Genomic DNA, 243,793 nt, shown 5'->3' on the forward strand with positions numbered 1-243,793 from the left:
CTCCTCAAACAACCATTTTGCCTTTTTGTATTTCTTTTTCTTGAGGATGGTCTTGATCACTGCCACTTGTCATGAACCTCTTCTCATGATCACTGTCATGATCACTGTCACTCCATCCATAGTTCTTCAGGCACTCTGCCTATCAGATCTAATCCCTTGAATCTATTTGTCACTTCTACTGTATAATCGTAAGGGATTTGATTAGGTCATACCTGAATGGTCTAGTGGTTTTCCCTACTTTCTTCAACTTAAGTCTGAATTTAGCAAAAGGAGTTCATGATCTGAGCCATAGTCAGCTCCCAGTCTTGTTGCTGACTGTATAGAGCTTCTCCACCTTTGGCTGCAAAGAATATAATCAATCAGATTTTGGTATTGACCATCTGGTGATGTCCTTGTGTAGAGTCTTCTCTTGTGATGTTGGAAGAGGGTTTTGCTATGACCAGTGTGTTTTCTTGGCAAAACTTTGTTAGCCTTTGACCTGCTTCGTTTTGTACTCCAAGGCCAAATTTGCCTGTTACTCCAGGTATCTCTTGACTTCCTACTTTTGCATTCCAGTCCCCTCTAATGAAAAGGACATCTTTTTGGAATGTTAGTTCTAGAAGGTCTTGTAGGTCTTCATAGAACTGTTCAACTTCAGCTTCTTCAGCATTACTGTTTGGGGCATAGACTTGGATTACTGTGATATTGAATGGTTTGCCTTGGAAACCAACAGAGATCATTCTGTTGTTTTTGAGATTGTATCCAAGTACTGCATTTCGGACTCTTTTTTTGACTGTGATAGCTACTCCATTTCTTCTAAGGGATTCTTGTCCACTGTAGTAGATAAAATGGTCATCTGAATTAAACTCACACATTCCGGTTCATTTTAGTTCGCTGATTCCTAAAATGTTGATGTTCACTCTTTCCATCTCCTGTTTGACCAATTCCAGTTTGCCTTGATTCATGGACCTTGATTGAGGACTCACACATCCTCAAACAGATAATTGAGAATAATTTTTAAACACCAAGTTCTTTTTTTCTAGTTGTTCACGCTCTGTTTATCAGTAGCTGACATGCACATGCATTGTTTGATATATCAAAAATTATCTTTATTAATAAATATAGTCTCTTCAGCAGAAAAAATTCTTTGAAAGGACTTAATGGGGGGAAATAATGTAAGGTCAATTGGTTTAGAAAGGTTGAAACCAAGACTACAAAATAAATTGCTTCTACCATAAAATACTTATGTTTTTTAAAACTTTTGATTGTAAATCTTTTCTGTACTTTTATTTTTATTTTCAAAAGGTAAGAATTTCAAATTTCAAAAATGTGCAGGAATGTTATCTCCTGTATATGAATCAGCAGCCTAAGAGCTATAGAACCATATGTCATTTAAATTCTTCATTTGAAAAACTTCAGCCAAATATAAATTTTTAACTTACTGTAATTTAAAATGTATTGGTAAACTTTTCTTTTAATATCATCCTGTCCATAGCTAGTATTCTTTATATAGTATATTATTCTATTAGGAAGAGATAAATATTCTCCATTTACAAATAGGCAAAACAAGCCTGAAAAGAAATTTGATTCTATAGCCTGAAAGCCAGGATCAGAGGTCAACACCTTGATATTTTCTAGTTCCGTTTTCTTTTTTTTCACATTGCCTTCTGCCTCTCGGGTATGAATTAGGAAACATTATATTAGCACTGTTTGAAAGTTAGGATGTAGATTTTAAATGTATTTTTCTTCTTTTCAGTAAAGGTTCCTATATCTCAGGACTTTTATAATTGCTATTCCTTTTTCCTTAAATGCTCTCCTACCAGGTCTTGGACAGCCGCCCCCTTTGCGTCATTGAGGTCTGAGTACAAATGTCACTCTTCACAAAGAGGCATTCTTTGGCTGTACTGTTCTTTCTTTACCAGTCAGTTTCTATCCCACTTTTTTTTTTTTCTTAATGCTTACCATCATCCAAAAAATACATTATTTTTAAACATTTTTATTTTTAGCTTCCGTGATTAGAACATAAGGTCTTTAGTGATGGGACTGTATCCTTCATATCTGCAACAGTGATGTATAAACCACATGCTCAGTAAACACTTGTCTAATATCTAAATGAGGGCTTTTTTAAATAAAATGATAAATGAATTTTATTTTGATACTTGAAAATTTTTAAATGAAAACAATGTTCTAATAAAAATAAAATTTTTAAAAAAATAAATAAAAATAAAATTTAGAGAATTTGAAAACAACAATATGTGAAAAATAAACTCCTTATAAATCATGAATTTGAATTTTTTTAAAAAAAGATTAGATGCCCATCAGCAGATGAATGGATAAGGAAGCTGTGGTACATATACACAATGGAATATTACTCAGCCATTAAATAGAATACATTCAAATCAGTTCTAATGAGGTGGATGAAACTGGAGCCTATTATACAGAGTAAAGTAAGCCAGAAAGAAAAACACCAATACAGTATACTAACACATACATATGGTATTTAGTTAATCGGTAAAGATAACCCTGTATGCGAGACATCAAAAGAGACACAGATAAATAGAACAGTATTATGGACTCTATGGGAGAGAGTGAGGGTGGGAGGATATGGGAGAATGGCTTTGAAGCATGTAAATTATCACATGTGAAACGAATTGCCAGTCCAGGTTCGATGCATGATACAGGGTGCTCAGGGCTGGTGCACCAGGATGGCCCCGAGGGATGGGATGGGGAGGGAGGTGGGAGGGGGGTTCTGGAAGGGGAAAACATCTACACCCATGGTGGATTCATGTCAATGTATGGCAAAACAAATACAATATTGTAAAGTTAAAAAATAGATAAATAAACCAATTTAAAATTTAAAAAAATAAAAATAAAAAAAGGTAAGCATGTACTCCAGCTCAGACTGGGCTAGGGCTCCAGACACAGTGCTCACTGGATGCCCCCACCCTGCAACCTCCTTCCTGCTGCTCCCTCTGCCCACCTCCTCCTCCCCTCGCTCCCTTCCTCCAGCCCAAGTTCCCTGTTTCCTGAACCCAGAGCTGAAATCTGATGGAACCACCACAGTGTTTGCTCCTAGATTCCTGGTTTCCCAGAAGATGAAATACCCAAGGCGGCATTGCTTATCAACCAAGGTAAGGAGGGTCTCTTGAAAAAAATGATACTGTGACAGCTGGTTGAAAGTGAAAAGTAAATGTGTTAGTCTAGGCTCCTCTGTCACTGGGATTCTCTAGGCAAGAATACTGGAGAGGGTAGCCATTCCCTTCTCCAGGGGATCTTCCCAGAGATCCCTCTTTGCAGGCAGATTCTTTACTGTATGAGCCACCAAGGAATATTCAGGTGGAAATAATGAAACTGGAGGCCTGCCTCATACCATACAGAAAAAGTACTTCTAGGTAGATTAATATTTTTAAAGTGAAATTTTTAAAGCCTTGAAAACTTTTTTAAAAATATTAATATCTTTTGGACTTCAGGGTAGGTAAAGATTTCTGAAGACACAAAAAGTCCAGATCATACAAGAAATGATTGAGAAACCAGATTACATTAAAAATTAAGCGTTTCTATTCACCAAATAATGCCATGAAGAAAACCCAGAAGACAAACTACAACCTTGCAAACACATTTAATCAACAAGTAATTAATATCCAGAATATAAAGAACTACAATAAGAAAACAGAAATAACCCAATGAAAAATGAAAATGTCAGGGACAGTCATTTCATTTCACCAAAGAGAGAACACCACTGAGTAGTAAGCATGTGAGAAGCTGCTCACTCATTGGTAGTCAAGGAAATGCAAAAGAAAAGCATGATGAGATGCTGTTTTTACATTCAGTTTATAAGAGCTCTGACAATATGATTTTAACTACTTTGGAGAACAGAAATTATCATGTGAACTTGGACACATCCTAACATATGTTTTTTCTCTTCAGGGTATTTACCCTAAAGAAATTTCTGCATGTGTGTGCCGAGGGCAATGGACGAGAATTTTCTCATCAGTGTTGTACATGGTAAGCAAGACCCAAAGACAACCCAAATATCCATCTTTGGTAGGTGGTGTGTGCTTATACAGTGGAATAGTATCCTGCAATAAAAATGAACTCCAGTTCCAGGCAACGAAACGGATAAATCTCACACACATGTTAAGCAACAGCAAAACACAAAAGGAAATATGAATCTCACCATGGAACACTGAAAAACATACAAACCAACTATATTGTTAAGAATACAGAAGAAAGTATACCAAAAGCCAGAAAAAGATTATTGTAAAATCAGGTCCCTGGTTACCTGTAAGGGAGAGAAGAGGTTAGTGCTGGAAAGGGTACACAGGGTGCTTTGGGGTCCTAGAAATGTTCTAATAATTTTTTTGGCTTGCTGGCATGTGAGATCCTAGTTCCCTAACCAGAGATTTAACCCACACCCCCTACAGTGGAAGCACAGAGTCTTAACCACTGGACCACCAGGGAAGTCTCCACTGTTCTAATTCTTGACTTGGGAGGAAAAACAAGCTAGATTCTGTGTGCCCTAAAAGATAGCACACTGCTCACATTTCCTGGAGGAGACTTAGGTAGCCACACCTAATTGTAAGGGAGGCTGGAATTGTAGTCTAGCTGTCTGTGTCCACTGCTCCCTCCCGCAGGTCCAGAACAGCACCTGACATCTGAGCAGATACAAGTCAAAATGTGTTGAATGAATACTGGCTGTATGACTCTGGACAAGCAAATCAACCTCTAACGACATTTGTCATCTCTCTTGCTTAATGCCATGTGATTTTAAACACAGGTCACTATCAAACAACTCTCTGACTATAAATGTAGCATGTGCTCCTTGAAGAAAATTTTTTAAATTGAAAAATTAAAATGAAGGCAACAGCTATCCTTAATCCCACCATCTCAAAGTCTTCACTGTTATACATTCTGATTTCTTTTTCTCCAGTCTTTTTTCTTCCTTTTTTTAATTTATATTTATTTGTTTGGCTATGCTGGGTCTTAGTTGTGGCATGCAGGATCTTCAGTCTTTGTTGCAGCACATGCGGTCTTTAGTTGCAGCATGTGGGATCTAGTTCCCTGATCACGGATTGAACTTGGGCCCCCTGCATTGGGAGCATGGAATCTTAACTACTGGACCACCAGGTTAGTCTCTCCAGTCTTTTTCCATAGATACACTATAGATAGCATCATACCCTAATTTTAATAATTTGATCTGCTGCAAAATAAAGAATTTGAAAAGAAAAATTGGAAGTCATCACTCCATAATTTTCCTTCTTAGAAATACAATATTTTCAAGTGTCCTAGGACTTAGAGATTGTTTTACTAAACCTTTTATTTTATCAATGAGGAACACCTAAAGCAGAGAAGTTAAACCACCTGCCCAAGGTCACAAATGTTAGTTATTAGTAAAACCTGATGCTAATAGTATCCTTCCCACCAACGTTTTGTTTCCTTCATTAGTGGATCATATTTTAAATAGACCACCCTCTAGTGCTATATTATCATGCACTTTATTTCAGCTTATACTTCAGAAGTAAACAAAAAATTACTCATTTAAAAAAAGAATAAAGGCACATTCACAGTCTTTCTCCAAACACACTTATTAAAATACATCATTACTAGCTTAGGCATCTTAAAAATTGCACTAATACAAACAACTAAAACATATTATAAGCAACTACTGATCACCCTTATAAGAAGCTTTTTTTAATCTATTAGGATTTAAACCTTATGAGACTCTGGTATGAGACAGTAATGATCTGCTCCACAGATCCACTCCCCAATGAAACTGGTGAAAATTATTTTTTAAAACAACTATTTAAAGTCTCTGGAAATTGTTCTAATGGCCTATAGCACATAAAGAAAGAAATATTTGTTCAAGGAAAGCCGCTACACTTTTATAAAAATAGTGAGAATCTGTGGTATTTGAACCAAGACCCACACTACCCCTCCCTCTTCCGACTCAGTGAGATGGAAATTCCACTCCAGACCACCATAGCCAAGAGAACCCTGTTCCCCCAATGGGAGGAATTATAAGCCAGTCAGAGGATTATCTTCCTAGGAAGGCAGGACACAAGTATTTCTCATACTGTCCTGTTATCTGTTGCTGAGGCTAAGTTCTGAGTGCGTGCAAGGGAGAGTTGGGGGCTTCCCTGGTCACTCAGTGGTAAAGAATCTGCCTGCAATGCAGAAAATGCAGAAGACACAGGTTCAATCCCTGGTTGGGAAGATCCCCTGGAGGAGGGCATGGCAACCCACTCCAGTATTCTTGCCTGGAGAATCTCTAAGGATGAGAAGCCTGGAGGGCTACAGTCCATAGGGTCGCAAAGAGTGGACACGACTGAAGTGACTTAACATACACACACAAAGGAGAGTTGAGGGATCGCTTCTTCTACTCTTGAATTAGGATGAAGGCTCTACCTTGGGAGTAGCACAGCTGAGAAGCCTGGAGCTTTCAATGCCATTACACTGACTGGCAGAGTTTCCATGCTGGGAGAGATGAGCTGGGGAGATCTGGTGTCACTCTCAAATTGTCCCCACCTCAGCAGCACTCATCTCCGAAAGTTGGGGTGTCACTCAGAGAGACTGGCAATATTGTTCCTACCTGCCATCATTAGTTTGCCTGAGAGAGAAAAGAGACAAGTGAGAGGAACCCTCCTGGGGTCAGAACAAATCTCAAACAAGATTTCGGCACTATTCTTTCAAAGGAATCTGATTGGATCAGTTTGTGGAGCACTTTATGGCCCAAGGGTGTTGTGTCAGTCAGCAATGTAAGCACAGGGTGTGGTCAGGGAGACAAAGAAAGCCTTACTAAAACCACTGTCATCCCAAGGTGACTGAGCATACTCAAGTCTGCATCCTCTGAAGAGCAATAACAGAGGCTTTCCATCACAGGGGAAAATAGACTTCACCAAATTATTCAGCCAGTCTCTAAACATGTAAATACTGTTGTTTAGTTACTAAGCCATGTATTACTCTTTTGCCATGGACTGTAGCCCGCCAGGTTCCTCTGTCCATGTCCATGGTATTTTCCAGGCAAGAATACTGGAGTGGGTTGCCATTTCCTTCTCCAGGGGATCATCTCAACCTGGGATCAAACCCACACCTTCTGCATTGCAGGTAGATTCCTTACCATTGAGCCACATAGGAAGCCTGCACACATATAAATAACAAGTCCAAAAAGGAAAGTGGGGACCAGTACCTAGAGTTGCATGAAAATGCTTAATTTTAAAAAATAAATAACAAAACATACAAAGAAACAATGTATGACCCCTCCATCAAAAAGTAAGAAGGCATTAGAACTGCATGTGAAGCAACCAGATGTTGGGTTTAACAGGCGAAAATTTCAAAGCAGCCATTATAAATATTTTCAAAGAACAAAAGAAAACCATGATTAATTATAGAAGATATGATGATCATGTCTCATCAAATAGAGAATGTCAATACAGAGAACTTATGAAAAACAAACAAATGGAAATTCTAGAGCTAAAATGACAATAACTGAAATAATTCACTAGAGGGGTCAGCAGTAGATCTGAACTGGCAGGAGGGAAAAATTAGCAAACTTGAAGATAGATTGATAAAGATATAATTCAATAGAATAGAGAGAATGAAGAAAGAATAGACAGAAAAAAGAATGAAGGAAAATGAAGAGAGCCTCAGGAAATGTGGAACACCATTAAATTCATGGTGGACTTCCCTGGTGGCTCAGACGGTAAAGCATCTGCCTATAATGTGGGAAACCTGGGTTCAATCCCTGGGTTGGAAAGATCTCCTGGAGAAGGAAATGGCAACTCACTCCAGTATTCTTGCCTGGAAAATCCCATGGGCGGAGGAACCCGGTGGGCTACAGTCCATGGGGTCTCAAAGAGTCGGACACGACTGAGTGACTCCACTTTCACTTTCACTTTCATGCAATACTCGAGTACCAAAAGGAGGAGAGAGAGAGAGAAAGAAGAAGAAAATATGTAAAAATATAATGGCTGGAAACTTCTCAAATTTATTGAAAAACATTAGTCTATATAGCCATGAAAGCCAACAAACTCCACATAGGATAAGCATAGAGATCTATAGATATCATAGTAAAAATGCTGATGATCAATGACAAGGAGAAAATCTTGAATGCAACAAGAGACAAACTACTTGTTGTCATCATTACAAAGGAACCCCAATAAAATCAGTTTACTTATAACTGGAAATAAGGGAGACCAGAGGCAGTGGGATAAGATATCAAAAGTGCTCAAAGAAAAAATCTGTCAACCAAGAATCCTGTACTCAGCAGGACTATTTTTCAAAAATGAAGACAAAATAAAGACGTTCCCAGGTAAACCAAAACTGAGAGAATTTGTTGACAGTGGACCCACATTATAAGAAACACTAACAGAAGATCTTAAGGCTGAAAGCAAGTGGCCTCAGAGAGTAATTCAAATCCACATGAACAAACAAAGAGCCCTGGATGAGGTAATAATGTAATTATAAAAGATGATGCAGATCATATTTCTTCCCCTTTCTTTCTCTTAACTGATTTAGGAAGCAATTGTATAAAACAACATGTATGTAATGTATCGACCATAACATACAAAAATGTAGTATATTCGTAGAATATTTGCCAAGAACAACACAAAGGAGGTGAGAACAATGCTGTATTGGAGAAATTACAAATACTAAACCAGTCTTGCATTCCTAAAATAAATCCCACTTGGTCATCATGTATACCTTCTTCAAGCATAATGAGAATAAACTTATATAAGCCAGCAACTAAATTTTTTTTCTGAAATCCTTCCAAATTTTAATGACTTGTAATTTAGTAGTAACAGATTTCAGTGATTCTGGTGTTTGCCAACTAAAATGCACATTTTCCAGGAGTTATGTCAGAATTCTTCAGAAGAGGAAATCTCTGTACCAAGCATGCCTTGGGCCAAGTCAAATAGGTCAATGAGTTGTTCTACCTTGTAGAATGATCTTTAGGTCTGCTGTCTGGACTAACTAACCCTCAAGTTCATTGTGTCTCAGCACAGAAGGAATTCAGTGAGAGGCAAGGTAGTAGGCAAGAAATAGAATTATTAACATAGGATGCTTGTAAGAGATGCAAGCAGACAGGTGAGGGAACTCTGCCAACCAGTAACTAATTTTTAAATAATACTAAGGTCTGGTAGCTCAGCTGGTAAAGAATCTGCCTGCAATGCGGGAGACCCCAGTTCAATTCCTGAGTTGGGAAGTTCCCCTACAAAAGGGATAGGCTACTCATTCCAGTATTCTTGGGCTTCCCTGGTGGCCCGGACAGTAAAGAATCTGCCTGCAATGTGGGAGACCTGGATTCGATTCCTGGGTTGGGAAGACCCCCTGGAGGAGGGCATGGCAACCCACTCCAGTGTTCTTGCCTGGAGAATCCCCATGGACAGAGGAGTCTGGCAGGCTACAGTCCATAGGGTCACAAAGAGTCAGACATGACTGAGCGACTAAACACAGCACACAAGGCCCCTCTGGGCTTCCCTGGTGGCACAGTGCGCAAAGAAACCACCTGCAATGCAAGAGACTGGAGTTCAATCCCTGGGTGGGGAAGATCCCCTGGAGAAGGAAATGGTGACCCACTCCACTATTTTTGCTTGGGAAATCCCTTGGACAAGAGAGGCCTGGTGGGCTACAGTCCATGGGGTCACAAAGAGTCACACAACTTAGTGACTAAACCACCATCACCACCACCAAGGACCCATTATCAGTTAAGGGTTCCACTTCTAACTTCTGAAAAATTTCCTTCAAGAATTATGAGTCAAATATTTTGGGGAAAAAAAGACATGAAATGTTTAACTAGTCCTATTAGTAATTACTACTCAGAAGTGGGCTGTGCCAATGGTCATGTTTGCTTTAATAAGTGAGGAAATGTAATTTGTAAAAGCTAGAGTGAAATATAATTTTCCCAGTTGAGAGTGTTATGTTTCTGAAAGCATTTGGTAGGAAAACAATTAGCTGAGAAATTTAAGTTGTTATGAAAAAGAAAAAAAAAGTTTTAGGCAGAACCCTAAGATGTCAGGTTTTTCTTTTTCATTTTTCTTTTCTTGGATTTGAGACTTTAAAATCCAAACTTGAAAATACTGATGTTCCTTTCTATTGTAGTTTATGCTTTCTTACCCCTAGCTCTGCCCCACCCTCACCAAAAGCAAAGCAAGTTCATTACAGAAAAATCAGAAAATCTAAGTAAGGTAAAGAGGAATCACACATTCACACACACAAAAAGGAAATACACACACACAAACAGGAAATGTGCGTGCACACACACACACTTTCAGTACAGATGCAGAGGCAGAGACTGACCCAGGCTGTGTGGGTCACACCTGGGCACCTGCTGGCCACCCTATGGTTTGTAACTGACCTTGTGTTCTTAACGACCTCTCAAACAGGAACCTCTGGATGGTTCCAAACTTTTCTCCCCATAAACACCACAAAACAGGAACTTGCTGAAGGAAACAGAAACGACCCCACCCAAAGTTTCTGAAGAGATGGACAAAAATGCACACACACACACACACACACACACACACACCTGCCACCCTCCGCTGAAGATAGCACACAGAAATAATGACCCTCAGAAGCCCTGGCCTGGGCATATGGGTTTCCAACTGAATTGTCATCATACTCAAGCGGTTCTTGGATTAATGTTTTTCTAGGAACTGTGACGTGGGGAAGACGGATTGGTACCCCAGTCCCAGCAGCCAGCCCTCCGATGAGGCCCAGCACCCGCCCTTTCTTCTAGCCGGTGCATCTGCCTGGCCAGAGCCAGGTTCAGCCACTGGCTAGCAAGGGCCTGGGGGCTGCCCTCAGAGGGGCTGTGAATATGTAGGATGGGGTGGGTGAGAAGAGGGGACCCCATGTACCAAAGAGCACGAAGAGCCTGGGGACTTGAGAAGAGAGGCCAGGGAAATGGGGTCACCAGAGGTGGGTTGGTCAACACGCATGTTCCTGGGAGTCGGGGGAACTCAACCAGAGGGACAAGGGGGCACAGGAAGTGGGGGGGGGGGAGGCCGGGAGATGGTGCCCAGTCCTATGGAGGGTGGGGAGGAGGTCTGCCCAGGGGAGAGCGTGGTGCTCCTGAGTAGGAGATGTGGGGCTGCCCAGGAGTGGGGCACACTTTGACAGGCCTGAGGGGGGGAGACTGGGATGAGGGGGGTGGGGAATCTAGATTGGGGTGGGGGCTGCACCCAGAAGTCAGTTTTAATGCTAACTAAAATGATGGTTGTACTAAATAAAAAGTGATATTTATATTTTCAATTAGTAATAAATATGGTTTACCATTCCTTGCTTTCTAGAAACTTTTCAGGATCTCTCATTCTCACAGTTTCCATAAGATGCTGGCAAATTTATTTTTACTTTGTTAGATAATAGACATATAAAGAAGGCAATTAATAAAAAAGAAACCTACCCTCATTCCAAAAGTTTCATATTTTCCAAGTTTTAGGATTCTCAGTTAATCCCATCTCTTGAACCCCTTCATTCCCAGTCCCAGATATGAAAAATATATACTTGAGATTAAAAACAGTGTGCAAACTTTAATCTATTAGATAAACAAAACTAAATATTTCTCAAGCTCTTCTCTAACATAGACCTCCTATTATAATTTAATACAGGAGTACTTCTGGTCCACGTGTTTTAACTTCATCTCAGTGCCATCCCTTTAACAGAAACAGGAGCAGAGTTCTTTGCCTCTGTTTTATTTCTCATGTTTAAGGTTGCAACCAAAACTCATTTTCCTGTCATTCACTTTATGTGAATGACATAGATCTCCAGTTTTCTTTTCCTAAATCTCCAGTTTCCTCTTTATAAGAATGGCTTAAGAACTACATTTACATGAACTGAGAATTCCCTGGCAGTCCAGTGGTTAGGATTCAAGTGCCTTCACAGCCCATAGGCTGGGGTTTCATCCCAGGTCAAGATCCAGCAAGACACGTGATGGGGCCAAAACAGAAAAGAAAAAAGAAAAGGAGAACTACATTCACAAAAACAAAAACTCTAAGAGCTACAGAGATGATGTACTAAATTTTAGTTGTAGGATAGGTAATATTTTATGTATTAGCTTACTAAGATCCACAATACTTTCAAAACTACTCCAGCTATCCAAGAACCTGGTTTAACGAAAAAAGAACCTTTTAAAATCAAAAGTACCTTCATAACATAAGCAAGTAAGAAAACTTTAAAACTCTACTTCTACATTAAGTCAACACTCAACAAATGAAAACTGGGTACTTACTACATATGAAGGCATTATTGATACCCTTTAAGACCCGGGAGATACTGATACACTGTTTTTTATTTTTTGCCTGTGCCTTGCAGGTTGTGGGATCTTAGTCCTCTGACCAGAGATTGAACCTAGGGCCTTGGCAGTGAGAGTGCAGAGTCCTCACCACTGGACCACCAGGGTATCCCCAATAAACTGTGTTTATATAACAATGCCAATTAATTTTTTTTACTATTAGAATAATTCTGTACTTTAACAAATACTCTTTAATCCAAAGGTCATCCATCTATCTAATCTACAAATCATTTATTTAACTTGGGAGAAAATGCTTAATCAAGAAAATAATAAATGACAGTGGGATTAAAATAGAAACCATGCCTACCACTCTCACTGATGCTTTTCAGCTCTTATCTCTTTAGACGTGAGAAAATCTCCATGATGTTCTCACTTCCTTAAGGAGTTTTAACTGTCATTTAGAGAAAGTTATAAAGGAATCATTTATGAATTAATGGAATAATATGCATGATTATGAATTCTCCGGCATTTTCAAGCATTTTCCATTTGCAATTAAAGTATATGGTTAGCCCCAACAATTTTATTCTTAGGTATATACCCAAGAAAATTGAAAAATTATGAACAGAAAAAGTGGTACAAAAATGTCCAGAGTTGCATTATTAATTATAGCCAAAGAGTGGAAATAAGCTAAATGCCCATCAATTAATGAATGGATAAACAGAATGTGGTATATCCAAACAACAGAATATTATTTGGCCATAAGGCAAGGAATGAAGTACTGAATGATGCAACATGGGTGTATCTTGAAAACATTATGCTAAGTGAAAGAAACAAACAAAACAGCCAAATATTGTTTAATCCCACTTATAAGAAACGTCCAGAATAGATGAATCCATAGAAGCAGAATGTAGATTAGTGTTTTCCAGGGGCTGTAGGAATGGGAAGTGAGTGCTATTGGTTATGTGGTTTCTTCTTAGGGTGATGAAAATGTTCTGAAATTACAAAGTGGCTATATAAGGTGAATATAGTAAAACAACTGGATTGTGTACTTTAAAAGGGTAAATTTTTTAGCATGAGAATTATATCTCAATAAAGCTGTAAAGTATATGGTGATTAAAACCTATGTTTTGAATTTCTAAAAGAAGACCATATTCTGCTAAAAGGTGATAGGGTCCAATATACCTTGTATATCAATTATCCTGAAAATTTCTTTTGAACCAAAAACTTTGTTTCAAAATATCATTCTTATTATAGCTATAAAACAGAAAATAGAATAATTTTTTAAACGTAAATATATTTAAAAAATTAAAACACCTAAGAAATGCAATCTATACATATGAAAAAGTAAAATATTTATATGCATAACAAGCAGTAGCAACATCATTCATAAGCAGCAGTTAGTGTTTATTTTCCCCATATTTTGGTTTAACACCATAGTGGTAGTTTATTCTTTTTAGGGAAATGGCATATGGTACATACAGCATATTATGAGTAAGTTATAGAAGACTGTGTAATTGGAAAATTAATTCCAAGTAACAATATTTCCTCTAAAAACACATTTATTATCAAACAAATTATCCTTAACTAATGGACAATAAAATGTACCTATAATTTATTAAGTCCAAGATATATAGTTAATTTGCATAAAATTATATATGGCATTTTAAAAACAACCTACTTCTAAAATATCAGTAATTCAGGCAATTGGGATTTCCACAGGAGATAAATTGCCATTAATTTCCTTTTTATGAAGAAAAGGTCTGTCTTAAGAACATTATAATTATGTTATTAAGAAATGCTACAGCATACTTTAAAAATCAAAATGGTGAAATATATGTATTAGGATACTTTTTTATGGGTACCAGCCCTATAGCAGCATTTCATATGATTTTAATCTAGTTAACCAGATTTCCAAGTAACTTGGGTTCTTCTTTTCTAGAAGTATCTATCACATGTATAGTTAAGAATTTAAATTTCCATCATAAACGAGAACCTATCACACTGACAGTGTAAATATATAAGAAATAAAGTACTTGGATAGCCTAGTACTTTATTAGAATACATCTATTAACTCCACAGAAATGAATTTTACATGTAAGCAAAATACTAAAAAATTCTGGCTTGGGAGAAATGAAATAAAATACAGTGAGTGGTTTTCTCTTCATCTCTAACTGCAAAAATCCCTTTTGCCTTTTTATTTGACCCGTCTCTATTCATGCAATGTAATGAACCCTCAAAATAATTTACATGTCTTTATACAGAATTCACATCTACATCAGTAAATGGCCAGTCCTTTTATATTTTCAGTGCCTTATCAAAATATGGTTAACAAAGTTTTTCATTCTATGAGGCAGGAAGATGTTTCCTAAGTACTTCTTTGGATGATGAGGATATAGTATCTGGGAAGGAAACCTCAAATTCTATTAGAAGGTCACCACGTTGGTCAGGATTTTTCGGGAATGGTAGCCCATATCCAATAATTCTTCGCCTCATTCCAGGTTTCACAATATCATTTACTGTCATAGGTATGGTTCTTCCATCCATGGTTGGCACATTAATTGAGCAGCCGCATAATGCCTAAAATGAACCAAATAAAATTAACAAACTTCAAAATATAAAAGTCTAAACAAAAATATTACCAGCTGTAAAGAATGATTCTAAGGTAAGTTTTTAACCTCCAAAAGAATATCAATAATTTTAAGACTTTTTCCCCATTAGAAAGTCCCTTCTGCTGCTGCTAAGTCGCTTCAGTAGTGTCCGACTCTGTGCAACCCCATAGACAGCAGCCCACCAGGCTTCCCCGTCCATGGGATTCTCCAGGCAAGAGTACTGGACTGGGTTGCCATTGCCTTCTCCAAGAAAGTCCCTTCAGGACACACATAATCAGATAGTTTACAAAAGAAGGAAAGGAGAAGGGAAAGGAAAGGAAAAGGAAAAAGGAAAAGAGGAGGCAAGAATGTCTTTCACATTGTCCTAGAATGAAATGAACTGTTTGAGGCTGCTATTACAACATTCACGTTGCAAGGATGGGATGGGAGAAGAAAAGAGGGAGAAACTGAGAACCAGAAAGAAAAAGACAGCAGCAACTACATACTTCTCCAGAGGGAAAACGTTAGGACAACAAATATATTTATTGTTTTAGTCAGTAAATATTTACTGAGTACCATATATGCCATATATTTCTGCTAGATTCTGAACATATAGGGACCATGAACACAGACCCCACCTAAAGGAATGCACAAAGAATTCAGAAGCAAACCAGTAATTATAGTACAGTATAAAGTGGTCACAGAAGTATGTGCAGAATTCTTTTGTGAGACAAAGGGCACCCAACGTACCCCCTTAGCTTCTGGGAAAACACACTGCTTGAGGTAAGCACTGGACCATTAGTAAGTGCTGAGGTAGGGCGAGGAACAGCAGTGTTCCATAGAGGACAACTTAGACAAAGACAGAGGATTCAAGATAATAATACATCAAACTTAGGGAAATGTACACACATGTATGGGTAGAAATTAGATTAAAAACAACCTGTTAGTTTAAGCTAAAGAGTTTAGACTTTATGGTAGATGCTCTATGAAGTTATTTAAGAATTTTAAGCAGGGAACTGACATGGGCATATTTGCAGGATTATAATCCAATTTGAGAAACAGTGCCTAAAAATAGAATAAATACAAACTAATGTATTAAAGCAATACCCTTATAACTTATTTTGTCTTTTAATGCCTTGTTTGTTATATAATTATTAACACAAGTTAACAACTTTGGAAGAAATGTTATACATGGACTAAGGTGATGAGATTACAATGCAGATTTGACAAACTGCAAAAACAGAGTACAGATAATCCATACTAGTAAGTCTCATAGTATATAATCTAGTTCACACTTAAAATTGGCATTTAAATTGTTAGCATAAATAACTAAACTTAGAAAATATAATCTTATCCACAAAAGAGGTAAAAGAGTAGTACTACTTTAGAGGGTTCTTATGAAAATTGTAAGAATGCTGTGTAGTAAACATTAATGTTAGTTATTATTTAGATAAATTCCCTAAGATTACATGCATAATTCTGTTTGGTTTCAGAATCCGATGTCCTACTAACTTACCTCTCGTAAACTAATTTTAGCAGTATAAATTATATTTGACCCATCCCTTTTGAATTTGGGGTGATCTTTATCTTTAATGACAAAAACAATGTCTGCTGGAATACTAGTTGGTGTTTCATCTCCTTCCCTTGGAAAAGTAATTTTGGTGCCTTCTTTCCACCCTTTTTTAATCTCGATGGTGAGAATTTTGTCCTCAGTTCTATAACTCCTCCCATCAGGGTTTAACCTCTTCCGAGAAATTTTCATTCGTTTGGTACAACCACTATATATTTCTTCAAGTGATACTCTAAGTTCATGAATAACTGGAGGATCTTGTTTGAGGCGAGATGGCCCCACAGAATTCCTGTCTCTTGGATATCCATTCATGCTGAATCCAAAGGCGCCAAAAGGATCTCCATCTACTTCCATTTCATCAGAATCTCTCCCACCACCCATCCGTCTTCCAAAGAAAATTTCAAAGGGATTGGAACCTCCAAAAAATGCTGCAAATGTGGCATGAGGATCACCATGAAAGGTGTACCGGAAGGTACCTCCTTGTCCATCAGTACCTCCTGCTCCTCCTTTCAACCCTAAATGAGAAGATAAGCATGGTTAGAAAAATACTTACAACTCTTGAAAGTTAAATGTTCAAAAATTGTATTATTCATAAACTTTGCCTAACTTAGGTTGCTATTTATTAGCATTGGTCAGAAATACCATTATAACTAAATACAAAACAGCCATATAACTACCAATCATTCTACCCTAAGTTAAATTTTTAGCTTTCAAATTCTTTCTCCAAATCCCCATCTTTAGCAATAATTTATTCCCGACTCTTTGTTCCATGCGTAAAAAAGAAAATAAAATTGGGAACCTCTTATAAGCTACTGGTTTGATGATCTGAAGTATATAAATTTAGGTTTTTAACAAATGGCATTCAAGGGGTGGGGGGAGGGAAGGATTGGGAGTTTGGGATTAGCAAATGCAAACTACGATATATAGGATGGATAAACAAAAAGGTCTTATTGTATAACACAGAAACTACATTCAATATCCTGTGACAAACCATAATGGAAAAGAATATGTACATGTATAACTGAATTACTTTGCTGCAGAGCAAAAATTAATACAACACTGTAAATCAACTATACTTTAAATATAATTTTAAAAATAGCAAAAAAAAAGATGTCAATCAAAAGGTCTTCAGTAATCAATGCAAACAAAATATGTAACCTAAATCTTTGAGCACCATCATTATCAGCAAACACAAATCAGTGATATAAAATATCATATTCATAATAACTAGCTTTGTTTCAGATCATCTTACATTAACAGAAAATTTTAGACACTAAAATTGCTACCCATATCCTAAATAATGAAATTGTTTATCTAGGCGTATCACATGATAGCATTAATTTCAACAGCATGTGAAAAGAAAACTGAAATCATGAGCTGTAAACCCTTTTGACCTGTAAGACCTTTGGGCTGGTTATTTTTGTCTATTATGGACAACCTGCTTCCGACACCAAGACAGTGACTCTTTGATCCTGTTCTCCCAAGACTCAACTAAGCAATTAGTAGCTCACAAGAGATAACATATTTGAAGTACCATTTTCTACCACATACTGAAGAAAGATTCTATTAAAACCTACAAAACAACAGTATAGTGATTTTCTAAGGGATTGATACTGACAAGGATTTATATCATTACAGTCTCAGCAAAGTTTCTGGATGATCCTTATGGGCATTCCTGACCAAGGAGACAAGCAGGAACAGAACACAGAAATTATAAAACTGTAAAAAAAAAAAAAAAAATCCAAGAGAATTAAACTAAGAGGTTCAAATATGTTCATCAGTGAGTAATTTGAGGGCAGGAAATATATTTTATTCATTTTTGCACTGCTCATGCATACAGTTCTGAAAATGACAGCCACTCATGTTTATTGAATAAAGGGAAGAACTAATTCTTAAAAGTGTTCAAAAGAAATACTAAAATGTGTCTTCGGTGTCAAGACAGAGAAAAGGCAGAAGCAAAAACAATATAAAGTATAATTACACGTACACATATGAGAAATTTAATAGTAAAAAACTCTACTGAAGTCACTCAGCATGCTTTCTCAGCGAGTTTTAAATGTCTTATTCTATTTGGCTTCTTTCACTCAGGATATGCCTTGTAGAATACAATGACAAGTACAAGCAGGACAAGAACTTTTAACATACAGCTCATTCAAAACTCCTTTCTCTAAATTTTAGTGGTATAGTTATAACTTCAAATGTTAAAAAAAGCTAGTGACAGATTTTGTTTTAAATGATAGAATATGTGTATAACTCAAGGTCATTACCAATGTGATTAAACCAATACTAAATTATTTCAATCACTCCATTTCTCATCCCACAAATAGAGTATAACAATTTAGCAGAGTTCATAAAGTAAATTGAGTAAACTAGACTGCCCAATTGAACCCTTTACAAGACAAAATCTAAATGTTTTGGATGTATAATGGATTCATGAAAAGAAAGAATTACATTTTAAGTTATTACATCATGGGTTTGGCTTTTCCCTAAAAGCCCTTTGCCAAAAATGGTAACTCAATCAGGATTACTGAATCTCTGAGAAGATTCACACACTGTCTGAACTGACGTTCATCAAAGATAACAAACAGCCTCCAATAAAGCTTTGACACTAAATAGTCAACTGTGTACTACTGTGACTGAGAACATCCTACCTAAATTCACACCAATATAACATGAATTATTATGCAAGTATCACTTGCGTTGCCCAGCACTTGAACAAGCCTGTCATCAACTATACAGTCAACTCTTCACTACATACATTTTGACTGTTCATGGAAAATTTTAATATGCAGCTAGACTACCTCTGCTTTTCAAAATTTTTTCTAGACACCATCATCACTTCGTGTGAGCAAGAAATGCACCCCAGAGTCAACATTTACTTATGTTGTACCAAGACTGCTATTATTTAAAAAACAAGCAACCAACCAATTTGCAATCCAAAAAAAATTATGTGTCTGGGATATTATTTGTAACAATGATATCCATTAATTGGTTGATTAAAAGTTTATCAAAAGAAACAGCACTGGAGAAAAATTAGGACTTCAAGGAAAAAAAATTATATGACTTTGATAACTGCTTTTAAGGAGATCTAATATGTAAAAATCCAGATTTATAACAATACTTAGAGATAACTAGCACAATGAAATTCTTTAAAGTTTTGATTCATAGAAATCCAATTTACTTCTTTTTTAAAATATATAGTAAATAGATTGTTAATTAACTATATAAAGAACAGAAGCAGCAAATTAGTATAAAGATTAATAGCTAGTATAAAGATTAATGTACTAAACACAAATTTGATCATATAAATACTACCTTTCAGTATTTAAACTATTGAGTGAAACATAAACAATAAGAAAAACAAGATATGAAGAAACAGAAATGTTAGAAAACTAGGCCACTATAAAGATGTGTTACTGAAAATCTGTTTTTAAGTCTTTTAATGTTAACTTCTGTTGACATTCACAGAACAATTCAGAACTAAACCTAAAATTATGGGGGAGAAATTAGATCAAAATCCAATTTCAAGTTTCAGTAGTTCTACATATTTTGTTTTCAAATTATTCAACTATGGAGAAATGTCTCTATTATAAAAGTTTTATTTATTCCATACTATAAAAGTAACCCACAGTAAATATACCATGGTCTTAGTGAAGTTGTAGAACTGTGCAGCCATCACCACAATCCAGTTATAAAACATTTCCATCAACCCAAAGAGTATTTTCATTTCTATTTGGAATTAATCCCTGCTACCACCTCTAGCTCTAGGCAACCACTGATCTGCTTTCTTTGTCTATAAATTTGCCTTTTCCATGCATTTCATATAAATGGAATAATAGAATATGTGGTCATTTACATATGACTTATCATAATTTTTGAGGTTATTTCATTTACAAAGCATGTTTTATTAAATCGGTCCTTTTAATTGCTAAGTAGTGTGTGTATACATATATACCACACTTCATTTATCCATTTACTAAAAGATGATACTTTCAGATATTTTCATTTGAGGCCATCACAAATGATGCTGCTATGAACACTCACGTACATGTCTTTGTGTGGACCTGTATTTTCATTTCTCTTTTATAGATTCCCAGGAGTGGAAATGCTAGGTCATATGGTAAATTTAAAACATCTCTTTTTTTAACCAGCTTTTTTAAAACCCAGCATTTAAAACTGTGGATATTAGACATTTTCAAAACACAAATATACTAGGATCACTGGCTCTCTTAGGTCCTAAATATATAAATTTAGCAAGTGTAACTCATACATTTCTCAGTTCATGGTTTATTCCTACAGCTTCAGGTTGTACAAGAGAATGTAATAATTCAGGGGGAAAAGTTTATCAGGTAAATTAGTGTTTTGTTACTTCTAGAGAAACACAGAGGGCTATGCAACTAGGCCTGCAAGCACAAACAGATTAATGACAGGCAAAGAAACAAAAATATTTTTCCACGTTTTAACAGTATTCTTAATGAGATATTTTGAATAAAGGACAAATAATTATAATGCTTTTCTGTAAAGGAAGAATAATTTCTAAAACATAATCAAATAACTTTCATTTTAACTGTATTTTAAAGTAATATAAGTAGAAAATAGTATTTCTGAATAACATATTTCAATGCTTTAAAAAACTTATTCTTCCCTATTACTTCTGTTGCTTATACCAATTATCTAATTCAAGAACAATAAAAGATTTGGGGTACACAGATGATCCTGTTTTAGTTTTTTAAAAATTCACTCCACCGATAACGCTCAGTAAAAATCAAACTGGAGAAATATAACTCAAGAAAAACACTATTAAGAGGTAATGTTAAGCCAAGAAAAATGTATCATTTGGTGACTTGAAAATTCTGAAGATAAATATCCTAAGAAACACTGAATCTTATGGTTTAGTTATAGACAGATTTGGGCTGTTAGTGAGGTGTGGATTATCAATGGATATTTGCTTTTTCATGGGAATTCATAGTGTTACACCGTGTTTGTAGATTTCTTTACAAATTTACAAAATAACTTCTTCAGAAAGAGTAGTATATAGCTAGTAGTATCTGAGAATCCTGCTTAGCTTTTGAGATGAAACAAATCATAGTATTTTGAGTAGTACAGCCATAAGGAACCAGCAGGTCTGAACTGCCCACTACTTGCTTTTTTCAATCTTTACTTTGCAGGAACCTGACACTGCAGGTCCTCATAGCAGCAGAAACTGCAATTTGGGGCAACTCAGATCAAAAAGAAAAAGCATAACAAGAAAAAGAAAAAAAAAAACCTCTACACTATTACCCTGCTTAACTAAATTTAACTTTTTAACTCAAATATTCATTGTATTTTAAGGTAGATTTCTAATTAGGGATATTTAACATTAAATGCAAATAAAGCAAAAAAAGTTTTCATAACTACAATGAATGATTTTAAAATAATATTTGGGGAGAAAAATTAGTAATAAAGTAACTTAGTCCTGTTATAAAAAGTTGAAATTCCAGAACTTGTAAAAATTAAAATGTTCTTGTTGCTGTTAATTAGCAATTTTAAATAGTCTTACTTTACTGCTACATTTATATGGCGATGATGGACAATTTAAAATCCAGAATGATAAAAGGATAATCTTAAATTTTATTCCCATTTACTGTATTCAACTAGTTTCAGATCTCACAATCCAAGAAACAAGTGTGGCAGGGAGAGGAAAGGGAAGTTACCATGCCTTCCTCTACACCTAGATAGTAGAATTTCAAAAGAAATAATGTTATCCTAAAGTAAATCAGTCATTGTTCTAAGGAGGTGGCCATTTTAGGTCAAAAATTGCATTTCTGAGATCTCATTTTCTTGGCACACAATTACTGTTTACAATTAAGCTAAAAACTTGTTCTGGTATTTTATGACATCAGGAAAATTCTTTCCTCTCCAGGCAGAATGCCAAAAACAACTACAGCTAAATGCCTGGGCCTTCGGCTCCTCAGAGAGGATTCTGTCCTGTTTAATCTAAACTAGCTTTGCCATAAGAAAGGCAAAAAACTTCCTTTGTTTTCATGAATAAAATATAAACTACCCATAGTTAGAACTGCCAATCTTAAGATTTTAAATGACTGAAGAATCTTCATTGGCTCTGGCAGAAAATTCATTAGGGGAAAAAAAAAAAACAGGTTGCATAAGACTTTTGACACAATTTCTTTATGAGTATGGGAATTTTAGGTTTCTTTTCAAATACAATGTTAACAATACAAATCTAATGGCAGAACATATATATTACACAAAATGCCAAAATCCAAAAAAAGGGCAAACAAGTACATTTCATTCATAGCTATGTAACATTCATTCATATGATCAGGGATGAAATCTTGCTTTTATCCATTATTTGTCTTTCTACTTTTGAAATGTCAGAGAATTTAATAACCAGAAAGCTGATAGAGAAAAAAAAGAGAAAGATATACACTGAATTCTTACCTTCCTCCCCAAACTGATCATATATTTCTCTCTTTTTAGGATCACTCAATACTTCATAAGCTTCTGCGACCTCTTTAAATTTTTCCTCTGCCTGAGGAGATTTGTTCTTGTCCGGATGAAATCTGAGGGCTTGTTTTCGGTAAGCCTTTTTAATATCTTCATCTGAAGCTCCTTTTTCAATTCCCAAAATGCAATAATAGTCTTTCCCCATTTCGAGTGCCTTGAAATGAACTTAGATTTCCCTTTGTGAAAGAAAACAGCGTCCCCAGTCTTAGCAATACAATGATTCTAAGAAAAATAAACCAAGCTGGGTATTTTAAAAGTTAAAGCAAATCAGCAATTCAGCTTCGCTGTCTTAAGGCAGCAAGCAGACAGCGTCTCAGTATTTAATTCCTTCCCCAACGGCTCACTTACAGATAAATATACACTACACGGGAGACGGCCTCCTTCTAGATCCTCCCATTTTCACTACGTGTCTCTGCACTTTCTAGAACAGCAAATGCTACAGGACGTCACTTCCCCAGCTGCCTCTAGTCAAAGTACCGAGCTAGGTTTTCTCCTCCTCCACGATTAACTATTCATTTTCCTTCTGGCTCTACCATACTTGTTTCCTTTTTAAGAGGCCAAGTGGATTAAGAAACCAGTATTTCAGCATAGAATATTATAACTACACATTTACTTACTCCATTCTAGGTGAAAAAGCAACAAAAAAATCATTATAGTCAATAAGTACCTTATTAAAATTAGATATATACAAGTAAAAATAATTATTTTAGTTATTTTAATTTCAACTTCAAGTCATTCAAATTAAGATATACAGTATTAAAATATGGTTTGTTTAAATTAAAATTGTCCAAAAATTTGTGTCCTTTTCAAAATTCTTAGGGTCTGCAATCAGAAATGCCAGGAATTTCACACTATAAAAGGCTATATATCATAAATATCAAAAGCAATATTTTAAAATAAGTAAAGGACTTAAATATATCTTTAGCTGATGATTTTGACTAGTTTTGTGGGGGTTTTTATAGTATGCAAGAGTTAATAGTTCAGGCAGACTAATACTTGTGAAAGCTTCATATCTGATTTTAGTTACTTCAACTAAAACAGAATGAGATCCACCCTCCTCATTCCTAGGGTCACTATTTAAAGAATTTTTGTGTTGCTTCTGGAAAGACAGGAAAAAGTATCAGGTTTCAGGCAGTAAAAACTCACGTTTCTTTTAAGACTTTAACTGGATCAGCTTAGAATCTGGATTACAGGGCATAATACAAGAAATATTTTTTCTTTTAAAAACACATTTTCCCTAATTATAAATATAAACACTCATTGAATATTTTGGAAAACACAGAAAGAAAAAAGACAGAAAAAAAGTTTTAAATCTTCAAAAACTTCCTATCTTACCACTTTAGGTAATCCTCAATAAATGTCAGTATATTTCCTTCTAATCCTTTCTTTTCCTATGAATATTTATGGTTATTTTTTGTAGTTTTCTATTTTTTTATTAAAAAAGTTTATGTCATATATCATTTATACACTGTTTTGATGCCTGCTTTTCTAATATATATTTTGGATATTTATAAGAAATATTTTCAGTGTATATAACTCATCTTTCATCTTCTACATAGTTTCTTCATCTTTTCAAAAATGTTCCTAGTTCTAATATAATACTGGAAAGATGGATTGATAAGAAAATATCAAAAGAATTGCACAGAGCACTGTATTTAAATATCTTAAGTCTGTAAAATGAAAAGAAAAAAGAGTGTTTATGAGAAAAACTAAATGTACATATATGTGGAGAGGATAATGAAAAGGTGATGATCACGTTAACCTTTAACAATATGGGAATGCCTACTCTATAAACCAAACAGCCTTATGAAAATGATTCAGCAATTCTTTCATAATGTTCATCTTTGTGCATTTTAACAGCTAAGATCTACTATTTCTCAACACTCTACTTTAAAAACACGTTGGTATAGAAAGGTATACTATCTATCTAGCCTACTTACAGGTTACAGAGGTTTGTAAGCTACTCAGCAAAAATTTTTAGTACCACCAAGGAATATTCAATATCAAAAGATAAACTTTCCAAGTCCAAAAAACTTGGGGGAAAATGCTAAGATCAAAAGTCACCTTAAGATTCTTACTTTTTAGAAAAGCATATTGCAATTTGGAATCCAGTACAAGGATCAGCACTGAGAGTAGAATAAAAATATAATAAAAATCATGTATTCTAGAATTAGTTTTTAAGAAAAGTCCATTAAATATTCATTATCAAAGAACACTGGTATAGCAGTATAAAAAGTATTAAACTGTTCTGGAGGGCAACTCTGGGAACTTAAAAAAAACAGATTCTTATCTGATCCATTTTCAGAGAGCTAGAAATATTATCAGGAATTGACACATTAAATGATTTTAGAAGCCAAAGACTACTAGATGTTTCAAATTTCTGAAAGATGCATTATATATCAACAAATGGAAAGAAATCTGGCTCATCATGCAGCGAGAAGGGTGATAAACGATTTTCATATTTTTTCAAATATCATAAATAACAAAAGGATTAGAGTAATAGTGTTGAAATGCAAGAATTCACCTCAACTTGGAAATTCCAAGTTAATAAGGAGGCAACTATTAAGACTTTAAATGAGAAAATAATCTAACTAGGTTTTGTTAAAATAAGCAGTATAAATAATTCTTTCCAACATTTGGGAATGGTTTATTTAAAATGATTTTAGAAGCACTATAAATATCATACCTGGAAATTTGTCCTTAGAAAATAATAAGAAAAATTATATATACAAATATACCCACTGCAATTACACGCAAGAGGGTAATAAATCAATGTGGTCATTATTAAACTACATAGTACTTGAGAAACATTTTACTCTTACATTTACTTTTTCAGACTGAGTTGTCTCTTCTACCACTTAAGAGCTGAAAATCCATTACACAGTCACTTTGTATTGAATTTTCTTCATCCGAGTTTGTTTGAGATGAATGTGGATTGCTTTTTCTTTTGTGGGGGGTGTGGTGCAAGAGCAGTTGTTTCCCTGTAAATAATTATCATGACAAAATAGAGTGTGTAAAAGGAAGAGTAATGGCAGCCTGTAGGGTAAATGGAGCAGAGATGCAACATTCATTTAATAAATGTATTTTTAAAAGTAAAAATAAAAACCAAACAATTACATAATAAGGCTATTTGGAACACTTATGAAATTACATAAATCAATGCTTATTTGATTTTCTAGGTATGTGTATATGTGGCAGAAAGCATGAAGAGAACAAAAACTAACTTGAATTAGGAAAGCATACTTTTTTTTCCTTTAATTTCTTTAAGGCTACTATATTTTTAACAGAGATATGAAATTAGCATTTCTATTTTTTTATTTTTACTACTCAAAGATTGATGAGATTATTCCATGAAAACAATTTTCTTCCCTTTATTAAAAGAAAATTACAAACACTGAGATTCTTTAATGTTTGTAGTTTACAAGGTCAAGTTCTTATGCTGGGGTAGAGGTGGTTCCTCTCTAACTGAAGGACAGTTACAATGTATTTTAAAGAAATGATTTTAATTTTTTCAACCAAATCATAAAACTTTATATTTATTATTTTGTTTATAAAAGTTAATAGCAACAAAGCTTTTGTGCTTAATAACAAATGTGAGGGGAGCCAAGGGCCAGAATTAAGTAAATATTCTAATGATGTTACATTTTATTTTTAATAGATTTAACAAAGTTCCCTTCTTGGAATATTATACTTTAACAATAAGTAGAGAGAAATTATTTTTTACAGAAGTATGAGTTCTTTTCTATTTTATAATCACAATTTAAATATTAAATATGTTTTGATAATAAGAGCTACAGATAGTATTTTAACTACCAAAAAACAAACCTAGAAGTTTATAACTAATCATTCAACTGGTACCATCTTGACCTTCTACTTTGGCTTTATTCATAGACAACAAGAAAACAAATGTTATTTCTCCAACTCACAAACCATTTCTCAGTTTATAATAAATACAGAGAAAGACAGTATGCCTTCTAAAGTCTCAGATGAAAGCACTATTAAAATTTAGATCATCACGAAATACTTGAAGACAAATGATTTCTAACAGTTTACTGATATTCCTGCTGAAAACTTCTATTAATATTTAATTTAATTAAAATTTAATTAATTTAATTCTTTAACTGGGTACATTCAGACCTGAAATTTCTCATCTAGTATTAATGTTAGTAAATTATGACTTCCATTCCCTGATGCTTCTTATCCAAGAATAAGTAAACCAAGTCTCTTTTACACCTTGTTAACAGTGCTTGAGATATTTGAATAGTGGCTATAAAATCTGCTAAGGTGTATCAGGCAATATCGATAGTGTAGTGGCTCAGACGGTAAAGCATCCGTCTACAATGCAGGAGACCCGAGTTCGATCCCTGGGTGGGGAAGATCTCCTGGAGAAGGAAATGGAAACCCACTCCAGTATTCTTGCCTGGAAAATCCCACGGACAGAGGAGCCTGGCAAGCTACAGTCCACAGGGTCGCAAAGAGTCGGACATGACTGAGCGACTTCACTCAGTGGTTAAAAGCACAGACTCTGGAGTTAGACTACCTGTATTAGAATCCTGGCAACACTGCCTACTGGTTGTGTGGCCTTGGACTTAACCTCTCTGAGCCTCAAGTTTCCTTATCTGTAAAATAGGACTGATATTACTACCTCCCTCAAAGGGCTGGGGGGAGGATTAAATGAGATAATGTATGATGTACTTAAATGTGATTGGCATATAATGAAGTCCATGGAAGTGTTAGCTACTATTATGGTGACAATGATCTTACCATATGAACTACAAGAATTTTTTTCTAGAAAAATGATTACTGTAATATGTGTATAACAAAATGCCCTTATTTATAAGCACACACATCCACTCACATAAAAGCTATCCAACTAAGAAGAAATGGCCTTTTCCAAATATTCCAGTTAATATTTTCTACTTACTCATCTTGACTATGTTTAAAATTTAAAATCATTTTAAATCATGCTGCTATAGGTGGCATCCATTGTGTTCAAATACACTGGTATTTCAAATACAGTAATTAAGACAGTATGGTACTGGTGAAAGAACAATAGATCAGAAAAGGCAAGCAGATCAATAAAACAGAATAGGGAGCCCAGAAATAAGACTCATATAAATATAGTCAACTTATCTTTGACAAAGGAACGAAGGAAATACAATAGAAAAAAAATGTTTCACATAGTGTTTGAACAACTAGACACCCACTTGTAAAGAAATGAATCTAGATATGGACTTCATACCCTTCACAAAAAATCACTCAAAATGGATCCCAGACCTAATGTAAAATGCAAAATGATAAAACTCCTAGAACAGAGGAAAAAATCTAGATGATGACATTGGTTTTGGCAATGCTTTTTACTTAAAAATATGATAACAAAGGCACAGTTCATGAAAGAAAGCGTTAATAGGCTGGATTTCATTAAAATTAAAATTTTCTACTGAAAAAGACACTGATAGAAGGATGAAAAGACAAACCATAGACAGGAAGAAAATATTTCAAAAGATATATCTGGTAAGGGATTGTTACCCAAAATACATAAAGAACTCTTAAAACTCAACAATTAGAAAACAAACAACACAGTTTAAAAAACGAGTCAACATTTTTTAGACCTTAACAAACACCTTAACAACAACCTTAACACATATGTCATCAAAGAAGATATACAGATGGCAAATAAACATATAAAAGTGTGAAAGTCGCTCAGTTGTGTCCGACTCTTTGCGTTCCCATGGACAGTCCATGGAATTTTCCAGGCCAGAATACTGGAGTGGGTAGCCTTTCCCTTCTTCAGGGGGACCATCCCATCCCAAGGATCGAGCCCAGGTCTCCCACATTTCAGGCAGATTCTTTACCAGCTGAGCCACAAGGGAAGCCCAAGAATACTAGAGTGGGTAGCCTACTCCTTCTCCAGTGGATCTTCCCGACACAGGAATCGAACCGGGGTCTCCCGCATTGCAGGCGGATTCTTTACCAGCTGAGCTATTAGGGAAGCCCTAAGCATATACAAGATGCTCCATAATGTATGTCATCAGGGAAATGCAAATTAAAACAATAAAATACCATAACACACCTATTAGAATGGCCAAAATTCAGAACTCTGGCAATACCAATGCTGGCATAGAATAATAGTTACTCTCTTTCACTGCTGGTAGGCATGTCTTCTACTTTGAAAGACAGTTTGGTGACTTCTTACAAGACTAAAATACATTTATTGTGTGATCTGGCAATCATGTTCCTTGGTATTTACTTAAAAGAGCTGAAAACCAATGTCCACACAAAAACCTACACATGAATGTTTATAGCAGCTTTATTCATAATTGTCAAAACTTGGAAGCAATGTCCTTCGGTAGGTGAATAAACTGTGGTAAAATTCCATTCAGACAATGGAACATTATTCAGCACTAAAAAGAAATGACTTTCTCAATATAAAATAAATTAATATGAAAATTAAAAGAAATTAGCTATCAAGCCATGTAAAAACATGGAGGAAACAAATGCATATTACTAAATGAACGAAACCAGTCTGAAAAGGCTACACCCTATATATTATTTTTAAAAAGGCAGAACTATGGAGACAATAAAAGGATCAGTTGTTGCCAAGGGTTAGTGGGAAGGGAAGGATAAATAGGTGGGGTACAGAGGATTTTAAGGTGGTGAAACTACTCAGTATGATACCGAACTGTAGGCACATGTCAATATATACATTTGTCCAAACTCATATAATATACAACACCAAGAGTGAAACCTAATGTAAATTATGTACTATGGGTGATAATAATTTATCAGTATAAATTCATCAGGCTTCCCTGGTAGCTCAGCTGGTAAAGAATCTACCTGCAATGCAGGAGACCCCGGTTCAATTCCTGAGTCAGGGAGATTCTCTGGAGAAGGGATAGGCTACCCACTCCAGTATTCTTGGGCTTCCCTGGTGGCTCAGTCAGTAAAGAATCTACCTGCAATGCAAGATTGAGACATGGGTTTGATCCTTGGGTTGAGAAGATGCCCTGGAGGAGGGCATGGCAACCCACTCCAGTATTCTTACCTAGAGAATCCCCATGGACAGAGGAGCCTGGCAGGCTGCAGTCCATAGGGTCACAAAGAATTGGATATGACTAACTGACTAAGCACACACAGCGTAAGTTCATCAGTTGTAAACATATGTTCCATCTAGTGGGAGATGCTGATAATGGGGGGGAGGGAGGGGGGCGCTATGCATGTGTAGAGGCAGGAGGAAAATTCTGTATTTCTGTACCTTCCATTCAGTTGTGCTGTGAACCTAAAACTGACCTAAAAAATGAAGTTGTTATTTATAACAATTTTAAAATAAGCAGATAAAAAGTTTAGTGTTTGTTTTTTAAAATATATATCTTTGATTTTAAAGTCAGATCTTTTCAGTCTTGATTTCTGTTGCTGCTTCATATACTTCAATCATTCTATATTACTTGAAAGATGCCTTGAGAAAACTATTATCATTGAATTTTCAACTATTAGTGGACTAGCATAAAGGGACTACAAATGTCTAAAGAGTAAGTCAAATAATAAAGACCTTAAAAAAAACAAGAAACAAAAGAAAAAATAAAGACCTTCATGTTGATGTATAGCAGAAACCAACATAACACTATAAAGTAATCATCCTCCAATTAACAATAAATTTTTTAAAAAAGAAAATAAAGACCTAAGAATTTCAATGCTTGGTTCCTACTCTCAGCTCTGCCATTTAATGGGTAATTTAGGCAAGTCATTTAATTTCTCTGAATTCCTAACTGACAAAAGTTAGTGTGAGAATCAGATAAAATACACAAAAGCACTAAAATTTATATAATGACCTATATTTATAAATTGTTTTCATTATTTTAAGCTATACAAACTATTCTGCTACTACTTGGAGGTCTACTGACTAATCGTCTCTCTTCACTGAGGAAATTTTACTTAGTATAAAGCATTAGAGCAACTACCAGAATCATCCCCAAAAAACTCAGGTATCCTCTAAGATCATGCCCCTTACCATGTTCCCTTTTCAGACCTTTATCTCTGAATTTTAGCCTCTTATCAATGTTTTTTAAAAAAACTGTCCTATGTCTTCCCTTTAATAATAATTATATGTTTACAGTTTATCAAACACTGCCATGTGCTTTCACATATGTAATCTATACACAGGCATACACATCTGATACTGAAACTAGTGATAAGATTTCAAAGAGCTTTTCAATTGTTATCAATCTAATAGTGATTCAAGATATTTCTAACAATAGTTAAATACACATTGTTCCAATATTAATATAAACTTAAAGGAGTATTTGACATCAAAATCAGATTGATTATATTCTTTACAGCCAAAGATGGAGAAGCTCTATACAGTCAGCAAAAACAAGACCAGGAGCTGACTGTGGCTCAGATCATCAACTCCTTATTGCCACATTCAGACTGAAATTGAAAAAAGTGGAGAAAACCACTAGACCATTCAGGTATGACCTAAATCAAATCCCTTATGACTATACAGTAGAAGTGAGAAAGAGATTTAAAGGACTACTAGATCTGATAGACAGAATGCCTGATGAACTATGGACGGAGGTTCGTGACACTGTACAGGAGACAGGGATCCAGACCATCCCCAACAAAAAGAAATGCAAAAAAGCAAAACGGCTGTCTGAGGAGGCCTTACAAATAGCTGTGAAAAGACAGAAAGCAAAAAGCAAAGGAGAAAAGGAAAGATATACCCATTTGAATGCAGAGTTCCACAGAATAGCAAGGAGAGATAAGAAAGCCTTCCTCAGCGATCAATGCAAAGAAATAGAGGAAAACAATAGAATGGGAAAGACTAGAGATCTTTTCAAGAAAATTAGAGATACCAAGAGAACATTTCATGCAAAGATGGGCTCAATAAAGGACAGAAATGGTAGGGACCTAACAGAAGAAGAAGATATTAAGAAGAGGTGGCAAGAATACACAGAAGAATTGTACAAAAAAGTTCTTCACGACCCAGACAACCACGATGGTGTGATCACTCACCTAGAACCAGACACCCAGGAATGTGAAGTCAAGTGGGCCTTAGGAAGCATCACTACGAACAAAGCTAGTGGAGGTGACAGAATTTCAGTTGAGCTATTTCAAATCATGCAAGAGGACGCTGTGAAAGTGCTGCACTCAATATGCTAGCAAATACGGAAAACTCAGCAGTGGCCACAGGACTGGAAAAGGTCAGTTTTCATTCCAATCCCAAAGAAAGGCAATGCTAAAGAATGCTCAAACTACCGCAAAATTGCACTCATCTCACACGCTAGTAAAGTAATGCTCAAAATTCTCCAAGCCAGGCTTCAGCAATACATGAACCGTGGACTTCCAGATGTTCAAGCTGGTTTTAGAAAAGGCAGAGGAACCAGAGATCAAATTGCCAATATCCGCTGGATCATCAAAAAAGCAAGAGAGTTCCAGAAAAACATCTATTTCTGCTTTATTGACTATGCCAAAGCCTTTGACTGTGTGGATCACAATAAACTGTGGAAAATTCTGAAAGAGATGGGAATACCAGACCACCTAACCTGCCTCTTGAGAAACCTGTATGCAGGTCAGAAAGCAACAGTTAGAACTGGACATGGAACAACAGACTGGGGTTCCAAATAGGAAAAGGAGTATGTCAAGGCTATATATTGTCACCCTGTTTATTTAATTTATATGCATAGTACATCATGAGAAACGCTGGGCTGGATGAAGCACAAGCTGGAGTCAAGATTGCCGGGAGAAGTATCAATAACCTCAGATATGCAGATGACACCACCCTTATGGCAGAAAGCGAAGAACTAAAGAGCCTCTTGATGAAAGTGAAAGAGGAGAGTGAAAAAGTTGGCTTAAAGCTCAACATTCAGAAAACTAAGATCATGGCATCCAGTCCCATCACTTCATGGCAGATAGATGGGGAAACAGTGGAAACAATTGCTGACTTTATTTTTCTGGGCTCCAAAATCACTGCTGATGGTGATTGCAGCCATGAAATTAAAAGACACTTACTCCTTGGAAGGAAAGTTATGACCAACCTAGACAGCATATTAAAAGCAGAGACATTACTTTGCCAAAAAAGGTCTAGTCAAGGCTATGGTTTTTCCAGTGGTCATGTATGGATGTGAGAATTGGACTACAAAGAAAGCTGAGCACCGAAAAATTGATGCTTTTGAACTGTGATGCTGGAGAAGACTCTCGAGAGTCCCTTGGACAGCAAGGAGATCCAACCAGTCCATCCTAAAGGAGATCAGTCCTGAATATTCATGGGAAGGACTGATGTTGAAGCTGAAACTCCAATACTTTGGCCACCTGATGTGAAGAGCTGACTCATTGGAAAAGACCCTGATGCTGGGAAAGATTGAGGGCAGGAGGAGAAAGGGATGACAGAGGATGAGATGGCTGGATGGCATCACCGACTCGATGGACATGGGTTTTGGTGGACTCAAGGAGTTGGCGATGGACAGGGAGGCCTGGCATGCTGTGGTTCATGGGGTCGCAAAGAGTCGGACACGACTGAGCGACTGAACTGAACTGAAAGGAGTATTATTGGGCTTCCCAGGTGGCGTTAGTGATAAAAGAACCTGCCTGCTAATGCAGTAGACATTAGAAACTCAGGTTTGATCCCTGGGTTGGGAAGATGCCTGGAGGAGGGCATGGCAACCTACTCAAGTATTCTTGCCTGAAGAATCCCATGGACAGAGGAGCCTGACAGGCTACAGTCCATAGGGTCACAAAGAGTCGGACACGACTGAAGCAACTTAGCAGGCACGCGAGGAGTACCACTAGGCTGTCTGTGTTCTAATATTTGGCCCTTGTTTTAGATAATACCTAAATAATTACATATAATCAAACTACTGGACATCTAATATATTTTACCTCTGCATTTTATACTTTCCTAAAACGCCTTCAAGCACTAAGGCATAATTATCATAGATTTCTTACAGCAAATTGCTTGTGAGTTTGAAATTTGGATTCTATATTTTCATTCTTGTAGAATGAGTATAAGTTGTAATACCTAAAAATATTGTCATGGTTACAAATGTAACTTTTGGAAAAAAATTAAAATATTTTGAAAAGATTCATTTCTTCCTACATCCAGGTTACAAAACAGAAAAAGCAAACTTAAAGCAAGTATATTTAAGACATTAAACACCATCTACTTAAAATTAAATTGTTCTAGAAACCCTGTGTTTTTTTTTTCTTAACTCTAAATGTCCTTCTTTGGGTAATTACAGTAATTTGGACTCTTATTTGGAATTAGGCTGTCAATAGAAGTATTTGAGTGCCCATTTTATAGTATCTGATGGGTACTACACTTGTTTTCAAAGATGGATATGGGACTTCCCTAGTGGTCAGGTGGTTAAGAATCTGCCTGCCCATGCAGGTGGCACAGTTTTGATCCCTGGTCTGGGGAAGATTCCACATGCCCATGTGCAATTAAGCCCATGTGCTATTAAGCCCATGTGCTCTAGAGCCTATGCTTGGCAAAGAGAAGCTATTGCAGTGAGACACCCACGCACAGAATCTAGAGAGTAATCCTTGCTCACTGCAACTAGAGAAAACCCAAGTTCAGCAATGAAGACCTAGTGCAACCAAAAATAAATTAATTTTTAAAAATCTAAGATTATAAAACAATAAATAAAAGTTATACTAAAAATTTGGCACTAAGGTAAGTAGTGGCTTGGCTAGAGGAAAAGCAGCAAGCCTGGGTATCATACTTTAAAAGATATAATGCTTTCATAAGCTAACGGGCTGGTAAGGAATTCTTAATGACCTCTTCAATTGTTATTAAGAAGAGATGTATTCAGCTCTTATCATCTTTTCCATTTCCATTCCCCATGTACAAATCTGTACATATCTCAAGTCTACAGTTAGCAATCAAATTAAATAGTTTGATACAAAGACCATAAACAAGTAAAAGCTAAATGGTGTTATGTAACTAAAACAGGAGTAAAGGGGCCATTGAGGCATAGAAGAAAGAGCATCAGATTTGGAATGAGAGAATTTGGTTCCAGTATTCTTAGTTGTGTTGTTTAGCATCTATACAAAGTTCTGGAAAAATCAGGTATTATTCCCTTATTCTCCAAAATGAGTAACATCATCCACCTCACTAGACTGACATATAGAATGAGAAAAGATGGAAAGGGCTTTTAAAAGGAAAACATTATACAAATGTTAATTATATGTTCACTCTGGACAGAGTGGTGGGGATGAAAAAGAAAAAAATGTTTCTTTTCATTTTTCAGAAAAAAAAAAAATGTTTCAGAAAAATGTGAGCAGTATCTTGAAAGATTATTATAATTTAGAAAGAAAGAGAGGAAGGGGAAGGGTTTGTGATTTGGACTAAGAACTCAAAGCCCAAAAGAAAAAGCATAAAATTATTCATCAGATTAAATCATAAGATTTAGGAAGGCTCACTTTAAGAAGCTGACACAAAGAAGTTATGATCAGATTGCTGAGAAAGTTTTAAATGTCAATTTTTTTACCTAATGACTGCTCCTTTATGTCTCAAAAAGTGCTAATTCCATAGGTCCTTGAAATAAACTTTGGGCTTCCCTTGTGGCTCAGCTGGTAAAGAATCCTCCTGCAATGCGGGAGACCTGGGTTTGATCCCTGGGTTGGGAAGATCCCCTGGAGAAGGGAAAGGCTACCCACCCCAGTATTCTGGCCTGGAGAATTCCATGGACCGTGTATGGTCCATGGGGTTGCAGAGTTGGACACAACTGAGCAACCTTCACTTTCACTTTGAAATAAACTATTTCAAACCTTGCTTCATATCTTAAGTGTCAATTTACTTTGAAGCTAGTGAAATGACTTTTTTAGTTCTCTTAGTAAGCTAATGAAATTATCTTAATTCTCTTACTAAGGTAAAAAAATTTTTTTTTTTATAAATTTATTTATTTTAGTTGGGTGCTAATTACTTTACAATATTGTAATAGTTTTTGCCATACACTGACATGAATCAGCCATGGGTTTACATTAATATTTGTAAGCTTCCAAAAACACCAGGAAAAGATGTCAAACTAACATTAAAAGTTTGATAGGAAGGAGAGACTTATCAATCATAATTCTCCTTGGACTACTGTCTATGCCACCTAAATTTCCCAGTATTTTAATCACTATATTTATGTAAGTAATCCCCAAGTTCTCAAATTTTGATTTTCCCAAGTTTTGATTCCATCATTGCTTGATTTTTTACAACAGTTTTCCCAGCACAAAGCACTATAATAGAACGTATCCATTCAATTTTACCACTTTAACAGTCTTTACCCAAAAAAAGACAATAAAATTTTTTTAAAAATTTAAGTACACATCCTTTAAAAAATAAACAAAATGGCTTTAATGTTTATAAAAAAATAGTAGTGTTATCTGGAGACACTCAGGTATAAGAAATATTCCACACTTTTCAAGAAAGCATTTCCCTTTGGGGAATATAGAATTGATTTTATTCTGTGGTGATATTAAAATGTTTCCTAATAAAATACCCCAATAATAACTTGCCCTTTTTTCTAACCCTCTTTTACAAGAAGTCACTGAAAAACTTACCACAGGGCTAGTGAATAGACAGTGGGCTAATCTCATACTTTCCTAACATTTTAGGATTAAAGAGTTCTGGGACTTCCCTGGTGGTCTAGTGATTGGGATTATGCACTTCGATTGCAGGGAGCGTGGGTTCAATCCCTGGTTGAGGAACTGAGATCCCATTTGCCACACAGTGCAGTCAAAAATTACAAAAAGAAGAATCAAAAGTGTTATGTACAGTATTGAAAAATACTGAATCAGAAAGTCAAAAAAGCTATAGAATTTCTAGGTCACTTTAAATGGGTCTTGTAAACTGGTATTTGATTATGTTGAAAGATCACATAATTTAGAGCAGCGCTGTCCAGCAGCAAGCTACAAATAAAGTGAGCTACAAATGAAAGCCACATACTTAATTAAAAATTTTATAATCCACATTTTAATAATATATTTTAACTCAATCAATCTAAGATATACACTACAACATGTAATCAATATAAAAATTATCAATAAGATATTTTACAATTCTTTTTTGTTGTACTAAGTCTTCAGAATAATCCAGTGTGAATTTTACATTTATACAACACCTCAATTCAGAGAGCCACATTTCAGGTACTTAGCTTCATGTAGCTAGTGGCTACTGTATTAGACAGTGTAGATCTAGAGGTTCCTTCCAATTACCAGTGCTATGATCCAACTTTTCAGAAACCTTAACCTATAAACTTAAGTATATCACATATACACATCTCTTACATGCACATTTGGGGAAAACAAAATCTTAACAGGTGAATACTAAAGACAAGTTTATTTTGGGGAATTCCCTAGTGGTCCAGTGATTAGGACTCTGTGCTTGGGGAACTAAGTTTCCACAAGCCACACTGCATGGCCAAATAAAATTTAAAAATAAAAGTTTATTTTTACTTATAAAATAGTATCCCAGTGCTGACTTCAGTTGTACATTAATTGGCATAACACAGAGAATATTATTATAGCCCTTGCCCAAGGAAACATGCATATTCATAAAGCATTTTACATTTTTAAAAAAGAGGGAGGGAATTCCCTGGAATTCCAGTGGTTAGGGAGTCTGAGCTTTTACTGCTGAGGGCCCAGGTTCGTGGTTGGGAAAGTAGGATCCCACAAGCCATGTGGCATGGCAAAAAAAAGATAAATATGTGAGGTGATAGATGTATCAGTTAGAGGGGAGTAATAGTAATCCTTTCACAATGTATACATATATCAGATTTTCACAATGTACACTTTAAATATCTTACAATGTTGTCAATTACATCTCAATAAAGTCAAAAAACAAAGCATCTCATTTTTCATCTACAAAAAAGGACTTTTTTGTGAGGATTTTTTTCAAAGCCTTTTTACTTTTAGGATAAAGTAGTGGGGTTGTTCTGTTTACACATGCTCCCTCAGTATATGCTTTCACAATGTTAAAAGTAAAAGCAACACTGGGAAATGAGGAATTTATGTGATATTCACTTTATTCTTTTCTAAAGTTTCTCCTCTCACAGGTAGCTAGGGAAGGCATCATAGTCACCTAGAAAACTTAATTGGCTGGTCAGAGAGGAGAGCAGTCTGTGGCCAAAGTGAAACCAACAGCTCCTCAGGGTAAGCCAAGTACTAGAGAGAGAAAAAAAAAATTGATTGCAGCACAGGGGTGAGGCAGGAAAGGAGAGGATAAGCTGCTGTTTTGCCAAACTATTAGACTCTAGCAAGACTGCAATAAGTTGATTATTTAGCAAGTTTGTTTAGCTCTCCAACTTTTTATAACTCAATAAAATGGTATTACATTTAAAACTGTACCTAACCTTAACTACGAAATATCTTTATGTGCTGCATCTGTAAAGGCATAAATAATTAAACCACTGCCACTGTGGAAACTAAAATATGATTCAAAGACTTCATTGAAACCTAGCAAATAGTACTAAGACATGCATAAAATAAGCCAACCTGTTCTACAGTATTCACCAACTGCTATAAAATTAGGCCACTGACTGCCTAACTCCAAATACAATGAGCCCAAAGTACTGTAATTGCTTAACGGAAGAGAAAGAAGTAGGATTTCAAGAATAATTTAATTTTAAATGGATTGGATTTAATGTTTGAGTTTTTAACATTTTAAAATACAGCCTTTTTACTTTCTAGGCTAAATCAGCAAGTCAAGGCAACTGTTCAGTTCAGCTCAGTCACTCAGTTGTACCCGACTTTTTGCGATCCCATGGACTGCAGCACGCCAGGCTTCCCCGTCCATCACCAACTCCCAAAGCCTACTCTGGCAACAGTTACTGAAATCAAAACAACTTAAGTCATGATCTCTCCCCTTACAATATAAACATAAAATAGTACCTACTGTCTATTGCTGCTTGACCCATACAGTGGCAGAGTTGAGTGGCTGGAGCAGAGACTGTGGCCCATTAAGCGTAAAAACTTATGTCTGGCCCTAAAGAGAAAATGTTTGCCAACCCCTCGTTTATAAATTATTCTTTGACTGGAGACAGAGGGCAAGCTAAAACAGCAGTGAAAACAATAAAATCCTATTAAATCTAGCAAATTTTTAAAAATAACATAGTTTTCACTATAAACACTTAGCTTATAAAATGTCAGCCTGGCTGATGGTAAAATAAAACTTGTAAACTAAAATTCTCAACTTGGGCATGTTTGCTAAAGGGAACATATTAGAAAACTTAGGGTAGTGAGGTGAGATGTTTATCAAAAGAGGGGCATATATTTTAGAAGTTTCACAATACTTTAATAATCATACCTCTATATTGTCCAGCTTCATCATCTAACTCATCAATCCTAGCCATAAATGACTTTGGTTGTTTCCCAAAGTCAAATTTATGCTATCTCATTACTTACCATAGTTACATTCTATAAACTTGCATGAACACTGAACTAGAAAATACTGAATCATTGCCCCTTAGGGAAATGCTGCATTAAGTCAACTCATCAACACATAACCTGTTTTCACGTGTGTTCCTGTATAAAGACTGTTTATTACAAAACTGAACTCATGGTCAAATAGCATTTTAACTCCTACCTAAATGAAGCTTATCTTAACACATGTATTCCCTCCATAAGGCACATCACAGCTTTCTTGTGCTCAGTGGGAACATCAGATAGCACTTCAGTACGACACTGAAATATCTCTTTAAACAGTAAAATTATCAAAAAAAAAAAAAGCAAAAATGCACTAATAGACTACAAAGACTTGTTCATGAGCCGATATAAGGCTAGTTCAGTTCAGTTCAGTCACTCAGTCGTGTCCGACTCTTTGCAACCCCATGAATCGCAGTACGCCAGGCCTCCCTGTCCATCACCAACGCCCTGAGTCCACCAAAACCCATGTCCATCGAGTAGGTGATGCCATCCAACCATCTCATCCTCTGTCATCCCTTTCTCCTCCTTCCCCCAACCCTTCCCAGCATCAGGGTCTTTTCCAATGTCAGCTCTTTTCATCAGGTGACCAAAGTATTGGAGTTTCAGCTTCAACATCAGTCCTTCCAATGAGCACCCAGGACTGATCTCCTTTAGGATGGACTGGTTGGATCTCCTTGCAGTCCAAGGGACTCTCAAGAGTCTCCTCCAACACCGCAGTTCAAAAGCATCAATTCTTCAGTGCTCAGCTTTCTTCAGCATCCAACTCTCACATCCATACATGACTACTGGAAAAACCATAACCTTGACTAGACGGATCTTTGTTGGCAAAATAATGTCTCTACTTTTAAATATGCTGTCTAGGTGGGTCATAATTTTCCTTCCAAGGAGTAAGCGTCTTTTAATTTCATGACTGCAATCACCATCAGCAGTGATTTTGGAGCCCCCAAAAATAAAGTCTGACACTGTTTCCACTGTTTCCCCATCCATTTCCCATGAAGCAATGATCTTAGTTTTCTGAATGTTGAGCTTTAAGCCAACTTTTTCACTCTCCTCTTTCACTTTCATCAAGAGGCTATTCAGTTCCTCCTCACTTTTCGCCATAAGAGTGGCGTCATTTGTATATCTGAGGTTATTGATATTTCTCCCAGCAATCTTGACTCCAGCCTGTGCTTCTTCCAGACCAGCGTTTCTCATGATGTACTCTGCATATAAGTTAAATAAGGAGGGTGACAATATACAGCCTTGACGTACTCCTTTTCCTATTTGGAACCAGTCTGTTGTTCCATGTCCAGTTCTAACTGTTGCTTCCTGACCTGCATACAGGTTTCTCAAGAGACAGGTCAGATGGTCTGGTATTCCCATCTCTTTCAGAATTTTCCACAGTTTATTGTGATCCACACAGTCAAAGGCTTTGGCATAGTCAATAAAGCAGAAATAGATGTTTTTCTGGAACACTCTTGCTTTTTGATGATCCATCGGATGTTGGCAATTTGATCTCTGGTTCCTCTGCCTTTTCTCAAACCAGCTTGAACATCTGGAAGTTCACAGTTCATGTACTGCTGAAGCCTGGCTTGGAGAATTTTGAGCATTACTTTACTAGCGTTGCCTTTCTTTGGGACTGGAATGAAAACTGACCTTTTCCAGTGCTGTGGCCACTGCTGAATTTCGCAAATTTGCTGGCATATTGAGTGCAGCACTTTCACAGCATCATCTTTCAGGATTTGAAATAGCTCAACTGGAATTTCATCACCTCCACTAGCTTTGTTCGTAGTGATGCTTTCTAAGGCCGCACCGCCTTATTGGAAATCAGCTGTGAACTTAAGACTTAAATTTTTTTTGCTGCTCTGCTCATGCACATGCAAATGACCAGGTAAGCACCCTGAGTACTAACTCCAGGGTTATAAATAAATTTTAGTGAGTGCTCAAATTGTAAGAATTGGTGGATAATGAATGATCAACTGTGTAATGATGTACTACTACTGATAATCTAAATTATGATCAGTTAAAAATGATTTTTAAGCAAGAGCAAAAAAATACTAATCACCCAAAGTAATGCTTTTAAAGTAATATTTCTTTAGTATGTATAAATCAAGTGATGTGTATGTGTGTGTGTGTTTTCCTCTTCTCCACACTCAGCTTATACTGCTTTGAGATTCAATCTCTAATTGAGCAAATCAAGACTCCCAACTTGGGTTAGGTTCCTCTGACCACAAGTTTCCACATTTTTCTCAGTATGGCTATCACTTATCACAACTATGTAACCATCTGTTTGCCAATACCCTACTCACTGGCTTGTAGCCTCCCTACAGTGTTTAAGAACATTTTCCTAGTATAAGGCATTACTATACATTGCTGTTCAATTAACTTCTACTGAGCAAACAATTCAATGAAATGAGATATTACAAGGATCTGAAGTATGAAGACTATGATATAAAAAGACAACTGGGTAAATCTGATAGAGGCAGAATACACACAATTTACCAACCAACTTTATATGGGGAATTTGGAAAGATTTTAGATTGCCCTGGTTTCTTCTTCTTCTTCTTTTTGGCCATGTGGCTTGCAGTATCTTCCCCAACCAGGGAATGAACCAGGGCACCATCTGTGAAAGCCTAGAATCATAACCATTACACCAAAGATGTGCAATGTTGGGCTACTAATGAAAGTACAGAATATAGGAAGAGCAGATTTGAAGAAAAAGATGAGTTCCATTTAGTTGCCTATAACCCCTTCATCTATACTACTTCTATACTTGGAAATGGACAAGGAAATGGCAGCCCACTCTAGTATTCTTGCCTGGAGAATCCTGTGGACACAGGAGCCTGGTGGGCTGCTGTCCATGGGGTTGCACAGAGTCAGACACGACTGAAGCAACTTAGTATGCATGCGTGCATTGGAGAAGGAAATGGCAACCCACTCCAGTGTTCTTGTCTGGAGAATCCCAGGAATGGAGGAGCCTGGTGGGCTGCTGTCTATGAGGTCGCACAGAGTTGGACACGACTGAAGTGACTTAGCAGCAGCAGCAGCATACTTAGAAAATTTTATTGCCTGATAAAACTGCATTCCTAAGTACTAGCTGTGTTGGAATAACTTGTTCCAACTATAATGTAAGATCATACAGGGCAATGTTTATTTACTTTTTGACTCCCAAAAACCTGGCACAACAATATTTAATTGAATTTAATGTGGATGAAGATGTCCAGGAGACAGCTGGATATTCTAAACAGGCTTTTAGGAAAGAAGTCTTCGCTGGAGATAAAGATTTAGAAAAGATCATAACACAGGTGGTATTTTAAGGGAATTCCCTGGTGGTCCTTGGTTAAGACTCCCCCTTCCAATGTGTGTGTGTGTGTGGGGGGGGGGGTGGTGCAGGTTCGATCCCTGGTCAGGGAGCTAAGATTCCACATGTCTCATGGCCAAAAAGCAAAACATAAAACTGAAGCAATACTGTAACAAATTCAATAAAGAGTTTAAAAATGGTCCACACCAAAACAATCTTTAAAAAAAAAAGAGTAACATTTGAAAGACAGAATGCTTTGGGATACCAGCATTTAGGGGACACATCAATAAAGAGGAAAAAATGAAACACACTAAGAAGTCACACTCAGAGATCAGCCAAGTGAGAGTGGTAAGGCAGACAGTACTGATTATGAACCAAACAGCCATTCCTATCTTCTTCCTGGAAAACAGATATCTAGTTTCCTCTAGAGTAATGACTCAAGGAAGGTTGATGCCTTCCCCTGGCTCCTGGGGAATGACTAGTGGTTAGTATAAGTCAGTCATGTAATCACATTTCCTTTTGCCAGTGACTAGTGCACAGGTGGCCAATGAGATGCAAGGGAAATACTCGGGGAGATTCTCTTCCCTACAAAGAGATACCTACCCAGGAGAAAACCCAGCATTGCATTTCTGCTTTGGGATAATTAAAATATTGTACTTGCCATCTCACAACCCTGAAAGTAAACATCTGTGACACGGTGAGAATACTAGAGTAAAAAGAAAGCAAGAGGCTGGGTTGCATCCCTGAACCAATATTGGAACCAGCTATCATTGGCCTTGTTAAAGAAATTCTGTTACTTGGAGCTGAAAGCATCTTGATATCACTGGTGTCCCAAAACCAAAAGGAGGACAGTGTTTCATGAAGGATACAGAAAAGTCAAGAAGGGTGACAGAAAAGTACCCACAAGAGTGAGAATGATTTTGGTTTCAATAGTTATAACTAATCATAGTAAGCACTCAGTCATTAACTATGTGCAAGCATTATCCTAAAAACTTAATAATATGAACTGAACAATAAGAGAGATATGAAAATGAAATAGTAAATTTAAGCTTTTAAAGAAAATCATCTGAGGGAAGAAGAGAGAGCTGTAATAAAGTAGGGATAAGGAAGATCTGGGGCTTCCCAGGTGGCACTAGTGGTAAAGAACCCGCCTGCCAATGCAGATATAAGAGACATGGGTTCAATCCCTGCCTTGGGAAGATATGCTAGAGGAGGGCATGGCAACCCACTCCAGTATTCTTGTCTGGAGAATCCCTTGGATAGAGGAACCTGGCAGGCTACAGTCCACTGGGTCACAAAAAGTCAGACACAACTGAAGCAACTTAGCAGGAACAGCAGCAAGGAAGTTAATTTTAAGATAGTCAAGAGAGGAAAAAAATGGGAAAATGAGATATATAAAAATACATACAAATAAGTAAGGAAAGAAATAATTGCTTAAGTCAAGTCTCAGAGGAGACAGGAAGGTTTGAAATAGAGGAAATTGGAACAAACTCAGAAGTAAAGCTCTGAGATTAAGAGAAAATAAATAAGGAAAAAATTATAAATCTGAAAGCAAGAGGATTAGGACATCCACAACTAAGGAGCTGAGAATAAAAGTAGGGCATGTGATGCAGAATGATGGTGATGGTTTGACACAGCAGTTATAGGAACTAGGAAGGAAACCAATCAGAAACATGTAAAGGATTACTAAGTCTCACTGAGGACCCAGCCAAAACCAGAAACCATAAGATGAATCAACACTCATTTTATTCATTTCTTCATAAACATTTTAAGGATTTTCCATATGCCAAGGCACTTTGCTAGGTGTTGGGGATAAATTGAGAACAAAAATTCCTGCCTCATGTACTTTACATTCTAATGAAGATATAATTTAAAATTTTTTAAAAAATACTATATGGAATATTAGATGGTGGTAGGTGCTAAGGAAAATAAAGTGGAAAAGGGAAATAAGAGAATTTAAATTTTAGATGGGGTGGCCAGAAATGGCTTCACCAAGAAAATAACGTTTGCACTCTCACCTGAAAGAAGGGGAGAGCAATATAAATATGGAGGGTAGAACAAATATGGTAGAGGGAAATTTCAATTCCAAAAGCCTAGAGGTGAGGGAATGCCAGGCATCTTTGAGGCTTGATTATTTAAGAATGGTGGGGCAGGGGACTTCCCTGGTGGTCCAGTAGTTGAGAATCCATTGACCAATGGGGAAGACAAGGGCTTGATCCCTGATCCCGGAAGATCCAACATGCTACAGTGCAACTAAGCCTGTGAGCCACAGCTACTGGGCCTGTGCGCCTAGAGCCTGTGCTCTGCAACAAAAGAGAAGCTATCGCAATGAGAAGCCCACACACCACAACTAGAGAGTAGCCCCCACTCACCACTAGACAAAGTCTGCATGCAGCAATGAAGACCCAGTGCAGCCAAAAATAAATACATAAAAAAAATAATAACGGGGTAGGAGTGGTAAAGGAGTTGGGAAATGGTCAGAGAAACAACAGATGCCTAGATGGTGTTGAGCCTTGCAGGTCACTCAAGACTTTGACTTGAATTGAGGGAAAGTGAGAAGCCATTGGAGAGTTTTAACGCAGAAAAATGATGGGATTACTCTGGCTTCTAGAATGCAGAAGGACGGTAGGCAAGGATGGAAGACCAGTTAAGAATGTATTGCAATAATAGTTCAACTGATTTGGTCCATGATATAGTAGTGAAGGTCCTATTTTATTTATTTCAGAAGTAGAGTCAGTAGGATTTTCTGGTGAATCAGATGTGGAATGTAAGAGAAATCAATAATGACTACAAGGTTTTTCAGCTTCAGTAAATTAAAAGAACAGAATTGTTATTTACTAAAATAGTAAGATAGAAGAGGTAGATGAGGAAATTGGAGAGTTCAGTATTGGACACGTGAAGTGAAGTCGCTCAGTCGTGTCTGACTCTTTGCAACCCCGTGGACTGTATGTTAAGTTTAAGATGCCAGTTAAACATATAAATGGTAATATCTAATAGGCAGTTGGATATGAGTTTGATATTCATAGACACAGTACAGAGGGAAGACAAAAAAATCAGTAGAAGTGAACTTTAAAACTGCAAGACTAAGGAGATTATACTAGAGTGAATGTAGATAGCAAAAAGAAAAAAAAAGGGTCCAAGTAGAGCGTCATAGATTTACAAACATAGTACTAACAATAACTATTACTAATAAGTTAGGGTCTCTCTCAGCCTCAGAAGATGAATCTCAATTATTCAAAGCCAAGTATGATCCCTGCTAGGGTAAACCAGTGATTCCGCTCTGATCAGCACAAGGTTAATCAGTTAGCACCTGGAAGGAGGTGGAGGTAGTAGAAAGGTCTCCTTGCTTTTATTATTTTAAAAAATTTTTCCAAAATACAGTTAATTTACAATGTTGTATTAGTTTCTATTGTTCAGCAAAGTGAATCAGTTATTTTGTTGTTGTTCAGTCACCAAGTCGTGCCCAACTCTTTGCAACCAGTGGGCTGCAGCACGCCAGTCTTCCCCGTCCCCCACCATCTCCCAGAGTTGGAGAGCTATACATATATGTGTATGTATATCCCTTTTTTGGATTTCCTTCCCACTTAGGTCACTACAGAGCACTGAGTCGAGTTCCCTGTGCTATACAGTAGGTCCTCATTATTTATCTACAATGCCAAAGAATGCTCAAACTACCGCACAATTGCACTCATCTCACACGCTAGTAAAGTAATGCTCAAAATTCTCCAAGCCAGGCTTCAGCAATACATGAACCGTGAACTTTCAGATGTTCAAGCTGGTTTTAGAAAAGGCAGAGGAACCAGAGATCAAATTGCTAACATCCGCTGGATCATCAAAAAAGCAAGAGAGTTCCAGAAAAATATCTATTTCTGCTTTACTGACTATGCCAAAGCCTTTGACTGTGTGGATCACAATAAACTGTGGAAAATTCTGAAGGAGATGGGAATACCAGACCATCTGACCTGTCTCTTGAGAAACCGGTATGCAGGTCAGGAAGAAACAGTTAGAACTGGACGTGGAACAGACTGGTTCCAAATAGGAAAAGGAGTACGTCAAGGCTGTATATTGTCACCCTCCTTATTTAACTTCTATGCAGAGTACATCATGAGAAATGCTGGGCTGGAAGAAACAAAAGCTGGAATCAAGATTGCTGGGAGAAATATCAATAACCTCCGATATGCAGATGACACCACCCTTATGGCAGAAAGTGAAGAAGAACTAAAGAGCCTCTTGATGAAAGTGAAAGAGGAGTGAAAAAGTTGGCTTAAGGCTCAACGTTCAGAAAACTAATGGCATCTGGTCCCATCACTTCATGGGAAATAGATGGGGAAACAGTGGAAACAGTGTCAGACTTTATTTTTCTGGGCTCCAAAATCACTGCTGATGGTAATTGCAGCCATGAAATTAAAAGATGCTTACTCCTTGGAAGGAAGGTTATGACCCACCTAGACAGCATATTTAAAAGCAGAGACATTACTTTGCCAACAAAGGTCCGTCTAGTCAAGGCTATGGTTTTTCCAGTGGTCATGTATGGATGTGAGAGTTGGATGGTGAAGAAAGCTGAGTGCCGAAGAATTGATGCTTTTGAACTGCAGTGTTGGAGGAGACTCTTGAGAGTCCCTTGGACTGCAAGGAGATCCAACCAGTCCATCCTAAAGGAGATCAGTCCTGGGTGCTCATTGGAAGGACTGATGTTGAAGCTGAAACTCCAATACTTTGGCCACCTCATGAGAAGAGTTGACTCATTGGAAAAGACCCTAATGCTGGGAAGGATTGGTGGCAGGAGGAGAAGGGGAAGACAGAGGATGAGATGGTTGGATGGCATCAGTGACTCGATGGACATGGGTTTGGGTAAACTCCAGGAGTTGGTGATGGACAGGGAGGCCTGGCGTGCTGCGATTCACAGGGTTGCAAAGAGTCGGACACGACTGAGCGACTGAACTGAACTGAACTGATACACTGTATAAAAGTACAAAGTACCAGACTTCCCTGGTGGCTCAGATGGTAAAGCATCTGCCTACAATGCGGGAGACCTGGGTTCAATCCCTGGGTTGGGAAGATCTCCTGGTGAAGGAAATGGCACCCCACTCCAGTATTCTTGCCTGGAAATCCCATGGACGGAGGAGCCTGGTAGGCTACAGTCCATGGGGTTGCAAAGAGTCGGACACAACTGAGCGACTTCACTTTCACTTTACATAGTATCAATAGTGTATACATGTCAATCCCAATCTCCCAATTCATCCATCCCCTCTTCTCCCCCTTGGTATCCTATGTTTGTTCTCTGTATCTGCGTCTCTACTTCTGCTTTGTAATTAAGATCATCCATACCAATTTTTTCAGCGGTTTCCTTGTTTTAAAGAGAAGACACTTTTTTCCACTTTACAATCATGCCTGCATAACACTGGGAACTGTGGCAACCATTATGCAATCATTAGGTGCACTAAGCCAAATGCTGAGGATGGCAGAGGGCAAAAATAAAAAAAAAAAAATATGGATACCTCCTGTATCATTGAGCTGCTAAATCAACCAGCCCAAAAGTAACTCTGCATCTAAATTTTTTAGTTATTATTTAGTAAGGGTTTTCATTACTTACAGGCAATTGTATATGGTTACACATATTCTCATTTAATTTTCATAACAATTCTTAGAGCACAAAGAACAAAATAAGACTCAAAAAAGATTAAACATGGCCAGGTTAAATAACTTGACACAATAGGTAGCAAATGATGAATTGAAGTTTATCTAATTCCAAAATCTATTTCAAGTGATTTAGAGTGGATTTTAAACAGTGGACATAACTGAAAGACAAAGGGGAATAGGAGTTGGGAATTCTTGGACTGGCAAATAAGACCAGGAAGTAACAGAGACTGAAAAAAAAAGGGAAGTGTCAAAAGACAAGAAGAATGGAAAGAGTATGTTAGTCAAAAGTTTAAAATAGTAAGTCTTCTTAAGAGAATACTGGAATGGAAGGCTTTTATTGTTTGAGTGGTCTGGATGAAGATTAGATGTCGACTGTAGCAATGTGTAGGAGGAAATTGCATTTTGAGTGGTCAACGATTGAATTATTAATATTTACTAGCATTTACTATGTGATGCATTATCTTCTGTACTTTGGATACAGTGATGACTAGACCCTGTGGAGCTCACACTATGGTATGAAACACTGACAACAAACAAACAACTAGAACTTTGGTGTGTATAGAGTTTTGGGCCCCACAGTCAGAGGCACTCAGTGGTATCTGATTTTTGATGAAATTCCCTGACTTCCAACTGAGGCCTTTACTCAGAATTACAAACAGAACATTTTACTCAGGGTTACGAACAGAAAAACCTCTACCTCTGTTTTATTGACTATCTAAAGCCTTTGACTGTGTGGATCATAAGAAACTGTGGAAAGCTGTTCAAGAGATGGGAATACCAGACCATTTTACCTGTCTCCTCAGAAACCTGTATGCGGGTCAAGAAGCAACATAGAATCCTGTATGGAACAACTGACTGGTTCAGGATTGAGAAAGGAGTATGACAGGGCTGTCTGCTGTCACCCTGTTTATTTAACCTATACGCTGAGCACATTATGAGAAATGCTGGGCTGGATGAGTTTCAAGCGGGAATCAAGACAGGCGGGAAAAACAACAAGAACCTGACATGTGGATGATACCACTCTACTGGAAAAAAGTGAAGAGAAACTAAAGAACCTCTTGATGAGGGTGAAGGAGGAGAGTGAAAGAGCTGGCTTAAAACTAAATATTAAAAAAAACTAAGATCATGGCATCCAGCCCCAATGCTGCTGCTGCTGCTGCTGCTGCTGCTAAGTCGCTTCAGTAGTGTCCGACTCTGTGCGACCCCAGAGACGGCAGCCTACCAGGCTCCTAACCACTGGACTACCAGGGAATTCCCTCTTTCAGACTGATGTAAATAACTACCTAAAAACAAATACAGAGTCCTTCCAAAGTGATTCAGTTTCATTCAACATTCACTCACTAGAATAAGCTCCTTGAGGGTAAGGATATTTGACTATTTAGTTCACTACTGTATCTCTGACACCTAAAACAATGCCCAGCATTTTCACTGAACTGAATAAATGAATAGATTAATAAGCAGCCACTAGATGCCAGATATTATATTCATCTCAAAAGTAAATAAGACAGTTCCTGCCCTTAAACAGTGTACCATTTAAAGGCTCTAGCTAAAATAAAATTTCTTGATCTTTACTTTTATCAGAGTACAGTTTAAAAAGCAGGTTGTTAAGACTCAAAGTAATATCTATCCTGGATAAAAGGAATTTACTGTAGACTTCATGTGTTTTTAAATTTAGAAAATAAACTACCATTCTATCATGAAAAGTTAGCATTTATATCATTAGGTACTATAAATATATAATGTTATAAAGAATATTATGGTTAAGTCACAGGAAAATAGTAATTTCAGATACTTTTAATAAAAAATTTTATTATTTTCCTTCTCCAGTCCTTTAAAGTACATTTTTTTAAAAAATGAAGTGAGAATATCAGTTAATATGAAGCAACATAAAAGAACAAACAGAATCAGAAGGCAAATTCCAAAGAGATCACTGCTATAAATAGAGATGTGAAAATGTCAGGACAGAGAAGCAAAGTTCCACTAAAAACAACAACAAAATTGTATGCCAAGTGAGTTTTATATCTCACACCCACTCATCTTCAGTTAAAGATTACATTGGCAAAGATTCTCCATCTTCTAATTATCTTAAAAAGTAAATGTGAGTAAAGGCAGATGTCCTAATTTAAAAAACCAAGATGTTTTTGGTTTGCACAGATTCTTCTTTCCCTTGTACCTAAAAAGCAGAAAACGTCTATCTGAAACTTAACCCAATCACTGCTGCTTCAAAAGAGAAGTTATTTCATGAAATAAGAAGCACTGGACTAGGAATCTAGTCTTGCAATTAATCCTGTCACTTTGTGCACAGCACTCAAGTAGTCAGTCTGGGTCACAATTTCCTCCACTATAAAATGAAAGAAACGGACTAGATGATCCTCCATGTCTTTCCAAGTTCTTAGAAAAAGTTTGAATGAAGATGCTGTTGAGCACCATTTAGCCTCAAAGGGCCCCAACATTCACAATCATATTCAACAACTGATGCATCATCAAAAAAGCAAGAGAGCACCAGAAAAACATCCATTTCTGCTTTATTGACTATGCCAAAGCCTTTGACTGTGTGGATCACAATAAACTGTGGAAAATTCTGAAAGAAATGGGCATACCAGACCACCTGACCTGCCTCTTGAGAAACCTGTATGCAGGTCAGGAAGCAACAGTTAGAACTGGACATGGAACAGGCTGGTTCCAGGTAGGAAAAGGAGTACGTCAAGGCTGTATATTGTCACCCTCCTTATTTAACTTATATGCAGAGTACATCATGAGAAACACTGGGCTGGAAGAAGCACAAGCTGGAATCAAGATTGCTGGGAGAAATATCAATAACCTCAGATATACAGATGACACCACCCTTATGGCAGAAAGTGAAGAAGAACTAAAGAGCCTCTTGATGAAAGTGAAAGAGGAGAGTGAAAAAGTTGGCTTAAGGCTCAATGTTCAGAAAACTAACATCATGGCATCCGGTCCCATCACTTCATGGCAGATAGATGGGGAAACAGTGGAAACAGTGGCTGACTTTATTTTTCTGGGCTCCAAAATCACTGCAGATGGTGACTGCAGCCATGAAGTTAAAAGACGCCTACTCCTTGGAACTGTGGTGTTGGAGAAGACTCTTGAGAGTCCCTTGGACTGCAAGGAGATCCAATCAATCCATCCTAAAGGAGATCAATCCTGGGTGTTCACTGGAAGGTCTGATGTTGAAGCTGAAGCTCCAATACTTTGGCCACCTCATGCGAAGGGTTGACTCATTGGAAAAGACCCTAATGCTGGGTAGGATTGGGGGCGGGAGGAGAAGGGGACGACAGAGGATGAGATGGTTGGATGGCATCACCGACTCGATGAACATGGGTTTGGGTAGACTCCGGGAGTTGGTGATGGACAGAGAGGCCTGGCGTGCTGCAATTCATGGGGTCGCAGAGAGTCGGACACGACCGAGCGACTGAACTGAACTGAACTGAACTCCTTGGAAGGAAGGTTATGACCAACCTAGACAGCATATTAAAAAGCAGAGACATTACTTTGCCAACAAACGTCTGTCTAGTCAAGGCTATGGTTTTTCCAGTGGTCATGTATGGATGTGAGAGTTGGACTATAAAGAAAGCTGAGCACAGAAGAATTGATGATTTTGAACTGTGGCGTTGGAGAAAACTCTTGAGAGTCCCTTGGACTGCAAGGAGATCCAACCAGTCCATCCTAAAGGAGATCAGTCCTGGGTGCTCATTGGAAGGGCTGATGTTGAAGCTGAAATTCCAATACTTTGGCCACCTGACTTGAAGAGCTGACTCATTGGAAAAGTCCCTGATGCCGGGAAAAATTGAGGGCAGTAGGAGAAGGGGACACAGAGGATGAGATAGCTGGATGGCATCATCGACTCAATGGACATGGGTTTGGGTGGACTCAGGGAGTTGGTGATGGACAAGGAGGCCTGGCATGCTGCAGTTCATGGGGTTGCAAACAGTCGGACACGACTGAGCAACTGAACTGAACTAGCTTGGCAGGAAAATGATAAAAATAATTATTACACATAAAACTCAATTCAATAAATATTTCGGCTTCTACTAGCAGAAAAGTGTAAGCCAGATGGGGCAAGCCAAAGAATAAGACTAGATAGGATAAGATCTCTGAATTCAGAACATTTACTACAGTCTAGCTGGGGAAACAAATTTTAATTCAGCCTCCTCATGCAAATACTTATAAATACATTTTTGTACAAAAGTCAGTTTTCAAACTATGATAAATGTAAGAGTCTAAGATGCTTTTGTTTTTTGGCCATGCCCCGTGGCTTGTGGGATCTTAGTTCCCCAATCAGGTATTGAACAGGCCTCTGGCAGTGACAGTATCAAGTCCTAACCATTGGACTGCCAGGGAATTTCCTTAATATGCTTATTTTTTCTACATGTGTATTTCCCCAAAATATAATTCACTAGGTCCAGATGGAGCTCAGGTATCCACATTTTTCAAAAAGCTGATAGGGTTTAGAAACAGAAAATGTTTCTAGAGCTTGAGTTCTCAAGGTTATATGCCTGTAACAACCAGAGGTGGACAAGGCAATGGCACCCCACTCCAGTACTCTTGCCTGGAAAATCCCATGGATGGAGGAGCCTGGTAGGCTACAGTCCATGGGGTCGCTAAGAGTCGGACACGACTGAGCGACTTCACTTTCACTTTTCCCTTTCATGCACTGGAGAAGGAAATGGCAACCCACTCCAGTGTTCTTGCCTGGAGAATCCCAGGGACAGTGGAGCCTGGTGGGCTGCCATCTATGGGGGTTGCACAGAGTCGGACACGACTAAAGCGACTTAGCAGCAGCAGCAGCAGCAACAACCAGAGGGCAAATTGCAAGGCATTAAAAATAAGCAAGAGTCCGATGGAGCATGTAGACTTTATATTTCAGTGGTTCTCTAGTGTGGGCTGCACTTTAACAATCAACATTTTTAGTTTTTACAGATACAGATAGAGACCAGTTAAATCAGAGTCTCTGGGAGTGGTAGTTGGGGCTCAGCCCTAACATTTAAGAAATATCTCCTGTAATCAATTGCAGACAACCACTGAATTAAGGACAAGATCATTGGAATTGGTCCTGAAGAGTCTTACAGTCTAGTTAGTGATGTGTACTACAAATACATAAACCCCTTGAACAATGTATTTGAAAAATAACACAGCATCATCAAATATACAGGTATATATATATATACACACACACACCATAAAGCACTATGTACTTTAGTAAGGCATATTGCTAATCCACCAGTGCAATCAGCAATACAGAAAAACAAGCTTCTATAACATACAACACATAGATTCTTTAAATTCTGTAAGTAATCTATTTTAAAAAAATCCAAGTAAGAAATGCCAACTTGTGACTCATACCCTAGAAATTACAGAGAGATACGTTTCATTACTTGACTTTTTAATAGATTCTTCTTTTTTTTCCAAGTCAGGCTGCCTAAGTTCAAATCTCAGCCCTAACATTTATTAACATGTGACCTTGGGCAAGTTAGTTAACTCATCTGTACCCCAGTAAAATGGAGATATTAATACCACCTACCTCATAAAGCCACTGTACGGATAAATAAATTAAACTTATGTAAAGCATTTAGAGGTGGCTTCCCAGGTAGCTCAGCAGTGAAGAATCTGCCTGCAATGCAGGAGACGCAGCAGACACGGGTTTGATCCCTAGATTGGGAAGATCCCCTGGAGGAGGATGGTGACCCACTCCAGTATTCTTGCCTGGAGAATCCCGTGGAATGAGGAGCCTGGTGGGCTACTGTCCATAGGGTCACAAAGAGTGGGGCATGACTGAAGTGACTGACCATGCACTCATGCAAAGCACTTAGAAGAGTGCCCAGTATATAGCACTTTAGAGTGTGCTATGCAGTAAAGACACAGGAAAAGACACAGCCCTTACTATCATGAACCTTACAATCTAGTGAAATTCTAAGTTAATAATAAATGATATTACACTATTATTACCATGACATGGTACATGAGAACAAATAGGAATCCTTAAATTTTAGAGTTTTATACAGGTTTTTGGAAAAATGGAAAAATTCCAACAGACAACAGTGAAATAAAAGAGGTGAGGAAGTGTTCCTGACTAAGAGAAAGGTATGGGTAAAGGCCCAGGGGCTCTGCAGTTAAGAATAAGTGGGAATGACAAGGATGGCAAAAGGCTGGATTTATGGCAAATTAATGGTCATCAGCAAAATCCTAGAGGATCTGTCAATCTGCTAACAGCCTTTCAATCAGGACACACTATTAAATCTGACATCCAAATCAGAGAAGAAATTTCTAATAACTGAGGGTAAGATGATACTTCTGAAAGAGAAAACTAAAATCACTGTGTAAAAACATATGACTTTTTAAAAAAATTTTTTTACTTTTCAAAAACAGATTAAACTGCTCTCTCTTTTTAGTATGCTGGTAAAAGGAAGAAGTTACGTGACTTACCAAAGGGCACATGGGTTGGACTTGAATCTAGATCCTCCAGGACCAAGTCCAGAGTTCTTTTCACTACATGAAGCTGCCTCCAGTTTCAGACACTGGTCAAACTGTAGTTCTCCTCAAAGTTCCCAAGTTACCTTTGTGTTAACAACTTTGTCCTTTAAAATAAAAGTATTTCTTGCTTCCATTCACACCTTAGTCTGACACAGTATCCTACAAACTCAATCAGAAAGGATACAAAAGTCATTAAGACCAATAATCAAACACCCTAAAACAACATTAACCATCAAATACCTTAAAATAACACTGTGGACCACTTACTTCAGTTTGAATCAGCCACTTTCTTCCTCATATCTAACCTGGATCTGTCGTGACTGTGCACTGAGAAAGTACAGGCCTGGTTCAAATGACACAGAGAGTACAGGATGAAGTTATCAGACCCTTTTGGCTAAGAGTTGTTCGGATGTAGGTGATGGATAATAAAAGTGAGGCAAGAAGTCTACAATTTTGCCACTCAGACACCTATCCAAAAAGCCATAAAGGACTGTTTTTCTTCAGGAGCTATGAAAGTCTGTTAATATTTCACACAGATTTAACAAATTCAACAGTTCAACAAATTCAAATTCGACAAGACTTTTATAAGTTTAAAAACACTGAATTTGTTTCATTCTAAGCACGAAATATGAAATACTAATTTCCATGTTGACAGTGACTATAAAATATAATTCAGCTGAACAATTAGCCAATCTCTTAAAGCACAATAAACCAGTTTTAGATTATTAGCTATTATACACCCATTTTTAAGATGATTTACATTAGGCAAAGGGAAATGAATTTACTAACGAAAAGTCTGATTTCATCAGTTATAATGGAATTATCTAGAGTAACAAGCAAAGTACAAACGGGTTTGAAGACTGAGTGGATTCAGAACTAATTCACATATAACCAAATCAAAAGTCATTGGTTACAGTTTTTCACAATTCAGTTGCTATTTCAGGATCCTGGCTTTTACAGAAACTAAGATTTGAACATAGATGTTTAATCCAAAAATTGTATAGAAGTGGCATACCATGGATTATCCTAATTATGAAATGTGCTGATGTGTGCTCAGTAGCTTAAGGTCACCCAGGTAGTTAGTGATGAATTTGAGATTTAAACTCAGGTGTGCATGCTAAATCAGTTCAGTAGTGTCTGACTCTTTGCAACCTCATGGACTCTAGGCTGCCAGGCTCCTCTGTCCATGGGATTTTCCAGGCAAGTACACTGGAATGGGTTGACATTTCCTACTCCAGGGGATCTTCCCGACTAAGGGATAGAACCCACGTCTCCTGTGTCCTCTGTACTGGCAGGCGGATTCTTTACCACTGTGCCACCTGGGAAGCCCCAATTATGAAATACCAGAAGACAAATTCTACATTTAATAATGCCAATTTCCATTTGATAGTATTTCCTGGTTTCTGAAGAGCTCACAGAGATACCTCATTTGAGGATACCAACACAGCTTATGATCCTTATGTAGATGAGAAATCTGAGACACAGAGGCTAAGTTCTCTTGACCAAGATCACAGAGTCAACTAAAATGTGGAAGTGGATTTTTTTCAATATTCATTCATTCAACAAATATGTAAGCCTACATATTAGGGACTAGCCAATGGTAGAGACAGACAAGGTCCTTGCTATCCAGGAGTTAACATTCTAATAGAAGAGAGACAATAGACAAGTTAACACATACAACATAATACGATTTTCAATCAATCCTATAAAGAGAACATGGTAATTGGGGAGCAACTGCAAAATGGCACAACCAGAGGTCAGAGGTGGTCTAAGATGACATCTGAACTGAGACCCAAATGACGAGGACAATTCATTCATGTGAAGGTCCATAAGAACATCTGAATCAAGTAAAGGAAAATGCAAGTATAAAACCCTAGAGGCAGGAATGATCTTGGACAGCCAGGTGGCTCAAGTGGAATAAGGAACAGGAGTGTTTAGATAGTAGCCTGATTATAGGAGCCCATAGGCCATTCCAGGAGATAGGATTTAAAGTGCAGTAGGAAAGACATAGGTGAGACTATTTGATTGATATTTTAAATAAAGCTTTTAAGCTCCTATATGAAGAAACAATTATAATACAGTCCGGTAGAGGCAACTTTGAGCTTCAAAAGTACTGTTAATGGTCTGTTTCTTGGAGACTCTTCCTGGAAAGTGGATGCATGGGTGCTTGTTACTTTTGAGAACTTACATAATTATATACTTCGATGTACAAAATTTCATAATTTTTAAAAGTAAATTGAAGAGATGCAAGAGGAGAAGCAGAAAATCTAGAATGCTACTATAACAGCCCAGGACTGTAGTGATGGTTACTCAGGAGCAGTGGAGGTGAAAAGTAGTGGCATGCAGAATATACCTCTGGAGGATGGTAAATACGTCTTCTTGATGGAAAATCAGGGGTAGCTATTAAGGCTGACCAGCGGTCCTCACTGTGGAGTGATTTTGCCTCCCAGGGGACAGCTACAATATCTAGAGACATTTTTGGTTGTCATAATTAGTATGTGGGGGTATGTGCTTCTGGCGTCCATGCGTAGAGGCCAAGGATGCCGCTAAACATGCTACAATGCACAGTAGTGCTACAAAGCAAAGCATCTGGTCATAAAGTGTCAACAGTGCTGAGGCTGAGAAATCCTGATCTTGACTGATTTCAAATGGTTCCCGTCCTAGAATATCCATACTTACAGGAGACTTTACCAAAAAAAAAAACAACCCAGAAACAGAGGCCTTTACTTATTTTTAATATTTCAGTTCAGTTCAGTTCAGTCGCTCATTCGTATCCAACTCTTTGTGACCCCATGGACTGCAGCATACAAGGCCTCCCTGTCCATCACCAACTCCCAGAGTTTACCCAAACTCATATCCATTGAGTCAGTCCCTCAATCTTTCCCAGCATCAGGATCTTTTCAAATGAGTCAGCTCTTTGCATCAGGTGGCCAAAGTATTGGAGTTTCAACTTCAACATCAGTCCTTCCAATGAACCTCAGGACTGATCTCCTTTAGGATGGACTGGTTGGATCTCCTTGCAGTCCAAGGGACTCTCAAGTCTTCTCCAACACCACAGTTCAAAAAGATCAATTCTTCAGCACTCAGCTTTCTTTCTAGTCCAACTCTCACATTCATACATAACTACTGGAAAAACCACAGCCTTGACTAGACGGACCTTTGTTGGCAAAGTAATGTCTCTGCTTTTTAATATGCTGTCTAGGTTGGTCATAGCTTTTCTTCCAAGGAGCAAGCATCTTTTAATTTCATGGCTGCAGCCACCATCTGCAGTGATTTTGGAGCCCAAAAATATAAAGTCTGACACTGTTTCCCCATCTATTTGCCATGAAGTGATGGGACCAGATGCCACGATTTTAGTTTTCTGAACGTTGAGCTTTAAGCCAACTTTTTCTCTCTTCTCTTTCACTTTCATCAAGAGGCTCTTTAGTTCTTCTTTACTTTCTGCCATAAGGGTGGTGTCATCTGCATATCTGAGGTTATTGATATTTCTCCCAATCTTGATTCCAGCTTGTGTTTCATCCAGCCCAACGTTTCTCATGATGTACTCTGCATAGAAGTTAAATAAGCAGGGTGACAACATACAACCTTGCTGCTGCTGCTGCTGCTGCGTCGCTTCAGCCGTGTCCGACTCTGTGCGACCCCAAAGACGGCAGCCTACCAGGCTCCCCCGCCCCTGGGATTCTCCAGGAAAAAACACTGGAGTGGGTTGCCATTTCCTTCTCCAATGCATGAAAGTGAAAAGTGAAAGTGAAGTCGCTCAGTCGTGTCCGACTCTTAGCGACCCCATGGACTGCAGCCTACCAGGCTCCTCCATCCATGGGATTTTCCAGGCAAGAGTACTGGAGTGGGCTGCCACTGCCTTCTCCAATATAGCCTTGACGTACTCCTTTTTCTATTTGGAACCAGTCTGTTGTTCCATGTCCAGTTCTAACTGTTGCTTCCTGACATACAGATTTCTCTTCCTGCATACAGACTTCTCAAGAGGCAGATCAGGTGGTCTGGTATTCCCATCTCTTTCAGAATTTTCCACAGTTTGTTGTGATCCACATACTCAAAGGCTTTGGCATAGTCAAAGCAGAAATAGATGTTTTAATATTTAGAGATAACTAAAATTGTGGTATACATACAGTCTATCTCTTTGGAGGTAAATTATAGCACTCTGTGACTATGTCAATAAGGACTAACTGGTGTACGTCTAATTAACAAAGTATTAAAAAATCAATTACTAATAAAAATGCCATTTATTGGGCAGACTTTCTCAAAGAACAACTGAAGAAAGTCTACTTGGCAATACAACCCAACACTATTTTTAGATTTTCTTTTTACCAGTTACGCTTATATCTGTAGTCCAACACGTGCACTGCTTTTCCAAACACAAATTTCCCCTATATTGAAATAGATGGCCATGCTGCACACTGTAAAAGATAATCAGAGCTGTAAGATGGCAGGAAAAGCTAGTAACAGGAAAATGATGGCCCACATGTATCTGCATGCATGCAACTGTTATGACTTATTTTGGACCTTGAGCAAGTGGACATAGTAATTTCAGCTGTAACGAAGACTGCAGCACATATTTCTCTCAATTACTGTAAGACTAGCAATGGAAAAAGTACGAGACTTAAAACACAACATTCAAAATATGAAGATCATGGCATCTGGTCCCATCATTTCATGGCAAATAGATGGGGAAAGGATGAAAACAGTGAGACTTTATTTTCTTGGGTTCCAAAATCACTGCAGATGGTGACTGCAGCCATGAAATTAAAAGACACTTACTCCTTGGAAGGAAAGCCACGACAAACCCAGACAACATATTAAAAAGCAGAGACATCATTTTGCCCATAAAGGTCCGTATAGTCAAAGTTATGGTTTTTCCAGTAGCCATGCACGAATGTGAGAGCCGGACATTAAAAAAGAACTGATGCCTTCAGAACTGTGGTGCTGGAGAAGACTAGAGAATCCCTTGGACAGGAAAGAGATCAAACCAGTCAATCCTAAAGGATATGAATCCTGAATATTCATTGGAAGGACTGATGCTCAAGCTCCAATACTTTGGCCACCTGCTGCGAAGAGCTGACTCATTGGAAAAGACCCTGATGCCAGGAAAGACTGTAGGCAGGAGAAGGGGATGACAAAGGATGAGATGGTTGGATGGCATCACTGACTCAATGGACATGAGTTTGAGCAAACCCCTTAAGATGGTGACCCACAGGGAAGCCTAGCATGCTGCAGGCCATGGGGTCGCAAAGAGTCAGGCATAACTGAGAGACTGAACAAAAACTCGAAACATAGATTCACTAAACATAAAATACCAAAGTTGGTAAAGTTCATATTACCTCACTGTTACCTAAGCAGAAAAATGGGGGCAGGGAAGGAAATACAATCACTGTAATAGACTCCTAAAGCATTGTAATGCGTCTGAAACTATTACGAATGAGTCTATACTACTACTACTACTACTGCAGTAAATTATGTGTGACGATATGCTCCAAAAGGAAATTACCTGGTTAACTGAAGATAACAGAAAATACAAAACAATAACAACCTAGTCCCCAGATGACAATAAATTACATTTGAGTTCTCACAGGTTTGGGACACTATTTCTAATAAGTCATGAAACCACAAAGATTTTTTGTCAAGAAATGGATGCTGTTCATAACTATAAGGACCTAAATAAAACTGGCCATGGTTACATACGATATTAGGTTACTAAGTCCGGCGAAAACTACATTTTAGGAACAATCACATTTCTAAAAACTAAAGAAATGAGCAATCATATCGTCACAGCCTCATCCAAATATTTACACAAAACCTTTGTGAAATCAACTCTAGAACTAAGGCTTCCAGCCTGAATTCATCCCCGCTTGTGATAAAACTCCAAATTGGCAATCTAGAAGTAAAATACAGGGACACTTTACTACCCTGAAAATCAGGCCGCGTTCCCGCTAGGCCGGGCGGACGTTTTCGGCAGCATCACCTCGCGGCGGCAGGGGCGCGCTCTCTCCCAGGCGCACTCCCGGCCGCAGCGCTCTCGAGACACTGTTGCGCCGCCGTTGCGCCTGTCGACGTCACCTGCTCGCCCAAGGATACAACAGAATGACCCTCGGCGGAAAATCCCCCCACTCTACTCCCTGAGGCGGCGGACGATAAGAAACTACTCCCTCCCTCCAGGCTTCCGAAAATTAAAGCGAACCACAGTCGCTCCGCGAGTCTTCACCCACCACGCCAGTGGTGCCAAAGAGGCGGTGCCAAAATAAACCCAATTCTCGCGAAATATAAAGACAATTCTCGCGATGTCTCCTCGCCAGTCTTTTTCTGGCCTCACCCCCACAAGCCAGCGCGTTGCCACAAAACATCGCGAGATTTTCTTCTCTCAGTCTCCGCCCCTTTACGGCACGATGGTCGCACAAGAATGCGATACAGGCTTGACGGCCGCCATTTTCTTTCTTTCTTAGCAGTTGGCTGAGAGGTCACTGGGAAGAATCGGTAGCGGCCACTGTAGTGTAGGCATGGCGGACTATTCAACAGTGCCTCCACCCTCCTCTGGCTCAGCCGGTGGCGGAGGCGGCGGCGGCGGAGGTGGAGGAGTTAACGATGCTTTCAAAGATGCACTGCAGAGAGCCCGGCAGGTAAGTCTGAACCGCGCGGCGGGATCCCGACAGCTCACGGTAATTGGCCGCTGGCTGAGTAGGCCGCTACTTTTTCGCGCGTTAGGAAGAGGAAAGAAGTGCCCTTCCGGCCTTTGAAATGTGAGAAGACTCACGTTTCTCCACGTTGGTAATACTGATTAGAAGCTGGAATTCGGGTTTTGTGTTCTTAGTGTGTGAGCCACTTTGAACCCCAATGCATGCGAAGATGGCTTTAGGTTATTCTCCTGCTTCTGCGGTACTCGCGCTTTTTTCTCCAGGGAGTTAGCATTTCCTTTCCTTTGAGTGAACATCCATCCACCTCCATGGGATAAAGCGCGCGTAGTTTTACACAATAGTATGGAAGCTTCTAGTAATGAGTTTGGGAAAGGACTAGGGTCCGTCCGTAGGAGCCATAGAAAGGGAAGGGACCCGTCATTAAAGCAGTCTTAAGAGCTTCCAGACCATTCGAACTCTCCCGCAGTTGATCTTTCGGTATCATTCACTTTCACACATTCAAGGAAGAGAATTAACGGAGCACTAGTACCCCGGGGTGGAATCCCTCCTCAGGGCGAGATTTACGCGTGTTCTATGGCTTCTTCACTCTTCTCAAAATGGCTTCAGGTCCTTCATAGCCGAAGTTTCAATTTGAATCTGCCTCTCAGTTCAGAGTCGTAAACTGACCAGGACTCTTTGTATTACGTAGGTGCGTACATTTGCCCTGAAGGCACCTCTTTCCCAAACGGGAGCTGTTTAAAAAAAAAAGTAGTAGTAACGTTGTGCTCTAGGATTTAATTTGAACTTTACCTTTATTAGGCAGTCCCTTCATGTAATTTTCAAATGTATGATGTTGGTATGAACTTGTGTCTAAAGCAAAAGTAAGAATCATTGTGACACGATGCGTATTAGATGCTAAACATTTTTGGAGTACAGTGTTAAGCTAATGGTAATCAGAAATCAATTTTGTGGTATGTGATAACATTAGAAGTTCACTTCGTTAACTTTTTAACCCCTAGTTGGATTAAAGGATCATTTGACTCAAAATCCATAAAATCTGTAGTGATGTAGCATATCGCTCATATTTTTATAATGTGAACACATTATAAATAAAAATGTACCTGTACTTCTTTATCATAAATTTTCCAAGTAGTCAGCAGGGGGATACCATTAACACTAATTATTCGATTTGTTTACCTAATTTTTATTTACTACTTCTGAACATGTTTAAAATAGTTGACTGAAACGTTAATATAATGACAGCAACCCTGTTAGAGGGGTTTTTAGAGGAGACTCACCGGAATTAATTTATTCAAGCAGCATATTGAATCAACTTGTTCCATACACTGTACGTCGATACTGGAGACTTTTTTATATGTGTTAATTGGATTTTTTGCTTTCTAAGAAGCCATGATATAGTCAAGGAACCAAATGCAAAAGAGTAGTAGTATCTAATTAATGCTTTCAAAACGTAGACAAGATTTAGGCACTGTTAATTCGCCCATTTGTTCTGTAAACATTTTATAGAGTTCTGCTGTGAATCAGGTACTGTACACATCACAAGGGAGTGGGGTACCCTACTGCCAAACGACTGATATTTTAAGCAAGGCATTAAAGAATGAGAGTTTGACCAGTGGATAAAGAAGCAGCATGCGCAAAGGTATGGGGGTTTGGGGGAAGATGAGAGCCTGAGAGTGAAGTCATTGGAGGATATGGTTGGTTGGGGAAGGAGGGTGGAAAATGAGGTGAGAAAAAGTGCAGGTGGATACAGGTTCTGAAGACAATTTTCTTACCAAGTTAGAATGCTTTTTTAATATAGAAATTGTCCTCAAACTAAGAATTTCTTGTCCTGCAATAGAGTTTACAAGTGTCTTTGCTGTGATTTGATTATTTCTACAGAATTGATCTTAAATCTGATATTCTCAAGTTTAGCATTTGAGTTGAATTGCCCCTTCTGATTGTATTTGAGAATGCTTCCATATATATTGGTTGTATCTGCTTGTCTGATTATTCAAGTGGAGTATAGGGAAAGGTGTTTGGGCTGTAGGAACAAGTTAGGTTAATATTTGAACTACTTTTTTCCTTATTTATATTAAATGGATTCTGAATTATATTTTCAAAATCTCCATCTAACCTTAAGTTTCTTTTCTTTGTCCAGAGTATTATGCTATGTTCTTTGGAAGGAAGAGGTATAAGAACAGCTTATTGCCTTCAAAGAGCTACATACTGGTGGGAAATCTATTGGCATTTCAGCTGAACAGTTCTTTGTTATGCAGAAAAGCAGAACAAATGATTAGGGTCCTTGGACCCTATCTAGTTAAAGCTAGTAGCGTTTACTCCAGCTGATTGTTGCCATCTGGCAGTGGAACCCAGTCTTTTTTCCAGAGAATTCTAATAGCTTTTTTTTTTAATGTGAAATTTTCAGATTTTATAATATTCTGTGAGCTAAATCTAACACAGGGGCACCAAATTGCTTCTCTAGGGTTTCCAACGGTATAGTTTAGAAATTATATTTGGGTATTTCAAGCTTTATCTGTAGAGGATGATATTGAAATTCTTTGACTAGATATTTAGTGATCACACTCACACTGATAACAGATTCTGTCCCTGAAACTTCGGAAAAGTAATATATATCTACTTTTTTCCCTTTAAAGTTATATGAAGATAGAAGTAAATCTGAGACTGAGTAGTAGATCACAGGTTAAGCAAGATTATCAACCCTCAACACTTCCCCTCTAAACAACTATTAAATTAGTCATTAGGTAAATCTCTTCCTTGATAATTGTGAAAGTAATTCAGACTATTATGTTTGAATAAAAAGAAAAATTTATAAAATAGAACTCTTGACTTTTTACTTACCATTATTCTCTTCAGTGTAAACTAGCATTTGAGAGTTTTGTTTTGGAGGCTTTTTTTAGTAACATATTTTGAGACAGGATAGCAAAGCTTGATTATGATAATAAAGACTATGACTATAGAGAGGGGACAATATTAATAAAGTGGTGGCCTAGTAATATTTCTAGCCTCCTCACATTTCTGGTACATGGAAACAATCCATTAGGACCTTTCCCATAGTAGTTACTCAGTATTTACTAAAATGAATCAACATATCTTGAATGAATTAGTGATGAAATTTTGTTTTGAAGATAATTGCATTCTTTCAAAATGTATGTCTTTGGACAGTACAAATAAAAAGCTGTTAAAATTTTTGAACCAGAGGTTTGAAGTCTTGTGAACTCTGGATTATTGTTGAATTCTAGTTGCTGATTTGTTCATTGTAACTGGCAATTTGTATGCTACATACTAGGGCTCTGTGCTAAGCATATGTGTATTAATTCATTTAATTCACACAATTATCCTACAAGGTAAGTGGAGAAACTATTTATCTCTTTTGTACACAGAAGATGAATGAGGCACAAAATGCTTAAGGAAATTTGGCAAGGACACAAAGCAGTAAAACCAGAATTACCACTGACCCCAAATCACGGTTGGACCCCAAAGCCTAAGGAAGCATGTAGACTGAAACTTAGGAGATAGTCATTTTGGGCATTTAGGTAATTACTTCTGAAAGTCAGCCTTTTGTGTGTTGTTGTTTGTGGTTTTATTGTTTTAATCTTAAAAATCAGGTGGTATGACTGAATCTCTTAAATTTTCTTTCAACTGCAGAATTCTTGAATTCTAGGAATAATCAATGAAGAACGGTGAAAAATGCTAAAACAATGAAAATACAAAAAATATTTACCCTTTTGAGAAGTAAGGAGAGTCCAAATAGAACACTCGTATATTTATTGTAAATTAAAATCAAAGAAGTTGCCTACACTTAGTTCTACTGGTTTCATAAGAATTTTATATAGCTAGAGGTTGAATTTTAAGGATTACTATTTCTCTTAAATTAATCCTGTGAAGTAACCTAGCAAATGTATATTTAACTGATCAAATAGTAGTATTTTTACTAAAAGCTCTTCACTGATGTTTTTAGTGAAGGGGGCTTCCCAGTTGACACTAGTGATAAAGAACCCGCCTGCCAATGGGTCAGGAAGATCCCCTGGAGAAGGAAATGGCATCCCACTTCAGTATTCTTGCCTGTGAAATCCCATGGACAGAGGAGCCTGGAGGGCTGTAGTCCATGGGGTTGCAAAGAGTTGAACAGGACTGAAGCGACTTCACACACACAATGTTTTTGTATTGGTTTGGAATTTTTGAGATGGTGTTAACTGGTTCTTCTGAGTGAACTTAATGATCAGTTTTCGTTTGGATATTTTTAGAAGTAGTCAATAAATAGGAAGGTATCCAATTAAGTATCCTTTTTCTATGCAGAAGTTCCTTGGAGTTCAAGGAGTGCTGCTTTGCAAACTCAGGGTATTTATAAAAGCTAATTGCGGAAGGTATTGCCAGCCTAAACTATTTCCTTCATTTATATTGTTGTTTCTCAGACCTGAAATACTTTCCTTATAAAGCAGTGCCCAGCAGTTAGGTTCCTTTGCAACAATTCAGATGCTGATTGCTTTAAAACTGAGGTGGAAAAGCAATTTTCAGGTGTGATGAGGAAAACTTTCAGAAAAGAAATACTAATTAGATCAAATATACAGATAAGCTTTTGAGAAAGTGAAAGATGATTAAGGTACGTTAGAGTGACCAAAGCTAAAGCATCAAGAAATATATAATTATATATAACTCTTTTATCAAGCATTTTTATGTTTGATCCTAATATGCTTTGTAGTGGGTGTTTGCATTTGCAGATGAGAAAAAGGGAAATCTGGGAACCCTAGGAAATAGATTTGATATATGGGAGCAGATAATATAAGTATCAGGACTTATGTGATACATATTGAATTCAAGTTGTTAAATATACTTATCCTTCACAGTTTTCTAGTTATAATGAAGCTTGAGGCACTTGGTTTAGTTCCACATCAAGATCTCTGTTTGGAAGAATTCCAGTCATCAAAAGTTTCATTTTCTCTTTAACTTTTATCATGGAAAATTTCAAACATACTCAAGATTCAAAGAATTGCATCAGTGCATCACCCATCTTTGGTGGAGCTCTGTAGAAATTGGAACCTCACCACTGACTTACTATGCCTCTTGAGATGTTTTTCAGTTGTAAAATTATCATCTTATGAACACTGTATCTCGTAGAATTGTTGTGGTGATTCAGTGACAAAATGAGTATAAAACATTTATTACAGTGTAGAGTTTGGTCGGAGAAGGCAATGGCAACCCACTCCATTACTCTTGCCTGGAAAATCGTATGGATGGAGGAACCTGGTAGGCTGCAGTTCATGGGGTCGCTAAGAGTCGGACACGACTGAGCGACTTCACTTTCACTTTTTACTTTCATGCGTTGGAGAAGGAAATGGCAACCCACTCCAGTGTTCTTGCCTGGAGAATCCCAGGGACGGGGGAGCCTGGTGGGCTGCTGTCTATGGGATCACACAGAGTTGGACACAGCTGAAGCAACTTAGCAGCAGCAGAGTTTGGTCTGTTGGCACTCAGCAATTTTAGTTCCATTTCCTTTTTCATAGAAAAATGCCATAAATATCCCCTGGTTTTGCCTCACTTGTGAGGCTGGTATTCCTTACATGACGTTTGCCATAGAACGTGGTTCTATAATAGACTTAGATGTACAACTTCCCAGGTTTCCCCCACACCTCCACATTTCCTTAGAAGAAGATTGTCCAGAAGAAGTATTATGCCAAGTTACATATTTTGTTTTAACTCAACATATCTAAAATATTGCCATTTTAATGTATTCAGTATACAAATTTGGGGGATGCTTTACATTCTTTGTATTGTTCACTACTTAGTGTGTCTTTTACACTTGAAGTACATCTCAGTTTGGACTAGACACATCAAGTGCTCACTAACCAGATGTGACTAGCATTTTACACCTTGTTAGACAGCATAGCCTTAGCATCTCATAAGCTGTTCACAGCTGTTCTCTGTGCCACCACATGGTCATGGAGAAGACAGAATTAGGAGTCAGACTTTCCTCCAAGTTCTTTAGTCAGTCGTCTAAAGATTCCTAATTGATTACTTCTTTGTTTTTGTAGAGATATAGCAGAAACTTTCAGATGATGATTATTTAACTGTATGAAGTTATTAATGATAGTAATAAATTGAATTATTTTGTCTATCAAGTTAGTTTTCTTATATGATATTTAGCATATGTGAGGAAATATAGTACTGAATAGTTATAAGCTATGATGCTATCCTTAATGATAATGTGTTCTTGTTTTTTAAGATTGCAGCAAAAATTGGAGGTGATGCTGGTACATCACTGAATTCAAATGACTATGGTTATGGGGGACAAAAAAGACCTTTGGAAGACGGAGGTAAGTTATAGCCATAAATATTTTAAATTGTTTTACAGAGTTTAGTTGAAGTGATTTTCATTGTTTTTCAAGTGTTCTTTTTTTGAAACATCGCTTTTATCATAAGGTTCCTAAAATTGTAAGGGTTATATTGGCCTCAGAAGGAAAGGGAGTAAAAAGGGACCTAAACAAGGTAGGTAAAATTTGAGTTAACCAGCCAGTTTTGTCTTAATAGAAAACATCATTTTCCCTCTTTTAGGATTGTGCCAGATTGATAGTTTGCACAGACAACTTGTTAATATACTGAAGTAAGAGTCTAGGAAACATTTCACTGGTTTTTCTCATCATACATGAATTAATCTGAGATGCTATATTCTCATTACTTTGTTATTTTCGATTTCACTTTAAAGGTTGAAGTTGCTATATAGTTTGCTACTTTCGTGTGTTGCAGGTTATACCATTGTTACCTTTTTGTTTGCTTTAGTACCTTGTTTTGTGTTTCAGGTTTAACTCTAAATGTGGCTTATAACAGTAGATATACAGTGCTTTGTATTTTTAAAAAAAAACATAATTGTTGAAGCGTCTGAACTTAGAAGTCTGCACGTATTTTTTATTTTAGATTTGATGTATGAATTTTGATACATTTTCTTTTTGCCCTTTTATTCTTTTTTAAAGGAGGATTCTGAATGAGCTTATAGAATGTATTTGTAGCTTTTGATCAGGAGTACTTGGTTTCCTTTTATTTAAGTGTCTTTCACATTTATAGTGAGGTTTTAATATACAAAAAAAAAATGAGCTAATGATGCTTCAGATGTTGTATGTAATGTATTCTTTTTATTTTATGTGTAGATGGCTCTTGGACAAGTCCGAGCAGTACAACACACTGGGAGGGAATGCCCTCTCCTTTTAAAGGCAGGAATTTTTATTTATTACCTGTGTTCAGTATGTAAACGTGAAATAAACCAGTGGATTCTTAAATGGACACAAATATTTCTTGGATTATGTGTCTGAATTTTTGCTGCACAACATTCTGATGTTTAATCATTTAAGTTTGAAGGGGGGAGGAGAATGTAGTACTTTGAGCTGTAGGTTGCCTATTCTAAGGTATGCATTGTATTCATGTGTGTAAAGGATGTAGATAAAGATGAAGTCATGTAGTTGTTGAGTTTCTGCTGAAGTTTATGCTGTTTATGCTGTGAAATGTTTGGTTAGGAACAGTAGAACAGTTTAGTGTGAGATTGCCTTGTAATGTGATTTTTTTTTTTACTTATTTTGCATAGCTTTGTGTTCATTGTCAGGTACACTCAGCTTTTGATATGTCAAAATTTCACATTTTGATAGGTTCTTTTCCTTCCAATCTTCAGTTCCTACAGTGGGAAGCATCATTAGACTTTAGCATGTGATGTTTTGCTAACTAATGGACTAAATACTTTCTTGTATCATTCTAAAGTGATTGACATACGTTAAGGTCAGTGATTTGATTGAGCAAAAAAGAATTTTCTTTTAATGTCTGTGCATCTTTTAAACATGAAGAGCATGAAAGAAGTGCAGTTTTCTTTGTTTCGATTTCTAAGTGTTTGGGCTGAGTTTTGGTGGTTTGGTTCAAATGATAAACCATACCCTCAGCTATTTCAATAAATGTTTATATTGGTGTTCTTGATTGGGTATGGGGGAGCTGAGTCTTACATTATTGGCAAAAAATTAAAAGACTCTTTAATTTTGCAGATCAGCCAGATGCTAAGAAAGTTGCTCCTCAAAATGACTGTAAGTATTTATTTTAAATTTGTTTAAAAACTAGATTTTAATAACAGGATTTTGTTCCTATGTTTTGTGGTATCTTTGACATTATTTGAAGGCCATAAATTTTCTTTTTGAATGAATTTATGTGTAAAAATATACCTTCTATCTTTATAATCTTCCACTTCTGTTATGGCGGTGTATATAAGATTGGTTGCTAAATCATTTTACGTATTCAATTTTACAACTCCCATTTTTTAATTGATGGCTAGTTGTTATATTTTCCATTATGGTCTATCATTGGATATTGAATATAGTTCCCTGTACTGTACAGTAAGAACATGTTGCTTATCCGTATATATGTAGTTTGTATCTGCTAACCCCAACCTCTCATTCTATCCCTCCACCAACACCCCCCTTCACAAATCACAAGTCTGTTCTCTGCCCATGAGTCTATTTTTTGGATAGATTCTTTTGTGTCATATTTTAGATTCCACATATAAGTGATATCATGTGGTATTTGTCTTTCTCTTTCTGACTTCACTTAGTATGATAATATCTAGTTGCGTCCATGTTCCTGTGAATGGCAATATTTCATTCTTTTTTATGGCTAATAGTATTTCACTGTGTATATATACCATATCTTCCTTTATCCATTCTTCTGTCAACAGACGTTTAGATTGTTTTCATGTCTTGGCTATTGTGAGTCGTGCTGCTGTGAACATAAGTGTTATAGTTCTATTTCTTAATCTTTGCTTAACACTTGAAAAAGGACATTTTCTAATGCTGTTGCTAATAATGTTTGCCCTTTCGCTGAGTTTCTTGCCGACTCTGTTGATTTTTAAGTATTGTGCATAAAATTTTATTCTTTTCAAGATGTTGTCTTACGTCAGGGGAAAATTGTAGAATTGCTTTAAATGATTATATTGTTAAACATCTGTCCATTTAAACAAAATAATTTTTATTTCATTTAATTTTTTGGTAGCTTTTGGAACACAGTTACCACCGATGCATCAACAGCAAAGGTACAGTAAAATAAAAGTTTTCCTGAGAGTACTTTGCAAGTTTTAGTTCAATTCTGTGTGAAATATAACCAAGTTAGTATGTAGTGAATAGACATGTCTTTGTGTGTGTGTCTGTGTGTGTGAATCCTGTCCCTTGACTCATATAGGTAATAGTTAAAGGATCGGTTTTCTTTTTGAGTGAGATACATTTATACTTTGTAAGGATGGGTAGAATTAGCCACCCTTTGGAAAAACTAAAGTGGATTAAAATAACTTAAAATGGTACTTCTGAACTGCACCCCAATTGCTTTTTTAGCTACGTAGGCCTCATATTTTGACTTTTGAGTATTTTAACTGTATGCCTACAAACCTGGTTTAAGCTCTTAGAAGCTGTAAGATTTCTATGTTTATTTTTATTTGTAAACAAATTGTTTTTCTTCAAAGAAAAATGTTAGTTTCTGTCATTTCTTAGCAGGTCTGTAATGACAGAAGAATACAAAGTTCCAGATGGAATGGTTGGATTTAGTAAGTGATCTAATTTTTTTTTAAGCTTTGAAAAGACATAATCAAAATATACTTTCAGCAAATAATTTTCTTTTTTCTTACTAGTAATTGGCAGAGGAGGTGAACAGATCTCACGCATACAACAGGAATCTGGATGTAAAATACAGATAGCTCCTGGTAATGTTATTCTCTTGCTATAATTTTCAAAGTGACAAGAAAACTAGCATTTTTAAAGTTATTAGTGAAAATGATGCTGTTACTCTTTTCTTGGCCTAAGATTTTGGTTTGTTTTTAATTGTAGACAGTGGTGGCCTTCCAGAAAGGTCTTGTATGTTAACTGGAACACCTGAGTCTGTCCAGTAAGTATGAAAATCATGTTCCAGTCCCTCCTTCCTGAAGGATATTGTCCCTGCAATTGAACCAACTTTTCTTCTGCACTATTGCTTTCCCCCTTTTCTAGAAAATTTCTAATAGCACATAAACATGCTTAAAAAATCCCGCTGTCTGAACATAAAACCATCTTTGAACCCCACATTTCTATTTTTCAGGTCTCTTTTACCAAAAAAGTTGAAAGGTGGTCAATGCTTGAATCTTCAGCCTTGTTTCCTTTCCCTAAATTCCAGATGTATACATCCTGTTGGTTCCTCAGTATCCTCTCCACGTGGATGTCTTTTAGACATCTCAAAGTTTAGCTTGTTTTTCCAGTCCATGCTTTTTCTTTTACTTGTCTAATTCATCTCATTTCATTGTATGACAACTGTTCTAATACTTTATCTTTCTTTTATGACTCATTTATCCATAAGCAACTCTTGGTCATTTTATCTTTCATAATTTATTTGGAATTCAGCCTCTTCTTGCCACCTACCATGTCACCTTATTTCTGGCACCATTTGCCTTATTACTGCAAGGTGTTTCCGTTTTTTTGTTTTTTTAGCTTTGTCCAATTATAGTACAGCCTCACTGATCCTTTTAAAATGTGAGTCAATTCATATACTGCTTTGTTCAAAACCCTCTAATGCTTTCCCATTTACAGTAGAAGTCAGTGTCTTTTATCATGGCTCAGGTTCCCTGCCACCTTTCTCACTTCATATTTTGCCATTCTCCCAGCTCAGTCTGTTCTAGTAGCCTCTTTTCTGTTTAGCCTCTTCTCTATTTTTTCAGGACACCAAGAATGCTTCTCATGTGAATCTTTTGTATTTCCTATTTCTTCTCCCTGGGATGTTTTTCCCCCACATGTTTTCATAGTCACTCCTGTACTTAGTTCAGGTCTTGGCATAAATGTCTCCTTATCAGTAAAGTTTTTGTTTATTTTTATTTATTTACTTTTTGATCATTACTATGCAGCTTCCCTGGATCTTAGTTGCTTGACTAGAGATTGGACTCATGCCCCACTGCAGTGAAGTGCAGAGTCCTAACTACTGGTCTGCCAGGGAATTCCTCATTCATCAGTTTTACGTAAAATAGCATCCCTTCACACACACATACAATCTGTCCTCCTTATCTTGCTTTAGTATTCTTTATAGCACTTAACGAATGAGTTGTTTATTTAACCTTCTCTTCCACACCAACAAATACCTTGACTGTTTATTTCGGTGCTGTAACCCCAACCTAGAATAGTACCTGGCATATATAGTTGACATATTTAAATTATTTGTTGAATGAACAAATAAATTTTAACATGAGTAACCAAAGTAAAGTTTTAAAAATAAATGCATCAGTTAATTTTTAATAAATGAGTTTTATTCTGAGATAACTTTAGAATTAGGGTGTTGGAAGTTTCATACTGTTCTCGAAAATATTGAAGATTATATACCTGGAAAATGTATTGCATGGTTTCAGTCTTTGATATTGATGATATTTTCTTTGAATTTTTAAAATTTACTTTTGCGCCACCTAAATCTGAATTGGGATGGACGAAATACCTGATTATTTTGTATTGACTATTAATTTGTTAACAGATCAGCAAAACGGTTACTGGACCAGATTGTTGAAAAAGGAAGACCAGCCCCTGGCTTCCATCATGGTGATGGGCCAGGAAATGCAGTTCAAGAAATCATGATTCCAGCTAGCAAAGCAGGATTAGTTATTGGAAAGGGGGGAGAGACTATTAAACAACTTCAGGTATTACTGTGTAAAATGATTACTTTCTGTCTATTTTGAAGCCTGTTTTGCTCCTCCTCCCCTTTTGTTAATACATCTGATTTCTATGATTAACAGGAACGGGCTGGAGTTAAAATGGTTATGATCCAAGATGGACCTCAGAATACTGGTGCTGACAAACCTCTTAGGATTACAGGAGACCCATACAAAGTTCAAGTAAACCTAAGTTTATATTTTACAGAGGGGGATTTGGGGTGGATGACAGCGGGCAAAACATGCATGAATAATTGCAGTGTTTTGAGACATACTTCCTAAATTGGATAATTTTTTTTCTACTTCAGCAAGCCAAGGAGATGGTGTTAGAGTTAATTCGTGATCAAGGTGGTTTCAGAGAAGTTCGAAATGAGTATGGGTCAAGAATAGGAGGAAATGAAGGAATAGATGTAAGTAAAAATACCAATTCAGAAATGATTGAATGCTAGTCCATAAATAAAGTAGGATTTTTCCTGTTTTGTGTTACATAGCCTTCTCTAACATTGTATTGTACCACCTTCCCTCTAACTTTTCAACTTAGAATACAGTGTATTTTGTATCTTGTTAACCTCTTCTGTATAAATAAAGTGCTTCTGTGGTTTGAGGCAGATACATTTTTCAGGAAATGGCTTTCCTAATACTTAGTTTTCTTTGCATAAGGTCCCCATTCCAAGATTTGCTGTTGGCATTGTAATAGGAAGAAATGGAGAGATGATTAAAAAAATACAAAATGATGCTGGTGTTCGAATTCAGTTTAAGCCAGGTGAGTACTTATGTTTAATTTTCTAAGCATTGCTGGCAATTTCTTTTGACAGTCATTAATTTAATGTTAAATTAATCCAATTTGGTTTCATTGTTTTGAAGATGATGGAACAACACCTGATAGAATAGCACAAATAACAGGACCTCCAGACAGATGTCAACATGCTGCAGAAATTATTACAGACCTTCTTCGAAGTGTTCAGGTTTGATAGAATGTTAATATTTTCATTGTTTTATTTTCATTTAAAGAATATTTCCCTTCATTATATATGGAAGTCCCCCTCCATAGTTTTTAAATCAAAATCTGTTTGATGAAACTTTATTAATTGCTAGAAAGTTTAAATTGCGTTAAGATACACATCTTGGAGCAGGAGGGCAGCTACATAAATGCACTAGTTTATTCACCACAGTTAAAAAAGAATAAAAGGTGGTGGGTGGTTGTTGATTTGTGGGTGGATGGCATCTCCCAGCTTCTCTAAATTTCAGATTTAGGAAAATGAAAGTTGAGGAAAATAGACATGCAATAATTTTATTGTGGAAAGAAGAGTATATTTCTGACTTTGTCTTTGCCCTCTTTAGGCTGGTAATCCTGGTGGACCTGGACCTGGTGGTCGAGGAAGAGGTAGAGGTCAAGGCAACTGGAACATGGGACCACCTGGTGGACTACAGGAATTTAATTTCATTGTCCCAACTGGGAAAACTGGATTAATAATAGGAAAAGGCAATGTATTTAAAACTATTAATGTGTGGTTAATAATTTAACGCTTTATCTGGATGCTATTTTCTGTTGCTGTTGTAGATGAGTAGCAATGATTTTTCTTTGGCTGTCTTTTAGTAGGAAAGTGTTCTTATGCTGATATGTAACAGCTAAAGCCTAAATGAAGGGCCTTATATGTACTTAAATCTAGAGTGGGATTTGAATCACATTGGTTTCTAGAGAAGAGGATCAGCAGTTTAATTGTTAGTGTAAAAAACTTTTCTTCTCACCTGGAAAATGGTTTGAGTGTTTTTATTTTGCTCTTTCCTGACACATGTTTTTAAATTTTTGAATTTTTAAATCATTGTGTTAGTTTCTCATTGCTTATAAAAGCAATTTCTTTGAACCAAGTGTTGATATTATAATTCATTTTAAGGTTGGGTACAGACATTATGTCTTAAAACTTTCAAAATGTATGATTATGATTGATTATATAATCTATAAATTGATTTAAAGTGTAGAATAAATGGAAACTCCTAATAGAATATTGGCAGATGGGATACTATTCAAAACTTCCTTAATTGTAACCAGTTCCTTTTGAATAGCTCCACTTGTATCCTATGAATCTTTAAAGAAATTACTGTGTTTTGATTTTAGGGGGTGAAACCATAAAAAGCATAAGCCAACAGTCGGGTGCAAGAATAGAACTTCAGAGAAATCCTCCACCTAATGCAGATCCTAATATGAAGTTATTTACAATTCGTGGCACTCCACAGCAAATAGACTATGCTCGGCAACTCATAGAAGAAAAGATTGGTGTGAGTATGCTTTAAACTTCCTTTTGTTAGCACAGGTTCTCTTAGTTAAATAAGACATTAATTCATACGTTCAAGTTATATAGTTACAGGTATTCAAAATCTTGTACTAGAGTGTGGGTAAATAAGACAAGATGACATTACTTGAGTTATAACATTAGAGTTAGTAGAGGGTTGTGAAAAATGCTAAAAGGTATAGATAGTTAACCAGAAGTCACTATTTATTAAGGACTTGGTGACTGTTATTACTTACTTACTATTTATTAAGGGCAACCTTGGTGAGGCAAAGAAGAATCAGATGCCTCCCCCTTCATTAAAGTAGGACTCTACATTATCCTATTATCCTATTTCTTAGACTGGCTCCAGACAGTCATCTGGGGGAATTTGGAATGTAGACAGCTTGTGTGCTTTACATTTTGACATGTAACATATAGTTCTAGTTCAGAATGTCTGTAGTAGGGCCCAGTGTCTAATTTTAGAAGAAAGTTCCAGGTGATCCTGATGCCCAACCAAGTTTGAAAATAATGAGGAAATAGTGCTTTCAGTTCAGTTCAGTCGCTCAGTTGAGTCCAACTCTTTGCAGCCCAATGGACTGCAGCATGCCAGGCCTCCCTGTCCATCACCAGCTCCTAGAGTTTACTCAAACTCATGTCTATTGAGTCGATGATGCCATCCAATCATCTTATCTTCTGTCGTCCCCTTTTCTTCCCGCCTTTAATCTTTCCCAGCATCAGGGTCTTTTCCAGGGAGTCAGTTCTTCCCATAAGGTGGCAAAACTCCATCAAAGTATTGGAGTTTCAGCTTCAGCATCAGTCCTTCCAATGAATATTCAGGACTGATTTCCTTTACGATGGACTGGTCGGATCTCCTTGCAGTCCAAGGGACTCTCAAGAGTCTAATCCAACACCACAGTTCAAAAGCATCAATTCTTCGGCACTCAGCTTTCTTTATAGTCCAACTCTCACATCCATACACGACTACTGAAGAATCCATAGCCTTGACTAGAGGGACCTTTGTTGGCAAAGTAATGTCTCTGCTTTTTAATATGCTGTTTATGTTGGTCATAACTTTCCTTCCAAGGAGCAAGCGTCTTTTAATTTCATGGCTGAAGTCACCATCTGCAGTGGTTTTGGAGCCCCCAAAATACTGCTTTACTATGTTTATTACACTGTGAAGAATTAACATATTGTGAGCGAGCTTCTTAATTTATTAATAATAATTAGAACATCTTAGGAAAATTCTCCTTGATGTTTGCCATGCTCTGACTGAGGTGTTTCTGCATGCTTGGGAAAACAAAAATATATGTAGAAAAGACACTTAACCTTAAAAATACACACAAATATTCTAAGTTCTCTGATAAGGAGAATAAGTGTAATTGTTCAAAAACATGAGGAGAATAATTGTTGGACTCAGTAATGGCAAGAATTGATGCCAGAGGAATGATTAGTGTGCCTTGGTTTTGGATTTTGCTATCATTAGCAAAATTAGGATTGCATCTGGATTGATGGGCATACGAGACAGGTTGTTCTGGAAGAGCAATTAAGGACATAGACTCCTGAGTCAGGCTAGTTGGGTTCAAAATACTCTCAATCATTTACTGACTGCGTGATCTTGGAGGAGGATATTTACACTCTTTTTTGCCTGTCGTTCTTCTGAAAGTGAGGATAATCATACCTACCTTATAGGGTTATAGGAATGAAATGTTTGAAGTATGTGTCTATCACTTAAAAGTGTGCCTGCCCTATAAAAATGTTGCTACTTTTTTTCCAGTAATCTTTTTTTTTTTTACTTCTTCGGAAAGGATAGGTTATGGCTAATAGAAATGAGGGATAATGTTAATAAAGGGATTCTAAAAGTCTTGAAGTTTAGCTTTATTGTGAGAAAATTGACAACCAAATACAGATTAATAAGCATTTTTGTTCAAATTGTCACATGGTGAGTACTAACAGTATTTTATTTTAGAGCAGGTATCTAGTGGTCCTTACAAGTTGGATTATCAAAAAGGAATTAACTAAGCATTATTAATTATGCTGTAACATGAAATGGATATGAAATAGTCTGTGACTTGTTAAATCAATTAAAAGGGAATCTTTGTATTTAGAAAATTATGATAAAGGGTAAGGGAGAAAATGAACTTAAATTATTGACTCAAATGGGGTTCAGTGACAGAAGGGCTAGGAGGAGGGCTACTTTGTTGAAGAAGAACTTGCTAGATATTATTGATTTAGTATTCATTATTGGTAAAGTATTCAACAGCCATTTCACTATGTTGTTAAGATATTTCTCTGATTAATGTTAGGAGAGTAGATGTAGAGTTGATGCAGAGAGAGAGAGGTAAAGGAAAGAACTTGATGTTTGGTAAGCTTCTGTGATTAAGATGATAAAGGAATAGTAAAAGTAAGAATTGTACAAGGAAAGGGAAATAATGGAAAAGGGAATAGTCGGAAAAGAGTAGAAGATAAAGGAAATATATCAGTTCTTTGCTAATACTGTTAATTTGAATTAATTTTACATGTCTCATTAATGTGGTAAAGTTAGATTTTTGCAGCATGGGTAAGGAATGAAGGAAAAACAAATTTTAGATTACAGGTAGGTAAAGGGGTAGAAATGAAAGGTTATTTGATCTTTGAAATGTTTAACCTTTATTGTCTTTGTGATTTTTGTCTTTTTGCAGGGCCCAGTAAATCCTTTAGGGCCACCTGTACCCCATGGGCCCCATGGTGTCCCTGGCCCCCATGGGCCTCCTGGGCCTCCTGGACCAGGAACTCCAATGGGACCATATAACCCTGCACCTTATAATCCGGGACCGCCTGGCCCTGCTCCTCAGTAAGTTTTGAGTTTTGCTCTTGGCTTTTCCTCAAAGGTTCCAGATTTTGGTAAATTGTATTTTTAAATTGATTTCTGTCTTTTCAGTGGCCCTCCAGCCCCTTATGCTCCCCAGGGGTGGGGAAATGCATATCCACATTGGCAGCAACAAGCCCCTCCAGATCCAGGTAAAAGATGATGATCATTTGGGTATAATCTGTGTTTTTGCTTGCTACTCCTGTTACATTCATAAGTGTTCTAGGGTTGATTCTATATTGTGTGCGTTCTCTGTACTTGTTTCACTCCTTTAGCAGGAGTGTTAGCTTCTGGTTCTACTATAGCAAATAAGACTGTTGTGAATATGGTCTGTTTGCGTGAGTCTTTTTCTACTTGCATTTGGTTTTCTCTGTTTCTGAAATGATAAGCCGAATGCTAAAAACCAAAGCTATAGGAAGAAGTACAGTGTCTTAGGTTTTAGATGCTAGTGCCATTAAATATATTGTCTGTTAATTGTGACGTTATCCTTGAAAGGATAATGTACATTTGTTTACAAAATTATGTGAGTCAATTGAAGTGTTTAATACTTTGGCATTAAACTTATAGATTCTCAAATAAGATATATAAATTGTCTATTTTAGTATTCTTGATAGGATAACTTCACATATTAGTAAAAGTCAGGCCTGTATTAAATATCTGCATGTTGGAACTCATAAAATTCAGATTTTTTCTGTTCAGATCTGGATTTATGCATTTGTTACATTTTATCCTATTCTTAAATCTTTTCCTACCCTGTAGTTTTCTTTCTATCATGGTCAAAGAGGGAATTCATTGAAACCAGTAATTTTTATTTATGATCCTTTTTTCTCACCTACTGTGTACCTTTTCATTGGAGTAGTTTCAAAGAAGGTACTGAATTAAGGATTCCTTTTCATACTAGTATATATATATATTTTAAAAAACAGCTAAATTGATTTGAATAAAATTGTTTTACTGAACTTTATTAAACATTTCTGTTATTTGAGGGTGGTCCTGTATTTTAACATACCTTAATTTCATAGGAGGTATGCCTTTTGTAACTCGGTAAAGAATCTACCTGCAATGCAGGAGACCTGGGTTCAATCCCTGGGTCGGGAACATCCTTTGGAGAAGGGAGTGGCAACCCAGTCCAGTATTCTTGCTTGGAGAATTCCATGGACAGAGAAGCCTAGTGGACTACAGTCCATGGGGTCACATAGAGTCGGGCACTACTGAGTGACACACACTTTCTCTTTCACTTTTCATGCTGTTTGGAATGATAAGAGGTATGCTTTTTGGAATACGATGATACAAATGACAGCAAATAACCTCAACTCTCACATATTCAAGAAGTGTGCTGACGTCTGAGTATGAGTAATGAATTTACATTCTGTAGCAGAAGAGGGTACTTAAAGTGTTAGCAATACTGTGCTATTAATAGAAGGACTTACCAGAAGAAAGGTCAAATATGATTTATTCTATAATAGTCTAAAAGTTAGTCTTTAAAGAATGGAAGAACTTTTCTTTCCCTCTTGTAAGCTAAGTTATTAAGCTGAGGAATCACACCACTGAAGAGACTGAGAAAATTAAGGGGCAGATTTATATTGGTTAACTTGAATCTGTAGGATTGCACCTATTTGGGTACTCTGTTCAGGTAAGTAGTGAGATTGAAAGAAATGATGGAAATAAGAAGTGGTCTCTGACCAAAACAACATCATAAAGCACTTATTCTCCAAAAAAAAAGTTGCTCCTCATATACTCCTTATGCCTAGAAAGATGGATGTCCTTGTATGAGGCCAAGCCCTTGAAGTGAGAGTTGCTGATGAAGACCAAGTCTCAAAAATGATATATAACTTTATTTTCTGTTCATTCAAGCTACTGAAAAAAAAGATGGTTTAAATGTTTGAATATCTCTGTATAGAAAGTAAAAGCTGATCTTCCTTTGCTTTTTTTAAAAAAAAAGTGGTCTCTGTATCACAATCTCATTTTCCCACTTGGAGTAGTGCTGAAGTCACCACTCCTAAGAATTGGTCTTACTGAATGTGGCTTTCAGCAGTGCCTTTGGGAAAGAAGTTACCCATTTAGCTAAAAGATAGCATCTAGGGTTAGATATTGATGATAAAACCAAAATATATATATATTTTTTAATGAAATTGTGATTTTGTGTTAAATACCCTGGTATTTTAATGTGGCCCTGTATTGACAATAAAGTCAGTATTCTCTGAATTAAGTCTTCCTATAAAAAATTAATGGATTATGACAGATTTATGTAGTAAGTCCCATAACTTAGACTTCATAAGGTAAGAGACTTGAATAAGTCCTACTCTTACAACTTACTAATTATGGGATAGCAAGCAAGTTTTGAACCATTCTAAGTCTGTTTTATCTATAAAATGATGAATGAATATTATATTGAATGAATTTAGTAAGTTCTCGGTATGTATTAATCATATGTGTAGACTGATTTTCATATAGATACAGACTGATTAAGGAAATTACCAGGATTTTTCTTGAGGATATAAACTAATAAAGATATAGCATCCTATGGTACTCCCAAGTATAAAAGAGTCAGTAAGAGGATTTCTTTTTCTGACTGAAAAGTCCCATACTGTTAATGCATCAGTTTTTTATGAAGAATTGAGTGAGGGTCAGTCAAGTGCAGAGGAAGCGTAACATGCTGAAAGGCCCAGATATGAGCAGGATGACTTGAAAAATACAGCCAGTTTACTATGTTCAGACCTTGAGTGTTGGAAACATACTGACAGCAGAGAGAGGCTGGAAAGGTAAGTATAAGCCAGGGTGTCCAAATATCTTGGTAAAAACATTGAATGATATGCTGTCCTTAAAAGTTTTATTAGTGTTACAGACTCCAGGAAATAATTTCAAATAGGACAGTGACATCAAATTTATCTTTTAGGATAATCACTGGAATATAAGATAAAATATGGCTAATCTCGATTTCTTTTTCCAAGATTTTTTAATTGGCTCTTCATTGAAGGAAGATAGAACAGTTCATAATTATAAAATAATTGTTTCTTGTATGGCCTAGTCCCTGGAAATTCTTCATAAGGACTGTTGTGCTTGAGGCAAATCTGGTTTAGGAAAAACCACACAGGGTGGTTTGAGACAAAGCATTGGATTTGAAACCAAAAGATCTTCATTCCTATCCCAACTCTGCCACAGGCTAGTTTTCTAGGAACTTATCTGAGCCTCAGTTTTCTAAAATAAAAGATACTTGTGGCAGTAAAAATAATAGAAGAATTTGGAAGTTTCCACCTACGATTTTTTAATGTCTAGTTAACTTGAAGGTCTGTTTATTTGCTAGAGAGGTGTGTGTGTGTGATTAATTGATTATGGATTTTAGATGCAAATGTAGAACTTTTGTTCATTCTAGCTAAAACAGGAACGGATCCAAATTCAGCAGCTTGGGCTGCTTATTATGCTCACTATTATCAGCAACAAGCACAGCCACCACCTACAGCTCCTGCTGGTGCACCAACTACAACCCAAACCAATGGACAAGGTAACTATGGTAACTAAAGAATTTATTTTGTATATAGAAGTGAAAACTTGTGTTTGGAATTATATATGAAGTTCATCAGTGTATAATACCCCCATATTTATAATAACTCAGTTAATAGCTTAAGTAAGTAGCCTTTGCTTTTTAAAAATAAGTTACTTTGAAATAACTGTTAAACCAATGAAAGTTATAAGATACATTACCAGGAATACCCAGATAACCTAGCTGTTAAATGTGTATCTCCCCCAATTGTTCCATTACCCTACTTATGTGTCCATATCTGTTGTCGTTGGTCTTTTTCAGAATCATTAAGACCAAAGTGTAGACTTAATGGCCCATTACCCTTAAGTACTTCTTTCTGTGTTTCTCAAAAAATACATAACCATCACACAGCATTCATAATCAGTTAATCAACACTGATACATTTTACTATCCCAAGGCATAATAGCCCTTACTCCATTTCTCCAATTGTTCCAGCAGTTTTTCACCAATGAAAAATAATTCTTATCTTTTTCTTTCAAAAGAGTACAGACCTTTTGTGAGATGCTTATGAGTCAACTATAGGTCCCTTCAACCTTTTCTCATGAAGATGAAGTCATGATCAGGGTTCCTGCTTACATACAGTATGGCAAGAATACTGCAAAAAAACGAATGAGGTCTGCCAAGATTCTATAAAATCACTGTTTTTGTCTTTGAAATTAATATTGTCTGGAGAGTTATAGCAGCAGTAGCAGCAGGGGAGTTATACTGTGATTATACCACTGTTCTATTCTCTCTGGCAGGACAAATGGGATAATTTTATTGTTTTCCTTAAAGACACAGGAGAAGTTTTACAATTCAGTTTGATTAGACGTGATTTATAATTTTAACTTTTTTAAGACAAATGACAACAGAAATAAAGAACTAGTACAAATTATAAAACTACTAGAGCAAAGAGAATTACCTTTCTGATCAAAACATAACACCACAGCTAAACTTCCTTAGAAAACTTTCTAAGATTTCTCAGGTAAACTTAGGATTCTGTTCTTCATTGAAGGCCTCAGCCTTCGTTGATAGTACCTGCTGCTAAGTCACTTCAGTTGTGTCCGACTCTGTGTGACCCCATAGACAGCAGCCCACCGGGCTCCGCCGTCCCTGGGATTCTCCAGGCAAGAATACTGGAGTGGGTTGCCATTTCCTTCTCCAGTGCATGAAAGGGAAAAGTGAAAGTGAAGTCGCTCAGTCGTGTCCGACTCTTAGCGACCCCATGGACTGTAGCCTACCAGGCTCCTCCATCCATGGGATTTTCCAGGCAAGAGTACTGGAGTGGGGTGCCATTGCCTTCTCCGATAGTACCTACCTAATTCAATTATAAATATGATAATTTCTATTTCCATCATTTTCTACATTTATTAGGTGGTATTTTACTATAAGAAAGAGGTTTCCTTTTCTTTCTGTTTATTTCTTTATGTCAGTATGGATTTAGTAGGTTATATTTTAAACTTAGCCAGATTGCCCTAGGATTGGCCAGTCAGGAGCACCTTCAGGATGGCTCCTGTATTCTTTTGACATACCTGTCATTTCTTTAAGCACTTTCCTGCTTTCTTGCACAATAAGATGCTTGCTTTGTGCTTTTGGGGCTCCAGCCCTTGAATTAGCCATTTATCCAAGGAGCCCTGATTTCTTTTAGTAGATGATGATATTTAGAAGCTAAATAGTTGTGTTCGTTGCCACTGAGGTGTTATTGCTACTAGCTCCATTCAGTGTGCAGAGCTAGGAAATGAATTTACATGCATGCGTGCCATACATATAAAAATACATAAGTATCCATATGTGTATATAGTTTTTAAACTGTATGTTCATATAACCTGCAATTCCATTCTAAGACTTGAAAGTTTTTTCCTAGCTTTTCTGTTTTCCATGCTTATACATGGTGAAAGACCTGGTATCTTAAGTGTGTTTTCCTTTCTTATTTGACCAGTGAACTCACTTATATGCTCAATGTAACTACTCTTCTAACTAGATAGACCATCTCTCTGCCCACCAGCTCTGTTCCCCCCAAGTCCTGAGTCTTTGGCACCAGCAAGGATGCCACTACCACACAGCATTTCCCTCCCCTCACTCCCCATGACAGACTACTCCCAACTCCTCTCACACATACACACACAAAAAACCCAACAGGGCCAAAATTGCTTTCTAAAAACCTTAATCATAACTTTTTAATGTTTTTCTTGAATAAGGAGATCAGCAGAATCCAGCTCCAGCTGGACAGGTTGATTATACCAAGGCTTGGGAAGAGTACTACAAGAAAATGGGTATGTTCTACATTTCATTTTTTATGCATTTTGTTAAATTAAAATATTCAGTAAATACCACACTAAAAGGGTAAAGGTTTTGATAAAAAGCATGTTTTTTCCATGGTGTTAGTACCTTGGACTTCTTTCATCCAATAATTTAAAATCTTGACATGTAGAAGGATACATTCCAAAATCACTGAACTCTCAGAAGTATCATGGTCATTACAAATCATTATTTAAATTGTGGTTAAGAAATTTTTTTATTTCTAAACCTATTGATCAGCCACTTACTAATTGAAACTAAAATATAGAGCACCAAGCAAAAATTGGTTGTATGCAATATTATTTTTTGCTGCAAAATAAACAGATACAGAAGTAACCTACAGTGATAGAGGAAGTTAATTACTTAAATAACATTTGCATATATGAAAAAGGAAAAACAGTCACATAGAATTGCTGTCTTCATTCAATAAACATAGAACATATATTACATGCTAAGCATAGAAATAGATGCTGAGAATGTGATTGTGGGCATAACGCCTAGGAGTCCTGCCCTTCTGGTTATTATATTCTAATGGAGAGTACAGTTGTTAATAAAGTACTTTGCAAGTATATTATTGTAAACTCCTGTGAGTGAACTATACAGTGGTTCCCTGCCCCCCTTACCCATGGGGGATATGTTCTAAGTATTTCCCCACATGGATTCCTGAAAGTGCAGATCATCCTGAGCTCTATATATGTGCTATGCTTTTTTCCTACTATAAGGTTTATTAATTAGGCACAGTAAGAGAATAACAACATTAATAAAATAGAACAATTATAGTATATTGAATGAAAGTGAACATGAATGACCTCTGAAAATACCTTGTCCAAATTTAATGCCTTTTCCGTCTTAACCAACCATGTGTCTGTCACACACTGTAACTATGTGTCACACACTGTAGCTGTAATTTGGATTTTGAAGAGTGACAGCGAAACTTCGATGAATTTTTTTCTGCCACAGTTTAATAGATTTGTTCTTCCTGTAGGTCTTAGCGACCTCAGCATACAACTTTTTTCTTATTAAATAGATAACTTTTTACCTTTTCACTTAAAGGAAAAGCCTTCTTTTTGGCATATCCCAATTGCCAGAATCACTCTTGTTGCACTTTAGGGCCATTATTAAGTAAAATAAAGGTTACTTGCACACAAGCACTGCAATACCAAGACAGTCAATATTATATAAACAAGATGGCTACTGAGTGACTAATGGGTGGGATATGCCAGGCAAAGGGACAGCATGAGATTTCATCTTGCTATTCAGGATGATGTGCAGTCTAAAACTTATGAATTGTTTATTTAATATTTTCAGGTCATGGTTGACCTTAGGTCACTTCACTGCAGAAAGCAAAACCATGGATGGGGGTTGGGGGGGCTACTGTCTGTTCACTGACACATGTACGGATTGGGAAACAAGTCACACAACCACAGAGTGGTGGAACCAGACTTTGGAGCTCTTAAGAAGGCCCAAGTTCCAAACCTGTCTCCTAAGTTTGCATATTTCAGGGACCATTTCAAATCCGATGATGTACTTCTGGATAGATCTGGTTGTTTCTCAGGTGCTTATTCTCTTAGTCATTTAAAATTAAATGACAAGCAAGCTAATCAAGTAAACTTGCCCATTCTGCACTGATATTGAAAGTATCTATTAGTGATAGGTTTATCATAAGATAACAAGTCTACTTGTGATTGATTCTCAGTGTAAATTTCAGGATTATTATTTGCCAAAGAATGTTTGCCATTTTTCACAGAAAAAAATTTCCAGAATGGTGATTCTATTAATCTTTATGTAAAAGAACATATAACTGGTGATAAGAATGTTTTACACAACTAATTTGTGTTTTAAAAAAAAGGAAAAATAATTTCTCCTGTTAGAAAGGCTTTCCATAAAAGTCATGCTGTATGTTATTCCTGAGGTTGTAACAAATTCATTAATTTATGTTTTTGTGGCTCAGCTTGACCCAGCTTATCTCAGGCAGACCTACAACAACTAAAATTCTCCAAAATGAAATTTTAAAAATACTTGAAGACAATACTGTAATTAGGGTGATCACACAATTTATTGCCCAAATTGGAATACTGTTGAGAATAACTGGGAATGCTATTAGTAATTGTTCCTTAACGACACAGTGGTCATGACTTGTAGTCACTCTAGTTTTTATGAAGTAGTGTCATTACTAAAGGTTAAAGAGTTGTAGTTTCACAATGGGCAGTATGCTTTATATGATCCCTACATTAATATTGAAATTGGGTAAAAACAAACCTTGTTGGTAGACTTAGGTATTTAATAAATTCACGTTTTACTCACCCAAAATGTGTTGTATAATCTCCAAGGTCTAACCATTCAAATTTTTATTTTTTAAGGGTAGACATTTCACTTTGCCTTTTTAAAAAGTTGTTTGTGTTCTTCTCCCTGCTGACTGCTGTATAAAATTCTAATTATAGAGATAGTCTGCTGGTCTGTCTTAAAACCTTTGTGGGAAAAGGTGGTATAGAAATAACTTAAAACACTATGTTTGAATGAAGATCCTCCTTAACCCTTGCCTTCTTTTCACTTGTTGTTTTTCTGTAGCACTGCAAGTATAAGCTGTTAATTTTATGAGCAAAGTGAACTGGTTAAATGATTCCCCTTAAATGTAGATCTTAATAATGTTAGGTGATCTTTAATGATAGCTGCTGCTGCTAAGTCGCTGCAGTCATGTCCAACTCTGTACGACCCCATAGACAGCAGCCCACCAGGCTCCTCTGTCCCTGGGATTCTCCAGCAAGAATACTGGAGTGGGTTGCCATTTCCTCCTCCAATGCATGCATGCATGCTATGGCGCTTCAGTCGTGTCCGACTCTGTGCAACCCCATGGACAGCAGCCCACCAGGCTCCTCTGTCCACAGGATTCTCTAGGCAAGAACACTGGAGTGGGCTGCCATTTCCTTCTCCCTTAATGATAGCTACAAGGTCTATTTTTCCTGTGGAAGTTTTGTTTTGGATTTTTTTTTTTTTTTGATAGATGATTGATTGCTTAACCATTTTGATTTCTTCTAAGTGCATTGCTTGTTCTTAAGACCTTTTTAGGATAGCTACAAATAAAGAGACCTTAAAGGATAAAACTTATCAGTTGAATCTTTGATGTTTTTAAATAGGAGGGAAAGAAAAGAGTACTAGAATACCAGGGAGAGACAGTGATCTTTATTTCCAAATCAACTCCCTTATTTGTAGAGATTTTTACTCTTCCAAGTGGCAGAGGTAGGATTCCCTAGGACTCTGGATGTCCTGATTTCCATCCAGTGCCCTTGTCACCATACTAGGAGGACTGTCCCAGACTTTGAAGCCTTTTCAGCTTTTTCTATTAAGAAAATCCCCAATAACACTGTAGATTTTTGTTTGCTTATTAGTAAATAGACCTCTGTTGAAAACAGATGAGTTGTTTTTAAATTAGTTTCTAAGACAATTCTAAATTACCTGCAATTAGCACAAAGAAAACTTAGGAGAGAAATTCTTAGAGATGAGATTCTTGAGGGTTAATGAAAGAAAGTAAGAAATTCAAATTGCTGCCATATAAGGAATGACAGTAATCTGGATGTGTGTGCTTTTGAAGCTAGAACGAAAGGGAACTTTTCTAAGAAGTAAACTCCCTAAAGAGAAACAGGGCTTCCAAATAGAGATATAGGAAGTTTCTATTTGAAAGAGAGTAAGTGACGACATTTTGGGATAAGTTTGACTTCAGGGAGGCCCTTTTAATGTTAAGCATTGATATGGTGAACTCTAAACCCTTAGCATATGATACCTTAAGCCTTTAAAAGAGCCAGGAGAGAGTGGTTGTGGGAAAGATAAAGGTATCTGAGGGTGGAATCTATTCAAGCAGAACTGTTTCTTGGGCTGTAATGAAATGTTGCATGTGAACTCTAGGGTGGTAAGACTTCATAGATTGTCAAGTTATATATAAATGTTAAATGTTAAGTAATGTTCTATTGAAGTATAAACTAAACTGTTTCACGTGAAAACACTTTTTGAACTGAGGAAAAGAATAAAGGGAACAAGTTAAGTGCATGCCTTTCCAAAGGGCAAGAGGCTAGAGGAAGAGCCAAAACATAAACAGATTAGATGGGAAGAGTTCTTTCCCTACTTTTCAGCTGAGCAAAAAGAATCACATTTGCTCTTCAGATAGGAGTGGAATGAGTTTTTCTACGGATGCTTTCAAGATTGGAGTGTCAGATGTTGATGACTTAACCACGTGTTTATGTTTCGAGAGTTTAATATGTATACTTTCAGGTTTCCACAGAAATATTTGAGTTGCGGGTGTCTTTTCAGTGAACATTTGAGTTTGATATTTTCTTCATATGTCTCCATGATACTGTAGTTTTTTCCCCTCTAAAATATGAGTATCTTTTAATGAGGTTTAGTTCTGTTTTTAAACCTGAAGTGGACGTTGTTGTTGCCTTAAATAAATTTGGCCTCAAGTCAGAAGGCTTTCCAGTGGGCAGTTAGTTTAAAAAAAAAAACAATTTTGTGTGGTTTTTTATTCTTGGTACCAGAACATTTGGCAGTTGTCTGAATACTGAAACTGGTTTTAGATTTACTTGAATTGTGTCTCCTCATAAAATCAAAATATTAAATTCACTTCCTCTTTTAAGAGTATGGAATACGAAAGTGTGATAATTTTGTTAACAGAATATAGGATTTCTCTGTGCTGCTGCCTGTATAAGTAGGGGGAGTTTCTTGTGTTTTTTAAGTCATACATCTTCAGTTTTTATTTCCTCAGTTGCTTTTATTCTTTAACCAGTTTTGTGATGGTGATAGACTATTTTCTAAAACTGCCTTCTTGGCACATCTAACAAACATAAAACGGCTCTCTCTGAGTATTTTTTGTCTTGCTGTCATAACTTCATAAAGCCAAATGAATTACAAACTAAATAAATTCTGTTCAAATAAAGGACTTAAGTAGGAAAAATTATGTTCTCTTTCTCCCCAACTTTTGATTTTTTTAATACCTTCAGAAAATTGGAAAACTAGTACAGCAAACACCCATATGTATATTTTCTGTCCAGATTCACCCTTTTCAAAAAGTTTGTCATATGTACTTTGTGTGTATATATATACTTGTTTTGGTGCCCAAGCCATTTCAAAATAAGTTGCAAGCTGTTGCTCTAAATAAATTTTTAATAATATTTAAGTTTCCTTGGTTGTCAGAAAAAAATGCCTTGTAGCTACTTGTGTGTGAGAAGTGAGGTGTCATTATGTTTATTTGTTTGTTTTTAATGCAGAGCCCATTCAAGTTTCATGCGTTACGTTTGATTATGTCTCTTTAGTCTCTTAATTCAGGAAAGTCGCCTAGAAAAACCTCTTTCTGAAAGCTGTTGAGCTCTGTTTCATTGATTTTGTTGCTTAGAACCTCTTTAGCAGTGATTATTCTTTATGTCCTGCATCAGGTTATTTTTAATAAAATTGTTATCATTTGGGCATAGCATATTAAAACTTTAAATATCTTACTAAAAGATATCTTGAAGATTAGTGTTATACATAGTTTATAGGTTACTAATCTGGAAACAACAAATCTTGGCCATATCTTAAAATAATAGCTTTTAACTGGGTTTTTGTTTCTCAAGAAATATTCTTTCTCTTCACTGAAGATTTTCATTTTATTTTAAAGCTTGTAGTGTAACAAATCCGAATGGAGAAGAAAACTACAAAAAATAGTGGTCCGTTCATTCCTCTGAACATAACCATTGGGGAACCGTGGACTGTATGTTTCAGACTCAATTTAGAATATGAATAGTTTATAAAAACTAACTGAATCAAGAAACTATGTAGGTAGTTTTGTTTTTTATTTAAGAGTAATGCTAAAGAACTGAAAGTTATGATAGTATAGCAAAAAGAAACTAAAGAGCATTTTGATTTTTTAATTACAGAGTAGTTTTTTGACACTAAGGAATATTAAAAATAGAACAGGAGCAATCCTGACCCTCTGTGCTTTTGTCTTTATAACCTGTACTTACAGTGGATATAATTTTGTATTAAAATTTAGGGGGTTTTTTTTAGGTCAACAAGGGCAGACACAAGATTATTCAAAGGCTTGGGAGGAATATTACAAGAAGCAAGGTATTGTTTTTATTAGAAATGAGATTCTTTGGGGCTTTTAATTGTGGTTACAGCAACAAAGTTGTTCTGTTTTCTCAAAAGGTCAAGCAGTTCCTGCTCCTACTGGTGCTCCACCAGGTGGTCAGCCAGATTATAGTGCAGCCTGGGCTGAGTACTATAGACAACAAGCAGCCTACTATGCCCAGACAAGTCCCCAGGGAATGCCACAGCATCCTCCAGCACCTCAGGTATAATAAATTTGCTAATGTGTTGATTTCATCTTCAGTCATGTTCTATGCATGTTTACTTTTGTCTGGGATTCTGTTTGCCTTTAAAATTTTTATCTGGCAAAACTATAAATGAAGTACTGTGGTATATTGTTTGGGTTTTTTGTTTGTTTTTTATAATGCTTTCTGGCATCTGAGTGCTGAATATTTCTATAATGCCTTTGATTTTAAAAATAAACTTTTTTCCCCCAGGGATTTGCAAATCATGCAAGAAGCCATCACCATTTATATTAACCAGTTTTTCTTTCTTAGAGGATTCACTCCTGAGTTAGCTCCATTTAAAGGATTTTCTTTAACTTTTTGTGTATTTCTTATGTATCTCTTCTGCACAGGGCCAATAATAAGAAGTGGACAATACAGTATTTGCTTCATTGTGTGGGGGAAAAAAACCTTTGTTAAATATATGGATGCAGACGGCTTGATGAAGATCTTAATTTTGTTTTTGGTTTAAATAGTGTTTTTCCTTTCTTTCTTTCTTCCTTTCTTTTTTCTTTTTTTTGAAAATGTACAAAATATCTATCACTACTGATAGGAGGTTAATATTTCTGTGTAGAAATGAAAATTGGTTTGTTTTTAGTATTTAGTGTAGATGTACACATTCCAGCAAATGTATTTGCAACTATTATGTGGTTAATGCTTTGTGATATAAATGTACTTTTTTCAATGTATACTTTCACTTTTAAAATGCCTGTTTTGTGCTTTACAATAAATGATATGAAACCTCCTGTGTCGGTAAGTTGGATATGTGGGTATTTAAAGAATTCATAATTTCTTAGTAATGATAAATTAAGATACATATACACAAATATATAAGCTTTCCCCATGAAATATTAATTTGAGTTTTTAAACACTGGCATGTTTTCTTCCCCCTTGCAGTATAGTAGTAGATTGGAGGATCTTTTCCATTTATTGTATTTGGCTGTTTTCAGCACAAGTAATCCTGATATCTTCATTTTTTTCCTTCTGTTTGATTAAAAACTGCATGTGTGTACAATGATCTTTTGGCATACTTCCATTGCATTAACAGTGAAATTTCCTTTTATACATGACCACTGTTTCAGACCTGTACTGCTGCTATAACAGTTAACCTTTCTGTTTTTAATTTGATAATTACTTGATTTCCAAGACTGTTTCAGCATAACTAATTTTGAACAGTTTTCAGATAGTAAATATGAGTAGTCTATAATAAGAACAGTTTTTTTTTTTCATGTAAAGGAGCTCTTGCAAGGTATGCAATATTAGTGTGTTTCTTTCTAAATGTAGGATAGAAAAAGTGAATAGTATGCAAAAAGTATAGCTACAGTGCATCTGCCATTGAAACATTATTGCGGTATGAAAATGTTTGAGCTATTTTTTCTTTTTTTTTTCCTTTTTGCAGTATAGATAAGCTTTGTTTTGTAAATGCACAAGTCCAATCATTGAATCAACTTAATTTTTTTATGTACTTGAAATCATTTTATTACTCTATAACACTCATGCCGAAGTTCTGATATTTTGTTGAAATCCATTGTTTTACTCTTTGCATATTTGTTGGCTCTTTGCATATTAATATATTAGACTACATGCAAATACAGTCTGTCTTGCCATTGTCTGTTGAAGTGCAGGTTTGATCCAGCCAGTATAGAACTAGCTCTGTAGGGGTGAGGAGGACTGTGCTGTGTATCATCCTTGATTGTGTTCCTTCAAGGAGCATTGCACTGTAAGTACATCAGAATGACAAATTGATGAACTGCAACAGTATCTTTTTGTCAATGTTCCACATAATGCAAATGCCGTACTTTGTTTGAATATTATGTTGGAATACAGTGCTTATATCTTGGAAACCATAACTGCTTCTTAATTTAACATAGAATATTCATAGGTCTGTATTTTTTTTTAAGTGAGCTTAATGGGTAAGTATTTTTGATATGCTTTAGCTATAGCTAAAGAAAACTCATCATTAACAAAGTTGAATAGTATTACTTATTGGTGCTCCTAAAATATATTGCTTTGCAGTGTAAAATATGCATATCTTATATATTAATATGAAAGACTTGAAATGTATCAGACAGGGTGGTTTTCAGTTTGCAAATATTAAGCAATGTAGTGGTTTTAATACCATTTCCTAAATATATATACTAGTTCTTTCATTGGTAGGGGAGCACCATTTGTTGTTCTGAATATACTATAAAAGGAAGATGTACAGGACATAAATGTTGAGATTATTTATAGGGTAGAAAATAGCGGTACAGTTCATTGTAGATATTTTGAAATGTTTTTGACTATCTTATAGAACCTAGACTGACTTCTTCCCTTGCCCTTATTTAGATATGGATATGTAGTTCTAGTTTGAAGTTTTAATAGTTAAGGAGTTATCTGTTTAAGAGTAGGGTATTGATGTGAACAGTTTCAGTATTTTGCATGATACTGTTTTATAGATGACCTTTTAGGAAAGTGGTGCATTTATTAATTAAACTGAAGAGAGAGTTTTCAGTTGGATTCAGTATCATAACTCACAAATTGGAGGCTGTTGATTTTGATTCATTTAAGGTTTAAAATCTTTATTAATTGCAAACAGTGCAATTATTTATACTTCACAGTGCCTTCCCAGACCTTCCACCTTAGGTTCTGCTGCAAAAAGCAACAGGTAAGCACAACCTAAGGACATATATAAATAAATATTTCAGTACATTAATGTTGTCCCTGTGAGGTTTTTGTGGTTGTGTATTCAAAAGCAATCTGCTACTGCTTCCCCAAAATGTATTTTGTTATTTATGCTACCATTTCAGTGGAAAGTCTGTAAGTTGTTCAAACAACTGTTTACTTTTCTAGGTGATGTTTTTATTTTGATTTTTCTTTTTATTAAAACAAGAAAATGATGAGTAGATTGCTGCTGTAATTAAACTACATCCAAACTTTTTATAATCTTTTCCCTAATATAGAAAAATTGTTAGAATTTTAAAAGGAAAGTTACATAGTTTTCAAGATGTAGGAGATCATTTGGTCAGAAACCTCAACAGCCTTCACAGTCTGTTTATGATTGACAAGACATTTTCTTTGTCCTCCAAAGCTATGGAGTCTTTATTTTTTTTCTTGTTCTTGAACTATAGCAATTCAGTAAGGACGTTATGGGTCAGAGTTTTATTATGACCTTTTTTTCTTAATACAACTCAGTTTTCCTAACTCTTATTTATATACACCGAAAGAAATACTGGCAGTATGTTTGATAAAAGGCATGTGCATCAGTGAAATGTTAACTGTATAGCAAATAACCTTTCATAATCTGTATAGCAACCAATATTTTTCTGATTTATAATCCTTTAATAACTTGACGCTGCATTTATTTTATTTTTTGCCAGTTTTAAATGTTTGTGTGTTCTTATAGATAATTTTAACTGGTAAATATTTTGAGTTAAGATGAATGTATTAAAGCAGCATCATATCAGTTTTGTTTATTCGATTTCTAAAATGTGCTGATCCTTTTAAAACTCCTGCTTATCTTTGCAACAAAGAAAAATATTCAAAAATACTGCCTTCATTTTCACACACAGTGCTGAAGATGCTGCAAGCACCAAATCATAGCTCATAAAATCAGGTCCTGAGATAGTTACCCATAAAGAGGAATCCTTTGAGTGTATGCCATTGGTGAGCCGATGAGCATGGACCATAGAAGGGCTCAATGTAGAAGGTAAAATTGGCAAATCGTAACTGAGAAAAATGAAATGTTTTCCCATACGTAATATGATACAGGGTGTACTGTACCTGCTTTTGATCACTTTTCATTTTAAAGTGCTATTCACTTGATCTTAAATGTTCCATGAAATGTTAAATTTTGAAAGTTATATAGTTATTGCACCACATTTATGTGTGTGTGTATGTGTTTTAATAGTCAATGTTAAAATTGATAATATAAAGGAGCTCTTTGAACCTTAAGAGCCAGTCAAGTTTTGCTTAGTTGTAGTTTGCATTTTTATAAAAGAAAATACATATGAATGCTAATAGATATTGGGGCATTGTTTCTATCTCATGAGAATTTTTTTTATTCATTAGCATAAGCCTTCATTGATACTGCAGGCATTTTTTAAATGGCGCTAATCTTAACCTTGAAATAAATGGAAAGCAGAAAAGGTGAGCCAGCTGATTTGAATGCAGTGGTGTTAGGAGTGGTAGAGACAATGTTTGGCTTGAAATTGATTTATTTAGCACTTAAACTTGACAATATGTTTTTGTTTTTAAGATTTCATAGTGTGGTGATAATTAGAATTCTTATAGTTTGATGTTTCTCTTAGAAATGGGAAGTATACTTTTATTTTTAATAAATGAAAATGGTTTTCATACTAAAATTAGTGATTTAATACTAGTTGTTTATGAGCATTGTAAAATATATTCTTAGACAAATACCTGAGTAGTTAATTTACAGGAGTGGGTTTGTGTAGGAGTAAACAGTACCTTAAGAGGAAGATAGGAATATATTCAGAAGTGATGATGTTTGTTTAAATACTCTTGCCAGGAGAAGAACCACTTCTACCTGCAAAGTTATGTTCTTTAGAATAAGGTTGTAGAAATTACTAGTTAATAAAGATGTCTTTTTATTTTCTGAAAATTCTGCCTCACTTTAAAATGTATTTTAACAATACCTAAAGATAATTTTGACTCTGAAAATAACCTTATTTTTTGTTTAGTCACAAGAGTTTTCTTGCCACAGTATAAACTTCTGAGGGATTTTTTTTAATTGGTGCTTTTAAGAAAGCAAATAAGTCCCGGGATTTTATTTTCTTCAGTGATACCCCTTATAGGAACTCATAAATGTATTTGCACATATATATATTTTTTCTTATGCATGCTCAATGCATTTTCGTCCTGAGAAAAGTGTTCTCTACAGAAACTACCCGTGTAAAAAGAAGATTGGCTTAAAATGGCTACTGTGATGGGAACAGTGTCTTAGGGAGATGCAGCTTGGACTTGAGGTAAACTGAATACTTTACAAACTGTGGTTTAGTTTGCTTTAATACCATTGTATGTAAAGGGGTACATGATTGCTGTAATTTTGTATTGATATGGTTTCCTCAATAAAAAAAAATAAATGTACATTGGTGAATATTATAAAGGAGTGTTTGTCTCTTTCTTAAATACAGAAGTGACTTTATTATGGGTTTACATTGTAAAATAAAACTGTTTTCCAGAAAACTAAAATATAAAACAACTTGATAATAGAACATGATAGCTAATTATTTACAAACTCACTTTAAAAACTCAAAATTGATGATTGTGCCATTTTCCCCTAAATCTAATTCTCTTAGATCTGAAAATCTTTGATTATGTTTTCTCCTGCATGAACTATTATTAATACAAAGTTTTCTCATTAAAATATAATTTGCTCAGGAAAGTCACAACATAAATTTGCTTTTTATAAGCTTGAGTATATATTACACAGATTTGAAAAATACATGTTTGATATTCCCAACATTCCGTATTAGGCAGTGGTATCCATCAGATTTGCTAAGGCAGTTTCTTAAAAGTCTTTTAATTTTTGTTTTGTTTTGTGTTCTCTCTGCATAGAGGGAGAAATGACAACCCTACCCCCTCATCTCTCTGCCCCAGAAAGGCTTTGAAACTACAACCAAAATGATAACACTACTGAGGGGGAAAGCCCACTTAAATTGATAGGTTCCAAATTCACTAACTCATCTATTTCAGACTAATTTTAGGTGTGACTAGTTCATAAATGATAATCTTTTCATGCAAAATGTGTCTGTTTATAATTTCTTTAAAACTTAGTTGCTGTAAACATGAAAAATACACATCATTTGTAATAGGTTCTGATAGAATAATTGAGTAAATTCCCCCCTTTGCCCCATTAAATTACATATTAACTTACACTGCATAATGGGGTGATGAATCTGGTGCTCTTTTGGAAAGGAAAAAGGTATTTTTTAGATGATCTTGTGTTTTGAAGACTGTTAGGGAAAGGAATAAGAAGTCAACACAGTGGCACTTCCAGTTTCCTTTTTTGGCCCCGCCACAGAAAAGATGGATGTAGTAAGAAAGTCGGAGAGAGAGGGTCCAAAGAGAGGGAAGGGGACCTAGTAGTCGTCAGCTAAAAAAGAGAAGAAGAAAAAAGATTTTTTTTTTTTAGGAAAAAATTTTTAAGTAGAATGAAAGTTCTAGATTCAAAGAGTGATTAATTCTTACTTTCAATGGTAAGAATACAGGTACTAGCTGCAGATCCTTTGCTGTTCACTGCTTTACACATATACTCGCCTTCATCTTCTGGGAAAGTTTCTGGTAAATAAAGGCAGTAAGTTTCTCCTCTTTCAATATATTGATAGTCTTCTCCATCCTGCAATATTTCTCCTTCAAACCACCATGTAATCTCTGGTTTGGGTTCTCCTGTTACTTTAACAGTAAATCTAACTGGCTCACTGTCTACAACTGATGTGTTTCTTAGAGGCTTCTTAAACCACGGAGCTCCTGATCTGGTTTGCTCTTCATCTTCAATGGTAGATCCATTCATGGTGCTACCCTCTTCTTCTTCCTCCTCTTCTCTTTTCTGTATTAAAATAAGTGCATTCAGGTTGGCATTTATACTGTAATCGTGTTTTCAGGAGAGTGATTTAGTAATAGAATTTGGAGGTAGATATATTTTCCCCCAAAGTAAAGAACATGTAAGTGTGCTTACTATAAAGTGTGTTTTACATTAACATTTCACTGATTTGAAAGCTATTAAAATGTTTTTTTAATCCCTCCACTTAAATTTCATTGTTTTTCAGAGATCATCTTTGGAAAGGAAAGGATATGAAAGCCTGGTACCTTTTGTAGTGCTGCATCAATTTCTTTTTGTTCAAACTGCATGCGTAGTAATTTTTGCTCTTCAATTCTTCTTTGTTCTTCTTCTTCTCTCGCTTTAGCCATACGTTCAAATCTAGCTTTCATATTCACTTTATGAGTAAATGGAGCCTCACTTTTTTTTGCAGGCTTAATATCAACATCTTCCTCCTTTACAAAAAGGGGCCAAGAATACGAATTGTTTACTTTCTAAAAACCAACAAGAACTAAGATGTTAATAGTTTTGAAGATGTCTAGGCACAAGATAATTAACATGTTTGGGTTATGCTATTTGCTACACTGCAGACTATCCCCCAGTTTAGGAAAGATGAAAGTTCATTTGTGAAATACTCTTTATCAGTTGGAATTGTTCTCCCAGTGTAAATATCACACATTGTCTCTGGAGTCCTAGTGTCCTTTATTTGCCCAACCAAATCTCAGTGCTTGTTAATAGTACTGAGTAACAGAAAAGGATGAGGAAATCATATGCTATTAACAATTAACTAAAATACTTTCATAAAAGTCTCCACATAACTCTTTACCCTACTACGTAATGCAATTTTGTTATTTCCCACTTCATGATTTCTTCCTCACCCTTTTTTGTTAATAACTGAGATGAATTCCATCCAGTAAATAATTTATCGATAAGCAATGGCAAAGAAGAATGTTTACAGATAGAATAAAATAGGAAGACAACTGTTGAAAGAGGCAGTGACTGAAACTTGGGGAAACAGGAAATACAGTTCTGAGTCAACTTATTTAGGGGTAAGAGAAAGCCATGAAAATAAAGGGGTAATGTAAGAGAATTTGAACTGTCAGGTAGTGAGTCTGTAAAGCCAATTTGGTGATGAGGTCACTCACTTGCCTTTGAGAGCAGTTTTAGTAGAATGGGGTCTTGTGAGTACAGTTAACCCATGGTTTCAAAAATAACCTTGGTTGTAGTTGACTCTTTGTCTCTAAACTACTTAGACTCTTGGGACTTTATCTAGAAATCTCACCATTTGTATTTCAAAGTACGATGAGGAAATTACTTCCAGATATCCTATGTAACCAAATAAAATTTTGAAATAAGCTATAAAATAATTGCCTGTATCAGAAAAATTTTTGGTTCATCAATGTTTTATAGTTTGAAGTGTTGCACCACAGCTCCAATGAATATAGAAGTTAAAAGTAAGTTGTTTTCCTGTTTCTCCTGAATCCAGTTTTTATTTGATACTGGAAAATGCTAAGATATCAGACATAATTAGAGACTTGATGGGTAAATTCTATTGTTCATGCCATTATTTAGCCTTCAGTTGATAAACATACCAAGACTACCATTATTGCTAATGAATTTTATTGATACGATTGTTTATTGTTATATTTAAAAGATAGGGTAAAAAATACATGTTAAACAATGGTCTGCTTGTTTAACAAGCAAACTAATAAACTGCAGTTTTATCTCAACAGACTTTTCTGAGAGTTACATGGAAAGAAAAAGGGACCTGTTTGTTCACACTGAATATTTAATGTTATTCGCTTAACAAATCTTCAGGATAGTATATTTCAGCAAGTACAACAACTACTATTCTGACTAAATCCCTCGCACTTAATAACTCGCCTTCTAGATTTTTGTATAAAAGTTTGTAAACTCATAAATTTTACTTATGTAGTTACCTAAAACCTGCCTTTAGAAAATTAAGTAAAAGTTAACTGGGAGAACGTTTATGAACAGTCTTACAGTTATTAAGTACAGTTGCCTTGCCTTGAATCCCTGTAAAGCCAGGTTAGAAGTTTTAACAGGAAATGGATCTACTGAGAATTATGTTATAAATGGAATGATGTTTGTTCTTTAGCTGCATTCTTAGTACGGCATTGGTACTCCCAGCATGTGGATATTACAGGCAATACAATTAAGCAGTGAATTTGGGATAAAAGAGAATGTAAAGAATGGCTCTGGAGAATCTAACTAGAAAATCAAACACTATTAGGCAGTTAAGTGATTTATGTACCAAATGTTGTTGCAGTTAAGGGCTACAGGAGCTGGGATGGAATTCTTAGGTAAGTTTACATGAATGAGTTAGGCCTTGAAAGATGTCTGGAATATAAAGAGAAGGTATTTTCTAAAGAAGGAAACCTGAAACGATCAGATAGAAGGGACAGGTCCTATCCTGGAAGTTGACTATACTCTGCCAAAACTATGCTAATATAATATTTCAGTGAGCCTTAGTTTATTGAGATAAGAATGTCAGGTTCCTCACAGGAAACTCAACTCAGGACATCCTCATGGGTTAGAGAGTCAGCCAGGTCCTAATCTCATGTCCTTTTATACAAGAGAGCCAGTAACAGTATTAAAACAAGAAACCACCAACATCATTTCTTTAATTAGCTACAGATTTTATAGGGCTAGGTATGACTGCTCTGAGGTTTCACTACCTTTAACCAGAAAAAAAGGAAGGTGCCCTTCAGCTAACAACACCTAGTGTTACAACTTTTTATCCTATCACCTATAATTCTTGGAAACTATTTTCCACTCCACCATGTGACTTTACTTCCCAGTCATTATTTTACATCCCTCCACCTGTTAGATGATTCTAAACACCATATGAGCCAGGACTTACGCAGGTTTATTTGCCAGTGTAGCCCCATTGTCCAGAAGAGTCCCTGGAACTTAGTAGGCTTTCAAATAATTTTTTAATGCATGAATCCAAAACCATCTTTAGCTTCAACATGATCTTCCAGTGAAGATGCCTATTTGATAATATCATTCCATGTTTTAAAAATCCCTTCGGTGCACCCCAATAAAGTTGCTTAACATGGCATCTGAGATGGTTCATCTTGCTGATGCTTGTGTCTTCAATACCTTTTGCTGTGCTCGCATTCTCCGTGTCAATGAATTGCTTATAGTTCTGGAGTTTGCCCATAGTTTCAGCATTTTTATTCAGCCATCTCCTCTGAATGCCCTCCCAAATTCCCACACTTGTATTATAGTTGAATATTTGCCGAGAATGAATTTTTAGAAGAGTATGTGTTAAATACAACAAAATGGCAATTCGGACAATAAGCTTTCCAGATCTTATTTAAACCTATATTCATATGGAACTAGTCCTTAAACTGTAAGGGATATTACGGTCATCTAGTGAGTACCTCCTTATTTTACATATGGAGGTACTTAAATTCATGTCACTTAAATTTTTATTTAGGCTCTGTTCCTGAATGATTTAGCATGACTTTGACAACATAGGCTTTGTTGGCCTCATCTTTAAGTAAGAAAGTAGGTATGAATAATCCCTGGAGTTTAACTCAAATATACACTGGTTCCTACTGATTCAAAGTAAAACTTGTGCCAATAAGTATTTACTTTTGAGCTGTTTTTGCTAGAGTGAACCATTTGATGTTCACTATAGGCTCTCATTCTCTGTTCCAAAGTCATTTTGAAACAATACTAGAATAGCGAAATCTTTCAAAGTCTTGAGATCTTAATGTGATTTTGCTCTTTATTAGTGCCCAGATTATTGTATACTCTGATGGTTAATTGTAAGTACCAACACTTATTTCAAAGTCATTGTTACTTCTGTTAAATTCGTTATTATTGTACTATAACTTAAATATAAAACTATATATATATATATACCTCATGAAAGTTTTCTGCTTCTCTCTCTTTAATTTCGAGATCAATTGCTCTTCTTCTTGCTCGTTCTTCTTCTATCTTTTTCTGTATTTCTTTTTCAGACAATTGTCCAATTTTTTCAAACTTGCTTTTTAAATTTTTAGCTTGAATAGAACCACTCCTTTTCAGTTTGATTAATTCTTCATATTCCCTGCTCAGTTCAAAGGTTTCATTTTCTTCCTCTTCCTTCAAAAAAATTAAATTTTTACATATTAAATACCATAAAATTAGTTTGTACGTAAGCTATCCAGAAAGTTCACTATTTCTTATTTGAAACCAAAACTAAATGTTATAAATAACTTTTCCCCTAAACACTATGCCTAAATTTACTAATTAAAAGTAGTGCTACAAATTTAAGACTTCAGATAACATCTTACTTCATTTAAAATAATATTTAACTAGAGACTATGGCTGAAAAGCTCATTTAATATTCCATTATAACCAGCTAAAACTAAAATATGCATGTGAAGATTAGCTTTTATGAGGAATTGTAGAGGAATCTTTTAGGGGGAGGTAAAGAAAATTTTTAAAAAGCACTGGGCTAAGAGAAGTTCTAATTCTGACTGATACTGTGTGGCCTTTTGCCTGATCTATAAGTCCACTGGACATGACTTTTTCATCTCTATATAGAGCCACAGTATCTCTAAAAATGACTCCTGTCTTTGATTTGATGATAGTCAAATATCACTCAATACTCTGAATTAAGCATTTCTACAGACAAAGTGTGATAAAATCCTTACATTTTGCTACATATCTCTTGTATTCTCTATATTCTGCCAAGAAAGATAAGCCGAGTCAGTGAAAATCAGGCTCCAGTTCTTTATACCATTATATCTTGAATACTTTTTATTCAAGTTTTCCCTTTGCTTTTCACAAAATATTGTGTATTTCACAAATATAAAGTATTTGTATACTTCTTACACTAAATCCTAATGGAGTGGTAGAATATTGCAGTTATTCCTGGTACACTTTTCCTGGGGAAGACCTAGAGTTCCAGGCAGAGAAATAAAAAGGTGGGACTGGGGTTTGGTTAGGGGGGGAACAGTATGCAGGGAGAGTTACAGTGGGTGATGTTGACATGAGGCTTAATTTTTTGGTTCAACAAAAGGAAAAAAGAAAGTTTATTCCTCATACTACCTCCACATTTTGGTCTATCTGGGTGAAAATGAGCAACTCCTAAAATACCAGAAATTAACAGTTATGACATTGTATCATATCACAGTGGTTCCCAGGTCGCTGATCAAAATTAATGATTGACTAATCAGTTGCAATCTGAGTAATCTTGAAATTGGCTTTCTACTTGATTGAAAACTCTCAGACATAGCAGAGTAGCACCAGAATCTGACAATTAACTTGCCATATATTAGATTACTTCTGAATAGTATACTAAAATATATTCTAGTTTACTTCATTTTTCTAGACCGACAATTCATTTTCAGCTTCCTTTATAAAATAAATGCTATTAACTTTTTTTTTAATACCAAGGCTAGACCTTGCAGTATTTTCCTGTAGCATATTCATTATATTTTCTTATTAACTACATATACAGCATTTGTAGTCTCTTGGTCAATTTGGGCAAGGAAGTAAATATCCCTACAGGTCCATTGCTCCAACCCATGACAGAGTCAGCTTCTAAGAGACTGCAGCCTCTGTGAAGGAACCCACTCGGTTCCTAGATCAGGAGCTGGCAAGAAGCCCCCCAGAGTCAGTTGTTAAACATGCCATTACACTCCAGTCCTACTTGAGTTGGGGTGCTCGCCTCACCCCAAGCAGTGGGGTTCTGCATGCATCTTAGACTGCTGCGTGTGTTGCTGCTGTGGCCCATTGCCCAGCCAGAAGCCTAAGGTGACAGTAGAATGCTGGCCTCCTCCCTCACCCTCCCCTCTTAACTGCTTGGCCATCCAGTTGGAGCAAAAAGGTGTCCAGGGGTAGGAAGAAGGTTAAATGGCATCAGGAGGTAGGAGAAGAGGTGCCAAGAGCCCACCATGGATACAAGCAGAGAGACATGAGGAGTGGATGAGGCAAGGCTCCAAGACTAGTGCAGGCTCCACTGTCCGACTACTTTTACTCGGAACACATATTCAAAGATAAACATCTAAAATTTCAAAGACAACCTCAGAGCACTAAATCCTAAGTGTGACCCTTCTGAGTGTGGGGTCCTATTTGGGCACAAGGTGCATGCTCATGAAGCTGGCCCTGTAGAGTCTATAATACAGGCTTACCTTGAGAATATTGTGAATTCAATTCTAGACCACCATAATAAAGCAAACATCTTAATAAAGTGAGTCACATGAATTTTTTGGTTTCCCAGTGCATACACTATACTATAGTCTATTAAGTGTGCGATAGCATTATGTCTAAAACAAAGTACGTAACTTTAAAACATTGCCAAAAAATGCTAATCTGAGCCTTCAATGAGTCGTACTCTTTTTGCTGTTGGATATTCTTGCCTCAGTGTTGATGGCTGCTGACTGATCAGAATGGTAATTGCTGAAAGCTGGAGTGGCTGTGGCAATTTCTTAAAACAACAATGAAGTGTGCTGCAACAATTGACTCTTTCTTTTGTGAACCATATCTCTGTAGCTTGCAATGCTCTTTGATAGCATTTTGGCCACAGTAGAATTTTTTCAAAATTGGAGTCAATCTAAAAGCTGCTAGTACTTTATCAACTAAGTTTATTCAATATTCTAAACCTTTTGTTGTCATTTTAACAATTTTTACAGCACCTTCACCAGGAGTAGCTTCCATCTCAAGAAACCACTTTCTTTGCTCACCCATACGAAGCAACTCCTCATTCATTAACGTTTTATCATGAGATTTCAGCAATTCATTCCCATCCTCAGAGACCACTTCTAATTCGTGTTCCCTTGCTGTTTCCGCATCTACAGTAACTTCCTTCACTGATCTTGAACCCCTCAAAGTCATCCATGAGAGTTGAAATCAACTTTTTCTAAACTCTTCTGAATTTGATATTTTGACTTTTTCCTATGAATCACAAATATTCTTAACGGCACCTGGAATGTTGAATCCTTTTCAGAAGGTTTTCAGTTGGCTTTGTCCATATCCATCGAAGGAATCGCCATCAGCTCAGTTCAGTTCAGTCACGCAGTCATGGCCAACTCTTTGCAATTCCATGGACTGCAGCACACCAGTCTTCCCTGTCCGTCACTAACTCCCGGAAACTACTCAAACTCATGTCCATCGCGTCTCTGATGCCATCCAACCATCTCATCCTCTGTTGTCCCCTTCTCTTCCCGCCTTCAATCTCTCCCAGCATCAGGGTCTTTTCCAATGAGTCAGTTCTTCACATCAGGTGGCCAAAGTATTGGAGTTTTAGCTTCAGCATCAGTCCTTCCAGTGAATATTCAGGACTGATTTCCTTTAGGATTGACTTGATGGATCTCCTTGCAGTCCAAGGGACTCTCAAGATTCTGCAACACCACAGTTCAAAAGCATCAATTCTTTGGCACTCAGCTTTCTTTATAGTCCAACTCTCACATCCGTACACAACTACTGGAAAGACCATAGCTTTGACTAGATGGACCTTTGTTGGCAAAGTAATGTCTCTGCTTTTTAATATGCTGTCTAGATTGGTCATAGCTTTTCTTTCAAGGAGCAAGCATCATTTAATTTCATAGCTGCAGTCACCCTCTGCAGTGATTTTGGAGCCCAGAAAAATGAAGTCAGCAACTGTTTCCACTGTTTCCCCATCTATCTGCCATGAAGTGATGGGACTGGATGCCATGATCTTAGTTTTCTGAATGTTGAGCTTTAAGCCAACTTTTTCACTCTCCTCTTTGACTCTCATCAAGAGGCTCTTTAGTTCCTCTTCACTTTCTCCCATAAGGGTGATGTCATCTGCATATCTGAGGTTATTGATATTTTTCCCAGCAAACTTGATTTCAGCTTGTGCTTCATCCAGCCCAGCATTTCGCATGATGTACTCTGCATATAAGTTAAATAAGCCGGGTGACAATATATAGCCTTGATGTACTCCTTTCCTGATTTGGAACCAGTCTGTTGTTCCATGTCCAGTTCTAACTGCTATTCTTGACCTGAATACAGATTTCTCAGGAGACAGGTCAGGTGGTCTGGTATTCCCCTCTCTTGAAGAATTTTCCACGGTTTATTGTGATCCACACAGTCAAAGGCTTTGGCATAGTCAATAAAGCAGATGTTTTTCTGGAACTATCTTGCTTTTTTGAAGATCCAGCGAATGTTGGCAATGTTGATCTCTGGTTCCTCTGCCTTTTCTAAAACCAGCTTGAACATCTGGAAGTTCACGGTTCACATACTGTTGAAGCCTGGCTTGGAGAATTTTGAGCATTACTTTACTAGTGTGTGAGATGAGTGCAATTGTGGGGTAGTTTGAGCATTCTTTGGCATTGCCTTTCTTTGGGATTGGAGTGAAAACTGAACTTTTCCAGTCCTGTGGCCACTGCTGAGTTTTCCAGATTTGCTGGCATATTGAGTGCAGCACTTTCACAGCATCATCTTTTAGGATTTGAAATAGCTCAACTGGAATCCCATCACCTCCACTAGCTTTGTTCACAGTGATGCTTCCTAAGGCCTACCTGACTCCACATTCCAGGATGTCTGGCTCTAGGTGAGTGATCACCCCATCATGATTATCTGGGTCATGAAGATCTTTTTTGTACAAAACAAAGCAGGTCAAAGGATAACAGTTTTGCCAAGAGAACGCACTGGTCATAGCAAACACCTTTTTCCAACAACACAAGAGAAGACTACACATGGACATCACCAGATGGTCAATACTGAGATCAGATTGATTATATTCTTTGCAGCCAAAGATGGAGAAGCTCTATATAGTTAGCAAAAACAAGACTGGGATCTGACTGTGGCTCAGATCATGAACTCTTTATTGCCAAATTCAGACTCAAACTGAAGAAAGTAGGGAAAACCACTAGACCATTCAGGTATGACCTAAATCAAATCCCTTACAATTATACAGTGGAAGTAACAAATAGATTCAAGGGGTTAGATTTGATAGAGTGCCTGAAGAACTATGGACGGAGGTTCGTGACATTGTACAGGAGACAGGGATCAAGACCATCCCCAAGAAAGAAATGCAGAAAGGCAAATTGGTTGTCTGATGAGGCCTTACAAATAGCTGAGAAAAGAAGAGAAGCAGAAGGCAAAGGAGAAAAGGAAAGATAAATGTATTTGAATGCAGAGTTCCAAAGAATATCAAGGAGAGGTAAGAATTGAAGCAAAGAAATAGAGGAAAACAACAGAATGAGAAAGACTAGAGAGCTCTTCAAGAAAATTAGAGATACCAAGGAACATTTCATGCAAAGATGAGCACAATAAAAGACAGAAACGGTATGGACCTAACAGAAGCAGAAGATACTAAGAAGAGGTGGCAAGAATATACAGAAGAACTATACAAAAAAAAAAAAAAGATCTTCATGGCAGCTAAAAGCCTTACAAAATTTATTTCTTCAATAATAAGACTTAATCACTCCTTGACCTATGGGCTGCAGAATGGATGCTGTGCCAGTAGGCATGAACACAGCATTAATATCATCACACATCTCCATCAGAGCTCCTGGGTGACCAGGTGCACTGTCAATGAGCAATAATATTTTGAAAGGAATCTTTTTTTCTGAGCAGTAGGTCTTAACAACGGGCTTAATATTCAGTAAACAATGTTGTCAACAGGTGTGCTATCATCTAGGCTTCAATGTTCCATTTATAGAGCATAGGAAGAGTAGATTTAGCATAATTCTTAAGGGTGCTAGGATTTTCAGAATGGTAAATGAGTACTGGTTTCAACTTAAAGCCACCAGCTATTTTAGCCCCTAACAAGAGAGTCAGCCTGTCCTTTGAAGCTTCAAAGCCCGGCAATGACTTCTCCTCTCTAGCTAAGGAAGTCCTAGATGGGATCTTCTTCCAATATAAGCCTGTTTGCCTATATTGAAAATCTATTTTTTAGTGTAGCCATCTTCATTAATTATCTTTGATCTTCTGGATAACTTGCTGCAGCCTCTACAACAGCACTTGCTGATTTACCTTGCATTTGTTACGTTATGGAGATGGTTTCTTTCCTTAAACTTCAAGAACCAATCTCTGCTAGCTTCAGACTTTTCTTCTGCAGTTTCTTCATCTGTCATTCTTCATAGAATTGAAGAGAGGGCTTTGCCCTGGATTAGGCTTTGGCTTAAGGGAATGTTGTGGTTCATTTGGCCTTCTACCCAGACCACTAAAACTTTCTCCATGACAGTAAGGCTGTTCCACTTTGCTATCATTCATGTGTTCACTGGAGTAGCACTTTTAATTTCCTGCAAGAATTTTTCCTTTGCATTCACATCTTGGTTAACCATTTGGCACAAGAGGTCTGGATTTCAGCCCATCTCAGCTTTCAACATGCATTCCTCACTAAGCTTAATCATTTCTAGCTTTTAAAGTGAGACAAATCACTTCTCAACCAAGCATAAAGTGAAAGTCGTGAGACTCTCACTTGAACACTTAGAGGCCATTAATTGGCCTAATTTCAGTAGTTTTGTGTAATGAAATAGGCCCAAGGAGAAGGGAAGCCAGTAAGTGGCACAGTCAGGACATAATACATATATCAATTAAGTTCACCATCTGATACAGGTGCAGTTTGTGGTGGCCCAAAACAATTACAATAGTAACAACAAAGGTCACTGACCACACACCACCATAATATATATAATAATAATGAAAAAGTCTGAAATATCGTGAGAAATACCAAAATGTGATACAGAGACACAAAGTGAGCAAATGTTGGAAAAATGGGTCCATTGACTTGCTCCATGCAGGGTTGCCACAGACTTGACTTGTTAAAAACCACAGTATCTGTAAAGTGCAATCAAGTGAAGCACAATGAAATGAAGTATGCCTGTAAAATGATTCAAAGACTTGCCAAACTGATGTTCCTATTAGCATCCATGGTACTCTTGTGCTGCTGCTGCTAAGTCGCTTCAGTCGTGTCCGACTCTGTGCCACCCCATAGGCAGCAGCCCACCAGGCTCCTCTGTCCCTGGGATTCTCCAGGCAAGAGTACTGGAGTGGGTTGCCATTTCCTTCTCCAGTGCATGAAAGTGAAAAGTGAAAGTGAAGTAGCTCAGTCATGTCTGACTCTTTGCGACCCCATGGACTATAGCCTACCAGGCTCCTCTGTCCATGAGATTTTCCAGGCAAGAGTACTGGAGTGGGTTGCCATTTCCTTCTCCATGGTACTGTTGTAGATTTTTCTTATTTTTATGATCAGTTTAATTCTGTTTCAAGGAAAGTAAGTATAAATGGGTATATTATGCACTCTAGAACAGTTCTCAGTCATGGTGTAATCACACACAACTGTGAGGTATGTAGGCAGAAATATTTACTTAAGTACTAATGTAATATCTCAGTCACTTGGAATTAGATATTTTTCAAACTAGCAAGCAGGAGTAGAGTTATAGCAGGCTGGAAAGGTACACTCAACTATGCTAAAACTTGTACCAAGTGCCTCATAGGAGTGTCCTTTATGTGAATAATAATACTTAGAAAGTTATTGTAAGGTAATGCATGTGAAATACTTAGATTAATAAATATTTGTGGGATATAAATGGATATTTCTTAAAATCTTACCTCTCCCATTTCTTGTCTCAGTTGTTCAAATTCCTGTTTTTCCATCTCTAGTTTATGTTTCCGCTCCTCCTCTGTTCGTCGTCTTTCTTCTTCCATTTTTTGTTTTAATAATTCTTCAAAATTAATTTCCAGTTTTCCCGGTATAAGAGATTCTTGAGAGATTGTTTTATACATCTCTTGGGTGTCATCATCTACTACCTGTTTAAAATAATTCTTTTATCACTCTTGCCAGAATTATACGTACTTTAAGGGACTATCTCTTGAATAGAAAGATTTCACATTGAACTAAAAACCAAAAATTCTCTTTAAAAATATAAAACAAACAAGGAATAATTATTGGAAAACATAAGACTAAAGTATTTTGTAGTAACAGAGAAAATGGTGACCATCTAGTCTCCATTCCAATGAACACAAATAAATACTTTGACTTTTACTATAAGTAATTTGAATTAGGGGCATCCCAGTGGCACAGTGGTAAAAGGACCCACCTGCCAATGCAGGAGATGCAAGAGATGAGGGTTCAATCCCCTTGGTGGGGAAGACCCCAGGAGGAGGAAATGGCAACTCACTCCAGTATTCTTGCCTGGAGACTCCTATGGACAGAGGAGCCTGGCAGGCTACAGTCCACAGCATCACAAAGAGTCTGACACAACTGATAGACTGAGCACACAATTTGAATTAGACATTAAGATGCTCTAGCAACAACAAAAATTTCATTAAAAAAATTAAAAAGATGGTCTAATATTGGGAAAACTTTTTAATTGGATTAAAATGAACCTCAGGACTTCCCTGGTGGTCCAGTGGCTGGGACTCCATGTTCCCAATGTGGGGGGCCTACCTAGGCTTGATTCGTGGTCAGGGAACTAGATCCCACATGCCATAACTAAGATCACACATGCTACAACAAAGATCAAAGATCTCACATGCCCTAACTAGCTCTTGGCACAGCCAAATAAATTAATAAATTTTTTAAAAAGTAAAATGAACCTCAGTTCTGGTAATTAAAATAGAGCATTTCAGTTAAATCATGGTTTTAACCGAATGAGTTATCATTATGATCCCTTCATAATCCGGAATAATCACTTAATGCTGTGATTTTATTGTACTGATTTATTTCCTGTCAGGCTAATTAAAAAAAAATAATAGTTAATACTTACAACTGCCAGGTATAATTCTAAGCACTTTACATGTATTGACTTATTTTTCTATAACCATATGAAGTAGGTGTTATTAATATCCCTGTTTAGTAGACGAGGAAACTAAGGCAATAAAAAGTAACTTGTCCAAAGTCAATACAAATACTATATGGAAAAGGTTAGATTCAAAACTTTAAAAGTCTAATAAAATTATAAATAACTATTTAGATTACCTTTTCATAATTTTGTAAATTACATGTCTAACTGCCATTTAGTTGTGATTTAGTTGCAACCGTGGACAAGTTACATAGCCTCTCTAGATCTGAATTTTCTTATCTGCAACAACTTTCATTGAATTGTCATGAGAATCACATAAAGTTTGGAAACACTCTGCATTGTGCCTGACACCAAGGTAAGCTCCCAAATAGCAGTTTTATTATTACAATACCATTGTATATAGGCAGTCTCTAGACTGCAAATAAAAACTCTGCTTTTAAGTCATTGACTTGCAATACATTTTGCATGATAAGCGATTACCTAATTCCATTCCCTGAAAGTACATACATAAACCTCTCATTTAAATTATGTCCCTATGATTGAACTAGACACTTCAGTAAGAGAAACAAATGGAAATTATTTATTTGTTCCAAGTTTTATAAATGACAGGCTTTACCACAAAACCAGTTCAACTCAGAAACAACGTTTATATAGTTTTACAATCCACATATTACCCCCCAAATATTTTAATAATATATGAGCTACTTGAACTACAATATGGACTGATGCTGAAGCTGAAGCTCCAGTATTTTGGTCATCTGATCCGAACAGATGACTCATTGGAAAAGTCCCTGATGCTGGGAAAGACAGGGTAGAAGAAGAAGAGGGCGTCAGAGGATGAGATGGCTGGATGTCATCACCAATGCAATGAACATGAACTTGGGCAAACTCCTGGAGATGATGAGGGACAGGGAGATGTGGCGTGCAGTCCATGGAGTCGCAGAGTCGGACACAACTTGGGCGAATGAACAACAATGAAATAACAATACTTGGTCCTAGATAAGAAAACCACATAAACGAAGGAAAAAGTTTCTTGTTCCTAGTATAGAAATGTCTCTAGGAAACTAGAGTTTTGGTTTAATGACATTTTCTTTCCCTGCACTTTTCTCACTAGTTCAGTTCAGTTCAGTCGCTCAGTCGTGTCCGACTCTTTGCCACCCCATGAACTGCAGCACGCCAGACCTCCCTGTCCACCACCAACTCCCGGAGTATACCCAAACTCATCTCCATTCAGTTGGTGATGCCATCCAACCATCTCATCCTCTGTTGTCCCCTTCTCCTCCTGCCCCCAATCCTTCCCAGCATTAGGGTCTTTTCCAATGAGTCAACACTTCACATGAGGTGGCCAAAGTATTGGAGTTTCAGCTTCAACATCAGTCTTTCCAATGAACACCCAGGACTGATCTCCTTTAGGATGGACTGGTTGGATCTCCTTGCAGTCCAAGGGACTCTCAAGAGTCTTCTCCAACACCACAGTTCAAAAGCATCAATTCTTCGGCGCTCAGCTTTCTTCACCGTCCAACTCTCACATCCATACATGACCACTGGAAAAACCATAGCCTTGACTAGATGGACCTTTGTTGGCAAAGTAATGTCTCTGCTTTTAAATATGCTATCTAGGTTGGTCATAACTTTTCTTCCAAGGAGTAAGTGTCTTTTAATTTCATGGCTGCAATCACTATCAGCAGTGATTTTGGAGCCCAAAAAAATAAAGTCTGACGCTGTTTCTACTGTTTCCCCATCTACTTCCCATGAAGTGATGGGACCAGATGCCATGATCTTAGTTTTCTGAACGTTGAGCTTTAAGCCAACTTTTTCACTCTCCTCTTTCACTTTCATCAAGAGGTTCTTTAGTTCTTCTTCACTTTCTGCCATAAGAGTGGTGTCATCTGCATATCCAAGGTTATTGATATTTTTCCTGGCAATCTTGATTCCAGCTTGTGCCTCATCCAGCCCAAGGTCTATCATGAGGTACTCTGCATATAAGTTAAATAAGCAGGCTGACAATACACAGCCTTGACATACTCTTTTTCCTATTTGGAACCAGTCTGTTCCATGTCTAGTTCTAAATGTTGCTTCCTGACCTGCATACAAATTTCTCAAGAGGCAGGTCAGGTGGTCTGGTATTCCCATCTCTTTCAGAATTGTCCACAGTTCATTGTGATCCACACAGTCAAAGGCTTTGGCGTAGTCAATAAGGCAAAAATAGATATTTTTCTGGAACTCTCTCTATATTTTGATGATCCAGCAAATGTTGGCAATTTGATCTCTGGTTCCTCTGCCTTTTCTAAATGCAGCTTGAACATCTGGAAGTTCATGGTTCACATACTGTTGAAGCCTGGCTTGGAGAATTTTGAGCATTACTTTAATAGCGTGAGAGATGAGTACAATTGTGAGGTAGTTTGAGCATTTTTTGGCATTGCCTTTCTTGGGGATTGGAGTGAAAACTGACCTTTTCCAGTCTTGTGGCCACTACTGAGTTTTAGGAATTTGCTGGCATATTGAGTGCAGCACTTTCACAGCATCATCTTTGAGGCTTTGAAATAGCTGAACTGGAATTCCATCAGCTCCACTAGCTTTGTTCATAGTGATGCTTCCTAAGGTCCACTTGACTTCACATTCCAGGATGTCTGGCTCTAAGTGAGTGATCACACCATCGTGATTATCTGGGTCGTGAAGATCTTTTTTGTACAGTTCTTCTGTGTATTCTTGCCACTTCTTCTTAATATCTTCTGCTTCTCTTAGGTCCATATCATTTCTGTCCTTTATTGAGCCTATCTTTGTATGAAATGTTCCCTTGGTATCTCTAATTTTCTTGAAGCCATCTCTAGTCTTTCCCATTCTTTTGTTTTCCTCTGTTTCTTTGCACTGATCACTAAAGAAGGCTTTCTTATCTCTCCTCACTATTCTTTGGAACTCTGCATTCAAATGGGTATGTCTTTCCTTTTCTCCTTTGCTTTTTGCTTCTCCTCTTTTCACAGCTATTTGTAAGGCCTCCTCAGACAGCCATTTTTCTTTTTTGCATTTCTTTTTCTTGGGGATGGTCTTGATCCCTGTCTCCTGTACAGTGTTACGAACCTCCATGCATAGTTTCATCAGGAGAACTCTCCTGGCTTTATGGGCTTCCCTGGTGGCTTAGATTGTAAAGAGTCTGCCTGCAGTGTGGGAGACCTGGGTTCAATCCCTGGGTCAGGAAGGTCTCCTGGAGAAGAAAATGGCAACCCACTCCAGTATTCTTGCCTGGAAAATCCCATGGACGGAGGATCCTGCAAAGAGTCGGACACGACTGAGCAACTTCACTTTCTTTCTTTCCTGTCTTTATAGGAAAGAATAGATTATAGGCAAGAAAGCAAATTAATTAGGAGTTGGCCTGAGGCAAGGGTAACAGTGACCTGCATTATAGTAGTAGCAGTAGGAAGTGCTGGGAAAGATTGAAGGCAAAAGGAGGAGAAGAGGACGGCAGAGGATGAGATGGTTAGACAGCATCACTGACTTGATGGACATGAATCTAAGCAAACTCCAGGAGATGGTGAAGGATAGGGAAGGCTGGTGTGCTACAGTCCATAGGGTCGCAAAGAGTCAGACATAACTTAGCAACTGAACCACAGTGGGAAATGGGAGAATTTTGAGTGATATATAGGAAATGAGACTTAGTGAGTGATTGGATATGAGGCACAAATGAGAGGTGGAAGTGCTTAAGGTTCTCAGATTTCTGATTTAAGCATCCATGTGGATAATGAAGCCAAAAATCACTTGGAATATGTGTCTGAAGCTCACCCAGACATAGGAAGAAAACCAGGTCATGATATGACTGAAGCGAATGAAAACTTTTCAAGAAGGTTGTACAGCATTCACATGTCAACGTACTTAAAAACAGTTTGTCAGATAATTGTATATTTACAAACATTAAAATGGTATAAGAAGTATAACTTTGTAGCAGAGTTAAATTGGGTAGCAATATCCAGAGTGATGGTAAGCATTTTGGAGAGTTAAATAACTGTGATTAAATGGCTTTGGTCATTTAATGTATCCTGATGGGATGGAACCTGGAAAGAAAGGACGGAAGGAAAGAAGAAGTGAGGAAGGGAAGAAGGAAATGCGGCTAGGGAGAAGAGAATGGAGAGAATGGAAGGGAAGGTGGGGGTAGGAACCCCCCTCCCTCCTAGCTTACATACTTAGTTCTGGAAAACACACCTTCTCAGAGAAGGAAGATAATATACGCTAGGCAGAGCAATTTAATCAGAAACTTTTCAACATGATACTGAAGCAAACATCTTTAACTGATGGTATTATGCCACGCTGCTGCTGCTGCTAAGTCGCTTCAGTCATGTCCGATTCTGTGCGACCCCATAGACGGCAGCCCACCAGGCTCCCCCGTCCCTGGGATTCTCCAGGCAAGGACACTGGAGTGGGTTGCCATTTCCTTCTCCAATGCATGAAAGTGAAAAGTGAAAGTGAAGTCGTGTCCGACTCTTAGTGACCCCGTGGACTGTAGCCTACCAGGCTCCTCCATCCATGGGATTTTCCAGGCAAGAGTACTGGAGTGGGGGGCCATTGCCTTCTCCGGTATATGCCATAGGAGACTTTTAAAAACTTACATGCCGTCCCTACTTTTGGCACAACTTACAGAAATAATAGGGTATTCCCCACAGTTGAATGCTTCCTCCTAACATACTCTAGAAAGCTGAATCCCAATGGCCGCCTGCAGTCACATTCTGTCTTACCATGCTTCTCCTTGCTTCAGCGAATGCCTTCTTTTCTTCCTCTATTCTTCTTCTGGCATCTTCTTCTGCTTTCCTTTTTTCATCTTCTCTCCTTTGTCTTTCTATTTCTTCAAAACTGAGCTTGAGTTTACCAGGGCGGTACCCTTTAAAAATGTTTTCTGTGTCTTGGTTTTCCTCCTCTTCATTTACCTAACCAACAAACAACTCATTATTAAGAACTGAGATTCATTAAAGACAGGAACAAATTATCAATCAAAAGGTAGAGACTCAGTCACCTCACATAGGGGACCAAAATCTCCTTCCTTATATGATTCAAAAATATGAATCTAATATTTCATCTAGTATTCTAATTAATATTAGATTAATATTTCAATTTTAGAATAATATAATATTCAAAAAATATGAATCTAATATGATTCAAAAAATATAAGCTGGAAAAATTAGGGGTTATTTAAAAGTGTATGTATGTACTTTAATTGAGGTTCAAGTATACACGCACAGTCTCTTAGATAATAAAGTCATTCTGTAATTTTTCATGGATTTTTTTTTTACTATAAACTATGGTAATTAAATGGGTAAAATATCTGGAACTATTTAATATACAATTCAAATTTAATGATTTTATAATTAAAACTGTAATATAATATGAATTAAATACTCATTGAAATTTATGATTTAATTAATTAATGATATTACTATGTCTTTTCACTAAATTGACCACCAGTGATATCTAAAATGTGTAGATATCCAACTACAACTGCCCAAAAGTAACAACATTTTCAAACAAAGTATCTAGAAAATTAAAATTTTGGAGGTACAGTCCGTAGAACATCATTATTTAAATTTGATCAAGTAAGTCTGAAAGCTTAAAAAATTATACATGTTCCATTCTTTGGTTCTTTCAATGAGATTTGGAATCAGTGTTTTCTTATTTCAGTTTTACTTTTTGTTGGTAAATCTGTTACTATATAGCAGTTAATGATTTTAAAGCACTTATTGAGAGTTCCCTGGTGGTCCAGTGGTTAGGATTCTGCACTTCCATTGCAGGGTGCACAGGTTCAATCTCTGGTCAAGGAACTAAGATCCTGCAAGATCCACTGCATGGTCAAAAAAATAAAAATTACAAAATAAAAATAAATAAAAAATAATGCACTTCTTATGTGTTAGATGCTAATTGCTTTCTGTGTTAACTCATTTAATGATTTAAGAAGTAGGCCCAATTATTTTCACCATTTTACAAATGAGGAAAGATATAGAGAGGTTAAATAACTTGTCCATGGATACACATTTAATAAATGTTAGATATATAAATCCAGGCAGTCTGGCTCCAAAGTCCATGTTCTTAACCACTTAGATTGTATACATTGACACACACGTATATGTTCAGTATATATATGTGTTTATGTATATACACACATTGACACTAAGTGTATACTTATGATTAGATTTGAAAGTGTGCTGCACCATACTATTAAACACACTGCAGACTGAACTAACATATGAAGAGTTGAATAATTATTCTGTTGAATAAATATTTTGTATATTTATAACAATTTATAAAAATAAAAATTTGGAGAATATTAGATAAAATATCCCCAAATGAAAACTAGAACATAATATGGATGCATGTTATATATGGAATATGTATACAGTTTCAAATTCAGACCCTTCTACATAGAAAATCTCCTTAAATTTATAGCATTGAACCTTTCCAAATCCAGCTACCTCCCTTAATATTGAATGCTTTACAGATAACATATAATTTATATAATATTGTAATATATAAATATTATATATCAATGTAATTATGTATTATAGATTATGTATTATAATTGTGTATTATAATTATAATTATGTATTATAACCCACATATATAAATATTACATATACATCAGTTTGTTTTACCATTTGCCGCCTTGCTTCTTCAAAAGCACGTCTCTCTTCTTCTAAACGTTTTCTTGCTTCCTCCTCAGCTTGCTTCCTTCGGTTTTCTTGTCTTTGTCTTTCCAATTCTTCAAAAGTCAGTTTCAGTTTTCCAGAAGAAAGTGATTCTTTTTTTGCCTCGCTTTCTAGTTCATCATCCTAAGAAAACATAATGAAAACCTACCCGTTAATCATAAAAGGATATGATTTGTATCAACTTAACTTTTTATTTGTTCTTAAAAAAAAATTACCATGACCAACGAAAGACACTTTGCTTCCTTGAGAGATCTGCGTTGTTCTTCACATCTTATCCTTTTATCTTCTTCATACTTGACCCTCTCCTTCTCTTCTCGTTCTTTTTCTAGATCTTCAAAATTCTTTTTTATTTTTCCAGATGCTTTGTGTGATTTGACAGGTACCACTGTTACAAGCAGTGACTCATCTCCTTCCTAATTTATAAAATAGGTGATTAGCATATTTCTTCCAAATAAAAATTTAGATTCCACGGGACATTACTTCCATCATTGGTGGATTTCATTACATTGCTATCAATGCTATGAAGAATAAAAATATAGTTTTTACAGATTTCTGTTAAATAGCTCTTTCTCTGAATTCATTGAACATTATGAATTAATCTTACTGAAATCCATTGCTGACAAGGTTCAAGAAGCATCCTTTTTCCTAGTAGATGGTGTTAATACAGTGTTCAGATAAAACCGTGTGACATTATCTGAATTTCGCTATCATGCACTCATCCCACAAAAGGTAATGTGCATGTGAGCATACTCTCAATCAATTTGATGGTGGATAGATTCAGTTTAAACACACAAGACAGCTTTCTGCATTTGGCTTTTCTCTCCATGTAAGTTTTTAAATACTTAATAAAACCAACATTTAGCGAGGGGAAAAAAACAGTATTTCCAAGTGATCTAGAAAACATTTGTATTATAGACAACACTTTTTGGCATTTGGTCCTATTCACATATTCTTAAACTTGCTTTTGAAATTCATTTTAATTAGTTCTTTTACATCATCTATTATTGCCTCTGAACTTTTTTCAAAAAAAAAGTGAAGAATTATAATTTGTAACACATGCCCCTGAAGTAAAACTGCTTCCAATTTATTTGTCTGTACTTCTAGGCACACCATCAAATTGATTGATCTTTAACTTTGTATGTTAGATTAGAAGAGATATAAAACTGCTGTGGTTGTTGAACATTCCTTCATGGTAATAGATACTCTACTCTCTGCTAGTATGTGATAACCAAAACAAACTATCAGGAACTCTGAGGAAAGAAGACAAACGATGAAAAGAAAACTGCCTTTTTCAGCATTAGCTTTCAACAGTCTCAGCTATTAGTAACAGTTCAAGAAATATATAGTCTTGGCAGAGTATTTCACACTCAGACTTGTGCCTCTACTTGAACCATGAAAGCAAAAACATACTTTTCTCCAAAACCACTAAGCTATAGTGTTTGAAAGTGCAAAAGTATGACCTTGCTTTGCAAAATATTTTTGTATTTTTTCTTGTTGTTGCTATATTCATAATAAAACTCTTTTAATTTTTTAATTGAAAGATTATTTGTGAACCAGATAATTTTAGGTGAATGTTTCATTAAAGGAAATGTCCATTTACCTCTGGTGCTGATTCAGTTTCCGTATTGTTTATGTCCTCAATCTATTGAATAAGAATTTCATATCATTACATTACATCAGATTTCTGTGTTTTGCTTTAAACATATAACTGAAAAGTAATTTAGTTGTGATTTATGGTAAATTTTCAAAATTTAGAATTTTGGAACTATTTTTATGTTGCTCCAAATTAGCCAATTATGTCCTTTTAACTAGAGATTAAACCTTCTATTAGTTTTTGCATTTTAATATCAATATCTTGGGAACAGTATATTAAGAAAAAATTAAAATAAAGCCTACCTTTGTAATTCTGGAATGTGAATAATGGACCAAGCTCTTACAACATGGCTGTGAGCTTACAACCAACAGTTATTAAATAAACAAGCAATTTAAACTGAGATACAGAAACATTTCTCCATTCTCTGCCACAATGAAAGGAAAACCTATCATTAGCAACCAAATAATCATCATGACTATATTTTACAATATGGCCAAAATATAACTCACACAATAATAAAGTGCAGTGAAAGGTATAGGCTTTCACATGTCTAGTTTAGAAGGAAAAACAATCATAATTGTTTATTGTATATTTTGACCAGATCCTTATAGGAAAGGCCCTCATTCAAAAGGAGGGAGCTCCATTTGGCCAATAAGGTTAGCAGGCTAATGTACATCACAGAGTGAGAAATGACAGAAAGATGATTTAAATAGCACAATGTCTGAAGTCTCGGGAAAAAGAAACATAAACAATGGGAAAATGAAAAAGAAAGTAAAAATTCAAATTGTGTATTGTTTTAATTTGATTTTTAACACCAGTGAAAGAATCTGGAAGTAGTCTGTTCCTCACTCAGGCTAAGGGAATTTGGCTGAACATTGCTCATAATAATTTATTTAATAATTTATTAATTTAATAATTTATTTTAAATAGTTTTGTTCAGAATAATTTGCTTTGTTATGGAATTACCTATTATTCTGATTTGCTCTGTAAATGGTGAAACTTTTATTGAATGATAAATGATACTATGAAAAATTTTAGTAGATCTATAATAAAATAATTATAAAATTATTTCCCTTCAAAAGAGTGATAATAATTACTCTACAATTTGTGTTAATCTCAATAAAAAATTCTAGGAGGTATGGTGAGAAGTGAGAAATTGAGAGCATAGGGAAAAAAATTCTAAATTTTTTAGCCCCAAATTTCTTTTTCTTGATGCTACCACCTGTTCAGATTTTTATTAGCTTGCAGTAGATAATAAACTATTGTGTTGGCCAAAAAATTCATTTGGGTTTTTCTGTAAGCTGGCTCTAGTAGCATTTCAGTTAAGTTCAGTTCATTTCAGTCGCTCAGTCGTGTCTGACTCTTTGCAACCCCATGAACCACAGCATGCCAGGCCTCCCTGTCCATCACCAACTCCTGAAGTTAACCCAAACTCATGTCTCTTAAGTCAGTGATGCCATCTAACCATCTCATCCTCTGTCATCCCTTTCCTCCTGCCTTCAATCTTTCCCAACATCAAGGTCTTTTCAAATGAGTCAGCTCTTTGCATCAGGTGGTCAAAATGCTGGAGTTTCACCTTCAACATCAGTCCTTCCAATGCACACCCAGGACTGATTTCCTTTAGGATGGACTGGTTGGATCTCCTTGCAGTCCAGGGGACTCTCAAGAGTCTTCTCCAACACCACAGTTCAAAAGCATCAATTTTTCTGCACTCAGGTTTCTTTATAGTCCAACTCTCACATCCATACATGACTACTGGAAAAACCATAGTCTTGACTAGATGGACCTTTGTTGATAAACTAATGTCTCTGCTTTTTAATATGCTGTCTAGGTTGGTCATAACTTTCCTTCCAAGGAGTAAGCATCTTTTAATTTCATGGCTGCAGTCACCATCTGCAGTGATTTTGGAGCCCAAAAAAATAAAGTCAGCCACTGTTTCCCCATCTATTTGCCAAGTTGCCTTTAACTTCATTTGAAACAATTTAGATTGTATTGTGACAGTTGTCATATCTGTGTGCATTTAAAAAAACTTAACAAAATTGGTGAATTTCATGCAGCCATTTTAATATTTAAGGTAGAATAAAAAATGCTTTATTATTTCAAGAAAGGTAAAAACACAATTGAAATGCACAAAAGACTTGTGCAGTGCATGGAGAAGATACTGACTGACGGAATGTGTCAAAAGTGGTTTCCGAAGTTTTGTGCTGGAGATTTCTTGCTGGATGGTACTCCACGGTTGGGTAGACCAGTTAAAGTTGATAGTGATCAAATCAAGACATTAACTGAAAACAATCAGTGTTATACCCCAAGTGAGATATTTGACATACTCAAAATATCCAAATCAAGCACTGAAAATCATTTATACCAGCTTGGTTATGTTAATTGCTTTGATGTTTGGGTTCCGCATAAACAACAACAACAAAGTCTTCTTGACTATATTTCCGAATGTGATTCTCTACTTAAACATAATGAAAATGTTCCATTTTAAAAACAGATTTTGACAAGCAATGAAAAATGGATACTGTACAATAATGTGGAATGGAAGAGATCATGGGGGAAGCAAAATGAACCACCACCAGCCACACCAAAGGCCGGTCTTCCTTCCAAAGAAGGTGATGTTATATATATTGTGGGACTGGAAGAGAGTCCTCTATCATGAGCTCCTTCTGGAACACCAAGCAATTAATTCCAACAAGTACTGCTCTCAGTTAAACCAACTGAAAGTAGCACTCCATGAAAAGCATCTGGAATTAATAAACAGAAAATACATAATCTTCCATCAAGATAACATAAGACTGCATGTTTTTTTGATGACCAGGCAAAAACTGTTACAGCTTGGCTAGGAAGTTCTGATTCATCCACCATATTCACCAGCTGTTGCACCTTCAGATTTCCATTTATTTTGGTCTTTAAAAAGTCATCTTAATGGAAAACACTTCAATTCCCTGGAAGACTGTAAAAGGTACCTGGAACAGTTGTTTGATCAAAAAGATAAAAAGTTTTGGGAAGATGGAATAATGAAGTTGCCTGAGAAATGTAGTGGAATGAAATAACGGATAGGATGTTCAATAAAGTTCTTGGTGAAAATGAAAAATGTGTCCTTTCTTTATACTTTGAAACTGAAGGAACTTTTTGGCCAACCCAATACATTTGGAGAAGTTTTTCTTTGTTTGGTTTGGTGTTTTTTGTTTTTGCTTTCTTCTTTTCTCATTTTAAACCATTATCAAAACAACAAAAGATGGAATTTTTTTTCATTGGGTTTCAACAAACAAAGAAAAAGACGAATTAGCTGAAGCATTCATGGTCTCAGTATATTCACGGAAAATTGAAACATTCAGTTCAATTATAGTGCTAGTTTTCAGAAGCTACCATGGAAGAGTTGCTTCCCAACTATTTCTTTTGATTCATGGGAAAAAAAACTCCTTTTGCTCCTTCCCAGATCAATTTCCTTGCTCCCCTTTCTCTTTAACAGCTTAGTCTCCCACCAATAACTTCTCTTTTTCTACTTTCATAGATGTTAACCTTGTCCATCAAAATACCCTAGAAGATAACTAGATTATATCAAATTAAGATCTCCCCCAAATTTTATTGGTGTTTGATTCCAACATGCTATATACAAAATATTTCTATTTTTAATTAATTATAATAAGAAGGGGACGACAGAGGATGAGATGGTTGGATGGCATCACCAACTCAGTGGACATGAGTTTGAGCAAGCTCCAGGAGATGGTGAAGGACAGGGAAGCCTGGTGTGCTGCAGTACATGGGGTTGCAAGGAGTTGGATATGACTGAACAACAAAAATAATCTAGCATTTCAGAACTGGTAATTATTTTGAACAGTACTCAGCTACTCATCTGACTCAAAAATCCTATCTATAGTATTCTTGAATATGGACTTGTACAAGATGATTTTTCATTAAGACTCTTCTTAACTACCTGTATCATGCTTTACTTCTTATATTCAAAGATAGATTAAATTTTATGAGATTTGAGTGGCAAATGTACTTAATTAGGTTTTAAAATTAGATTTCCCATATTTACAAATGAAATTACTATTAATAGTTTATATTGCTCTACCTACATATTCTCAATTCAATAGGTTAAAAATTTTATTAACCAAGATTCTCTTGCCATGCAGTATCTCTGGTTACTAAACTGGCTCTTTTTCATGATTAGCTTTTTTCCATTTCTTTCTGAGTACCCTATGTCTTCATCACATTCAAATTCATCTCTTCAACACATACATATTTCTTTGTGAAACCACATATGTGCCTGCATATTCAGTTCATAGGGTTGTTCAGTTCAGTTCAGTTCAGTCGCTCAGTCGTGTCCAACCCTTTGCGATCCCATGAATCACAGCACGCCAGGCCTCTCTGTCCATCACCAACTCCCGGAGTCCACCCAAACCCATGTCCATCGAGTTGGTGATGCCATCCAACCATCTCATCCTCTGTCGTCCCCTTCTCCTCCCGCCCCCAATCCTACCCAGCATTAGGGTCTTTTCCAATGAGTCAACCCTTCGCATGAGGTGCCCAAAGTATTGGAGTTTCAGCTTCAACATCAGACCTTCCAATGAACACCCAGGATTGATCTCTTTTAAGGTGGATTGATTGGATCTCCTTGCAGTCCAAGGGACTCTCAAGAGTCTTCTCCAACACCACAGTTCAAAAGCATCAATTCTTCGGCGCTCAGCTTTCTTCACCGTCCAACTCTCACATCCATACATGACCACTGGAAAAACCATAGCCTTGACTAGATGGACTTTTGTTGGCAAAGTAATGTCTCTGCTTTTAAATATGCTATCTAGGTTGGCCATAACCTTCCTTCCAAGGAGTAAGCGTCTTTTAATTTCATGGCTGCAATCACCATTAGCAGTGATTTTGGAGCCCAAAAAAGTAAAGTCTGACACTGTTTCCACTGTTTCCCCATCTATTTCCCATGAAGTGATGGGACCAGATGCCATAATCTTAGTTTTCTGAATGTTGAGCTTTAAGCCAACTTTTTCACTCTCCTCTTTCACCTTCATCAAGAGGCTCTTTAGTTCTTCTTCACTTTCTGCCATAAGGATAGTGTCAACCACATATCTGAGGTTATTGATATTTCTCCCAGCAATCTTGATTCCACCTTGTGTTTCTTCCAGCCCAGCGTTTCTCATGATGTACTCTGCATAGAAGTTAAATAAGCAGGGTGACAATATACAGCCTTGACGTACTCCTTTTCCTATTTGGAACCAGTCTGTTGTTCCATGTCCAGTTCTAACTGTTGCTTCCTGACCTGCATACAGGTTTCTCAAGAGACAGGTCAGATGGTCTGGTATTCCCATCTCTCAGAATTTTCCACAGTTTATTGTGATCCACACAGTCAAAGGCTTTGGCATAGTCAATAAAGCAGAAATAGATGTTTTTCTGGAACTCTCTTGCTTTTTCGATGATCCAGCGGATATTGGCAATTTGATCTCTGGTTCCTCTGCCTTTTCTAAAACCAGCTTGAACATCTGGAAGTTCACGGTTCACGTATTGCTGAAGCCTGGCTTGGAGAATTTTGAGCATTACTTTACTAGCATGTGAGATGAGTGCAATTGTGTGGTAGTTTGAGCATTCTTTGGCATTGCCTTTCTTTGGGATTGGAACGAATTGGGGTTGTAGTGGGTCTCAAGGTCTAGTGTGTAATCAGTGCTTCTTGGAAAAGAATGCAAGATTTAGAAGAAGTAGCATAACCACATGTGTATACTCATTATTTCCTGCCAGACACCATATATTTTAATTATATATTTTACTATAATTTCATTACATTCTTTTATAATTTGTATTATAATATAATTACATATAGTGATATATTTTATATTTATAACATATAGCCTAAAATGTTCATTTTTTAATAATTGTGCTCCCTTCTGACATTTCATTTCAAAATGAATCCTAATCTTTGATGACTGGAGGTGACAGAGGTAAAGTATACCATTCTCTCTTTACACAAAGAGATACGAAGCAATAAAATAGCAAATCCCAGTTCTTTTCTATAATTTCATCTGTCATATATCATTATTTGCCACCATACAAATGGCTACTTGTGCCATGAAAGTGGTTATTCACAAAGTCAGAGTAAATAAATTTCCTTGACATGCAAATATGACATATGCTTTGCCTTCTTTGTCACTTTTCTGTTTGTTTTGGGGTTTTTTGTTTGTTTAGCCATGCTCTGCAGCTTGTAGGATCTTAGTTCCTTGACCAAGGATTGAACCTGGACTCCCAGCAGAGAAAGTGCTGAGTCCTAACCACTGGACTGCCAGGGAAGTCCCTGTCACTTTTTTTCAGAAAAGTTTTAGGAACTGAAAGAAGCATAGCAAATAGATTTAAGACACTTAAAGCAAAGGCAAAAAGGAGCCAAGTAAAACCTGATAATAAAAATGGTTATGAAAGAGACAATATACTATGAAGATTATGTTAGGATAATTGTTAAAATGTTGATGAGAGAAGGAAAAACTAAAATGGTTTCATGATATTTTATTTATATATACTACTATTTAGGTGAAACATTCATTTATAGCCCACTTACTTTGTACCAGGCACTGTCCTAAATGCTTGCATTTATTAATTCATATAATCGTAATAAAAACTCTGAGATAAATACCATTATTGTACTAGTTTAGTCTCACTAAAATCAGTATATTAATCATCTCTTTTGATCCTACAATGTACACAAGGTTAAAGTACATAAGCAATAAAACTGTCTTCTGGAATTTTTTTCAACTCTATGACTACAGATCATTTATAATATAAAACAAATATCAATATATTAGAGAAATTTTTGTGAACTGATCAGTTCTTTACTAAATAAAATGTTAATTTTGACTTTTAGAATTTCAAGTTTCTATGTCATTACAATCATTAATCATTTTGAGAGATTAACTTTTTCTGGAACTTAAGCGGAAAATATATGGGAATGTTAAGTTCATTAAGAGGTTCTGTAAAATCATAGTAATAATGTCTTTCTTATTCTAGTTTGTCCTTCATGGCTATGGGCATCAGGAATGACTACGTGAAGGACATGACTGTCACACGTATCTCCCCTCTCCTACTACCGTCCCCAACTTGCTAATAATACCATTATTAAATAAAATGCGACTTAATTTTGTTACATGGTACAAATAATTGAGTAGGAAGATATTTTAATTAAGCCTTAGTGCTTGATAATATAGCCAGCAAGTATTTTTGATTGCTATTAAAAGATCAGCATTTTGTTACATGTCTGGATAATTTATGTGTGAATTTGCCTTATATCTTTGTAAAATTTTCTAATGTGTCAAGAAAAATATGGAATGTGGACAGAATAAGACAGTTTATAACAAAAGTCATCTCAGTACTCAGCCTTGAAATAGACACATTCTGCCCTTATCCTCCTAGGCATTCGATATTAAATATTGTGCTTAAGACCTTACTTTCATGCTAGCTACTATTTAATAGGTTTATGTTATGATAAAACACTTTGATTAGGCAACATTCTGGTTAGTTTTACTCTGCACAATTAGTTTCTGAAGCAAATACTGACTTAATATCTATTGTATACCTGCTCAGCCCTTCTTGCTAATTCACGTTGTATCTTCCTCTTCTCTAAAAGATCCTGCTCAATTCGGCGTTTTCGTTCTTCCTCTGTCCTCTTCCTTTGTTCCTCTTGTCTTTGTTTCTCCATCTCAGCAAATTTACCTTTAACAGTTCCTAAGAATATATGAAACATGTTTGACATTTTGTTTTGTTTCCTTGTTTGCAGTTTTATTTACAATTTACCCCTCAAGTGGCTTACCTGTTAGCTTTGGGACGTAAGCCTTTTCTACTTTAGAAGATACCTCTTCTTCATCATCAGAAGCAAGCATTTCTTTAATCTAGATGGGTAAATAAATTAATATGAACATGTCCAAACTTCAGACTAAATCATATTATATGCAGAGTTTGAAATTAGCTTATAAATGCAGAAAATATTTTAAGTACAGTTAATATGAAATGTGGTTAATGTGAATAATAAATAAAATGTAAATTTCAATGATGAAAATGAATATTTGCACAAGAATAAAATAAAAATAAAATAAAATAACCTCCTGCTTTCTCCTGTTCCATTCTCTCTCTCTAATATATTGTTCTTTTCTTCTTTGCTTTTCGTCTCTAGATCTCCTTTGATTTCTTTCTTCCCTTGCTCTCTGCATGGCTTCAAACTTATCCTTTACATCACCCTTGCCAAGTTTTGGCACATAGGTTTTTGGTATAGGTTTAGATGAAGAAAGCAGAATCTTCATTAGAAGAAAATAAAGAGAAGAAAGTTAAAAAAAAAATAAGAAAGGAAGAAATTAGGTAAAGATAGATCAGAATAAGCAATATAAGAAATATTTATCAAAACAGAATATAGAAATGAGTTTGAAACCTTTATTTGCATAAGAATCTGATTAGATACCTTCTAAAATCTAAGTATGAAAGATGATATTACAGAAAATATGAGAGTAAAAATGTTACTAATATATTGCAAGGAAGTCCCATTTTGTATGTGTTCCACTGAAGCTGAACGCTGGAAAAATATAAACGTTGAAGACTGGATTCCAATTCAAAACAACCTGTATTCTACTGACCTATTTCATTATTAAAGATTCAGATTTTACATTACTTGCTTAAAAGATACCAAGTCAAATTTTAATAAGTTAGATGAAGTTGAAAACAAAGCAAAAAGCTTAAGCCTAATTTATATATTAATTTTCTTGCTTGTTTCTTTATCTAACATGAGGAAAACTGAAGAGCCTTTGCTTCTCATTCGTGGTTGAGGTGAGCCATGGTCTTTATGCACAAGCAGTGCTTTTTGTTGTTACTACTGCTATACTGCCCATCTAGAACTTCTTTAAGCCAACACTGAAAATACGTGAGAATGCTGTATCATTCCAACTAGGATGTGTTCTCAGGGGAAAATTCCCAAATGACAAACAAGCTTTCCAAAGAAGGAGGAATCTGTTAAAAGACTGGAGAAACGGGTTTCCTCCATTCTGAAACCAGGAAAGCAAATTATTTTCATCTTTTTGAAAATTACACTGATCTCTAAAAGAAGTTTCAGTAAATAAAACTTCATCGCCTCAGAACACCAAACTCCTTCTCCTAGTGATAATGGCAAATTGATTAATTAATCTGTGGCATACACAGTTATGGTGTCATTGATTTCTCTTAAGAGTATATGTCAATCTGGTTTTTTTAATACTGAAAAAACCACTTCTAAGATTTGTCAATATATTATGTTAAAATTTACTCAAGATGCTAGCCATCACATCCATTTTACCATCACACACAAAATTTTATAATCATGCTTCCTAGATAAGAAACCAAATGAAAATACTGAGCCCGAGACCAGCCTGTGAATTTTATCTCTTATGTCTTACATCTTGACACTATGTTACTATGAACTTCTGTGGATGACTTTTCCACCAGTTGCCCTTCCAGCAGTTGTGCAGTCAACTCTATGATTCCCCCATTTTTTAACTTTTAAGTTAAAAAGCTTACCTCAGCCTTTTGGGAAATATCATTCATGTTTGCTCTACGTGGTCTTGGGGTGATTATGAAGCTTTGTAATTTTTTGCACCTGAAAAAAAATATTAGTATTGAGTAGGAATTTTTGATGACTTAATTTTTTAATGTGCTATTATATAAATATTTTTATAAAGAGAAATAGCACATTTATTGCCCCTCAAAAAATAATGACATAATCCAAGCACATAATTAATTATAGTAACTCTCCATTCTTTCCCCAAGATATAAGGTATAGAAGGTATAAGGTGCATGGTGTTAAAAAATCCTTGTAAGTTAATAACCCAAAATAGTTTAGTGAATGTATCAAGTGTCTGTGCAAAGAATTTGTATTGTTATTTGATGCAGTTATTGGATGTATTGTTCTATAATTATCAATGAGGTCAAGGTGGTTGATTATGTTATTTGGATCTTCTATGTCTTTACTAAAAAAAAATTGTTTTGGTCTAGTTCTTAACCTATATGGAATTGTCTATTCCTTTCATTCTGTCATTTTTATTTCATGTAATTTCAAACTTTTAACAATGCATATGCATGCATGTGTGTGTACATATGCCATTCCCCTTTTCTGCCTACTTGGGTATTGATTGAATATTTTTTAGAATTTTATTTTAATTTGTCTATTGGCTTTAAATTTTTAATTTAAAAAAATTCAAAGGTATAATAGACATACAGTAAGCTATACTTTTTGAAAGTGCACAGTTCAATAAGTTTTGACATACGTATATACTCAGGACACTATCAGCACAATCAAGATATAAATATATAGGGATTCCCTGGTGGTCCAGGGGTTAGAACTCAGCACTTTCACTGTCGTGGCCTGTGTTCAATCACTGGTTAGGAAACTGAGATCCCAGAAGCCACACAGTGCAGCCAAAAAGAAAAAAGAAAGAAAGAAAGAAACTGAATATATACTTACATCCAAAAGTATTCTCAAATCCCCTTAACCTCCCTTTTCTTTCAGCTGTTCCCACTGCCATTCCTAGGCAGATAATGCTTTCTGTCATTTGTAGACTAGTTTAAATTTTCTATGAACAGAATCATACAAGTATGTACTCTACTGTTCAGCTTCTTTCACCTTGCATAATTATTTTGAGACTCATCCATGTCGTTGCATATATCAAAAGTTCATTTCTTTTTATTACTGAATAATATTCCATTGTATGAATATACCAGAGTTAACCACTGTTAATCATTCATCTGCAGATGGACATTTAAGTTGTTTCCAATTACTATTACAAATAAAGCTGGTATGAATATTCACGTACAAGTCTTTGTGTGGACATATGCTTTTTTATTTCTCTTGGGTAAATAAATGAACTATAATGGCTAGGCCTTATGGTAAATGTATGTTCAACTTTTTAAAGAACTGCCAAGCTGTTTTCTAAATGGCTATACTATTTTATCTTCCCACCAATATTGTATGAGAGCTATACTTTCCCTGCATCTTCGTCAACACTTAGTATAGTCTTCTTAATTTCAGACATTCTAAATGTATGCAGTGACATCATATTATCGTATTAATTAACATTCCCTGATACCTAATGATATTGAACATCTTTTCATATATTTCTTTTCTATCTGTAAATATTCTTTCATAAAAGTGTCTATTTAAATCTTTTGCCCATTTTATTGTTGTTCAGTTGCTAAGTCAGGTCTCACTCTTTGCAATCCCATGGACTGCAGCACGCCAGGCTTCCTTGTCCTTCACTATCTTCGAGAGTTTGCTTAAACTCATGTCCATTGAGTCAGTGATGCCATCCAACCATCTCATCCTCTGTCTCCCCCTTCTCCTCTTGCCCTCAATCTTTCCCTGCATCAGAGTCTTTTCCAATCAGTCAGTTCTTTTCATCAGGTAGCCCAAGTATTTCTGTGTCTGTGAGATAATTATGTTTTTTTATCTTCATTATGGTGAACTACATTAATTTGTTTTCAAATGTTAAATAGACTTTATATTCCCAGGATAAAATTCATCATGCATTATCCTTTTAACATACTGATAATTTAATAAAAACTTTTGAGACGTTTTGCATCCATGTTTATAAAGCACATTGGTCTGTAGATTTTTTTTTCTTATAACATCTGTTTTTGTTAACAGAGTAATATTGCTCTCATAGAATGAGTTGAGAAGTATTTCCTTTTCTTTAATTTTCCCTAAGAAATTTCTTCTTTTTCTTTATGTTACATGCAGAATTGGTATTAGCTTTTCCTTAAATGTTTGCAAGAACTTCCCAGTGAAGCCACCTGGGGCTAAAGTTTTCTTTTGTGGCAGGAGAAAATATGATAGGGAGGTGGACATGATTCCGTGTAATTATTAACAAGTTCTTGGTCATTTAGTAGATCTGTGAGTGCTTACTATATTATTAACAATAATTGCCCAATAAAAGTAGGTCATGCATGAATGAGAGTGTCATTAACCAAGGTTTGAGTAATCTATGCACCTGAGATAAAAATAACAAACAGCTCTAGTTCTGTTCTCTTACCTGAGCCATTCTATTACATCTAGAGTTACCCATTAGATATTTCTTCCTGTATAACTAACAAAACCTAGCCTTCATTGTCATAGCTTCTCAAGTCTTAGAGTTATTTATGGTTCATTCTTCTTCTATATCTCCTAATTTTAACAGATTATCACAATTTGTGAATGTTACTTTCAAGTTTGTTCTTATATATTAATTACTTCACTATTTTCACTGCTCCAGTATTAATACAGCCTTCATCACCTCACAGTTTGATTACTACAATTTGATAATCAGTTCAGTTCAGTTCAGTACAGTCGCTCAGTCATGTCCGACTCTTTGTGACCCCATGAAACGCAGCACGCCAGGCCTCTCTGTCCATCACCAACTCCCGGAGTCTACCCAAATCCATGTCCATTGAGTCGGTGATGCCATCCAACCATTTCATCCTCTGTCGTCCCCTTCTCCTCCTGCCCCCAATCCTTCCCAGCATTAGGGTCTTTTCCAATGAGTCAACACTTCACATGAGGTGGCCAAAGTATTGGAGTTTCAGCTTCAACATCAGTCTTTCCAGTGAACACCCAGGACTGATCTCCTTTAGGATGGACTGGTTGGATCTCCTTGCAGTCCAAGGGACTCTCAAGAGTCTTCTCCAACACCACAGTTCAAAAGCATCAATTCTTCGGCGCTCAGCTTTCTTCACCGTCCAACTCTCACATCCATACATGACTACTAGAAAAACCATAGCCTTGACTAGATGGACCTTTGTTGGCAAAGTAATGTCTCTGCTTTTAAATATGCTCTCTAGGTTGGTCATAACTTTTCTTCCAAGGAGTAAGCGTCTTTTAATTTCATGGCTGCAATCACCATCTGCAGTGATTTTGGAGCCCCCCAAAATAAAGTCTGACACTGTTTCCACTGTTTCCCCATCTATTTCCCATGAAGTGATGGGACCAGATGCCATGATCTTAGTTTTCTGAATGTTAAGCTTTAAGCCAACTTTTTCACTCTCCTCTTTCCCTTTCATCAAGAGGCTCTTTAGTTCTTCTTCACTTTCTGCCATAAGAGTGGTGTCATCTGCATATCTGAGGTTATTGATATTTCTCCCAGAAATCTTGATTCCAGCTTGTGTTTCTTCCAGCCCAGCGTTTCTCATGATGTACTCTGCATAGAAGTTAAATAAGCAGGGTGACAATATACAGCCTTGACGTACTCCTTTTCCTATTTGGAACCAGTCTATTGTTCCATGTCCAGTTCTAACTGTTGCTTCCTGACCTGCATACAGGTTTCTCAAGAGACAGGTCAGATGGTCTGGTATTCCCATCTCTTTCAGAATTTTCCACAGTTTATTGTGATCCTCACAGTCAAAGGCTTTAGCATAGTCAATAAAGCAGAAATAGATGTTTTTCTGGAACTCTCTTGCTTTTTTGATGATCCAGCAGATGTTGGCAATTTGATCTCAGGTTCCTCTGCCTTTTCTAAAACCAGCTTGAACATCTGGAAGTCCCACGGTTCACGTATTGCTGAAGCCTGGCTTGGAGAATTTTGAGCATTACTTTACTAGCATGTGAGATGAGTGCAATTGTGTGGTAGTTTGAGCATTCTTTGGAATTGCCTTTCTTTGGGATTGGAATCAGACCTAAATCTAAATTCCACCTCTGTTGCTTCCTAGTTAGGACTAGATAACATGTAACATGTTATCTCAAGAATAATGCCTTACATTATTAAGTATCAATAATTTTGATTGATTTCATTACTCATGGTCTCCCTTACCCTTTTCAGCAAAAACCTACATTTCCCTGCCAGTGAGCATATATTAACATATTATTTGTGCAATTTAAAACAGTAAGGGTATGATGAAGGGTATGATGAAAATTTGTGCAATCTCATGAGATTGTAAGGACTGATCATTTTAGCTGAATTAATTGACCAGAAGGAATTTCAGGAAGTCTTTTTATCCTGGTGAAATTAAACAAAATTGTGTGGCTTGTTGATACTGAAGAATCAGCCTGTCAAGAGTAATCCTGGAGAATAAATGGATCAGTTAACCCTTGTCACCTAGTTAAAAAAAAAATTCAGATTATGTTTTGACTCTTTATAGATTCAGAATAAAATATTGATTTTTTAATTTAGTATGAACAAAACCACTTAAAATAGTTCTTAAAGTGTCATTTCAATATTCTGAGCTCTCATTTTGAAAGTCTGTGAAAATTTGAATAGTACTAATGTTAACATTTTCACTTAAAATATAAGCAAATTATCCTTTGCAAATTATCCTTTGCTGACAGTTTACTCTGTTCTGAGCTTTGAGGATAAAAAAAAATTGTAGCAAAATAAGTTTATTAGCTTTTGTTTTTTAAGGTGTAAATTACAAACCAGTAGGACTCATATCTCTTTCATAGTTTTAGGTTGAACAAAAAAATTTCAAAATCAAGCAGATAAATATTTGTAGGATTTATAGATAATTTTTAAAAGATATTACACTGCCTGGTAGAAACAATAGCAGGATTCCTTTGCTAACTCTGTTGTCTTTCTGTGCTAAACCAGGGTTAAAGGTGTAAATTTGACTACATTTGGTTTATTAATTTTACAGGAAAGACGTCTGTTCCACAGTCATTGACTGTATTGTATTCTCTCACTAGTACTGTTGTACTATCTCATTAGCACTATCTCACTAGTACATCCTTTTATCACAACATTAATAATTTATGATGATAATAATCCAAGCTAATAGTTATTGAGCCTTTACTGAGTGCCAGGTAATGTACCAACTGGTTAACAATCATTATTTATTTTCCTCAATAATCCTTTGAAGTGAATACTATTATCAAACACTATCTCAAAAACTTTCCAAACTCAGTCATTTAAAATTTCTTAAAATATTAATATGAGAAAAATGTCTTGGAGTTTCTTTAGTAGGATTTGAAGTCTTATGGAAATTGTTACAGAAAACAGACTTAGCAAAGTCAAGTAACTTGCCAAAGGCCATACAAATAATGAGTGGTGGACACAGGGGACAGAGACCGGCAGTGTGACTACTGAGTCTGCATTCTTACCCATTGTATTATGCTGATGCCAAGAAAGCAGCACAACTGCTTTGTGTGGTGGGGATGAGGGGAATACCAACCAGCTTATAAGCTTTGACTTACTTGTATAATCAACAGAGCCTTTAATCCAATTATTTGAGAACCACAATTCCAAGCAGTAGAAATATGTCGGAAGCTGAAAAGACATGATTAATGGTATTCTCTACATTTAGTGAATTTGTAATCTTTAGCTGGCAACTAGTAGCAGAATACGGTGCTGGATAAATTGAGAAACAGGTATTTTGCCCTATGAGAGCATCACAGAGTTTTTATTTAAATAGATTATTTCCTTTTAAAGTGATACAGCTAACAGTTATTCTCTTGACGTTAAGCAGAACACAGACTGAGGTTACAAAATTATTCCCAGGTACTGAATGAAATGCTGCTATCTCAGCTGGTTGTGGTTTAGAATTCATTTAGCAAACTCATTCATGTGGGATGAAGTCAGGGGCCGTTTGGGCCCTGATTTTTAAAGTGCCCAAGTCAGCAACATGCAAGCAGCACTCTGACTGCTGCAACTAATGACAATGAAGAATCCAGTAACAATATTCATATGTATGTTATTCTCTTGATTAAGGAACACATGGATAATTTCTATCATTCTGTTAAATTGCCAAAAGTACAAAAGGCTTCTAAATTTTTATCTAACAGAACATTATTTAACAGTGTACTCCTAGGGGGACCAAATTCCCTTGTATTTGTTTAGTGACTGAGAATTTTGATTTTATGAAAACTTTTCATTTTTTTAATGCTGTTGTTGCTTAGTTGCTAAGTAGTGTCCGACTCTTTGTGACCCCATGGACTGTAGCCCACCAGGATCCTCTGTCCATGTGATTTCCCAGGCAAGAATACTGGAGTGGGTTGCCATTTCCTTCTTCAGGGGCTCCTCCCGGCCCAGGGGTCGAATCCGCATCTCCTGCATTGGCAGGCACAGGCATTGGAATCTACTGCTGAACCACCAGGGCTGCAGCCAGGTCTTAGTTGCAGTACACAGAATCTTTTATTTTTGTTGCAGCATGCAGGTTCTTTAGTTGAGGCATATAGGATCTAGTTCTCTGATCAGGGATCAAACTCAGGGCCCTTGCAGTGGGAATGTGGAGTCTTAGCCACTGGACCACCAGGGAAGTCCTATGAAAACTTTTTAAAGTGTTAATTGACTCCAACAAAGTCATGACAAGGACTCTATGAAACATTTAAAAATTAGTTGAATGTCACACATTTTAGTGAATCTCAACACTAAACCATAAATCCATCAGGGAAATTCCTGTGAAAGGGAGTCACAGACACTAAATGTTAGTCAAGGAATGGAGCCACAGTGCTCTCTAACTTGCAGCTGAAAATGTTTCAGTTTCCTTAAATCCTCTTCTTTCTGTCTCTCTCTCCATCCTCACTCTAGACAAGCCTGAAATACTCATGCCCTTCCTACCAGACAGCCACAGTCACCTTCATGCATGCTAAGTCACTTCAGTCATGTCTGACTCTTTGTGACCCCATGGACTGTATGTAGCCTGCCAGGCTCCTCTGCCCATAGGATTCTCCAGGCAAGAATACTCTACTGAGATGGATGAAACTGGAGCCCGTTATACAGAGTGAAGTAAGCCAGAAAGAAAAACACCAATACAGTATACTAATGCATATATATGGAATTTGAAAGATGGTAACGATAACCCTATATGCGAGACAGAATAAGAGACACAGATGCATAGAACAATTTTATGGACTCTGAGGGAGAAGGTGAGGGTGGGACGTTCTGGGAGAATAGCATTGAAACATGTATATTATCATATGTGAAACAGAACACCATTCCATGTTCGATGCATGAGACAAGGGCTCAGGGCCGGGGCAATAGGATGACCCAGAGGGATGGGATGGGGAGGGAGGTGGGTGGGGGGTCCAGGAAGGGAAACACATGTAAACCCATGGCTGATTCATGTTAATGTATGGCAAAAACTATTACAATATTGTAAAGTAATTAGCCCCCAACTAAAATAAATAAATTTATAAAAAAAAAAAAAAGAATACTGGAGTGGGTTGCCATTTCCTTCTCCAGGGGATCTTTCCACCCAGAGATCAAACCCAAGTCTCATAATGTTTCCTGCATTGGCAGGCGGATTTTTTACCACTAGCGCCACCTGGGAAGTAATCTTCAACCCTGACAAAACTACCTCCTTTTTTTCTGTCAGCCAACTAGGGACCATGCTGTGGACTAAGTTGCTCAATATGCAAATGATCATAATTATACGTGGTGGAATGTGTATTAGGAAATTAAAATTTCAAAACAAATAACATGTACAGGTTCAATCTTGTCATAACATTTCATAAACCTCATACAAAAGTTTACAGATTTGTGTATTTTTTTAATTTGACAAAAGTTTCATACAAATATAATATGAAGTCTTTCAAAATTTTCTGCTAGAACTTTTGATGCCTAAGGACCTTGGTAGAATTCAGAATTATAAATATATCCTAATGATAATGTCTCACTTAATTGTTGATTTTTCAAATACATGGCAACAAAGATGGTGGGAATTCCCTGGTAGTCCAGTGGTTAGGACTCAGCACTTTCACTGCCAGGGGCCCAAGTTTGATCTCTGGTTGGGGAACTAACATTATGTAAGCTGAGCAGTGTGTGTGGCCAGAAAAGCAAAAACAAAAGACAATGATGGTGGAAGAAATACTGGAATTAGAGCCTGAAAACTTCGATAATGTCATTTATTAGATATATGGTCCTGGGAAAGCCAGTTGAATTCTGTGAACTTCCATTTTACATGTAAATTAGGCATAATAATGTTTTTCTCTTTGTGAAGTGAAGTGAAAGTTGAGCAGTTGTGTCCAACTCTTTTCGATCCCATGGACTATACAGTCCATGGAATTCTCCAGGCCAGAATACTGGAGTAGGTAGCCTTTCCCTTCTCCAGGGGATCTTCCCAACCCAGGGATCAAACACAGGTCTCCTGCATTGTGGGGAGATTCTTCACCAGCTGAACCATAAGGGAAGCCCAAGATTACTACAGTGGGTAGCCTGTCCCTTCTCCAGCAGATCTTCCCAACCCAGGACTTGAACCTGGGTCTCCTGCATTACAGGTGGATTCTTTACCAACTGAGCTATCAGGGAAGCCCTTTTCTCTTTATACATACATGCTAAATTGCTTCAGTCATGTCTGACTCTTTGCAACACTGTGGACTGTAGCCCGCCAGGCTCCTCTGTCCATGGGGATTCTCCAGGCAAGAACACCGGAGTCTGTTGCCTTGCTCTCCTCCAGGGGATCTTTCTAACCTAGGGATCCAACCTCAACTCTTAGGTCTCCTGCATTGGCATGCGGGTTCTTTACCACTAGCAAATAAAATGGACAGTTTCTACCTTCTGAACTTCACTGCTGCATCTGACACTCTGTCACTTCTTTATTCTGAAATCCTTCTCACTTGGCTCATGATACCATTTCTCTCCCTGTTCCTTCATGTCTCTAACCATTCCTTGTCTTTTGAGGGTTTCTTTGCCTCTCTACACTTCTTCAGTATTGTTTGCCCCCATGGTTCAGTCTTTGCCTTTTTCTTCTCACTCTATACTTTTATTTCAATGAGTTAATACACTTTGGTAGTTTACCTCTCTGGTTTCATCTTTCTCCATACTTCCCTCCCACTCTATCACATGTCCTGAAATACTGGCCCACCTGAGCCTTTACACAGTTAGCTCCCTCAGCTTGATATTCTACTCATTCTCTTAGCTAACTTCTACTAATTCTTTAGTTCTGAAACTGTCACTTTTCTCCAGGAAGCCTTCCTTGACTCATGAGACTGGGTTAGGTGCTTCTCCAGTGTGTGTTACAACAGCACTCCCATGCTTACCCTAATTATGGCATTCACCACAATATAAGGGCTTCCCAGGTAGCGCTAGTAGTAAAGAACCTGCCTGCCAATGTAGGAGACATAAGAGATGCGGGTTCAATCCCTGGGTCAAGAAGATTCCCTGGAAGAGGAAATGGCATCACACTCCAGTATCCTTGCTGGGACAACCCCATGGACAGAGGAGAGAGGAGGCTACAGTCCATGGAGTTGCAAAGTCAGACACGACTTGAGCATTCTGGGCAGTGATAGAGGATGAGATGGTTGGATGGCATCACTGACTCAATGGCTTGAGTTTGAGCAAATTCTGGGAGATTGTGAAGGACAGGGAAGCATGGCAGGCTGCAGTCCATGGGATCATAAAGAGTTGGACATGACTTAGCAATTGAACAAACACAACAACCACAATATGTGGTAATAAAGCACTTTCTTGACCACCTCCTCTACCAGAAAGTGATGTCTTTGAGAATACAGACTGTATTTTATATACCATTGTATCCACAGTATTTAGCATGTACTGGTATATAAAAGACATATATAATAATTGTTTACAGAATAAGTAAATCCTGCCAACTTCCAGAGAAAGCACTTTACATGCTGGGATATAATGTGTGACTCTCATTATGGTTAACATTATGTGGGAATACAATATAAATAAAATACACCATTCATTACAGAAATATTTATTAAGCATCTCTTACGTGCCAGGCACTCTGCCAAGTGTTGAGAAATGCAGCACTGAATAGACAGATACTCTCCCTATTCTCATGTTATTAATAGTCTCCTGGCCAAAACTCTGAACATAAGCCTTGGAACAGGATTTTTAATGGTCTAGCCCACTATACTATCTGTAGACTCAGGTAAGATTCTAACATCAACCTGATACAGAATTGAAGACAGCAGACACCATATCCCAACCTTCCCATTAGATGCCTAAGGTCAGTGACTTCCATTCTCAGTCTACATTTTGCTCTTCTCTTACTTCCACCTAGACCCTCATCTGTACATTTGGTAAACTTATTGTAGCCATGAAATTAAAAGATGCTTACTCCTTGGAAGGAAAGTTATGACCAACCTAGATAGCATATTAAAAAGCAGAGACATTACTTTGCCAACAAAGGTCCGTCTAGTCAAGACTATGGTTTTTCCAGTGGTCATGTATGGATGTGAGAGTTGGACGTTGAAGAAAGCTGAGCGCTGAAGAATTGATGCTTTTGAACTGTGGTGTTGGAGAAGAGTCTTGAGAGTCCCTTGGACTGCAAGGAGATCCAACCAGGCCATCCTAAAGGAGATCAGTCCTGGGTGTTCATTGGAAGGACTGATGTTGAAGCTGGAACTCCAATACTTTGGCCACCTGATGCGAAGAGTTAACTCACTGGAAAAGACTCTGATGCTGGGAAGGATTGGGGGCAGGAGGAGAAGGGGACGACAGAGGATGAGATGGCTGGATGGCATCACCAACTCAATGGAGATGAGTTTGGGTAAACTCCGGGAGTTGGTGGTGATGGACAGGGAGGCCTGGCGTGCTGCGGTTCATGGGGTCGCAAAGAGTCAGACACGACTGAGCGACTGAACTGAACTGAACTGACTGATGTTCCTTTTCTACAATACAGAGGATTTATTCCTTTCTAGTGCCTAGCTCCATGCCTGCTAATTAATAAACTATAACTTAAAATAAATCCCCAAAACCATCATGAAAAGGTTTTCAATATCCATGTAGTAACCATCAAAACTCGGAGAAGGCAATGACACCCCACTCCAGTACTCTTGCCTGGAAAGTCCCATGGACGGAGGAGCCTGGTGGGCTGCAGTCCACGGGGTCGTTAAGAGTCGGACACGACTGAGTGACTTCACTTTCACTTTTCTCTTTCATGCACTGGAGAAGGAAATGGCAACCCACTCCAGTATTCTTGCCTGGAGAATCCAAGGGATGGCGGAGCCTGGTGGGCTGCCGTCTATGGGGTCGCACAGTTGGACACGACTGAAGCGACTTAGCAGCAGCAGCAGCAGCAACCATCAAAACTAAGAACTCTAAAAGATCCCATTCCTTTGACTCAATTTTTAATTCCCTTAATAAACTGTCTATACTACATTTTAAAATCTGCTATTGAATATTTACAAAAGATTTTCAAATTAATCTTTTGGAAACATATCCTCAAAATCCAAGTATCCATTCAATCTTTGATCGTTTTATCATCTCCCACTTTCATGCTTTCTACATATATTATTAGTTAACATATAGATGAGTTTCACCTACTTGTCTATAAACTCATGTGGAATTTGGTGGTATATTTGTTGCTTTATAGCACAGAGGTCCCAGGCCCTCCTTCAACTTCACATAATAATCCTTACTAGAAATGTCCATATATATTCATTATTCATGTGGATCATTATCATTATGATTAATAAACTGACAAAATGAGAAGCTATAAAATTCAAAGTAGTCACTTTAATAGTTTTCTCTCCTTCAGAATGCTGATAAACCTTTTTGAATTATTAAAACTTTTCAGTTGGTACCAGAATCCAATGTGATAAGGACACAAAATTACCTCGGTTGCTATAGGAAAACTTATTAAATACAGTTTCTTCAAAGTTCTTAACTGGCACATATAATCAGAGTAATGATTGTAAGTACATGTTACATATTGTAAAATAAAGTCTCAAAAGCTCCAGAGTGGGACATCCTTGACGGTCTAGTGGTTAAGACTCTGTGCTGCCAATGCAGGTGGCTCAGGGCTCGGGTTCGATCCCTAGCTGGGGAATGAGGACCCCATATGCTGTGCAGTCAAAAAAAAAAATTCAGTGTAACTTCCAGCCCCAATTATTTTGACTTCTAATAACGTAACAGCTTGCCATTCTTTCTACCTTCATCAACTTGGCTACTACCTTCTCTACCACTCTGTGCTCTTTAACTCTTGTCTATGACTCCAGCTCTGAGGATGTTAACTGCATAAGACCAGAACTAAAATTCTTACCTGGGCTTATTAGGCCCTTTCGTAGGTTCCCTTAGTGTCTCTGATTTACCTTGTCTTCTCCCATTCCTTCAACCTCTCACCTTGACAAATATATTCAATGACTGTTTCTATCTCTGAGAGATTTTTTTCCTCCCTATAGTGCATATAGTATCTTAGTTCCCCACCAGGGATGGAACCCGTGTCTACTGTAGTGAAAGCTCAGAGTCCTACCCACTGGACTGCAGCGAATTCCCTCCAAGAAAATTCTTAAGCCACTTCCTTACCAGTGAAGTATTTTCCCAAACTAACAATGGTGGTTTTCTGCTGCTGCTGCTGCCGCTAAGTCGCTTCAGTCGTGTCCGACTCTGTGCGACCCCATAGAAGGCAGCCCACCAGGCTCCGCCGTCCCTGGGATTCTCCAGGCAAGAATACTGGAGTGGGTTGCCATTTCCCTCTCCAGTGCATGAAAGGGAAAAGTGAAAGAGAAGTCGCTCAGTTGTGTCTGACTCTTAGCGACCCCATGGGCTGTAGCCTACCAGGCTCCTCCATCCATGGGATTTTCCAGGCAAGAGTACTGGAGTGGGGTGCCATTGCCTTCTCCGTGGTTTTCTGCATTTCACACTAAGAATGGGTTTTTTTGTTTTCAGTCTCTGACATCTCAAAATGTGCTTAGATTTTTCTAGATATATGTAGATTTTCTGGTTTCTAGATGCATCTGGCATAAATTAAAAATTTTATATTAAACAGATATATTAGTCTAATCTATCTCCTTTATTTAACTTTTTATTATTTCAGGAATATAATGAAAGCGACTAATATAATCAAACCTCATATACCCACCACTAAGCTTCAACAAGTATTCGCTTCTTCTATTGTCTTCAACAATACAATCTATTTCATTTACTTTGTCCAATATCTATTTCAGCATAATGCGCAATGCTTTATAGATGCTCTAAATCCTACTCCAGCTGCACTCACCATCTTCTAGGCACTATGCAGTACATCTTCCTAACACCTAAGAATTATGCCCAGAATCAAACCCTATAATTGTTGCCTTTGATTCTTTCTTGGGAAGACTTTAAAGTAACCACTCAAAGAAAACTGGTGAGTTCTCATTTGAGGAAGTCATTAATAAAATGAAGTTACATATATCGACAAAATGAAAGAATTTTTTAAAAGTTATAATAAACTAGAGGAAAGACCTGGTTTCTCTACATTATATAAAGGAGAAGAGTGGAAACTAACAACTGAATCCCTATTATGTGCCATATACTAGGTGGTTTGCATGTTATTTCATAAATTTAGAGGTGATGAGTATGATAGAGTCAGAAATAATTGGGAAATGAAAAATTAGCTAAAATGAATAAATATGTACTTATTAATTATTAAAAAACATTTATTAAACATCCTTCTACAATGTGCTAGACAGTATAAGGCACTAAATATACAAAGATGAATGTAGAATAAAATATTTCTTTTCAGGGAGCTCATAGACCACATGGGATGACAGACAATAACCAAGAAAATATAAAAGGGCCCAATGTACAGGCCTGCTACTGAAGAGCTCAGAAAGCTTTTGTTTATATAGATTATATCTACAGATATCAATGTATTAAAAATTAAAAGAGAATTTTCAAATATATACTTGTCATGGGAAATAATAACAAACCTATTATACATCAACATAAACACATTTTATGAAAAAAATGTATTTTCCAAAATAAAAATACTTAGGAGAATGACATTGTTTTATATGTTTGCTCATCTCTTTAATATCTGGCTTAAAAAAAGATATATTCTCATATCTACTTCTGTATTCAAACTATTGTGATACATTGTTTTGACTGAAGTACGTAAAGTATGTAAAGAAAGTATGGCCTCATACAGATATATAATTATAAAAGAAAGGTCTATGGGTCCTTGAAGGGTCTTGGGGACTCCCAAGGATTCTAAAACCATATTCTGAGATTTGTTGAATTATAGGAAAAATATTCTATCAAATCACATCAGTTTTAATTCAAAAAAGAAAGTAGTTAGACTGGGCACTCCCTGTCTGTATTCTAGAATACTAAATGAGGATTAGTTTAACAACTTAATTCTTACACTCAGTAACCTAAATACCAAGGGATTTTTATATCTGGAATCTCATAGACTTTTCTTAATTTTGTATTAAGTGACTTTTCTTGTCTGAGCAGGCAGATGTAAGGTCTTTAGCTGCCTTAAAGGAGCAACAGCAGCACAACCATTAAGCCACACTGTACTTTTCTAAATGTCTAAGATCTCAGGCAAGCCAGATGAGTTGTTATCAAAAATAAGAGAAAACAACGACCTAAGGATAAGGTTGACCATGTGGTTCATCAACAAGTTTGGTCACAGTAAAGGGATGATGAATAATAAAGGGATTTAATTCCAGGTGGCACTAGTGGTTAAGGATCTGCCTGCCAATGTAGGAGACACAAGAGACTCAGGTTCAATCCTGGGTTTGATCCCTGGGTTGGGAAGCTCCCCTGGAAAAGGAAAATGGCAACCCACTGTGGTATTCTTGCCTGAAAAATTCCATGGACAAGAGGAGCCTGGAGGGCTACAGTCCATGGGGTTGCAAAGAGCTGGACATGACTGAGTGACCAAGAACAGCACACAGAAGGGATTCAAGAATGCCAATCCAGCATATTAAGTGCTGATGTTAAATGAAGCAACTAACTATCCATCATAGGGTTCTGAGGGAATATTGCAGTCTGCCTATAGCCTATATATAGTGTGTCTATGATTTATCAGAAATGCATTTTTTTCAAACTTGACAGATTAGACCTGTATTTACAACATAGTATTTTTGTGAGGAAAACCTACTATGTACCAGGAATTATGCCTTGGTTATGGTATACAAAATATATGTGACAGCCTTTGAAATCAATTAGCTTTGTTAGGAAAAATAGATAGGACCACAACTAATTATAATACAAAGTAGTAAGCATATATAATAGCAGAATATGTACAGAGCTATAGAAATATGGAAAAGTCATGGAGAAGATCATGGTGGGGTTAAGGAGAAGGTTGGGTTTAAGGCAGATTACACAGAGATAAATGGTGGCATTTGATGTAGACACTGAAAGATAAGAGGATTTCACAAAGTAGAAAGGAGAGTAAGGGCATCTAGGCAAAAGGAGCAACATGAACAAAAATACCCATGCCTGACAGCCCACTGAAAATTCAGGGAGCTATGAGTTGTCCAGAGAATGTATGGTAAAACTAGAAAGACAGACTGGACACAGAATGGAAAGATTCCCAAATGCCAGACTAAGAAAAAGTTTAGACTTGATCCTACAGTCAATGGGAGCCAGCAAAGGATTTTTAAAGCAAACACGTGACTTAATGATACATGTATTCTAGAAAAGAAAAAAAGAGACTGATAGCAGTGCAGAAAATTGGAGTAAAATGAGGGAAGACTACAGGGAGAAAGACAAGTACAATGATCTTGGCAAGAAAAGATAAGGGCCTGAATTAAGATGGTAGCATTAGGAATGAAAAGTCAGAAAAGATATTTTAGAAATAGAATTGACAAGATGTGGTAACCCATTTATTCATTTATTTAAGAAGTATTTATTAAGCTCCAACTATATGCCAGAGATGATCCTAGGCTGTGAAGAAATGAAAGTGAACAAAAAGACAAAGACCCTTCCTCCAGGGAAGGGGGCTGTCTTGGGAGCATTATTGTAAAAATTTCGACCAGTTAGATTTGGAGGGTAGAGGTGAGGAGAGGAAGGAAGGAATTAGTTCAAGGTTTTTAGTTTGAGTGAATGGATGAACAGGGTTACCATTAAAAGCATGTTTAAGGGGTAAAAAAATGAGTTCAGCTTTGAACAGGTTTTACTACCGTCAGAATTATATTAGGGGTCTTGTTATACATGTACTAAGAATTATGAATTTTTAGAGCTTATTCACTAAAGACCTTAGAGACCAATTAGTCGAAACCATTCATTTACCATATGAAAAAACAGGAGGCTCAAAATGATTCAGTGACTAATCCAAGGTTGCAAACTGTTTAGTAGCAGAACAAGGAACTAGACTCTTAAGTTTCTTGACTTCTAGTCAACTACTTCGGAGAAGGCAATGGCACCCCACTCCAGTACTCTTGCCCGGAAAATCCCATGGACGGAGGAGCCAGGTAGGCTGCAGTCCATGGGGCCGCTCAGAGTCGGACACGACTGAGCAACTTCACTTTCACTTTTTACTTTCATGCATTGGAGAAGGAAATGGTAACCCACTCCAGTATTCTTGCCTGGAGAATCCCAGGGACGGGGGAGCCTGGTGGGCTGCCGTCCATGGGGTCACACAGAGTCAGACACGACTGAAGTGACTTAGCAGCAGCAGCAGTCAACTACTTATTTCACTCTACCATTCTACATTTTTATCTAAAAGTGCTTGAAATATATATACATGAATTGTATATATGTATGTGCTTAGTTGCTCAGTCCTGTCTGACTGTTGTGACCCTACGAACTGTAGCCTGCATTGCAAGCAGATTCCTTACCTCTGAGCCACCAGGAAAGCCTGTATATATGTATACATAAACAAATATACTAATGTTGGTATCAACTGGCATAGCAATTAATGAGGTAGACTTCAGGAAGTTTTTGAAAATGACTTAATAGCCTAATAAAATGTGTTTCAAAAGTATACTTTGGGGCTGTTATAAAGTAATTTACAGGTTGAATATTAAGGTATAGAACTCACTTTGAAATAATATGAAAGTCTCAAAGTAGAATATAATATTAAGTATAACAGATCATCTTAAAATATGCATGCTGATGTTCCCATTCCAAAATTTCACTGGACCTCTGTTTGACCTCCAAATGTTCTAAATTTAGTTACTTTATTTGATTTTTATATGTGCAATTAAAATATTTCAAGATAGCAAATAATGCAAGACTTAAGAAAAGAATTTTAAATCACAGCTCTCTATCATTTACAATAACTATTTCATCGTGTTAAAGTATTTTCTCCTTTCTCAAGGAGAACAGACTTGACAAGAAAGTGACAGCTTTAAATCTGCATTTCATTCAACTCAAGTAAATTCTTTGTCTCAACTTGTAAGAAGGTTATAGACAGAACACTTACCTATATACTAGAAGTAAATGTTAAAACCCCCCTCTTTATAGAACAAACAACATTGTTTTCAGCTTCATAAAATGTGAGCCTATATTTTTATCATTTTCTACTTGTACAAGAAATATAAACTTATGTAACTTTATTACATTTAATGAAGGTTGTAACCTTCTACTTTGAAAATTTATATTATTAAACCTTATAAACCTCATTACAGTTCAAAAATATGAAACTAGATCCTATTTTACCTACTTAAAATAGTGAGTTTTTTCCTCCTACCAATACATAATTCCTCACTGATAACCAACAATCTTTTTTTTTGCTTTGGCTGTTTCTTTCATTTAGTTTTGTAGTTTTTAATTTATTTTATTTTTTTTAATTGAAGTACAGTTGATTTACAATGTTCTGCCAATCTCTGCTATATAGCATAGTGACTCAGTTATACACATTTACACATTTTTAAATATTCTTTCCCATTATGATTTATCATAGGATATTCAGTACAGTTCCCTGTGCTATACATTAGGACCTTGCTGTTTATCCATTCTAAATGTAATAGTTTGCATCTACCAACTTCAAACTCCCAGTCCTTCCCTCTGCCTACCCACCTCTCCCTTGGCAACTACAAGTCTGTTTCTATGTCTGTGAATCCATTTCTGTTTTGTAGATAGGTTCATTTGTGCCATATTTTAGATTCCACATATAAGTGATATCATATGACATTTGTCTTTCTCTTTCTGACTTACTTCACTTAGTATGATAATCTGTGGTTGCAGTCATACCAACAATCTTATTTCCAACCTGCCTCGTCATTCTTCCATATTAATATATAATACTTTGCACTCATATGACTGTGTGGAATATTTTTCAAAGAGCATTCACCATACTTTGAGTCCCTGAAGGGAAAAACTGTGCTCTACTCTATTTTTTATCTTTAGTGTCTCACATAGCAACTAGGACACAATACAAAGTCAGTTCACATTTGAGCTAGTGGATGAATAACTAATAGATAACAGAAAACTGTCTGATCCAAAACGAGCCCAAATAAAACTTTTGTATGATATCTCTAAAAGGAAAGCTGATGATGAGGATGCATGAATGAATGAATGAACAAATAAACAAAATTGTAGAAAGTAAAATTAAATGGAGTCAGTTTACATTAAAAGCTAGATATCATGAAAAACCAGAAGCTTGGGCCTTCAGGATGTGGGATTCCCAAGCAAATGGATGTGGTAATTTCTGGAACAGACTGGAATTCCTCAACCCTCTTCAAGTGGAAGATGGCCTTTCAATGAGGGATACAACTGGGAATGGAAAGACCCAGGCCTCTGGCTCCAAACAAGTGGATAAGGCGGTGAAGTAGAACAATAGTAATAAACTTCACTTTATGACCAATGTGTAAGGGTTGCTAAAACTCTCCTAAAGACTTCTAAGATGGGGAAGAAGTAGGATTATTTAAGAGTTCCTAGGAAAGATTTCTTTCCCAGAAGTATCTCCCCTATACTTTCTAAAATCCCATCAGTTAAAATATTTTGTTTCAGTTCTCAATACATGGTTCCTTTCAGCTCAACTGACACTAGCAATTAGTGTCAATGACAGTTAACCTCTCCTTCCCAGTCCCATGATTACATTATTTAAGAGAAGGATGCTAATCAAAATATATCTATAGGATTTAAAGTTCAGCTTCCTAATGCCAAGTCCAGCAGATTTTCCATCATATCATGGCTTCAGACTTGCCTTAATAGTTAGTCAGGGCCCTGCATAGTCAAGTGTCTATGGTCAGGTAATGTAAGTTAATGTTATGCAATATAATTGACAAATAATGTATATCAGTGATGACTGGTTATCAAACAATAGGGGATGGTGGAGACTATGTTAAGAGGAGAGTGTGTTGTGTGCCCTGTCTGAGGAAGGAGTCACTACTTAGTTTCAGAGTATCCCTGTTGTGCAGAAATGTGGACCCAGTTTTGCCAAGACCTTTCAATTTTTCAAGAGAGGCTGAAAATCCATATTTCAATATAAAATGTACAATTTTTAAACATGCCTGTGGCTAAAAGTGGCTTTTTGGCTCCCAATTTGTAGACCCTGATCTAAATAAACAAGCAGCATTGAGAAAATACAAAGAGACAGGGGTAGGGGCTGTTTTGACTAGAGAGAGGGAGGCAGAGTGAAAAGGAAGGAAATGGCAGGAAAGAGGGCCAGAAAGAAAGGCGAAGTCAAATTTCACCAACCTCAAATGGGTCCAGGCATCAAGAAGTTATGGTTTCTCAAGTAGCTACTTAACTCATTAAAGCCTAAATGTCCATTCTCTTAATCACATGCCTGAATTTCCAAAGTAGCAGCATTTTGATTCATCCGTCTTGTTAAATGTGCTGATAACATCATCCCTTCAAAACCAGACCCAGGAGCCAGGTTTGGGCAGGCAGGCTCTTGCCAACCAGCCTTGTAGAGACATTGCCCACCTCCTCCACTGCCTTGCAGGGTGTAGCAACATCAGACTAGGAATCAGGACAGTAAATCCCAGGGTTTGTGTAAGGGGCTGTATGGTGATAACTCTATTGGTTTACACTTCTAACAGAAGCCCATATAATCTAAAATCAAACTGCCTGTATCAAGACAAAAAATTTTTTTCACCAACCTCAAAACCTGGCCTAGGGACCCCAAACTGTCTTCTAATCGGAGAACAAAAAGGAAGAGATGACCAAAAAAAAAAAAGGAGAGGGAGAAAAAGAACCAACTATTGAACACTTACTAGATGGCAGATACTGCATCAATGCTTTCCACATAGGTATTTCCACTGAGATATGGCATTGTGAGGGAAAAACTCCTATTTGTGGAGAAAAGAGGGAACTATATCAAAGTACTGACAGTTTATGTGTCAGATGATAAGAGCCCCCTTTTCGATTCCCCACAATTTTTAACCATAAATATAACATAGTTGTATTAATTTTCTAATAAAAAAATAAATTTGACTGAAAGTTAAATAGCTGGATTTCTGGGTAAAAATTCACCCATCCTACAATGTAGAAAGTATATTACCATGCAATGTGAAGGATGTACTCAGTCATATCTGACTCTTTGCGACACTTTGGACTGTAGGCCTGCAGGTTCCTCCATGCATGGGATTTTTCAGGCAAGAATACTAGAGTGGATTGCCATTTCCTCCTCCAGGGGATCTTCCCAACCCGGGGATCGAACCTGCGTCTCCTGTATCTCCTGCATTGCAGGTGGATTCTTTACCTGCTGAGCCATCCGGGAAGACCCATACTATCATAAGTCAAGCCAAACCATGCACTGAGTATTTAAATAGATGGAGAAAATAAAACAACTTTAAGTGTATATAAATATGTAATCTTGCAATGATAAAACCAGAAGGAAGAGAACATAAAAGAAACCATACAGGTGATGTAGACCACAGATAGTTTAAATAAGAACAGAAATATGTGAAATTACTAAGAATGATATAGGTCATTTTCCCTCTTAATTATAAAGTTGACTACTAAGATGTTTTGTGTGTCTGACCAGCATAATATAAAATACATAGAGTCTTCTTTTCTATAAAAATATCCAGACATCTGCCCATCTGTTACATACTTTTCTACATTTACTATAAGACATTGTTTTCTTTCTTTTAGGCATGTATTTTTATTTAAACAATATTTTTATTTGCTTTTGCATGTGTGTGTTTGTGTGCATGCTTAGTGTGTCTGACTGTTTGTGATCCCATGGACTGTAGCCTGCTAGGCTCCTCTGTCCATGAAATTTTCCAGGTAAGAATACTGGAGTGGGTTGCCATTTCCCTCTCTAGGGGATCTTCCCCACCTAGGGATCGAACCTACATCTCTTGTGTCTCCTGCACTGCAGGAGGATTCTTGAGTGTTGAGCCACCAGTGTGAAAGTGAAAGTTGCTCAGTTGAGTTCGACTCTTTGCTACCCCATGGACTATACAGTCCATGGGATTATCCAGGCCAGAATACTGGAGTGGGTAGCCCTTCCCTTCTCCAGGGGATCTTCCCGACCTAGGGATCAAACCCAGTCTTCCGCATTGCAGGTGGATTGTTTACCAGCTGAGCCATGGGGGAAGCCCTGATTTCCCTTAATGAGTTTCAAAGACAGTAGGGGTTTTTCCCCCGTAAATGAAGTAGTATCTCATTTCAGGCCACTTGTGTTCTAAGCAATCTAAATTCCCAATTGTGTGTGCGTGTGCTCAGTCATGTCCAACTCTTTGCGACCCCGTGGACTATAGCCCACCAGGCTCCTCTGTCCATGAAATTTTCCAGGCAAAAATACTAGAGTGGGTTGCCATTTCCTACTCCAGGGGATCTTCTCCATCCAGGGATCAAATCCATATCTCTTGCGTCTCCTGTGCTACAGGAAGATTCTTTACTGCTGAGCCACCAGGGAAGCTCTTAAATTGCCAATTAATCTCACCCAAATATACATACCCAGTTTTTATTCTGTTCACAAGTGAAACCCTAACCCAAATACCTCAAATGTAATTTCAGGGGAAAAATACTGTTCGAAAACCTAGATAATGCATTCCTTTGTTGATGCTAAATATAGTCATCTCAAGATGACATACATTTTGACAATGATCAGTCTTACATATCAAATTTTCAAAAATAGCACAGATTCCATTTTCAGGTGAGCAGGAAAAATTGCTATTCTCTACATTTCAGTTTAAAATGGATTTAAAAGCGTGACTCTTTCATGAAAATGGAATTACACCAATACTGTATTAAGGTAAACTGGATTTTAAAGAATCTTGTGGTTTTTACTTTGGGCTCTTTAAGGGAATCACTGCAGATAAAATACAGAATTGCCCACATTTTTCTTTAAAATGTTCCAGTTAAAATACAAAATATTTTTAAAAATAGGGGGCTGATAGCTGTGAGAATCTTAATTAACAAAATTAAATAATGAAAGTTCATTTATACTAAGTATGTGTGTGTGCTCAATCCTGTTAGACTCTTTGGGACCCCATATAGTCCTGCCAGGCTCCTCACTTCATGAGATTCTTCAGGGAGGAACACCAGAATGAGTTCCCATGCCCTCCTCCAGAAGATCTTCCCCACCCAGGGATCAAACCTGAGTCTTCTGCCTCTCCTGCACTGGCAGGTGGGCTCTTTACCACTGAGCCACTTGGGAAGCCTTATTACTAAATATACTTCCTCAAAAAAATAAACCTTGTCCCTCAATTTAATTAATTATTCACTTTTCCACCCTACTGGTCTTCAAAACTGAAAAGAATTTCAGAGACTTATGTGTATTCTGCGTTTTCTTACCGCAGAAATTTAACCCGTAAAAGGATTAAGGGAAAAGTAACGCAATTCATTCAATGACGGGTGACTAAGATGGTATAAATACTTAAGTTGATTTAATCATGCTACCCAACACATAGTTATGCTGTGACTCGAAGACCTGGGGGCCCACACATGAATTCATTAACAAAATTTAGCTAGTGAATGATGCTCCAGTTGCTTCGCTCATGGAACTTAGTTCTTTCTTATTATGGCTTATTTCTTTTCTCTACCTGCCTCCTGCCCAAGGACAGACATTTTGTTAGGACATACCCTTTTGCTATTTTTATCTTGTTCTCCTTCTGTCCTCTCTCTCTCTTCCCCCCATCCTGCTTTCCAACTCTTTGTTCACATTCTGGACCTTAAATAAATATGAAATGAAGACCTTGAAGCCATCAACGAACCTCTGAACTTGGCTATTTTCTTTACAAAAGCCATTAATAATAATTTTTTTTTAGCATTTGTAGAGTGTTTCACAGTTTACAAACACAGCTGGAATGGCTCGGCGTTTTTAAAGAGCATATTGTCAAGGAAGGTCTCTAGAGGTGATTCCATCACTCATTCCAAGTTCAGCTCTAGCTGCACAACTCCCAACACCCGACCTCGGACAGAATCGCGAAAAACTCGTTTGGAGGGAGGGGGCAGACGACGGGTAGTTAGATCACATCTCATTCCCCAGACTCCCACTGGGACAGATGGGGAATGATTTCTCTTAAAAACAGCAAGCAGTGCCGGCGGACAAGGAGACAGCGCCGGGGGCACGTGGTGGGGGAGGACGCGGCACTTTACCTGTCGGGCCCACTGGGACCGAGCAAGGGGTCGGGAGCCGTCTCCACTTGCAGAGGATCACTCCTGAAGGATCACTGCCTGCGGGACCCAGGAAGCTCCCGAAACTGCACACATAGGGCAAGCTGAGCTGAAGCTGCGGAGCCGGGCAGGGATGTAGCGGCCAGAATCTGCCCAAGGCCGGTGACCGCGGAGAGACAGCCAGGCCGCCCCGGCCCGCCCCGCGCCGCGCGGAGCCCGGGGATGAGGCTCCGAGGGCCGGTTCACTCGCGCGGGGGACCAGCATGTCCACACAGCTGGATGGACCCCGGCCAGGAGCCGCGGCGCGCGTCCCCGCAGCCCCCGCCCGTCGCCCAGGGGGAGCCGACGGCTCCATCTCGGCTGCCCCAGTCCCACGTCCCCCCGACTCCTCTCACCTTCCTCAAGCTGGCGACACGCGAAGGTCCGGGGTGCGCTCGGGGAGGCTGTGCGCGTCGGGCGCCGGGGTGTGGGCAAGGGTCCGGGTGCTCCAGCCGCCTCTCCAGCCGCTGTGATCTCTCTGGCCGCCGCCGCCGCCGCCGCCCGCTCCAACAGCAAGTTTCCATAAAAGTCCTGGTGCGCAGCCTGTTCCCGCATTCCAGGCGGGCCCAGCGCCGGCTGCAGCTGTTCCAAAACACGAGGCCAGTTCCCCCAACCCCCGCCTCCGCCGTATCGCCCGGAGAGGGGTGGAGAGTCGAGAAGGAAGGCGGGCGAGAGGGGCGGTGGCTGCCAACTTTCCGCCGGGACCTGCTGGTCGCAGGGTTCTGGATCCCCGAGCTGACCCCCTCTCCTCGGGTCCGCCTCCGCGTCCCGGCGGGCTCCGGGGAAAGGAGGCTGCCTCCCCAGTGAGGAACGGGAGCTACTGGAGTGGGATTTGGAAACAGGCTGCAGCTGCCTTCCTTCTGCCCACTAACGGTTTGCGCTAGGGCCTGCTTCTCAGCTGAGCTATCGGTTCTGGGGTCTAAGTAGCCAAACCACCACCTCATCTTCATCCAAAGCATTGCCCCTCGGCCAACTTTCCTTTTACTGTTGAGAGCAGAGAGCAGCAGACCGGGGACCACTTCATCTGTCTGTTGCTCTCCTTCTCTTGGTTTTGGTCTTTCACTCTCAACAGAATGGTTGATAGAGAAAAGTGGACGAAAGAGAGGATGCGAAAGAGGGGTGGACGGGGAGGAGGAGGCATAAAAAGAAATAAGATATATACAATATTCCAGTTTTCCTTAACTGAGGGCAAATCATCTCTGGTCTTTCTAAATCCATATTAAGGCATCTTGCAAATATTAGCACCAGCTAATTGAATATCAGAACTAGATTGAATATTTTCAATCTGGAACCACCAGCCTGTCAATTAAAGCCATCAGACAGTCCATATTAAAACCTGAAATATTCATTTAATGGGGACATTTTCCTGGTGGGGGAGATCTTCAAGTCTTCACCGCATGCATAAAATGAATATCAATTTAATGAATGAATGAATAAACAAATTTGAACTAGCATCTACACAAACCAGGGACAATCACCTCCAACTTCTAGCGCTGGAAAGACAGTGGTGCTCAGGTTACATTTTCAGAGATGTTGAAAAGGCCTTCTGGTCTTAACTATAACCTTCTTTTTCCACCCCATCCCCATACACTATTTACTCAGGATGGCAATTGTTTTAAGAGGTATAAGTCATTCATTCTTAAATTAGAGAAAAGTTCTAGATTGGTAATAAAAAACAGCTATTTAAACTTGTTCTCTTGCTCCCTTCAATACCATCACTCTGACTTTCTTTGATTCATGGAATTTTCTGTGGTCACTCTAGTTGCTGGGCCTTTGCACAAGCTGTTCCCCCTGTATGGAATTCTCTTTCCCTAGACTCTTCACCTACTTAAATTCAACACATGCTTTTGCTATAAGCTTATATGTTACTTTCTCAGAGCAGTCTTCCTTTTACCCCTATCTATATCAGTCCCTGGGCTGATTATTGAAATGTGATTATTGAAAATGTGGCTCTCCGATAAAGAATCCACCCACAATGTGGGAGAAACAGGTTTGATCCCTGGGTCGGGAAGATCCCCTGGAGTAGGAAATGACAACCCACTCCAGTATTCTTGCCTGGAAAATTCCATGGACAGGAGTCTGGGCTACAGTCCATGGGATCACAAAGAGTTGGACACAACAACATGCATGCACATATCAGTCCCATTACAAATTCTTATTCCACTCTTCCTCCCTACACTTACCAATTTATAATTACACATTTATATTTATGACTTAAAGAAGTGAGTAGAAACTCTCCTAAAGGATCTACTCAGCAGATTCACCAGACACAACAAAGCTCTTGATTCTATAAACTTTGCTAGCTACCCACAGCATGCAAAGCTGTGTCTTCTCCCTTAGATTCATCATTCATTCACTCAACAAATATTTAGTTCTACTTAGGATACACCAGTCACAAAACAAAAAGCCCTGCCATCATACAACATACATTCTAGTGGAAGAGGACAGACAACAAGCAGATAAACAGCTTAGTAATAAGCAATAGAGATAAAGCAGAGCAGAAAAGTAGGAAATGCTCAGAATGGAATGGCTAGATATTATCCCTTTGGATAAGAGTTTAGAGAAAGCCTCATATGAGAAAAAGCCTTGAGGAAAGTAAGGCAGTGAACTACGGAAATATCAGGAGATGCATGTAACTATGAGCCATGTAAGTATCTGGAGATCTCTGGGAGATTGGTCCAGGAGGAAGTGTAAAGGTCCCATGAAGGATGCTATCTGACATATTCTAGAAAGAACAAGAAGGCCATGTGGGTGAAGCTAAGTAGGCAAAAGGTGAAATAATACCAAGTGGGGTGAGGCAGGAGACTGACTGTGAGAAACCTTTTTCACATTGTAAGGACTTTGGCTTTTACTCTGAGTAAGATGGGTGACCATTGGTGGATTGTGAACAAAGCAGTGACGTGATGTGATGTATTTTTAACATGTTCACTCTGGCTGAAGTGAAGTGAAAGTCGCTCAGTCGTATCCAACACTTTGCAACCCCATGGACTACACTGTCCATGGAATTCTCCAAGCCAGAATACTAGAGTGGGTAGCCTTTCCCTTCTCCAGGGGATATTCCCAATCCAGGAATCAAACCCAGGTCTCCTGCATTGCAGGCGAATTCTTTACCAGCTGAGCCACCAGGGAAGCCCAAGAATCCTGGAGTGGGTTTCCTATCCTTTCTCCACCAGATCTTCCTGACCCAGGAGTTGAACCAGAGTCTCCTGCATTTATTGCCAGTGGATTCTTTACCAGCTGAGCCACAAGAGAAGTCCTCAGTCTGGCTGGTATGCTGCAAATACACTAAAATGAAGCAGGGAGACCAATTAGGAGACTTCCAAAATAATTGTGATGACAGGCAATGGGAGTTTGGGCCAAGGTGATAGTTCTGAAGGCAGTGAGAAATGCTTGGTGTTTTTTTTTTCTTGGTACTTTTGAAAAGTGGAACTGGTAGGATTTTGGTAACAGATTGAGTATGAAATGTGAGGAAAAGAAGTTTTTGGCCTGAGGAACTGGAAAAATGGAGTTGTAATTTACTAGGACGAGAAAGACTGGGAGGAGGTTTAGGCAGGTGTGGGTAGGAGCTCCCTTTTGGACATGCTAAGTTTGAGAAAACTATTAGAAATTCAAGATTTGCTGACTTACATAAACACTTCCTGTATATTTATCATGAATCAATTGGATTTGTTCTCAGACTTGACTCTATCAGTTGCACATTATTGAAATTACATAAACATTACAAAAAGGAAAAATCACAAAAGCAAAAATAGTTATCGTTTTTATAAAAGCTAGGTTGAATGCTTTGAAGACTGAAGACAAACAGCTTTCAAAAATTACCATCCAACTAGGTGTGGGTATGACAAATGTAAAAGACTGTAGAAAATTATGAAAACCTATGGGGATTTGGCACTCATTGCTTTTCATGTAAATTTTTTTCTCCTTTAAAAGTAAGGGAGGGCTTCCCTGGTGGCTCAGTGATAAAGAATCCGCCTGCCATTGCAGGAGACACAGGTTTGATTCCTGATCTGGGAGGATCCTACATGCTGAAGAGCAACTAAGCCCGTGTAGCCCGTGTGCTACAACTATTGAGGCTATATTCTGGAGCCGGGGAACCACAGATACTAAAGCCCATGTGCCCTAGATCCTGTGCTCTGCAACAAGAGAAGCTACCACAATGAGAAACCCGTGCACTGCAACTAGAGGGTAGCCCCCACTCCCTGCAACTAGAGAAAGGTCCATGCAGCAGCGAAAACTCAGTACAGCCAAAATAAATAAATAAATAAAAGTAAGGGAAACTGTAAATCCCAGATGATGATTCAGAGGTATAGTTTATGCAACAGGCATCTCAGAATACTGTGCTGATCCATAATCACAAATAAAGGCCCTGACCCTATCCCAAAAGATTGGCCCAAGAATGTGCACGTATTCATTTAAAAATAAAGTAATTGTAATACATAACGTAGTATGTATTTTTACATAATTTAACTACAATATGTAATACATAATGATACATTATATATACATTATTTCTTTAAAATTTATTATGATTCCCTGATGTGATATTCAACCACCAAGATAACCTCAAATGATCCTGCCTCCTAGTCTTTCCGTCCTTGTGTAAACTCCTCCCCCATCATATCACGGTGGGTCTGTGTGACTAATAGAATATGGCACAAATGATGGTATGTCCCCTTCAAGTCTAGGTTATAAAAGATACTGTCTTGATGTCTACTGGATTACTGGATTACTCACTCTGGGGAAAGCCAGCTGCTAGGTTTTAAAGATACTTAGGCAGTTCTGTTCAGAGGCCCATGTGACAAGGACCTAAAGCTCTCTGACAACAGCCATGTGAGTAAGCAACTCGTGGAGGCAAAATCTTCCAGGCCTAGTCAAGCCTTGAGATGACTGCAGGCTCAGGAAAGACTCTAAGCGAGGACCACTGGAACCAGCCATTCCTAAATTCCCAACCCTCAGAAACCATGGGACATAATGTTCATTGTTTAGAGCTGCTAAATTTGGGGATAATTTTTTAGGTAGCAGTAGATAACAAGTACACCTGCTTTAACCTACTTTTAAAAAAATCCCATTTGCTATCACATCAAGTACTCGATCCTTTTTAAAGTCTCAGGACCTATTCTCTCACAGTGTTATTAAATAAAAGAATTAGCAAACTTTTAGAAGTCATGTATCCCAGGTGTTTTCAAACGTCAAAGTTCTACTCTATATTTAAGTATTGTGATATTATTTCAAATAGCAAATTATAAAAGTTCTGTAATTTCCTATAAATAAGTTCACTGTGTGAAAGGCTTCTGTGACACACATTAGAGACAGTTAAAAGCAAAACGTTGAGGTGGTATTTGATATACCAGTTGCCTTGCTGTGGCTTTTAAGTAAAGAATAAAAAGCATCATAGAAGGAAGGTTTGCCCGTTTTTTTCTGTACGGGAATTCAGTCCTTTCCTGCCTCAATGATAGAGGTTACTTAAGGGTTTTCACTGTTAAAAGGTAGAAAAAAACAAAAAAAGAACCTCATCAGACAAAAGAGCTGTGCAGCTTGATCAAATATGTCAGTAGCATGAGGAGAGAAAGAGATTAAAGGAGAAGAAATGCAGGGTAAAGGATTATAGAATACCAGGTGTAGGAAGCAACACTACATAAAAAATAGAAGTCAAAGCAGCACAAGAAAAGTAAGAAAGACAGTGTATAAACCAAGTGAGTTTTTAATGATTTCCAGCAAAGCTCTACAAATAGTGTTAACAATTGGACTTCCCAAGTGGCGCAGTTGTAAAGAATCTGCCTGCCAATGCAAGAGACCCAGAAGACGTAGGTTCAATCTCTGGGTCGGGAAGATCTCATGGAGAAGGAAATGGCAACCCATTCCAGTGTTCTTCCCTGGGAAATCCCATGGACAGATGAGTTTGGCTGGCTACAGTCCATACGGTCACAAAAGAGTTGGACATGACTGAGCATGCAAGCTGATAGCTCAGACGGTTAAGAGTCTGCCTGTTCTGCGGGAGACCTGGGTTCCACCTGTGTGTCAGGAAGATCTCCTGGAGAAGGGAACGGCAACCCACTCCAGTATTCTTGCCTGGAGAATACCATAGACAGAAGAACCTGGCAGGTTACAGTCCATGGGGTCGCAAAGAGTCAGATACAACTGAGAGACTAACACCTGTGAGCATGCAAGCAATTAAGACACCAAGATGCTTGTAGAGAAGTATTTTAAACAAACATAATAATTTGGAGAGATATATTTAAAGTGCAAAATATTAAGTTCACATAGCACAGTCAAAAAAGATGGCATGAGATAACAGAAGGATGGCAGACAACAAAGAAAACAGAAGATGAGATGGAGACACAGATCTAGTTTTCCATTCCATCTCCAACCTCAAATCCTTGCTAGGAAAAAGTTTAACTCCTATTTATATGATTTGCTTATTAATATACTTAAGTTTATGTCTAACTTAATAGTCTAAAAATATAGCTATATACATTTACCTATTCTGTACATTTGCCCTAAAACAAACTTCTTCATTAAAAGTCCCAAATCAAAATACTGTTTTTCTAACCAAATAAACCCTCTCTCCATCTGGTATCTTCAGCAGTATCCAGGCAGCATCCCTCTCCTTAAGAAAATGTATCTGAACCCCTACCAAGTGGTGGGCAAGGGGCATGTCTGAATAGGGAAGGATGCATGTCCATCAATATGATAGATTCATATTGAGTTTGATGGCAATTTTAACCATAACCCTTGAAATTATTAATAAAAAAAACCCACAAGTACTTTACCTCTATTCATCACGAAACTGTTTTCTCTCCCAGTTAGTATGTAAAGGAAACATATATTTTCACACTTGATTTCAGTACTTCTGCAGTGTTCTATATTCTCCATGCCTATACATGTGGTCTTATGGAGACTGAAAGTTTCCAAAGGGTAAGCAGGATTTAATGAGACAAGTATGACCTTGCAAATATATATAAGTATTGTATAAAGTACTCAATACATCAGCAAGATGTACCATCACTTTTTTATTTGGCAATATAGAAATACCATGTTACAGTGCTTATTTTGGCTAAACAGTCAGTGCTTTTTTTTTTTTTCTGCTACCATAGTGTTTCACTTTTACATAAATTAATGAATGCAGTCTTCACACTTAGGAAATAGACACACTTACGGATATCAGCCAAGTGAAGCTAATTCACAGTTGTTCTCAAACTAAGCAAAACAACAATATAAACACAAGTAACAAAGAAAGGATGCTCTTATTTCCATTAATCACAGATTATATAAATTCTTCAGTTTCACATACAGAGATATTTCTAAATTTGGTTAATCCAAGCAAAAAAAAATTTTTTAAATTCAGTGTCATTCTTATAATCACTTTGAAATGTATTGACATATTCCAAATAACTCCCTAATATGTGTTCACTTTAAAATAAAAGCAAATTATGTTATGAACATAATTTAAAATTTCTGATTATGAAAGGTCACAAAGAAGTATGTTAAATGTTACTTTGGCATTCCTATCTCATAGTTTTAAAGGAATGATAAGCTAAAGAATTCTTTTGTAACGCAGATAATAATCTGTAGGCAATCATTTAAGTGGAAAATATTACATCTTAAGGCAAGAAAAAGTTTGCAAATATTTTTTATAAAGTCAGTTAATTGAAAAAATTAATAGAATCAAACAGATACAAATAAAAACTACTCATGGGAAGGAAAAAGTTCTTTGGCGCTGACTATAACTATGAAAAACTTGCCTTCTTTTTAAAAAAGAATCTCATTTTGACATTTAATAAACATACTGTAATCCTTCAAGAATAATTAGCCTTTTAGTTGAACAAAGATGTAGAGAAACCAAAGGAGAAAGAAAAATTATCAAATAGAAATCACCCAAACACTTATTTTTTTTCTTCCAGAAAATAGGAGGAAAAAAAAATCCATTTTCTCATGATTAATTCAAGGTCCTCTTATAATTTACATAGGGAAGCAGATAGTAGGATTCATGGTGGCAAAGGCAATTTTCTGATACTACTACCATGAGTAAGTGTTAAACAGGGTTTTACCCTAAAAGGCTCTAGACTAGTTTACTTACTTTTTATTTTTAAAACATTGCTTTATCTGTTCAACCCAATTTCAAGGCAAATTGAAATTGGAACATATACCTTAAGTACTCTTCAGTGGTTAGAAACATTTTTAAGAGATGTTTCTTTAGAAAAGTCAAGTTTCTTCCCTTACAATAGGGAGAGTTTTTTTTATACTCATTACCCTAATAATCTATTTGGTCATTCTTGTCTCTTGTGTCAAAGGCCACAAAGAAAGCATCCTACTAAAGTACTAGCTTCTGAACTGACCAGAAACTAATCAACCCCAAGCACAGAATATGACAAACCAATCTCTTAAACATGGACAATTTTTTTTTTTTAAGGTGAAGTATAAAAGAGAAAAATACAACTTCTGGAAAGCCATTCATTTTATCTGATGAAATAAATTCCCCAGAGTTGTTTCATGTACTAGCAGCATTATTCAATAGTGCAATTCTTGCAAACAGATTTCAAACAATATTCTACTCAAATAAAAAAGTAATTAAGTTTACTTATAGCTTTGTTTATAAAACCACAGCTTAAAACATTCAGTCCTTCAAACAGGAAAATTAACCTAAGCAATAACTATCTTGCTTATACAATAATAGGGATGGGTATGTGCAGACAAGTATATGTGTGAATCATTCAAGGTCAGTGGTACCTCAACAAGAAACCAAAATACAGAATTTAAATTAAAAAATGAAATACAAAATACTATATAACGGAATTTTTAGCTTTGATATATCTAAAGATATTCCTCCATTAATAATAAGAATATGAACAGTCAAGTGTTAAATTAAGAATACATGTAAGAAAAACCAAGGAGCTACATAATCAAAAAATATTACAGCAATATTTCATATTGTTTAATGCTATAACCTACACATTATGGAATACAGTACATGCAAATAGCATAAAGATTCTAAATCTATTTCTTAACTAGTATTACATAAATATGGCACATACATAAACTTAAAACCTTAAAAGATTATGCTTCTTTCCCCACTTTTCATTTTCTACTCATTAATCAGAAACTAGGCACTTTAATCTAAAAATACATTTAAAAAAATATATTTTAGATCCTTTTGGATAACTCACTCCCAAAATGAATAAAGATCACTTTCAGAGCAAAATCAACAAATCTAATCCATTGTTATACTGAGCCAGCCACTCTAAATAAGTGGTATATAATTTACACACAAAATTAAAACAACTATGAAAGTATCTAATATACTCCAGACCCTTATTCATACAAACAACCCATTTGTTCATATATTTATCACAAAGGACAAGAAAACATACTTCCATACCATTAAAAAATATTTTGTTCTATATTCAGGGGGAAAAAAAATCTTCTCTAAAACCTCCCTAAGATTCAAAGTGTCAGTGAATATTTCAAAAATATGGGTATAATACGACAAACTCTCAAATGTGCTAAGTTCTCTATGAGATAACTAAAAGCTAGTTTTGTAGAAGGAGAAAGAAGAAATGATTTTACTAAGTCAAAATTAATACCTTAGGATGTTGGGAGATAGTCTCAAAAATACATGGGAGAAATTTTAATTGCTGTCATAGTTAATAAATGTTATATTTTTAATCAATATTCATTCAAGGGAAATGCTCTTACCTATACCAAGATAAAAGAAATTTCTTCAGTCTCTCTATTGTAACTTATGGGACCAACAGTAATATATTTTGGAAACTTCAGTAAATCTAATATAAACTTGTAAACTTCTCAGTGGCAATTCATTTAAATGTTTTATAACAATACTCGGCCATTACAATTTCTTTGATTCAAATACTTAAGCAAATGCACAAGCAATAACGTAAGCAGTACATATTAACACTATTGCCTAAACTAGATTAAACAATGAATAACTTTACAATTAAAAATACATTTTCAGGCAAAGTTAAGTTCGTTGACACTAGGAGTAATATATTCTTGCATGTGTGGGCCATAAAAGTCTTGGCTAAAGTACGTATCTTCAAGGTGTGAAGCAAGGTGTGAAAACAAAGCTTTTGAGAATGAAACTGGACATTTCAGACAGCTTGAAGACAACAGATCAATTAATTCCCATGTACTGGTTTCAATTCAAGCAATATTTCTATAAAATATACAACATTTCACAACAATTATTACCTAAAGCTTGTAAAAAGACACTTTGGATACACTACACAGGGATTCAATGACAGAACTTCTGTGTAAGTACAGTACAATCATTCATTCTTTACAAGGTTTTTTTAATCCTCCCTGAGTCCATATCCACCACCAACTCTGTGTAATGCATGTTACAAAATTAATAGTTACCTTAAAGTATTTCATAGCACACTCAAACTGTCTGATTTTTATGGTACTTATTGTACTTTGGCTTCTAATAGGCCACTGGGCATAACAGGAACATGACTACTTAAACAGCTACTTGTATGCCTCAGTGCATCAGCTCCAAGACAGGCCATTAAAAGTTCAGTGCGGCGAATAAGCAACTGCATGAGGTCTTCAGCTAGAGACTCTATACTGGAATAGCGCACCTTCTCGAAATCAAAAATGTCTTTGAGAAAGAAAAGAACTTGATTCTGGAAAATGAACACAAAACAAATTGGCACTTGTTAGACCAAAATTATATTAAATCCAAATATTTACTAATATTGTAACAAATGTTGAATTAGGGGTCACTTCCACTACTAATTTCAAATCTCAGTGGAAAAGTGTTTCAACTTTTTTGGAAGGTCTTGTATTCTTTTTCGGTAAAATAAGGGCTAATTACTACTTGTTGTTTTTACTACTCATGGCTGACATAATGGTCAACAACCAAAAAAGAGCTCTCTGAGAAAGGCATTGTATAAATGTAAGGGTCTACTATTATTAGTCCATTCCCAATAACTGAAGTTTTCAGTGTTACTTATGAGCACTGGTACCACTTGAAGACAGAAGAATAAACTATTTCCAGTAATTATAAATTCCAAATGTCTATTTTTCTGTGCCAAAAAAAGTTAAGACATGTGAAAAATAAAAATAATTTCAGGTCTCAAATCAGTGGAAGGTTGTGAAGTATATTTCATTTCAGTAACTTAATACTTAGGCTGAAACTCATTTTAAGCATCTTGTATACTACTAAGTATTAAGTCTCAGGTTGTTATGCTGTGATGGAAAAAAAGTACTTCCAAAGAGCAACAACAAGAAAACAAACAAACAGGAATATTTAATTTCTATCCTACAGAAATCAAATGTTACGTGTGTTAATCACTCAGTTGTGTCTGACCCTTTGCCCACCAGGCTCTTCTGTCCATGGAATTCTCCAGGCAAGAATATTGGAGTGGGTTGCCATTTCCTTCTCCAGGGGATCTTCCTGACCCAGGCATCAAATCCAGTTCTCCTGCATTGTAGCTGGATGCTTTACCGTCTGAGCTACTAGGGAAGCTCCACAAATTAAATGTTAAGAAGTACTAAGAAGGCACATCATAGATTTCAATGGATTTTATATCTAGGAAGGGTTGTTGGCAATCAACTTGTCCAGTCCCCTCATTTTATAGATGATGAGGAGGAGAACAAAGCATGATTTGCCCATAGTCACGAATGTTAACTAAGGGTAGACAATTCCCAGTCCAAAGTTTTCCCACTAAACACCTACCTTACAGTTGAGAGGTCAAGTAAATGCATCAAAAATTTATGAGTTTTCAATGACAGTAAAAAAAAAAAAAAAGTCCTAAGCTATTTACATAAATGCTATATTAATAGCACATGAACAATTTAATTTTTTTTAAATGAAAGGTACACAGAGAAACATCCAAAACTCCAAACATCAAAAACTTTCAAATTTATACTTGATTATGTTTACTTTTATTTGCTCCTTGAAACAGCCTAAATTCAGGACTATTAAATAGTGAGATTTTTATTGGCACTGTGCCAGGCAGAAAATTCTGCAACAAGATGCAATTTGTGTTTTGGTCAATTTAAATTGCTGAAATTAGAATACAATTTTAAACTCCCACCTTCTTTCTTACAGCTAGGATTTTATCATTCATATTACTTTGAACCAGAACTTATTTTTGAACTGCCGCATGTGCAATAAAATAGATATTATTTGTTTTACAAATTTCAAGTGTCAGGCATGAAGAATTATCTATAGCAACTTGTTTAACATTGTAACACATATGAAAACATGTATCCATTACAGAAGGAATTGACAGGTGAATGGAATTGTTAACTCTTCTCCAGGATAAAGCACAGATCTATATAAAACTGTTCCACTGGCATGGGTGACTTTTATAACTTTATATTTAAATAACATTCTTTCTTCTACAAAAGCAAAAAGAAACAGTAAAACTTTTTTTCAATTTAGAAAAAAGAAATGATTCAATGACTGAACATACCTTGAAGAAGCAACATAAATCATAGAGAGAATTTCTAGGACCCAAAAAGCCCCAGGCTAGGACAGGGCTGATCTGCTCACAAATGGCATAAAAATGGGCAAAAAATCCATCTGGGATCTGTTGCAAAGTAAAGGAGAATCAAATTATTTTTGCCTTCCTGCATTTGCTTGCTAGCCATCATATGACCAGCTCTTTTTGAGGACAGACCACGGGTCAATGATAAACCAGTCTAGTAAACTTACAAGTAACTGTTAGGAGTCACAGAATGCTTTATGAACATTTCATAATCTATCCAACAATTTCAATGTGCTGAAAACATTACTTCTTAAAGGCATTTTCACCTCATAAAAAAGCAATCACAGTGCTGTAACCAAGCAATAACAAGAATGCTACAATGTTCCTTAGCAGTACAATTTTTAGGATTAATGAGACTACCATGGTTTTAGCTAGTTCAGTAGAATTGAAGAACTTCTACTCAATCTCTTTCTTAGATTATCCGCTAAAGACTAAAATAAAGTTTACATTGATTAAGCACAAAAATATGCTTACTAGGATTTTAACTTTCAGTCAAGGAACAGATATTATTGAAGCATTTAATTATGTAATGCACCTTTTTGTGAAATAGTAATATATACAGCTGTGATGTAGGAAACTCTCTAAGTTTATTAATAACTTTCTAAATTTCCCATGTTAAATAGCATCCTGTGAGATTTATCATAGCATCTACTGGGGATAAGTATGCCTTAAGGTTCTGTCTCTTGGAGAAGTTATTTTCTCTTTTATAGGCTCCAAGACATCCTTTAAACCTCAATTTAAAAATATACCAGTAGTTGCTATTTAATGAGTACCTATTACATTCCAGATAATGAGCTAAATTCTACTTAATTTAATAAAATGTTCCTGAAAAAGTAGGTCATGTTAACATTATTATCACACATAAAAAGAGACTTCAGAGGGGTTATAAAACCTATCCTAACTCACAAATAAGTAAAGGCCAAAAGGTTTTCATGGATACACTGACAATAGTCTAAGAAATGTTCTGCATATATTAACATTCTAAATCTCATATTTATATTAACTATACTAGGAATTCAGACAGGTAAGAAGTTAGCACAGGCACCAGGGAGTAATGTAAGTTGAACTCAACAGTAGGTAAGAATTATTTAAGTACAGAGGATAGAGTATGGCATTCCAGGTATAGGAAATAGTTCCCCAAGAGGTGAAATATATAGGTATCTGTGGGTACACAAAGAACAGTAGTCCAAGGCACAAGATTTATATTAAGAAGAAATAAGGTTAAGTATAATAATAATAATATTCCATAACAATCTCTATTATTATGGATACTACTAAACTTTTGTATATTTAATCTTTTTTTTACACATTTACCCTTTTAATTTTTATGTTTTACCTCATTTCATCTTTGCAGCAGCTTTATGAGGCAAGTATTAATTCCATTTTGCAAGTAGGAAAACTGAAGGTCAGCTTACAGTAACTTACCTATGATCATACCAGTGAATATGAAAATCAAACTCAAGTGTACAAGTCTGTTTCCCAGCCCTAAACCAGTGGTTCTCAAACATTAGAGTTTCTAATCATCTTTGGGGGAACTTGTTTAAAACACAGGGTCTCTGGAATCATTTTCTGTACAATTTTTTTCTTCTTTATTTTTTTGGCTGTACTGCCCGGCATGCAGGGTCCTAGTCCCTGGACCAGGGGTCAAACCTGCGCCCCCGGCAGTGGAAGCATAGAGCCTTAACCACTGGATTGCAAGGGAAGTCCCTCTTTTTTCATACAATTTTTAAAGGTTATATTACACTTACAGTTATTACAAAATATTAGCTACATTTCCCATGTTTTACAATACATCCCTGTTCAATATCTTTTAAACAAGAATTATTCAAATATATGGTCTCCAGAATTATTTGTAACAAGCACCCTTCTGCAGATGCTGTGAGGACTATGCTCAAAAATACTGCCCTCAGAAATATTATCTCAAAGTTATAAGGCTCAGGCTTAGAAATATGGACATGATAAAATACTATAGGTCAGTGGGCAAATAATAAAAAAATAATAATGGTAACCAACACTTGCATGATGCACTATGCCAAGCACTACTCTAAGCACTTTGATCCTAACAAAAAACTCCACAAAGTAGATACTATGCTCTTCTTAAGAGATGAGGAAACTAAGGCACAGGAAGGTTAAGACTTGCCCCAGGTCATGGCTGACAAGCGGCATTTGGAACCAGTCTCACCCCGGAGTCCATCCTTTACTACAGGAGTGTGTGGCAAGAGCAGTGTGTGGAGGGTGAGAAGGGCTGGAGGGTGGGCAGTGTGGGCACAGGATATAAACTTTGGGGTGATTTTTGGTGTTAAATAAAGCAGCTTTTAGAATCAATCCTCATTTCACAATTGGACTACACAAAATAACATCCACTATGTTAAACAATTTTTTAAATCTTATAATATCATTAAATGAAAAAACAAAAAAAGCAAAAACTCTGTTTCCAACTTCGAAAACAGAGACCCCAACCCAGTGCCAACAGATCACTCATCGAGCTTGAAGGACAGGGCTTATGAGCTGCCAACCCCAGCGGAAAAATGACTCAGATGTTTCTTCAACAGGAGCCTCAAATTAGGAAGCAATCCAAGACATGATGAGTTTTACCTTCATCTGTTGCCTTTTCTGTTTCAACACTGACCAACAACTTGAAGCCACAGCCTAAATATATACAGAGGAGAAAAAGCAAGATTTAAATTAATAATTATATAAACTTTCCATTTAAAAAAGAGTGACTTTTGTTAGAAATTCAAAGTTAAAAGGTCTAAAATTTTTAAAATATTAACTAAAAAGAACTAGTTCATGTTCTTTCTATTGTTTGTAAATATTAAAGAAAAGGTATTTATAAATTTTAAAATTAAATTCAAAGCCACTGACAGAGAAAGGCTGAACTCTGATGCCAAGGAACTCAGTAATTAAGTTCAAGTAATATTTTTTCCTCAAGAATTGTAGTAGTGCTGGAAATAGTTATGAGTTGAGCCAAAAGTTTTATTCAAATAAAGAACTAAGAGACATCCATAATAACAGGAACTAAAACATTCAAGTGGATTCTGAAGAAATCTGACCCCACTGTGGCATGACCTAACTTCAGTAAAGGTCACTGTCCCAAAGCAGTTACAGAAATGCAGAAAATCCACCTTTTGTGGTTAAAACATACTTTGAGGGAAAAGTGGATTTATGAAAAACGCTTTAAAATGTGGTATCAGGCATTTCCAAAATAACTGTGAAATACCCAATTGAAACTTTTTTTAAAGTTTTTTAAAGATTCAAACTTTCATTAATTCCACCTACTTATTTTTGCACATGCTTATTTTTTTCTACCTTAATCTTTTTCTTTGCGGAGGGGAGAGGTGGGGGGGTGGGGTATGCAAGTCCATGCCTTGGGTTCTTCATTTCTTGACCAGGGATTGAACCTAGGCCTCTGGCACTGAGAGTATGGAATCCTAACCACTGGACCACCAGGGAATTCCCTTCTACCTGAATTTTTTAGTGTTTGGGAACAAGAAACTCTGTATTTTCCTCCAAAAAAATACATATCGTTTTTTCACTGAAACTGCTATATTTCTATTTAGTCATAGAGTCATTTCAGTTACAATTTTTTGTTAGGCCTGACCTGGTTTGAAACCCAAGTGTTTTTTGAGATCTAAAGAAATACTGGGTCCTCAAAGTCAAGGCAGGGACTGATAGAAGAGCCAAAAGGAAAATTTCACTTTCATATGTTATATATCATACACATCTGATCCCGACATCAAAAGATGAGCTCAGTTTCCATAATAGTCATTTTATAGGCAGACATATATTTATATATATTAATCTTACTCATCTTCTCCGTTCTGACTACTTTTCATCAAATTTAAATGTTGAGAAAGGTAAACCATCACTTACAGTTTCTTTGAAGGAGGAGTTTAGCCAGCGATTATTTACTACATTCTGTATGGATGTAGGTGGGTTTTCTAAATCTTCAAAGGAATCCATTAATATAAAATCCAAAACAACATCATAAAAGTTTAGATTTTTTACCTGTATTAAATTGTAAGTTAAAATAGAAATTATTATTACAGAGAGCTGAAATAAAGTCTGAGTGAGGGCTTCATACATGACAACAGCAGCACATTTTCAGTTGAATCAGGTTAAAAGAGGGGAGACTACACTGAAAACAACTCACAACCAAAAACTGTAATTCATATGTCAGTTGTTCCTTCCTAGATCCCATCAGGTGAAATTACTCTCTCCCTCCACTCTATTCTAGGAGTCCTTTGTCCGTGCTTTTATTACGGTATCTACAGGCTCTTTCTGCTCTGTCATTTTTGTGAAAGTCACTCAGTCATGTCCGACTCTTTGCGACTCCATGGACTGTATAGTCCATGGAATTCTCCAGGCCAGAATACTGGAGTGGGTAGCCTTTCCCTTCTCTAGGGGATCTCCCCAACCCAGGGGTTGAACCCAGGTCTCCCGCACTGCAGGCAGATTCTTTATTAGCTGAGCCACAGGGGAAGCCTGTCATTTAGTTACTGGTATACCTGCCTGTCTTCTCCACCACATTATGAATCTCTTACTCTTTCATTCATGCAGACCGTATTGTACTACATGCTATACCAGGTGTGAACGAGATACTGAGCGGTTCTTAACTGAGTGAAGGACACCAGGGAAAGAAAGACTGTGAAGACTGTGCCTCTGTGTTTCTGCACCTACTGTTTTCTCTGCTAAGAAAGCCTTCCAGCCCCTTGCAAACTCATTCTTTAAGCTTCCATTACAACAAAATATTCCAGGCTCATCAATGCTTTTTGTATTATAGTGCTGAAATCAGCCAAATTTCCAAGGAGTCCTACTTCCTTTTACTGGAGAGTGGGACTTAGAAGCCAAGATCTGTGTGTTAGGCATAATTTCCTTTGAGGTGTTCTTGCTCCCAGACCCTCTCTGTGAATAGAGTTAGTACGTTTATGTATGTTTACGTATATGCAAACCTTCCTATTTATTTCTCTATTTAGTAAACTATGAATTCACACTAACAGCTCCAATTCCAACCCTAGCTTTTTATACCTCACTTCTCTAATCATGAGAAATCTCACTCTGATTATTCTCAATATATGTATTTTTGTTTGATCCTGTATATGTAGCCAATCCCCCGTCTCCCCTGAGCTGCCACTGTCCTATCTGAAACCACCCTTACACAAGTTACCATTACCACTCTGCTAAAGCCTCTGCTCATTGAGTTTTGGAAGGAGGGAAGAAGCGCGAGAAGGAACAAAGGGCTTTTTAAAAAATCTACTATTTTCAATTGTTGCCCCAATGTATAAAGACTGTGGTTGCTATTGTTTATGACTGTATCATAATCACCATCACAAAATTGGTTTTACTGTCATTTAACAAGGACAAGGAAACAGTGGCCTCAAATTATGGAAATATTATATATAAATAATGAAAGGGAATAAATATTATAAAAAATCTGACTTACTCCTCTAGCAGCAAGTTCCATTTCAGTGTTATCCCAGTGATCAGTCTGCTCTAAAAAATAGATCATTTCATCAAAAACATCTTCAAACTTCTTTGGATTCTGCAGAAGAAAACACACTTTAATCCTAATCTCAACTTTATAACAATGATCAAACCCTTAATGTAAATATACTCTTCAAGTAAGCTTGTAAGACCTTCATTCTATTCAGTTTAGTTCAGTTCAATCGCTCAGTCGTGTCTGACTCTTTGTGACCCCATGAATCACAGCAGGCAAGGCCTCCCTGTCCATCACCAACTCCTGGAGTTTACCCAAATCCATGTCCATTGAGTCAGTGATGCCATCCAACCATCTCATCCTCTGTCATCCCATTCTCCTCCTGCCCCCAATCCTTCCCAGCATTAGGGTCTTTTCCAATGAGTCAACTCTTCGCATGAGGTGGCCAAAGTATTGGAGTTTCAGCTTCAACATCAGTCCTTCCAATGAACACCCAGGACTGATCTCCTTTAGGATGGACTGGTTGGATCTCTTTGCAGTCCAAGGGACTCTCAAGACTCTTCTCCAACACCACAATTCAAAAGCATCAATTCTTCGGCGCTCAGCTTTCTTCACCGTCCAACTCTCACATCCATACATGACCACTGGGAAAACCATAGCCTTGACTAGACGGACCTTTGTTGGCAAAGTAATGTCTCTGCTTTTAAATATGCTATCTAGGTTGGTCATAACTTTCTTTCCAAGGAGTAAGTGTCTTTTAATTTCATGGCTGCAATCACCAACTGCAGTGACTTTGGAGCCCAGAAAAATAAAGTCTGACACTGCTTCCACTGTTTCCCCATCTACTTCCCATGAAGTGATGGGACCAGTTGCCATGATCTTAGATTTCTGAACGTTGAGCTTTAAGTCAACTTTTTCACTCTCCTCTTTCACTTTCATCAAGAGGCTCTTTAGTTTTTCTTCACTTTCTGCCATAAGGGTGGTGTCATCTGCATATCTGAGGTTATTGATAATTCTCCCAGCAATCTTGATTCCAGCTTGTGTTTCTTCCAGCCCAGCATTTCTCATGATGTACTCTGCATATAAATTAAATAAGCAGGGTGACAATATACAGCCTTGACATACTCCTTTTCCTATTTGGAACCAGTCTGTTGTTCCATGTCCAGTTCTAACTGTTGCTTCCTGACCTGCATACAGGTTTCTCAAGAGACAGGTCAGATGGTCTGGTGTTCCCATCTCTTTCAGAATTTTCCACAGTTTATTGTGATCCACACAGTCAAAGGCTTTGGCATAGTCAATAAAGCAGAAATAGATGTTTTTCTGGAACTCTCTTGCTTTTTCGATGATCCAGCGGATGTTGGCAATGTTCATCTCTGGTTCCTCTGCCTTTTCTAAAACCAGCTTGAACATCTGGAAGTTCACGGTTCACGTATTGCTGAAGCCTGGCTTGGAGAATTTTGAGCATTACTTTACTAGTGTGTGAGATGAGTGCATTGTGCAGTAGTTTGAGCATTCTTTGGCATTGCCTTTCTTTGGGATTGGAATGAAAACTGACCTTTTCCAGTCCTGTGGACACTGCTGAGTTTTCCAGATTTGCTGGCATATCGAGTGCAGCACTTTCGCAGCATTATCTTTGAGGATTTGAAATAGCTCAACTGGAATTTCATCACCTCCACTAGTTTTGTTCGTAGTGATGCTTTCTAAGGCCCACTTGACTACACATTCCAGGATGTCTGGCTCTAGGTGAGTGATCACACCATCGTGATTATCTGGGTTGTGAAGATCTTTTTTGTACAGTTCTTCTGTGTATTCTTGCCACCTCTTCTTAATATCTTCTGCTTCTGTTAGGTCCATGCCATTTCTGTCCTTTATGAAGCTGATCTTTGCATGAAATGTTCCCTTGGTATCTCTAATTTTCTTGAAGAGATCTCTAGTCTTTCCCATTCTGTTGTTTTCCTCTATTTCTTTGCATTGATTGCTGAGGAAGGCTTTCTTATCTCTCCTTGCTATTCTGTGGAACTCTGCATTCAGATGGGAATATCTTTCCTTTTCTCCCTTGATTTTTGCTTCTCTTCTCTTCCCAGCTATTTGTAAGGCCTCCTCAGACAGCCATTTTGCTTTTTTGGATTTCTTTTCCATGGGGATGGTCTTGATCCCTGTCTCCTGTACAATGTCACGAACCTCTGTCCATAGTTCATCAGGCACTCTGTCTATCAGATCTAGTCCCTGAAATCTATTTGTCACTTCCACTGTATAATCATAAGGGATTTGATTTAGGTCATACCTGAATGGTCTAGTGGTTTTCCCTACTTTCTTCAATTTAAGTCTGAATTTGGCAATAAGGATTTCATGATCTGAGCCACAGTCTGCTCCCGGTCTTGTTTTTGCTGACTGTATAGAGATTCTCCATCTTTGGCTGCAAAGAATATCATCAATCTGATTTCGGTGTTGACCATCTGGTGATGTCCATGTGTAGAGTCTTCTCTTGTGTTGTTGGAAGAGGGTGTTTGCTATGACCAGTGCGTTCTCTTGGCAAAACTCTATTCGCCTTTGCCCTGCTTCATTCTGTACTCCAAGGCCAAATTTGCTTGCTACGCCAGGTGTTTCTTGACTTCCTACTTTTGCATTGCAGTCCCCTATAATGAAAAGGACATCTTTTTTGGGTGTTAGTTCTAAAAGGTCTTATAGGTCTTCATAGAACCGTTTAAGTTCAGCTTCTTCAGCATTACTGATGAGGGTATAGACTTGGATTACCGTGATATTGAATGGTTTGCCTTGGAAACAAACAGAGATCATTCTGTTGTTTTTGAGATTGCATCTAAGTACTGCATTTCGGACTCTTTTGTTGACTACGATGGCTACTCCATTTCTTCTAAGGGATTCCTGCCCACAGTAGTAGTTATAATGGTCATCTGAGTTAAATTCACCCATTCCAGTCCATCTTAGTTCGCTGATTCCTAGAATGTCGACGTTCACTCTTGCCATCTCCTGTTTGACTACTTCCAATTTGCCTTGATTCATGGACCTAACATTCCAGGTTCCTATGCAATATTGCTCTTTACAGCATCAGACTTTGCTTCTATCACCAGTCACATCCACAGCTGGGTATTGTTTTGCTTTAGCTCCATCCCATCATTCTTTCTGGAGTTATTTCTCCACTGATCTCCAGTAGCATATTGGGCACTTACTGACCTGGGGAGTTCATCTTTCAGTGTCCTATCTTTTTGCCTTTTCATACTGTTCATGGGGTTCTCAAGGCAAGAATACTGAAGCGGTTTGCCATATTAGGTAACAATTAAAACACATTTTCAAGGTATGCCATATTCATTTGGTTTATTTTGTTAGTCCAACATTTTGCAGTAATCAAGACTAAGAATGTAAGTAAAATGTCATAAGCAAATGCTTACTACTCAAATATATGTGCTTATTTAGGTTAGTCCTCAAGATGATAACTTGGTTACAGAAGATACTATGTGATGCTTTTGATAGAGTTCTATTCCTTTTGGAGGAACTTTAGTTCAAAGCAGACTCTAATGCAAATCAGTGGGTTTATCAGCCTTGGGAAGGCCAAGAAAGCAACATAAGATTTATACTGGGTTTACTGTCTTTCTGCCTGCAATGAGGGAGACCTGGGTTCGATCCCTGGGTCAGGAAGATCCTCTGGAGAAGGGTATGGCAACCCACTCCAGTATTCTTGCCTGGAGAATTCCATGGACAGAGGAGCCCGGCAGGCTCCAGTCCGTGGGGTCACAAAGATTCACACACGACTGAGCAACCAACACATTTCACTGTCTTTCTAGTGGTAGCAATTTGATAGGCAGAACAGTCTACTGTGTTTTGTTTATTATTATTTTTTAAATCTTTTGGCCATGTAGCATGTGGGATCTTAAGTTCCCTGACCAGATATGGAACCCATGCCCCCTGCATTGGAATCTCAGAGTCTTTACCACTGGACTGTCAGGGAAGTCCTATTGTGCTATTTTAATTTGAATTTATTTGACTATACTATGGAACTTTTTCATGTAATTATTAAATATTCTGTTTATTTTGTCTGTTTTTTTTTAAAAAAGATTTACATTGGAAATTATAAGTAGTTAATATGATCCTAAATTTATACTGGGCTTCCCTGGTGGCTCAGTGGTAAAGAATCTGCCTGCCAATGCAAGAAATGTGGGTTCAATCCATGGGTCAGAAGATCCCCAGGAGACAGAATGGCAATCCACTCCAGTATTCTTGCCTGGGAAATCCCATGGACAGAGGAGTCTGGCGGGCTACAGTATCCTGTAGAGTCAGACACGACTTAGCGACTAAACTGCAAATTTATGTTGCACTTTTAAAATATGTTTTCCTATTTATCATTTATTTAATCATCATAAGAACTCTGAAATAGGGTACCATTAATATAATCCTATTATACAAATGAGGGAACTGAGGTTCAAAGGGATTGTGTTTGAAAACCAGGTGTTCAAATGGCTCAGGAAAAATCTGTTTGAGGCTTCTTTTTCTCAACATCTAGACACATCCTGCATAAATGAAAAATGATTCCTTATAGTATTAATAAAATTCTTGCCATTGCTTCTGCCTCACTCAGACTCATGAAGATGAGTAAGAGTGAGAGGTAGTTCAGTTTGTATTTCCAGATTTCTGAGATCTACACTATTTCCTAGGACCTTCTTACTGAACAGGATTGAGGGAGGCGTAAGAAAAGACATATCAGAAATAATAATAGTGGTGGCTGTATAGCAGATCTAATGATAATTCTTACCATTACATTAATAGATTTTTTATGGGAAACTGTGAATATATTCATCAATTTGCTCAAAACCATATGAACTTTATACACAGAAAATAAATCAACCCAAGTAGAAATACTTTTGGAGTTATTTATTTTTAGTATGTGAATTTTTACAGCTATCTACAAAAACATTTTCTTCATTAAAAATTTAACGTATTTTAATCATCAGTTCAATTGAAATAACAACAATAAAAAAAAACTTGCCAACAAAACAAGTTTACCTTTCGTGCTTTTATAATTAACGCTGATAAAATTTTCCTTCCACTCTCAGCAAGGAATATCCTGTTGGCTGTTTCTGAAAGAATTACCTGAAAAATATCCATCCCCAAAGAATAAAGGAAACCTATAATTAATTTGAATGGATATCTGACTTTATACCACATGTATGTACAAATAACCCTAATACAGTTAATACATGGTATACGGTACTATTTCAGTAGGTAGACCACAGGAAAAAAAAAGTCCTAAGTAACTAAAATAAAAAGGGCTCTTGAACAGAAAATTTAAAAAGATTACAGGGAGGTAAATCTGAATTTAAATCTGTTCAATTTAATATTAGAAAAATTCGAAATAATTACACAACTCCAAAACAGAAATATAAATATAATTTTGTTGTTAAATGACCTTATTTTACCTTAGGAAATTGGTGATTTTACAACTGATTCAAGTGAAAAACATTCTAGAACACATACTAATTGATAATAAGAAAAAGGACTTATATTTTAAGCAGTTATTTGTACACACACATCTCTAGCATCAAAATATTGTATTCTGACAAAATGTGGTAGACCCAGGAAGTTATAGGAGAGGATGACAAATGAAGACAAATGAAGGGAGACAGCAGGGAGGAAAAATAAACTTAGTACTTTTTATTTGCCATTACGAATAAGGATAACAAAGAGCACAGAGCTGTCCTGTTTATATTCAGCTGGACTCTATAGCATGAGGGTGGGGATGAGAAGCTGGATGAAGTCACTTAATATTAAAAAAAAAAAATACCTGAAAAGCCTGTCGAATACAGTGAAGTTTGGCAAGAAAATCACTGTCTCCTAGGCACTCCAACATTTCAGTTCTAAGTAATAAACAGGGGAGACAACTGTTAAAGTGCATTTAAGATCAAGCCTACTACAAGTTTGGAATAAGGCTTAACCTCAGGACCTTAATAAAAAACACATGTCTTTTCAATACTGACAAAATACATAAAAAAATTGTTTTGAGCCTAAAAACATTTTCCCCCTATTCTCATAAATATTTTAAACAAATATCAGACAAACATATCAACAGCATCTTAATATTTTTCATAAACATAAGCATGATACCTAAGCACTCTCGAGTAAATTTTTCCTTCTTCAACTAAACGCATGGCCTCTTCGTAAAAAGGGCAGCGGCAAAGAGACTCCAGACTGTAGGTATGCCGTACTTCTTTGTGTTCTGCAAGCTAAGAATACAGTGTGTTAAAACAGACTGCACTGATACAGGATGAAAAAATATAAAAAACAGAAAACAGGATCTTACTAATATATTCAATCTGATTAAAATGCGAAAATAATTCAATAAGATTTTACAGCTAGTAAGATCTAAATTCGTTTTATTTCAAAATTCAGTTTTAAGGAGTAAAACTTTATAACAAGCTTAGTTCATTTTGAATCCAACTACTTAAATTCACAGAGTGTACAAAAAAGCAGTATTTCACAGCTCATCAACAATAATAATGGATGATAAAGCACTGGGGAAAAAAAGAGAATTTTTATCATCCAAAGAATGCTTTGAAGTATAACTCATGATTGTATATGAAGTAAAACTTTCTACAAAAACACTGTAATAATCTCAACTTGGTGAATTCTAGGGAATTTTTTTCTTATATGTAGCTTTGATTAACATTTGTATAACTGAAAAATAGGCATGTACTTCTGGCTAGCATAACAACTCTACAAATGGAACTCCAGCCTTCTGACAGTTCATTAAAAAATAACTGTAAACACTACAGAGTTGCCAGCAAAGCAGGAAAACTCCAGAGCAATTTTATTTTCCAATACCAGGTGATCCACTTAAATAGAATGCTGTAGGGGTTTTTGGTTTTTAAAAATAAACTACACTTCATTGAGATATAATTCACATACTAGAAAATTCACCCATTTAATTATATAATTCAGTGGTTTTTAGTACATTCACTGGGTTACGCAATCAGCACCACTTTGCAATTTCAGAATATTCTTATACTATGCCAACAAGAAACCCTTTGCCTGTTAGCAGTCACTCCCCATCCTCCTTCTCTCCAGGCTTTGGAAACCAGTAATTTTTCAGTGTCTGTGGAGTTTCCTGCTCTGGAAACGATACAGACAGATTCAAGTACACACAGCATTTTGCATTTCGTTTCTTTCATGTAGCATCATGTTTCCAAGGTTCACCTATAAGGAAGCATATAACAGTACTCCATCCTTTTTTATGACTAAATTATGTGAGTATATCACATTTTGTTTATCCTTTCCACACCTGATAGACTTGTAGGTTTTTTTCACTTTTTGACAGTCATGAATAAGACTGCTTTAAACATTTATGTACCAGTTGTTTTCAGTCCTGAATATTCATTGGAAGGACTGATCCTGAAGCTGAAACTCCAATACTTTGGCTACCTGATGCGAAGAACCGACTCATTGGAAAAGACCCTGATGCTGGGAAAGATTGAAGGCAGGAGAACGGAATGACAGAGGATGAGATGATGCAATGGACATGAGTTTGAGTAGGCTCCAGGAGTTGGTGATGGACAGGGAAGCCTGGCGTGCTGCAGTCCATGGGGTCGCAAAAAGCAGGACATGACTGAGCGACTGAACTTGACAATTTTTTTATGTTTTCAATTCCCTTGAGTATATAACTAAAAAATGGAAGTGTCAGATGGTAACTCTGTGTTTCACTTTTTGAGGAAACTGTTTTGCAAAGTGGCTGCACCATTTTCCATTCCCACTAGCAATGTATAATGATTTAAATTTTTCCACACCTCTGTCAACCATTGTTGTTGTCCATCTTTTTTTTATTATAGCCACCCTAGTGGGTGTGAAGTGGTTTAAATTTCTCTAATGACTAATGATGTGCAACATCTTTCATATCCTTATTGGCCCTTGTGTATCTTCTTTGGAAAAATATCTATTGAAATCCTGGCCCATTTTTAAGTTAGGTTATTTGTTCACTTATTGTTGGGTTACAACTGTTCTTTATATATTCTGGATATAAGACCTTTATCAGCTACATGGTTTACAAATATTTTCTCCCATTCTACTACCTTCTCACTTCCCTGTTGGTGTCCTTTAAAGCACAAAAGTTTCTACTTCTGATAAATGCCAATTAATTGCCTTTTTTTTTTTCTTTTGTCCACCTTAAGTTTTGTTTTGTGCAGAACATGAAGGTTGGCCAGAGGTAAGAGGTTAGGGATTTCTAACACATGCACAGACACGTGCACAGCCCTGCACATGCTTGTGGCCTTCTAGATTCTCAGGAATATGCTGGAGCTTTTCAAAGCTCCCTATAAACATCTTATTGCCCAATTTTTCCTGTAAGTTTTTTGTTCACCCTCTTACTAGCTCTGATGGTATTACCACTTCAAGCAGCTGCAGTGTTAATTCCCGCTGATATTTTTCAACAAAGACTCTAGTGATAGAAACTTTGTACAGAGCAAGCTCTAAGTCTGGTCAAATAAAGACAAGTCCTTAGAACAGAGCTTTGCCAGGAGCTGCCATACAGGCCAAATGGTGACAATTCTCTAGTGATGGGACTTTTGGGAGGCTCCAAAGCCATTAAGTTTCTTCCAGTGGCTGCTGAGCACCTGGTTTTCACAGTCACCACAGTGGTGAACCTGTTGGTTTTCAAGACTCCTCTGGAGAGAGGGATGGAAAACAAACAAACAAGTTAAAAATTTACAGTGTGGAGTTCCCTGGTGATCTCAGTGGTTGAGAGTCCACCTGCCAACGCAAGGGACGTGGGTTTGACCGCTGGTCCAAGAGGATTCCACATGCTAAAAGGCAGCTGACTCACAACTACTGTGCCTGAGCTCTAGAGCCGCTGAGCTGCAACTACTGAGCCCATGGGCCACTACTGAAGCCTGCACACCCTAGAGCCCGTGATCTGCAACGAGTGAAGCCACCATAATGAGAGGCCCATGCACCGCAACCTCCCACTCACCACAACTAGAGAAAGCCTCAGGCAGCAACAAAGACTGAGCGGAGCCAAAAATTTTTAACAGTTAAAAAAAAGATTTACAAAGTTCACTCTTCCCATAGAGATTCAGCCATTGTCCTTAAATAAATGCTCTCTGAATTTTTACAAGTGTTTAATTTTCAGAGGTCTGAAAATTTCTGAGAATTTTTGCCAGAGTTTTCATTGCTTTTGTGGAGGAGATCTTTGGAAGCTTTTACCCTACTATTCCAGAAGTGTTTCTCCATGCTGTAGTTCTGGCACTTCATTTCCACCCAGTGCTGTGCTAAATGCTGTGCTTAATGCTGTGCTAAATACTCAATTATCTCACCTCTTTACAACCACTGATAAAGGAGGAAGACTCTTTTGAGAATCCCTGGACAGCAAGGAGATCAAACCAGCCAACCCTAAAGGAAATCAACCCTGAATATTCACTGGAAGGACTGATGCTGAAACTGAAGCTCCAATACTTTGGCCACCTGATGCGAAGAGGTGACTCACTGGAAAAGACCCTGATGCTGGGAAAGATTGAGGGCAGGAGGAGAAGGGGACGACAGAGGATGAGATGGTTGGATGGCATCACTGACTCAGTGGACTTGAGTTGAGCAAACTTCGGGAGATGGTGAGGGACGGAAGCCTGGCATGCTGCAGTCCATGGGGTCACAAAGAGCTGGACCGACTGAGCAACTGAACAACAATAAATTACTATCTACATTTCAGAGGTAAAGAAACAGATTTAGATTAGCAGGAACTTGCCCCAAGGCCCACTACTAAATGGCAGAACTTAAAACCAGGCATTTATTCCACAGCTTATATGTACTTTTAAATATCAAACGATACGTACTCTACTATCAGCCTTATCCAAAAATCCAAAGGAGAAATTTAAGTGTCAGCATTATTTAAGATAGTATATATAAATGTGTGTGTATATATATATATATGTCTATTAGTCCAGAGGCAAAAAAAAAAGTAGACAGAAATGACAATATCTGACATTATATACTGTCAGCTTTAAGTAACATTTCCCTTTATATTTTACAGAAAATATATTATGCTAAAGGAAAAGTGTTTTTGAGGCTAAAAAGAAAGATAACAGTTTAAAAAATTAGAGTGGAAATTCTTTAGATAGTAAATAAAGTTTTGTACCACTGTCAAAACAAATAGGATATATGTACACCTACCAGTAGAAAAAAAATCCCAAAGAGGAAACTAGGGCTCCAATTAAACTCGCTACATAAAATACTTTATACTAATAAGAAGTGAAAAAAACCAACAATGAGAGATTCCAGAGTCAAGTCTTGATTTATTAGTCTATCTTGCTTATTTGTTGGTTTGGCTGAGGTGACTGTGTAAATAAGTCTCTTAAAATAAGCTCGCAGCTGTGAAAATATATCACATTGAAGATCTGACACTAGCTAACATTATCATCAACTCTTCCTAAGAGACAATGACAACTCAGAATTTACTGATTTAAATGCTAAATTAAATTAGGATTGAATTTTTTTTAAAGCAGATCACTAAATGATGGCTTAAATTCTCATTTTAGAATATATCTTATAGTAAGATTTTTTTGGAAAAAATTCCTAAAAACTTTAGAAGTTTGCAGAAAAAGGTTAACATTTTACTAGAGCTGAGATGTTACTTCAGAAGTGGAAGTCAGTAACACAGTTTAATCCCCACATATGGAACCATGTAATTCACCATGAAAAAGGATTCTTTTCTTTGCTAGCTGAAACTTGAAATGCCCTTTATTTCTAAATTATTTAACATCTCAAATTACTTCCCCCATGCCTTCCAAGAGATGCAAGAGAGACTGGGCCTTATCTTCTTTGGCAAGCAATGACTTTGCTGAATATGAAGTAATATTTTTAAAAGCCCTAATATTTTTAAAAGCCTCTGAACAACCATGAAAGAAATGTCCAAAGTCCCAAAACTATTATAAGTTGGGTCATAAAATAGGCTAAGTTCAATTGTAATATAGACTATTTTTAACATTTACACTTTCCTTTCAAAATAACCACCTAAAATTATAAATAGGACTTAGAGTTAAAGAAAGCAGGATGACTATATCCCCTATTTCACTAATAAAAAAAAAAAAGAAAGAAACCTACAATAACTGCCTTCTAAAATGGCACTCATGAGACTTCCTTGGTGGTCCAGTGGTTAAGAATTTGCCTTCCAATGCAGGGGACATGGGTTCAATCCCTGGTTGCGGAGCTAAGATCCCCATGCCGTGGGGCAACCAAGTCTGAGTACCATGTACATGTGACTGCAATGAAAGATCCTGTATGCTGCAACTAAGATCCATGCAGCCAGATAAATAAACATTTTTTAATTATAAAATAAAAGATAAAATGCCACTCATGATCATTCTCTCTTCCTGGTACTTCATACTTCATCTCATGTTGAAGCGGGCTAACCTGGGTAACCAATAACAGATAGAAATAATGGCGTGTGATTTCTGAGGCTAGATCAAAACAATCACTGCTTCTGTCTCACTCTCTCTTGTGGAAGCCAGGTGCCATGTTATGAAAAGGCTCAAGCAGTCCTATTGAAAAGTCCATAAAACCATAAAAACAAAGGTTTCTGACCAAAAGGTAGCACCAACATGCCATTTACGTAAGTGATCTTGGGACAGAGTCTCCAGCTCCAGTCAATCTTCAGATGACTACAGCTCCAGCCAACATACTTGACTACAGCGTACAAAAGACCTCAAGTCAAAACCGCCCAGATAAACCATTTCCACATTCTTGATCCTCAGAACAACGAGATAATAAATGTTTGCTATCGTTGTTACTATTGAAGGGGAAATAACTGGGGGAGTGGGCAGGTGTCCAATCTCAAGATTTTTGGAATCACTTCTTAGCACTGGCAACCTTGGTGACCTTGAGCATGCTGAACTCACAAAATCTTGCTCAGGGGGCAGCCTTACCCATTGTGACAATGTCACCAATCTGGATGCCCCTGAAGGAGGGCAACAGGTGAATGGACGTGTTTTTATGTATTTTTGGATATAATAGAGGTGTCTCAGGGGATGAAAATGGTCCTCTGCATCTTCATCTTTGTCACCACACCAGACAGGATCTGCCCTCAGATGGAGACATTACCAGTAAAGGGACATTTCTTGTCAATGTAGGTGCCCTCAATGGCTATCTGGGTGCCTGGAAGCCCAGACCAACATTCTTGTATTGTGAGAGCCTCTCCTTGACAGTTTCTTCAAGCAGGACCCTCTTTCTATTTTGAAAAATGGTGTCTGCTGCCTTTGGTAGGCACGCTCAGTCTAATATATGCGACTTTAGAATTAAACACCAAAATGATGGGCCCTTTAGATTAGTGCTCAGGACTTAGTTCTCACAGGACTAACCCTAAGGCCCATGACCTCCAGAAAACCACCCCATAAGCCTTGGATTTTAAGAAGGAGACTGCTAAAATGCTTGAGCCTCTATTAAACCCTGACTGTGGAACCCCCAGAATATATAAAAGGCTCTAACATAGACTAACAAAAAGACACATGCCCCCCTACCTGATTTAACCCCTAGGAAACTGAGAACTCTGGCAATTAACCTCTGAACTGGAGCACATGGTCCCACCCTTTAAGACACACTCCTAAGACCTGGGACAGACCTATAGTCTTAGCACCAGCCCCCAGTCCACATCTGGATTTTATTGGTTTTAGGACAATAAATTTTGGGTAGTTTATTACATAGCAACAAGTTACTATATAATAGTGGAGAGATACACAGACTTCCAAAAACTGGAAAGCAAATGGAAATGTGTAGACAGATGAAAGAGATGAGGAAGCCATAGTCCAGAGTAAGTTCAAGAGAGTAAGTGAGTGAAAGTCGCTCAGTTGTGTCCAAACTTTGGGACCCCATGGACTATGCAGTCCATGGAATTCTCCAGGCCAGAATACTGGAGTGGGCAGCTTTTCCCTTCTCCAGGGGATCTTCCCAACCCAGGGATTGAACCCAGGTCTCCCACATTGCAGGCAGATTCTTTACCAGCTGAGCCACAAGGGAAACCCAAGTTCAAGAGAGGATATAGTCAAAGAGGAGCACCAGGCCCACACTGAGCAGGCATGAGGGCAGGACTGAAGAAGAGGGATTGAAAATGGGAGTTTAAATGGAAGTCTGTGTCTAAATAACTGAGCTGTCCTATATCTTATTCTACTTTCTGCCACAGAATAGAAAGGCAGCTTACAGGAAAACAAATTTGCAACCAGAGAACATTTCTTTTTAAAAATTACTTGAACAGGAATTCCCTGGTGGTCCAACAGTTAGGACTCTGTGCTTTCACTGCCGAGGGTCAGGGAACTAAGATCCCACAAGCCATGTGCCATGGCCAAAAAAACAAAACAAATTAATTGAACCACCTGGGGAAAGTAAGTCTGCCAGGGTGAGAGATGGATCTGACAGAGTAAAGCCCTTTCCATTCTGTATACAGGTGTGCCCTGATTATTGGGCTATTTCCAGAACATTCATCCTAAAGAAATGCCTGCCAATCAACAACCTCAAAGAAATTGACTGAGCCCAGTTATCCTTCCCTGTTCACCTCTTCCAGAAGAAACAAACATAAAACAAGGCTGTTATCCCACACAACCTATTTGAGAAAATCAATCTAGTCACCAATTAAGCTTTCAAATTTGAAAAGAAAATCATCAGTACAGAAATGAAAGCCCAAGATAAACAGACAAAATTGACCCCAGAGGAAATAAGATAATTCTGGGTTGCTATAAACAAGTGCTATCAAGTCAGAGAGGTACAGCAAAAGCTTTCCAAGTTTCCTTTTAGAGTATAACTAGAGGTATCTGAATTATAAGAAATAAAACTTTCTCTTTTAAGAGTACCCTAGGGACTTCTCTGGTGGTCCAGCAGTTAAGAATGTGCTGTGCAATACAGGGGACACAGGTTCAATCCCTGGTCTGAGAACTAAGATCCTCCCTACTGAAGAACAACTGTGCTTGTGTGCCACAGTTACTAACCCCCTGTAGGCACTGAAAGATCCCACATGCTGCAACCTGACACAGCTGAATAAATAAATAAATTTTAAAAATAAATAAAGAGAACCCTACAATTTATATATTAAATTTATATACAGACACACAATGGTAATTGTGGTAATTCTAAGAAAAACTAAATTTACAGCTAAAAAATACTGTTGTTGTTTAGTCGTTAAGTCATGTCCCACTCTTTGCAACCCCATGGACTGTAGCACTCCAAGCTCCTCTGTCCATGGGATTTCCCAGGCAAGAATACTAGAGTGGGTTGCCATTTCCTTCTCCAGGGGATCTTCCCAAACTAGGGATCAAACCAGCATCTCCTGCTTGGCAGGCATGTTCTTCTACCACTGAGCCACCTGGGAAGCTGTTTGCAATTTTAGTTTCTACCTGTTAAATGACAACAGAGGACAAGATGGTTGGATGGCATCACCAACTCGATGGACGTGAATTTGAGCAAGCTCCAGGAGTTGGTGAAGGACAGGGAGGCCTGGTGTGCTGCAGTCCATGGGGTCACAAAGAGTCGGACACGAGTGAACAACAACAACAATTAAATGACAATCTCTTTAACAGACAGGAAAGTCAGGAGAGTACTCAATGCAGTGGCACCCTAACATTAAAAAGACTTTTCAGAACTTGAAAATTATGCTAAGTAAAAGAACATCAAACACAAAAGATCACATATTGTATGATTCTATTAGTATGAAATGTTCAGGATAGGCAAATCCACAAAGATAGAAAGTACAGGAGTAATTGCCTAGGACAGTGGGGTAGGAGAGAAAAGGAAGTGATTACCAATAGGTAGGAGTTTCTTTTGGGGTGATAAAAATGTACTGGAATTAGAAAGTTTGCACAACTCTGTAAATATACTAAAACCACTCAACTGTACAGTTTAAGGGTGAACTTTTATAGTAAATGTCTGGTAAAGCTTATACAGCAGAATCTTGTTAATCACTTTCAAAAATGACTGACCAACCTTAGAGAAAAGTCTATGCCAGGACTTGCTTTAATCTAAATATTTAGGCAAAAACTCTTTCTGATAATTCTGAATTAAAGCTTTCAAATTATCACAAACTGTTTAAACTTCCCAAGGATTTCTGGTCTTATTTTCTTAACAACTTTCTTCAGTAAACAGTTTTTTTTCTGCTAAGTTCTTGGCATATAGTAAGTGCAATTAAAAATAATTTAACAAACATTTCTTAAAAAGGAATTTATCTTGGAACATTCACATTCTGAGATCATACATTTATACTTAGAAGCATTCCTAGGAGGTTTCGCCGATAGTGAGCCCTTCCTGTGGTATTCATGCATTTTGTTTCCATAATTTATCAAACCTTTGTAGCTTAAACCACATGATTCAGCATCCTACTTCAGGGTATGTATAAAAAGGAAATGAAATCACTATCTTGAGATACCTGCACTCTCATGTTCATTGCAACATTATTCACAATAGCCAAGAAATGGAAACAACTCAAGTGTACATCAATTGATGAATGGATAAAGAAGATGTGGTATACATAAATGTATATATAGTCAATCAAATATTATTCACCCATGAGAAAGAAATCTTGCCATTTGTGGCAATATGTATGGGGCAAGATCTTGAAGGCATTATGTTAAGTGCAATAAGACAGAGAAGGACAAATACAGTTCACCCTTGAACAATGTGGGGGTTAGGGGAACTGACCCCATCTGTGCTTGAAATAGTCATCCCCCCATTTCCTTTTTCAGGATCTGCCTCGGATACCAAAGTCTTCAGATGCTCAAGTCCCATAGTTGGCACTTAGTATTCACAGTTTCACATCCTTGGACTCAACCAACTGCAGATGATGCAGTATGTATTTATTGAAAAAAAATCCATGTATAAGTGCATCTACATGGTTCAAACCTATGTAGTGCCAAGGTCAACTGTACTGTATGGTATCACATAATTTTGATCTAAAAAAGCCAAATTCATAGAAACAGAGGATCAGAATGGTGGTTACCAGGAGCAGGATGTGGAAAAAACTGGGGAGATGCTGATCAAAGGGTACAAACCGCCAGTTAGAAGATGAATGTTCTGGGGATGTAATGTACAGCATCGTGACTGTAGTTAACAGCACTGTATCATATGCTTGGAAGCTGCTAAGAGAGCAAATCTTCATACCACAAAGAAAAAAGGTAGTCATGTGAGGTGCTGGAGGTGATAACTAGCCTTATTGTGGTACTTATTCCAAATATATGTTTCAAATCCTTGCTTTGTACAGCTTAAACTTTATAAGTCAACTGTATCTCAAAGCTGGGGAAAAAAACAGAAAGATAACCCTGTCTATAACAATCCATAAAAAGCAGAGGAAATAGCTACTTCATAAAATGAGTAGATATGTTTTGTGTGTTGCAAACTCACAAGTATAAAAATATAAGGAAAACTGTGAACTCAGGAGATGATACTGTAAGCAATAGCTAAAATATACATATACAGAAAAATCTTGAGAGGATGAAAGATTATGGTCTGTACAGCTTTAAAGAAGGCAGAATCAAAGTTTAGGGGAAAGGGTGTTAGAACACCTAAGCTTTCCACACTAGAGCTTGAATCCACACATCAATAATAGATGTGTGATACTATTTATATGAAAAAGGACAGCAGTAATATCTAAGAATCTACCATAAAAATGAAATCATTCTAAGATAAAATTGGTGATATGTAATTTTTAAAACTGTCTCAAGTAGAAAACATTATAAACAGATGACCACTTTGCAATCTTCTCTTTGGATAAAAAATTTAAGTCTCAGTGTAAAACAAATTACCCATAAATCCATAATTTAGTGATCATCACTGCTTACACATTAGTGTATTTATATCTAGCCTTTTTTCCCTCAGCCTAAATACTCATGTAATACACCACATACAGATTTTACTTCATTACAAAATTATAAGCACACACTCTCTATAATCATTCCACTTATGTTCCCATGTCATTAAAAACATTGGAAGCGTGTTTATGGCACTATAATATTTCAAATTATGGATATTCCATAATTTGGCATTACACTGTTTTCAGTTTTTCATTATTATTAAAAATGTTATTGTGAATAGTTTTTATACATAAATCTTTGAATCTCATTTCCTTGGGAAAAAAATATCTAGAAACATGATTTCTCAGCTAAATAATCTGAATATTTTTAAGATTCTTAAGGTGAATTGCTTTCCACTAACACACTGATATGCCTCATCCATAATCCACAGTCTATGAAAGTCTTCACTTAAAGTCTATGTTTACATGTCCACCTCTCTAAAGAGACTCTAAGCTCCTGTGGGAACTTAGGTTCATGGTACATTCATCTTTGTATCCTGATATCTACCACAGAGTTGATACTAAATAAATGGCTACTGAACTGAGTTACAGCACAATGGCAAAACAGTAATGTCCAGCTGAAAAAGAATAAGAAATCCTCATTAGGAATGTACATGTCCCACCTCTGCTGCTGAAGCAAAAGAATCGGTTGATGCGACACTCAAGGTGTCTCTCAGGCTGAAGTCATCCGCATTCCCTTTCATGGTGATATCTGTATCTTTATCTGAAAAGAAAAGGCAAAAATTCCAGAAGTTGACATTCCTTGTCATTGCCATATTTCATATTCTATTGTTGACTTTTTCTGTTTTTTTGTTTAAACTTCAGTCTTTATTAGAATTCTGGAATCTAAAAGAAAAACAATACAAACTGATGGGATATACTCTAACAAGACTCTCAAAGTGCTTCAAACTGATGCTGCACACCACCAAGCAGAGAAGAAAGTACTATACAGTATACAGGAGATACTCTTATTTTTAAAAGAGATTAAGCTATTTCAGATTTTTAAAGCTTTTGAGTAAATAATAAATTGGTATATAATAACTGGAGTTGATTATCTACTACGCATGGTAAATCTGTATATGTTATACCACAGGTAGTCTGAAACACAGCAATTTAAGTTGCAAGTGGCCTTGCCCAAATTGAGATAACTGGCAGGTTTATTTACATTAAATGAGTTACTAGCATAAAATGTTGTCTGCCTAGTCACCTGTGATAAACCAATCAATTAAAATAATTCAAGAAGATTTTAGTCTTTAGGGTCTACTTTAAAACACTGAAAGGCCTAAAGTGATCAGGGTAGCTCGCTGATGTTGATCCTGCTTACTTGAGGGTCAAATATAACTGCCCTCATGATTTTATTTTTATTTATTTATTTTTTGGCCACAGTGCAGTGGGGTCTTAGTTCCCCAACCAGGGGTTGAATCTGGGCCGTTGGCAGTGAGAGTACAGAGTCCTAACCACTGGACTGCCAGGGAATTCCCCTCAGTGATTTCAAAGGATTGAAAAAGCTTAAAGCCATTTCAAAATGATTAATTTGACCATACCGAGACAGGCTACCTATTACCAACACGTAGCATTCTGAATGTAGATGCCAGTATCTTCACATATTATCATCTGGAATTATCAACTGTTGATGTTACACTTTCATTGGTACAGTCACTATGGAGAACACTACAGAAATTCCTTTAAAAACTAAAAACAGAACTACCATATAATCCTGCAATCCCTCTCCTGGGCATACATATCCAGAGAAGCACATGGTCCGAGAGGATACGTGCACCCCAATGTTCAATGCAGCCCTGTTTACAATAGCCAAGACATGGAAGCAACCTCAATGTCCACTGGCAGAGGAATGGGTAAAGAAGATGTAGTACATATATACAATAGAATATTACTCAGCCATTATAAAGAATGAAATAATGCCATTGGCAGCAACACGGATGGACCTAGAGATTGTTGTACTGAGTGAAGTAAGTCAGAAAAAGAAAAATATGTATGATACTGTTTATATGCAAAAGAAATGATACAAATGAACTTACAAAACAGAAAGATTCACAGACTCAGAGACTGAACTTATGGTTGGGGGAAGGGGGAAGTATATATTGGGAGTTTGGGATTGACACATACACACTGCTGTATTTTAAAATGGATGACAAACAAGGACCTACTGTATAGCACAGGGAACTCTGCTCAATATTATGTAACAACCTAAATGGGAAAAGAATTTGAAAAAGAATAGATACATGTGTATGTATAACAATTGCTTTGCTGTACACCTGAAACTATCACAACATTGCTAATCAACTATATTCCAATATAAAATGAAAAGTTTAAAGAAATTATATTTTCAAACAAATTCAGTACTTGTTTATAGATCTGACTACACTGTAGCAAACAAGTGATATTCTTCAAATTCTATCACAAGAATACAAAAAGCAAAGAACAAAATATACAGATTTTATTTTCATTTTCAATCTGCTAAGTGTGTCAGATACTTTATCTTCTTTGAAAAGAAATCAGAAATCTCTTTGGCTTTCATTCATTCAGATTTCTATTCCATCATTTTTCCCCAAATAAAGTTCATTATCTTTACCATAAATGTTCCAAATCCCATTTACAATCCCCAGAAAACAGACATTTTGTGATCCTCTACAGGAAGTGTAAAGTTTTTAAAAAGTCCAAACCATTAATTTAGTTGAAATTCAAAAGATTTGCAACCAATCTGTATTATAATCTCTAAGCCAAGCAGAAGAGCAAATTGGGACAAAGTTCATCAATTTTTATCAATTAAGTATAAATACACATAGCGTATTTTTTTCTACTTTACATTTGGTGGGACCATAGTTGATATTTTAACCATTTATCTTTCAAATTTAAGTTATAATTTTTTTCCAATAAAGCTTACATCAATCCTTTTAAAATAACTAACTTCTCAGTTCAAAATCCTACTAATAAATAACTATTAACAGAACAAAATCTGAGGTGAAATTATTCTATTTTCAAAAACACAAGTCCTTTTAGGAATTTAAAATTTTTTCAAGCTTGAGAACAAATTGTTTTACACTTATAAATAGCTATAATACTATTATTTGGGGCACTCAGTTATCCAGAAAAATTTCCAGTATTCTCTTTTCAATCCATGCATGCTTTTTGAAAATTATTTACAAAATTAAATCAGCATTCACAACTTTCAAACTTTTATCTTCTTAATTATTTCCCATTGTTGGTACTAATTCTGCAAAAAGAAATCATAGTACAACCTTCAATAACCCAAAAGCATATTTAAAGCGGGATTAAGTTACAAGTCAACTAAGTTAAATCTTGGTTCCATATACCTTTCGCTATTTTCGGAGTGGAACACAGACATTTATCTTATGTCACTTTACCTTTCAGACATTACCCAGGAGCTGTTAAAAGTCTGTTTTACTTCACTCAACAGTAACTAGCTATTCAATGTCATCCAGATGAGTTACCATGGTTGTACTTTATTTTTAAAAAAATCTAACAAAGAAAAATAGCTCAGAGGAATAGGAAAGTTTTATTCATTAAACTCAACTTCATAAACCACAGACCATACCTCTCATTTCACTAATTGTTATGATTCCTGGAATGGCAGCTTAATAATTATGAAGAGAAATAATACATCTGTTTTTTAGATAAGCCAGCAAAAAGAATAAAGAAAGAATATTGGGTAATATCTCAAATTAACTGCTTTCATGTAGTTTTAAAATTTAAAATACTTCTTCTAAAAGTATCACCAACTTAATTATTAAAAGACACGGAAAGCAAGGAAAAGTAAAAACCAAAGGCTTCATCTTAATCAATAGTTTTAGAAACTTCTTACCAAATTCTTCTTAGGAAAAAAGTGCTAAAACCATAAGATATCATTACACATCTACCAGAATGATCAATTTGAGAAAAAAATGGCCATTTTTTTGGTTAAGGGTATACAGCAATGAAACTCACACATCACTGGTAGAAACAGTTGGTAAAACCACAGTGGAAAGTTTGGCCATTACCTATGAAAGTTCAAGATGGCATTCTTATGACTTTGCAATTCTCTCCTTGGGTGTGTTTTACAGAAATACATGCTTAAATGCATAGAAATGTTCATAACAGCACTGATTATAGTAATCCCAAACTGGAAAGAAAACAACTATCCATCTCCCATAGAATATATAAACTGCGGTGTATTTATACAATTAAATACTATACAACAACACAACTGAATGAACTGCTGCTACATGCAGGAACACGAGTGAATCTCACAACGTGTTGAGTGAAAAATGTTATGCATGATTTCATTCAAATAAAATTTAAAAAAACAGGCAAAACTAAACAACAGTGATCAGGACTACACACTTGGTTGGTAAAACTATAAAGAAAAGCCAGAAAGTAATTAGCATGAACATCAGGACAGGGGGCTAATTTGGGGGGTTGGTAGTAGGGGTATTGATTGGGAGGGGGTACAAAAGAATCTTTTAGGGAGCTGGCAATGCTTTATTTTTCTATCTACTAACAGGTACACAAGACGGTATGATAAATCACTGTGATATTTTGTTTTGTGCACAGTTCTTCTAAGGGTTTAAATAAAAGGAAAGAAAAATGATGCTATCTATGGATCTTGGCCCCCGATGGCTAAAAAACACAATAATATACTTTCCATATTTCAATGTTCACAATGAAGTTGTAAATTATTATTAGGTATGAATTTTAATCCCTGATAGACTAAGTATCTAAATGGTGCTAAATTCAAAATGTCAAAAAATCTGGTAAGTCTGGTTAAGTACAAGAGCAAACTGAAAATAATTTACCTGCACCCTCTAGGGAAATACCAGTAGCAATAGTAAAGTCTAATGCCATGCATGTGTACCACTCACAAGCTTTCTTCTCCAAGCTCACTGATTTTTCTTTGCTATTTAATGACTGTTTTCAAATTTTAAGTGAGAATTTTTAAGTGGAGATAATCAACTATTCTCAGGAAGAAGACAAATTATGAGGTGTGTAATCTAATTGTAACAATAAAATTGTGATTAATAAACATTTATTTTGCACATACTAAACGCCAGAAACCAAATTACATGTTTCACATATATTATCAAATAATTCTCACAATAATCCTACCTTTTTTAGGTACGTACTATTTTTTTTCTTTTCACATATCAAAAAGTTAAGGGACAGGAAAGTCAAGTAACTTGGCCCATAGTCACACCATTTAGAAATGGAATGGCAGCATTCAAACTCAGGTCATTTGACACCAGATTCCAGGCTATGAGGGCTTCCCTGGTGACTCATATGGTAAAGAATCTGCTTGTAACTCAGGAGACCTGGGTTTGATCCCTGGGTTGGAAAGATCCCCCGGAGGAGGGCATGGCAACCCACTCCAGTATTCTTGCCTGGAGAATCCTGTGGACAGAGGAGTCTGGCAGGCTAGAGTCCATGGAGTCACAAAGTCAGACATGACTGAGATAATGCTAATTGTTGAGCCTCTTCTATATTTCTCCTGGGTCATTTTGCCTGTTACATGACTTTATCTTGTTTTGAGAGCACTGTTAAAATTCCTATGTTTCCATACACTAAATTAATTAAACTTATGATACTATAAACCTGAAATATGCAGCTTAAGCCCCTTAAGGATTCATCATTAACCTCAGAAGTCCCTAAAAAGAGGCTTTCCACATAATTGGATGACTAAATATAAAAAAAATGTACCATGGGTTACCTCATTGGCTCTTAGAGGAGCAGCTTTTTTTTTTTTTTTAAACCTTCTTAAATAGTAATTCTAACATTTTTAAGAACATTTTTCTTACATGTCTCAATCACCTGGAACTTTAAAAATATTCATACACAGACATAAACTATGTTCTTCTCTGAAAGAACACTGAAAGAATAATGTTTACTTTTAACTAAATAGTCATATAGCATCGGCCAAAAATCTGACTGGATTCAAGCCTTCCTCCTCCTTTCACAATCTCATAATTCACGTATTACTTAAGTTTTTTCCAAGGCAGAATTTGCTTGAAAGTTATAAAAAGAAAAAGTCAGAAGACACTTCGACTCTGGAACTTGGAACCTTAGGCCTGGATCTATTTTCTTTAAACCAATCCAAGTGGGTTTTTAACATGTCTCACTTTTGCCATCCCCAGACATGGTCCATTTTCTGTCACTTAGAAGGCATCAGGTTTATTTTAACTTCAACAGATTCTAGTGGAGATTCCAAAGATGCCACTCTTCTTTTCAAATCCAAGCTGTCCACTGTGGATTTTATAACACCAGCAAGAAGAGGATGTCTGCCAAATGTCTCAATGTCATCTGACTTCTATGTCAGCAGCTATTCGCCAGATGATTTTTAGCAGTTAAAATATGATTTGGAACCTTGTCTTTTCTACGGTTTTATTAAAAATGGAAAAGGTCCGCTGCTGACAAGACAAGCTCTTTTCCAGAATCTTCTATAATCTGTTAAAATAATTAAGAAATCTAGAAAATTACTGCTGTTGTTTACCCTGTGTGACTATCTGTTCCATCCATACTGAGGATAATTTTTTATTCTCATTTATTTTAATACTAAAAACAAAGTGGAATATAAAAACCAAAAACAACGGGGGGGGGGGCGGGAATTGGATGAAGGTAGTCAAAGATACAAATTTCGAGTTATGTAATGTACAACATGATAAACATAATTAACACTGCTGTATGTTATATATGAATGTTGTTAAGAGTGTAAACCCTAAGAGTTCACGTAACAGTGAAAAAACATTTTTTTCTGTTTCTTTAATTTTGTACCAATATGAGATGATGGATGTTTGCTAACCTTACTGTGGTAATCATTTTATGATATATGTAAGTCAAATCATTATTCTGTATGCCTTAAACTTACACAGTGCTATATGTCAATTACAGTTTAATAAAACTGGAAGAAAAAAAACATAATTTCAGAAAGTGGAAGAATTAAGTGAGCTAACAGATGATATTTTCTTGATTTTTTTCCCTCGATGAGCCTTAACACTGAAAAGAGTAACAATGAAATCTCCTAAAACAAAAGAAAGGCTATCTAATCAATTCTTACTTCATTATCACGTACACAATTTTGCCTATATGAAACAAAACATGCACAAAGCAGCCCCATACTATGGCACTACTCAAAACAATATTTCCACAACAGTTGTCTCTGGCTTTCCCTATTTATCAAAACTTCTTAGATGCCATGATTGGCCAATGAAACAACTGTGATTTCCTAACTGGGAAATACAGCTGCTGATGCAAAACGAGTAACAGAAGAAAAGAAAAAGGAATAACAGCATTTTAAATCTTTTCTTAAGAGAAGAGAGAAGTAGGATAACCTAAAGGGCAAAAAGTAATAAAGGGTAGGTCTGATGTTACAGAGACTTTAATGGGGCCACTAGCACCACTAGTCAATCTGTACACCACACAAAAGGTCCCCGGTCAATGGGACAAAGGCAGGCAGAACTCCAGCCCACATCTTGGGCCTGTATCATCCTGGAAGATGAACCTTTTTCTTATCACAAAGGTGCCCTTCCCAAGGGGCTGTTGTTGTATAGTTGCTAAGTCGTGTCTGACTCTTTTGCAATCCCATGGACTGTAGCCTACCAGGCTCCTCTGTCCATAGGCTTTCCCAGGCAGGAATACTGGAGCAGGTTGACATTCCCTTCTCCAGGGATCTTCCCCACTCAGGGATAGAACTCGCATCTCCTGCACTGGCAGATTCTTTGAGCCATGAGGGAAGCCAGCCCCCAAGGGGCTACACAGGCCTTTATCTACATCAAACAAAGCCCTTGGATGGGTTAGTGTAGGTCCTGCACTTAGAAATCCAAGTGGGTAAGATATAACTTGCATACATAAGAAGCAAAGGCAAGAAACAGGAATGTCCCTTGTATGTGGCACCCCAGCAATTTTCATTATACTGCTTTCATCTCTGAACCTATTTTGACTTGCATATATAGCACCAGTTAGACATCATTTTGTAGTATTAGTAAACATTTTCAAATTAGGATTATGAGCCTCAATGTATGACAGAAAGTTACAAGGCAAATTTCTCATGTGTTCTGCAATTTGCAGTATATATATTTAGAAGTCTGAGTACACAAGTTAAGCCTGTAATTCATGTCACCTCCTAAAAATAAACCCTCAGGGAGTTTATCCTCTGACCACAGTGATTTTGCATGGAAGGAAAGGGACAAGGTCTTAAAGCGTCAGCTCTGGGCTGTCTGACGTTTGACATGAGACAATAGGTTGAGGTTATTTCCTCTTGCTGCCAGCTCTTTCAATCTCACTAAATGTTCTACCTGGCTGCTTACCAGAGAGAAGAAAAACGTTTCTCTAGTGGTCAGGAGGTCCCACTTTACAGCTTTTCCTGTTCTCTGCCAGAGAATTTGTACAGTCAGTACTGCTGCTACGATGCTAAGTCGCTTCAGTCGTGTCCTACTCTGTGGGACCCTATGGACAGCAGCCCACCAGGCTCCTCTGTCCACGAGATTCTCTAGGCAAGAATACTAGAGTGGGTTGCCGTTTCCCTCTCCAACAGTCAGTAATAGGCTGGAAAAATCCCTAATTTTCCCTGTCTCAATGAAGTCCTATGCATAAGTAAGCAGAAAGAAAGATGGATAAAATACTTAAACTGTATCAGTAAATGCTCCCACAATCTCCCGCAAACAGGTAAATTTGATTAAATGACTTCTTATCATTCTCAGCGGCTCCCTTTGGCCTAAACGTATAAAACAAAGACCTGCAAGATTTATCTTCTGCCCACCTTTCTAGATTCCTTTCCCACCACTCTCTTAACTTACACTGTGTTCCCAAGATGTATCAAACAACTTACAGTTTCCTAAACAGGCTCCACTTTCCACCTTGATCCATGTGGTTCCCTCCACTGGGAACACCCTTTTTTCCTATTCCTGATGGATCTTCTTCAAGCACACTTCTGTGTGACACCTCCAGAGCACCTTCTAAACACATTATTACAGCACTTTTTTATTAAAATAAAAAATTTTAATGCCTGTCTTCTAAGACAGATTCTGGGTTGCCTAAAAGCAACAGTGAGACCTTCTTCACTCTAGTCCCTCCAGTGTCTTATACCGTGTTTGACATACACCAGGAAATCAAATGTTTGCTAAATAAATATTCCAGCCCTAAGATTCTGAGTTTATTCTGTTCAAAAAATAGATTATAAAGAGGCCTAAACACATATCTGAAATATGCAGTGATGCTGTTAAGCTACAAAAATTCTTGGTTTGTTTCTAAGGGCTAAATTTATAATTTATTCATACACATCACTATGAAAGAATTTGAAAGTCCTTTGCTTTAGCCAAAAAAATCAACACTTATCAAACTTATGGCTTCAGAGTTGCCTTCTAACACAGCTATTGCAAACACATACTATTCTTTATAGAATCTGTAAACATATAGCAACATGGATGCAACTAGAGATTATCATACTAAGTGAAGTAAGTCAGAAAGACAAATACCATATGATATCACTTATAAGAGAAATCTAAAATATGACACAAAGGAGCCTATATATTAAACAGAAATAGAATCATGGACATAGAAAATAGACTGGTGGTGCCAAGAGGGAAGGGGTGGGAGAGGGTAGGTGTGGGAGTTTGGGATTAGCAGATGCAAACTAGTATATATGGAATGGATAAACAACCAGGTCCTACTTAGAGCACAGGGAACTATATTCGATATTCTGTGATAAACCATAATGAAAAAGAATATGAAAAAGAATGCGTGTGTATATACATACATATATATATGTATAATTGAGACAATTTGCTGTATCTGTGCTTAGTTGCTTCAATCATGTCCAACTTTTTGCAACTCCATGGATTAGAGCCTCCAGGCTCCTCTGACCATAGGATTTCCCAGGCAAGAATATTAGAGTGGGTTGCCATTTCCTTCTCCAGGGAATCTTCCCGTCCCAGGGATCGAACTCGTTTCTATTATGTCCCCTGAATTGGCAGGCAGGTTCTTTACCATTAGCACTACCTGAGAAGAATTTGCTGTATAGCAGTTATTAACACAACATTGTAAATCAACTATACGTCAATGAAAAAAGAAAGAAATGTAAGCAAACTATAAAGCCCAATTAATTTTAGAAGAGATCTAAAATACAGATTCTTTAAATTATGTTTGCTATAAAACATATCAACTAAATAATGTGCCCAAGAAACTGTAAACAAGCTTCATCTGTCATTAATCAGGTTTATTTTTACATTCGTATTAAATTCAGCATTTTGGTCCTGCCCTAATAGTCTAACCAAAGTGAGTAAAAAATAACCTTACTTCCTGAATGCACTGTTACAGAAACAAACTAACAAACCATGTAATGGTGTACACCCTGCATGATATGAACGTAAGAAAAGTCTCCTAAAATATAAACCATTCCCTGATGCTGGGAAAGATTGAGGGCAGGAGGAGAAGGGGACGACAGAGGATGAGATGGCTGGATGGCATCATCGACTGGATGCACATGGGTTTGGGTGGACTCAGGGAGTTGGTGATGGACAGGGAGGCCTGGCGTGCTGCGGTTCATGGGGGTCGCAAAGAGTTGGACACGACTGAGCGACTGAACTGATCTGAACTGAACTGGCATCAGGTTTTAATCCCATAGTCTACCAATCTCTCATTAGTTGTTGTGATCAACTAAAGTCTAATTTTTTTCCAAAATAATTCAAAGAACATAAATTTCTGTTTAATACAATAGATATATGTACTTTTATTATACAATATTTGATATGTACAAAAACTATACATGGCATAGGTGTGTATAATATTTTGAATGAAAATACTGAAACAAATATTTGTGAATCTACTACCCATTTTCAGCCACTTTTTGGTTTTTTTTGGCCACACAGTGCATCTTGCTTCCCAACCGGAGATGAAACCTGGGTACGCTGCTGTAGAAGTGCAAAGTCTTAACCACTGGACTGCCAGGCAAGTCCCTACAACCATGTCATAAAACTTACAAAATTACTGGAAGGACTGATGCTGAAGCTGAAACTCCAATACTTCAGCCACCTAATTCGAAGAACTGACTCATTGGAAAAGACCCTGATGCTGGGAAAGACTGAAGGCGGGAGAAGAAGGGGACGACAGAGGATGAGATGGTTGGATGGCATCACCGACTCAATGGACATGAGTTTGAGTAAACTCTGGGAGTTGGTGATGGACAGGGAGGCCTGGCGTGCTGCAGTCCATGGGGTTGCAAAGAGTCAGACACAACTGAGAGACTGAATTGAGCTGAAATGAAAGGAAAAAAATACAATCATGCAGAAGACAGTACTATAGATATCTGATACTCATGATATATTGAGTCTCCAAATAAATTTCAGAGATATTCAGTAAAAACAGCAGCAGATAACCAAAGATAACCACATGTCCCAAAACAGATCTGTTTACTTTTAAGTTCTTATCTTAGGCTCTTAAGCAGGCTGAGGGCACTTCAGTTGGGAAGTATGGGAAAGAATGGAAGTGGGAAAGATAAAAGAAGGATATTCTGCTTTGTAGAGGGAGCTTAAGCTCTGTGTTTTACAAAATAGCTCACTGAGGTTTATATTAGTCTGTAATGATATTGCTTTCTAACTGCTTCCTAAAAGTAAGTCTTATTTTACCAATCAGACCACAAATAACCTGAAAACAACAGGCACTTTAGTCCTTATTTCATCTACATATCATCATACATAAAGCATACAGTAAACAAATAAATAGTTGCAAACTGACTTTTAAGCTGTTATTCACCTTAGCAGTCTTCACAGTCCCTACGTAAATGCTCTTGTACCTAACTGGGAGACTACAGCAATGGAGGCACAGTCTTTGATTCTGTGTAGTAGGGCAGCTAACTCACAGTCCTCCTTTAGTAAACAGCTCTTCAGAGGCAAAAAGACTCTAAGAATCTGTCCAGAGCAGTAAGGTAGGGGGTCAGGGTGGGGGATCGCTGGAAGAAAGAAAGAAAGGAACGCACAAAGGTTGGAAAAAAGCACAAGGGTTGAAAAGAAAGAAAATAAACAGCCTATCATTTGCAGATATGCAGTCTAGATAAAAATTCCAAAAGAACCTATGATAAATTACTGGTGGCGGAACTAATAAGAGTTAATAAGGGTTGCTGATAATACTCAAATGTAAATATCAACAATATTTTGGATACCAGTAATAAAAAATTAGAAAATAAATTCAGAAAATGTACCATGTACAATTATAACAAAACTATAAGAGACCTAGGAATAAAGATATGTAAGACCTGTATGGAGAAACCATAAAAAATTATGAAAGACATACAAGATTTAAGTAAATAAAGAGCCATATTATGTTTGTAGATGGAAACATTAATATTACGAAGATGTAAATTTTTCATAATATTAGATCAGCTTATGAAGTTGACCTAACATAACCAAAATCCCAAGAGGCGTTTTCATGAAGCTTGACAAGCTGTCCTAAACTTCACAGGGAAAAGCAAAGGTCTTAAGAATAGCCAAAGCAGTTCTAAAAAAGCACAGTGAATTGACTCACCCTACCAGGTATCCAGACTCATTATAAAACTTTATAAGACTATAGTAATTAAGATACTAGAAACCAATGCAGAAACAGATAAACAGAACAAAACAAGAGAGTCCAGAGAAGACACACATACAAAACAACTTTACATATGAGAGGGTGTATTTCAAATCAGTAAGAACAGAACACATCATTCAATGAATGGTATTGAGGCCACTAGTTATCCAAATGCTTAAAATAAAAAACAGAGTAATAATATACATTTTAAAAAGTCAGCTTCTAACCAATTCCATAATAGACAGAAAAAAATGATTCAGAGCATGCTGAATTATGCAAAGGAAGAGCATCAGCAAAAAAGAAAAATATATGGAAAATTTACTAAAAACCTGGAGTTGATTATAAAACTACAATCTTAGAGAAGAATTTCAGTTTTGGAAGATAATAGTCTGGCTGGAATATATGGGAAACAGTAAAACAAATAGAATCAGAAAAGTGATCTAAGAACCTAGGAGTGACAAGATGAGAGTTTTGCATCAAGAAGATAACTCCAGAAACAAGGTACAGATTTCCCGGGGGGAGAGACGGGAGGCAGGAACCCTACTGGAGGATTCTTAAATCCAAGCAAAATATAATGAGGGTGCAGAGAAAGGAGAACAAATGACAGCTATATTATGGAGGTAGAATTGACAGAACTTACTATATAACTGGATGTGCTGACAAGGAGTATATTCATTATCACTTCTTGCTTTCCTCCTTTGCATATGGCAAGATCAAGAATCAAGGAAAATCAGTAATCTTAGCTATATCTAGAATAAATACTTCGACAAAGTATTTGTCCTTCAGAGGGCAATTTTCTAACACAGAGAAAAAGATTTATAAAGGGCATCTTTTTTACCTTCCCAAATAAATAACTTTGAACATGGCCTAAATACTTTGTTTCAGGAAATGAAATTTATGTTATTATTATGATAAAAAGTCAAATTAATTTCCATAAATAAATAAATCCTTCCTGGAATATAATGGAATAATATCATGTAAAACAAGTTATGAACATGTGATATCACCTACCAGTAACCATGAATTTTTTAAAATAAAAGCCTATTCAAGAAAGATTCATGCAGAGAACTAATTACAAAGAAACAAAATTTCTGTCAGTAACAGAAGGAACACATATCTTGAAAAGATACCACATGTAAAGTCCCAGGTAGCAGAAATGAGTTTGTTTCTGCTATACCAACATGACTGAACCTCAAAAGTGCAATAATTACAGGAACAACCAGGACACAAAATTTGTATTTTAAGATTAATATTCTATTAAGATTGATCTTCTAACAAGCTAAGAAAGAGTCAAATGTATAAACTGGACAAGAATATATACAGGGGTGATAAGTCAATGGCATTTAATCTTATTGCTTGTTTCATAGGGCAAATAGGATTAAATACTGGAAATTTTACATGCTTCAAACTAAAAGAACGTCAAAGAAATGATAAGGACACAATTCAGTTTGCCACTTGAGAGAACAGACTGATATGATTGGGAGATCCATTAGGTGGACTCTATGGGGATGAAACACGCATTTTTTAAACACTCTTAGAACAGGCCTCATAAAAATGTGAGAATATATATGAATGCACAACAAGTGTTTACCATGTACTAGTTTTAAAATACAACATGCATGTTATCTCACTTAGTCTTCACAGTTCTATGAAGCTGATGCTAACGTAGTCCTCCAGCTTACAGATGAAGGAGATGAACCTAAGAAAGGTCAAGGCCTGCTTAGGTTTCACAGCTAGTAAGAGTGGTAGACCGGAATTTGAATCCATGTTTGTTTAACTCCAAAGCCCATGTCCTGAACTACTAAGCTATACTGTCTACAACTGAAAACATTTTTGGGTGAGCCTTCAAAAATTACAATAACAAAATTACAGTTTAACAATTATAATTTAACGATTATCTGAAAAAGAGAAACTGCAAATAAATGTTAACTACATGCTGTTAGCTGGAAGAACTCACACTTAAATGGAAACGTACACTAATGTTATTTCAAGTCTCTGTGCATAACCTCCTGGCTCTGACTCACTATGAGTTACGGTAGCAGGTGTATACGAAACACGCCAGAGAGTAGTGACCTAAATTTAACTTCCAGTGCTATGAACAACCCCGAATGGCATTTATGAGTCACAGGCGTGCCACTCGCAGATAAAACGTGCTGCCCTCTAGTGATTTCAACACCTTTCGTTTAATGTTAAACAGTCTCTCCTAAGTGAAGAAGGAAAACAAATTTTTTTAAATTAGAGAACTAAAATCTTCATTTTATTTAATAGTAAGAAGAAAAGAACAAACAATGACTGCTTAGGCCAGGAGTAAACTTTTGCTGTGTAAGAGCAAATACAGAACTATATCCAATAATGATTCACTAATTCATAACAGTTAAGGAAATATCAGTACACAATACAACAAAAGATGAATTAGAGAATACCAGGTAGTTACATTTTATACAAGGAATTCATGCCTTAAAACATAATTCAAACACTGCCTAATTCAAAGCTATGTTCCTATAAGAATAAATGTAAACAGATGCCAATGTACATTACAACTATTGTGCTGTAAGTCTTTTCCCAAGCATAGTTTCAAAGCATAATAAATGACTATAATAAGGTCTGTTTTTTTTTTCATCTGTGAAGGTTTATTTCCTCCAATTTTTTCTACTATAAAATAGCATACTTATCAGGAAAACCACAATATTCTCAATCATCAGAAACAGAATTTGTAGAAAGATGGTCACTGCCTCTTCTTGATTTCCAAATCTGATGAGAATCTATCTCATTTTTGAAACCCAAACTCAGATTCCTAAGGACAAGGGAGTCTGGGAAACGTAGTCTGTTTCGGGATGTATTTTTTTAAGGGGGCGGCTTTTATAGCTTTGATTGCTTTCTAGGTGGTGCAGTGGTAAAGAATCTGCCTACCAGTGCAGGAGATCCAAGAGATGTGGGTTCGATCCCTGGGTCGGGAAGATCCCCTGGAGTAGGAAATGGCAACCCATTCCGTCCGTATTCTTGCCTGGAAAATTCCATGCACACAGGAGGCTGGCGGGCTACAGGTCATGAGGCCACAGAGACACACTGAGCGACTAAGCACATAATTTTTATTAGTTTATTAGCTACTGTTGTTTTCTTTTCATTAATTTGACTATTAAAAACACAGAACGCTTCACAAATTTGTGTGTCATCCTTGCACAAGGGCCATGCTAATCTTCTCTGTGTTGTTCCAATTTTAGTGTATGTGCTGCCAAAGTGAGCAGCACATATACTAAAGAATGTTAAGTTGTTAAGAATACTTTAAAAACACAAAGTATTTGTAGTAAAGTTTTTTGTATCACTATCACTTCCTTCCCAAACATCAAAAATACTTTTCTATTTTAACACAGATGATAGCTTGGCTTAGGGGTGCCCTAGACTGCTTGAGATTTTAAAGCCAAGTGGCCAGAGGTTTTTCATTTTTTTAAATAAAAGGGCTCCTGGTTCAATTCTGCTCTTTTATTTTCTTAGCATTAGTTCCAATATTTCCAGGATGCTCTGTCCTAAATTAACAGCAAGATCGTCAGCAGTTATTTGAGCTTCTTTACCACATTTAATGACCACTTGGAATAACAATATAACAGAATATAAAAACTTAAGAATAAAAGTAAAAATAACAGCACAATAATCATCAAAACCATTTGTAGAAGTTCCCATACATGTAAACAACAGTATGGTTCTCTAGATATTGACATATGATACTCTATTCCTGTTACCAGCTGAAGTGGTACCACTTAAAGTAAACATGGTTTGTAATTCACTAGGTCCATCAGCTTTGAAACTAAGAGATTCACAAATTGCTTGACATTTGTACTACTTAAAATTTGTAGTATAGTGCTATTTTGTACTGTCTCAAATTCACAAAAAAAAAATCACTTAAAATTAGTTAACAGAATCATATTGTATCTTACATAGTTTTAATTGAAGTGTAATTTACAAACCATAAAACTTTCCCATTTTAAGTGTACAATTCAATGAATTTTAGCAAATATATAGAGTCTTGCAACTATTACCACAATCCAGTATTAGAATCATACTATACATTTTTTTAAACTCTAAAATTTAACTCTTAGATTTATTAGCTTCACTTACTTGTGTGTGCTCAGTCACTCAGGTGTATATGACATTTTGCAACCCCATGGACTGTAGCCTGCCAAGATCCTCTGTCCATGGGATTTCCCAGGCAGGAATACTGGAGTGGGTTGCCATTTCCTCCTCCAGGGGATCTTCCCAACCCAAGGATGGAACCTGAGTCTCTTGCATTGCAGGTAGATTCTTTACTGCTGAGCCACCGAGAAAGCCCTTCACTTACCTAAACTAACTCATAATACTGACAAAAGTTTTTTGGATCTACTAAAATGGGAAGATAACAATTTACTCTCAACAAACACACTGCTATCTAAAAAGAAAAATGCTAAGACAGTTTTAAACATACTAAAAAGATCGTGCTGGGGAGGATTTAAAGTGTCCTCTAAACTTGTGCACGATGTTAACATGGAAAACTACTTACTATAAGCAGTACAAGAGAGTGTAAAATTAAGTAGAGTCCCTGTGTATATTCTGAATTCTCAAATTAGTGAAGTAAGTTTTGCTGAGGCTCTTGTATCAATAAAATCTGACACATGTGTCTTTGAAATCTAAAACTATTTATTTATTTATTTGCAAGTGAGTATAAGTTCAGTTCAGTTCAGTTCAGTTGCGCAGTCGTGTCCAACTCTTTGCGACCCCATGAATTGCAGCACACCAGGCCTCTCTGTCCATCACCAACTCCCAGAGTCTACCCAAACCCATGTCCATCGAGTCGGTGATGCCATCCAACCATCTCATCCTCTGTTGTCCCCTTCTCCTCCCGCCCCCAATCCTTCCCAGCATTAGGGTCTTTTCCAATGAGTCAACCCTTCACATGAGGTGGCCAAAATATTGGAGTTTCAGCTTCAACATCAGTCTTTCCAATGAACACCCAGGATTGATCTCTTTTAGGATGGATTGATTGGATCTCCTTGCAGTCCAAGGGACTCTCAAGAGTCTTCTCCAACACCACAGTTCAAAAGCATCAATTCTTCGGTGCTCAGCTTTCTTAACCGTCCAACTCTCACATCCATACATGACCACCTGAAAAACCATAGCCTTGACTAGACGTACTTTTGTTGGCAAAGTAATGTCTCTGCTTTTAAATATGCTATCTAGGTTGGCCATAACCTTCCTTCCAAGGAGTAAGCGTCTTTTAATTTCATGGCTGCAAGCACCATCAGCAGTGAGGGCCTAGGCTGGGCCGGGGGCCGGGGGCCGGGGGCGGCGGCCGACAGGGGCTAGGCTGGGCCAGGGGCTGGGGGCCGGCGGCAGCAAGAGGAATTACCCAAGGCCCAAGGTAAGAGAAACCCAAGTAAGACGGTAAGCGTTGCGAGAGGGCATCAGAGGACAGACACACTGAAACTAGAATTACAGAAAACTAGCTAATGTGACGGAGAAGGCAATGGCACCCCACTCGAGTACTCTTGCCTGGAAAATCCCATGGACAGAGGAGCCTGGTAGGCTGCAGTCCATGGGGTCGCTAAGAGTTGGACACGACTGAGCGACTTCACTTTCACTTTTCACTTTCATGCACTGGAGAAGGAAATGGCAACCCACTCCGGTGTTCTTGCCTGGAGAATCCCAGGGACAGCGGAGCCTGGTGGGCTGCCGTCTATGGGGTCGCAGAGTCGGACACGACTGACGCAACTCAGCAGCAGCAGCAGCAGCAGCTAATCTGATCACACGGACCACAGCCTTGTCTATCTCAAGGAAACTAAGCCATGCTGTGTGGGGCCACACAAGACGGATGGGTCATGGTGGAGAGGTCTGACAGATTGTGGTCCACTGGAGAAGGGCATGGCAAACCACTTCAGTACTCTTGCCTTGAGAACCCCATGAACAGTATGAAAAGGCAAAAAGATAGGACACTGAAAGATGAACTCCCCAGGTCAGTAGGTGCCTAATATGCTAATGGAGATCAGTGGAGAAATAACTCCAGAAAGAATGATGGGATGGAGCCAAAGCAAAAACGATACCCAACTGTGGATGTGATTGGTGACAGATGCAAAGTCCGATGCTGTAAAGAGCAATACTGCATAGGAACCTGGAATGTTAGGTCCATGAATCAAGGCAAATTGGAAGTGGTCAAACAGGAGATGGCAAGAGCGAACGTCGACATTCTAGGAATCAGCGAACTAAGATGGACTGGAATGGGTGAATTTAACTCAGATGACCATTATATCTACTACTGTGGGCAAGAATCCCTTAGAAGAAATGGAGTAGCCATCATGGTCAACAAAAGAGTCCAAAATGCAGTACTTGGATGCAATCTCAAAAACGATAGAATGATCTCTGTTCGTTTCCAAGGCAAACCATTCAATATCACGGTAATCCAAGTCTATGCCCCGACCAGTAATGCCGAAGAAGCTGAAGTTGAACGATTCTATGAAGACCTACAAGACCTTCTAGAACTAACACCCAAGAAAGATGTCCTTTTCATTATAGGGGACTGGAATGCAAAAGTAGGAAGTGAGTATAAAACCAGCCATTAATACTTGCTGGCAAATACCTATCTGCAAAAAATCTCAGCATTGACAATATTGCCAAAAACGGTGAACTGGTATCTGCCTCTTTTTCAAAAATACATTTATATTTCTTAAATTACTAGTTAAGTAGATAAATATACATATATTTTGGCATGATATATATTAAAGTATTCTAAGATCTCTCTATGATCAAGATGAAAAAAATGTGACAATAAAACTTCTAAAACCCTTGGAATTTCCTGAGTGATGGGGTGAGAGAGGTGCTATTCATAAGTCCCTTTCAACTATAACCAAAGATTATGCTCATGAGGTGACTCCTGGAAGATGGGGGATGTTTACCAAGGGAACAAACCCTGTGATTAGAAAACTAGAACTTTTGGGGCTTCCCTGGTAGCTCAGTGGTAAAGAATAGGCCTGCCAATGTAGGAGACATGGGTTCGACCCTGATCTGGGAAGATCTCATATGCCGCGGAGCAACTAAGCCTGTGCGCCCCAACTACTAAACCTGTGCTCTCGAGCCTGGGAGCCACAATGACTGAAGCCTGCATTATGTTAGAGCCCACAGTCCATAAGAGAAGCCACCCCAATGAGAAGCCTACACATCACAGCTAGAGAGTAGCCCCCGTTCACCACAACTAGAGAGAAGCCTGTGTAGCAATGAAGACCCAGCACAGTCAAAAATAATAATAATAGATTAAAAAGAAAGAAAATTGGAACTTTCAACCCCAACCCTGACCCCTAAAGGGAGAAAGGCAGAGAATTAAGTTAATTGCCAGTAGCTGATGACTTAATCAACTGTGTCTACATAATGGAACCTCCATAAGAACACGATAGAGTTTAGAGAGCTCCAGGTTGGTGAACATATCCAGGTGCAAGGAGAATGCTGTGTCTGGAGAGGGTATGAAAGTTCTACACCCATTTCCCATACCTTGCCCTATGCATCTCTTCCACTTGACTGTTGCTTAATTATATCTTTCATAATAAATGAGTAATAGAAAGTAAAGTGCTTCTTAAAATTCTGTGAGCCATCCTATCAAGAGTAAACTATCAAGCCTAAGGAGGGATTGGTGGGAAACTGTGATTTATAGAAAAAACACTGGTCAGAAGCACAAGAGGTTTGGCTTTGCGATTGGCATATGAGTGGGAGGCACTCTTGTGAGATAAGCCCGTAACCTGTGGAGTCTGCGCTAACACTGGGTATTTAAGTGTTTGACTGAAGGGAATTGCAGGACACCCCAACTGGTGTCCACAGAGAACTGGAGAATTTCCTGGCATGGAAAATCCACTCATTTTGTGTCAAAAGTTGTAAATAAAGGGAAACAAGTTTTCCTTTAAACATGTTTTGTTAATGGTTTCAATGAGAGCCTTGATGACCAAGAGGACCAAACTGAACAAACGAGAAAGTGATAGAAAGCTGAGAGGGATGTCAAATCTAAATGTAAATCTATCTTAATTCAGGATGATGACTTGAGAAGTGACAATTTACTATTGAACAGGAAGAATAAACATAACATCTAAAAGCTTGGGTCCAAAGAAACAACTACACAGGAACAAATGAGGGAAGAAGTGACTTAAAAATAACATATCTAACAATAACAACAAAGAACTTAAGTTTCAGCTTATCATTAGCTCAACATTAGCAATGTTACTTAATGTAGGGACTTCCCTGGTGGTCCAGGGGTTAAGAATTCGCCTGCCAGTACAGGGAAACACGGGTTCCATCCCTGTCTGGGGAGATTCCACAGCCACAGGGCAACTAACCACTGTGAGCCATAAGTACGGAGCCCGCCCCCTGGAGACCGTGTTCCACAAGGGAAGCCACCCCAATGAGAAGCCTGTGCCCCACAACTAGAAAGTAGTCCCCATTCATGGCAACTAGAGAAGCCCACGTACAGCACCAAAGACCCAGAGCAGCCAAAAATAAATAAACTTAAAAACAAAACAAAAAAAACCCCAAAACTAATATAGTCCTTAGGTTCTGTAATTATAATGTTCAGAATTTCTTGTGCAGTATGACAGAGCATAAGCATCTACTTCTCCTTTCTAAAGGCCCATTAAAAAGGGTAGGATCCCTGGCGGTCCAGGGATTGGAACTCCCCACTTGCACTGCCAAGGGTATGGATTCAGTCAAGCCATATGGTGCAACCAAAAAAAAAAAAAAAAGACAGGAAGAAAATAACAGCATCACTGGAAAACATGGAAAAGGTATCACCAGACCAGAAATTTTGAAGAATACCTTGAAATCAGCCAATGGAGGCTCAAGCAGGTCCTAAAAAACCATAGCCCAATTAACCTAGAGCCAAAAACCATCTTCCTCGGTGTGTTAGAGAAGTTCCAAACTCCAAGCCAATAAATATTGCTACCCTGTTCCCTGGACTTAATATTTGTTATATAATTTAATTCTCATAATTATTTGTTAAATAAGTAAGATATACCCATTTTTCAGATGAAGAAGCTGAGGCTTAGACAAGTTATATAATCACATAAATAATAAATGGTGAACCTAGAATTTGGACTCCATCAGTCTGAATCTACAATCTGTATTTTTAGTCATTTTACAGATGAAGGCCAAAAGGTAATCCATTAGAGTACCTTATTAAAGCAATACACTAAATTCAGTTGGCACAGTTGGGCCCTCTCCCCCTATTCCCTCAGTTAGATAGAGTAGTTCACTCCATTAGTTCCTGGATTAAACCTTGACAACTTCCCTCTATAAAATGTGTGAAATCTCCCTAGATTGCCTTGAGAGCCTAAGAGAGGAGGAAAGACACATGAGTTAACTGCAGATACCCAGGTAGATATGGAGGAAGAAATCAATTTCTAGGAAAGGAGGATCCACACGAAATAAATGATACCACTACCAGAAATAAGGTTCCTTACTTCAGCAGCTGTGGCGATTCCAGACCACAAGCTTCAAAACAACATTTCTTACAGGGAACTATGCCACAAAGAGTTCATAGTCAGTCTTCCAATCCAAAGAACACACCTGTCTTCTAAGTGGTGAGACAATTCAGCATGGTGGATTTTGGACTCCAGAGTCAGCTGTCTGGGTCCAAGTCTAAGCTCTGTCACTTTATCGCTGTGTAACTCTGGGGAAGTGACTTAATACCTGTGTACCTCTCTCCCCATCTGAAAAATGAGGATGATAACTATAATTACCTCATAAAAGCTGTTGTGAGGACTAAATGAGATGGTTTTTACTCAGAATTGTGCCTGACCCAGAAAAGGAACTATGGGCTGTAGCAAAGAGCCTAGAACATGACATGCAAACAATGGTAATTGTTAAATATTAAGTTCAGGAGAAAGGAGATGAATTAGATGACTGCTGCTAACAAAAATCTTCCAACTTTGAAAACCTATCAAATTCTTAGCAAGAAAAAAAAAATTAATTTTTATCAAATAAGACAAAGCAAATTCCAAAATGATAATGTACTCACTGAAGTCATACTTGGTTTAAGTTCACCGCTGAGCCTCTGAAGGCATTTGTTAACCTCTCTTTATTTATGACTATTAATAAGTTGCCTCTCATTAATATATATTAAATGTGAAAAATGAATTTGGATTTAGGGGACAAGGACAGTTAAATGACTTCTGAGCAATCCTGATTAATAGCAAATAACAGATATAACAGAATAACACCCTTACTGGAGTTCTGGCCATAGATTCATCTCTTTCAATCCAGAAGTTCCAAAATGGAAACTTGCAATAACAAAATATTCAAATAATTCCCAAGAAGGAACAAAATATAACAGCATCATGTCAACTGGAGTCTCCAGGACAATAACAGGCCAAGGCACTGTTACGCTGCAGAGAAAAGGAAAAGCCAGCCAGCCAAATAGTCATTGACAGCTCAAGTTAAGACATGGGTGGGGTCAGGAACTTATTACAAACCTAAGCTAAACGAATGGATGGGTTGATTATGGGTCCCACTCTAGAAATCCTACCCATTTAGAGTTCCAAATCGACAACAATTCTTCAGAAACAACTTGAAGCCCCAGAAATCAAGCCATCTGCCTAGAGGTCTTCTTGTCCAGATGTAATGTAAACCCAACACAGACCCTCTGAGCAGTACCTCAAAAACCTTTTAAAACTGATAACCTGAAGAAATGAGAGATGGATTCCACCAACCGCTATGATCAATAGAAAAAAGAAACTCTGGGCATGCCAAACAGAACAAAATCTGAGGTGCATGTTAGCAGACTAATAAGTATACAACAACACATCTACCTGATCCTTATCATGAGGTCAGACAGAAACTGCAAGCAGAAGATAGAATAGTGAGGGCAAATACAACTTTCCTAAAATAAAACGTGAATAGTCTCAGGCCCCCTTCCTCACATTTATAATTTTTTCCTACTTCTTTTTCTCTGTGGCTTTGTTTGCTGCTTAACCACTTTGCTATCTTTTCTAGTTGTTCCATTCCCACTTTTACATCTGACTTCTTTTAAAAATCCTTCTCTTGGTTCTTTTTCCAACTTATCATCACAAATACCATTCTAATAAGTTACAAAAGAAATTGTATAAATATATATCTATATATATATATAAAGAAAGCTCTGACAAATTCTATTTGTTGACATGAATATTATCTATTTTTTTTTCTGGCCTGTAATCTCTATATGTCAAAATCTTATACCTATGCCAAGAGCAGAGAAACTATTAAAAAACACTCAAGTCTAATGAAAAATTTTTTAAGACAGTAAGTCAAGGAAGCAATTTTTTTTCTCTCTCTGTCTCTCTCTCTCTTTTTTTTAAGCTGCGCTGGGCAGCTTTCAGTTCCCTGACCAGGACTGAACCTGGGCCATCCCAGTGAAAGCCCAGAATCCTAATGACTACTCCCAGAAGCAGTTTTAATCATTCCTCCTTGGAAGACTTCACTTAAGAAGTCTCTTCAAAGTTCTTTTCTCTTTAAAGTAGGAAACAAAGGTAATGGTAATATGATAATGTATGTATCGACTACTTACATCAAAATGCAGCCTGCAACTGAAACAGGGACAAGAAATAGAATTACTTAAAATACTTTAAATGTAAGTCATGAGCTACACAACCATTTCTGTGGTAGCATGTCTCTCTCTCATATTATTATTTTTTTCCACCCTCCAGCACTTTAACTGAGATTCTTTCACTTGGAGTGTAATTTTAAAATAATGTTACAATCATATCTATGGTAAGTACTTGAATTTGTATCAGTAAGTTCACTTGCAAAGTTAAACTGAAAGGAGAAAAACCAATAAATATGATAGAACTGTTTATCTCTTGGCTATTTTCTAAAAAGTAGTAACCATATTAATACACTTTAGCAAATGATTTCAAGAATATAAAAGAATAAAATGACACATTCCATAAAAACCACATAAAATAACCACCTTACCAGAATCATTAACAAGGGAATTAGGATCAGATGCCCCCAGTGTAGCTTCAAACTCCTCTTGGAGACGATATGCTCTCTGCAGCAGAGATTCAAGTTTATGGATAAATTCAGTACTAATAATATCCTACAAGGAGAGAACACATACACACAGCAAGTATTAGATGTTAATGTTAAAATTCTACACATTTTCCACTTTTAAATGAAAGAAAAGTGAGGAATATTATTTAAAAAACTACAGGTTGGGTGGTGAGAATACTGCGATAGAAGTTAGGGGGCCTGGGTTCTGGCTGTGCCTCACATAGAATCATCTCCATTTCATACTCTGTATAATCGAGTTGGACTTGATCAGGGGTTCTCAAAGTAAGGTCCCTAATCAGGAGCATCAGTATTACCTGGGAACTTGTTAGAAATACAAATTAGAAGTGAATTAGAAACTCTGGAGGTGGGGGCCCCAAATCTGTTTTTTAATAAACCTTTCAGAGGCTTGTGATGCATGCTCAACTTTGAAAATCACTAGCCTAGATGATGATCAATAAATAACAGTCTAGCTCTACATGACTATATGAATATAATGGCACTTAATTCAACCAAAAGCACAAACCAGACGTTAAAAAATTCCTTCAGAAATCGTATCTGCTTAATTCTATATATTCTTGGAAAATCATGAAATGATGAATTGCAAATTTGAGATTTAACAGCTAACTGAACAGGAAGAGGGAAGAGCACAGTGAGAAATATCCCTACACAAATCCCAAAGGAGAAAAAAATAAAAAGTTCTGTTAAATGCCACAGAAATCAAGTACACTGAATCAACATTAAAAATAGTTAAATTTTTCCAATATTATGAAGACCACTCCCAAATAAGTCACCCTTACATCTACACTTTCTTCTGCAATGGCATCTCCTGCACCCAATTTAATGGAACCACAGGCTTCATCTTCAGCCTGTCTATTTCGAAAGGTTAGAGCTTGTTCCCATCGACGCAATGCCTCTTCAAACAATTCCATACCTAAAAATTAAGAAGAGAACAATTTTATTTATTTTTTTGGCCATGCCACGCAGCTTATGGGATCTTAATTCCTCGACCAGGGATCAAACTCACACCCCCTGCAGTGGAAGTGTAGAGTCTTAACCACTAGACCACCAGTAAGTCCTTCTTAGTAGAATTTTAATATCCTAATACATTCCAGGTCTACAATTCCAGTCAACCAACAATAAGGGAGAAATGACTGATGTGTTTTTCCTTTTTAATAACTAAGTCAAATGCATACAGTGATTGGAATTTTTCTAAAACAATATCATGAATTCATCAAAAGTCCCAACAATAACAGCTAATTTTTATAGTCACAGAACTATCTTTCAAAATATCCCTCCAAATTAAAAACTGATAGGCAAATAGAAAAACTAGTTGAGAAGAAACTATAATGTTTATAAGAAGCTTTCAGAAGAAAACAAAGCTAAGAAGAAAAATAATAGCAAAGAAGTCTAGAATAATGTCTTTTCTATCTTTTTTCCATCAAAAGGTGTCTTAATCCACTATGACACCAACTTCCTGACTTGGATGGATAAAGTGCTGGACCAGAGTTAAAAATAAACAAGAAGAACCCATAAAAGGTTACAACCCAAGTAGGAATTTCATATCCCTGCTTACAGAAAGCTTTTGTGGGAGAAATAAGTGATTATGTGCCTCTTTTTCTTCAAATTTTTTCAAAAAAAAAAAAAAAAAGCTTACCAAAAAAATTATGTACTTCAAACAAAACCAAAATATTTCAAAAGCTCAATTTCTCTAGACATATAAAAGTAAAAGATCTTTAAAAGTGGCTTAAGAATCTGGCCAAGTCATTCTCAAGATGTTTTTAAGATATGGTAGTTAAGAGAATGTGTGTTAATCATTCAGTCGTGTCTGACTCTTTCGACCCCATGGACTGCAGTTCGCCAGGTTCCTCTGTACACAAGGATTCTCCAGGCAAGAATACTGGAGTGGGTTGCCATTCCCTTCTCCAGCAGTTAACAGAACACCTGTCCTCAAAAATCATTTCTTCGGTTATCTAGAGAATCTACTACTCTAAACAAATAAAATGTTCTGTAAATGAAATGTAGGCTTTTCCTTTGTTTCATTTTCTGCAGCAAAGAATCATTGCCTGGATCTTCCTTCTAAAAAAATTTATACACTTAAAAGACTTCCTTTTTCTAAGCTATGTAATTCTCATTCCTTCATCCTTTTCTCACTCCATCCCCTCTCTGCCCCTCCGATTATTTTGGCTAAATATAAGGAAGAATTATTTAACGCCAGAGTTGCCCAAAGAGAAAAGGTGCCTCTCAGGAAGTACTGTGTCTCACCTCACTGCAGAACATGGCCCAACTGTCACATATCAGCAATTATGTAATAGAATTGAAACAGTTGAGTTCAGAGTTCAGTCGCTCAGTCGTGTCCGACTCTTTGCGATCCCATGAATTGCAGCACGCCAGGCCTCTCTGAAACAGTATTTCCTACCAAATCCTAATTCTATGACATTGAGACTCCCTACAGCTTCTCTAGCTTTGCTCTATTTCTCTTCAACTCTCTCAATATTCCTACGAAGTGGCCAAAGTAGGTTTACTAGGCATAGTTAAATCTAGAAGCACAGTGAGCTTAATCCTTGGAAGACTTCAGAAAAGGTAGCAGAAGACCTACACTTACATCCATCCCCAAGGGCAGGAGTTCCCAGTGTAACACCACAGCAGATGACAGCATCTTTAACGATTGACTCTATAGTGAGGAGAAGGCATACAGTCCTTCTGCCAACTCATCACCCCATTACTGCTCACTGGCTACGACCACAAGACTTTTTTGGTTTTATTTTTTAGTTAGCATGCATTTCCCTTAAAAGGAATATAGCCTGAAATAGAGTACAGAGGAACACAGGCAAGGATTTGAAAAAGTATTTGAGTCTGATTCAGTATTAAGGACTCTGGTCCTCTTCCTGGGCTCCAGTGAAACTTTCTAGACATTCTTATGTTCTAGCTGTAAACACAGGCCTCTTTCTATGTAAAATCCTTTCTAGATATAGGAAGAATACAAATGATAGCTAGATAAAAGGCTACTTTCAGTGCATTTTGATAGATTCATTAGATAGAAGTCAACAGATGAGGTTAGGTGAGTGTAACAGACTGAATAATGACCACCCAAAGATGGTTCCTAGTCTCTGGAACTTGTAAATGTTACCATATAAGAAAAAACAGTCTTTGTGGGTGTGATTAACAATCTTAACATAGGGAGATTACCCTAGATTATCTGATGGGCTCTAGATCCAATCATAACCATCCTTATAACAGAAGCAGAGGGAGATCTGAAACACACAATGAAGAGGAAGGCAAGGGTTGGAGTCATGTGGCCACAAGCCTAAAGTGGCACCAGAAGCTGCAAGAGGCACCAATTGAATTCTCCCCCAAGACTCTACAGGGAACATGGCCCAAAAGACACCTTGATTTCAGTCCCATGATAATGATTTCAGACTTCAGGCATCCAGAACTCCAAAAGAGTTTCTTTCTATCATTTTAAGCCACCAAATGGTAGTTTCTATAGCAGCCTCAGAAAACTAATACAACATGTTATGTTATGTAGACTGGAGTCAACAGATATGAGAACATTTTAGAATTACAGTTGCTTCCCTTAGAACAATTCATCATTCTTCATTTTCACATTACATGTGAGTACAGTATCTTAAACCTTTATTATGTTATTCCTACCCATCAAATATAAGTTCTCAGGAGTCGTCACAGGGATATTAACAAGTTTAATATCATCTTCATCTGCTTTGTCCCAGGAATTAGAATTGCCACAAGCACAGCTATGACAAGAATTGACACTCTGGACCTAAAATTGAGATGGACAGAAGTTACTTCAAAATCTCTTTCATAACAGTATTTTGTATTCTTTTATATTTATAAATTATTTACATAAATCCTAATCCTGGTAAAACAAGCCATGGGATTTCTACCTGAAGAAATAAATCTGATTATACTCAATCAAACTTAGAATTCATAAGACCCTAAATACTCTGAATGCTTGTTTGCTCAAAATTATACGTGTAGAACAATATTTTGAACATAGAGCAGTTGCTGTTGTTTAGTCGCTCAGTCGCGTCCAACTCTTTTCTGACTCCAAGGACTGTAGCCCACCAGGCTCCTCTGTCCATGGGATTTTTCAGGCAAGGATACTGGAGTGGGTTGCCATTTCTCTTTCCAGGGGATCTTCCCAACTCAGGGATCAAACCGACATCTCTGCATCTTCTGCACTGTAAGCAGAGTCTTTGCCACTGAGCCACCAGGGAATTTATTCCCATCAAAAATCAAGCAGCTATTTTTATAGTTTACTGTCATTAAGTATTTACTTATAAATTTTACCCACACCTACTTTGATTTGAGGTAACTAGCTTACTTGCCTTTCAGAACTTATTACAATGCTGATTTTCTGCTGTAATAATGAAAACTGAAACGTCTCTATCATCTTTCCTTCTCTAGCAAGGTCTGCTGAGCCAATCATTTGTCACTTCTTTGCAAAGACTCCCAAATCTTGAACTTCAGTTCTGCCCTCTTTTGAGAAATCTAAGCTCACATTTCCACCTGCCTGTTTGGTGACTCCACATGGCTCTTCTGCTGGCATCTCAAACTGGTAATACGAAAAAAAGAGCTCTGCATCTTCCCAAAACAAAAACTCTTCTCAAGTTCAGTAAAATTACTTTCATCTCCATAACTTCTCAAACTAGGTAACAAGAAGTCATCTTTAACTTCTCTTCCCACACCTCTCATATCTAGTTGTCAAGTCCTGTGGACCCTGTCCCCTCCTTTTCTACTCCTGCTGTCATGACTCTCACTCAGGCACTCATTAAGAGGCAGAAATCTGGGTTCACAGTCCTGACAGCGGAGTAAGGAGGTAGGTCAGCTAAGGCACGGATAGCAAAGTGATTCTAAAGACTAATTATTTATACTGTTATCATAAAACTCCTTTTCTCTAGTCAAGAACAGCTTCAATTTTCAGTTGAGAAAATTTAAAAGAGAGGTACCTCTCTGACACGGAGGAGGGCCAGATAACAGAATGGGCATCTACTTCATTATCCTACTCAGTTTCCCAGAGGAATTGAAAGGGCACGTCTTTGATCTAAATATTCCTCCCACAGACAGAGGAACCTGGTGGGCTACAGTCCAACAGGTCGCAAAGAGTCAGACACGACTGAGTGACTAAGTACAACACAGCCCAGCACAACAGAAGAGCCTTTACAATATGATATATTTTTAGGCATTTAAGAGAGGAGCAGCTATATGTTCCAATGAAATACAGAAGCAAGGTATGAACAGATTATAGTATTCTGTAAACTATTTTTTAAATGAATATACATGATGTTAGAGGCATATTCTCCCTGGAATACACATAAGAAACTGTCAGTGTTCATCTCTAAGGAGGGGAATTGAGAAGATTAGGAGCACATTTTTCATGTACATTATTTAGTAGCAAGTGCATATCCTACCTGTTTTGTAAAATAACTGCTAAACTGTATTATATTTAAATAAATATTAACTTTACTCTTCACTTGTCAATAAATACTATGTTAACGGTGTATAGGAAGAGGTGAAAGACTTCATGCTTGGCTTCAGCAAGCCAAATACTGTTACATAACCAGGTTCATAAAGCAGTTTTTGTAATCTAGTACCACGTTTGGCTGCATCTTCTAGCTTTTTGTAGAATATCTAGCTTTGAAGCAACACTTCCATACCAACACCATCCTCACAGGACCCCATAGAATCACATTACCTGACTCAAAAAAACCTGGAACCAAGCTGGATGAATATTTCACAAAAAGGTAATTTTACTTGTCTGAAGAAAACAGGATCAACCAGATTTCTTAAGGTTCTCTCCATACTAAAAGCTATCTAATTGTATGACATTTAAACCAATATATAATGCTAGATATATAAATAAAATTAAAAGAAAAAATTAATAAAATGTTTACTTACAGAGGCTAAACTCTGTGCAGAACCTGAGTATTTACTGAAGAGTCCTCCATTAGCATAGTTACAAGACTGAGATCCTTTGTCTTTGGCAGAACTTAAAGATAATGTCAAATTCTGTCTGCTACTGGAACAACTTGAACCTATCAAACAAACATATTAAAAGCATCAATAACCCCAATGATAAATTTCAGATAAAATTTCAAAGTTTAAATATTCATTCAAAATACAATTCCTCTACTTGTGTAAGTTATTAAGTGTATCATACCATTATGAAAATCTACATCTCTAAATAACATTATTAGCACTGCTTCTGAAATGAAGATTAAAACATGCATCTAATTAATTAAGGTGGTATCTGAATGGTCTACTGTACAATTAGTATAAAAATATTGGCAACTATGAACCTTCAAATTATAAATTTAACAAAATATAAGCACTTTTTATATCCTTTCCTGAATTACATCAAAACTTTATCCACATCACAGTATCTTAGTCTTTTATACATCTGTCTCCCCTAATCATCTACCCATTCATCTCGGGCAGATGCTGTGTCTTAATTTATCTTAATACAGCAGTTAAACTTCTCAAATCAAATCCTGGCACTTACTAGTTATATGAACTTGAGCAAGTCACTTAACTTTTCCATATCTCAATAGGATTATAGTCCTAATTCATAGGATTGTTATAAAGGTTATTTTAACGCAATGAATACATAGCATGTTCACACTGCACCTAAGATCTAATAAAAACCTCAGTGTGTGTTTGTCGTTCAGTCATGTCCGACTCTTTACAACTTCATGAACTGAGGGCTGCCAGGCTCCTCCATCCATGGTTAATTCCAGGCAAGAATACTGGAGTGGGTTGCCATTCCCTTCTCCAGTGATTCTTCCCAACATAGGGATTGAACCTGAAAGGCATCATTATTGTTGTAATGTTCACAACACTTGGCACAAAACAGTCATTCATTATTTGCTACGCCAACAAATCACAAGAGCATATGATAAATTAACAAATAAAAAATAATTTAAAGAATAAATCCAGCATGCTCAAGAAATTATTTCAATCGATACAATTTGATAATATGCACCATATCTTTTTATTGACTATGCCAAAGCCTTTGACTGTGTGGATCACAATAAACTGTGGAAAACTCTGAAAGAAATGGGAATATCAGACCACCTGACCTGCCTCTTGAGAAACCTGTATGCAGGTCAGGAAGCAACAGTTCGAACTGGACATGGAACAACAGACTGGTTCCAAATAGGAAAAGGAGTACGTCAAGGCTGTATACTGTCACCCTGCTTATTTAACTTATATCCAGAGTACATCATGAGAAACACTAGGCTGGAAGAAGCACAAGCTGGAATCAAGATTTCTGGGAGAAATATCAATAACCTCAGATATGCAGATGACACCACCCTTATGGCAGAAAGTGAGGAGGAACTGAAGAGCCTCTTGATGAAAGTGAAAGAGGACAGTGAAAAAGTTGGCTTAAGGCTCAATATTCAGAAAACTAAGATCATGGCATCTGGTCCCATTACTTCATGGGAAATAAATGGGGAAACAGTGGAAACAGTGGCTGACTTTATTTTGAGGGGCTCCAAAATCACTGCAGATGGTGATTGCAACCATGAAATTAAAAGACACTTACTCCTTGGAAGGAAAGTTATGACCAACCTACACAGCATATTAAAAAGCAGAGACATTACTTTGCCAACAAAGGTCCATCTAGTCAAGGCTATGGTTTTTCCAGTAGTCATGTATGGATGTGAGAGTTGGACTATAAAGAAAGCTGAGTGCCGAAGAATTGATGCTTTTTAACTGTGGTGCTGGAGAAGACTCTTGAGAGTCCCTTGGGCTGCAAGGAGATCCAACCAGTCCATCCTAAAGGAGATCGGTCCTGGGTATTCATTGGCAGGACTGATGTTGAAGCTGAAACTCCAATACTTTGGCCACCTCATGCAAAGAGTTGACTCCTTGGAAAAGACCCTGATGCTGGGAAGGATTGGAGGCAGGAGGAGAAGGGGATGACAGAGGATGAGATGGCTGGATGGCATCACCGATTAGATGGACATGAGTTTGGGTGAACTCTGGGAGTTGGTGATGGACAGGGAGGCCTGGCGTGCTGCAATTCATGGGGTCGCAAAGAGTCAGACACGACTGAGCGACTGAACTGAACTGACCATATCTTTAAAAAAAACCATAGATTTTGTAAAGGCCAGCAATTCTACTTCTAGAACTTTATAAACTTAGGAAATATCAGATAAGTATATGCAAAGCAAGAAAAATAACCTAAAGAATACAATAGGGAACTGGTTTAAAAAGTAAAGTACATTTGTACACTAAGTATATATTAAAAAATGATAGCACAGAGATGTATCTATTGACATTTTTAAAGACATTCTTACATAACATTATATATATTTTTAAGATTTATTGATTGACTTTTTGGCTGCTCTGGGTCTTCGTTGCTGCGCACAGGCTTTCTCTACTTGCGGTGCACAGGTTTCTCATTGTGGTGGCTTCTCTTTTGGAGAGCATGGACTGCTGGGAACATGGGGTCAAAGGCTGCTGAGCTTAGTTGCTCCACAGCATGTGGAACCTTTCCAGACTGGGGATCAAACCTATGTCCTCTGCATTGGCAGGTAGATTCTTAACCTCTGGACTACCAGGAAAGCCCCCATAATATTAAATATTAAAAGGCTACAAGAGGTATAAATTTTACTTAAAATATATAAATAATTTATTTGTATATAATAAAAATTTTATGTCTCAATATATTTAAATGCAAATATAAATGACTATATATATGCCAAAATAATATCAGTACTTATTTCTGCGTAGCAGAATTTCAAGCGATTTTCATTTTTTCTTACTTGTTTATCTGTATTACCTAAGCTGTCTAAAATCAATCTGTATTAACTGTGAGTTATATATTCAGTTCAGTCAGTTCAGTCGCTCAGTCATGTCCAGCTCTTTTTGACCCCAGGAACTGCAGCAGGCCAGGCTTCCCCATCCATGACCAACTCCCAGAGCTTGCTCAACCTCATGTCCATCAAGTCAGTGATGCCATCCAACCATCTCATCCTCTGTCATCCCCTTTTCCTCTCACCTTCAATCTTTCCCAGCATCAAGGTGTTTTCCAGTGAGTCAGTTCTTTGCATCGGGTGGCCAAACTATTGGAGTTTCAGCTTGAGCATCAGCCCTTCCCATGAATATTCAGGACGGATTTCATTTAGGATTGACTGGTTGGATCTCCTTGCAGCCCAAGGGACTCTCAAGAGTCTTCTCCAACACCACAGTTCAAAACCATTAATTCTTCAGCGCTCAGCTTTCTTTGTAGTCCAACTCTCACATCCATACATGACAACTGGAAAAACCATAGCTTTGACTAGATGGACCTTTGTTGGCAAAGTAAAGTCTCTGTTTTTTAATATGCTGTCTAGGTTGGTCATAGCTGTTCATCCAAGGAGCAAGCGTCTTTTAATTTCATGGCTGCAGTCAGCATCTGCAGTGATTTTGGAGCCCAAAAAGAGAAAGTCTGTCACTGTTTCCATTGTTTCCCCATCTATTTTCCATGAAGTGATGGGACCAGATGCCATGATCTTAGTGTTCCGAATGTTGAGTTTTAAACCAACTTTTTCACTCTCCTCTTTCATTTTCATCAAGAGGCTCTTTAGTTCTTCTTCACTTTCTGCCATAAGGGTGGTATAATCTGCATAACTGAGGTTATTGATACTTCTCCCAGAAATCTTGATTCCAGTTTGTGCTTCATCCAGCCTGGCATTTCGCATGATGTACTCTGCATAAGTAAAATAAGCAGGGTGACAATATATAGCCTTGATGTACTCCTTTCCTGATTTGGAACCAGTCTGTTGTTCCATGTCCAATTCTAACTGTTGCTTCTTGACCTGCATACAGATTTCTCAGGAGGCAGGTCAGGTGGTCTGGTATTCCCATCTCTTTCAGAATTTTCCACAGTTTATTGCGATCCACACAGTCAAAGGCTTTGGCGTAGTCAATAAAGCAGATGTTTTTCTGGAACTCTCTTGCTTTTTCGATGATCCAGCGGATGTTGGCAATTTCATCTCTCCATCCTCTGCCTTTTCTAAATCTAGCTTGAACATCTGGAAGTTCACGGTTCATGTACTGTTGAAGCCTGGCTTGGAGAATGTTGAGCATTACTTTGTTAGTCTGTGAGATGAGTGTAATTGTGCCGTAGTTTGAACATTCTTTGGCATTGCCTTTCTTTGGGATTGGAATGAAAACTGACCTTTTCCAGTCCTGTGACCACTGCTGAGTTTTCCAAATTTGCTGGCATATTGAGTGCAGCACTTATGCATCATCATCTTTTAGGATCTGAAATAGCTCAACTGGAATTCCATCACCTCCACTAGGTTTTTTCATACTGATGCTTCCTAAGGCCCACTTGACTTCACATTCCAAGATGTCTGGCTCTAGGTGAGTGATCACACCACTGTGGTTATCTGGGTCATGAAAGTCTTTTTTGTATAGTTCTTCTGTGTATTCTTGCCACCTCTTCTTAATATCTTTTGCTTCTGTTATGTCCATACCATTTCTGTCCTTTATTGTGCCAATCTTTGCATGATGTTATCTTGGTATCTCTAATTTTCTTGAAGAGATCTCTAGTCTTTCCCATTCTTTTGTTTTCCTCTATTTCTTTGCATTGATCACTGAGGAAGGCTTTCTTATCTCTCCCTGCTATTCTTTGGAACTCTGCATTCAAATGGGTGTATTTTTCCTTTTCTCCTTTGCCTTTAGTTTCTCTTCTTTTCCATCTATTTGTAAGGCCTCCTCAGACAGCCATTTTGTCTTTTTGCACTTCTTTTTCTTGGGGATAGTCTTGATCACTTGCCTCCTGTACAAAGTCACGAACCTCCATCCATATTTCTTCAGGCACTCTGTCTATCAGATTTAATCTCTGTAGATTCCACTGTAGAATCATAAGGGATTTGATTTAGGTCATCCTTGAATGTCTAGTGATTTTCCCTACTTTCTTCAATTTAAGTCTGAATTTGGCAATAAGCAGTTCATGATCTGAGCCACAGTCTGCTCCTGGTCTTGTTTTTGCTGCCTGTATAGAACTTCTCCATCTTTGGCTGCAAAGACTATAATCAGTCTGATTTCAGTATTAATCATCTGGTGATGTCCATGGTTAGAGTCTTCTCTTGTGTTGTTGGAAGAGGGTGTCCGCTATGACCAGTGCATCTCTTGGCAAAACTCCATTAGCCTTTGCCCTGCTTCATTCTGTACTCCAAGGCCAAATCTGCCTGTTACTCCAGGTATTTCTTGACTTCCTACTTTTGCATTCCAGTCCCCTATAATGAAAAGGACATCTTTCTTGGGTGTTAGTTCTAGAAGGTCTTGTAGGTCTTCATAGAACTGTTCAACTTCAGCTTCTTAGCAATACTGGTTGGGGCACAGACTCGGATTACCGTGATACTGAATGGTTTGCCTTAGAAATGAACAGAGATCGTTCTGTCGTTTTTGAGATTGCATCCAAGTACTGCATTTCAGACTCTTTTGTTGACTATGATGGCTACTCCATTTCTTCTAAGGGATTCTTCTCCACAGTAGTAGATATAATGGTCATCTAAGTTAAATTCACCCATTCCAGTCCATTGTAGTTCACTGATTCCTAAAATGTTGATGTTCAGTCTTGCTATCTCCTGTTTGAGCACTTCCAATTTGCCTTGATTCATGGACCTAACATTCCAGGTTCCTATGCAGTATTGCTCTTTACAGCATCAGACTTTACTTCCATCACCAGTCATATCCACTACTGAGTATTGTTTTTGCCTTGGCTCCGTCTCTTCATTCTTTCTCGAGTTATTTCTCCACTCTTCTCCAGTAGCGTATTGGGCACCTACTGACCTGGGGAGTTCATCTTTCAGTGTCCTATCTTTTTGCCTTTTCACACTGTTCATGGGATTCTCAAGGCAAGAATACTCAAGTGGTTTGCCATTCCTTTCTCCAGTGGACCGCGTTTTGTCAGAACTCTCCACCATGACCCGTCTGTCTTGGGTGGCCCTACACAGCATGGCTCATAGTTTCATTGAGTTATACAAGGCCGTGGTCCATGTGATCAGTTTGGTTAGTTTTCTGTGATTGTGGTTTTCATTCTGTCTGACCTCTGATGGATAAGGATAAGAGGCTTACAGAAGCTTCCTGATTGGAGAGACTGACTGAGGGGCAAATTGGGTAAACTGAAACTGACTGAGGGGCAAATTATTCTGATGGGCGGGCCATGCTCAGTAAATATTTAATCCAATTTTCTGTTATATATTAAGCAAGGAAATTTTGGAAACTACAACACTGAAATTACTGCACTCCAGTAATGATGTACATATAAAATTTCCTTTGTAGACTTAATTCAGCTATTTCTACATACCTTTGTCTGATGCTGCTCTTTTAGTATATTCAAGTATGAGGTGCTCTGGTTCCCATGGTAATATTTTTCCTTTCTTTTTTCCACGTCTTCTTTTAAAGTGATGGGCCAGAAAAATTACAGATACAGCACTCACTGCAGTTACCATGAATAACTTTTTAGCTACTGGTGAAAATTTGATCTAGAAAAGATGCAGTCGGAGTGAAAAAAAAGTATTTTATTTGCTTGCTTAAACCCTACAAAAAGACTAAAATTACTCTGAAGCTAATAGAGTTCTAAATACTGCCAAGATAACATTATTTCACTCTTTCAGTGACAGCTAGCCCAAATGAATTTCAAAAACATACTAAAAAAATGTAGTAATTTATCATCCACTACTCTAAAGTTCTCAGCTAAACAATAAAAATCAAAAAGTCATCAGGAGCACAAAATAATTCAATTCCATTAATATCTGTTAAACAACCAATGATTAATTCATGCAACTCAAACTTCTATCTGAATAACAGCAAGATTTTTAATTGTAGGAATGATTTAATCAGATGTTTAAAATGAACCAATTTTTTTCTATTTATTTTTAACTGGAGGATAATTGCCTGACAATATTGGTTTGATTCTACCATACATCAACATCAATTAGCCATAGGTATACGTATGTCCCCTCCCTCTTGAACTTCCCTCCCACCTCCCACCTTTTCCTACCCCTCTAGGTTGTTACAGAGCCCCCATTCCAGTTTCAAGTCAGCCCACATCTTCTGCATTGGTAGGCAGACTCTTTACCACTGAGCCACCAGTTATTTGAATAAGCCCTTTTATTCATGAATTAATCAACAAACATTTACTCAGCATTTTACAACATACCAGGACTGTGTTATGAAAATGAAAATTAAGATCTTGGTATAATTCTATTCAGTAAGTATGTATTAGCCAGTGCCTCTCTTGGCTTGGCCACCCCTCCCTTGAGGTGTTCCTTCTGTTCTTTCTTCAATAAACTTGCTTTTGCCACAAAAAACAAATAAGTATGTATCAAATGTCTTCCATTGATCAAGAAGCACCAGAGGATACAGCTCTTGCTTTCCTCAAGCAGTGTGCTAAGAGTAAAGACAGATATACAAATAATGTATTACAAATAACTACAGTATAATGTGATAAATATAGTAATGTTAAGTATGAACTAAGTACTAACATAAGAGCAAGTGGTAATTATCTTTTCCTTGGAGGACAAACACTATTAATCACCTAAAATACAAAAGAACTTTAAAATAAAGCTATAGCTTTGGGGATATAATGAGAGCTAGACAGAGTATCACAAAGAGTTCAATCTTCCAACTACAAAAAAGCCAAATGACAAATTCTCAATTTTGTTTTTAATCCATCAGAATGCTGAAGTTGGAGGGTAATCAAATGGCCCCCAAACTAAGAAGACTGGTATTTGCAAGAAAAGATTGACATGAACACTGGGATTTCCCTGGTGGTACAGTGGGTAAGAATCCACCTGCCAATGCAGAGGACATGGGTTCAATCCCTGGTCCAGGAAGATTTCACATTCCGAGGAGCAACTAAGCCCATGTGCCACAACAACTGAGCCCGTGCTCTGGAGCCCAAGAGTTGCAACTACTGAGCCCACACACCACGAGTACTGAAGCCTGTGTGCTCTAGGGCCTGTGAGCCACAGCTACTAAGTCTGTGGCCCTAGAGCCTGTGCTCCACAATAAGAGAAGCCACCGCAATGAGAAGCCCCCACTCCCACAATTAGAGAAAAGCCCCTGCAGCAACAAAGACCCAGCACAGCCAAAAATAAAATAAAGTTTAAAAAGAAAGCTCATTTTTTTTGTATATCAGAAATGATCTACTTCCACTTGTCATTAGAATTTGGCCTGCCTGAAGGACTATGATCTAATGAAAAATTTAAAACTATTCTTACTCTACTTTTCTTCCAAATCCACTTAAATCTTCCAAAACTATCATGAAAAATCAGAACATTCCAGTGCTGTCCCAGGCTTTTTTCCCTTTACAAACTGTAAGAATTATTCTCTTCAGTAATGTCTTCACTACAGGTACTGCCAAATTTTTGATTCTTTCCATTTCTGTTTTTCCCTCTGGAACCATAGCTCCAATGTTCATGGCAACCAAATGAGATTTGGGGGAGAAAAAGAAAACAGTTCCTGGAATTTGGATGTAAAACATCCAATAATAAAATAAATTCTAAAAATAGCACTGTCATTAAAAACACCTTACTTCTCATTATACTTTATAAACTGCCATGTCTTATTATCCCGCCCTCCAAAAAAATGCTTCTTAGATCAAATTTTAATATTTATGGCATAAGCAAATGTAAGATGAGAAAATTAAGACTTCTACTAAAGAAAATAATCTATTAGGAGTTCCCTGGTGGCCTAGTGGTTAGGATTCGGCACTTTCACACTGTGGCCATGGTTCAATCCCATAAACTATGAGATCCCATAAGCTGTCTGGTGTGGTCAAAAAAAAAAAAAGAGAGAGAATCTATTAACACAGGCCCAGCCACAGCTAAGTGGTCATGTTCTGCTATATCCTAGGGCACTGAAATTAGAGAACTATTAGGACACATAAATACAATATTAAAACTACTGTCAGAAATATAACATGCTTCATTAATATAAATTCAAATATAAATCAATTCACTTTTAAGATCCAAGTTCTATTTACATGTTATTATTTTTGCATTAAAGATCCATTACAACTTACAGTTTTAATCTTCTGAAAAAAGAAACCTTTCCACGACAAAAACAAGGTAAATTTCCCAGGAAAAAATTTTTGTCAGAAATAATCTAGATGACACAAGGTCTGAAAGTTTCTACTGTTACTCCTGCCTACCACTTATTCTGTTACTTTTTTTTACCCACAGGAAAGTCAGTTACTTCCTATATACACAATCCCAAACTCTTGAGGGGCTTTTTGAGGTGATACAGTCCATTTCCTTAACTCCAGAGAAAATGAAAACCTAATACTGTGCTATTCATTCAACATGAACTGAGCACCAACTTACAGGCCAAACACTGAGAATAACAAGAAAGGAATAAGACACTGTTCCTTGTGCTCAGATTCCACAATCCTCCCCACTCCATAACCTGATGCCGTTGTTTAATATCCTTGTCAAGTCCCCCACCTCATCTAATGTTCTCAGGAGACAGAGAATAGTCAGTCACTCACAAGTTTCCTGCTCCAATAACCTATTTCCTGCTACTCAGCATACATTTCTAACTAGAACTAAATTGATCTATTCCTCTAACACAGCACCTTACACACCTTTTTATTGTGGTGGGGTAAGGGAGCACAGGGGCAGCTCTAAGAGCCTTATGAAGTTCTAAGCTCAGCAAGGGCAGAAATTATTTACTACTTTATATCAACTGAAACAGAGAAGATATTCAATAAACATAGTTTGAATGAATCTCTCTGATAACTGGAACACACCACATGTCACATACTGTGACCTTTGGACAAGAGAGAATAATATCATCTTCTTGAAAGGGTTGCTGAAAGTAATATCTGACACATAGCATGCATTCCAAAAATGTGTGCTTATTATTTTAATTAAAAAATTTTGAACACCTTATTTTGAAATAATTTTAGAATTTACAGAGAAGTTTCAAAGACAGCGGAGAGAGTTCTTATATCACTCAGTTTTTCTCTAACAGTAACATCTTACATAACCATAGTGTTCTTGTCAAAACTGAGAAATTAATGTTCTTTTTTCTATTCTAAGGCCAATTCAGGATACCACATTCATTACATTTAGACAGATTTTTTTTTCTCTTTTATTTTCTTTTTATATTTTTAAGTGCTGAGTTAATTGTTAGACTCTTCTGATTAACACCCTGAATTTGGAGAACCAACTAAACTATGTACCACTTCACTTTGTGGTTTCCAACTGAAAAAACAGTCTGCTTGTATTCAGTATGATACACAGTAATATACTAAAGAAATCCTTAAAAAGACCACAGAAGCAAAAGACAAGTAATTTATTTCGAGTATGTATTTATCAAGTGAAAGAAAAAAATACTTGAAAAATATATCATTCCTTAAATACACAAGAAAATAACACAGGAGCTAACATTTATTGAGGCATTCACTCATCTTTTCTGTATGCCAGAAAACATGCTTTTCATTCCTTTTCATAGATGATACAAATTGGCTTTAAAAAAGGTTAAGAAACTCACCAAAGATCACACAATTCCATACCAGTGGGATGTGAATCAAAACATATCACAGAAGATGTGTTTAAATCCATGCACGCTATGTACCATGTGCTAAAATTACTTCAGTCGCACTGATGACGTATCTTAGTATGCAATTAATTATATAACTGAATGGCATCCAAAATGGATTGTCAATTTTGGGAGGATGAACTAATGAACAAAAATTTTCATACATGTCTTTTTCCATAAAACATCAATATAATTCTAAAGCTGCAGAACTGTCTACGCAAGAACTCTGAGCTTTTCCTTGGTCTTTACTTGGTCCTTTGATGCTATTCAAACCATAGTCTGCTCTCTTAGTACGGGGCCAACATACTCCTTTGGAAAAGGCCAGATAGTAATTATCTTAGGCTTGGGGAACATACGGGTCTCTACTGCAACCACTTAACTCTTCTGTTGCAGCACAAAAACAGTTACAAGTAATATATTAACAAATGAGCATGGCTGTATTCCAACAAAACTTTACTTGTAAAAACAGATGGTGGCCTTGATTTGGCCCATAGGCTGTAGGCTGCTTATCCACCTTGGCACATTTCATAACATGGAATGAGTTTTGGATATCCAATACTATGACTGAGAGTAAAGGATGTATCCTTATTTATCTGCAATGATTCTTTATATTATTTTAAAAAATATTCCATGGAACAATGTGGACAATAGTCCTGGCCTCAGAAAATTATTCCTATAATTGAAAAGCAGGTTGTATAGTAGAATTAGTTTGGATAAAACATACAAAAGTAACTGGCAAAAATTCTAAAGCTTTGGGGAGTGCAAAACAACACTATCCTTATGGGAGAAAATTTAGCAATATCTATGAAAATTTAAATACATTTACTCCTCTACCCCAAAATACAAAGCCTAAAAATTAATCCTATATCTGTACTGTGTGAATTAATGTGTATCAAGCTTATTCATTAGAGCATTGTGCTGAAATCAAGATTACCAGGAGAAATAACAACCTAAGATATGCAGAAGATACCACCCCTACTGCAGAAAGCGACGAAGAACTAAAGATCCTCTTGATGAAAGTGAAAGAGGAGAGTGAAAAAGCTGCCTTAAAATTCATCATTCAGAAAACTAAGATCATGGCATCCGGTACCATTGCTTCATGGAAAATAGATGAGGAAACAATGGAAACAGAGACAGACTTTATTTGGGGGGCTCCAAAATCACTGCAGATGGTGACTGCAGCCATGAAATTAAAAGACACTTGCTCCTTGGAAGAAAAGCTATGACCAACCTAGACAGCATATTAAAAAGCATAGACATTACTTTGCCAACAAAGGTCGGTCTAGTCAAGGCTATGGTTTTTCCAGTAGTCATGTATGGATGTGAGAGTTGGACTATAAAGAAAGCTGAGCACCGAAGAATTGATGCTTTTGAACTACGGTGTTGGAGAAGACTCTTGAGAGTCCCTTGGACTGCGAGGAGATCCAACCAGACCATCAAAGGAGATCAGTCCTGGGTGTTCATTGGAAGTACTGACTGATGTTGAAGCTGAAACTACAATACTTTGGCCACCTGATGCAAAGAGCTGACTCATTTGAAAAGATGCTGATGCTGGGAAAGATTGAGGGCAGGAGAAGGGGATGAAGGAGGATGAGATGGTTGGATGGCATCACTGACTCAACGAGTGAGTGATGGACTCACTCACTCAACGGATATGGGTTTGGGTGAACTCTGGGAGTTGGTGATGAACAGGGAGGCCTGGCGTGCTGTGGTTCATGGGGTCGCAAAGAGTCGGACACGACTGAGCGACTGAACTGAAGATGAGATGGTTGGATGGCATCTCCAACTCAATGGACATGACTTTGAGCAAACTCCAGGAGATGGTGAAGGACGGGGAAGCCTGGTGCGCTGCAGTCCACAGGGCTGCAAGGAGTCGGACACAACTTAGTGACTAAACAACAACTGTTTGTAGTGAACAAGATCAGAAACAACCCAAATATCCATATATAAAAACATTATGCAGCTGTATGTATAAAAAAAATCTACATATATTAATATGGAAAAATCTCCAAGAAATTTTTTAAGCACAAAGAAAAGCAAGAACATTAAGTAGTATGCTACCTTCTGTTAGAAAGAAGAGAAAATTAGAACATATAATTGTTTTTGCTGATATCTAATATCTAAATAAAGAAACCTTGAAAGATACTCAGATAATCCCAATGGTTCTCCATAAAAGTGGATACGGACTGAGATAAAACATTTCCATGTATATATGTGTGTGTGTGTACATATATGTAGTTTTGATTTTTGAACCACATAAATGTTGTTTAGTCGATGACTCTTTTGCAACCACATGGACTGTAGCCCACCAGGCTCCTGTGTCTATGGGATTTCCCAGACAAGAATAGTGGAGTGGGTTGCTGTTTCTTTCTCCAAGCAATCTTCCCGACCCCTCTGGGGTCAAACCCCCATCTCCTGCATTAGCAGGTGGATTCTTTGCCACTGAGCCACCAGGGAAGCCTCCAACTATTCAAATAATACATTTTAAAGAATAACATTAGTTTAGGATCATTGTAAGGATTAAAGAATTTACAAATGTATACAATATAAAATCTCTAAGACAGTGTTTTACACACAGTAGGTGCTGCTATGTCCTGTTGCTGGTCTTTTTAAATGTCATCCAAATGGTGCGGTAACATAAACAAATAAAAGAATAAATACCAAACACTTAGACTTAATATTTTCAGCTCTAAGAATAAAAAAATATATAAAAATTGGACATATATATACATACACACATATACACACACATATATATACATAATGAACTGTTGAAACCCAAAAACTCAAAAATAGGGAAATAGTCAATAAACTATAGCATGTCTATATCTAAAAGCATTTTTAATGACAGAGAAAATGCTCAATATATACAACTTTATAATCTCAAATGTAATCTCAAATGAGGGGGACAAAGCAGTGGGGGTGGGGAGTGAGGGGCTGCGGAGCAGAGAGACGTAAGCAGAAATAAAAGACCTAAGTAAAGTATAGACCGTAAACTTTTATAGAGGGGTTGTTGGAAATTTTCATTTTCTCTTTAATTCTTTTCTGTACTTTTCAAATTTTCTTTTAATCATGTAATCCTAAAAAGGAAAAGAAAGAAAGAAAAAGAGAGAAAATAGGTTTTGGGATCAAAGAAAAGCAAGTTCAAATCCCATATGATATACACAATTTTAGACAAGTTTAGTAAGCTATTAAAAAGCCACCAGATCTATAAATTGGAGATGATATAGAAATTCGAGGAATCTTTTAAGGATTAGAGACATTGTATGTAAAAAAGACCTATCTAATATCTTAAGATATTAGATAGGTAGTATTATTCTCATATATTATACTAAGCAGTATTATTATCATATATTATATCTGTGTAACACCCTCTCCTATAATAAAATTATATTAGGGGACTTCCCAGCGGTCCAGTGGTTAAACACTCTGAGCTTCCACTGCTGGGGAAGTGGACCAGGAAGTGATCCCTGGTCATAGAACTATTTGATCCTACACACCACATGACGTGACCAAAAATAAGAGAGAGAGAAATAAAATGATACTGTATTTTATCATCCTAAGACACTATTCATTTTAAGATGTAAGCAAGTTTTATAAATGTTGAAATGTGAAAAATGATCATCTTAGAGTTGATGAAATTCATTAAGTTTAGTGAAATAAATGCTACTTTCCATATGTATCTTTTTCAAATTTATTTATTTTAATTGGAAGCTAATTACTTTACAATATTGTAGTGGTTTTTGCCATACATTGGCATGAATCAGCCTTGGGTGTACATGTGTTCCCCATCCTGAACCCCCCTCCCACCTCCCTCCCCATCCCATCCCTCAGGGTCATCCCAGTGCACTGGCCCTGAGCACCCTGTCTCATGCATCAAACCTTAATTGGCAATCTGTTTCACATACGATAATATACATGTTTCAATGCTGTTCTTTCAAATCATCCCACAGATGATTTGCCTTCTCCCACAGAGTCTGAAAGACTGTTCTTTACATCTGTGTCTCTTCTGCTGTCTCATATATAGGGTCTTCGTTACCATCTTTCTAAATTCCATATATATGCGTTAGTATACTGTATTGGTGTTTTTCTTTCTGACTTAAAAATATGGAACGCTTCACGAATTTGCGTGTCATCCTTGCACAGGGGCCACAGCTAATCTTCTCTGTATCACCCCAATTTTAGTATATGTGCTGCCAAAGTGAGCACTCCATATGTATCTTTTTATTTACTACGTGTGCGTGCTAAGTTGCTTCAGTCGTGTCCAACTCTTTGCGACCCCATGGACTGTAGCCCATCAGGCTCCTCTGCCCATGGGATTTTCAGGGCAAGAATACTAGAGTGGGTTGCCATGCCCTTCTCCAGGGGAATCTTCCTGACTCAGGGACTGAACCTGTCTCTCCTATAGCTCCTGCACTGCAGGCAGATTCTTTACCTCTGAACCACCAGGGAAGCCTTTACTTATTTACTACAATGGAGTGCAAACTGCATTGGAAGCAGGTATTAAAAATAAAAGGATTGAGAATTTCTTGGCAGTCCAGTAGTTAGGACTCAGCACTTTCACTGTCAGGGCCTGGGTTCAGTCCTTGGTCGGGGAACTAGAATCCTGCAGGCTGTGTGGCCTGGCCCAAAGAAAAGAAAAAAAGGACCGTTACTATATCAAATACACAAATGGAGAATAAGCACATGAAAAGATGTTCAACATGACTAATTAGGGAAAAGCAAATCAAAACCACAATGAGAAGAAATTGGAATCCTTGTGCAGTGCTAATAGAAATAAAAAATGGTGCCACCACTATGGTTAACAGTACGGCAATTCCTCAAAAAATTAAAATAGAATTACCATATGATCCAGAAATCTCACTTCTGGGTATACATCCCAAAGAACTGAAAGCAGTTATTTGTACAGTCGTGTTCACAAAAGTATTAGTCACAAAAACCGCAAGGCAGAAGCAACCCAAGTATCCAGCAATGAATGATTAAACAAAATGTGGTATATACATAAAATCAAATGTTATTCAACTTGGGAGAAAAAGAGGAAATTCTGACACACACTACAATATAGATGAATCTTGAAAACATTACACTAATTGAAAACAAGCCAGTCACAAAAAGACAAATGCTACATAGCTCCACTTACGAAGTACCTGGTGGTGGTTGTACCTGGTGGTGGTTGTCGTGGTTTAGTCACTAAGTCACGTCTGACTCTTGTGACCCCATGGACTGCAGCCCACCAGGCTGCTCTGTCCAAGGGGTTTCCCAGGCAAGAATACTGGAGTGGGTTTCCATTTCCTTCTCCAGGGGATCTTCCCAACCCAGGGACCGAACCCAGGTCTCCTGCATTGCAGACGGTCTCCTGCATTGCAGGCAGATTCTTTACCGACTGAGTCACTAGGGAAGCCCTATGAGGTATCTAGAGTAGTCACATTCATAGAGACAGAACATACAATGGAGGTTGCAAGTAGCTGGTGGGAGGAAAAATAAAAATTGCTGCTTAGTGGCACTAGAGTTCCAGTTTTACAAGATGAAAAGAGTTCTTAAGATTGGTTGCATAATAGTATAGATGCACCTAATGCTACTGAACTGCACATTTAAAAATGGTGAAAATGGTAAATTTTATGCTATATATATTTTACCACAGTAAAACAAAATTAAAATGAAAGGATTGTAATAGTGAGAACAAGTCTATTTGAATAACATAATTATCTGAAAGTAATTTGTAATAACAGACTGTGTAAATTCACTTAAGGTAGGAAGATTTTTGATAACAACAACAAAAAAAGCCATGAAATAAATATAAACCAAGTAAGTTTTAAACTACTTTAACAAACACTTTGAACCATTTAAAATCCCAAAGGAAATTAAAATACTGTAAACATAATATGCTCTGAGCAATAAACTTATCATTCAACGTTGTATTTGTTTTATTTTACCTGGCAGAGAGAATGGTACCAAGACAGAGGAAGATCAAACACTCTCAGTGCTGCTGTCTTCAAGGAAAACTGTGATTCGCTCACTGTTTCTTCTGACATGGCTCCTCTTTTATCTTAATTAAATGAAACACAAAATATATTAGCCACAAAGATTTCTAGTTATTCTACCAAATGAAAGATACAAATTGAAAATTTAACTCTTTTAAAAAGCCTTTTTTTGCACTTAATTAATCATGATATTACACTAACCTGAAGAAAATAATATTCTGAGCCAAATTTACTTAAGCTAAAAGTTTATTTATTAGCCAAAGTAGCCAAAAAGAAAATGAGTTAGATTTGAACTTTGAGTTCAGTTAGTAACCTTCCCTTAAAAAACTGTAAGTTCTAGAATCTCTCTTTTCTGGTGAAAGAAATGTTTCAGCTTTTAAATAGTAATTTAAAATATTTTTATTTCCACATTTCCTTCCAATAGCAGCAGGGATGGGGGGGCACTGAAAGAAATTTGATTGGAATCTTAACTTTAGGGGCTAGAAATGAACCTCAGGGCTCACTGAACTTCATAGTTCAAGCATTTATCTTCCTACTGTTCCATTTAAAAAAAAAAAATTTTATATTGGACTATAGCTGATCCGACTGTCCCATTTTTAAGCTCTTGAAAGAAATGACACATACCTGCTATGAAATTTTAATATTGCTTTAATGTCTATGTCTACTGAAACCAAAGAAAGAAATGTAAGTTGTTCACAGAGAAGGCACTCATCACTGAGAGAGACCCTTAAAGGTAGCAGAATGCTGATAAAAACACAATGGTTCAGGGTCTTGGTCTATGCTTTATAGAGCCAGAAACTCAAGTTTTACACGTTTACCCAGCTGGACACACATTAAACAAATTCACACAATACTGATGTATAAATTAAGTACACAAATTTGTTCATTTATATTAAGGAAATACACTATCTAGTGAAAGAAAATTTTAAAAAATGTATTTATTTTCTAATTTAAGGATAATTGCTTTACAGAATTTTGTTTTCTGTCAAACCTCAACATGAATCAGCCATAGGTATACATATATCACCTCCCAATACTTTTATATGCTATCAAAACATAACCTTTCTGAAATAAGACATTGTAGGGAGTTGAACTAAGTAGAAAAGGCTCTGTGGTAAGCACAAAATTAATGGGTCCTTAACAATATTTCATACAGGCTGGCAAAAAGCCTGAGAACTGTTTCTGATATATTATACAAGAGTAGGCCTTCCCACTAACTAGAATGTTTATGCCTACCAAATTTAATTTTTTTTCCTTGGATGGTGCTGTATAAACTGCCAAACAGAAAATTAAAATTACCAACAATCCCCCAATAGCTTATTTGCTATACTTTATTTAAGTTATTTCTGCTCTTTTTCTAACCTTTCTGTTAATAACCCTATTTTTTTGCAGAAGACTATCAAAACCACTGATTAAGTAGTAGTTTCCTTTCATATCAAACACAGTAATATTTCTTAAGATTGGCTACTGCTACTGACAGTTTACTTTTTCCCTATTAGTGACACCCAAGGAGTGGAAACTTAATTTCCCCCACACTCATATTCTAACTACAATTTTTTGGCTTAGTATAATCAGTACGTTAATTCCAACTGACAAATTGTGGTACAGACCTATTAATGAGAAATACAAGGAAACCATAAAGAAACTGTTAAACAAGTGAAAAATAAGTCTGAGGAATGAGACTAGGAATGCAGGGTGGCAGGAAATCACTATTTTTCATTAAAAGTGCTTCTGTAATATTTGCTTTTTAAAGTGTCTACATGTATTACTTTTTTCAAATGTTTCACAAAACAAGAAGGAAGCACATTTACCCCTCCCCCCGGAAAAAAAACTTTATTTTGAGAAACACTTTTAGTAACTAAATAGATTCTGGACCAATAAAGCTACCTACACTATTGCATTTTTTTAAAAATCCTGAAAGTAATTCACCCAAAGTGATATTCTCCATAATACAGTTCCAGATTTTGAAGCAGAAGAAAAAGAAAAGAAAGCAAACACTTCAATTTGCTGCAGTGGTTTTTTTTCAAATAAACGTCCACTTTTGCATTCTAACCACCTCATACCCTTTCATTTAAAATCACTGAGTGATTCCAAACTTCATCATTAATAATTGAGCAGCTTTTTAAAACCAGTCATTTCAGTTGCTTTCAAACGTATCAATAGAAAAAAAAAAATGGAGACAGTTTCATCATCACCAAAAATATTATACTCTGTAACATCACTCGCTTCTCTCCATTCTAACCACGAGACACTTATAAAAATGTGTCATATATAGAATTAGTTTCTGAAACACCCTTAAATTGAACTTTATAATCCAAGCAAGAATGAAAGTCTGAAATATCCCCCAAATTTTGTCGTGAAATGTAAATCTATACAACAGAATTCTGAGAAGATACTTGAAATACAGCAAAAATGCTTACTCGAAATACTGATAAAATAATAATGACAAAGGTCTGTGGACGAGTAAAACCTTTTAGAGTCTTCTCTCCATAAAATAAATGTTGAACAACTTTATTTACAGGAGGGCTCCGACGCCACAAACCTCCTGATGCTAAATTATTCTCAGTAAGCCCCTTCAAAGAAAGCAGAATCTTCCTCCTCCAAAAACCACTCCCCGCTCAAACCACTGACATTCTTGCAGAAACTTGCAGCACACCAGCGGCTCCTCCTGCAAGCCTCCTCCGCCCTCACTGCGTTCTCCTCTGCGGGCTTCTTTTTCTTCACCCAGATGACCAGGAAAGGGGTTCCCACTCGGCTCGGCCACCCAGACCCTCGCTCGGGCTCCAAGCGGTCGCCAGCCAGCCCACCCTGATTCAGGGCCCCGTGGCGGGCCTCCCTTCGGCTTTCTATTTCTCCACCCAGACACGGAATCCAGAGGGCGAAGGACAGGGCTCCCGCCCACCCCTCTGCCACTAACCCGCGGCCGCTGAGACCCCACCCAGCCCTCCACCCGCCCCCTCAACCCGCTTACCTGGTGCTCCAAGCCCAGTGCAGCCAGCCCACTCCTGCTTCTCCGCTGCAGCCCGGCACTGAGCCGCAGCCTGGCCCCGGGGGCGGAGTCCTTCCGGGGTCAGGAGAGGGACGGTGGAGAGAAAGTAGCGGGGGCCTCCCAGGCTTTCTGCGTGAGGGGCTACGTGTGAAGCAGCTCCCGCCATTTTTGTTGTGGGTAGAGGCTCCTGCCCTTCCTGATGGCTGTGAAATGTACAGTGGAAGGATTGCATCCTGTTACAGTGCTGTCAAGAAACAGCATCGCAGTTTGTAACCTTTTGAGGGCTCCAGGATCATCCTAGGAATCCAGTGAAAAATATGGGGCATTTGCTCTATATGTCATTTAAACACATTAGTAAAAGAAAATAGCTTGTACATTACCAAGAGAATATATATATAATATATACGTCTATTATATATATATAGTTAGTTAGTTAGTTAGATACTCTGAACCAATCCATGGCTCCCATATTAAGAACTTCTACTGCAGACCTTCAGCCCCTAAACAAATTAATGTTGAGCGTTCCAATCCTGTATTAATGATGTTTTATTTACTTCAATTCCTCTTTAGCTTTTCTCCAAGTTAGGCAAGGTATTCACAGCTCTGAGGTTCTGTCTAAAACACATAAACTATGAGGAGGGAGGGAGAACAACAAAATAACATGTTGTTTTTATATGCAGTCCTGAGCCCAAACATTTCGTCCAAATTGCGGATTTAAAAATTCCAATTTCTGAGCATGTTTGTGGTGAAAAGCCAAGATAATTTTGCAAGGATTGCTGAAACATGAGAGCACATGTTACTATTCTTATCTAAGAAACAAGAATGAACAATTATTTCTGGTGGTGTTCAAAACTCCCTTTTAGTGAGATGGAAAACAGGGTGAACAGTAATACCAATATGTGACATTATTGTTGTTGTTTAGTGGCTCAGTTGTGTTGGACTCTTTTGTAACCCCATGGACTGTACTCCTCTAAGCTCCTCTGTCCTTGGGATTTTCTGGGCAAGATCACTGGAGTGGGTTGCCATTTCCTCATCCAGGAGATCTTCCTGACCCAGAGATGGAAAGGGAGTCTCCATGTCTCCCACATTGCAGGCAGATTCTTTACTGCTGAGCCACGGGGGAAGCCCATGGATGACATTACTAGATGAATAATAACTAAAATTGCATAGACTGAGTTCTAAGTGAAAATGTATGCATGGGTGCTAAGTCACTTCAGTCATGTCCAGCTCTTTGCAATCCTATGGACTGTAGTCTGCCAGGCTCCTCTGTCCATGGGGTTATCCAGGCAAGAATACTGGAGTGGGTTGCCATGCCATCCTCCAAGAGATCTTTAAGACCCAGGGATCAAACCCTACCTCTCTTTGTCTTCAGCACTCACAGGCCAATTCATTACCACTAGTGCCACCTGGGAAGCCCCTATGTAAAAATATTGTGCACTTATAAAGCAAATAGTACTCTTGACACTTGAAGAACCTGAAATTTGTGAGGCTGTGTTTGTTTATTTCTCCATCTTCTCTCTGCTGCCTCCTTCCTACTTCCCACAACTTGCAAACTTTCAGCCTAATGGGAAGAAGAGTAATAATGATGATGATGTGTGTGCTCAGTCCTGTTCAACTCTTTGCTATCTGTAGCCTGCCAGGCTCCTCTGTCCATGAAATTTCCCAGGCAAGAATACTAGAGTGGGTTGCCATTTCCTATTCCAGAGGATCTTCCAGACTCAGGGATCTAACCCGTGTCTCTTGCATCTCTTGCATTAGCAGGTAGATTCTTTACCACTAATGCCACTTAGGAAGTAATAATGATGACTCCACTTAAAGCAACTTTCCTATGAACGCTATCTCCTTTAATACCACAACAGCCATTATGAGAAAGATATTGTTACACACTGGGTATGGATTTTACTCTTTAGGAAATACCATATTTTATTTATTTTTCTAAATAAATATAATGTGCTCCAAGCCTCCAATCCTTATGGATTACCAGAATATTCAATCTTAGTCATTATTAGATATATCAGGTAGGGTGCTGTTAGTTAGAAGCAGAAGAAAACTCCACAAATAGTAACTTAAACCATTGGACAGGATAGCCCACATGGATGTTAGCAACAGACGACACAGTCTCATATTTGAGCTTGGTATCTTCTGCTATCCTGGCCCAGGAAAAAAAAAAATGAGGCTTGTATTCATTCTAAAGGTCTGCCCTCCCCCAGATAACTAAAGCTATCATGTAAAGCTCACTAAACCAGGAAGTAGAATCATGAAGTAAGATTAGTTGTTACTATTGTTCAAAAACTGAGGTACTTGCTACACCAGCCATTAGTGATTTGGGGGATCCTATGTGTATAGTAATGAAACTATACTGTGGGGTCAGACTGCCAGGTTTTGAATTCATTCTCTGCCACTTGCTAGGTACGTGGCCTTAGGCAAGGTACTTACCCTCATTATGTCTCAGTTTCCTTATTGGGATGTTGAAAAGACAAATGTGATAACACTTGTAAAGCACTAAGATTTTCATATAAGTTTTTAACTTGGCTTACTTGTACCTCTGTGGGATCCAAGGATAAAACTCTATTTCCATGTAATTGGTTTCCTTCGGAATCATAAATATTTTATTTTATAAACATAGAAACATGACTTTGAGAAAGGGGTCCATAGGCTTTACCAGAATGTCAATGGAGTCCAACCATGACACCAAAAGAAAAAAATGGTTAAGAATTTAGAACACTCCCCAACACGTATTTCTAAGATATATGGCATATTAAGTGGGACTTTTCCATGTCTCTTGGCAGAAGCTCTAAAGCAGAGAAAAATAGATGCCAAGTGCCCTGAGCATTCTAAAAAAAAGATGCTAGGTCATCCACACAGGGCATGCTAGGAAAATGTGAAGCCCATTTTGCAAACTTTAGTCTACATGTACCTTCAGGGAATGATATGGCAGAATTGATCAAAAAAGACTGGAGAACGGAAATGCCTTGGAGGCATTTTTCTGGAGTGCTGTGCATTTTTTTCTCCTTTCCCAAGAATGGATAAAGAAGTTATTGTTTACTCGCTAAGTCGCCTCTGACTCTTTTGGGACCCCATGGACTGTAGCTCCTCTGTCCATGAGATTTCCCAGGCAAGAATACTGGGTTACCATTTCCTACTCCAGGGGAGCTTCTCGACCCAGGGATCAAAGCCAAGTCTCCTGCATTGGCAGGCAGATTCTTTACCACTGAGCTACCAGGGAAGCCTGGAGAGAAAAGAGTACTTGCTTATTTCATCCTACCCACAATGTGAGCCAAGTGAAAGAACTTTAAAAAACTCAGACAGGAATTCCCTGGTTGCCCAATGGTTAGGGCTCCATACTTCCACTGTAGGGGATGCAGGTTCAATCCTTGGTCAGGGAACTGAGATCCCACATGCTGTGTGGTGCAGCCAAAAAAAAAAAAAAAACACTCAATTTGACCTCTGTGCCCAGTAGTTTGTGTTACCTGGGAGAATCTAAAGGCAATAGACTATCCAAAGAAGCATTTGATAACATAGCAGAAAGAGAGAGGGCTGCAGCAGAAGTGGCCTATACTTGCAATTTTGTAAGGAAAATTTTCCTACGAACCATGAGAATACCACAGAATGTAGCAGGCTTGAATTATTATATCTTAAAAGGTTATATCTTGAAATAAGGACCAAAGTAGACCATCTAAATGGTAAGCTACAGATTTTTTTTTTTTTTTAAGTATTAGAGAATGTAACAGTGGAAAGTCCACAGCAAGTTGGGAGAGGGGAGGAGATCATCATGGAGGAATTTGTTAAAGGGATAGAGGGAAAGAGCCAGCTCTTAGGAATAGACCACATGCAGAAAACACCAAAGTTGAATTTGGCTCTACTGATTGGGTATATCTGATATTTTATTCCAGATACTTAGGATTACTGCTCACTCCAGCTGAGATAATATGTAACCAATGTACTTCATTAATTATTGGTGGAACCTGCACATATTAAGTGTCAACATTAAGCCTGAACAAAGTCTAGCACTCTGACAATTAAAACCAATTACATTACCTAAGTAAATGAATTCTTTTAGGTAATTCATGTATCCAATTACCTTTTACATTAACTGCTGAAACCTGGCAGAGTCCCCAGAAATAACTCAGGTCCTTCCTTTAAATCAACAGAATGCCATTGGGCATATACTGGCTCTTGTATCTTTGTTCTTTTCACCCACCCAAGAGTGTTTGACAAGACTCCTCTATAAGTCAGAACTAAGCCAACCAAGACATCTAGATGCTAGTTTAGAACATCTATTCCGTGCACATCCAAATATTGCAGATTCAGTTCCTTAAAATGTTAAACATAGTTACCACATGACCCAGCAATTCTATGCCTAGACAATAAGCAAGAGAAATGAGAACATACACCAAAGTACAAATTACACACGAATGTGCATAGTAGCATTATTCATAATAGCTGAAAGATAAAAGCAATCCAGGGACTTCCCTGGCGGTTCAGTGGTTAAGACTATGTGCTTCCACTGTGGGGGGTCGTGGTTCTATCCCTGGTTGGGGAACTATGACACAATCAAAAAAGAACAAAAAGAAAAATTAAAAAAGCAACTCAAATGTCTACTAACTGATAAATCGATAAATAAAATGTGGTAAATTTACATAATTATTATGAATAATATTATTCAGAATATTATTTGGCCATAAAAATAATTGAAATACTGATACATGCTACAACATGGGTAAATTTTGAAAATATGTTAAGAAACCAGTCATAAATGATTATGTTATTGTATGATTCTGTTTATGTGGAACTTCCAGAAGACAATTCTATCAAGAAAGCAGGTTAATGGTCACCCAGGGTAGAAAGAGCTGAGGGGAAATGGGGGGAAATGGAGGGGACTCCTATATGGCATGAAACTTCTTTTGCGGGATAGTGAAATGTTCTAAATTTAGATTGTGGTTCTGGTTGTGCAAATGTGTGAATATACTAAAAACTATTCAATTGTATACTTTTAATATGTGAATTGTATAGCATGTGAATTATGTCTTAATAAAGGCGTTATCCTCCAAGATTCCTTATGTGAAAAAAATCGAGACTTACGGAGGTTATGAAAATAATAAAAACTAGAGATGGGAGGCCAGAGACTGATTTAGAGTGTGCTTTTCCTGCATTGCCTTGTGTACATGCTCACTCAGTCATGTCCAATTCTTCCACCGCAGGGGTGGTAGCCCGCCAGGCTCTTCTGTCCAAGGGATTTATTAGGCAAGAATACTGGAGTGGATTGTCATTTCCTCCTTCAGGGGATCTTCCTGACCCAGAGATTGAATCCACATCTCCTGCATTAGCAGGTGGGTTCTTTACCACTGAGCCACCTGGGCCTCATCTTCAGCATCAGTCCTTCCAATGAATATTCAGGACTGATTTTCTTTAGGATTGACTGGTTTGATCTCCTTTGATGCTGAAGCTGAAACTCCAATATTTTGGCCACCTGATGTGAAGAGCAGACTCCTTAGAAAAGACCCAGATGCTGGGAAAGATTGAAGGCAGGAGGAGAATGGGATGACAGAAGATGAGATGGTTGGATGGCATCACCGACTGGAGGGACATGAGTTTGAGCAAGCTTCAGGAGTTAGTGAAGGACAGGGAAACCTGGCATCCTGCAGTCCCTGGGGTCACAAAGAGTCAGACACGACTGAGCAACTGAACTGAACTGAACACGGGCCTCAGTAGTTATCAAAATGCTGAGCTGCTCCAAAAAGATGCATGCATTCTATCGGGAGGTATTTACATCAAAATGTAATATAAAGCATAAACAACACAAATGTTTTCCTATTAAGAGCTTCATTCTAAAGCTACTTTAAAGTGAAGAGCAATAAAATTAGAATTAAACCTCAAGGAAACAATAATTCCTATTTTGTACATTAGGAACTCATAATATTTCAAAAGTCTAGAAAACCACGTTGTATTTTTAAAATTAATAAATCGAAGAGAGAGAACAAGATGGCGGAGGAGTAGGTGGATGTGGAGTTCATCTCTCTCCACGAATACATCAGATACACACCTTCAGACACAGAAGTCCATGCAGAATACCAGCTGAGAGTGGACAGGAGTACCTGAACAGCAGAAAAGAATATATAGAATCACGCCAAAACTCGGTAGGATGAAGGAACTGGGGGGAAAACAGGAGTGTTTGTAGGACTAGACCTGCCCTTGGTGGGTAGGGGAAGTGAAACAGGGGTCGGATCACCACATCAGGGCAAGTGTCTGAGTCAGAGGAGAAACATTTAAGGCTGAAAGTGAAACAGCTGATCTGTGACAGCCTAAATGGAATGAGAATCTGACAGTCCTTGCGGCAGCCATATGTACCCCAGACAGGGACACAGGTCCCCTGGAGGGTGCTGCTGCTGCTGCTAAGTCGCTTCAGTTGTGTCTGACTCTGTGCGACCCCATGGACAGCAGCCCACCAGGCTCCTCCGTCCACAGGATTCTCCAGGCAAGAATACTGGAGTGGGTTGCCATTTCCTTCTCCACTGGAAGGTGCAGCAGCTGAATAATAGAGAGACTGGCCCATCAAACACCTGATGCACTGAATGACAGGGTAGGACCCCACCCAGGGGGCCCCTTTAAGTGCCTGATGCACCAATCTACAGAGTAGGACCCCAGGTAAGGGAGCCCTCTAAGTGCCTCAACGTGCAGAGCTATGGAGAAAGACTGGCCAAAGAGGCCTTCTGATCGCCAGCTACAAGAGGCTTGAAAACAGACTCTGGTAGGGCCATAACTTCTGCAGTGGAGGCAGTCTGTGTCCCTGCACACTTAGCACCACCAGAATCCCTGCAAGCCAAGCAGCTGCACCACCTTCATGCTCAACTCTTACTGGGACAGAGCTGTCACAGGCAAAAAAAGTTTTCCATCTATGCATCTTCCGTCTATCCGTCTTTGGTCCAACTCTTTGCGAACCTGTGGACTGTGGCCTGCCAGGCTTCTCTGTCAGCGAGGAGGGGGGTTCTCCAGGCAAGAATACTGGAGCTTATTGCCCAATGCTGGTTGCCATTTCCTGCTGCCCTAGCTGCCAACTCCCCTGAGTACCTGGTGCTGCAAGAACCCCTGCGACCCAAGCAGCTGCACCACCTCCACACCTGGCCCTCACAGGGGCAAACCCAAGTCCTCCAGGGCAGCCTCAGTGGACAACCCACATGCAGAGGTAGAAATAAAACCACAATTGAAACTCAGGGGCAGTGTGGCTAAGGAAGAAGACCCAAAACCTTCCCACCAGCTGTACAAGCTGCAGATTAAATCCACATGATCAACTAGGTGGACTCTGTGTCTGTGGAATATATAAAAGGACATTGAGAGCTCCCACAAAAGAAAACGCACTAGTTCTGATAGCTGTGGACATTAGAGGCAAGAACACACAGGGGTAGAACCAGATTGGAATCTGAGCTGCTCCCACAGCAGGTCCAGAGATCAGCACAGTGTTGGAGGGTATCCTAGGGAGGTGAGGTGGACTGTGACTTCCAGCGAGGGAAAGGACTCTGATAGCAGTGACTCAAGAAAAACATTTATTATTCTTATGTTTTGACTTGTTCTGTAGATTCTCTTGGGTATTTTTTTTTCCTTTTTTTCCCCCTCTGTTGTAGTTATCAGTTTTATTGGTACTATGAAATCTAATTAAGCTTTTGAGCTTTATTTCTTTCTCAGTCACATTTTTTATTGTTGTTATATACTTCTGCCTCTTCGTTGGGCTATTGCACTTCTGTGGAATTTTCCTTTTTTTCCCCACTCTTTTTAATTTTAATTTTTAAGCCTATTATTATTTTTCTACATTTATTCCTTTGTTTGCTTTTCCTACTGTTCTTTTCCCCTTTCAGTTAATCTTTAACGTATATAAATCTTCTTTATCTACCTCTATTTAACTTTGCATATCTATTTTTTCTTCTTTTCTTTTTTGTTTT

At 37.2% G+C, this 243,793-nt stretch overlaps 5 protein-coding genes, 1 long non-coding RNA gene, 2 other non-coding genes and 2 pseudogenes across 114 annotated transcripts; 2 read left to right on the plus strand and 8 right to left on the minus strand.

Moving 5' to 3' along the window:
• Positions 1-13,045: 13,045 nt before the first annotated feature.
• On the minus strand, positions 13,046-61,020 carry DNAJB4 (DnaJ heat shock protein family (Hsp40) member B4). 26 transcript variants are annotated; one of them, XM_081491793.1, is made up of 7 exons: positions 60,611-60,705; positions 54,957-55,032; positions 54,642-54,793; positions 25,693-25,851; positions 22,805-23,046; positions 16,313-16,881; positions 13,046-14,785 (listed from the first exon to the last, which is right to left on the minus strand). In XM_081491793.1, the coding sequence occupies exons 5-7, from the start codon at positions 23,013-23,015 to the stop codon at positions 14,552-14,554; spliced, it is 1,014 nt and encodes a 337-aa protein (XP_081347919.1). In that variant the 5' UTR covers positions 23,016-23,046; positions 25,693-25,851; positions 54,642-54,793; positions 54,957-55,032; positions 60,611-60,705; the 3' UTR covers positions 13,046-14,551. The 26 variants fall into 26 exon arrangements, with proteins under 26 accessions (XP_081347919.1, XP_081347914.1, XP_081347916.1 ...); XM_081491788.1 differs by having other exon boundaries at positions 54,642-54,848; XM_081491790.1 differs by having other exon boundaries at positions 54,642-54,855.
• LOC145508086 (U6 spliceosomal RNA) lies at positions 37,331-37,427 on the plus strand (annotated as a pseudogene).
• A 73-nt stretch (positions 61,021-61,093) lies between the features above and the next one.
• Positions 61,094-95,376, plus strand: FUBP1 (far upstream element binding protein 1). 39 transcript variants are annotated; one of them, XR_014054104.1, is made up of 24 exons: positions 61,094-61,318; positions 67,554-67,644; positions 69,349-69,387; positions 70,346-70,385; positions 70,840-70,889; positions 70,974-71,045; positions 71,170-71,227; positions 72,827-72,989; positions 73,086-73,184; positions 73,310-73,411; positions 73,662-73,764; positions 73,866-73,966; positions 74,343-74,484; positions 75,118-75,278; positions 77,950-78,101; positions 78,189-78,268; positions 81,490-81,618; positions 83,835-83,909; positions 89,965-90,024; positions 90,106-90,251; positions 91,890-91,989; positions 92,870-92,916; positions 93,821-93,957; positions 95,152-95,376. XR_014054104.1 is itself a non-coding variant. In XM_081491718.1 (23 exons), the coding sequence occupies exons 1-23, from the start codon at positions 61,199-61,201 to the stop codon at positions 93,849-93,851; spliced, it is 2,124 nt and encodes a 707-aa protein (XP_081347844.1). In that variant the 5' UTR covers positions 61,094-61,198; the 3' UTR covers positions 93,852-95,376. The 39 variants fall into 39 exon arrangements, 26 of the variants coding, with proteins under 26 accessions (XP_081347844.1, XP_081347847.1, XP_081347849.1 ...); XR_014054100.1 differs by lacking the exon at positions 89,965-90,024 and adding an exon at positions 68,473-68,535 and having other exon boundaries at positions 70,837-70,889; positions 93,821-95,376; XR_014054098.1 differs by lacking the exons at positions 89,965-90,024; positions 91,890-91,989 and adding an exon at positions 68,473-68,535 and having other exon boundaries at positions 81,490-81,627.
• Positions 95,377-95,390: 14 nt separating this feature from the next.
• Positions 95,391-151,469, minus strand: NEXN (nexilin F-actin binding protein). Of its 43 annotated transcripts, none has more exons than XM_081491747.1 (15): positions 151,327-151,469; positions 147,577-147,651; positions 127,356-127,434; positions 125,918-126,109; positions 125,629-125,707; positions 125,395-125,543; positions 117,834-117,875; positions 116,449-116,646; positions 116,180-116,356; positions 114,275-114,463; positions 108,358-108,555; positions 100,708-100,929; positions 97,080-97,265; positions 96,462-96,819; positions 95,391-96,366 (listed from the first exon to the last, which is right to left on the minus strand). In XM_081491747.1, the coding sequence occupies exons 3-15, from the start codon at positions 127,380-127,382 to the stop codon at positions 96,353-96,355; spliced, it is 2,031 nt and encodes a 676-aa protein (XP_081347873.1). In that variant the 5' UTR covers positions 127,383-127,434; positions 147,577-147,651; positions 151,327-151,469; the 3' UTR covers positions 95,391-96,352. The 43 variants fall into 43 exon arrangements, with proteins under 43 accessions (XP_081347873.1, XP_081347874.1, XP_081347876.1 ...); XM_081491748.1 differs by lacking the exon at positions 151,327-151,469 and adding an exon at positions 150,914-151,170; XM_081491750.1 differs by lacking the exon at positions 147,577-147,651 and having other exon boundaries at positions 97,080-97,262.
• LOC145506650 (uncharacterized) lies at positions 110,108-112,888 on the minus strand. Its single transcript, XR_014054124.1, has 2 exons — positions 111,271-112,888; positions 110,108-110,347 (listed from the first exon to the last, which is right to left on the minus strand). It is a non-coding gene; the product is annotated as an uncharacterized LOC145506650 (long non-coding RNA).
• On the minus strand, positions 148,484-152,111 carry LOC145505275 (uncharacterized). The gene is made up of 3 exons (XM_081487008.1): positions 151,945-152,111; positions 148,802-151,787; positions 148,484-148,603 (listed from the first exon to the last, which is right to left on the minus strand). Exons 1-2 carry the CDS (start codon positions 152,109-152,111, stop codon positions 150,971-150,973), a joined length of 984 nt encoding a protein of 327 aa, XP_081343134.1. The 3' UTR covers positions 148,484-148,603; positions 148,802-150,970.
• A 5,856-nt stretch (positions 152,112-157,967) lies between these two features.
• On the minus strand, positions 157,968-235,919 carry MIGA1 (mitoguardin 1). Of its 2 annotated transcripts, XM_081491827.1 has the most exons (17): positions 235,842-235,919; positions 232,823-232,935; positions 223,504-223,733; positions 222,649-222,826; positions 216,240-216,376; positions 213,975-214,101; positions 211,121-211,254; positions 210,246-210,369; positions 186,353-186,453; positions 175,034-175,152; positions 174,714-174,786; positions 173,936-174,022; positions 168,926-169,024; positions 167,356-167,490; positions 166,078-166,131; positions 163,408-163,524; positions 157,968-161,610 (listed from the first exon to the last, which is right to left on the minus strand). In XM_081491827.1, the coding sequence occupies exons 4-17, from the start codon at positions 222,791-222,793 to the stop codon at positions 161,392-161,394; spliced, it is 1,671 nt and encodes a 556-aa protein (XP_081347953.1). In that variant the 5' UTR covers positions 222,794-222,826; positions 223,504-223,733; positions 232,823-232,935; positions 235,842-235,919; the 3' UTR covers positions 157,968-161,391. The 2 variants fall into 2 exon arrangements, with proteins under 2 accessions (XP_081347953.1, XP_081347952.1); XM_081491826.1 differs by lacking the exon at positions 223,504-223,733.
• On the minus strand, positions 180,740-181,275 carry LOC145507847 (small ribosomal subunit protein uS17 pseudogene; annotated as a pseudogene).
• On the minus strand, positions 201,435-201,544 carry LOC145508036 (U6 spliceosomal RNA). Its single transcript, XR_014055306.1, has one exon. It is a non-coding gene; the product is annotated as a U6 spliceosomal RNA (small nuclear RNA).
• LOC145508047 (U6 spliceosomal RNA) lies at positions 230,991-231,098 on the minus strand. Its single transcript, XR_014055316.1, has one exon. It is a non-coding gene; the product is annotated as a U6 spliceosomal RNA (small nuclear RNA).
• Positions 235,920-243,793: the final 7,874 nt, after the last annotated feature.

The sequence above is a fragment of the Giraffa tippelskirchi genome, chromosome 5 (genome assembly GCF_054371585.1).
Source record: "Giraffa tippelskirchi isolate mGirTip1 chromosome 5, T2T-mGirTip1v1.2.pri, whole genome shotgun sequence".
NCBI classification, from domain to species: Eukaryota; Metazoa; Chordata; class Mammalia; order Artiodactyla; family Giraffidae; genus Giraffa; species Giraffa tippelskirchi.

What these genes read in the sequence shown, in the direction of transcription:
- NEXN (XM_081491745.1), bottom strand. Translation starts at nt 127,382, where the DNA reads ATGAATGATATTTCCCAAAAGGCTGAG. An exon ending in AAACTGAATCAGCACCAGAG is followed by an intron (nt 116,647 to 117,833) that starts GTAAATGGACAT and finishes TTTATAAATTAG; the next exon opens with GAAGGAGATGAGTCACTGCT. An exon ending in AAGAAGCAAGGCGGCAAATG is followed by an intron (nt 114,464 to 116,179) that starts GTAAAACAAACT and finishes TTTGTTGGTTAG; the next exon opens with GTAAATGAAGAGGAGGAAAA.
- LOC145505275 (XM_081487008.1), bottom strand. Translation starts at nt 152,111, where the DNA reads ATGCCTCCTCCTCCCCGTCCACCCCTCTTTCGCATCCTCTCTTTCGTC. An exon ending in CTCTCAACAGTAAAAGGAAA is followed by an intron (nt 151,788 to 151,944) that starts GTTGGCCGAGGG and finishes CCACTCCAGTAG; the next exon opens with CTCCCGTTCCTCACTGGGGA.
- MIGA1 (XM_081491826.1), bottom strand. Translation starts at nt 232,921, where the DNA reads ATGTCAGAAGAAACAGTGAGCGAATCACAGTTTTCCTTGAAGACAGCA. An exon ending in TGAGAACTTATATTTGATGG is followed by an intron (nt 211,255 to 213,974) that starts GTAGGAATAACA and finishes CTTAATTTTTAG; the next exon opens with GTATGGAATTGTTTGAAGAG. An exon ending in CTTTTGCTTCAGCAGCAGAG is followed by an intron (nt 175,153 to 186,352) that starts GTGGGACATGTA and finishes CTGTATTCTTAG; the next exon opens with CTTGCAGAACACAAAGAAGT.
- DNAJB4 (XM_081491806.1), bottom strand. Translation starts at nt 23,015, where the DNA reads ATGGGGAAAGACTATTATTGCATTTTGGGAATTGAAAAAGGAGCTTCA. An exon ending in TGATCAGTTTGGGGAGGAAG is followed by an intron (nt 16,882 to 22,804) that starts GTAAGAATTCAG and finishes CTTCTCATTTAG; the next exon opens with GGTTGAAAGGAGGAGCAGGA. An exon ending in CTAAAATTAGTTTACGAGAG is followed by an intron (nt 14,786 to 16,312) that starts GTAAGTTAGTAG and finishes GGTTCATTTTAG; the next exon opens with GCATTATGCGGCTGCTCAAT.
- FUBP1 (XM_081491718.1), top strand. Translation starts at nt 61,199, where the DNA reads ATGGCGGACTATTCAACAGTGCCTCCACCCTCCTCTGGCTCAGCCGGT. An exon ending in AGTTGCTCCTCAAAATGACT is followed by an intron (nt 69,388 to 70,345) that starts GTAAGTATTTAT and finishes ATTTTTTGGTAG; the next exon opens with CTTTTGGAACACAGTTACCA. An exon ending in AGATGGAATGGTTGGATTTA is followed by an intron (nt 70,890 to 70,973) that starts GTAAGTGATCTA and finishes TTTTCTTACTAG; the next exon opens with TAATTGGCAGAGGAGGTGAA.